Genomic DNA, 269,669 nt, shown 5'->3' with positions numbered 1-269,669 from the left:
TACCTATCAGACTAACAAAATTAGTGGCAGGGTATGAGCTTTCGTGAGCCACAGCTCACTTCAGATACAGCACACCGCTCTGTACAATGTTTCTCACCACTCTTGACAATGTTCTTCTATTAATTCTCAGTTGATTCTGCAGTCCATCAGCTTTAGGGATGGGGTGGGAGTCTGGTGGCAGTTGCCCTCCAAGTTGCCCTTCTACAGACTGCCAGTGCACAGTACTACTGGCATTGATTCATGTAGGGGTGTGCAGTTCGGGTTACTGAAACCCGAAAAAATCCCGAATCACCCCGAATCAGGGTGATTCGGGGAGCCATTTTGCTAGGTGCTTGCTTTGGCAAGCATCTAGCAAAAGCCTGCAGGAAGCTAAGGCTTCCTGCAGGCTCTTAGAAGAGGGGAGGGGGGGGAGGAGTGAGTGACTCACTCCTTCTGTCACCCCCCACCCCTCTTGCAAAGGAGGGAAGAGAATCCTGTGCTTTGCCTTGCAAATGCAAGGTGCATTCATTGCTTTGCCAATAGCATTGCACTTTGCATCTGCAAAGCAATTCCAGCATTCTGAGATTCTCAAAAAAATTAACAGGTAGGGGAGGGGGAGCAGGAGGAGGGTGACTGTTGGAGTGGGGGGGGGTAAGGCAAGGGAGGGGGGACTTTAGGAGTCACCAATCCCACTGCTGCATCCTTCTGCCAGCCAATAGATTCAAATCTTTGGCTGAGGCTGCAGCAGGGGAAGGGGATTTAAATTTGGGGCAAGAGTGGTCTGGAACAGTTCTGTTGCTGCGTGCTGACTGAGAGAGGAGAGAGGCTGCACCTGGAGGACATCTGCCTGGAGGATCAACTGTGCTGGTCTGGACATCCTGAGAGGAGACCTGGTAGGCCTTTTTTAAAATTTTTATAAATTTTTTGATGCTGGCTGGGCAATGTGCTGCTGTGGCCTGCCTCTGCAAAAAGATGCTTCAGTTTAGTCTGTCTTGGCATGGCCTGGGGGGACATTTTCAGGTTGGGCAGAAGAGGAGAATGTTTGGGGGTGGGGGGGTTCAGCATTGGTGGTTTTGCTTTCTTTCTTTAATGTTTCCTTTGTTATGCTTGAGTGTGGGGTGGTCTTGATCTACTGTTTCCCAGGCCTAAAAAATGAGTGTGCCAGCCTCTGGCCCACACATAGGCCTGCTGCTCTGGCTTTGGTGCCTGTTTGCTGGCTGGCCTGGCACTCACAAGCACGCTTCACAAACTGGATTGGTGTGTCTTGCTTTGCTGTTTCTGGTCCCCTTCCTCCAATGCTTCCCACCAGGCTCTCAAACAAGTGTGCCAGCCTCTGGCCCACACATAGGCCTGCTGCTCTGGCTTTGGTGCCTGTTTGCTGGCTGGCCTGGCACTCACAAGCACGCTTCACAAACTGGATTGGTGTGTCTTGCTTTGCTGTTTCTGGTCCCCTTCCTCCAATGCTTCCCACCAGGCTCTCAAACAAGTGTGCCAGCCTCTGGCCCACACATAGGCCTGCTGCTCTGGCTTTGGTGCCGCCTGTTTGCTGGCTGGCCTGGCACTCACAAGCATGCTTCACAAACAGGTTGCTGACCGTTCGTGGACCTCTTCTGGACTGCACTGCACTGCACTTGGAGGACATCGGCTTGGAGACCTCTGCGTGTGTGGAGGATCAACTTTGCTGCTGGGCATCTGGAGAGGAGGACTGGTAGGGTTTTTTTTAATTTGTTTTTTGAATTTATTGCTGCTGCTGTGGCAATCTGCAAGCATATGCTTTAGTTTGGTCTTTATGGCTTGGGCTAGGAGGGACATTTTCTAGTTGGGCAAGAGGACATTGTTTGGGGGTTGGGGGGGAGTTTCAGTATTGATTGTTGTGCTTGCTTTCTTTAATGTTTCCTTTGTTATACTTGAGTGTGGGGTGGGCTTGATCTACTGTTTCCACCAAAAAATGAGTGTGCCAGCTTCGGGCCTACACACAGGTCTGCTCTCCAGGGTGGATGTGTTGTTTTTTACCACTGGTTGGCCCTAGCCTTTCTGTGGGCGGGGGGGGGGGAGTTCCTGCATGCCACCTGACTTTTAACTATGGCACCGCTTCCTCACAATGGCTTCAGGACTGTGTGTGTGTGCAGCGTGTTACTGACTCTGTTAACATGATTCCACCTTTCAAGACAGAGAGGAGGACCAGCTGCACGACGGCCTGAACATCGCTGGACTGCAAGACTGGTGAGTGAGCCTGGGTTTACATTTGGGTGGGCTTAGGGGTGGGTTCTTGCTAGTTTGAGAGGGGGGAGGCACATTTTCAGACCACCACATCCACACCCCACACCGACACACCACAGAAACATTGTTCCCGCTAAATAGTGTCTTAGGTAGGTAGGCCAGTTGGTAGGTATTCAGTGGCTAATTGCCCTCAACGTAATCGATAGGGAAACCAAGTGTAGTTTTTAAAAAAAAAACTAAATAGGGACTCAGCAGGAAAAGCATTAGTGAGTGAGAGTTAGGTTTGAATTCTATATATATACAAATTTGGAATAGCTGTCAATAGGCTTCCCATTAGTGCCCACATAACTAGGGTTCCACTGCCCATCTCTGGCACCCGTGGTGGTGCCAGGCCGGCCCGGGCATACTAGTGTGTGAGTGTCTAAGGCTGTCTGTCACCTACTGGGGTTTAGGGCCAGCTCAATTCCGGAGGAATTCAGCTGTTTGGCAGGCTCAGATTCCCCGACATAAATAGGGTCGCTTAAAAAGGCACTTGATTGTTCATCTCCAAGTCACAGAGCCACTAGAAGCACAGATTTAGAGCAGGTAACTTAGGTCTCGAAAACAAAGTTGACCTTTGTTTTCCCAAGGTTTTCTGATTAGTTAGTGTAGATTTCGGGAGGGGAAAGCATGTCAGAGAGGAAAACAGAGAGGGGCCCTGGGGGAAAGGCTAGGGAGAAATCTAGATGGGAGGAGGGGAGGGAGAGGGGGACTGCTGCGGCAGCCCCCCCATCTGAGCGGAGGAGGCCCTCCCCTGCGCTGCTGCCGTTCACCAGCCTGGCTTCTGGTGACAGGAAGAGGGTTCGCAAGACTCTCTTTCCTGAGGCAGCTGCTGGAGGGCCACCCCCAACCCAGGTGTCTCAGGCAGGGGCTGGCACTGGGTAGGGGCCTGCTGCTGAGGCTCCTCCTCCTCCAGTGGTTGCGAGCCAGCTGCTGGAGGAGGGGCAGCATGTGGTGTCTCCTGGGATGGACGTGGGGCATGTGACTTTTCCATCCCTCATGATCACCCCAGGAACCCGGAGGATGTTGGAGGAACTGCCCGTGAGACCCCCCCTGGGGCGGTCCACCTCAGTTTCCTCTGAGGCCAGCAGCAGGCCTCTCGCGGCTGTGCAGGAGGAGAGGATGCGGGAGGAAGAGGCAGAGACTGTGGTGGAAGAGCCCACATCTCTGCCCCTTCAGCCTCGTCCATCCCCACCTGCCCGGCCGAGAGTGGGACACGGTGTGTCCAGCCAGAGCACCTCACAGGAGGTGCCTTGGGGTGGGCCCAAAAGCGCTTCTCCTGTGAAGCGTGGGCTGCCCTTTACCTCCGAATTCTGGAAGCACTTCCAGACAGCGGAGGATTCCCGAACAGCCCAGTGCCTGCATTGTGGGCAGCATGTCAGCCGTGGCAGAGATGCGCAGCATCTCACCACGTCTGGGATGAGGAACCACATGAGGAGGCACCACCAGGCGGTGCTTCTTCAGGAGGAGAGTTCAAGTGGTGCCACACGGCCACCAGGTAGCCAGAAGGAGGCAGGCTCCTCTGGTGCTCTCCCCCCAAGGGTCCCTGTAGGGAAGGGATGCCAAGCCTCTCTCCCGATGCTTGGTAAGCAGGGCCCTAGTGTGCCCAGAGAGGGGATCCAGAGGGCGAGCCGGCGCCTCATGCGCCACATCGTCAACATGGTAGCGGTGGATGGGAGACCGTTTTCCATAGTAGAAGACTTCGGCTTCTCAGGGCTGCTCCACGATTTCTTTCCCTGGTACGCCATCCCTGCTCGCACGACGTTGAGCAGATCGGTGGTGCTCTCGTTTTACAGGGCTGCCAGGGACCATGTGAAGGCACAGCTGTCCTGGGTTGCCGGGAGAACTGTGCACTTCACATCCGACATCTGGACCTGCCCAAGTGTGCAGCAAGCGTACCTCTCGCTTACTGCTCACTGGTGGGAACCTGAGGCGGTTCTGGGTGGGGGCCAGGGGGAGGTGCCTAGAATAGCTAGCCAGGGAAGGATGGGAGACTGCCAGGCCGGCTACTGCAAGGCCTTGCTTCACGTCGAGGTGCTCGACGTGTCCCACACGGCGGAGAACTTCGCTGCCACCTTGAGGAGACAGTTGGAAGAGTGGGTAGGCCAGGGACCTGCCACCGTGGGATGCATGGTGACGGACGGTGGCAAGAACATGAGGGCAGCGGCGCATCTAGTGAGCCAAGACTGCATCTACTGTGTGGCTCACAAACTTCACCTAGTGGTGAGAAATGCGCTGGGGTTGGGCTCCTCGAAGGAACCCCTTGATACCCGGACTCGTGAACTCCAGTTACTGATCCAGAAATGTCGGAGGCTCACGAGTCACTTCTCGCGCAGCGTGAAGTCCACGCACGAACTGCGCCAGACACAGGTCAGGACAGGTGTGCCGGAGCACGCTCTGATCACTGACGTGAGCACTTGCTGGAACTCCACCTGTGCCTTGCTTGAGCGCTTGGTGGAGCAGCAGGCCGCACTCCACGTGTGGCTCTCCAAGAGCCGCGGTGCGAGTCAGGTGGGTGAGTTCAGCCAGGAGGATTGGCTCATCGTCACCCAGACAGTGGAGGTCCTGAAGCCCTTCAAGGACTTCACTGTGGCGGTCTCGTCAGACACGGCGACCCTCGGTCTGGTCATTCCCCTGGTGCACACGCTCCAGAGGAATCTGGCCACCCTTGCAGACCGGGTCGCGCCCCGTGCTGACCTTGTTCCAGCGGTGAGCGCACTGGTGAGAAGGCTGCAGCATGGCATAGCTGCCAGGCTAACTCCTCTCACGCAGATCGAGTCATACATGTTGGCAACCATGTGTGACCCGCGCATAAAGGGCAATTTCGCCGAGCGGGACGGGAACCTCACCCAAGCCAGAGACGGGCTCTGCTCTTGGGTGAGGTGCAGGCTGGCCGAGAGGGGACACCTGTCGACAGGGGGGGACGCAAGAGGGGCCCTGCGGTGCGGGTCCCTCTGATGCCCCCTCTGCGCAGCCCCCCCCCCCCCGCGGCCACCACCAGAGTGCCGATGGAGATGGAGCTGCTCCGGTGGGCCCTCGTCCCCTCTGGGGTCATGAGGACCGTGAGAGAAAATAATGCCCCAGAAAAATAATGCCCCAGAAACATGGATTGCCACTGGAGGGAGAAATAGGTTAGATAGGGATTGCTTAGGTGGGGATTAGGGAATGGGAAAATGTCAGATCCTTCTGTTTGGAATGTTTAAAATGTTTTTCAGTGTTGAAGTTTTCTACAAAAAAAAAAAAACCAAAAAAGTTGAAATGTTTGTTAAGAGAGTTCGATTTTTCTTAAAAAAAAGAAAAACCCCAAAAAAGTTGAAATGTTTGTTAAGAGTCCAAATTTTCTTAAAAAAAAAAAGAAAAACCAAAAAAAAAGTTGAAATGTTGCTGTTTGGTTTGCTTGGGGGGGGGGGAAGCGGGAAGAGTTGGGGATGGGCACCAGCCAATGATGATGTCTCGCAGATGTTTCCAGTTACATGCTGAGGCTGGTGTGTGTGTGTGGGGGAACTCTGCAACACCGCTCCACAAATACCAGTGGTCTGTGCCTTGGCAGTGCCAGCTCTAACTTTGTGTGGCTGAACTGAAAGCATAGCCCAAGGAAATGACATTGGTTCTGCTGGACCTTGTTGCAGTGGTTTCCCCCCAATTAAGTTTGGTGATGGAGGGGTGGTTGACAGATGGGCTCACGCGCCTAGAAATAAAGAAATTCTGAAAGAGAAGAAGTCTTTTTGTGTGGTATTTTGTTGTTATGGAGGTGTCGAGGGGATGAGCAAATTAGTATTTTATTTCATGAATGTTGTGTTATTTTCTGACTAAGAGTCTAAGACAATGCTGTCCTGCATGTGGGTGTGCCCTGCTGCCGTGTTGCCTACATCTGTCCAAGACAGAAAGTGTTTTTGACCCATTTTGCCCTCCCGCTGTGCAACCCACATCTTGTAATGCTGTTTTCAAGTTTTGCTGATTGTCTAATATTAATTGAGTTGTGTTATGTTTGTGTAGTGTGACTCACCGCAAGCATGCTGTTTTCATGCCCTTTTGTGCCCTACTACTGTGTAAATTTAAGCAGTTCATGAAATGAAGTGTTTTTGAAAGGTCTTGTTATCGTTTTGTTGAATCTCTGATTTGAAGTTGGTTGTGTTAATTTTGTCTAGGGGACTTCTGTTTTCATGCCCTGTTGTACACTCCTACTGTATAACCCAATTCAGTTCAAAAATTTTAGAGTTTGTTAAAAAAAAATTTTTTTAAGATTCTCTGATGTGTAGTGAATTGTGTAGTCCTTTTGTGTGGGGGACAATTAGTGTGATTTAATGTGATTTGTTGACCTATTGTACTTTGAAAGTGAGAAAATAAAGTTTTTTTAAACTTGAATCATTGTGTGTGTGTTCCCTTCTTTGATGTGAGGTTGGTTCCCAGCATTGGGAACAATGGGACAGGCTGGCCAGCCTTCTCTGTAGGTGGGGGGGGGGGGTGTCAGGGGGTGGTTGTCTGTGTGTCAGGTCAGGTGCTCTTTCCCAGGGACAAGTTGGCACTCAGGAGTTTGCCCACCATTGTGGCACCCCTGGGCTCTGCGGATTTGCCCTGGGAAAGAGTTTAGAAGTTCCCAAAGGAGAAGGGCTGGCCAGCCTGTTCCTGGGGTTATGGTGGGTGTAGGGCTGCTGGGGGTGGATTTGGGTCTGTGAGGGGCTAATGTGGGGATTTGGGTCTGTGTGTGGCAGCTGGGGGGGATTGGGTTTGTGTGGGGCAGTAGGGGGTGGACTTTCGGGGCTGAGAGCACCTACTTGGGGAGGCCATGAAATGCCCCCCCAAGTGGGAGCAGTCTGAGCCTTGGTGGGGGGTGGGAGTAGAGGTGGGAGAAGGGCCCCTGAGGGTTGGGGGGCATTTTGCATGCAAAATGCCACCCCTGGCAAAGGAAGCCTGCCTCTTCATTTTTTCCCCATAGGAAAATGAATGAAGATCAGTAGCAGCAACCTAAACGGCTATGATGCCACAGAACTCAAAATGGACTCCACTTAAGTATATCTGGGAGAAGGAGATGAACCCGAAATTTTGGGAAGATCTTAAGGCGGAAGGTATAACTAGAGTGAAGGATATGTATAATGGTCAAGGGGATTTGTTACCACTTCAGGAATTGAATCAAAAATTGGGGGAAAGATATTGGCTAAATTTAAGGGGGTTATACCATTTAATTAAACAAGATAAATATAAAGAAGCTATTAAAAGGGAAGACAACAATATAGAACACACATTATATGTGGATGAAATTAAGAAAGGGCTGGCAGGGAAAATCTACCTTGAATTGGTGAGGGATAAGGAGTTTATGTTTAGAACTTTAAAAAATAAATGGAATAAAGAAAAACAAGTAACTTCTGAGGAGGTTAATAAGTTAATGGTGAATTTGAAGGCAATTAAGCTAGAAAAGTATAGAGAACTTGAAAGAAAGATAATCATGAAGTGGTATAGAACTCCTGCCCAATTGGCATACATGTTTAAAGGGATGAAACCTAACTGCTGGCATTGCAATGCAAAAGAAGGGTGGTACTCCCACTTATGGTGGGAGTGTCCAAAGGTCATAGATTTTTGGGGAAAGATACGGGGAAAAATAGCATTGGTATGTAAGGTCAACCTTAATATAGATGTAGATCTATTATTCATGGGTGTATTGGGAAACACTAGAATTGAGAAACAAAACCAGGATATTTTCAAAGCAATGTTATTAGCTGCACATGCAGTGATTGCATACGGTTGGAAGGAGAAGTTAAAATGGACCTTAGAAAGATGGAATGATTACTTGTATGAATATATTCAATCAGATATGTTGGAATGTTTAAAAAAAGATAAGGCATGGGATGGAAAAATGGAGGAGATAAAAGAGAAATGGACTGCATATTTTCAATGGTTATATAATGGAGAAGCCAATACAACTTATATTTGGAAAATTGGAAAAAATGTGCTCATGGCTTAAAATTTAGTTTGTAGTTATAGGATGGCCACCATGTGGGGGGGAGGGTTACAAAAGGGGTAAAAGATGTATCATAGGAGAACTGTGACTGTATTGAAATGTAATAATATGTGATGCATTAATTAAAAAATTAAAAAAAAAAAAGCAGCAGCAACCTAAAGCTATGCCCTTTTTTAGGCGAGGATAGGGGGCCATAAAATGGGGGCCATAAAATGGCCCCCCAAAGTCCAATCGGCCTGAAACTTGGGGGGTTGTTAGAGGGGAGTTAGCGGAAGGCCCCCACCAATTTTGGGTTGATTCGGTGGGAAAATGCCTCCCCCAGGCTTCAGAGAAGCCTGGGGGAGGCTTTTTCCCATTGAAAAAGCTTTCCCGAATCGCCCCGAATCGCCATTCCCGAGTCTGGCTACGAACTTCCTTGGCCCCCCACAGCAATTGGAATTCAAGGAGGCCATGGTCACTTCCCTCTCAGGTCCCCACCCCCTTCACCCCATCTACCAATTCTTCCCTGTTAGTTAATATTAAGTCTAGTATGTACGAGCCCCTTGAAGCTTCCTCCACCATTTGAAAAAGGAAGTTATTGGCCAGGCAGGTCAGGAAGTTGCGTGATTCTTGTCACTTTGCTGAGCTTGTCTCCCAGCACACGTCAGGGAAGTTGAAGTTACCCATAATTACAAGGTTCTGATGTCTGGATACTCTACCAATCTGTTCAAGGAGGACAGCATCTATTTCCTCTGTCTGGTCAGGTGCTCTGTAGCAGACTCCCAACAACAATACCCTTTGTCCTTCCTCCCCTTATTTCCACCCATATATTTTCCACTTGGTTGTCAACCACATTCTCCAGAACTTCCTGACAATCAAGCCCTCTCCTCACATACAATGCCACTCCACCTCCTCTTCTACCCTTCCGGTTTTTCTTGAACAACTTGTATCCATTCACTACCATATTCCAGTCATGGGAATCATCCCACCAAGTCTCAGTAATTCCTACTATATCATAGCCCTCTGTTTGCAAGAGAAGCTCAAGCTCTTCCTTCTTATTACCCATACTTCGGGCATTGGTATATAGGCACTTGTAGCCTGGTACCTTGGTTTGATCTGCCCTACCCAGGTGGGCCCGCGCTGTTATCACTTTTTCAATGAAATCCCCATGTTGGTTGTCCCCTTCTCTAGTGGTCCGGAGTAGGGCAGTCAGGACTAAATGGGTAGCTCCTCCTCCGTCTCTTGAGCAGGGTCGTACGAAAACACACGATCCTAAGGGGGAGGGGCTCCCAGGCTGCTCTCAGTTTTTCCGGCCCTGCTGTGCAGGAGCACACGAAAATCTTCGCTCCGTGGGAGCAGCGATCCTATTAGGAACGGCAAGATTTTGGGCGGCTTTCAAGCCGCGGAGGCAAGCAGCAGCGCCGACGATCCTAGTCAGCTAGGACCCGGCGTCTGCAGAGGCAAGGCAGAACGGAGCAGCTGGCAAGGAGCCGCAGGAACTCAAGGAAGCCCGGCGCGGCTCCTTTCTCTGCGAAGGCCTCTCAATTCGCGCCAAAACCGTGAGTAGATGCTCGGACCCCGTGGAGAGGCCTGGTGACCTCGAGGAAGCGGGGGGGGGGTAAAAGGGGGGGAAGTCTTCCCATAGGCCCTACTTGGGCAAGGAAGCCGACAGCTCTAAAGCCCTGAAAGGGCAGTAAACGACCAAGAGGGGTTTTTTACCTTTCCCCCGTTTAGGTCACTGGCGTGTTCCTCTCGGAAAGGGGGGGGAAATGAAAGAATGCCAGTTTACTTGCAAGGCCAGGGCACCATAAATCAGCTGCCTGCCTTTGGAAACACAGGGTTCTTGCTTCACTTTTTAGTCTCATAACTCCTGCAGGCCCTGGGGGGACTGAGTTCTTCTTAAGTCAGACTCTGCAGTAATTCCCGCCCATGCCTTCTTCTCTCTAGGCAGGAAGATTTGGCGGGAATGACGTCACAGGCAGGGGCAGCAGAACAGAAAATGGCTGAGTCTGCTTCCACCTGCATGGAGTCCCCTAAGTTAACTAGGCAAACGCATTCATCCCAGGGGGAAAGCCCAGGAGGAGGGGACCCTGACTTAACAGGCCCAGAAGCAAAGGCAAACATCCTAGCCTTGCTACAATCAGAAATTAAAAAAGGGATTGACAATGCAGTTAAAGACCTCAAAGGGCACACTGCTTCCCAAAAGAAAGATAAGCAGCGGCCAAGCACCTCCAAAGGGAAGAGGCATGCAGAACCCACTGCCCATGTTAAAGCAAAAAAGAGTAAAACAAGGGAGTGGCAGGATGAGGACTCTACTGACTCAGATGACTCCCAAATGGACTCAGAAACTTCCCTTAGGTCATCAGGCAGTGACGAAGGGGAATTGTCTGAGGAGGAGGAAGTGGATACCAGCCAGTTTCAATCTCGGCTTTTCCCCTCTGAAATGTTTTCTAAATTGCTCACGAAAGTGTTAAGGACTCTGGAGATCTCACCCTCTGTTACAGGAAAAGGGGAAGCGGTAGCCTCTTACCCTCAGGGCCTGGAAAGAGCACTGCCAAAGATGGGGCCCAAGCACTCAAGCGTGCCTCTACCTGCTATTTTCCACGAGGTTCTGAAGACAGAATGGGATAATCCAGCAAAACCCAAGCTGTACCAATCCATTTTTCACAAGTTCTATGCTATAAGTCCAGATGATGCCAAAAAGCTCAAGCTGCCAGTTGTGGACGACCCGGTAACCAGCCTGGCCACTACTTCAGTGCTACCCATGGATGCAGAGGGCATGCCGAAGGATCCATCAGACAAAAAGATCGAACAAGCACTGCGCAGAGACTTTGAGGCCTCGGCTGCGTCCCTGAGATCATCGGCAACAGGGTCCTTGTTCGCCAGGGCAGCCTATACCTGGGCTTCAGATCTGGCAGCAGCAGGAAGAGAAGTCCCCAAGGAAATCAAAAACAAGGTGAAGAAAATAGCTCTAGCTGCAGCCTTTGCAGCAGACGCCACCCTGGATTCCTTCCAGATGTCATCCAGGGCCATGGGCTTCAATGTGGCAGCCCGAAGGAATACGTGGTTGAGAAATTGGGACGTGGACCAGCAAGCCCGTAGCCGGGTAGCAGCGATCCCATACTCGGGCTCCAAACTCTTCGGAGATGCTCTGGAAAAGTACCTGGTAGAGAACGCCGAAAAGGAAAAGGTGCTCCCATCTAAGAAAAGGGAACAGCGATACAAAGGGAGACATTCCTTTCGTGATTTCAGGAGATCACCCAGGCAGAGCACCGACAGACCATTCAAAAACAGATGGCAAACGAAGTCAAGATCGGATGCCAGACCCTTTGCCTTTCGAAAGTCGACCACCCAGTCCAAGGGACATAAGAAGAACACCCCAGCATGACTATCCGTACTGCGGGGAGGCCGAGCAGATCGGAGGTCGCCTTCAGTTCTTTGCACCCAAGTGGAGGCAAACAATATCGGACCAATGGGTACTGGAAACGGTATCCAAGGGCTATTCTTTGGAATTCGAGAAGGCACCAACCAGGAGGTTCATTCAACTGTTCCGGAACCAATCACAACGAAAGCACAACCAAATAACGGAAGCCATTCAACACCTGTTACAGATCAAGGCCATAGAGCCGGTGCCTGCGCAGTTCAAAAGGCAGGGGGTGTACTCCGTGTTCTTCATCGTCCCGAAGAAGAATGGGGAGATCAGGGCCATCCTGGATCTAAAGTGGCTGAACCTTCACATAAAATCCAGAAGGTTCAAAATGGAAACGATGAAATCCACCATCGGAGCCATACAACAGGGGGATTTTCTGGCATCCATAGATCTATCAGAGGCCTACTTGCACATCCCCATACGCCCCTCTCACAGAAGGTACCTACGCTTCGCCTACAATGGGGAGCACTACCAATACAGGGCTCTCCCCTTCGGCCTGAAATCTGCACTGAAGGTGTTTACCAAAGTGCTGGTAACGCTGGTGGCCTTCCTAAGAGTCCAGGGCGTAGCCCTGTCCCCGTACCTCGACGACATCCTGATAAAGGGGCCGTCCCTAACGTCCGCAGAGGCAGCAGTGGCACAGACCTTAACCTGCCTGGAGGATCACGGTTTCATTGTAAATCGACGGAAGAGCATACTATCTCCATCACAGAGGATCGTTCACCTGGGAGTACAAGTGGATACTATTCTGGACAAGGCCTTTGTCTCTCAGGAGAGACAACAGAAGATCCTCACCTTGACCAAGTCCATTCGAGCGGGCAGGCCAGTGGAGATCATGCAGCTGGCCAAGCTGCAAGGCATGATGGTATCTTGCCAGGATTCACTTCGGTGGGCCAGATTCCACACCAGGCCCCTGCAAAGGTTTCTGCGCCCCTATCAGAGGGTCATAAGCCACAGATGGCACAGACTAGTAAGAATTCCCCCCTCCCTGTCCAGGGAATTGAACTGGTGGCTGGACCCGAACAGGTTTATGGACGGGACTCCACTCAGGAAACCAAACAGGATACAAATGACTACAGACGCCAGCCTGATAGGCTGGGGAGCCCACACAAAGGACAGAATGACGCAGGGGGAGTGGCTTCCCGAGGAAAGAAAGGCAAGCATAAATCTCCTGGAGCTCAAGGCCATAAGGAACGGACTGTTGGAGTTCGAAAGCGACCTCAAGGACAGTCACGTGATGATTCACACTGACAACATGACGGCAAAGGCCTACATAAACAGACAAGGAGGTACCAGATCCAGGCCCCTGACCAGGGAAGCAGAACAGATCTTCCTCTGGGCGGAAAGGAGCGTGAGGTCGTTGAGGGCTTGCCACATTGCAGGACATCAGAACACTCTAGCGGACTGGCTGAGTCAAAACAGGATGGATCAGTCCGAATGGGCTCTGAACAGACAGGTGTTTCGGCAAATATGCCAAAGGTTCGGCACTCCGGAGGTGGACCTCTTCACCTCCGTAAAGAACAGACAGGTGGCACGGTTCTACTCGAGGTACAGCGAACCGGAGGCGATAGGGGTAGACGCGCTGAATCAGGACTGGCCACTAGGTCTCCTCTACGCCTTCCCTCCACCGAAGATCATGCACATGGTACTTCAGAGAATACTGGACCAGAGAGTGAACGTCATCCTAATCGCACCCTTCTGGCCTCGAAGGCCCTGGTTCCAGGATCTCAAGAGGATGTCAGGCAGGGATCCATGGGCTCTGCCTCTCAGGGAAGACCTCCTGACACAAGGGGAAATTTGTCACCCAGACCCAGCGGCTCTAAGGTTGACAGCGTGGAGGTTGAACTTGTACAGCTCCGAGACTTAGGGTACTCGGAAAAGGTTATCTCCACGATGTTGGCTTCCAGAAAAGGGTCTACTAACAAAAGCTATAGTAAAACGTGGCAAGTTTTTTGTGACTGGTGCGTTAGGAGCCATGGTGATCCAATGTTGGCGTCCGTGGACCAGATTCTCCAGTTCCTACAAGATGGCTTGGACAAAGGGCTCAGTACCAGTACACTGAAGCGGCAGGCGGCAGCGATCTCAGCCATCAGGGGCACCAAGACCGGGTCATCCCTCACTACGCACCCCCACATCAAGAGGTTCTTGAGAGGGACCACCCTGCTGAATCCACCACAAGTACACCGCTTCCCAACTTGGAATTTGAACTTGGTGTTGAAAGCGCTCACGAGGGACCCCTTCGAACCTATGGCAACATGTTCCATGAAAAATCTAACACTAAAAACAGTTTTTCTAGTGGGTCTGACCTCTGCCAGAAGGGTGTCAGAAATAGGGGCACTTTCGGTAAATAGAGATCTGTGCGTTTTCCACCAAGATAGAGTAGTGTTGAGGACGGATCCTGCCTTCATACCAAAGGTTAATTCGTCTTTTCATAGAGGGGAAGACATCGTCCTACCCTCCTTTTGCACTAATCCCAAGCACGACAAGGAGAGGGAGTGGCACAAGCTAGATGTTAGAAGGGCCCTGAGCTTCTACATTGATAGAACTAGTCAGGTTCGCAAAGGGGAGTTCATGTTCGTATCGTTCAAACAGAACGCCATGGGAGAGAGAGTTTCCCCATCTACTCTAAGTAGATGGATCAGGGAATGTATTGGGTTAGCTTACAAGTCTAGAAACCTGTCGCCCCCAGAAGGAATCACTGCCCACTCCCTTAGAGGGACAGCTACCTCAGCAGCCTACAGGTCCTTTCCATCCCTGGAAAAAATATGTAAGGCAGCAACGTGGAAATCGGTCCACACCTTCACCAAGCATTATAGAATAGACCAGATGGCCTCGGCCGATGCGGCCTTTGGCCGGAAGGTCCTTCAGCATGTCCTAGATCCATAAGATACCCGCCCCTGGGTACACTGCTATGCATATATCCCATTTAGTCCTGACTGCCCTACTCCGGACCACTAGAGAATGGAAGATTTATTCACTTACCGTGAAGCTTCCTTTCTTGGTGGTCCAGGAGTAGGGCAGTCACAATCCCACCCAAGTGCAGGCATGGTCATATATGACAAGGACGTAACTGGCAGGGGTGTATGGATAGAGTCAGTGACCCTCTTTTGGTTGGTTAGCCTAAGGACAGTTATAATGTTCAGTTCTTTGAATAAAGTTTACAGTTGACGTTGTAGTTTCCGAAGCAGGACAGCGACAGTCTTGGAATGGACTACGTGGGGGGATCTTCGAGGGCTTGAAAAGGAACTGAGAGCAGCCTGGGAACCCCTCCCCCTTAGGATCGTGTGTTTTCGTACGACCCTGCTCAAGAGACGGAGGAGGAGCTACCCATTTAGTCCTGACTGCCCTACTCCTGGACCACCAAGAAAGGAAGCTTCACGGTAAGTGAATAAATCTTCCATTCCCCTTGCGACATCAGTTTAAAGCTCTCCTGACAAAGCTTTCTAGGTTCTTTCCAAACATTGTCTTCCCTGACCTTGAGAGGTGAAGCCCATCATGTGCTAGAAGGCTTTCTCTAAGAAAACTTATCCCGTGGTCCCAGAATCCAAAGCTCTCCTGCCGGCACCACCACCTCAGCCAACGATTCATCTTGACTATGGTCTGCTCAAAGACTCTGAATCACATGTGAAATTAGTACAGGAGGTAGTAAAAGCTCTATGGGACCACCACCTGCCGTTAAAACTCTAATTGTGAATTCCATAAACAGAAGTTGGATTTCTTAGGTTATTGAATCTCGAGCGAGGGATTGAAAATTGACCTTAATAAAGTGCAAGCAGTGGTGGGGTGGGACCCCCCGAAAACTAGGCGACAATTGCAGTTGTTTCTGGGATTCGCAAACTTCTATAGGCCCTTAATAAAGAATTTTGCCCATATCTCTTTTGAAATTGACTTGTTGAAAACAAAAGGGAAAGAACCGCAGTTGAAGGCACTATTTCCCTCAGAACCCATCCTGTGTCACCCAGATGAAAACAAAAAGTTCATTGTGCAGGTGGATAGCGATACAGCTATGGGACGAGTGACTTTGCCAGAGAGGGAAGACAAGGCAAGAAGAGCTCATAGAGCACTGTGATATGCTAACTAGCCACAATGAAACACAAATAAAGAAATTGAATGTTCATTAGTGCAAGCAAAGCATCATAATACAGCTACAGCTGCCAGTACACATCAGGCACGGAAAAAGAGTCAACTGAACGACAATAAAGTGCAAAGTGCAAAAATACAATAAATACAATTCAAAGTAACCATGTCAGGTACAAATGTATGCAAATGTAACAGTCAAACTGGAGATGTTCACAAATGGAGATATACACTAAGTCCACTCAGGATCCAAATGAAGGTGAATAACAGAACACTGAGGCAATGCAAAGAACAATGATTGTAGTAACCACGACGGAGGTACCGGTGTGTCCTCCCGTTTCCTGTTCTCTTCTTCATGGCAGTTACCACTCTATAAACATTAATATAAACAATTAATAGCAGTGTCTTTTCTTACAAACCCATACACATACCATGAAGTAAATAAACTTACATGTAGCAGTTATTCAAAGTACACAGCATAACACATCATCTCCAAATAGTAAAGAATGAAAAGGCAGCACTGCCCGGCACAAGCCCCAAACATTAATAAAGAGCTTCAGCTGTAGAGCTGATAAGAAAAAGCTCAGCAGTTAAAGTGGCAGTGCCAGCTGTACAAATCTTAAGTAAGGTAGCAAGTTAAATCCATATTAATATTAAGTCCATATGGGGACACAGTGTTAAGCTTAAAGATCCACCTAGCTTCCCTCTTAAGTAAATCTCTTTTTATGAATTCAGGATTTACAGCTGTACTTACATACAAGACAGTAAATAACAAATCCCTTCCATCATGTCCCGCTTGAGAAAAATGAGGCACTAAAGGAGCTTCTATAACCCTCTGCCGAATGCATGAGAGGTACTCCTGAACTCTCAACCTGATGATCCGGGTAGTACTGCCAACGTACAATAAATTGCAAGGACATTTAATGAGATAGACTACCTTATCAGTATTACATGTAACAAAATCACTCAACCGGATCCCTGCTGCTTTAACATCACGGTTGTCCATCATCAACTTGCAAACTGAACAATGACCGCACGGAAAACAACCAGTAGGTCTAGTGATCCGTGGGAAGGACAATTCATGAATGTTCGAATGTACTAAGACGTCTTTAAGATTACGCGTCTTCCTGATAGCTATTCTAGGACGTGAGGAGCACCCAGGTAGATCTTGTAAAAGCGGCCAATATTTCAACACTGCCTTTTTGATCGTATTGGACATAGGTGTATAGCCCAACACGAATGTAATATTATTAGACAGGTTTCTATTCTGAGGCACAAAAAGATCTTTTCTGTCTTTATCTAAAGCTCTTTGTTTGCACGCAGAAACTACTCTGTCTGAATACCCTCTCCTGTGAAAATCTATGTGCATTTGTTCTGAGTTTGTTCGAAAATCCTGTGGCTCCGTGGAGTTGTTTGATTCTCAAGAATTGGCCATAGGGCAAATTATGCCTGAGGTGTGGAGGATGAAATGACTGGTACAATAAATATGTGTTTCTATCCATGACCTTATGGAAAGGCCGGACAGCTAAAGTATTGTTAGCAGTTCTATACACACTTAGATCCAGATAGTCAATAGACTGTTCCTCAATTCTCCAGGTAAACTGGATGTAGGTGTTCACAGAATTCATCCATGTGCCCAGTTGTTCTGCCTTATATTTATCTGTGCTGATCAGGAAAAGATCATCAATAAATCTTTTGAAGACAAGAATGGAATCAAAAAAAGGATTAACCTCTCGGTTACAATAGAACTCTGACTCCAAACGGGCCATAAATAAATTCGCTACACTAGGGGCCACCGAAGAGCCCATGGCAACTCCTTTAGTCTGTATATAGAAGTCCTGGCCAAATTTAAAATAATTATACTCCAGGACTATCTCTAACAAAGAGCACAAGAAAAATGTAGGCGGGGAGGGATCAGCTCTGTCATGGAGTACCATTTCCAGAGTATCGCGTGCATCCTGATGGGGGATGTTGGTGTATAAGGAGACCACATCCAAAGTCATAAAGACTGAGTGTGGGGGTAACAATTTCCCTTCCAATAAAGAAATGAAGTCTCGAGAGTCCCTTAAATAAGTATCAAGTTTTTTTACAGCAGGTTGCAGAAAAAAATCAACAAATTTAGCTAAAGGTTCTAAGATAGAACCCGTTCCCGAGATGATTGGGCGGCCTGGGGGAGGTCTTTCTGGCTTGTGAATCTTCAGTAATAAATACAATATCGGAGTACGTGGAAATAAATTTAATAAAGCTCTGTGTGTATAGTCCGAAATATATCCCAAACAGAAACCCTCGTCTATAGTTGTTCTGATTATAAATGAAATGCGTATGACAGGATCACTCGGAACAGGTTTATAATTTTCTCGAACTGCCAATTGGCATCTAGCCTCATTCAAATAGTCCTTTCTATCAAGTATTACAACTGCTCCCCCCTTATCTGCTTCCCTTATGATGATGTTAGGATCTGATGACAAATCATTCAATGCTAACCATTCCTCCCTACTAAGATTTTTCCAATTAGCTGTAAAGGACTTTTCTTTGTTGTTAATTTCCTGGCAGTTACCACTATGTAGCAGTTCTATTCAAAGTATACAGCATAACACATCATCTCCAAATAGTAAAGAATGAAAAGGCAGCAGTGTACACTACTGGGTAGTAGTGTATGCGATCTTGGGGTAAGAGTGGACTGAGTGCTGTCTTTTCATTCTTTACTATTTGGAGATGATGTGTTATGCTGTGTACTTTGAACAGAACTGCTACATAGTGGTAACTGCCAGGAATAAGAGAACAGGAAACGGGAGGACACACCGGTACCTCCGTCGTGGTTACTACAATCATTGTTCTTTGCATTGCCTCAATGTTCTTTTACTTACCTTCATTTGGACCCTGAGTGAGTGAATATCTCCATTTGTGAACATCTCCAGTTTGACTGTTACATTTGCATACATTTGTACCTGACACGGTTACTTTGAATTGCATTTATTGTATTTTTGCACTTTGCACTTTATTGTCGTTCAGTTGACTCTTTTTCCGTGCCTGATGTGTATTGGCAGCTGTAGCTGTATTATGATGCTTTGCTTGCACTAATGAACATTCAGTTTCTTTATTTGTGTTTCATTGTGGCTAGTTAGCATATCATGGTGCTCTATGAGCTTTTCTTGCCTTGTTCTTCCGTGATTCTCTCTGTTTGGTTTTGTATTCTTGTAGAGAGGGAAGACAGACAGTTACACCCCTGTGCTTATGTCTCTTGCAAGTTTTCTGAGACTAAAAGAAACTGGTCCGTATGGGACAAAAAAAATAGCAGCTGTTAAACTAGCCCTCTCAACCTAGAGACATTGGCTAGAGGGAGCAAAGGTACCTTTTGAAGTGTGGACAGACCACAAAAACCTAGAGGCCCTCTGATCACCTCGTAGATTGGGTGCAAAACAACTCCGGTGGGCGGAGTTCTTTTCAAAGTTTCAATTCATGCTCAAACACCTCCCCGGGTCCTCAAATTTCTTAGCATGATAACAACAACAACATTTGATTTATATACCGCCCTTCAGGACAACTTAATGCCCACTCAGAGCAGTTTACAAAGTATGCTATTATTATCCCCACAACAAAACACCCTGTGAGGTGGGTGGGGCTGAGACCGCTCCAGAGAGCTGTGACTAGCCCAAGGTCGCTCAGCTGGCTTCAAGTGGGAAATCAAACCCGGCTCTCCAGATTAGAGTCCTGCGCTCTTAACCACTGCACCAAACTGGCTTGTCCCGCCTACCACAACATGAAAGTCAGAGGGTGATTATTGACACTGTTTTTACACCAACCCAGTTGGGTGGGGCAGTGATGACGCAATAGCAAGCTCACGAGCTCCAGAAGACCCCACCACACCCTTGGGTAGAGAAAATCAAGGCAGAACTGGAAATGAGGGGGAGGAGGGTCTGCAAGATCATCTGGTGATGGGGGAGGATGGATGCTAGTATAGAAACAGTAAGCTATTATGTGCCAGAGGGCCTTCAGTGGGAGATGCTAAAGAAATGTCATTATGACAAACTGGCCAGCCATTTTCGGTTTGTGAAAACTTTGCATTTAGCTCAGAGACAATTTTGGTAGCCAGGTATGAGAAAAGACATCTCCCAATACATGACCTCTTGTCAGATATGTTTGATGGGGAAAAAATGGGAGGGGGGGCCCCAGGACTGTTACAACCCTTACAGACTCTGTCCAGACCCTGGGTGTCCGTCCCTGGCAGTTAGATCCCCATGTTCTCCACAATTAACACACTAGTGTTCCAGTTAAAGTAACTTTCTTAGAGATCCATTCAGTAGAAGGTACTCAGTGGAATTGGCAGAAGTGACGTATGTGGGGCTAGCAATGTTAGTTATAGGGAATATTCCCACCTTTGGGAAAGAGGATTGTAAACGGGGAGGGGGGGGTGCTAAAGTGAAACACAGTTTTAGGGTAGACAGTGAGAAAGATGCATTTATCTTTTGTTCTGAAGGAGGATACATTTCAAGCCAGTTTCAGCTGGCAGTCAAGGACACTGGCTCAATGGAGTGAGAAAGAGAAACTAAACTTTTTTGCGTCTTGTTTTCTCCCTGAAGAACTCAGGCACATCTAGAGATAGTAGAAAATGTGGCAGGACATCTGAGTTGCTAATTGACATTGACAGAGAGGTAGTGGAGAGGCATCTGGCTGCACTGGATGAATACAAATCCCCTGGGCCAGATGGGGTGCACCCAAGAGTGCTGAAAGAACTTTCCAGAGAACTTGCAGAACCCCTGTCCATCATCTTCAAGGCCTCCTGGAGGACTGGGGATGTGCCACAAGATTGGAGAAGAGCGAACGTTATCCCAATCTTTAAGAAAGGGAGGAAGGATGACCCGGGAAACTACAGGCCGGTCAGTCTGACTTTTGTTGCTGGGAAGATATTAGAGCAGATTTTAAAGGGATCAATCTGTAAGCATCTGAAGGACCACTCAGTGATCCGGGGAAGTCAGCATGGTTTTGTTTCTAACAGATCTTGCCAGATCAACCTGGTTTCCTTCTTTGATCGAGTGACCAGCTTACTGGATCGGGGGAATTATATACAGGAAGCAGAAAGACAACTCTCCAACACAACATTCTATAAAATACTACCTGCTGATCCTACGGAGCAATATAAAAGAGAACTCAATAAAATATTAAAGACTCTTCCCGTGGACATACAAGAATGCATCCATACGGACACACTCCAGGAACCACGACCAGGAAAATTCTACCTACTACCCAAAATCCATAAACCGGGTAACCCAGGATGCCCCATTGTCTCAGGAAGAGACACTATCACGGTAGGAGTCTCAGGATACATGGACTCTATCCTCAGGCCCTATGTCACCAGCACACCCAGCTATTTATGGGACACCACTGACTTCCTCAGGAAAATGCAGTCCATTGACAACCTACCTGATGACACCATCCTAGCAACCATGGATGTGGAGGCTTTATACACCAATATCCCACATACAGATGGACTGCAAGCCATAAGGAATATTATCCCAGACAAAACCACAGCACACCTCGCCACTGAACTTTGTCACTTTGTACTCACTCACAGTTACTTCGAATTTGGTGACAACTTATATCTACAGGTTAATGGCACAGCCATGGGCACACGCATGGCACCACAATATGCTAACATATTCATGGCGGACTTGGAACAATGCTTCCTCAGCTCCCATCCACTGGAACCACTACTATACTTAAGATTCCTGGATGACATCTTCATCATTTGGACCCATGGGAAGGAAGCCCTTGAGAGATTTCATCAGGACTTCAATAACTTTCACCCTACTATCAACCTAAGCCTGGACCACTCTACACAACAGGTACACTTCCTGGACACCACTGTACAACTACATAATGGACGAATAAATACCACCTTGTACCGGAAACCAACAGACCGATACTCATATCTACATGCCTCCAGCTACCACCCTAAACATACCACTCGGTCTATTGTCTACAGCCAAGCCTTACATCACAACCGTATCTGCTCCAATGCTCTCAACCGAGACTCACACTTAAGAGATTTACAACAAGCATTTTTGGGACTACAGTACCCACCAAATGAAGTGAAGAAACAAATCAACCGGGCCAGACTAGTACCCAGAAACAGTCTGCTCCAGGACAAACCTAAAGGAACTAACAACAGAACACCACTGGTTGTCACCTATAGCTCCCAGCTCAAACCCATCCAACGTATCATCAGTGAACTACAGCCCATCCTGGAAAATGATACCTCTCTCTCAGAAGCCCTGGGTGGAAGATCTTTCCTTGCCTACAGACAGCCCCCCCCAACCTTAAACGACTTCTCACTCACAACCATGAATCGGCCAGCAGAGTCACCAGCACAGGTACCAGGCCCTGCAACAGACCCAGATGCCAGCTCTGCCCCTATATCTACCCAGGGAATACAATTACAGGACCCAATGGCATCAACTACACTGTCTCTGGCTCTTACAGCTGCTCATCCTCCAATCTGATATATGCCCTCATGTGCCAACAATGTCATTCTGCTCTGTACATTGGACAAACCAGCCAACCTCTACGCAAAAGAATAAATGGACACAAATCTGACATTAGAAATGGAAACGTCCAGAAACCAGTGGGAGAACACTTCAATCTACCAGGACATTCCATCAAAGACTTAAAGGTCGCTGTAGTTCAACAGAAACCTTTCAAAAACAAAATCCAACGGGAGGCTGCTGAACTGGAATTCATATGCAAATTTGACTCTGTCAAGCTGGGACTGAATAGGGACTATGAATGGTAATCACATTATCACAGGAAACAGATTTCCTTTACAGAGGTGGGGTCTGGGGGAGCTCAGTGACACCTGGCGTGGGCTTTCGGGGACCACAGATCTCTTTGTCAGATGCATCTGGCAGGGAGAGCTGTGGTTATCGAAGGCTCATACTGCATTGGAATTGGATGGTCTAGCTGTTTGGCTGCTACAGACTAACAGGGCAAACTCCTTTGAAGCCAACTGATACACACACTAAAAGGAGATGTTTACATATACTAGCAAAGGAATGTTTTGGTTGCTCCCTCCCCCTCCCCCCCTAATTGCCTCTTCTCTCTCCTCCTCTTCTCCTCCCTCCTCCTCTGTATTTAACCAGTCTCTGTATCATGCATCTGACGAAGAGAACTTGATTCTCGAAAGCTTATGCTACAATAAAATTGGTTAGTCTTAAAGGTGCTATTGGATTCTTTTTTATTTTACTACCACAGACTAACACGGCTAACTCCTCTGGATCGGGGGAACTCTGTTGACGTGATTTATCTGGATTTCAGTAAAGCTTTTGATAAGGTTCCCCATGACATTCTGATGGGCAAACTGGAAGACTGTGGAGTAGACTATAGGACAGTTCGGTGGATAGGTAACTGGTTGGAGGACCGCACTCAAAGAGTGGTGGTCAACGGCGTTTCATCAGATTGGAGGGAGGTGTCCAGTGGGGTGCCGCAGGGCTCGGTTTTGGGCCCAGTACTTTTCAATATTTTTATCAATGATCTGGATGAAGGAGTGGAAGGGCTGCACATGAAATTTGCTGATGATACCAAATTGGGAGGAGTAGCAAACACCCAAGAAGATAGAATTAAAATTCAACAAGACCTGAATACTCTGGAGAAGTGGGCATCTGTGAATAGGACGCAATTCAACAAAGACAAGTGCACAGTATTACATCTGGGCCACAAAAATGGGAAGCACAAATACTGGATGGGGGATACACTTCTGGGCAGTAGTATATGTGAAAGGGATCTTGGGGTAAGAGTGGACTGTAAACTGAATATGAGCAGTCAGTGTGATGCGGTGGCAAAAAAGGCTAATTCAATCCTGGGTTGTATCAAAGGGGCCATAGCGTCAAAATCGCAGGAGGTCATAGCCCCTCTCTATACTGCCTTGGTCAGGCCACACCTGGAGTATTGTGTGCAGTTCTGGAGGCCTCACTTCAAAAAGGATGTGGACAAAATCGAGAGGGTACAGAGGAGAGCGACAAGAATGATCAGGGGTTTGGAGACTGAGCCCTACGAGGAAAGGCTGAGGGCCTTGGGAATGTTTAGTTTGGAGGAGGTTGAGGGGGGGACATGATTTCTCTCTTTAAATATTTGAAAGGCTGTCATTTGGAGGAGGGCAAGGAGCTGTTCCAGTTGGCAGCAGAGGGTAGGATGCGAAGCAATGGGCTAATGCACAAAGGTACCGGCTGGATATTAGGAAAAACTTTTTCACGGTCAGAGTAGTTCAAAGGTGGAATCCGCTGCTTAGGGAGGTGGTGAGCTCCCCCTCACTGGCAGTTTTCAAGAAGAGGCTGGATGAATATTTGCCAGGGATGCTTTAGGCTGATCCTGCACTGGGGAGGGGGTTGGACTAGATGGTCTGTATGGCCCCTTCCAACTCTGTGATTCTATGATTCTAAACATTTGCGAGATAACCTACTGACATTGCAGCAATAAAGAACTTCCAATACTCTCAGAGACCAGAGGTAGAACCCATATACATTCATGGCAGATATGCAGGAGGCATATATGACATACTGCCCTCCCCAAGAGAGTCCTCCCATCTTCAGAAAGGACCTGGTTTGTTTGGATAAGCCTTATGAAATTTGCGTGTCAGTTTGGGAGCTTTTACATCTGAGGCTTTTACCCATTTGCTTTGTCCCTCATCAAAGTGCTCCCAGCGAATTAAGTAAAACAATTCTCCCTGTTTTAACGCAGAGTCCAGGATGTCCTTCACTTCGTAGTGCAGTTGTCCATCTACTATGAGGGGCGGAGGAGTTCCTCGATCCGGATGCCATTTGTCAAGAGGGGGCACTTTCTTCAGGAGGCTGAAATGGAACATGGGGTGGACATTTTTTAAGTTCTTGGGTAGATTTACCTAGACAGTGATTTCATTTATTATTCTTTTTACTGGAAAGAGTCCTAGAAATTTCCACCCTAGCTTTTTGCTGGGTTGTTCCCCCTTAGATTTTTAGTGGAAACATATACATAATCCCCTGGTTGTAGTTTCCATGGGGCTGATCTTTTTTATCAGCTTGTCTTTTGTAATCCTCTTTGGCTTTTTCCAAAGTCTTTTTAATTATTTCCCATTGAGACGTTAATGTAGCTTCGAAGGGAAAAGACAGCTGTGTTCTCAGGCTGCTAGAGAAACGAAAGTGCTGGTTAGAGCATTTGCAAAATGAAATCAAGGTACAGCATTAGCAATGGTTCAACACATAGAACAATGGCATGGATGTAGGGGTACAGACATGACACTTCCCTTTGGAAAGGGGGAGATCAGTTATAAAGTCCATTGAGATCACCGACCATGGCAGACGGGGGATTTCCAGGGGCCAGAGGAGACCTGGTGGTTACCCCTCCCCGGTTTTCCCCGTCAAGCACACTTGGCAAGTGGATACATATTGAGAGATGTCTTTTCTCATGTTTGGCCACCAAAATTGTCTTTGTACCAAATGCAATGTCTTTAAATAGCCAAAGTGGTCGGCCAATTGTGTGACCGTGTTTCAGCACCTCCCCCCTCAAACTAGCAGGTGTGTATAGTTTGCCGTGACTACCAGTTGACTTTTATTGGCAGTATTGAAGCTTTTGATGGTTTTAGATCCTGGATATTGTGCTTCTTCAGTTGATTTTAGTAAGTTATTGCTTGTTGGATTGGGGGGGGGGGCAATTGTTTTTAACATGTCAGGTTCCTTAGAAGTTGTGTGTTGAGTGTATGTGGAATGTAGCTTTAAAATGTTTAGCAGCTGAAAACATTTCTGTATCAGATGTTTACTGAGGTCAGGGGCAGGGTGAGAACATGTTGATCCAGGCTTTTCTGAACTCTGGCCACTAGAAGCTGTGGGGGCCAGACCCCTCAGTAATCCCTCTAACCTACCTATAAGGGCCCGAGGAGCCTGGAGCAGGGAGGGCCTGATACTGCTGAGGCACCTGCTGACCACTTCCCAGCAGGACCAGAAGCCCCCCCCCCATCTGAGCCTGCAGGCAACCCCTCACCAACAGCCCAACACAACCACGAGGCCTCTGCCAGGCGGGAGATGTCTCTCAGGACCCGCTGCCAATCTGCAGGAATGGTGGCGGCAGGAGGCCCAGGCTGAAGTGACATAAAGGCGGCCAAGTGCCAGACCGGCTGCACGCATCCTTCCTGTAAACCCAGAGCAGGGTGCTGAGAGCACCGAGTCCTCGCAGGATCCTGGCCAAGGTCCAGTGCAGCCTCCAGAGCCTCCACGCCTGCCTCCCGTTGCAGCTGAGCCGGACCACCACTCAACTTACTTAGGTTGAGGCTCAAGGCTATATGGCAGGATGAACTAGTTCAGTAGGCACCAGCCCTGCGCACCCCCCTCTCTGCTTCAGGCCCCTGCCGCTCTGTGCTTCTCAGCCTAGCTGGCAAAGCAATTGGCTTACTCCTGAGGAGTCCAACCCTACAGTGTTCAGGTCAGCAGTGTCCCAGAGTTCTTACCTGAATGTTGGGACATTTTTAAATGTTATGAAAATTAAGCTGACTACATTGTTGCATGTAATAATTGTTCCCAATTTATGAACTTCTGCCACCCACAAATTCTGGCTATGGAATACTCTGCCCAAAAAGAAAGGGAAATGGTTATGGGCTGTAAGAATTAAAAACACAGACAATTTTTAGTAAAATTCTAGATGCCTGCTAGCATCATTTATTGCAAATCAGTTAACCAAAAAATACACATCATTTTTGCAAACTACAATTTTGCACAAAGAATTTATCACAGGTTGCTTCTTGCCACCCCCCCCCCCCAACTTATAGCTATACTCTGCTTTATAAAACCTGAAATATTTAATACAAGAAAGTGTTTAAATATCGCTTGCTTTAGGGATGCCCTGATATTAGCACTTCCCCGTTTCCTATGAGGCTGACGCTCAAAAGACACATTCACCCCTCCCCCAATGGGAAAATCTGTTCATCGGGGATTCTCTCTGTAGATACCGCCCTCCACTGCCATCGGTCTGTATTGTGCCATATAGGAATGCAGTGCCCACATCCTTGCAGCTGGATTCATGCATGTTTCCTGCACATCTAGTGGGGCTTTCTCCAAAGCACGAATGCTCAGAATTGTAGTCTAGGGCACAATCCATAGGAAATTCTCCTGAAGTAGCCTCCGTGCAATGAACAAGTGGCCACGGGGCTTTTGCAGGCACACTCTCCACTGGACTGGGCTCAAAGGCCCCCCTCTAGCAATATTTTAACCCCCCCCCCCACCCGTCCAGCTCAATGGTTGCTTTAGACATAATTACTTAGATTTTTGAAACAAAATCCGTCCTTGTTTTTCTTAAAAACCCTTATTTAGAGCATTAGCTTTGCCACAGGCTTATACTACACACATACACACGCACGCATGTGTGCACAAAGTCACCCCCACCCACCCTGGTCTCCAAAAAAGCAGACATCTGTAGTAAACACAATGTGCCATTAGAAAAACTATCAGGATATTTTTTTAAAAACCTGCATCTTAAAAACCATGAACATGTATGGCTGTGACTTGCGACGACCCTTTGGGGCTCTACTCTTCCTAGAGCATCCAACTTGGACCTGACAGTAAAACTCAAGGGAGGAACGAAGTTGGCACTGGCCGTGTCTGTGTCCCCTTTTATCCCCATTATCACACGTAGCTGCCAAAGGCCTTGCTAGACTTCACCTAAATCACATCTGGGTGGTTTCTCCCAGTCACAGCCTTCGATGCTATCTAGTTCCAAGCCTTTCTGATTTGACTGTTCACCGCAGTTAAGGCCACGAGACATTATTTGGCAAAGCTTCCCCTCCCACTCTTAAACACAGCTTGACAACTCCCTTGCTGTCTGGAATCCATGAAAAGTGGAGTCCGGACAACTGCTGTTTTGAACGGCATTGCAACACTTCCATGGAATTTTCAAGCAGACCACATCACAACACAGCTGTGCCTTTCCATGCTGGTTCCCTCCCCACCAGAAGCCAGCTTCGATCGTGTGTAGTCATGAAGCAGTACCCGGCGTGGGGCTAAGCCATGCAGAATGGGCTTGACTCTTAATGGCTGGGATCACTGAAGCAGGTTTCAGCCTCATCCTACTAAGGTGTACACTTCCTCAACCCCCCAGCCCCCTGCAGCCAACAATGGAGACCTGGCTCTCTCCAACAGATCTTGTGCATGGGTGTCTATGGTGTGTGTGTGTGTTAAAGGTGTTTTGCCATTCCAACATACATCCTAGTCCCCCTCATTATCTATGCCCGCAGTCATGATGGGCATTTTACTAGTCCTTTAATAATAAAGATACGTGGTTCTCAAAAAATACCTAAGATCAGAGCATTGAAAAACAATATTACAAGAACTCAGGCAACACCCCACCCCCAAACTGTGAAGCGTAATTCCTCTCAGGACAAAATCATCCACAGATTTGTTGTTGTTATTCCACAGGATTGTATACAAATTGTTTTGGAAGGTGGGGAAGCACCTGAATTTCATTTGTAGCTTTAAACTTGCAATCCTGATCTTTGATCATAGGCAGCATTTAAAATAAATTTTAAAAAATCTGCTATTAGCAAAGAGACAAAATGAACATACAGCTTTGTAATACTGAATCTTTAAAACAAAAAAATCAGTTTTTCCAGGATTTAAAAAAGCACAACAATAAAAAAAACCCTAATCAATCAGTAAATATCATTTTATGAACAGGGACCTTTTGCTTATATCTTTATAGCAGAATGCCCCCTCCCCCCCCGCACACGCGAGCACACACACACACACACACACACACACACAAGCTACAATACAAAAAGTTTAAAAAGCAGAACAAAACAATCAAGCCCCATTAGAACATTTTACATTTCGTGGAACAGCAAAAACAGGACATATAAATAATGAGGCAGTGTTTTCATGTAAAATACGTACATAAATAAATACTAAAAAAGAAAAAATTAAAAACTTTTCATTTTATTTTTGTATGTAAAAATATTTTATTTTTTAAAAAAAGACTGCTCCAGTCCAACCAGAGCATTCCTGTCAGAAGAAAACTCTCCACATTGTTGTTGGGGCTCCTCCTTCTTTGAGACGCTCCCCCGTTTACTTGAAGGCTTCTGGGATGTGTCCCATTTGTGACGGCATGCTGGTAGGAGGGCTTGAGATGCCTTCTGACCAATCGGACAGGTTGGAGTGAGGAGAGGAGCTTGACCACTGGTCTGGAGACTCTGGGGAAGGTGTCAGGAAAGGGTGATCTGGCACCTGCAGCTGGTGACTGGGAGTGTTGTCCAAGGGGGAGGAATAGCTATGCTGGGAAGGTGGCGTGAGGAACTGGGTAGCTGTCATAGACTGGGTCAGGGTAGACGGCAGGGAGGTGGCAAGGACCTGGGTATCTTGCGGCATGATGGGATGGATGGCCAGAGCGCTGCCACTCCCTGGCTGCATGTCAGGCGGGCTCAGCTCGTTCCCAAGGAAGTTTTGACCGAGGTGGGTGCTAGTGTTTGGGGTGGCGCCGTGGGGCTGCTGCTGCTGCTGCTGCTGCATGTTTTGCTGCTGCTGGATCTGCTGCAGCTGCTGGGCCTGCAGCAAGTGGGCCTGCGAGCTGGCTGGCAGGCGGCTGCTCGGCACTGCCTGAAAGCTCATCATCTGTGACAAGGTGGTGGTCGGCAGGCCGTTGTGCAAGGAAGTCATCAGCCCATGCGGCAGAGCTTGGCTTTGCTGAGGTGGCCCTTGTTGGATGCCGTTTCTCATGGGACTGTACTGGCTCTGCACCATGCCATTCTGCAGCCTGTTCAGCCAATCACATTGTCCATTCAGACCGGGGCCCCCGCTCACTGTGAAGCTGAGTGGCGTACTGCTCATTATGGCATTTGGGTTGGAGACAGGTAAGTGGGAGAGGCGTGGGGGCGCTGCATCAAAAGGCTGCATCCGGCTGGCACCCAAGGGAATCTCTTGCTTGCCTGCCATGTTGAGGTGGTTCATGCTCATATGGGCATCAGGCATGCCAGGCAGGTGGTTGAGAGGCATGGAAGGAGATGGCTGGAAGGGTGAGGTCATTAAGGGAGGGGAGGCCACGTCTGACATGTAGCCATGGGGAGACTCCAAGGAGTCCACAGGTGAGAGTACATTGGAGCTGTCCAGCAGACATCCTTTGCCATCTTGTGACTTCTTTCTGCGGGCCTTGATGTCCTTAGACTCTTTCCCATTACAGTTGATCACCTTAGTGCTTGGTTTTCTGGTCTTCTTACCCTGGACTGCAGGTTTCAAGTTGCCAATGTAACTACTGGGCGAGCACAGGGGTGGAGACATTGTGGGAGCCCCCACAGAGCCACTGTGTAGAGGTGGGCTCCTCACTAGGTTGTACTCATCCAGCAGGCGCACAATATCATGGTGCATGCGTTCCTGGGCAATGTCTCGTGGAAGGCGGTCCATGTGGTCTGTGATGTCCCGGTTCGCAAAATGATCCAGGAGGACCTTGGCAGTTTCATAGCTCCCTTCTCTGGCTGCCAAGAACAGAGGAGTCTCTTCCTGGAAGCACAGAGAAAAGGGCTTAAATCTCACCCTCTCAGATTAGTGGATTAAAAAAAAACTAATTAGATTCAGATGGGAAAGGGGAAGTAATTCAGGTGTTCTACTTTAGCAAGTTGATTCTGCAACTTAAAAGAAGACAGAGTCTCAGCGGAACTCAAAAGAAATGTTCCATTTTGTCTCCTCAGACTACATGCCATGTATTTAGATTAACAACAACGACAGTGCTTATATACCACTCTTCTATTAGTGCCTCACCCAGAGTGGTGAACAAGTTAGTGTTATTATTATCCCCCACAATGCAGCTGGGGAGCTTTGCTGAGAGGAGTGGCTCACCCAAGGCCACCTAATGAGCTCATGGCAGTCATGGGATGTGAACCAGTAGAGTGCTGATTCACAGCCAAACCACTTATCCATTGTGCTACAGCATGACTTATTTGCATACTCAATTTTAGCACCATATCTAATGAAATATACCAAATGTGCAACTGCAGCGACTCCCTGTTGTTCCCTAGAAGTTCATCATTTATTCCCATGAACCCTCTGGAGAAGCAGACAGCTCTTACTGCGTGAGCTGACTGCACATGGACAGATAACCACCGCTGAGATACTCCTGCCTAACCCTCAGCATAGTGTCATCAGATCTCTGCCGTGAATCCATGGCTCCCTGTTCCATTAGCCTTATTTACATCCATTTGCTATAGATGCTAGCACTAATTGTCCCCTGCCCAGATAGCCCCACCTCCTAGATGAACTTCTGCTACGTGGCCCAGTTCATGGTCGAACTCTACCTTGTTGTTCTGCATGTCTTTATTGGCCCCATTTTTCAGCAATACGATCACAGCTTCAACGTTATTCACGGCTGCAGCCCAATGCAGAGCAGACTTTCCTAGGGACACAGAGGCATGGGTGAAGGAGGACACTTGGAGTGCCAACATTTCCAGTATACCCTCTGGCCTTTTCTGGGTCCAATACCTAGATCATCCACTGCGTTGACATCTGCATGGCAGTTGATGAGGTCCTCCAACATGCCTTCTACAGCCAGGCGGGCAGCCAAGATCAAAGGCGTTGTCCCATCATGCATGCGCGCATCCAAGTCAGTGGCCCTGTTTCGGATGAGAATCTGCCCCAGAAAGAGAAGTCAAAGGAATTGCACCATTACTTGCTATCCTCTTCTAGATTGGAATAGGAGAATTTGCTCACTGATGACTTCTCCTTCTGCTTGTTCTCCCCACCCCCTAAAAGGCAGCCTCTCTTTGAAGAAGAAGAGTTGGCCAGGGCTGGACTAGGAGGTACCACCACCCCCTCCCCTGTAAGGCCAGTTATGACTGCCTCAGCAGACCGAACCAACTGGATCCTGCCCTGACTAAAAATGAATTGGGAAGAAACTGCAATCCTCAGCCAGTCTAAGCCAACAGACTCCACCAGTCAGGTCAAGCAAACCAACAGGAGGAGAGTTCACTAAGCAGGCAAACGCTCTGTTTTCCTGACGTTTCCCCTTCCAGTGGCCCAGAACACAGGGCTTTGCTGTGCAGCACCCAGAGCCCCTGGAGAAAAGGGGAAGGGCCTGGGTGTCACAAGGGCACCTTCAGCCAAAGCAAAAAAGTTACTTTCATAGCGCCTAGCAAATGTGTGCCGAGAGGATCAGGTCACTGCTGGAAGCACAAACACAGACTGCCCAGGAGGGAAGGCCTCCTGCCATAGGTGTAACCAGCTGCCTCGTGTGCCTGAGCACAACACATGCTGGAAGCCCCTGGTCCATGGAGGTCTTGAAGGTCTTGCTGCCTCTAACTCCATACACGAGGAAGAGAGAAGGGGATCTTATGAATGGCCAGGCCTTTTCCGATAATCCTTAGGAGCCCTCCTAGCATCTAAAAAAAGGTCAGCTCCTCTGCTTAGGGTGACAGCTTGCGAGACAAAGAGGGCAAAACAAACTCCTGCTCTCTTTGGAAGCCAGAGTTAACCCCAGGAACAAAAGAACCACCTAAGAGAAGCACCAGGTTGTCCTTACGGATAATACAAAAGACTGAGTCAGCCAACAGCGCAAACAACTCTGAAATTTTCCTGCTCAAAGTTATTGCAACCAGGAAAGCCAACTTGATAGAAAGTAAGAATACAGAAGCATCCCAGATAGGCTCAAATGAGCCCTAGTTAATGTTTGCAAAATGGTGTTAAAATACCAGGCAGCAAAACTTGTAACCAAATGTCTACTTAAAATTCCTATCCCAGCCTCTTTAGGCTCGTATGAGTGAAGAAATTCTGACTTTTGGCAAAAGGAGAGACCCTGGCTGAGAAGATCTGAGTTGGTAGCTTCATGAGAAGATGCAGATGGGAGTTTGACAAGGCCTGCAAACCAGGGGCATCTTGGCCACCGAAAGGCAAGAGATTCTGTTAAAGCCAAAGGAAACATTGCAGTGTTTGAAGATGAAATTGGCCCCACTGCACCACAACTGGGGCAAGGAGCAGCACGTTCATCAGCGGTGAGAGGAGATGGGGTGACAATCAGGCTTCTTCTCTGGGTACAACAACAAGATGAGGAACATTTTCACTCTGACCTAGCACAGAAGACCATGGAGATGGAGGACTGATTACCAAGTGTCAGATGTGTTGCTCTGGAACCAGCTAGTTCTTGTCCCAGTTGATCACAACATCATGATCTTGGAGCAAAGCGCTTGCTAGCTTGGTGCTCCACAGACCCTCTGGGTTGGGATGCTGCACGAAAGAGGATATCGTCCCGGTTAGGGTACATCTTCTGCACTCATTTCAGCCTCAGATCCTCAATACTATTATGTGAATCTTGGAAAATGCCCCTAGTGTGTGATAAGCCAAATGGCAGAATGAAATACTGATAGTACTGCCTATGATGAACAGATCTGAGGAATCTGCATTGAGAAACATTGGTAAGCATCCTTGAAGTTGACAGATGTCAGAAATTCTCCCAGGAAACTGCAGTGAGAATAGAGGAGAGTCTTATCTTGAAAGGACAAGCCTGCTTTCCATTTTGAGGTTCAAGATAGCTCTTGCTTCCCCATTATTAAGACCAGAAGATGGCAGCTGATGCCTGTTCCTCTCTCTGCAGAGGAACCAGTTGGATAAAACTGGTATTGATCAGCCTTTGGATCGCTTCTGTTCTGAATAAAGTGCTTTGTTGATTATGTAGAGCAAAGAGAGTCAAAGCATTTTTCTCGAGGCATTCACCTGAACTTGATGGAATGTCTCCAGGACTTGATGGTCCTGTGCTGTGAGGTCCCATACGAGACGGACGCCTAGTCCCTGACCCCTGACACACACTGAAGCAAGAATGAAAGCATAGTCAGGATGATTTTTTGCCTTAGGAGGCAAGGCAGAGGCAATTTGCCAGAAACCTGAGTTCTAAATCTGGAGTTCTTAGGAACCTTGAACGTTCTAAAGGTTGGGATTGTGTCTGGTGGAAATTGAAGTGATTGGCCACATCTTGTCTTCAAAGGTTGTTTCTGTGAGGATAGCTGAATGTTGCATTTGGACTGCAACTTTATCGAAGCCTTGGCCACAAAGAGTAAGGATGAATGGGTAGATCTGGCTTCATTCCAAGGTCTGATCTAGACCAACTTCTGAGTCACCACAGTAGTGGCTCTGGTCCTGCCAGCATAATCTCCGACACCAGAGGTGCTGCTTGCTAAAAAGGCCATTGCTTTAAAGACATCATGAAGCAGGGAGGGCTGTTCCTGCTGCAGAGACTTTAACTGGGAAGAGACAGATGAAATTCTGGTAACGGCTATATTGGATTCCATAGCCCATCTAAAAGAAGGGATTCATTTCCCCATCTGTCTACTCCTTGGCTGGGGTGTCACCTTTAGGAGGAACCCAACAGGAGTCCTTTGCTAGGGCAGCCACCGCCTCACCAGCTGCTGAAAACACAAAAGACTTCAAGGCTTCGCTTCCACAAAATGATTCCTTGTTTCCAGGGTTCTGTTAGGTTTCACTGGTTTCTCTGGCTCAGGCCTCCAGACCCTTCATTTCAAGAGAAGATGGGATTCTCCACATGAACCAGGCTGGGGGAAAGGCTACTATCAAGACCCTGAGGGAGTCCAGCAGTTAAATCTGAGGAAAGAATGTGAGCGCCTTCTAAGAGCGGAACTACAAGTGACAAAAGGCACAGGTTGGACACTTGTCAGCTTCCCTCAAGTTTTGATGGGAAATGTAGGCAGCTTGGCAGAATGTTGGAAAAGTGACAGTTGAAAAGTCCACTGGACAGTCCTCGGAGAGCCAAGCTGCAAGACCAGGATGCCTACATTTCCCATCAAAACTTGAGGGAAGCTGACAAGCGTCCAACCTGTGCCTTTTGTCACTTGTAGTTCCGCTCTAAGACAAGGAACAGTCGCCCCAGCAAGGGGAGGGCTGGGGCAGAACGTAAGCAACACTCCGTGCCTCCGAGGCTGCTTGAGCCACAGGAACCTGAGGAGGAAATTCTTCTCTTTCGGTCAAGCCAGGGAGGTCCTGCCCACATGAGGGGTGAGGAAGGAACAGCAGGAGATCAAAAGCTTCTTGGGGGCAGAGGTGGCAGAAGGGGAGTGGTCTCTACCCCTCCTCCACACACATCAACCAAAGGCAGCAAAGGCAGGGAACAGGCTGAGCAATAAAGGATGGACTAAGAATGAGCCCACAGCTGTGGGGAAGTTGGCACACAAGGGCAGGACTGTGGCCCAGTGGCTTTGTCTGCAGAAGACACCCGGTTCAGTCCAGCACCCTCCGTTCAAAGGAGGAGGTAGAAGGTTAGACAGGGACTGCTAGCCAGAGTAGACCAGGCTGACCTTAGTAGAGTAGGAGCCTCTTTCTATATAAGGCAGCTTCATGTGTTCAAAGAGGAGGGAGGGAGGGAGGGGCCTTCTGGCAGGACAACTCTGATCCACCACCCAGGCAACAAACTCCCGTTTCCACCTGCATCCACTTCTGGAGGGAAAAAGGCAGCCTCAACTTTTGTTAGCAAAGGAGACGGAACAGCAATTGGGCTGAGGCCACAAAGCCACAGGACTCCCCCAGGACAGTTCTCCAAACCAGGAGAAAAAGAATGAAGGAAAATGAGGAAGGGCCACGGGGTGTCCCTTCCAAGCCTAAACTGTACTCGGCAGCCCTAACACCTTCCTGCTTCTTCTGCTAAACCCGGCCTGCAGGCAGAGAGAGGCCCGAGTAGGCTGGGAGGAACCTGCAACTGTTCACTGTGGAGGCAGGAAGAAAACTGAGCCTTCAGGGGAAACAGAAGAAGCCTGCTAGCCCAGCCCCAGCCGGTCCCTCCCTGCTGCCCACTGGAGAGAGAAAAGAGCCCCCCCCGCCCCCGCCCCCCAACCTGGGATGCTGGAAGGGGAGAAGAAGGAAGAATGCAAGGCAGTGGCTGTGGCCATCAGCTCAGCTGCCGAGCTCAACCCCAGCAGGCTCAGACCCCTTTCAATGTCCTTCATGGCCGATGGCCGTGTTCTCTCATCAGAGGCGTTTTCCAAAAGTAAAAATAGCATACCCCCCGCCCCCTCAAGTTGGGGATGGGACAGCATGGCCTAGCCAGAATTTGAACTCATGTTGAGGGTTGGCCTTCTGAGATCAGCTACTTTTACTAGTACTGCTGAATCTCCTGGTCTCCGTTAGTCAAGAGCCCCCCACCACCCAACATCAGCTGTCTCAGGACAGTCACAAACATTTGATTAGTAAGGGTGGTTAGCAAGCAAGGGCCCCACTGCCGTCGTCTGCCCAAGCCACTTCCCTGCTGTTGTTTGCTCCAGGCTGACTTCTGAGGTTTGCTGGCTAGGCCACAATGTACCAGTAGGAATCATACCTCCCCTGATCCAAACCTTCGCGGGCCTGAGCAGTGTGGAACCAGGTCCCCATAAGGACTGCCTCCCCCCAATTTGTGTTACACTCTTCGGAGGCAGCCCTGCTCGAGGTGCCCCACTCCCTGAAATGAACAGAGTCTGCTAGATGGTTGCCCCCTTTATTATAGCACTTACTACCAAAAGAAGTTCACTAGGCTTGTTCTTTACCAAATTAAAACCAGAGTTTTTAGCTATGCATGATATGTCTCCGTTCATCTGCTACAGATAGTTTAAGCTAAATTCTCTCTTTCTGCAGGGTTTTTTTTTTTTAAACTTCAGTGGTTTAAATTTTTGTATGCCACTCTGAGAACTTATGGGCCAAGTTAGAAAAGGAAGTCCACTTCCCAGACGTAACGCCCCTTCCTTCTCTGCCCAAAAGCCAGGCCTGCTGCAGCTCAGACTTTGCTCACTTGCTGGAATCCAGAGAGTCTGGCATATTCCTTTCGACCTGGAGTAGCTAAGGCGGGAGCACAAGTGAGCTGAAGGCCGAGGAAAGGCAACCCAGCTTCGGTGCGGAAGCACAGGGGGGCCAGCCCTCCCCCTCCCCTCAAGACCTGGGAGAACGGTGAGCTGCGCCTACCTGAAAGACCCCCTGAGCATCTGCTGACACAGCTGCGTGGAGTGGCGTCTTGCCCATGTGATCCTGGATGTTGGCATCAGCACTTGCTTCCAGAAGCCTCTTGGCAGCGTCGGAGCGGGAGTAGCGAGCAGCCAGGTGGAGCGCAGTCTCTCCTGTGCGGTCCGTCTGATTGTGCAAGCTAGCCCCCTGGTAGATGAAATCTGAAATGACAGCGGGGGCATCCTCCTCCTCCTCACTGTTGCCTGTCTCCAGCCCTCCTCCGCTGCACGAGGCGATCATCAGTGGAGTGAATCCATCTGCAAAGGTAGGAGAATCCATCAGAAGCACAGTCTCCCCCCGTCAGAGCCCACAGCACTGCACTGGAAGACACAAGGAGCCCGACTACACCTATATATGTTGCCCAACAAATTTATTTTTAGTTTGGACTTCAGAAACCATGGTATCATTCTCCCTCCTCACAAAGGCAAGATTACTGGCATGGAAAGGGTCTTCCCTGGGGGCAGGGGCAAAGGCTCAGAGAGGTTTGTCCTTCGTGACAAAATCAAAGGGAAAGGGACGGATTGCCTCTCTACCTGGTCCTCGTACGTTCACGTCCATGCAATCGGCATCAATTTCACCTTGTGGAGGGGTGGGAGCCATGGAGGAAATGCGCAGGTCAGCGGCATCCAGGTGCTGCTGGGTCCACTGCCTGTGGTCAGTATGGTCATCCGTGCCAGGCAGCATGGCCTGTTCCTCCACCTGGACAGCGAAGGTTACAGATCACTTCATGCAGGCATGCACCACGCTCCTGCACACACAGCCGAGATGAAAACTGGCCGGCATGTCTCATGCGTAAGAACATTTTATTTTTATCATTTATTTTATTTTACTTCATTTATATCTCAGCCTTTCTTCCGCAATGGGGACCCAAAGCGACTTACATCATTTCCTCTCCTCCATTTTATCCTCACAACAGCCTTGTGAGGTAGGTTAGGCTGAGAGTGTGTGACCAGCTCAAAGTTATCACGCAAGCTTCCATGGCAGAGGGAGGATTCAGATCTGGATCTCCCAGATCCTAGTCTGTTACTGTAGCCACTCCACACTGGCTCTCAAGTAAGATCAAATATAAAACTACAAATGTTGGAACCAGAAAACCCACAGATACAGTCTGCGTAGTCAGGTTTTCAAACATTTTGCAATTTGGGGGGAGCTGTCTGGCCGGTAAGCCACAGACAAAGGAGAATGGGAGTATGGGGGTCAAGCCATGGGCATCAGAACCAGTGCTGAGTCCCACAGCAGGCAGGCTGACAGCTGAGCAAAGTAAAGCAATGTGCAGTTCCTGACCATTTCTCACCCCTTCCCCCAGCTCCCACTGAGGGCCCGGTCATAAAGCCGCGGGGCCCATCTTAATGGGGGTGCTTTCCACAGACATGAAACTTCTGCTGCCCTGTGTTGTGAGCGCTCCTTCCCTGGAGGAAAGCATCTTTGGTAGCAGAAGAGATCGACAGGAGCCACCCTAGGTCTCTGAACACAGGGTTACATGCCAGAATGCTGTCCTGAATCCACTGGCATTTGGCCCTAATTCCTATTAACCAAGTCTGCAGAGCAGAAACCGACATCTGGTGGTGTCTGCCCACCCACCAGAGCAGACGGACAAAGGCCGGAATCTCTCTTAGATCCCACATGGACCAAAAACAAAGCTCTCCTTGCTGCTTACCCTGAACTTCTTGGTGTCTAATGTCTCTTCATCACCCCATTCATTCTGGTTGTCGTCCATCAGGGTGCCATTAGAAACATTCTTCAAGGGTCTTTATGAGAGCAAAAAAAGAGGCATAGGAATAAGAGCCACTGCAAGTAGTAGTAGTATTCTTTATTACAGCACTTAGCCAGTACATTTACCATAAAATTTAAGTGCACAGAGCCACTGCAAGAAAAGCCATGGAATTAACTATGGTTTCAGTCACCAACATGTCTGTTCTTTAAAATCTCCCTACCACTTGCACTTCTGACCTTACTGGAGCTGTGTGTGTACCACACCCACCTAAGCTATCAGCTTAGATACTCTTTTATCAAAGGAGAACTGGAGTATAAGCAGAACAGACTTGTTGACATGGGATGGAGAGAGAAATGAACGTCCAAGGGCCCCATTAAATGGACCACGTACCAGGCATTCTGCTCTGTATCACAAACTCTTTACTGCCTACGGCACAACTACGGTTCTCCTTCAACAGAACTATGAACTAGAAGAAAGCACCTGACATCCGGCAGCTGCTTTGGTTTCGGAGAAAGGAAAAGACAGAAAGGAGCACAATAATTCTTTGTTTTTATTCTATATAACAAAATTTATATTTTACCTTTCTACCTGCAATAAGGGCCACTAAGGCAGCTAGCAAATTAAAACAGATGTAATAAAATCACATTTTAAAATAATTAAAACCAACAAAATGCATTATTTTATTTAACAAAATTTACTGTACTAAGTGGGGGGCGGGGGGGGGGGGGACAGAGAGCGATGCAAAGGAGGGCAACAGACGGCTGTGGAGTCTTGCCAGGGGGAGCTTCTCTGGCAAAGGGGAGAAAAGCAGCCCTTGCCAGAGTGTCCTCTTCTGCCCAACTGTCAGAGGCGAGAAGGGAAAAGTATGAAACGCGCCCCCCCCTCTTGTAAGCTGAGACTGGGGGTGGGGGTGGGGGGTGGGCGAAGCAAGCAATCCAGCAACCCTGGGTCACCATGAATACTTCAGTAAACTTGGAACAGCCTCCAAGAATATACACTGGAGCCAGGCACAGAAGACCTCTCCGAGCAGCTCCCTCCCCCTCTCCTTCTCCGCAGGGCAGCCTGATATTTCTCACAGGCAGGATTCGTGGACCTCTCGTATGCCAAACCGTGGTGAGGAACAAGGACGGCGGAACCCAGCAAGGGTGGTGGCGACCTGGGGCCAGTTACCGTCTCTCACCGTGCCCCACAGGGCTGTTGTGAGGATAAAGGGGAAGGAAGAGGGGCCCTGAGCTGCTTGGAGGAAGGGGGAGATAAAATTCAAACTTAAATAAAAACATCTGATCCTCCCTCTCTCAGGTATGAAAATAAAAGCCTCCTCCAAGGCAGCAAGGGGATGGGTTCTGCTCCGTGGCCTTTAACAAGGTAAATGAAGGGATCACTCACTTCAGCCCCACAGAATCCTCCCCAAGGGGCTCTCGTCGTTTCTTCTTGCTTGACTCTGTCACTTTGAAGCCCTCAGGAAACCACAGCTGTCCATGTTCTCTCCGCCGCTTGCGAGATGCCAATACTCCGATGCCAATGAAGAGCAGGAGAAAGAGGGCAGAAACGACCACATACATGGGATACCACGGAGTGCTCCCCGGGGAGTCGGCGATTTCGCCTACGAAACAAAACAAAAAGCTGGGTGCGCACGGAGCACAGGGAGTTAAGCTGCATATCAAGCCAGAGACAGAAACAAAATGAAGCAAAATTAGTTAATAACAGTCTTTCTGGCTTATCTAATACTACCCCCTCCCCCCACTACTCCTCCAAAGCCCCCTAGGAAAAAAAAAGGCAATTTTCTCCACTGTTCATCAAAACTGCAAACTCTTGGCAGGTTCTGCTGCTGCACTGGGGAAGAAAGCATCCCTTCTTTTCTCCTGTAAGGGGAAAAGGATTAGCAAACTTCAAAATCGTTGCATTCGCATTGAGCGGTTAAGTCAAAAGGATTGAGGGGGGATTTGGAAGATGCAAACTTCAACCATTTGCCTCTCACAGATCGATTGTGAGGACTTGTGGGAGGGGGAGCAGGGCTCCTCCCCCCCCCCTCCCCCCCACCTGGAATGATTTGGAAAGAAGATCTGGATGAGAGGCAAAACTTGAAGAAGAAGAAGAAGAAGAAGAAGTCATTTTTATGAGCTGTGGCATTTGCTCCTTTCTCGAATGGGCTGCCAATTATTCTACATGATATTGTTATATACAAGCAGGACCAAGCAAATTTGATTGGCCAAGACTTGGTTCACATTTGCTGGTCTGAATGTTATGACATGCAGAGATTTTTTTTACCTGAGCAATCACTAAATGGCTGGGATAGTAAAAAGTGTACATTAATAGGTATTTTTAAACGGATCGTTTATCTAGTTCAACTGTTTTGTTTGAGGACATTCTCTTTTTCAAGACTTGTGGATCCGGCTGGCAAAAACGACCTAATTTGGCTGTAATTGACCCTATGCCTTTGCCCATCTCCTTACCTATCATCTCCAGCACCGATAATACGGCGACTACCAGGCGCTTCCTGCTGCCTTCAAGATCTGGATGGAGTTTTGCCGCCTTTTGTATTTTCAATGAGTGGACAATCAGTGTTCTCTGTAACCTGCTGTAACTTGAAACCAGCACTGAAGTAAAACTATATGCCCAGTAAGTGTTTTATAAAGAATGCCAGAAAGACCTGAAAAATCTGCTCCCCCTCATTATTTTTCAAAAAATTTGAATCTAGCCTGATTAAAAGTTCTGGGTTGAAAGCTTATGCAATGTTTTGTGTCAGCGTGGTCATTTGCTAGCCAGAACCAGTTCTAAGTCCACCAAATCAGCAGGTGGTGGGAGGTGGGGTGGGGTGAAGGGAGTCTCTTGGCACTGTTCGCAAAACCGAAAGATGGCTGAAGAGGAAGCAGCCAGGCCAAACAAGGCTGCCTGAGGCCCAAACACACGACTTTTTGAAACGTCCCTAGGCCACTCGTCATTTGCCTCCTTCCCGATCCAAAGCCCCATGCCTCTCTGTTTCTGGGCAAGATCCTGTATCCTGGATGAAGACTCATCGCCAGCAACGTTTGGGCTGTTCCTCCATTTGGCAGGGGTTTGGACTTGATGGGTCTGTAAGCCCTTCCCAACTCTGTGAGTCTCTGGTGTGTCTGACGGAGCGCCTGCCTGTCAGCTACCACTGGCGAGAGGTCCTGGTCCGCGTCTCCCTACCTTCAGAGCTGGGGAGGGGGGGGGGCTGCTTTGCATGCTCAAGGTCCCAGGGTCAATCCCTGCCATTTCCAGCTGAAGAATCAGGTAGCAGGTGTTGGGAAACGCCAGGGAGCTGCTGCTGGCCAGAATGGACAAGATGGGCCTGGCCTGCTTCCATGGGAAGGCATCTTCTTGTGTTCAGCTCTGAAATTCCCTTCCCACCGATGTCTGCCTGGCCCTGAACCTATGTTTTAGGTGCCACATGAAAGCTTGATTGATCGCACTGGAATTTTATTTATTTATTTATAGTATACTTTTCTCACTGAGAACCAAGGTCAATTACACAGTGCAAGTTAATATAATCAACAGCTAGAAGATTCAATGAACAAAAATACAATATGATCAACACCTAAGACATTCAATGGTTGCATGTGGACACAAGGGAAAGAAGCACTGGAGAAATTTCACCAGGCCTTCAGCAACTTCTTCCTTTAAAATGACCATTAAAACCAGTCCACACAGGAAATACATTTTTTAGACACCACTGTACAAATACAAGACGGAAGCTTAAGAATCATCTTATACTGGAAACCTACTGATCGGCAAACACCCACATGCTTCTAGTCACCATCTCAAACACACCCAAAGATCCCTCATCTACCGCATCTGTTTCAGTCCTTCTGACAGAGAGTCTCACCTGCAGGATCTACAACAGACATTTTTGGAACCACAGCGCCCACCTGATGTAGTAAGGAAACAGACTGGCAAAGCCAGAAAGATTCCACAGGATAACCTGCTACAAGTCAGGCCCAAACTAAACAACAACAGAATGCCACTGGTACTCATGTGCAGCTCTCGGCTCAAGCCAGTCCAATGCATCATCATTTACTTACAACCTATGCTGGACAATGATGCTCTTCTCTCTCAAGCATGAGGAGGCAAACCTTTCCTTGCCCACTGACAGCCCCCTAACCTTAAACAACTTCTCACTCATAATAATGTACTCCTAAGCACTGAAACAGGGGACCAGAGCCTGCAGTTAACCAAGATGCCAACTCTGTTCCCATATTTACTCTGACAGTACCATCACAAGACTTAACAACACCAGGTTCATTCATTTGTTCATCTTCCCATGTTAAACAGGACTGCGCTTACCTGTAACTGCTGTTTACCTAGGTCTTCATGAAGGCACATATTGGGATCTATGCTTGCGCAGGCCAGCCAATCATACCGGAATTTCTTTAGCTTAGTGCTACTAAGGGGGGCAACCTCCTCATACCGGTCCAAGCCGGTTTTCCCCGCTGAAATGGTCACGTGATCAAGGAGGTCACCCCTCTTCTTCCCCAGTTTTCATGCGCCGCCGCTGACCCTTCAACTTACACTTGAGAGCTCACAGTGGAGCGGGGGGGGGGGGGGGGTGGAATGTGTGCCTGCATGAAGACCTAGATGAACAGCAGTTACAGGTAAGTGCAACTCTGTCTTCATCTACGGTCTTCAGTGCAGTCCCACATTGGGAGAATTGCAAGCTACTCACCAGGTGGTGGGGTAATGCTCTCAGGTGAAAAGGGACTGCAGAACTGCTTGTCCCACCACCAACTCTTTTCAAGCATTGAGATCCACCGCATAATACCTCACGAAGGTCTCCTCGAAGGACCAGGTGGCTGCTTTGCAGATGTCCACTAGAGGAACTCCAGATAAGAATGCAGCCGAGGTTGCCTGCACTTTCACTGAATGGGCTCGAAGACCAAACAGGCGTGGCACCTTAGCCAACATGTAGCAGTGCCCGATTGCACAGACCAGCCATCTGGATATAGTTTGGGTGGAAGCAGCCTTGCCCTTGTTAGGTCCCAAGTGACAAACAAAAAACCTTGTATCTTTGCAAAAGAATTTGTTAAATAAAACAGCTCTCCTGACATGTAATGCGTGTAAGTGCATGTTCTTGGGCGGTTGCAGGGTCTGGGAAGAATACTGGGAGGGATATGCTTTTTGCTGTATGGAACTGATACAACTTTGGGCAAAAACTGTAAACTGGTGCACATTACTACTCTATCAGGGCGTATCTGTAGAAAGGGAGGTTCTATACTCAGTGCCCTGAGTTCACGGATCCTTCTAACTGACGTAACAGCTAATAAAAGGCCACCTTCAGTGACTGGAGGCACAAAGAACATGTTGCCATTGGTTCAAAAGGTTTAGACATTAATTTTGCTAGCACCAATGACAATGACCATTGGGGTACTACAGGGGCTCTTGGTGGGTACAAGTTATACAGTCCCTTCAATAACAATTTCGACAAATAGTGTGAGAAAATAGTTTTTCCGTCCACTCCCCTATGGAATGCAGAAATAGCTGTCAAATGGATCTTTATGGATGACGAGGACAGCCCCGAGGCATGTGGTGAAACGAAGGATTCAAACACACTGGACAACTGACACGTTTCCGGTGCTATGTTCTTAGTGTTTGCCCATATGACAAACCTGTTCCATTTGTTCACATACGACTTCCTAGTAGATAGTCTGCGTGCATTAAGCAAAACATTTGCCACCTCCTCTGAAAAGTGCATGCCTAATGTCCCAGGAGCCATGCTGTCAGGTGTAATCTGCCCAAGTCGTGGTGCAGTTATCAAGTTACGTTATCAAGTCTGATAATACTGGTAAGTGGACATAACGACCCATTGCTAGGCGTTTGATTGTACGGAACCACGGCTGACGTGGCCAATATGGAGCTATTAGCATGCATTCGGTTCCCTTTGCCTGAAATTTGCCAACTACCTTCTGAATTAGTGGAATGGAAGGGAAGGCATACAACAACGCTCCCTTCTCTGGAGCAGATCACTGGGACTTTGGTATTGTCCCGTGTGGCAAATAAATCGACTTGTGGGAACCCCCATTGTCGGAATACCTGATGTGCATACATGTCTGTCAGGACCCACTCGTGTTGTGACCTGCCCATCCTGCTCAACTGATCTGCTCCTGTGTGGTGTACACCCACTGTTCACCTAGGTCTTCATGCAGGCACACATTGCCATGGTCTAATGCTCAGTCCCACAAACGGATGGCCTCTTTGCAGAGCTTTCTTGAAGCGGTGCCACCCTGTTTGTTTATGTAAAGTTCCATGGTTGTATTGTCCGATAAAGCTTGGACCTTCCTGTGCAACAACATATCTGCAAGAGAGTTAAGTGCATAATTTACTGCATGGAGTTCCAATAGATTAATATGTTTCCGTTTCTCTGACTAATACCAAACACCATTTACCGACACCTCCCCATAATGGCCTCCCCATCCTTCTAAGGAGGTATCTGTCGTTAAAGTAACCTCATGGCATGGCAAGCCAAATTCTACTCCTTTGGGCAAACTGCCAGCTACAGTCCACCACCCCAAAGAACGTAAAACCTTTTTAGGGATTGAGAATTTTTTGTGTGGGGATTGGAATCCTGGGTGAAATTGTTGAACGAACCACAGCTGTAAAGTCCTCATCTTTAAGTGTGCCAAAGGAACCACGGGTGTGGTTGAAGCCATGAGTCCTAGCAATACCTGGATCATTTGTGCTAACTGGAACCTGTTTGACTGAAAATGTTTGGCCAGATGCGCTGATCTGTTCATCCTGTCTGTAGGTAAATATGCTTTATTGGTGATAGCATCCAACACTGCTGCAATAAAACTCACTCTTTTCTTAGGGACCAAGTCTGACTTCTTGTTTATAATTAACCGCAAGGATTCACATGTATCCAGTATGAGGCTTACATGCCCATTCAGTTCCTCTGGCGACACTGCCGTGATCAGCCAGTCATCTAGATACGGAAAGATCGAACAACCTAGTCTCTCCTAAGGTGTGCTACCACTATGGCCATGCACTTCGTTAATACTTTAGGTGCTGTTGCCAACCCAAAGAGCAGTGCTGTGTATTGGAAAAATCCCCTCTAAACACAAACCTAAGGTACTTTCTATGTCTCTCATGGACAGAGACATGGAAATAGGCACCCTGTAAGCCCAGGACTGCAAACCAAGAGCCATTTGAGGCCATGCCTATCACCCAGGGTAGGGTACCCATCCTGAACTTCGGGATTCTCAAATGGCTGTTTAGGCCTCTCAAATCTAAAATGGGTGTTCTCCCTCTGTCTTTTTTGTCAACCAAAAAGAAATGGGGGGAAAAACCAAATGGCGTATCAGAGCTAGGCACTCTTTCCAGGGCCCCTTTGCTCATCAAATTTTGAATTTCTTCCTGTAGCTCAGGTAATACATTACTGGGAGCTAGATAAGGCAAATGAGTAGGAGGCAATGTATAAAATTCCAACATGTAGCCTACTTTAATAATGGAAAGAACCCAAACATTAGAAGAAAATTCTGTCAAGCTTCCAGAAATTTACACAACCTATTCTGGAAGGGTAGAGGGGCAGCCGACTCTTGGGCCTCTAGTCAGAAATGACCTTTGGGGTTTTGCTGACCATCCTTATTTGTTTGCCCTCGCTGAGATAACTTTGAACGACTAGATTGTTTTCTTCTAGGCTGCGACTGACCCATATAAGGACCTTTATATGGATACTGGGGCCTATAGGGTTGAAATCTATAAGGCCGGTAATCACATCTTTGCTGGTAATCACGCCTCCCAGGATATCTATATATTGGCATTTCCAGATGACTGTGGCAAAATGCCATAGGAATTGTCCGTTTCCCGGTCCTTTTTCTTCTTAGATAGGTATTCATCAGTTTTCTCCAAGAACAAAGAGGTGCCCTCAAATGGCACGTCCCCTATCTTATTGCGCATCTCAATAGGCAAGGCTGTCGACCTCAGCTATGCAAGCCTGCGTAAGGCCACAGGTATATTGAGGCCTCTGGCTGACACATCTAACACATGCCGGCTGGCACTGATTTGTTGTTTTGACAAATTCACTGCCTCCTCAAAGATCAACTTTGCAAAGGCTTTCTTATCTTCAGGTAGGGACTCCATAAAGCCAGCCATCTTCTGCCAAAGAAACATTTAGTATCCACTCATTATTGCTAAATAATTCACCATTTTTACTGCCAAGGTCTATCCTGAGTAGACCTGAGTAGACCCCACAGCATCAAGCTTCTTGCTCTCTTTATCCACTGGGGTCACCATGCTGCCCGGTTTGTGTCTACCTTGTAGTTCCTCCATAATCATGGATGAGGCTGGAGGATGCATGGACAGGTAAGTGCACTTATCTTACCTAACTCTGTAAAGGGCCTCCACCTTCCTTGTGGTGGCCGGTGTCGAAGCCAGTTTCTGACACAGTCTCTAGCATCTCGACGAAACCCTCGATCGTCAGAAAGGCAAAGGCATCCGGAGTGTCAGAGTAAATGTGTTTTAATATGCTACCTCTCGGCGTCTGCTGCTCTGCGGACACATCAATGTTAAGCGATTTCTGCTCTGCATACAACTTAATGTCAAAACTGGGTGAACTCCTTTCCGGGTCACCCAAAGTCTCTTCTGGCAAGGGATCCAACGCTAGACTCTGTTCCGTTCTGACAAGCTTCAGCTCCAAACCCAACTCCAACCTAGGATCAGAAACACCAGATCATGCCCAAGAGAACCAACTTGGATCTGAGAAGTGCAGGGATCTCGTGGACACCGAACAGCCCAAAGTCGAGGCTGCGTAGGAGTAGGCAGGGTAAAAGTCCCAGTTGTCAGGGTAGTCTGTTGGTCATTGTGGAGGGTACCACAATGGCCACTTAGAACGACGGCGTGCCATTTCGGAGGCTGCATATTCTTCATGGCGGTAATCCGCCCCTCTCCTACTTTCGGCGCCCAAGGATGGAGATCCAGACGCTGACCTCCTATGCAGTGGTGCTGGTTCCGACGCCTTCAGTGCCTATTTAGAGACCTTTGCCGGAACCGGAGATTTCTCACGGGTCCGTGACTTTTGCTTAGTCTTTTCCACGTTCTTCAACTTACCCTTGTGTTTCTTAGGTGGGAGGACCAGTGGAGCCTCTTTGGATGTGGCGGGGACTGGTGATTTGGAAGCCCCACTGCTTTCCAACTGTATAACACTAGCTGATGATCAGGCCGAAGCCGAGGTATCCCATGACCACAAGCGGTGCCAATGTTGGTTCTGATGACACAACTTTGGGTCTGACGGCTCTCCGATAGACTTCGGCTCTGAAGATGTTACGGGACTGGCAGGCTTGGAAGCTGATCACGCCTTGTGTTCTGCCGGAGTAGGTATTTTTGCCACTGGGCTACTGGCACTAGACATGGCCTTCTCCCAGAGCATTGTTTTTAAATGTGATGCTCGGTCCCCCTGACTTTCAGGGTGAATAACTGGCAATGCTCGCATTTATTGACCACATGGCCCTCACCTAAGCATGCCAAACACAACGAATGGCCATCTGTTTTTGCCATTTTGGTGCTACATTCCGCACACTTTTTAAAGAGGGATTTGTCTGCCATCCCAACAATCTGAACTTCGGTCTTCAGAAAACAGGTGGGGAAACAACAGGGAAGGGAGGGCTCGAAGCGAAAACTCCTCGACTCACCACTCCAACCCCTGCAGAAGTACGCAGGTTTGTGGGGTGCTGATTCTAAAGCTGTTTTTTCAAAATGTTCCATGTAGAAGATCCAAATACTGGACAACACATCCAACTACTTTGTCAGATTGCACAGGGAAGTCATTGAAATTCATAAGCATAAATACAATTTCAACAGGAAAGAAAAGAGTTTAAGAATGAATAGGGCATGGTTTCCAGTCCTGAAATACACCAGACTAACAAAATACTCTACATCTTATAATAACCCTGCAGATAAGACCACCAATCCATATGCAAAAGAACTTCCTCAGGATACTGTGAAGCTTCCCCCCATTAGCATCCCACACCCTGGGAAACTCTTACAGGATGCCTCAGCCCAAACCCACCTTCCTGAGTAGATATAAATTACCTGCTAACATCTTCTCCACACATTGACATTGAGAGATCTGTCTTTCAGTGCTACACCTCTGAAGATGCCAGTCACAGCTGCTGGCAAAACGTCAGGAACTACAATGCCAAGACCATGGCAATACAGCCCGGAAAATCCACAACAACCATCGTTCTCCGGCCGTGAAAGCCTTTGACAATATATAGCTAAAGAGAACGTCTGCCTCTTGCAGAGGTGAACACTCAAAAATAATGGGAGAACATTTTAATCTTCCACGGCATTCCACAGCTGACCTAAAAGTGGCTGTTCTCAAACAGAGAAACTTCAGGGCGAAATTACAATGTGAGACTCCTGAAATCGGGGGGGTGGGGTGGGGGGGTGGGGGTGTTAATAGAGATGTCGGATTCTAATCTTGTTACCAGTGCTAATTTTTGCTCTCATCAAGCTGCCTTATATGTACATTCACATTCGGACATCTTCCTTTGCTACCCGCCCCCATCTAATCCAGCTGCATTGTACCTTTACATCCTAATGCCTCCCCTGTAACACCCTGACCATTTTTGGCTAGGAAATAAAGGCTCGGGGATCGCCATTCCTACTCGTGTCTAAAGAAGGGAGCTCTGACTCTTGAAAGCTTACACTCAGAAATCTTTATTGGTCTCTAACATGCCACTGGACTCAAACATTGCTGTTCTACTGCAGACCAGCACAGCTACCCACTTAAAACCATCTCTTACCAAGGCACCTCTCTGAGCCATTTCTTATGCCACAGCCTTATTACATGACTCAAAAAGCCCTCCTGAATAATTCGGTTTTGCACAGCTTGAAGAAAGCCAGGAGAGGGGGAGCTTTCCTGAACTCCTCGGCAGGCCATTCCATAAGGTGGGGGCCACCACAGAGAAAGCCCGTGTGCAGGAGGCACCTGTTCATTTTGGCTGACTGCAGAAGGCGCTCTTCAGCAGCTGTTGTGGCAGAAGACAGAGGGAGAGGCGGTCCTGCAGATATGAGGGGCCAAGGCCACGAGTGGCTTTTTTATGGGACAGTCCAAACCTTGAACTGAGCCTGGTACTGATGGGTAGCCAGTGGAGTGACTGCAGAATGGGAGTAATAGGCATGCTTTGCCCAGTTCCTGAAAGTAAGCAAGCTGTGGCATTCTGCACCGCCTGGAGTCTCCGAGTTGACTTTGAGGGGAGACCTATGTAGAGTGTGTTACAGAAGTCTAGTCTAGATGTTACCATGGCATGAATCCAGGTGGCTGTCTTCCAGGCCAGTCTGAGTTGTGAGAAGGCCTTTTCTGAAGCTGTGGTTTCTTGCTTCTCTAGCAGCAGTGCTAGATTCCTTGTAACCTCTAGGCTCTTAACTGAGTCAGCCAGTGTCAACTGAACCCAATCAAAGGTGGGAAAAACAATGTCCTTCAAGATATCTGACTTCCCAACTAGCATCACTTTTGTCTTGTCTGGGTTCAGTTTTAATTCACTTGCTTTCAGTCATTTTACACTGATACACTGACTTTGTTGGTTTTTTTTTTTTTTGGCCTACACTGCTCTTATGCTTTCCATCCTGCTTCTACGACTGGTAATAATAATACTAACATTCGATTTATATACTACCCAGAACAAATTAATACCCACTCAGAGAGGTTTACAATTACCCTGTGAGGTGGGTGGGGCTGAGAGAGCTCTGAGAGAGCTGTGACTGACCCAAAGTCACCCAGCTGGCTTCAAGAGGAGGAGTGGGGAATCAAACTCGGTTCTCCAGATTAGAATCCCGCTGCTCTTAACCACTACACCAAACTGGTATTAGTTGAAATTAGCTGCTCTTTTAAAATAAAAGTACATGCAGCTTACATATAGCATACAAATATATGAAATCAATAAAATACATTTATTAAACTTACTCTTCACAGCTTCAATTTTGTAGGGGATGTCCAGGTTGCCAAGAGAAGCCAAGGCGCCAAGGAAAGCTGCTACATCCGTGGCACTCTGGAAGCACTGCGAGGAAGACTGGATGCACTGGCGGTTGTCAATCTCCAAGTGGACGACAGAGCTGCCGGTTTTTGAAAAGTAAGAAGAGGCAAGAAGCAACGCTCTGAGTGCAGCGAAAGTCACTGCTCTCAGGCAGATTAAATCAACCACCCCAAACCACCATACTCTGGCTCCAGTCGCCAGCTCTGGAGATGGCCACTAGCAGGTCACTGAAGAGGCAGCATAGAAATATTTTAAATTAGTAAGGGCATTTTAGGCCTGGCTTGGGGTTCTCTGATGTCCCTGCTCCACTACAGTGGGTTTGTAAACAAGTATATAAAAGTTACTAGTGCTCAAAAAACCTTGTACCAGCTCACCAACTCACACGTATCTATATTATTAATCTGTGGCACACTGATAGAACGGCCACCTTCTTTCAGTTTACCAACTCCCAAAGCAAATCTTACCCTAGGTGAGCAGCCATTTACCTGCTTCCTCTAGACATGAGACTGCTCCCTTCTACCTCTGCCCCCCACCCACCCCCAAGGTGCTGGCAGAAACACAGGCTGGCCACGAGCTCCCGCCCCTGCATGGACAACCCAGGTAGCTCCCGCGTGTGTCTGAGCCAAGACAAGGGAAACACAAGCAAGACAGACAAGGGGCTCAAGAGGAAAGGCCCACCAGACATGGCTGCTACCCTCACCCGTAGATGTCCAACTGGTCCAGCTCTCTTCTCTGCCTTCCACTGACCCTTGAATAGAATGAGTTCTTCACTTGGAAGACGGCATTGGACACATCCAACCAGTTCTCTGCTGACCTCTTAATGTGATGCTTCTTCAGCTCCTCAGGGTTCCCGTAGTAGGGGAAGATCATGTATTCCCCCTTGGCATCTTTTTTGAAGACCACATTGGTGTGCAGAACACGACTGAGTTCTCGCAGGAAGTTGAAAGAGTTGTTCTTCAGGTTCTCTGGTGTAGTCAAAACCACCACCACCAGTGTGCCATCTGCTAGCTTCTCAGGTACATTGTTGGCACAGTCCAGGCCATCCCACTCGCATTCTGCATTGTTGCACCCCTGGTCACAGTGGCCATCTGAGAAATGGTCCTTGCAGTACTGGTCATACAGAGGACTTGGAAAGTTGAAAGAAAAAGAGAAACCAGTCACACTCTGTGGCTAATCTGCACCATGTGAGAGCTGAAGCAGTTCTGCATGGCTCACAGGATCCTCCCAAAGACACAGGCTCAGCTTGCATTTGGGTACCACTGCAGCCCCAAATGCACCCCTGCATGCACGCACGTCAGTAGGGAATTTGTTCTGCATAGAGGCAACTGGTTAGAATGTGCATTAGCACAATTTCCAATCCTTTGCTATATAGATCCAGTACTATGTCCAGTGAAGAAACACACAACCCCTCTGCCTGCACACTGCTGGGAAAAAAGCTGTATGGAGAAGGACAGCTGTTTATCAAGGGAAGTGTGTACACCGTGACCCACGTTCACACTGGGAAACACTGATAAGTACCTGAGTAACCCCATTTGAAAACCACAAAGCACCTCTGGTGCTCAAAGCGTTTCATGCACATTATCTCAGTGATGCTTTCATCACCAAAGTCAGTCGTTACTCTTGTCCCCGCATTGCAAGTAGGGATCCAAGGCTGAGTGGCGCTTGCCAAAGAACACCTCAAGGGTCTGTGGCAGAGGCAACATGTGAACAAGGAGCTTCTTGGCTCATCTCTCAAAGCAGCTGCATTATGGGGAATAGGGCTACACCTTTGGCTTCCCCACATCCCTACCTTGAAAAAGTATTTGAAAAACTGAATCAAGGGAAGCAGATTTAATTCTACAAGAGGAAGGAGATGCCTGCCAAAAGCACGGGGCACCTCGGGACAAGAGCAGGGAGGACGCTTACTTGCACTGCCCGTCAACCTTCTGGCAGTCAAAGCCGTCGTAGAGGCAGCCGGTGCTGTTGCACTGCGCATCGCACTTCCCGTCGTTGAAGTACTTCCAGCACTGCAGCGCCTGGGAGCAGTTCTTCCAGGGGTCGTCGAAGTTGAGCGAGCAGTCTCCCCCGTCCCAGCCACAGGCATGGTGGTTGCACTTGGTGTCACAGAACTTGTTGCCCGCTTGGCTGGCACACCCTGGGATCTCGCACTTCTCTTCAAAGGACGGGGGAGTGATGTCCCGGCCGATGCCCCCAGGGAAGTCAAAGTCCAGGATGTGGCAGTTGAGCCCATTGAAGTTGACCGGGCAATGGCACCGATAATGGGGCTTCTCTTTGGTGAACTGGCATGTGCCTCCATTGTAGCAGGGGCTTGAGTGACAAGGGCTGTTGGGGGGGAACTGGCACACAGGGCCCATGAAGCCCTGGCCACACATGCACTCGGAGCCCTTTGGGGTGGAGACACAGGTCCCACCGTTCAGGCATCGAAGAGCCCCACAGCTGCGTGAATCATTTTCACAAGTAGCTCCTTCAAAGCCCTGAGGACAGAAGAACAGAACATTAAGGACACAGAGGCTCGCCGGAGGATCAGTACCAAGAGCATCTAGCCCGGAGTTCTGTCTAGCCAAAGGAGTTGGAAAGCTAAAGGTGGGCCCATCTCATCAGGCTTCCGGCTCTCCCAATGGCGGCCCAGAAGCCTCGAGGGATGCAGTCAACAGCTCTGCCCTGCTGCTTATTCCCAGGGACCTCAGGGAACGGCAGGGCCAGGGCATGATGGGAGATGGCCACCTATCTGTCTGTGGCTCAGCATTCAATCGACAGAGAGTCTGTCTCTGAATGGGGAGGCCACTCTCCTACTGAGGCAGCTACAAAGTGGCATGCTCCCCTTTTTGATCACAGAGGCAGGGCTATGTGCCAGGGGTACCCTGACAGCACACTGATTATGATGCCAGGGTTTGCCACTCCAACCCTAACCTGGAGGAGAGAAGAATCCATGTTTCTCCTACATTCACTGCCCTGACCTGGATAGCCCAGGTGAGCCTGATCTCGTCAGATCTCAGAAGATAAGCAGGGCTAGCCTTGATTAGTAATTGGATAGGAGCCCTCCAACGAAAACCAGGGTTGCAGAGGCAGGCAATGGCAAACCACCTCCGTCAGTCTCTTGCCTTGAAAACCCCACTAGGGGTCGCCACAAGTCAACTATGACTTGAGGGCACTCTCCACCACCTACATTCACTACCAACGCTGGAATTCCAGTGCAGAGAGAGAATCCAGAGTGACAAGAAGCCAGGATGAGGCAACTGGTGGACAGCACACCGCCTCCCCACTCACCCCAAGGGCCCCTCCCCCCAATATTTAAGGATCCTCCTTATAAACACTTGCCATTTCCAAGTGGAGGAGGCTCAGCAATCTCCAAAGTGCTGGAAGTGACAGCCGTGGTACCAGATCTAATCAAAACAGCCTAGGAACACGTGGGCCCCCACACTTCTCTGAACATCCCCTCACCCCGCACCCTAAAAACGAGAACCCACTACTCACAGGGGGGCATTTACAAATGTAACCATGCTGAGTGTTGCTGGCAACTGCACAGGTCCCACCATTCCTGCAGGGCTTGTTTCGGCAGCCATCTACCACACTCTCGCAGTGCCGTCCTGTAAGGGAATGCGGAAAGCCTTGCATGAGGACTATGCCGCCCCATAACTGCATGTGAGCATTTTTTGAGCCGTGGCCTCTGGCTGCATATTTTGCCCTTTCACCTTCCACTGGCATACACATGACCTTATTCATTCAGTGGAGCAGTATTCAGAGGGGGTTATAGAGCAACAGAGGCAGTAAAAGGGAAGAGGAGGTTTACCAACACCATCTTCTATGAGAAAGGAACCTTCGGGGGTTGCGAAACTTACCCGAGTAACCTGGCCGACACTCGCATATGTAATCATTAATGCGCTGCACACAATTCTGGGTCCCGCGTTGGTCGCAGGGGTTGGAAAGGCACTCGTTGACATCTCCCTCGCAGCGCTCCCCCACAAAGCCAGGTAAGCAAATGCAGCTGTAGCCCCCCACCCTGTCCACACACTTCCCATTATTGAAGCACTTTGGGGCCAAGGTGTGGGCATCAAAGAAGGGGCTGCAGTCATCTACATTGATTTCACAGTGGACCCCTGAGGACAGAGACAAAACACAGATGAGCAGGGGAATCTCACAATGTGTCTGTGACACATGGAGCCGTCCTTTTCAAAGGCACTTTTGGAGGGGTAGGACTCCGCTTCCAGAAAGCACCTCTGTAAACTGACTTTCCTACAAACCAGAATCGCAGTGGGGCAGCCCAGGGGATTCCTGATCAGATCAAGCAGCTGCCACCCAATGGGCCAGATGCTTGGTCACATTAAAAGACATCACAAGTGTCTGCATCGAGGAAACCAACCAAGGGCAAAGATGAGCCACATTTTGTGGCCTTGGTAAACCCTAGTGCAACGGCTACCTCTTCCCTCATTTTGCATAATCCGTTTGGTTGCCTTTGTGTCCAGCGTCCCTTCTGCTGGCTTTGCTAGGCATGGGAAGGGAGGGGACGCTGAAGTCCAGCCACCCCCTCCAGCGGCCATTCTGCTGCCTTGCAGGCTGCCAAGTCTTCAGCAAACTTTTTCAAGCACGCCTTTAGAGTGAGAAGGCGAGGAATGGCTTTCTGCTTTCTTTTCCTTTTTTTGAAGAACAGCCGAGGTTGTGAGGAGGCTGGATTGCGCACCTAAATACTTCCCTTTTCCTGCAGCCCTGCCCACATCCTGCGACCCAGGGTCCTCTCCCCATAAGAGGGGGAAGGCCTCGCAGCCATTGCACAAGTCAAGGGCATTCCTGTCTTTGGGCCTTATCTGCTAAACTGACCCAGGCTCTCCATCTGTCAGGGCTGCCACTGGAAGTGTCCAGGCATTTCCAATCCTCTGGTCCCCCACATGCAGCCCTGTGTACCCTCATCTATCTCCAGTCACTTACCTTGAGTTCCACGGGGGCAAGAACATTTGTAGGTGTTGATGAGGTCAATGCAAGTTCCTCTGTTTTGGCAAGGCTGAGAAAGGCATTCGTTGACCTCCTCCGAGCAGTTAACCCCGTGATAGCCAGGAACACACTGTGAGAAACAGCACAGTCGGGTTTTGACAGATTCATTCTGGGGGCCCATTCCTACTGCTCCCAACTGGCATACTGTGGGACAGAATTAGAGGTGGGGCACGGCCTGGGAAAGATTATAGTTGGTTCTGAAGTCCACAAAGGAAAGGACTCCAAGGACTTGATAAGGAAGCCTCTCCACTTAAGTCTTCTGTACTGCACGGAAAATGAGGGTGCAGCTCTCCTTACAGACTTCACCACACACACACACACACGAGAGAGAGAGAGGGACAGCAGGCATGTCAGAAAAGAGAAATGCTCCAGTCCACAGCTGGACACTTGAGCTGTCTCTGGAAGTGCTGCTTCCAACCACCCACATCCACCTCACCCCAGAGGAAGGGAATTCTGCACAGCTCATGAAGAAATGTTGTTTTAATTCTATATTGGAAAAATGGGAAGGGCATTAAGTGTTATTTTAACAAAGAACAGAAGTGTTGCTTTTTAATGGAAATATCAGATCAATAGTCCTGATATTTTATTAAAACTAATAATGTGCAGTTAAAACAGGGGAGGAAGGGAGAGAGAAGAAAGGCACACAGCTGATCAGTGACACATCAGCCCTTTAAATTCTAAAGAATCATTATTTCCTTTGGAGCCAGATTCAGGCCCAGCAGCACCATAAAGACCAACTAGATTTCCAGGGCATGAGCTTTCCAGAGCCATCCAGTTGGTCTTTAACGTGCTACTGGACCTGAATCTGGCTCTTCTACTACAGACCAACATAGCTACCCACCTGAAACTTATTTCCTTTGGGAGATGGATGCCAGGTCTACCCTATTAGAAGTAACAGTCTTCTGAAATTTGAAGTGCTGGTGCGCTGCTGATCAGCTGTTGACTGGGTTGCTCCCAGAAGCCAGATCTACTACCTATTAGGAAATGGACTTATCTGTTGGGGAAGAGCCTGCCTAAGATCTTCAGGCTGTTTTTGGCCCACTGGCAGCTTCAGAGCCATGCCGTGTCTCGTCAGCAGCTGCAGTCCTTCCTGACCCGTTAACAGCCTGCCCGCAGAACAGTAGGAGACTTGGGGTGCAGGCTGCAGCTGTGTCTTTTGGGGTCCTCTGACTCCTGCAAGGCTTGGTTGCCCCAGCTCTTAAAGGGTGGGCTCTCACCCGGCAGGCAATTATGGGGTGGGTTCCAGACATTTTCCTATGGGCAGTGTACTGGAGCTCCAGAGGCCAGATCTATTGCCCATATGAAATAACGGCCCTTTAAAATTTAAAAGGCAGATGCACCACCAACTAGCTGCAGAGCGCCTCCTCCTCCACAGCCGCTCCTGCCTCAGTATTCAGGATTCCTGATTTCAGTATTATTGGGCGTGATGACATCAGAATCAGGAATCGCGTCAGGGAAACAGCAGCAGCATTAGAAATGGCCAGCCGGATACCCAAAATATCAGGAATTTTATTTGGCTGGCAATATTCACCTGCACATACCAAGTCTGCAGCTACATCCTGCTGCCTACTTTTCCTGAAGCTTCTCTGAAGTGCAAAACACACATGGCTCCCCTAACTAGACGTCTGACGTGACTTCGCAAACCTCGTGTTCTGCCACCTCATTCCCCTCCTCCGTACCTCACACGAATAGCCTCCAAGGTAGTCGGTGCACGTGGCCCCATTCTGGCACGGACTCGGGGAGCACTCATCCACCTGCTCCTCACAGTAGCTGCCAGTGTAGCCAGCTTGGCAATGGCAGAAGTGGGTGTTGCCTATATCCACGCAAAGGCCTGAGTTCCTGCATAACTGTGTGATGTCAACACCTGCGAGACCCAAAGAAAAGCAGAGGATCAAACACAGGGGTCCAGCCCAGGGTGTTGCCCCGTCGGCTGGGCCAGCACGTGCTCAGGCCCTGGAGAGCCTCACCAGGCACAGGAGAGGAGGGGGCTGCGCTGGGCTCTGTGCCTGCCAAACAGCAGAAAGTCCAGCACAAGCCCCGGGAGTCCAGCCTTCACACCCTCAACCCAGCTAAAGCCCAGAGGGGCCCCTGGGTCAGGACACCCTAATTTGGGGCTAGGTTTGGGTCATCCATAGAACTGGCCTGGACCCAACACCTTTAGAGCTGATAAAAACTGATGATTTAGCTAAAAAAATGTTAAAAACCTTAGTTGTAGAGGGTTTTTTTTGTAAATTGTTTCAACCACAACAAGTTTCTTTTAAAAACAATCCTGGTTAAAAATGAAAATTTTATTTAAAATTCCCTATTGCAAATTTATTGTGAAAATCTGCTTTTATTAGAAAAGAAAAATTTGTGAGGAGCCATCAACGTTCAATGTCACAGTCCTGGTAAGCAAGCCACCCCGAGTGCCACCCACTGGTCCAATGGGGAGCTTTTGGTACTCTTGCTTCCTGTCTAAAAACTGATCTCCACTCTTGGCTCTGTACTCTCAATTAGACAGATCAGTCCCAAAACATGAACCTTCCATCTCACGGAGGAAATGGCTGTACCCTGGAACGATCACCGGTCCTTGCTTCTGGTTGGTGCCTTCTACCTTTTCAAGGACAGAAGGCACCTACATGACAAAGCAGAAAATAACTAAAAAGAAGCTATATATTGTACATCATTTTCTTAAATATAGTGCTAATATTAATTTAAATATTTCAGAAATTTAAGAATGTATCTTTTGCAGCTGTATAAAGGTTTTACTCCTTTTTAAACCAAAATTTTGATGGTTCCTACAACCAATTAGTATACCCATTAATTTAGGAACTATTTTAAATCCATGATTTTAGTCAACCTTTTTTTCTGAGGAATCAATCCCCCTTTGGACACATGGAAAACAAATAGCCCCCCCCCACACACACACCAGGGTAGAAACAGCGGAGAGGCAAATGGCCGGGGAGGAGGCCCACCTTGCTGCTTTGCAGCCACCTCGCAGGAGACCTTGGGGATGCCACAGTCGACGCCCCTCCAGCCCCCAGGGCACACACACTGGTACCGGCTGTCTTTCTGCAAGCACTTCCCGCCATTTTTGCAAGGGGAGGAATCACACCAGCGCACCAGGTTCTGGGGAGAAGAGAAGGTTGTGCAGTATCGTCAGAAAAAAACCCAGATTCCAGGTCCCGACAAGCAGCCTTGCAAATTAAACTCTGGATTGCTGGCAGAAGGATATGGGTTCCCCTCCCCTTTCACCCTAACAACCTCTTGAGAGCTGGGCTAGCTTGGCTCCAGTGAGCATCAAGGCAGAATTGATAATTGAACTCTGGCCTCCTCATTCCTATTCCAGCAAGCTAACCATGACCCTACACTGGCTCTCCACTTAAATTGTGTACGACAGCAGCTCTGGCAGTGAAGCAAGTCAGTGCCTGGATGGGAACCCCTCCCCTGGCATCACCTTCAGCTCCAAGATGGAAGAAAAGCAGAACTGGAATAAAATAATTACATTTCAGCTTCCGGTGCAAAGACACCTTCTGAAACATGCTACAGAGTCTTGTCAGCTGACAGATGTGTGTGCGTGTGCGTGGGAGGTTTCTGCTCGGGCGCAGCCCCCAATACTGTCTCCCCTGCCCAGCTCTTCCCCTCAGCCCACAACCCCCAGCCACTGCATTCATACGATGATCTCCCATCTTCCCCCATGCAGTGTCTCAAGCAGAACAAATAAAACCCCGCCACTGTGTCAGGCTAGAGATGACAGGATGTGGCAGACAGGTCCCTGCACCACTGCAGCAAGAAATCCAGGCTCATGGTTAAATGGCTTTATTCAGAAATCAGATCATTTCCACATATATATATATATGTCCACAGGAGTACTCAGAAGCAGGGTAAGCGTCTAAGCAGTACACGTTCCTTGACAGGAATAGAAACTTGAGGAAAGTACACCTCTAAATACCCCACCACTCCCCCCTCCCAACTAAACCACAGGTTTAAGCGGGAAACATTCCGGGAACTTCTTCCAGCCTGGACAGGACAAAAGGCATAAGATTAAACTGCAACATTTCAGGCAGTGCAAGGTCGCTCCTGGGAGCTTCAAAGGGGAAGACGGGAAGATGGAGATAAGCCAGCTGTGTTCTCAGGATGCTTGTGAAACGAAAGTGATGGTTATGGCATTTGCAAAATGACATTAAGATACAGCATTAGCAATGGTTCATAGCAACAATACAGAATGAAACAATGGTTCAGTATTAGCATTGGCATGGATGGGGCTCAGACACGACACACTGTCAGCTTAGCCTATCTTTGCGGAAGTGCAGGGGTAAAGAGCAAGCAGAGAACTCCTTGCAAGGTCGTCCCCACCAGGTCACCCTTCCCATACCTGGCAGCTGAGGCCCGTGTAGCCCTGAGGGCAGGTGCACTTGTAAGTCCCATAGCTGTCCTGGCAGGTGCCTCCATTCAAGCAAGGCTTGGAGTCACACTCATTGATGTCATGCTCACAGTAGATGCCAGTGAAGCCAGGTGGGCACATGCAGGTGAAGGTGTTGATGCCATCCATGCATGTTCCCCCGTTGAAACAGGAGCTAAGAGACCAAGGATAGAGACCATCTTTCCAAATGTGCCTGGAGACACTCTGAAAAATCATTTTCTTCCAAATCTCTCCAAACAATCACAAATTTTGGGCTGCAGAAGGAGCATCAATAACGCAAAGGAGGCAACTAAAGACAAGTAGGTGTGGTTATTTCCAGAACGGCACCACGAATGCTGTGGTTTGCAGAAACTTCCATAGGCATGAAGCCAACTGTCAGAGCTATGAAGTGCATGGGGCCATTTATAGTAGGAAGAAAACAGGAGGGTTGTAACAAACCACTGAAGAGACCAGTGCCGCACGTGAATTAGAGTATTTATCATCCAAGTAAAAACTCTGTACGAGTTTCGCTACAAAGCTTCTTCAGAGGAAATCTATCTTTCCTTTTCCTTATAGCAAAACAAAAGGAGCAGTAGTTTTTTTGTGGTAAGAAAAAGGAAAGAATTGCAGATTTCCCTGAAAAAGCTTTGTAGATAAACACATAGGGAATTTTATTTGGGTAATAAAAGCTCTTCTTCATCTGCACCATTTGCTTTTGCCCATTTCCATTCTCCATTTATAGCAAATAATTAAGCACTGTCTCAAGACAAGGGATGAACAGAGGTGGTTTTCCATTTGTCTTCCTCTGCATAGCGGCCTTGGTCTTGGTTGGTGGTTTCCCATCTAAATACTAACCATGGCTGACCCGGCTTAGTTTCCAAGCTCTGACAAACTCAGGCTGGTTTGGGCTATTCAGGCAGCTATGGGCCATTTATGCCGATCTTAAAAAGGCAGAGGGGAACCCATTCCAACCCTACAGCATAGCAATGCATGTTTCACAATTCTATGCAAGCAAAGGAAAACCCCAGAATACAGGGAGGGTGTGAAGGAATGAGCCAGTGCTGGGCCCCTGTGGTCCCTTTCCACATGCCCAGGGTAAGGCTGATGGCCACTTTGGGGTCAGGAAGGAATTTTCCTCCAGGCCAGATTGGCCAGGGATCCTGGAGGTTTTTTGCCTTCCTCTGGGCACTGAGCAGGAGTCACTGGGGGAAGTGAGGGGGGAGATAGCTGTGAATTTGCTGAATTGTGCAGGGGTTAGACTAGATGACCCTTGGGGACCCTTCCAGCTCTCTGCTTCCACGTTTCCTGCTGCAGCACCACAGCAGCCCTAATCACACTGCCTGTCATTGGTGTTTTCTATTTTACTGAGTGTAAAATAAGGCTGGGAATCCCAGCTCCCATTTCTTCTAAAAAACTCACAGCTGCAGAGATACTGAGGCATGACTAGCAGAAACAGTGTAACTTATGCAAAAGAAGCAGGACTGGCAAATAACCTGCACAACCCACAACGACTGCAGCATTCTGCCTTTTGGGTGAGGAATTCCGGTTGTTTTGAATGGACCACAGACACAACCCTCTGCCACTGGCTGTCTACACACCAGTTCCAAGCTATCCACAGTCAGTCAGGCCCTACCTTTCAGTGCAGTCCGGTGTGTTATTCTCACAATGGAACCCACTGAAGCCGGAGGGGCAAGTGCAGGTGTAGCTGTCGACGCAGTCGGTGCAGTTGGCCCCGTTCTTGCAGGGGTTGCTGGAGCACTCATTAATGTCCTCCTCACACTTGGGACCCTGGAATCCTGCCTGGCAGTCGCAGAAGAAGGTGTTGATTCCATCGGAGCAGGAGCCGCCATTGTGGCATGGGTCTGGAGGGAGGAGGAGGAGGAGGAGGAGGAGGAGGAAGGGTTATGCTGGCGTCCAGGACAGCTGCTGCGCTTGGGCCTACTGGAATAATGGGTTTCATGGAGGGGGGCACTGCACGGCTGGAGCAGATGACTGCTTCCTGCTCCAGACCCATGGATCTCCAATGTCCTGCCTTTGGGGTCAAAAAGGGCAGTGGCCCAGAGTCTGCCAGCTAGAGCCAGCTTTGTTCATGACAAAGAGCTACTTCGTCAGGCGCCTGGCCAAGTCTAGACGTACTCTGCCTGAACTAGAGGGCCAAGGCAACAGCACCCCCTTCCAGCACTGGGCTCTTACTGGGATGGCAATCATCGATGTCCATTTCACAGCTGTGGCCTTTGAACCCAGGCTTGCAGAGGCAGCGGAAGCTCCCCTCCGTGTTCTGGCACCCAGCACCGTTCTGACAGGGGTTCTTCACACATTCATTAATGTCAATCTCACAGGTTTGTCCTGAGAAACAAATTTAAATGCAAAGGAAGGGTATTCGTTAGGCTTTAAAAATATTTTTTTTTAAAAAAGTATGACTACCAAATGATTATTAAAGCAATTATATTTAAACACACGTATATAGTACCAAAACCTCAGTATTGCCGTCTCTTGCAGATCCTGAAAGGAGAGAGAAGCTTACAATCTGATCACCATTAAACTAGAGCGCTCTCTCTCTCTCTCAACATCTGATACCAGCACTTAGGCCTGCTATACCAATCACATGGGCCCCCTCTCCACCACCGCTTGCAAATCAAGTTCCTTTCTCAAACAGAGTTTCAAATGGATCTATACATCCTGATAGAGGGGAAGCCTGTTTAGCACCAACCTGATGAGGGTCAGTGAAGGAAGCCTTGCTAGCATATGAACGTACCCAGTTACTGCATTTGTCACCCGGAACTCTATTTGATGGGCCACCATTCTCTAAAATAAGGTGGGTACCCATGCAAGGTGGGCTTCATTTGCAGTGGCCCCTTTGTTATGGAACACACTCCCTGAAGGCCTTCCAGGGAGTAATAATTTATTTATTTATTTATTTATTTTATTTACTTTTACCTTTATATCCCACATTTCTTCCCAGTGGCTTATATTATTCTCCTCTCACCTTTTTATTCTCACAACAGTCCTGTGAGGTAGGTTAGGCTGAGAGGGTGTGGCTGCCCCAAGGTCACCCATCAAGCTTCCATGGCAGAGTGGGGATTCGAACCTGGGTCTCTCAGATCCAAGTCCAACACTCTAACCATTACACTACACTGGTGCCAACTACAGACACATTTGTTTACCCAGGCTCTCTGGTTTATTTTTAAAATATGATTTTAATATAGCTTATAGATATAGTAATTTATATGATGCCTCCAGCACTTCAGGTCAAGAGAACAGAACAGACACTATTTAAATACATACCATACATACATACATACTTAACGAGGCTAATCTACAAATCCTGGCAGAATTTTGGGGGGGAAATGGAGAGTTTAGGGTGCCCATTCTTCCCACCTGCAATGGTTTCTGACAGTAAGCAGAGGAAAGCCATATTGCACTGCTAACCCTACCCTCAGGATTAAATCTCAGATCCTAGATTTCTCCATCATCCCCTTAAAAAATCAAACACAGTAAAAAGCCTGAATTCTCTCCAGAAACTAAAATGACTAAACTGAGGCTATCGTAGTTTGGTCACGTCATGCAAATACAAGACTCACTGGGAAAGACAATAATGCTAGGAAAGATGGAAGGCAGTAGGAAAAAAGGAAGCCCCCAAATAAGATGGCTTGACTCATCAAAGGAAGCCAGACCCTCCCATCTGCAAGGTCCGAGCAAAGCTGTTAATGACAGGACCTTTGGGAGGTGGTTAATTCATATGGTCCCTGCAAGTCAGAAGAAACTCAATGGCACATAACACACACACACAAACATACAACTAAACATTAAGAAGGTGGCTGATAACCATCAGGCAGAAGGGTCTCACTGAATGTATGTTGGTGGTATATGATATGTAGCCATCATAAATACTGTATGCATCTAACATATTTTATGCACATGTAATAAATAATCATATATAAGTGGGGATCCAGCAAGACTAACAGGAAAGAGCATCCAATCCCTGCTCCCTCCGCCTGCTCTGTGCTGGCAGCACCTGCTCCGCCCCCCACCCCCTGCCAGTAACACTATTGCCTTCACCTGCCTGGCTCATGTAATAGAAGGAGCATCTCCCACGCCTCTTTCCCTACAATACTTGGATCACACGAAGGATGGGGGGGTTTCAATCTTCCTCCCTCAAAATGATGCTGTCTCTTTCTCACATTGTTCATTTTTTTCTTTGGGGGGATTTTTCTGTAAACCTGGGAAGGACCCCCCAGATCTGTAGACCAATATCCCCCAATTCTCTCTGGCCCCATTCTCTGTTTTTTTGATCTACATGGGGGCCAGCGCCAGCATTAGATACATGATAGGTAAGGCTATGTCCTCTAGAGTATTGTTTTGTGTCCTGATTTTTCACTTTTGGCTAGCGGGGGCAGGGGGCGGGGAATCTGATGCTGGTTCTTACACAGACTTGCAATTCCAGCAGGAGGCAGCAATAGTACAGAAGAGGGCGAACTAACATTAACTTTCAAGTAAGGTGGTCACATTATGGGCAGGTAACAAAAAGGAAAAGAGCGGAGAAGCAACTCTGGGAAAATTATAGCTAGATAAACAAATTCCCTTTGAGAGCCAATGACCCCCCAATAGTCTGGCAAAGAAACGAGGTGGAAAAATCCACTGATGAGAAGAAACCTTCAGGAAAACACCAATGCTTCCTTCTCCATTGTGGGGGGGGGGGAGGGTGGTGGTCTTGCACAGAGTGTTAGAGCTGTGCCCCCCTGGCGGGAACTGGCCCAACACCTGCTTGAATGATCCAAATGGCTCCTTATGGCCCTCCATGAAGGTCCCACGTGAAGAAACAATGAACAAAAAGTAAAACTGAGTGAAACTCCCATGAGGAAACCACATCACTCAAGCACAAAAAGATGCGCCTCTTTTCTGTGGAGGGGACCACAATTTGCCCTCTTGGGCTGTGGAAAAGATAACTCTGACTGAAGACACTGCACAGGGAGTCCAGGGCCCCCCTGGCTCCTGCTGGGCAGGTTGACTGATTCCTGCAGAGCCACAAAAGTGGGGAGAGCTGGTCACTATTCCAGCCGTGGGCACCCAACCTCAGCGCTCTGTATAGTGGGTGAGGCGGAGGGGTGGCTGGCTGATGCTACCTGGAACTAGAGGAGAGGCAGCATGGCAGCCAGGGGGGCTGCTGGAGACCATTCCTTTCACGGCTCTGGTTTCCAAACCTCTGCATCTTCCATCTGCACAAGCAGCAGGGATTCAGCCTCGACAGCCAGGGAGAAAGCAGCAGTATAACTCCTGACTGCTGAAAACCAGTGGAGAAGAAAAAAAGAAACCCGCTGCTTCTAGGTCTGGCAGAAAGAGCACAACAGAGCTCCAGAGGCCCTGCCTGCAACACCGGCAGGGCACGGAACACCTCCCACTGGAGCTGGAAATCTATGCAAGAATCTGCGCGTGCAGAACAAGTGAAAAGCACAACTCTCCCTTGGATATCCTCTTCCACTGTTAATGACCAGTGTTAAGACTGCCTCTTCAATCCATAAGATATAAACACTGTAAAAAGAAAGCAGTTCCCGAGAATAAACAAGTGTGCCCTTAATCTGCACCTCCACCAATTAAAATTAGCCCCCATTGATTTTAAAGTAATCAAGTAATCAACCAAAGCTCTAGGTGATTAATCTACTGATTCAAACTTGTAGCACTACTATAGATCTAAATCAAGAGGTTTAGCAAAGCTGCACTACAACACCGAGACTTAGATTTCCAGAGACAGGGGTGAAGATGTGAATGACTTCCAGTGCCTGTAGGGTTTGCAGCTGACAAATACTTGGCAGGCAAAAGATAAACAGACAAAGCTTTCCCTCCAAGCCGAACATCTGCCTCTCATGCAGCTCATCAGGTTGTCAGGTGCCCAGCATCACCGGTCATACTTAGCAACACCTGCTGTCTTAATTGTGATCTAATGCTTCATGTTATGGTTATGCTATTCTTTTACTGGCCTGCAAATGGTACTCGTCCTGTCTTTCGAACTCGCAATATGAAAGTATGCAAGGGAGGCATTTGTTCCTGCTGTTATTTCTATGAACCTCTGAACTGCACCAGGGCCTCTTTCCTTCTCCTAGGAAGAGGCGCCTGCCCAGACACCACGACCTTGAAAATCCCACACATCAGTTCTGCTGTTTTCCTGCCGATATGTTTTCTCTCTGAGCTGACCGTTAGACTGGGCGGGGGTGGGGGAAGGATCTTAAGATTTGCCCGTGCTCTGGAAACCTATACATGCTTGATGCTTGCATGTGAACGTCATTCCTGGCAAAGATGGAGTAAGTTCTTGAGACTAGCAACTTCTCAATAAAGTTCTTTTGCTGACAATAGTGAAGCCTTTTGAGAGTTGCTTGGCAGATCCTTACACAGGTACAGGAAAGGGCCCCATTACTCCATTCCAAATTCAGCCATAATTTGAACTCATGGAGAAACTTCAGCTTGTAAATGAGGAACCGGATAAAGCATGGCTACAGAACGTGAGAAAACCTCCCTTCAGAAGACGGCCACTCAGAGGCATACAAAGGATCTAAAGAAACTGGGAAACATCAACTGGTAGCCACACAGAGGGCACCTGCAGGAAGCCAGATGCATCCTGGGTGAACCTGGGCCTAGCTAGCTGCTGCAACATCCAGCAATATACTAAGTGCCCCTGATGGTCATCCAGCTCCCAGGCAATGCTCCTTGACTTGGTGCTGAACCTAAAGAGCCATTTCAATTGCTGGACACGTGCTGATCTATATAAAATCACTAGAAATAAATGGTAACAGTTCACTGGTCCCCTTCAAGAAAACCTCATAGTCTCCCCCCACAACTTATGGAAGCCGTTTGACAAAACGGTGGTCTAGGCCAAGACCGCGCAAGTCGCTTGCCACTTCCCAATGTGTCTGCACTGCAGTTTAAGGGCTCGCTGAGGCTCCTGTTCACCTGACCGCACAGCAGGGCTAGCCCTGCATTCTGGACACTGCAAGGGCCTCTGCTGAGGAGACGCTAGAGAGGATATGCTGAAAATCAGACGAGATTGCTGGCGCCAAAACTCAACCAACTTTTAAAAGACAAGGTCTCTCTTCATTCCCTTGATGAATCCATGGCCAAATCCACACTTACCCGGCACAGCGCTAAGCAGGCGGAGTGAGAGCGTCTTTCTGGCGTGTTTTATGACATCATTATGACATCACGAGAGCGGCATCATGGTGCGATGATGTCATAAATTGCGCCAGAAAGACGCTCTCACTCCGCCTGCTTAGCGCTGTGCCGGGTAAGTGTGGATTTGGCCCATGTAGAAAAATGAACCCAGAGTTAAAAAGATGCACTTTTAAGCATGCAGATGCATATACATGCCCATGTGTGTGAACGACTGAGGACGAGCCCTACCTTGCCACCCTGAAGGGCAGGCACATGAGAAGCTCTTGTAGTCTTCAGACGCTCTGCATTCACCACCGTTCTTGCAAGGAGTGTTCACACAAGGAGCCAGCACGTTCTCGCAAGTGGCCCCTAGGATTCCAATACAAAAACCAGCACACACATTTGACCAGGTTCTTGCTGACCAGAGAGCAGAACATGCTAGGTTTTTACCATGATCCCCTTGGGCCAGTTCCAGCACCTGTGGGCATACAGTGGTGTTTCTGGCATAATATTGTGAGGTCAACTGACACTTCCACAGATTTTGCAACAGATTTGGAACTATGTATGCCTTGAGAGACCTTTGTCTTCTTGGAGCGTGTATGTTCTTGGAAAAGAAACGGGACTTATTCATGCTGAGGGAAACTTTGGAAAAGCAACATTCAAGGAGGAGAGAGACTTACATTTCACTGGCTTAAGTTTGGTAACTAGTGGGTTGATCAAGAGCATAGCTCTTTCATTAGAGAGGAAAAATGAGACAACTTCCATTTCTCTTCTCCTTCCCTTGTCCAACTGGCTTTCCTGTTTACAAAGTCAAAATTCACCACACAACATTATCCTCCTTGTCAGCCAGGATCATCTAAAGGTCTCGTCTGTTTTCCAGAGCCTTCTACTCCCTCCCTACCTCATGGTTATTTCCATGGCAACAAGTGAAGACAGGAAAGTACTCATAACTTCCTCCAATTGTCTGCTCGTTGCCATTTTGTGTAACAAGAGGAAGCAGGAAACTGGCAGAGAGGAATTGGCTCAGCAGAAATTCCTCCCCTCTGAAACTGCTGGCCTCTTACGCAACGCCTGCCTTTTCAAAAAGGAGTACCGCATCAAGGGAGAGAAAAGAACTGTATAAAAAACACAGAACGAAATCACCAAACCAACCCAGAAGGAAACCCTTCCTAAAGACACTCTTGTTTCAGCAAACTAAATGCTCTACTTTCTCTTCAATATGTTTGTATGAAGGTCACTGTTACAAGACAGGGAAGAGGAGAAGAGAATCTCACACCCCATAGTTTTGGGGAAATGATTGCAAACTGTTAAGTGTCTTTAAGATACTTTGAACCAGGTGCTTCTGCTATCCTGAGAGACAAGAAAGAGTCTTATGATAGAAAGAGGGGAGAAAACAGGCAACGTGCAGCCTCAAAAAGAGGGAAGGAAGGAGTGGAATACATCTGGTGCGCACACTGTCAAAAGTGCCAGAGCCTCTCTGAAGATTTTGAGGTTCATTATATACCAACTACTACAGAAATTTCCCTCTCACTTCAGAATAGAGAGCTGACTTGAAATATCCCCACCCCAGGCACAGGACGGCAACGCCATTGTTAATGCCCAGTTACCTTCAGTGGGACAGGTTCGTTCTCTTACCAGTGTACGGCAGCAGGCAACTGCACTGATAGCCAGCAACATCATCAATGCAAGTTCCTTGATTCAGACAAGGGTTGGAAGCACATTCATTGATATTGGTCTGGCAGTTGGGACCTAGAGCAGAGAAGACCTGCAGTCAGCTGCCTTCTGCATGGCAGTGGCTCTCCAAGGCCTCTGGAGAAAACCCAACCAAAGAACTTTTCAACCAGGAAGACAAGGGGACTAAAGCTGGGGCCCTCCCTGTCAATGAGCTACTGCCTTTCCTTTAATAACAAATGCCACTGGGACACTCAAAATGCTTCACATGCTATCACAGAAATACTCCAGCCACCTTGGAGTATCCCATACTGCAGACCTGAGGCTGAGAAGAGGACGACAAGAGGGCCCTCCTAGCAAGTTCAAGGCAGAGGCAGGGTTTGCACTTCAGCTCACAGCACTCTTTGCCACTATACCTACACTAGTCCGTTCACCGGAAGAAACAACAGAAAGCTCTTCTTCCATATATTACTTTTTCTTTATTTGAACCCTAATTCCACCTCATTCCAAATGGCCAGTGCAAACAGCAAACTTTGTATTTGACTGTCGCCATGAACTCAGCGTCTCCTACTGGCCAAGCCAGCACCTCTGGGAGCTCATCAACCAGCTGCTGAAGGCTCTCCCACAGTTCAAGCTACCTTTGGAAGCATTTCAAAGCCTTTCCGTTTGGGAAGTATCAGAGTCATGTTTTATTTAGAACATTTTTGCCCTATTTCCTATTAAAGCAATTAAAGGCACCTGGATCCTAGTTGTAGATCAATCACATTTTTACCTGGCTCCAGTTCCAATGCAGGTATCCCAAGACCCACAAGTACTTACCACTGAATCCCTCCCGGCAGGTGCAGATGTAGCCGCTGGTCATATCCTTGCAGGTGCCACCATTCGTACAAGGGTTGGATTCACACTCATTATTGTTGATGTCACAGTTAACACCACTCCAGCCCGGATCACAGTCACACTTGTAGCTTTGTTAAGAGATGGAAGTTGACAACGCATGAGCTTGAACAGTGTGCATGCAGCTGGTATGCCTAAGACAGCCAACTCTAACTTGCTACTCTGAGTATCTTTTGCCCATCCACCAGCTATTGTGTCTGACTGTATTTCTTCAAAGCAAGACGACAGAAGACCCTGACCTGAGACCTGAGGAATCCATCCTGGGTGCTCCCACCCACATCACTCGAACCAGGCCAGTGTGGAAGGGGGGGTGCCGCCTGGTGCGTATAACAGCTTTGAAGGTAGGCTTACTGACTGCTCCACTTGTGGTGGCTACTGGCTATTTTTGCCTCCCCCTGTCCCATGCCAGAACGACAGCAGCCTGAGGATCTGGATTTTCCAACCAAACCAGCAAAGCCCCAGAACATTCCCAGAAACATACCCATTCAGCCCGTCGTTGCATTTCCCATGAATACAGGGATTGCTGTTACACTCATTCACTTCAGAGAGGCACATGTTGTCTTGGAACCCTTCAGGGCAGATGCATATGAAACCATTGATGCTGTCCCTGCACGTGCCACCATTGTGGCAAGGGTTGCTGGCGCATTCATCGATGTTGATGTTGCACATTCTCCCTGAGGAAGGGGGCAGAGCATCAGCTGTCAGGGATCACTGGTTCATCACGCAGGCGCCCCCCCCCCCTCCCGCTCCTGCTCCATTCTCACCTGTGTATCCTGGCTCACAGGTGCAGTCATAACCATTGATTTTGTCCAGGCACCTGCCATAGTCACAAGGGCTACTGGCACAATCATCCAGGTTGATTTCACAATTGGGCCCTTGAAATGAAAGTGGTTATTAGAACTGGCCAAGGGCACAGCTGATTCTATTTGAGAGGGCTGACTTCACCCTTTCTGCCAAAACAACAATGAAGATGTTTTGGAAATAAATGTCTGACACTGAAGACAGGTGAATGAAAGGAATCAGCGTATCATGCCCCCCCCCCTCACTCCCAATGACCAGAGCTGCATTTTTGCCACAGAGTGTAGCTGAGGCACAAATTTCAATTCATTGAAAATCTTGGCCTTTTTCAAAAAACAAGTTTCTAGCCCCTCTAGTTATAGAGATGTCCTTAGATGGAATCTCAGAATCCAGACGGAGGGTCCTGGAGTGAAAGCCTCAGCAGGCTAGGGGAGGGGAGGCTTTGGTTCATGGCTCCTCTTTCAGAAACAGCACAAAAGCGGGACTGCCTGCATCTTCCACTGGCAGCCCCACCCGTCACAAAGGCCACGCCCAGCATCCTTTCCCGAAAGGGCTTTCGGCTGAGTTTCTGATCCGGCTATTACAGAGGATTGTGAGGAAGCTGCCACCTCACTGTGTTCACCTTTTGTCCCTTTGAGGCACAGGCAGTTGTAAGCGTTGTTTCTGTCCTGGCAAGTCCCTCCATTCTTGCAAGGTTGGCTTTGGCACTCATTCACATTGATGTCACAGCGGTGGCCAGTATAACCAGGCCGGCAGACGCATGTGAAGGTGGCAATGCCGTCACGGCAGGCCCCATAGTGGCAGGGGTCAGGGTCACATTCATCAATGTCAGTTTCACAGTGGAGGCCAGCAAAACCTGAAGCAGAAGGGACATCAAACATCAGAAGGCAGCTCTTCGACTTGCAATGCAGCCAAACCATAGACAAGCACTGCTTCTGCCGCGTCAGACCAACTGGCTTCTTGGCCAGCAAGCAGTCCTGGGAGACTCACATGTAGTGCAAGAGAGAGAGAGCCACGCCCTGTGGCCTGCACCTAGCAACCATCTGCAGGACCAGAAGCTTTGGTGGACCGCTCTCTAACCACTCACCCACATATGCAGAGAAGTCACAGAGGTGGCCTGATTCCGGGAGGGGAATTTGGTTTAGTACTCACAGACTATGGACTTCTATTGCAGGCCATAGCAGACCAAAAGGGAACTGGGGTGAGTAGAGGAGACAATGTGCAGGGCTTGTGGATCTCTGTGAAAGGTTTTTCCTCTTTAATCCCTTGCAAACTTAGCAGGAAACAAAATTAATAAGAACAAAATTCAAGACCAACTAGATTTTCCTGGGTATGAGCTTTCGAGAGTCAGAGCTCTCTTCTTTGACTCTTGAAAGCTCATGCCCTCGAAATCTTGTTGGTCTTTAAGGTGGCACTGGACCCAAATCTTGCTCTTCTACTGCAGACCAGCATGGCTACGCACCTGAAACTAAAATTAATAAGCTAGGAGGTTGTTTTGTGCCCAGGTGCTGTTCTGTTTACACAAAGAAAACGAAGAAGCTATTACTTTGGGGATTGTTCGTGATGTGCAAATGACCATGTCCTAAAAGCACAACACTGTAGGGCCACTTCTCTGCTACGTCTGCAAAAACAAGTGCAATGGGGGGGGCGGGGGCGGGGGGAGAGAGATTGCTCCCCAATTACAGTGTCCAATGGATCTGCAAGACAGCCACTCTACGAGGCTCTGCCGAGTACGTGGACGGGAGATGTGGGAAGGCAGAAAGTCTCCGTGGGAAATCCTCATCGCTGTGCATTTCCATCCCACCAGCCTGAGGAGGACAGCAACCCCCCCCCCCTCTGCAAACCCCCATCTTTCTGCAGCCTGCAAATCCCAGGGATAATCTTTTGGCTGTGTTAGTTGAGGCCCCCCAGGAAGCACCAACGGGATGCTGAGCTCAGAAGCCGAACCAAGCTCACTCGGACTTGTCCTGGCAGTTGACAGCCCCCTCACAGACTGAGAGGCAAGAAACGGAGAAGGTGCTGGCTGGAAAGAAAAGAGAAGTGTGGCAAAGGACAAGGGGGGGTGGGATGCGAAGACCGAACCACCTTCCAGCTTCCAGAGACTGGATTTGTCCCATGGAGTGTTCAGCAACTAACCTCGAGCAAGTCTCTAGCCCTAGCAAATCCCATCTGTCTTTGTTTCACAAGAAGTGACAGCCAGCCTCTTGTCTCTGTCTGCATGCAGCTGCCTATGGAATCCAACAGGATGGGGGCGGGGGGGGGCTGTGAGCACCAAGGGATAGAAGCCAGGCCCATTTATCTCGCCATCTCCTCGGCTGAGAAGTGCAGGGCCAGAGGGAAAAGGACAAAAGGGGAGGGAGAGGAAGACAAAGTGAGGCTTTGACTGCCACCCCCCCCACACCCCTTGCATAATATCCACATGGAAGCTTTTCATCGGAGCTCCTGTCTGACCAAGATGCTCATTAGAGACTGTTCAGCCGGAAGATTCCTGGCGGGAGCTATGCCACAAAAGCCCCACTGTTTGCTGCCAGGGGCTTCGGTTGCTGTTTTTGTCTGGACGCTCCTTGGGTTTCACTCATCAAGTGCATGCAACTGGGGATAAAGGGAGGGGGGGGATATGGGGACAAACTTTATTCTCCTTTCTCCGCTGCAGAGGCGAGGGGCCAGAGGAGAGGGGAGGCAGCAGCACAGAGGCACCCAACAGCCTGCTCCCAGGGAAACTGAATTTTAAAAAGCGGAGATGGAGGTGCTGTAGGCAGGGGGGAGCAGGAAATGACCATTCTTTCCTCCAGGTTCTAGGCTAGGAGGGCGCAGCCTGTGATCTGCCAAGCCAAATGCCAGTCATGGACCACAGTCCACCATGGACAACGTGCATGTGGCGTTAGGGCTGTCGAGTCACCTTTGACTTACGGCAACCCTATGAACAAACAACCTCCAGAAGGTCCCACCATTAACAGCCTAGCTTGGGTCTTGTGAACTGAATGCTGCGGCTTCCTTTACTGAGTCGAGGAGGAGGAGCTGATGTGGGAGCCAGGAAGGCAAAGGTGGTGCTACTGCAGGTGGGGGGGGGGAGGGCTGGATCCTCCTTCTTGCAAGTCTTGCGGGTTCCCCACTTAAATGATGACTGCAGTGGCCTGAGAGGGCCTGTCAACCACGAACACGCATGCAATATGCTATATGCATTCAGTATTTATGATGGCGGCATCCCATATACCACAAGGCATACAGTCAGTGAGACACTTCTGCCTGATGGCCATCGGCCAACTACTTAATGTTCAGTTTTATTCTTGTGTGTGTCTGTTATGTCCCATCAAGTCACTTCTAACTTATGGTGACCATATAAATTAACGAGGTCCTATCATTAACAGCCTTGCTATGGCCTTGCAAACTGAAGGCTATGATTCCTTTACTGAGCCAAGCCATCTAATGTTGGGCCTTCCTCTTTTCCTACTGCCTTCCACCTTTCCTAGCATTATTTCCAGCAAGTCTTCTCTTCTTCTGATGTGATCCAAGTATGACTGCCTCAGTTTCATTATTTTAGATTCTAGGAAGAATTCAAGCGTGATTTCATAGAATCATAAGAGTTGGAAGGGGCCATACAGACCATCTAGTCCAACCCCCTGCCCAGTGCAGGATCAGCCTAAAGCATCCCTGACAAGTATTCATCCAGCCTCTTCTTGAAAACTGCCAGTGAAAGGGAGCTCACCACCTCCCTAGGCAGCTGATTCCACCTTTGAACTACTCTGACCATGAAAAGGTTTTTCCTAATATCCAGCCGGTACCTTTGTGCACGTAATTTAAGCCCATTGTTTCGGGTCCTACCCTCTGCTGCCAACTGGAACAGCTCCTTGCCCTCCTCCAAATGACAGCCTTTCAAATATTTAAAGAGAGCAATCATGTCCCCTCTCAACCTCCTCTTCTCCAAACTAAACATTCCCAAGGCCCTCAGCCTTTCCTCATAGGGCTCAGTCTCCAGACCCCTGATCATTCTCGTCGCTCTCCTCTGCACCCTCTCGATTTTGTCCACATCCTTTTTGAAGTGAGGCCTACAGAACTGCACACAATACTCCAGGTGTGGCCTGACCAAGGCAGTATAGAGAGGGGCTATTTGAACCTACCTACTTGTCTTTTTAGCTGTTCATGGTATCTGTAAAACTCTCCTCCAATACCACATTTCAAGCAAATAAATTTTCTTCCTGTCGGCTTTCTTCTTTGTCCAACCTCCACATCTATACATAGTAACGGGGAATACCATAGTAGGAAATATCTCGATCCTGGTCTCCAGCAACACTTCCTTGTCCTTGCCATTCCAAGTCTCAATCTCCTTCTGATTTCTTCGGTGTGGTCCCCCTTTTGGTTGATGATTGAGCCGAGGAACAGAAAATCTTTAACGATTTCCATTACTTCACCGATAACCTTAAAACTGTGTAATTCCTCACAGTGACTACTTTTGCATTCTTGATATTCACCTGTGGTCCTGTTCTGGCACTTTCTCCCTTAACCTTTTATCAGTAGTCGTTTCAAGACTTCACTATTTTCTGCCAGTAACGTGGTGTCATCTGCATATTTTAAATTGTTAAATGTTCTTTCCACTGATTTTCACTTCACCTTCATATAAATTTAATTCAGCTTTCCTTATGATATGGTCAGCATAGAGGTTGAACAGACAGGAAGATAGTATACATCCTTGTCTAACACACTTGCCAATTGGAAACCATTCTGTTTCCTCATATTCTGTCCTAACAGTAGTATCCTGTCCAGAGTGTAGGTTGCACAACAAAACAATCACATATTGGGGCACAGCTGAATATAAAGAGTGCCCCATCACCACTGGAACTTTGAACGCTGTCCATTGCTTTTCATGATCCACACAGTTGAAAGGTTTGCTGTAATCTATAAAGCACAGGCTGTTTCTCCTGAAATTCTCTGGAATGCTCCATTAACCATTGTAAATTTGCAATATGATCTCTAGTGCCTCTTCCATTTCTGAATCCAGCTTGAATATCTGGCATTTCTGGTTCTATATATGGTAAGAGACTTTGCTGTACTATTTTGAGCATCATTTTCCTTGTGTGGAAAATGAATGAGATGGTTTGATAGTTGCTGCAATCTTAGGCATCTCCTTTTTTCAGAATTGGAATGTAGATTGATGGACTCAGTTTCTGTAGGTTGAAACCGCTCTATTGATATTCCATCTACTTAAGGTGATTTGTCTCTCCCAATTGCTTTGAGTGAAGCTTTCACTTCATTTTCTAGAATTGTAGAGGTTCTTCATCAAAAGACACTTCTATGAAAGAATCTGTCATCCTTCGATCTCCTCTGTATAGTCCTTCAGTGTATTGTTTCCATCTCAGCTTTATTTTGTCCTGACTGGATACTGTATTTCCGTGCATTCCTATATGAGGTTTGAATTTGCCTTTGATTTCCTAGATCTTGTGGAACAGATCTCTTGTTCTTCCTTTCTGTTGGTCTTTCTTTGCATTGGTTATTATAAAAGTTTGGTCCCTGTGTGCAATTTGCTGTAAAGCTGACTATGGAACTTTGCTTGTGTTTCTGTCACCTTTTACTTTGGCTTCTCATCTATCTTTGGCAATCTGTGGTCTGTATCACAGTCAGCTCCTAGACTTGTTACAGCAGACATAATAGAGCTTCTCCATCTTCTGCTATCTGATTCCTGTACTGGCCATTTGGTGATGTCCACGTATACAGTCGTTGGCTGAAGCATGTGTTTGCAATGATCAAATTTTTGGCTTCACAAAGTTCTACGACTTGCTCTCCTGCTTCATTTCATAATCTAATCCAAATTTTCTGACAATGTTTGATTCTGCTTTATCTCCTAATTTTGCATTCCAGTCACTTATGATTATCAGCACATCTTGTTTAGGTGTACAATCAATTTCTTCCTGGACACTTGCATGAAAGCTTTCTTCCTCTTCATCATCTGTAGTTGGGGCATTAACTTGAGTTAACTGTCATGTTCACAGGCTTTCCATGAACTCTAATTGATATTATTTAGTCTGATTTTGCATTATATCTCCTGATTGTGAGGCCTCTCGCCTGCTTGCAGGGAGAGTGGGCAATAACTTTAATAATAAAACAAAAATAAATTAAAAAACAGGAACACCATTTCTTCCTTTGTCATTCCCAGAGTTAAATACTTGTAATTTTTGACTGAAAATATCCTAATCCAGTTCACTGTAGTTCACTCACACCTAAGATTACTATGTTTAAACATTTCATTTCTTGTTTTACGAATTAAAGCCTGCCTGCACACTTCTCACATTCTGTATTACTATTACATCTCTCACACAGCTTTGGACTCTCCTTTTGCATCTATCAGCAATGGGATGTCCTTTCAGCTTTAATCCAGGCCTACCATTAAGAACAGCGCTGTTTGGACTTGTCCGCTGGATTCTCGAAAGCTTATGCTACAATAAAATTGGTTAGTCTTAAAGGTGCTACTGGACTCTTTTTGATTTTGCTACTACAGACTAACATGGCTAACTCCTCTGAATCTATGAGGTAAGAGATGATCAGAAGTGGTTTACCGTTGCCTCCTTCTGCACAGTATTAACCAGGGTTAGCTGAAATGTCACTGCCATTGTCTGTGAAAGATCCTCCACAACGGTCACCTTCTACTACTGCTGCTACCCAGCAGCTAGCCTGCAAAGGACTCCTCTGCCCCATCACCACTGGAACCATCGTTTTTCTTCTGCGGATGTAAGGGGGTGGGGATGTATCTTAGTCCGGTGTCTCAGAATTAACTATTCTGCTTTGAGTGACTCTGCTAGGAGTCTTGACCAAGTCTAAGCTCCTGATGATACTGCTCTCACCACATTAAGGTATGTGTCCACAAGGGGAACCAGGGGCAATAAGCACTTCATTTTTTCCTGCCTGCAAAAAAGAGGGGTTAGGGTGGGATCAAGCTCCTCACTCCGCACTCAAAGAGTGGTGGTCAGCAGCGTTTCATCAGATTGGAGGGAGGTGTCCAGTGGGGTGCCGCAGTGCTCGGTTTTGGGCCCTGTACTTTTCAATATTTTTATCAATGATCTGGATGAAGGAGTGGAAGAGCTTCTCATTAAATCTGCCGATGATACCAAATTGGGAGGAGTAGCAAACACCCCAGAAGACAGAATTAAAATTCAACAAGACCTGAATACTCTGGAGAAGTGGGCAGCTGTGAAGAGGATGCAATTCAACAAAGACAAGTGCACAGTATTACATCTGGGCCACAAAAATGGGAAGCACAAATACTGGATGGGGGATACACTTCTGGGCAGTAGTATATGTGAAAGGGATCTTGGGGTAAGAGTGGACTGTAAACTGAATATGAGCAGTCAGTTTGATGCGGTGGCAAAAAAGGCCAGTTCAATCCTGGGTTGTATCAAAGGGGCCATAGCGTCGAAATCGAAGGAGGTCTTAGCCCCTCTCTATACTGCCTTGGTCAGGCCACACCTGGAGTATTGTGTGCAGTTCTGGAGGCCTCACTTCAAAAAGGATGTGGACAAAATCGAGAGGGTGCAGAGGAGAGCGACGAAGATGATCAGGGGTCTGGAGACTGAGCCCTACGAGGAAAGGTTGAGGGCCTTGGGAATGTTTAGTTTGGAGAAGAGGAGGTTGAGAGGGGACATGATTGCTCTCTTTAAATATTTGAAAGGCTGTCATTTGGAGGAGGGCAGGGAGCTGTTCCAGTTGGCAGCCGAGGATAGGACTCGAAGCAATGGGCTTAAATTACATGCACAGAGGTACCGGCTGGATATTAGGAAGAACTTTTTCACGGTCAGAGTAGTTCAAAAGTGGAATCAGCTGCCTATGGAGGTGGTGAGCTCCCTTTCCCTGGCAGTTTTCAAGAAGAGGCTGGATGAATATTTGTCAGAGATGCTTTAGGCTCATCCTGCGTTGGGCAGGGGGTTGGACTAGAAGGCCTGAATGGCCCCTTCCAGCTCTGTGATTCTATGATTATTTCTGCAGGTTTGTAGGCCTTGGGGAGTCACAAGTTGTGCAGCCTTGGCCTCTAGAGGCTGCCCTTCCAGTCCTGGGCACAAGGCCTCCGCTGAGCCAAAGACAACAGCAAGTGGCAAAGGACCATAGTGGTCACAAGCCAGGAGTGAGGAGGAGAGTGTGGTTCAGTGGTGCGTGCGGGAAGGCCTGGGTCCCGTCCCTGGCAGCATTTCCAGTTGAAAGGACCCAGCGGTAAGTGACGTAAAAGAGGCTCTGCCTGAGGCCCTGAAGAGCTGCTGGCAGTCAGAGGCAACACGGCTGACCTTGAGAGGCTGGAAGGGGGTTTGGCTCAGTAAAAGGCAGCGTCATGGGTTCATACGAGCTCTGGCTCAGCATCCCACCAGTTTACATCACTGAAAAAAAAACTCATTATCTCCTCTAAGGCACCAGGTATTCACCACTGCTCTGACCCAATGTGGTCCAAGATCCTGACAACCCTAAGACACCTAATCTAGCCCCCCGAGAGACAAAAGTCCCAAGCCAGAATCCCTACCTTCTGCACATTCACAGGTGTAGGAGCTGGGACCGTCAACACACTTGGCTCCGTTCTTGCACGGCGTGCTGGCACATTCATCGATGTCATACTGGCACAGGTGCCCATTAAAGCCTGTAGGGGGAGAAAGAGGCAGTGCTTGACCTAGCACCTACGGCCCCCTTATTTATTTAGAGCATTTAAAACTCCCAGTTCCTTGACATTAGACTCAAGGCTGCAGCTATTCAAGGAACTATTTCCTCCTGACAAACAACAAGGGCAGATTCATCTGCTGCCTGAATATTAAGCCCTGCTTGCAAATTGCCCTGGCTTGGTTGTCTGGGGATTGCAAGAAGCACGTTCAGGGGCCAGCAAGAAAAACATTGCAAAATAAGGCTTCTTTTTTTTCTCATTGAGTCCAAGCAATCTTTATGGCCGGTGGCTTCTCTGCATTTTTGGCAAGGCACTGGGCTCTGTGGGGTCAGCACCAGGAGGCCAGAGCCCCTGGGACATTACGCTATGGGCGGACGCAGTTTCCACTCTATACCCCCATGGTATTCAACAGCTACCTAGGGTGGCCATTCAGAAATTTCAGTTCTTTCTGTTTCTCCTTTCCAGCGGATCCAGGTAAGGCCATGCATGTCCTAGAGAGGGGTCTGGCATCAGCAATGGGCTGGATGGGGGCGGGGGGGGGGTGTGTTGGACAATGGATCCCCCATCAAAACAAGAGAGGGCCTTGCTGGCAGGAAGAGCAGGGACTAAGAAAGGGACATTTGGCCCTTCAGGAATGTGGTTGCACTCAACCCCCTTAAGTCTACAGCACTATGGGGTGCTTTAAGAGGCAGCTTGGTAAAGAGTGGCCCAAGTGTCCACCAGCACTTTACACTCATGTCAGATACAGCCCTTCCTAGAGAAGCTGGGCTGTGCCACAGTTACACCCGTTCAAAAACATTCACATTGTACCACCCTGTAATGCCTGTTCCCTCGTGGGCAAAGGAACCCCGCTGTCCTCTGAGCTGAACTGGGCTCAGGAATAACTCAGTCTGGAGACAAGGGTTCAGCTGGTTTGGAACACGGCAGCTAATTTATTGTATTTTATGTATTTTAAAGTCGGCCTCGCTCACTGAGACTCAAGGCAAATTACACAGAGTGAGTCAGTACAGTTAATTTCAAAGATGAAGACATTTCAATAATGGTATTGTTGTATTCTGTGTAATCTGCCTGGACTTCCGGCAAGAGAGGGGGACAAATATAGCAAACAATAATGCAAACAAATGAACACACACTCCACCCAGGGTACCACCTGTCAGGGTCTGCATAAGGGACATCGGAGCCTGGGGTCGGCAAGCCCTCCAGGTTGGCCCTTTGGATCAGAGGCTTGGGGGGAGGCTCAGAATTGGAGGGAGGAGGGGGGTTTACAGCACCCTCGCACCCTCTCTCCCTCTGCTGGGGTCAGCTGGCTTGCCCTTGTTCACTCCCTTCTTACCCCGCCTTTATAGGGCTGTCCAGGGGGAACTCCCACCCTTACCCCAGGCTCCACCCTACCCATGTTTGAACCCTCCCCCCTGGAGTTGACGGGCAGCAGCCCCAGCTTCTCCTGGGCTGCTTGGGGTTGCCCTTCCTCCCCTGCCCCGCCCCGGCTTCTAAAGCCCACTTGAAGGGTGGGGCTGGCAGGCCTCCAGACGCACTTTCTGCCGGACCACTGCCTGGCCGCACAGCCATGCAGCTTGGCCCTTCCGCTGTCCAGCTCTGTCTCTGGGCCGCCCGCAGCCTTCCCTGCGACGCTGTTTCTGGGCCAGCGTTGGGCTCCTCCTCCTGGCCCGCTGCAATGGGCGTGGACGGGGCGGTCTGCTCCTACGTCGCTGGTGGGCTGCTTGCCCTGGCCGCAGCGGTGTCTGCCGGTGCCACACCACCGGCCAGCTTGCCTGCCGGGTCACCCTTGCACTCCACGCCGCTTCCCAGCTGGCTGGCGCCGGGATGTTGGAGCTGACAGCGGCCCCTCTTCGGCCATCCAGGTGAGTCCGGGAGGGGGGGGGGCTGGGGGTCTAGCCCCAGACATTACCACAAGGCAAACAAACTCCTCCAGGCAGTTTCAGCACATGAGACAGTACAGAGACGAGGGCTGAAACTCCTCTCCCTGCATGGTGGTTTCAAGCCAAATGGGAACTTCATTTCCCTGATATATTTGGCTGCACAAACATCAAAGTCAGGCCATGGAAACTGAGTCAACTCACAGCCACAGATGGGCAACAAACGTTCTCCATGAACAATGAGCCTGAATCTGCCTCCCGAAAGAAATCCCTTCTCCTCCCCCATACCTGTGATCAGCAACACCTAGAACTGCGAGAGACAGAGGAGAGGCAAGCAAGGGACCCGTCAACACTTCATCTTCCCTCCTGAGCTCTGGCAGCCACCAAGCTGGAGGTAGGAAGGCGAGAGGCCCGTGATTCATTATTCAACATGAGGCTGTACGGGCAATTCAGAATACCGTTGATAACTGACGGTTTAGCAAGAAGGAAAATGGCGGCCGGGGGGGGGGGGGGATCAAGGTTGTGGTTAGTATGACCTCAGGTGCTCTTGTTTTCATTCTCCTTCTGCCCTTAGTGCAGGCATGTTCATGTCCACCAAAACCACGCCCACAGGCATGCCAGGACAGCGGGAGCAGAGCAAAGGGGGAAGGAATCCTAGAAACAGTGCTGGGAAATGATATGGACGAGCTGCTCCCAACCTTCAATGCCCACGATGACATGCCATTTGCCCCTCAAATGCCTTCTGCCCATTGTTACTTCTTGAAGCTACCTGATCCCTACCACCGCCAAGTGCTTCTAGGTACAAAGTGGTATTTTTGGGCTGTGTTTCATGGCACCATCAGCTCTCTGGCTGGGAAATAAAACTCAAACTGCTACCATACCTTCTCTTCTCACAAATGGACCCCCCATACAAGTAAAGGAAAAATACTGGGATCCCCAAAGGCCTTTCCATGGCCAGAGAGAAGCTGGCCCGAGTGCCACCTCACATTGTGTCTCCTCTCCCCACAAGAGGAGAACTTCTATAGCCTCCACCTCAGTGGCAGCACTGCCCCTCAGCAGGCCTCCTGGGCTTCATGAGGCACACATCATCTTCATTGTCCCGTCAAATGCTTCACACTTGGCTGTGGCCCATTCTGGTCAGAATGTTCACCTTTTATAACCAGAGGACTGGTGTGAGAAAGACCATTGGACACAAGATTTTGGATGAATAGAGCAGCCAGCACTTCCAGGGGGGCCTTCCCTGCTAACTTGGATGTCTTACTGCAAAAACACTGGCCTGTATCCAACCATGTCGGTTCAAGATTTAAAGGCACTTAAAGTTCTCTTCCTATCTTCCAAAAAATCTAACAGAAAGCACTACAACAGCACGACCGTCCAGGCTATGCCCAATGCTAACTCACAAACAGGTATGCCTGAGAGTCTGGGCTCAGCCACTCTGCAGCCATCTTCTGGACCTTTTTCTCCGGCTGCCAAGCTGGACTCCAGTATCATCTGCTTGGGGTACTCTGTAAGATCTGCTTTGATCGGAGCTTAGGAGCTGCAGCCCTACCTCAAGCTCCTCGCCTTGCCATAAGTAGGAAGACCTAGCTAACCTGTGCAAGGAAGATCATGGAGATAATATTCAGGAGACAGAAAGCTCTATGGAGGTCTCTGTTGATCCTAGGAAAGCCAGTGTGACTGACGGGATGTTGGCCTATTGCATCCTTCACAACATGGGATAACAGTTTGGACCACAATCTGGTGCTTGTCTAGACCTCCTTTCACCAGTCCTGCAGCACCTAGAGCCCAAGCTGTGGCCTCTGGGAAGACAGCATGAGAGCTACAGGTACCAGCTGGCATGGCAAATAAGACGAAGCAGAGCCATCGCATAGCACCTCAAGAACACCATGCCTCACACTGGTCTCAGGCTCTGAACTGAACTCTCCTTAGCATAATCATCTCAGCAAAAACAGAACTCCCCCTAGTATAATCTCTGTTTCCCACTTGCACTTCTGGGGTAACCACAGGTGCTACTTGTTTGCCCTCCAGCCGCTGTCCTCACTGATCGATGACAGGTAGGTGGCTGGGCGGAGGTCAGGAACTTGTGATTTCCTTATGGGTAACTGAAGAGGGCTGGTTGCGAAAAGGGAGGTTGTTGAGAAGATGCACCTTTGTGGGGAGAAGGAAATAATGGGTGGTGGGCATCACAGTCCAGGCCCTGGAACTTAGGCACAAGCAGGTTTTGGAGGCTACATGAGAAAAACCACATGGGTTCAGGTTGGGAAGTGAAATGATGCACCTTTTTGAGGACAAGAAGATGGCAGCTGGTTTTTTTTAAAAAAAAAATTCCTGCATTATAGTCCACTACAACACATGATGATCATGGCTCCTAGCCTTTGCACACATCACAAGCCAGTATTTTTTGTTATTTTTAGGGGAAATGGGGGAGGAGTAATACATCTATAGTTTTTTTCAGGATATTCAAAGGATGCCGTGAAGCCACTAGATGGAGGGGGGATGAGCTACTTAGCCAAGAGCAGCCAAAAGCACTTGAAGGAGGTCTGTCCAGCCCTAGTCCCACCTGCCTCTCTTCTCTGCCCGTTCCTTGCAGTTGACCAGTGCTGGGTAAGCTGCTTGCAAAGGACACTTTCAGCGCAGTCATAAGCAGAGTCACTCCAGCCAAAGCCCATTTCAATGGGCTTAGACTGTTTGCCCAGAGAAGGGGTCGTGCCCGTGTGCTTAGGTACTCTGCTTGGAGGCAGGCAGCACACAGCTGGGACCTCCAAACACTGTCACCGACACGGGGCATACTAAGTGGGGCTTGCGCAACAAGCTAGCTGCAATTTCAGTGTCTGAATGCAGCCTTCGTTTCTCAACTCTAAGAAGTTCAGTGGGAGGCCCCGCTGGCCCGCTACATAAACCAAGGTACACACTAGAGATAACTTATGTGAATTTATTACCCCAAATCTGGGTGAGTAAAGGGAGGCTGAAAAGCTGGATTTGTTCCTTCTGCAGGTGCAAACCTGCAAAGGGGCAAAATCAAGAACTGGGTAATGGTTTGCTTGTTTTTAACCCTTTGCCTTCGGCTCCTGCTTGAGTTACTTTGAACTTTTACTTCAGGAGGGCTCTGGTCAGAACCGGCATTCTTTTTATTTCCACTCACAGACACTTTCAGGTGTTCTCCTCTTTAGCCAGGCTTTTCCCTTGAGAACACCTTCCCTTTTGTGTTTTTGTAATCTATGTATGTCTGCTTCCCTCAAAAGGCTTTCACTGCCGCCACAGGCTCTCACCTTGGGCCTCCTCGGTTTAACTGGTAATATAGGGAGGCTTGTTGTAGACGGTAGTAGAACAGAACGGTCAACAAACAGAGGTGGCTATGAGGTAAAAAACGGGACCCTTTATTCTTAACCAAAAGTAGAATTTATTTATAAAACACATGAGGGTTGCAGAGTTCTGATAAGCATACTGGTTTCAGAATAGCTCTTAAGCTTTCTTAAAGGTATAACAGGAGCCCCATGGTACAGAATGGTAAGCTATAGTGCTGCAGCCCAAGCTCTGCTCATGACCTGAGTTCGATCCCAGCGGAAGCCAGGTTCAGGTAGCCAGCTCAAGGTTGACTCAGTCTTCCGAGGTCGGTAAAATGAGTACCCAGTTTCCTGGGGGTAAAGTGTAGATGAGTGGGGAAGGCAATGGCATACCACCCCGTAACAAAAGTTTGCCAAGAAAATGTCATGATGTGACAGCCCCCCATAGGTCAGTAATGACTTGGTGCTTTACCTTTTTAAAAAGTATAATCACAGCAGACTCAGTCACGCAAAGTAATTTTCCACACAGGTCTTCGCTAACAGAATAAACTCTTTTCTCATCCTTATAGATTCACTCAGGCCTTTCCACACAGCTCTCTCTCTCTCTTATACAAACGGACCCAGGTGCACGCACAGTTTGCCTGACTCCGCCAGAATCCTTTCTCTAAGACACCCAAAGACGGACTCTCAGCCTTTCCCTCCGTCCGTACGCTGCCCAGTCATCTCACTGTCCTCTCGCCCATCCAGCCCCCCGCTCCTTTCCTCAGAGGCCTGCATTCAAACCACAGTAACAGTTATTAAAAGCCCCACATTAGCAAGCAGAAATGAAATCCAAATTAAATACATTACACGCAAAACCTTACAACACGCATTCTCTGTGGTAGCCCCCACTTTATGGAATGGCCCACCTAAATAAGTAGGCTGTCCTATTTAAATGTCACTTAAAATAAGTACTGAATTAGGCATCAGGGGTTGCATATCTTTATATTTTCTTTGTACCTCTGCTCAGCCTGAATTCTTGAACAGAATATGTATTCTTTTTATTAATTTTTAAAATATTTTGAATGCTCTAAGCCTGATCTCTGGAATCACACATTTGGTCTTTCTTTCTGCAATACATGTATGAGAAGGTGTAGCAAGTCAGTGTGCCTTCAGTGTGCCATCCCTGGGCAGGGCCAGCGCACCCACTGAGGCAGGTCCAGCCTCTGCCTCGAGCGCTGAGGCACTGAAGGGGGCGCCGGGGGGGGGGGGCGTGCCACAGAGCTGGCAGCAGCAGTGCTGGCAGCTGAGCAGGAGGGATGGGAAGCTGCTCGCGGGCCACTCCGGCCGCCTGCCGTGCCTGGCCTGGCCTGCAGCTGCTGCAGCCTGCCTTCCCGCTCCACGCTGCCATCACCGCCAACACACGCCCCCGGCTGGGTGCAGCAGCGTCTGGGGCGGTGGGCAGAACCTCCCCAGCCACCCACCGCGCCCGACTGTGATGACACACAGTGATGTCATCATGTAGTCCAGGACGCACACACGTAGGGGCAGCCTCAGGCGCCAGAAAGTCTGCCACCGCCCCTGTCCCCGGGGCGAGATAGCAATTTGAAGCCACACAGAAACAGGCTTCTGCCATGCTGGTGGGCAAGAGCCAAGCACGAAGCACAGCAACTAAGGAGAACCTAAAGAGGACCTCTCAGTGACAATGCAGATCCAGAGTACTAGATGTACAACTCCATTTAGAAGGAGATACTCTCAGAGGTGCTGGTGGCAGCAGGTGATATCCAGTTTGTTTTTGGCAACCCCCAGGGGCAAGGGAAAGGGACGCCACTGTCAAGCAGAAACTTGAGATGGCCACAGGGTTTTTCGTCCTCCCAGGGGCTCAGAGGAACAGGGGCCTGCACGTCCATTCCTTCATACATGTAAAGGAGAAGGAATTTGAGTCTGGCCAAGGGCCACACTGATGCTGGAGTGTGGCCTTGCCTAAGTGGCACTGGATTCCACCCAACTTCTTTCCACAGGGTCTCTAAACCCACATAAATAGGGAAGGGAATTTCCCTTCCCCCAGAATCAAGTTTTTCCAGGCCAGCTTTCCTTTGCCATGGAAACAGCTGCCCAACCAGCCCAGCTCTGAGGACCTGATTTGCATCTCTAGGGGAGCCGAACCACATTGCATGGATTAACCAGCCCTCACGCATTGTCTGGCCTCACTGCCCTGGGCTTTGACACCTTATTTAAATCTACCCCCCCCCCCAAACTGGGAGCCCTTTCAAATACAAAGTTTTCTGCTGCTGTTATTTAAATTGTTCCTCATCCCCTCTCTCCTTTTGCTCCCAAACAGGAGGAACAGAATAGGGTCTCTTTCTGCTGAGAGGCTGTGGGACAGGAGGAGGAGAGGAAGACTTTTCTAAGAGCCCCCCCCCCTCCCATATCTGAGTGAGACGGAAAAGGTCCCTTTTATCAGAAGAGCAGAAAACTCCCTTACAGAGGAGACCAGAGCAGGCTGTTCTGCAGCCCCTCAGACTTCAAGAAACCAACCGGGGCCACGTTTTTCAAAGGCTCTTGTGTTGCCTGGAGTGAGTTCTCAGAGTTGGAGAACTCACATGTGGGATAAGCTGTCTGCCCCAGCACTGCCTCCAACAAAAGACCAGCCACGTGCCTCTTGGCAGCCCACAGGAAGGGCAGAAAAGTGAAAATACAGCATCGGGTATTCAGAAGGACAGCATCTCTGAACAAGCTGGCACCATTTAGCTATCACAGCTGATAATTTTGCCCGTCTTTCTTAGTAATGTTTCCTCAAAGCAATGAGAAAATGTATAGCGTTAAGGCTCCCTATCCATCCAACCAACAAATTCCTTTCAATTGCAAGAAGCAGAAAGGACAATGCAGAAAGGTATGCTGTTCCCCCCAAGCCACACACTCCAGCTGGGCTTAAATCTGCCAGGCCAGCATTGCCTCTGGCAGGTGAATTAGTTTCTGCTCTGTTTCTACAACAAAGGCTTTGTGCCACAGGCAAACCCATTGATCGCTCCGTTCTCCTACCTAGAGGGCACTCGCAGACAAACTCGTTGATCTTGTCCACACAGTTCCCATTATGCAGACAGGGGCTGCCGGCACATTCATCTGTGTTGATCTCACAATAAACGCCCTCGTATCCTGCAGGTTGAGAAAAGAAAAAGGAAATCAAGGCCTCTCGCACAGTGAGTGGAAGGAAAACACAGGGGTGGTCACAACGCCCTGCCCCTTGGACCTCATGGCACATGGGAGGCTGGCTGCTCCCCCTGTACGGACTCAGCTGTCCCTGCTTTGTTAGTCATGCTTCCCACAATTCTGCAACATTGAACCACATTTGCCCATGTCTCTCACATCACCCTCCTCCCAGGAAAACTTCAGAATACAAGTTTTTTGTGGGGCTTATATGACTCCAGTACAACTTGTGAGCCAATGCAGCCCACCAGCCCCATACCCCGGCCTGCCAGGTTCTTGACTAACCCCCGTTTTGCCTGCTTGCTCATTTACTCACTTATGTTCTCTCTCTTTCTCCACCCCCACCCCCTGCCCCAGTTTCAAGTAGGTAGCTGTGTTGGTCTACAGTAGAATTGCAGGATTTGAGTCCAGGGGCACCTTGAAGAAGGGAGCTTTGACTCTCAAAAGCTTACACTTTGGAATCTTATTGGTCTCCAAGGTGCCATCGGACTCATCACACACACAGAGGGCACGCTGCACAAACAGGCACCAAAAGGACTGCCACACAAGCCTGGTAGGCTGCCTTCAGGGTCATGAGTTGTGTGGGATTCATGAGCTCTGGAGGTCTCACAGCTGTCCCCACCATATAACATCATTATGGTGTTCTAAATACATTGCATTTTGCATCAGTACTTTTAAAGCTCTGGCTTTTACAGTCAATTCAACTTTTAGTTGATGGTTGCAGCGAGCAAATTTCTGAGTCGAGAAAGGGTAACACAGAATCTCCAGAGTGGCTACTCCTACAGAGATGATCTGCTCCGCTTTGGCTGCCTTACAGAAATGCTGTTGTTGGCAGCATTCACGTGATTCATCCGTCGCCTGTGGTCCCCTGCTGCCCCACCTTGGCTGTGATGTTTCACAAACCTGGTTTAGTATGGCCTTTTTGGACAGGCAGAGTCAAAACACCTTTGGATGCCATGGCGGGCAGGGAAGAGTGGATTGTTGCAGGTCCTGCCCAGAGTGGTGCCGTCTGCCTCACATTAGCCCCCACAGCCGCCATTCACCCACCCAGTCTTTTTAAAAATCAGGAATTGCTAGATTGCTATAGCAACATAATGTTGTCATAGTAATATTGTTTAGAGCACATTATATTTAGTGATACATATGTATTCTAGTGAACTTTATATGAACTTTACTGTAGTTTTTTCTAACTTGTTGTATAACCACACAGGTGTTCTTTCATCTTTGACAGCTAATTAAAAATAGTGGACGGTATCAAGATAAACGTTCTCTAATCATAGAATGGACCACTGACGATCTGCTCGCTTAACTTCTTCTGTCATTTTTACTGAAATATTTTTTATCTTGCAGCTGGACATAGCGTCACTTTTTGGCTAATCAGAATGTCACATAGTTAAAATATGAATAATTCATTCATTCTTAAACCAATCATAGTTTATCTATGCTATCACGTGAAAAAGGTTTTAGATTGTTGAATACGATAACATACAAAAAGGTGCTAACTCAGATAGCAGATCAGAGTTCTGGCTGAAAGAAATCTCATAAAGATTTAGGTGAGAAATTTAACTTTGTAATATATGCTATGGGAACCTTAATGCATTTCATAGTAAATTTGTTTTATTTAAACTTAGAATTAACTGAGAAATGTTAGGAACCTTAATTCTTGTTGCCTTTATTTGTTCCATCTTTGTAGGTTTTATATTAATAAGCATGTATATTTTGATATCTTGCATCATTAAAAAGACTAGACTTTATTTCAATAAAAGAAAACTGTAAACTCTAAAAAGGAGTCTTTGTGTCTTAGGGGGAATGTATTGCAAAAAGAACCCTATAAATAATTTTGAACCGGCAAGCAGCCTCTTTAAAGGAGTGAAGCAGGTTCAGATCTTAATCTAAGGTCTAGAAGCTGTCCAGGACTTAAGATAAAATGTTTTAGTCTGTTCAGTGGAAGCCTTAATTAGACACAGATAAAAATCCATTACAGTGTCATAATGGTACGTGCCAATCCCTAGTCTAGCAATTCCCAATTTTTTTTTTAAAAAAAACCCTCTTCAGTGGATGGGGAGGAAAAGGGAGCTGTGGGGGGGGGGGTTTGAGGCAAGAAAAGTATATGAAAAAGTGCTGAACGGACGCTGTGAACGCCTCTGCATTCGCAGCAACAACAAGAGATGCACAGAGAATTGCCTGCGTGGAAGCAGCCAGGGCCCCCCGCCCCCCCCCCCTGAAATCCAGGCCTTGAGAATTCAGGCAGCACCTGAGCCCGGGCTCCTCCCTAACATCCTGCCCGAAGCGGCAAACCAGACACCGTGCAGCCATAAGCTCCAGCTTTCAGGAAGAAATCACGCCCCCCTTGGCTTACCTGGCATGCAAATACAGTGGAAGACCCCAATCTGGTCCAAACAGGTGGCATCGTTCTGGCACGGGTTCGAGGAGCACTCATTGACGTCAATCTCACACCGAGGGCCTGAGTAACCCTGCTGACACTGGCACTGGAAGGAGCCCTCTGTGTTGAGGCATTTCCCAGCATGTTCACAAGGGTTGGCTCCTAAGGAAGGCAAGGAGGGAGAGTCCACCAAGACAGCTGTGACTAAGGCTGAGGGCCAAGCCCAGGAACAGAGCAACTGGCCAAGTGCTGCTTTATCCAGCCCTGTCCAGCCGTTTTCCTGCTGAAAGCCATCCCCCCTCAAGCTGTGGGAGAAAAGATGCAGGCACTGGAGAAATGGCTGGAAGAGAAAGAAACCTGTGAGGGACTTCCCAGGCTCTAGCCAACACCCCACATAGGATTCTCCCCTCTCGCCACAAGAAAATTCCCCACCTACCCACTGCACTGGGGTTTCCAGCAGGGAATTAAGAAGAAAAAAACTGGGTTCAAGGAGGGGATCTGAGCCTCAGCATACCCCACTCAGGCCTGGACTGATAATGGAGATAAAATTGACAGGCATGAGATGGTTTGCTTTAAAAACAATTAAGGATGCCTTCTGGCTCTTGACATCACCCTTAATCCAGGGAACCCCCCCTCCCCCGTGCAGACCTTCCAACTGGTCCTCTCCCAAGTAAATATGGTGCCCACTGGGAGCAGCAGAGAACAGTTGGGCCCTTCTGCCAGACTCTGCCTTGGGCCTGCTTCCTGCCAGCTTTGAGCTGTGCTGCCTGGGTCGTTCTAGGCCCCTTACCATTACCAGCACCTGCCTCTTGCTTGTCCTGAATCCCCAGACCAGGATCCCACTGGCACATCTTTGTACTCTGGATGGTGAAACGTGGGTGACTCACCCAGTGAACATTCATCCACATCCTGGTTGCAAGCAGGTCCCATGTAGCCTGATGGGCAGGTACAGATGGCCCTTCCAGTGACAGGGTTGGTGTCGCAGTTGGAGCCTTCATTACATGGGTTACTGATACAAGCATCATCAAGGTGGCACAACAAACCTATCAGAAGATGGGCAGAGATACTGAAGGTCCACAAACAAGACAACCGCCCCAACCTTCCAAGTGCCCTGAAGAGCGCCCCATGCGCCCTCTGTTCATGGGGATCAAGAGCCGCCCTTGCTTAGAACGAAGGCAGCCTGAGCTCTAGGCCAACCAGACACATCCCAGTCAACAAATGAAGGAGGCCTACACCACAACACTCTGATCCCGAAGAATGCACACGCCTGCCCAGATGAACACCCTTCCCCAGCAGGAGGCCCCTCTCCCTAACAGAGCCACCTGTCGCAGGGTCCGATTCCTTGCCAGTCTGTACAGTAAAACACACTTCTTATGCTCAGACTAGCCTATGCAGAACAACCCCACCCAGGGGCTCACCGTCCCTCTCTAGGGCATGCAGCGCTGATTCGCAAGACGGGGAAAAATCAGGGAAGGAAATAGAGATACCATTATGCACCCACCCGATCACTCCAAAGATCACCCAGCTAACCAGTTGTTTCAGCCTTTTGCCTGCTTTCTGTTCACGTATTCCATGAAGCGGAAAACCCCAGTCCCCCTCCAAAAGGAGATGTTCTCCCTCTTCTTGCTCTGCCATGGCTTTGCTCAATGTCTCCTGCTCTTGTTATACTTTCTGGGACCAATCCTGCTGCCTTCTTTTGAATCTCACCTGTTCGTCCATGTGGACATTCACAGTAAAAGGAAGCCACACGATCATGGCAGGTGGCCCCTATGAAACAAGCTGCGCTGGCACAGTCATCAATGTTCTCACTGCAGTCCTCACCAGTCCAGCCATTGACACACACACAGTTGTAGCCACCATGGGTATTGTGGCAGGTGCCACCATTTTGGCAAGCATTGGGCATCAGCTGGCATTCATCCACATCTTCTGTGCAGTACTGACCTAGGAGAGAGTGAAGAAAACTACATGGCCACCCAACCATGTAGCTGGGTGAAAGGACAGATCGGCCCCTCTGCCACATGCTCAGGAGGAAGAAAGGGCTGCTTTCATCTTTCCTAGCACAACCACAAGCCGCATTCATTGTGACCTCTGATTACATAGCATCGGTACTGGTCATTGTACTGGATTTACTAGTATGCAGGATCAACACGCAAACACTTCTGAACATGCTGTCCCATTCACACAAGTAAATAAAGCAGATGCAAGTTTGCTAGTCCTGGTTTCCTGACTAGCAAATCTGCATGTGACACACTGGCAAACGCATTTGGTGGGTTTGTGCTCTGCACTTCTAGATGTACATTTAAAGCATGTGAAGTGTAAAATCATGCAACAATCATACATGAAGCAGCACTGAGAACCAATGCGCTCAGGTCCTACAGGCCCAAGTATCAAAATTGGGTCACCTCTTGATTTTCTACGTCATCATCTTAGGAATTTCCTATCATAAAACAGGACTATCTATTCCTGGCTCCTGAGGAGAAAAGATGATGAATGTAACTGAGCCAAGGAATAATTATAAAGCCAAAAACTGAGCTGAAATTCTCATTTTTAACTTTCAAACCCCCAAATTAAACATTTTAATTTTAGGGGGGGGGAATAGGTTTGGGCATGAGAATTTGTCCAGCACTAGTGCATGACAAAATCAAAAGTTGGTGACAACCACCTTTCAAGCTAGACATGGATTTTGAAATTCAGATTTTGAAATGTGAAAGCAAAAAGGTCGACATAAAAATTATTTCTATGATGCAAATATTATCCTTGTGTTGTGGCAACAGAAGTTTTCCAATAGGGTGACTTTTATGTCCCTCTTTTTGCTCCAGGATTCTGTGGACCTGAGGACAAAAGACCCCTCCATGGCCTGGAGTCGGCAAACCCCAAATCTTCTCCTGCCGCCTCCAATCTTCTTGGGCCCCCCAAGCACGGAGCTTTCTGGGCAGCAGACCTCAGCTAGTCTCTGGCCCTGGAAAATGCCCTTCCTTGTCACCCTCAGGCACTCCCTTCCAAGGTCCTCACCTGTCCATTCAGGCAAGCACTGACAGTTGTACGTGTTCACCCCATCCACACAGGTGCCTCCATTCTTGCAGCTGTTTCCAGGACAATCATCAAGATTTTCCTCACAGTTCTGACCAGTAAAACCTGCCAATTGGTGGAGAAGGAAGTTTTTGCACATATGTCAACATGGTCTGACAGGAAATGCGACAGAATCACAGAATCAGAGAGTTGGAAGGGGCTGTACAGACCTTCTCGTCCAACCCCCTGCCCAATGCAGGATGAGCCTAAAGCATCCCTGACAAATATTCATCCAGCCTCTTCTTGAAAACTGCCAGGGAAGGGGAGCTCACCACCTCCCTAGGCAGCTGATTCCACTTTTGAACTACTCTGACCATGAAAAAGTTTTTCCTAATATCCAGCCGGTATCTTTCTACATGTAATTTAAGCCCGTTGCTTCACGTCCTACCCTCTGCTGCCAACTGGAACAGCTCCCTGCCCTCCTCCAAATGACAGCCTTTCAAATATTTAAAGAGAGCAATCATGTCCCCCCTCAACCTCCTCTTCTCCAAACTAAACATTCCCAAGGCCCTCAGCCTTTCCTCGTAGGGCTGTCTCCAGACCCCTGATCATCCTCGTCGCTCTCCTCTGCACCCTCTGCAGAGTATTCAGGTCTTGTTGAATTTTAATTCTATCTTCTTGGGTGTTTGCTACCACTCCCAATTTGGTATCATCAGCAAATTTAATGAGTAGCCCATTTACCCCTTCATCCAGATCATTGATAAAGATACTGAAAAGTACTGAACCCAAAACTGAGCCCTGAGGCACCCCGTTGGACACCTCCCTCCAATCTGATGAAATTCCACTGACCACCACTCTTTGGGTGCGGTCCTCTAACCAGTTCCCTATCCACCAAACGGTCCTATAGTCCAGTCCAGTTTACCCATTAAAATATCATGGGGAACCTTATCAAAAGCTTTACTGAAATCCAGGTAAATCATGTCGACAGAGTTCCCACGTTCCAGTAAGCTCATCACTCACTCAACGAAGGAAACTAGGTTTGTCTGACAAGATGTGTTGGGGACAAAAACATGTCGACTTCCCCAGATCACTAAGCAGTCCTTCAGATGCTTACAGATGGATCCCTTTAAAATCTGCTCTAATATCTTCCCAACATCAAAAGTCAGACTGACTGGCCTGTAGTTTCCTGAGTCATCTTCCCTTTCTTAAAGACTGGGATAACATTAGCTCTTCTCCAATCTTGTGGCATATCCCCAGTCCTCCAGGAGGCCTTGAAGATGATGGACAGAGGCTCTGCAAGTTCTCTTGAAAGTTCTTTGAGCACTCTTGGGTGCACCCCATCCGGCCCATGGGATTTGTATTCGTTCAGTGCAGCCAGGTGCCTCTCCACAACCACTCTGTGAATATCAACTAGCCACCCAGGTGTACTGTCATGTCTGCTACCATCTCTAGATGGGCTCAAGTTCTTCAGGAAGAAAACAGGCAAAAAAATCATTAAGCCTATCTGCTTTTTCTCTGTCCTCCATCAAGAGTTTATCATAAAATCATAGAGTTGGAAGGGGCCATACAGACCATCTAGTCCAACCCCCTGCCCAGTGCAGGATCAGCCTAAAGCATCTATGACAAGTATTCATCCAGCCTCTTCTTGAAAACTGCCAGTGAGGGGGAGCTCACCACCTCCCTAGGCAGCTGATTCTACTTTTGAACTACTCTGACCGTGAAAACGTTTTTCCTAATATCCAGCCGGTACCTTTGTGCGTGTAGTTTTAGCCCACTGCTTCGCGTCCTACCCTCTGCTGCCAACTGTAACAGCTCTTTGCCCTCCTCCAAATGACAGCCTTTCAAATATTTAAAGAGCGCAATCATGTCCCCACTCAACCTCCTCCAAACTAAACATTCCCAAGGCCCACAGCCTTTCCTCGTAGGGCTCAGTCTCCAGACCCCTGATCATTCTTGTCGCTCTCCTCTGCACCCTCTCGATTTTGTCCACATCCTTTTTGAAGTTTGAAGTTTCTCCTTCCAAAAGCAGTCCAATTGCCTCTTTGACCTTGCGTTTGCTTCTCACATATCTGTAGAAGTTTTTCTTATTGTAGCGAGCCCCCCCGGCCAGACCCAGCTCATACTGAGCTTTGTCTTCTCTGATGGCTGATCTGCAGTACCTAGTACCCCTCATATATTCCTCTTTAGAGGTCTGTCCTTCTCTCCATTTCCTGAACATTTCCTTTTTCTCCCGTAGCTCATTCTGGAGTTCACTGTTCATTCATATTGTTTTTTTGGAGCCCTTACCATGTTTCCGTCTTGCTGGAATAGTGAGGGCTTGAGCTTGCAAAAACTCATGTTTGAGAAGGGCCCACCCTTCTACAGACACTGTGTGACACTGAGAGATCTCTGTCTTTTGGTGCTACACCTCTGAAGATGACAGCCACAGCTGCTGGCGAAACATCAGGAACGACAATGCCAAGACCACGGCAATACAGCCTGGAAAACCCACAACAACCATCAATTATAAGGTTCTGATGTCTGGATTGGAGATGGGCATGAACCGGGGGAAAACCGAACCGTGCGGTTCATGGTTCATCACATTTCACGAACCACAAACCATGAACTTTCATGAAGCTGCCTTGGTTCACAAATCGGTTCGTTTCGGTTCATGAACATTTGACTTCTGGGCCAGCAAATCACCACTTCCGGGTCACTTCCGGGCCAGCAGAAGGTCTGCAGGAAGTCCATCCCATCGCCTAGGAAACTGACTGATTGGCGCCAGGCTGTCTGCAGTGACAAACCAAAAACAAACCAAACGAACCAGCCTAAAGTTTGCGGTGGTTTGTCAGAAATGGGGTCTGACTAACTGCTGGTTCACGAACCACAAAGCGGCCTGGTTCGTGCTGAATTTTGGTTCATTTTCAAATCGTGCCCTTCTCTAGTCTGGATACTCTACCAATCTGTTCAAGGGGGGCAGCATCCATTTCCTCTCCCTGGTCAGGCGGTCTGTAGTAGACTCCAACAACAATACTCTTTGTCCTCCTTCCCCTTATTTCCACCCATATACTTTCCACTGGGCTGTCAACCCCATTCTCCAGAACTTGCTGACAATCAAGCCCTCTCCTCACATACAATGCCATTTCACCTCCTCTTCTACCCTTCCCGTTTTTCTTGAACAACTCGTACCCATCCACTACCACATTCCAGTTATGGGAATCATCCCACCAAGCCTCAGTAATTCCTACTATATCGTAGCCTTCTGTTTGCAAGACAAGCTCAAGCTCTTCCTTCTTATTGCCCATACTTCAGGCATTGGTATATAGGCACTTGTCGCCTCATACCTTTGTTTGATCTGTCCTACTCAGTCGGGCCCCCGCTGTTATCACTTCTTCACTGAAATCCCCATGTTGACCATCCCCTTCCCCTTGCGGCATCAGTTTAAAGCTCTCCTGATGAAGCTCTCCAGGTTCTTTCCAAACATTTTCTTCCCTGACCTTGAGAGGTGAAGCCCATCATGTGCTAGAAATGCCCCTCCAAAAAACAGGAATGCCCCCTTAAACAGACTTCTCTCTAGCCAGTTCTCTTGCCCCCACCGTTACTAACAATAAAAAATATATCCTTTACCCATGTCTGACACAACTGGAAACCCAAGCCCTTCAGGGACCAAGGAACTGACATGGTGGAGTGGCTCCAAGAAGGCAGCAGAGTCCACATCTCACATCCTGAACGTAATAAATGGCCTTAGGCAAGCTTGAGCCCTTCCAGCCCAATACAAATGGTCTACTTAAAGGGCTGATGTTGCATTGCTGAGGTAACATATGTTGAACATTCTGAACACTTCCAACAGCATGCTTGATAAACACTCCCTCTCTTAGGAAGTCTTCAAGCATAGGCTAACAGCCAGTTACCTGGGATGCTCTTGCTTGCAATTTCCTGCCCAGAGCAGGGTGCTGAATGAGGTGGCCTAGAAGGCCCCTTCCCACTCCAAGACAACATCCAACCTGCCTTGCTTGACAACTAGAACTAAGACAGAGAGGAAAGGCAGCCATGTGAGTGTACCCTTCTTCCCAGCTACGAACAAAGAGGGAAGAACCAGCAGTTTTCCCTCATGCCTTATGCAGGGGGCTGGACCAGATGACCCTAGAGGTCCCTTACAACCCTATGATTCTATGCCTGGACTGAGAATTCCTTGTGATCCCTCTCCTCAAGCATATTTTTGCTAAGCCTCTCGATGGGATTCGCCCCAGCTCTCCCCCTCATTTCAAATTGCACATTACCACACTACTCCGCCTTGGTCACAACTAGGCCAGGGCAAGTAGTAGGATTTTCTAGCATGGTATCTGGCAGCTATCCAAAATTCTGAACAGCACAGTGAATTATTCCTATTTTTATTACATACAGAGATTCTTGGAAAGCCAATCTCTGAGCATGTTACTAATGTTCACACTCCAACTGTATGCAAAAGTAATCGCAGCCCTGCAATATCCCCTACCTCTTATAAAGGAAATTCTCAGTTATGGCACTGGATGCTTTTTAATACTCAAGAAGGGTAATAAATGCCAGGTATCCATTAAGCTGGTCTCATGTCAAAAAAAAAAAAGGGGGGGGGGGGAGGCAATGAAGAGCCATTACGCCACAAAAGAAAGGAATTTACACATTCTGAGAGCCACAGGATAAAAAAGATACATCCTCTACATCACAATTATGGATCTGCAACAAACTGGCATAAGGAGATATGTATCATCACCTCAAATGGTGTGTTTATTTATTTCATTTATTATTTGCTTCATTTATATCCCACCTTTCTCCTCTCCTCTATTTTATCCTTAAACAACCCTGTGAGGTAGGACTAGGCTGAGAGTGTGACCATCCCCCAGTCACCCAGCGAGCTTCCGTGGCAAAAGGGGATCCGAACCGGAGTGTCCCAGTCCCTCCCCCCTAGGCTGGTTCTGTGAAGGAACAATGACCTTGTCAGCAACTGGCACTCAGGGCTGAGCGCTGGATGGGATGCCCCATTCCAACACTGCCCACCTAGGTGAACATGCAGCCCCTGCCATGAACTGCCTACACATCCTTAGGTAAGCCGATTTCAGACCCCTATCGGACCTGCCTCAGGATGGGTATGATCATGGCACTGGCCAAAGACTGCCCTACCATCCCCGCAGTGAAGACGCCACAAGTAAAGTTGGGTTCAACTGGGATTTATTTATTGAACTGATCTTGAGCCTTCTCAATACCCAGCTTTCAGTGTGAGCCTTTACCTAACGGGCTGTCAGAGGCATGCCAGTATGAATGGTAAAACTCCAGTATTTTCATGGCCTGCGATCTAAAGTATACTGAGAGAGGCTATAGCTTCACTACCCTCCCCCCCACGCTAGTAAACACGAAGGTTCAAATAAAGGAAGCCCCAGCCCCGAGGGGACCCTGCCCCAGTGCCCCGACTGGTAAGCCACGAGAGGCCAGTTCAGGAAGCCTCCCCTCACTGTCAGATGCCTTGGGGGGCTCACCATTGTCCCTTACCTTAAGCAAAAGCCTGCACTGTTACAGTCAATCCCAGTAGGTCCTAACCTGTCTTAACCAGGCCTAATTAGAAACACCCCCACTGCAGCAAAGTGGCGGCAAAGCAGGCAAAAAAGAACCCCTTTCTTAGCCTATCTGGCTCAAGCCAGGGCAGCTGTTGCTTCGAGGCCGCTCTGCTATTAATATATAATTCCTATGTAAACTGTAGACATACACAACGTCTTCAACAATAATTTTTTGCTTCAGTATAAATAAGGGCTACAATGTGTTTAATGATAATATATTATTGAAGAGTTGTGACTGTATGAGAGTGTTTCTGTCTAAATAATACGTTTCCTTTTATTTACTAAAGAACTTGTTTTCTACCTTTAGCTTAGGGAGCAGCAGTTTGCAACTCTTTCTTAAATAGTGGGCCTTATAAAAAACAAGGATATTTTATATTCCAAAAATATTCCAAATAGTACAATTTTTACACTAAGTTATAAATTATGCATTTTATATTGTTAAACCAATAAAAGATAGGTAAGTAAATATTTCAATTTCCTCCCAAATCTACTCTTTTCTGAAAATATTTTCCCTCTGCAGTTTCAAAACTTCTGGAAATTTTACATTTTTTAGGGGAAGTAGGAGGAGAAGCGCATCCGTGTTGATTCTTCTGGGTTTCTCAGAGGCTTCTGATGCCACCAACCCTGATACCCTTCTGGGGAGGGACTGTACAGAGCAGAGAGGAAGGCACCACGCTTTGGTGGCTCCACTCGTACATGACCAGCCGATTGCAGAAGGGAGTGCTGGAGTCTGCTGCTTAGCCCGTAGTATTTATGCTATGGAGTCCCACAGGGATCCATTTTGTGAAATTGTATAGGGAACATCTGTATGAAACCACTGGAAGAGATTGTTAGGGGATTTGGAGGGAGGTGCAACCAATATGTGCATGACATCCAACTGCTGTGGATGAGCTGATAGAAGCCCTCAAAAGTGTGATCTGGTCATGATGCTCTTTGACACCACAAGGGGGACTGCAGTCCTGAGAGACCCCAAAGTGCTTGAATAGATACTGCAATGCTTTCTAAATTTTTGCTATTTAATTTTTAAAGTGCAAGTGCAGAAAGTGCAATCCTATTGTACATCCAGTCACTATAATTTTTGTCCAAGGTATTGACACCCCAAGTAATTAACCAATGCTCCAAAATAAGGTAAGCATCACAGTTCATATTAATCACGTCCGTTTTTCATTCTTGTTCTTTTTTCTCTTTTGCAGGCAGGCAGCCGTCGTGAAGAACCGAAGTTACAACCAACAGGAAGCGATGATCCGGGAGAGCTGGCAACGGATGCGCTAGCCTCTGAAACATCCTGTTTCGCAAAGCTTCTTCATAAGCCAAATTTTAAACTGCCTAAAAAGTATACAGATACTTACAAGGCTAAAAGCAATAAATATGCAATAAATATTATAAATATGAACATGGTCTTATCAATTCCCAATAAATACTTAAAATACTTACATCTCCATATACAATCAAACCTTTACATGCATTGGCAATATTTCCAGCGTCTTTCATATTGGTATGAGGTCGAACAGAGTTTATATATAACAAGTTAATTATTTCGCAAGCGAGGGAGGCTTAAGAGATATACACAAAGCAAACATATAGACTTTTAAAGAAACATACCTTACTTTACAGAAATACAGAAAAATCAATCTCATGATTCAAACCTCAAGGGGCAAGACTTCCAAGCCTAAAAATCCATCGTCCTTCACTCCGCAGTAACGATTTTTGCATTCGCACGTGGCAATTAGTCTCTAAGACGTGTAAAACCGAATATCTAAGCTCATGTTCCTGCTGGTGAAATCGACAAAAATGCTGAACAAGCGAGGCGTCACTAACACGATTTCTGATTTTTGAAAGATGTTCCTGAATTCTGATCTTTTGGGGGTGTAGCGTACTACCTACATATAAAAGTCCACAGAAACTATCACACAAACAACACCGGGTGTGGCACATATGGAAAAATGTTTTGTAAATAAAGGTCTTCCTGTTTTGGGATCTTTAATAGTATTAATGTTCACAGACAGTGCACATACATTGCATTACAATGACCACAAGCAAAGTGTCCCTGTTGTAATTGTTGTTTCGCTGTGTTCTCTTTAAAGTCGGAATGTATTAAGATATCCTTTAGACTACTGGTTCTCAAATGGTCTATTGACTTTACCTCCCTGGGACCACAGATCTCAAGAACCATTAAACAAAACTGGCATATTATCCAGAGTATTCCAGATTGTGAGGCTCTTCCTACTGTAGGGTATAGATGAACCAGTCGTATAAAGAATATCTTAATACATTCAGACTTTAAAGAGAACACAGCGAAACAACAATTACCAGGGCCCAGAGGCCTGCAAAAGAGAAAAAAGAACAAGAATGAAAAACAGACTTGATTAATATGAACTGTGATACTTACCTTATTTTGGAGCATTGGTTAATTACTTGGGGTGTCAATACCTTGGACAAAAATAGTTTATAGTGACTGGATGTACAATAGGATTGCACTTTCTGCACTTGCACTTTAAAAATTAAATACCAAAAATTTAGAAACCATCACAGTATCTATTCAAGCACTTTGGGGTCTCTCAGGACTGCAGTCCCCCTTGTGGTGCAATTGTTAGATATTCCCCTCGTTTTTGGTTTTCATGCTGCTCTATGCTCTAATTACACCTTGGCTAAATTACTGTAATGTGCTCTACAATGGGGTTGCTTTTGAAAATTGTCCAGAAAATTCAAGTGGTCCAAATGTGGAGGCCAGAGCTATTGTTGGGGGCTGGATACAATAATTCCATCACTCTTGTTCTGAAAGACCCTCACTGCCTGCAGATATGTTTTTTGGCACAATTCAAAGGGCTGGCTCTTACCTCCAAGACCCTAAATGACTTGGGACTGGTGTTCTTTAAAGACTGCCTCTTGTTCTGCTGTCCAGCTTGCAAAGTAAGCCCTGCTGTCCGCGCTCCTGTCTGCACAGGGGAGGCAGATGGTGACTACAAACTGGGCTTTCTCAGTGGCAGTATCTTGCCGCTGGACCCCCTTGGGACTTGCCTGAATTCTACTTTTCCTGTCCTTCAGGTGCCAGGCCAAAACTCCCCTCCTGACCCAGACATCAATGGAATTTTTTCCACACTCCTTTTAGTGGGTTGTTTTATGGCCTACTTCCTGCTGAAGTATGCTGGATATTGTTTGTTAGGGTTACTGCTTGTCTCAGGACTGCGGCAACTTCCCGTCCAGGCAATTGCAGCCTGGGCCCAACTGCAGCCAGGGCCCCCCCAGATGCAGGTGAAACACAGGTCCGGTGCCAGGGAGCAGCAAGAGGCCCTCCTCAGCTTACCGTACCGCTGTAGGGAGTGGTGGCAGAAGACCTGACTTGTGGCAAGCCAGCCCACAGGTCCTCCAGGGCAGCAAGGGAGCAGCCGCAACTCCAGCATCCGCAGGTGAGGCTGAAGGTAGGTAAGCCCAGCTGTAGCCAGCAGCTCACTAACAGCCGTGGTGGCAGGGCAGAAGGGCCACCAAGGAGGGGCCAGAAGTGCATGTGGGACTCAGGTGTGGCCCAGCAGATGCCAACATCCCCTGCGGAGGCAGGGCCACAGCAAGACAAACACCAGGTGGTGGAGGGCACCTAGGGGGAGGGAGGAGCACAAACTCTCACTGGCCAATGACGGGCCAGGGAGAGGGGCCAGGCAAGGAGGTGAATGGCTGCCAGCAGCCTGGCAACTGAGCAGGGCCTTAGGGGGTTGGAGGTGGTGATGATGGGGGAGGACAAAAGAGGGGCTCTGGAGCTGGGCCGGGATGGTCGGTGGGTGGGTGGGTGAGAGGGTGAGTGAGTGAGTGAGAGAGAGAGAGAGAGAGAGAGAGAGAGAGAGAGAGAGAGAGAGAGAGCAGAAAGGCAACACCCCCTGGGGGAGAGTGATGGAGGAGGTGATTAACCAGGCTCCGCCCACCTCTATTTCTGAAGCCCAGCTGAGCCTCAAGCAGGGAACAAGGGCGATGGTTCAGACGCAGGAGGGCCTGCTCAGAGAGGCAAGAGGTGTGACACTGCTGATTTATGACCACTTTTAAAAGAACTTTGGAACTGGCTGGTTGCTGTTTTACTCCCCTTCGCAGGGGTTAACAGTTTTATTGCTGGTTTGATAGTTTTTATGGTTAAGGCTTTTAATGTTTGTTTTTATTTGTTAGTTACCTCAAGCACATCTCTGGAACAGCACTCTGTAGGTTTCCTAAATTAACAGCAACTTCAGTGAGACAGTACAAATGGCTGACTGATTCTACCCGGCTTGCAAGCTGTGCAGGGCTCTGCTCCTCTTCTATTTATTATTCCCACCCCACCCTCTTCAAAGGAAATACTAATCAATTAAACACAACTAGTATGTACTAACCCCAGCAACATCCTCAGCCTCTTCAGGGCTTAAACAGTCTCCCAGAGTTAGCCCAAATAAAAAGCTCTGCTTCCTCCGCCCATTCTCCAGCCAGCCTCCTTCAGAGATGGGCAGCTTTCTCCCTGGCCTTGTTCTTGTATTCCTAATTGCAGAGGAAGCTTCTCCTGGTGTAAAAATGCAGTTGACAGAAAAGCTTCCCGTTTAACTTCCGCATGTTCTGGTGCTAATGGGTCCAGGAGCAGGTTTTGTGTGTTTGATTGAAAAAAGAGAATCTCTCTTTTTTCAATCAAACAATGTCACCTGGGTTGATTGGCCTCAGGTCAGATGAAATGCAAAACAAAAAAAAAGGACACATTGATTACGAAACCCAATTGTTTTGGAAAAGATAAAAGACAGCAAATGAACCAATCCAGAAGTGAACAGCAACTGCTGAATGACTCAGCCTGTCAAAAGGTTAATCACAACTGTTTTCCATGCAGGGCTACAAACTATGATGATATGGCTCTTAGTAGATAAGATTAGCCAGCAGTTGGGACGGAAAATAAAAATGGAAAGTTTATTCGGAAGGATCCAGCAGACGGCCTGCTGATAGGTCTGCGCACATTGTTATCACAAGAGCTTACGCCTTTGCCTTTTTCACACAGTGGCAGCATCTGATAGACATGGCTGTTGCTGCATGGGAAACTCCCACACAGCACTGGGGGGAAAGGAAGGATGGCACTGCAAATTTCAGTTCCGGACATAACACAATTTAGGCACTGATGGCTCTTCGATAGATCCAAGGAAATTTTCCTGCGCTACCAACTTTGGTGGCAGGCAGTGGACTGTGTGTGAGACTGGGGAAAGCAGCCGCATTATTCCTGTGGGCCTGAGGAAGTGTGTTTTAAAAGCGTTTGTAGGTACAAGACTGCCAAGTAGTCAGTCCCATTAAAAAAAAAAGCTGTTCTAAAAACTAAAACAAACCTCATACAAAAGAGAAATGTGACAAGAATAGTGACAGGTTTATAGATAAGCATCTATAAAAGGCTTCCAATCTAAAAATAAGTCCATATGCAATAGCCATCGTTATGCCATGTGTTCAAATAGTGATAAGGTTGTACTGTTCTCAATCCACTGAATTACAGAAGGGGAGCATTTATCTTTCCAGTGTTGTAATATAAGTCTTCTGGCTACAGTAAGGGCACAGAGGGTCCATTTCCAATGACCATCTGCTAGCCTCCAAGAAACAGGCAAATAATTTAAAAGTACAGAAGCTTCTTCAAAAAAATCAATGAATATTCTAACCCAAGTTAGATACTTGACTTAGTCTTTTACTAAAAAGGCACTTGGGTGTCCAGTAAGTCCTAAACATAATATTTTGCTGAATAAGTTGCAGCTTAAGAGCTACAGAGACAAAAAAAAAAGAGCTACAGAGACAAGAGGTATACATTTTAAGGCCATATCCCATTGCTTTGGCAAAACTGGGTGATCTAACTCCTTATTTCATTCATTCCCGAGATGCTCCTTTTCATATTTATTACAACCTCAAATATTGCTACATAAACATCATTTTCTGCATTGATTGAAAGAGAATTTCCAGGAGTAAGGACAACTCCAAAACAGTTGATGCTGCAGGGCCATATTTAGATACCAATAGATTCTGCAACTGTAAATACTGCCAATCAATTGAGGTCTCACCTCAGCTGAGAAGATGACAAAAATTCATCATCATAGCCTATCATTTGATCCAAAGTAAAAATCCTCCTATTTGTCCAAGCCTTCCATAAAGAAGACCTTCCCCCAATTTTTAGATCTGAATTGGCCCCAAATGTTAATTTAAGAGTGTGAATATGAGTTAAACTGACATTGCTGTGACATTATGTGCCCTGGTTCTCTAACTGGAGGAACTGCAGAAGAAGGATCCATTTCAGCAAGAAAAGACCCTAATGCACGCCACGTAAAAGGGGGGCACCAGAAAAGAAACCTCCCAAAGGGCTCAAGACGGACACTCCAACTGAGAGCCGCAGCCCCCATAATTAGTATGCCTAATTATATAAACTCGCACCAGGAAAGCCAAATCCTCCTTCACTAAACGGAAGCTGCGTTCTGCTTAGAGAAATCTGACGCATTAAGAAGCCTCACATACATTTCCAATAAAGAATTATTTCTATGAATATATCTGCAAGGTACGTGAAACAGAATTGCACACAAAACATATGTAATTCTAGATATAATATTCATTTTGAGTGTATTTATCTTGTAATGATAGGTTTAAGATTGCCCATCTGTCCAAATTCCAAAATTTACCAGTAATCAACTTGTTTATGCTGAATTTAAACACGTGCTTAATACCATGTGCTTATTATCTCTAAGAATTAATATTCTAAGATGACATCTAGGCTCCATAAATATCCATTCGTAAATATACTCTGTGATATATTTGTCTCTTGATGGCATCAACTCAAATTTTGTCCAATTTATCAAACAGCCAGACAAATCACCAAAAGTATTGATCATGTTCATCAATACAGAAGCAGTTAGCAGAGCTGCAACATCCAATTTGTGGATGTGGCTAGAAAGGGTGTATGATTTTAACTAACAGAATTGCGACCATCACTCCACCTAACTAGTCTGAAAGTATTAGGCTGCCCTATCTTTACCTGTTCAGTGAAAAGGGACATGTGCACATGAGCGCAGAAACACAGTTTTGCCCTGAGAAATGTCTGTGCTGCTGATTGCTAGGCAGCTGAATGGGTTGCCCCAGAAACGACAGCCGGTATCCCCATGCTGACTAAGAAGCACAGAAGGCAGGAGGCAGGAGGAGGGGCAGGAGGAGGGACAGTACCTGGAAGGCAGGTGCATTCATAGGTGGTATCCCCAGTCTGGCGACAGGTGCCCCCATTCTGGCACGGAGAGGGATTGCAAGGCACGTAGAGGTTCTCACAGGTTTGGCCTGTGTATGCCTGCTTGCAGAGACACTGGAAGGAGCCAATCTCATTGACGCAGGTCCCGCCATTTTTGCAGATGGGTGGGGTGCGGATGCACTCGTTGAGATCTTCCTTGCAGTTGGCTCCATGGAAGCCTAATGTACACTTGCACACATAGCTAGAGTCGAAAGGCACACACTGCCCACCATTGGCACAGGGGTTAGAGGCACATGGATCTGCCTGCTGGCAGGTCTTACCTGGAGGCCAAGCACAGAGAAGGTAGTTGTTAGCTACTCATTTGCAACGACAAAGGAATGCAGTGAGGTACAATCCTGTCACTGCTCGACCAGGGAACTTCCCACTGGGCTCTCTTTGTGACTGTCCTGGACACCAACAGACCAGGGGCTCCTGCAAGCAACAGCCTGCCTCTTGGACAAGGAGCTCAAAACCAACACCACAGAACTGAGATTAGCCATCCCTTCCTGACGGTCTCATAATCTAAACGGTTAACAACCTTGAACCAAATAATAAAACAGTGTTGAGAGAGATCTAAAATTCAGGATCCGCATCTCCCACAAATCTTACTTGGAATGCTACGGCAGCTTGTTCCCCATTTCTAGCACCCCCGTTTCCTTGGAACAGTTTCCTGCCAGCCATAAACAATAAATTGTTGGCTGTTTTAATGGCTGCTTTATGACATGAAATGCCCATCCCTGCTAGTCGTGAGAAGGACAGGGGGGCTAATGGGACCTGCGACCAGTCTATTCTGGCCTGTGACTTGCTGTGGCAGAAGACTGCTGTGATAAGCTGTGCATGTGTGAATGCTTGCTCAGACCAGTGAATGAGCCTGACTGGGAAAAATCCTCCACAGCAGCTTAGGCTGAGTCACTTGACTCAATAGAGCCTCCTGCTATTGAAAGGTTTCCTTGCTGGTCCCCCTCCCTCCTGTGGCCAGAACCAAAAACACCCCCCATCCCAGGTGCAGGAGCCCAGGGCCACATCCCGCCCCCACAAGGCCTGAAGCCACGACGACCACAGATACTGCTCAGACATGCTCCTCCTCTGCCTCCGGACTGGGCAGGTTGGGCACTCAAGGCGAGTCAAAGGATGGACTTGGCCCTACCGCTGCCAGTTGCTGACCTAGTCAGACACGACCTGGCAGGCAGAGTTTGGGAAGGGGCATGTACAGACCCTTGTTCACCTGACCAGCCTGGGGGGCAGCGGCATTTGTACTCTGTCAGCGTGAGAAGTTCGCAGGTCCCTCCACTGCGGCAGGGGCTGCTGAGGCAGACGTTCTCCACAGGAGTCAGGCAAAGCCGGTCAGTGAAGCCCAAGCGGCACGTGCAAGTGTAGTCCACGGCAGTACCAAGGGCGATGGCATGGCACGTGCCGGCATTCTTGCAGGGAGAGCTGAAACAAGGGTTTGGCAGCTGGCAGCGGTCACCAACGAAAGAGCTAGGGCACCTGCGAAGAGGAGAGACAGACGGGCAGGTCAGGTAACGGTTATCAGCACAGCTCTGGTAGAAGCACAAGCCTTCTCATGGTGCTACCCTGAAGCATCATTTCACAGGTATGATCTCAGTATTCCTCACAACAGCCCTTTATGATAGGCCAGTATTATTACTCCCTGTATTGCACCAAAGCTCCAAAAAGAGTGCCTTGCCTAAGGACAGAGCATCTCCTGTTCTCAACGGATTCTCTCAACCAGCTTATTTCCCATGGCCTAATGCCTCGGGGCAACGTCCTGCATTATACACCTGCTGACAAACCAACTACAACATACCCCTTTAGTATGCTGCTCCTGCACTCGCATGCATGGAGTCAGCTTTGTGTAGGTGGCCGCCTTCCCTCTTTTCCCGCCACCCCCGGGTCAAGGTGTGACCCATCCCTCTTCCTAGGGGCTGGGAGCAAGGCTGGCCTGAGCAACTTTGGGAAGGGGATGGTGGGTTTGGGGAGAAGGCGAGCCCGTACGCCCTTAGGGAGCTAGCAAGGCAGACGGTGGCTTTGGCGAGGGAAGCAGGGCAGCAGCGCCTGTGAGGACCCTCAGGGGGAGCAGGGCAGGCTGGTGGGCATGGAAGGATTCAAAGTTGGCCAACAGCGCCACCGAGGAGCAGAAGGTCCTGCACGAGGGTGCAAACTTTCTGGTGAAAGAGGGGTGCAAACGGACACACTGCTCGTATGCTCTTAGCTGTAAGTGCTGGTGTCAGAGATGGCCAGCTTAGATCTCAAATAACTTCACTGCATGGCTTAAAGCTTTTATTGATAAAACAGTGTTTCACTCACCTGTAACTGTTGTTCGTCTAGTTCATTCTGTGCAGACACACACTGGGATTGCGCCTGCGCAGGCCTGCCTCGGAGAGAGATTTATAGCTCTAAAAACCTCGAAAAGTGGGCGTCCCCGCCCAGAACGCATGCGTGGCTTTTCGCGCCCAAACACAGCGTATTAGGGCGGGGCGCCCATCTTGTCCCTCAGTTCTCCTATGCCGCCAGAGGTTGACAAAAGCGTACTTCCTCACAGCGGGGCAGGAGGGAGGGAATGTGTGTCTGCACAGAATGAACTAGACGAACAACAGTTACAGGTGAGTGAAACACTGTTTTCGTCGTCGTTCTTCTGTGCAGCCCCACATTGGGAGTACAACAAGCTACTCTCCAATGGGGGCGGGTGTGAGGAGTTTTGACTCCTGTATGACCAATCGGTGTTATTGATTCACATTCTACCATGGATCCTCTTACCTCTCTCTTCCTTTTTTTTAAAAAAATACAAATAAGGATTGAAGCACCACACTTCCCACAGCAGCATCCGACCGGGAGCCTGCGTCTACAGCATAGTGCCTGGTGAAAGTATCTGACGATGACCAGGTTGCGGCTTGACAGATCTCCTGCAGCGGCATTCCCCGAAGGAAGGCTGCCGAGGAGGATTGTGAGTGGGTGGAATGAGCTCTGATTGTGCCCGGGCCCGGTGTCTTTGCTGCAGCATAGCATCTCCTGATTGTTGCCACGATCCATCGAGAGAGGGACTGGTTCGATGCAGGTAAACCTATGCGAGGCCCCGCGTAGCAAATGAACAGGGATCCGGTCTTCCTGAATGGCCGTGTCCTATCTAAATAATATAATAAAGCCCCTTTTTCATCCAAACTGTGTAAGGCCCTTTCTGCATCTGAAGTAGGGTTAGGGAAGAATACTGGAAGTGATCATTTCTGGTTCAAATGGAAAGAGGACACTACCTTGGGTGTAAAACCCAGGCTGGGGTGTAACATCACCTTTTGTGAAAAAAATTGTAGGAATGGGGAATCTACCGTTAACGATGCCAGTTCACTCACCCTCTTTAGTGACGTCATTGCGACCAGGAAGGCTACCTTCCAAGACAGTAGGGCGAGTGGGCAACACGCCAGAGGCTCGAAGGGAGAAAGCATTAGCTGAGCCAGCACTAGGGACAGACTCCATTGAGGTGTCGGAGCTCTTCTAGGGGGAAACATACAAAGTACCCCTTTAAGGAATTGCTGAGAAGCGTGATGTGAGAAAAGGGTCCTGTCATCCACCCTCTCATGGAACGCTGATACAGAAGCCAAGTGGACCTTAACTGACGTAGCCGCTAGGCCCCTATGCAACAGGGAAAGCAGATAATCAAATACCCTGAGTATGGGGCAGGAAAAAGGAGAAACACCCATCTGTGTTGCCCATCCCGTGAAAGCATCCCACTTATTGGCATACAATTTTCTAGTAGAGGGTTTCCTAGCATTCAACAGAATCTTTGCAACCTCATTAGAAAACCCTACAGCTTCGGGGATAGTAGCCAAGCTGTTAGATTGAGTGAACTGACATCGTGGTGTCGGATTTGCTCCCTGTAGAGTAAATCTGAAGTCTTTGGGAAGGCAATGGGTTTGGTAATGTCTGAGTCTGCAAAGAACCTGAGGCAACAGGGGTATCGGTGGGAAAGCATAAAACAGGCCGTTGACCCAAGGGATCTGAAAGGCATCCCCGATTGAGTGGCTGTCCAACCCCGCCCTGGAGCATAACAACCTCGCCTTGGTATTCTGGGAGGTTGCAAAGAGGTCCACATTTGGAAAGCCCCAGATCTCGAAAATTGGGCGAAGGAAGATATCGTTGATTGTCCATTCATGGTGTGGTTTGAAGAACCTGCTCAATGTGTCTGCCCTGGAGTTTGAAAGGCCCGCTATGTGGAGTGCCTGTGGACAGGTATTGTTGCGAATAGCCCATAGCCACAGGCGTGTTGCCTCTCTGCAGAGGGCGAGGGAAGCTGTTCCACCCTGTTCGTTGAGATAATAGAGAGCAGTGGTGTTGTCTGTCTGCACCTGCACTATCTTGTCCCGTACCAACTCTGCAAAGGAAGCAAGGGAATAGCATATGGCTCTCAATTCCAAAACATTAATGTGAATTTGTGATTCTGATGGGGACCAAATGTTCTGTACAAAAAAAGACCCCAGATGCTCCCCCCAGCCCTGAAGAGAGGCATCTGTAGTTAAGGTGACATTAAGGGGATGGGTCCCAAAGGGAGTAAATTGGAAGGATCCCTCCACCACCTTAAGGATCTTGTGACTGATCATGGAATGGAGAGGTTTCGCAGTTGGGAATCCCTAATTGGATCAAAGACCCTGACGAACCAATTCTGCAGCGGTCTCATAAAGAGGCGTGCAAAAGGAACGACTCCTGTAGAGGATGCCATAAGGCCCAACAATCTTTGAATAAACCTTGCCAATTGGAACCGTTTGGTTTCCACCTGTCTCACTAGGGATTGGATCACCCTCAGCCTTTCCACTGGAAGGAAGGCCCTCCCTACAGTTGCATTTAAAATGGCTCCTATAAATTGGAGGGATTGTGATGGTTCAAGGTTGGACTTTTTCCAGTTAATTAAAAGGCCTAATTTGGAAACAGTAGTGATCGTGAGTTGCACATGTTCCAGCAGGGACTCCCTAGATTGGTCCACCAGGAGCCAATCATCTAGGTATGGGTAGATTGTTCAACCCTTTGACCGTAAAAAGGCCACCACCACTGCCACGCACTTAGTGAAGACTCTGGGAGCTGACGAAAACCCAAAAGGTAACACCGTGTAATGGAACATGTCATCCCCATAACAGAAACGTAGGTATTTCCTATGGGTGTGATGTATAGACATGTGAAAATAAGCGTCCTTAAGATCCAGGACCGCAAACCAAGAACTTCCCAAACTTGGAGTCACCGTGAGAGGCTCTTTGTACTGCACCCTTCTGTAACAGCTCCGATATAGTGAGCTTTAGTTCCTGCAAGGGTAGTGATGAACTCCCAGAACAAGTCAACTGAGGCATATTTTCAAAGCGTAACTGGTAGCCATATTGAACGATGGCAAGAACCCAGAGTCAGAGGTGATCTTTTCCCATTCTCGAACAAAAGGAGACAGCCTGTTTAAAAGCAAGTGCAGCTGTCTTGAAACTAAGGAGGTCAGTCAAAAAACAGGCTTTTGCGGCTGGGAAAACTTTGGGGATTGCAGCTGGCTCTGTTTAGGTCTGGGCCTGTTGGAATGCCTAGAGGATCCCCGTTGGTAAGATGGGTATGCCTTGTACTGATGGTAGTGATGATAAGGTTGATAATTGCACCTTGTATTGCGCTGGTATTGTTGGCGGCCTTGGTTGTGGTATCTATACTGCTGTTGATGTTGGAGTTGTTGTTGCAGAGCAATGACCCCCAGTGAACGAGCCGTCTGCCTATTAGTCTTCATCTGATTCAAGGAATCGTCAGTTTTTTTCGGAAAAAAGCGAGGTGCCCTCAAAGGGAAAGTCCTCGACCTTACTTCTCTTGTCAGGAGTCAAGGCCGTCGACCCCAGCCAGGAGTGACGTCGAAGCACCACTGCCGAAGCTGAGCAATTGGCTTCATGTTTGGCGGCAGTCATTTGCTGCTTGGCCAGCCTAGAGGCCTCCCCTTGGAGAATCCTGAATACGGACTTCTTATCCTCTGGGAGGTCTGCGATATAGGAGGAAAGTCGACTCCAAAGAAACAGGTTATAAGACCCCATAACGGCCTGTTAGTTTGAAATGCAGAAATTCAGGGTGGCCGACGAGTATATCTTTCGTCCCAGCTGATCAAGCTTTCGTCCCTCTTTATCATTAGGGGAAGAGTGTGAGCCGTACTTGCTCTTAGGTTGTGTTTCCTCCGTTACGAGAGAGGAGGGTTTGGGGTGGGTGAAAAGGAAGGCACAATCTTGTTGCTTTAGCTTGTTATAGCCTTCCACCTTGCGTGAGGTCACTGGAACCGAGGCCAGTTTCTCCCACACCCCATGGGCAAGGTCCAAAAGGTCTTCAACTTCTGGGAAGGCTACTGAGGATGTGGAATCCGAATGAAGCGCCTGCAGCACCTTACTCTCAAGCTTTGAGGAGGTACTGCAGACATCCAAGTCAAAAGCCCTGGCCATCCTCAACATCTGTTCCGCAAACAGCCTGTAGTCCTCTGAAGGCGAGGATGAGGGGGTTCGCCCACAGCCTCCTCCGGAGATGGATCCGAAACGACGTCGGATACTTTCCCATAATGAGACACTGATTCAATGTCCTCCTCCGAACCAGAGGTGGGTTCCACGATCGTGGCCAACTGACCTCTGGATGTGCCCGGAATCGCAGACCGTTGACTCTGCTGCAAAATAGATCGGGGAGGAGGAGGTTGCAAAGCAGGTGTGGATTGCAGCCAGGATATAAAGTCCTGCCAGTTCGGAGGCTGCCCTTGGTAAGCAGGTTGGCATGCCCAGAAAGGTCCCGGGGCAGGTGGTGCCGGCGGACCCGGCACCGGACCCGGCCAAGAATACGGGGGATATTGATGCAAGGGCTGAAACTGCTGTGCTTGGGGGGGGGGGGGGCTGGTATACCCAGAACCGAAGGTGTCTGGTTCGAGGATCTGTGATCCAAACGGTTCGGGCTTGGATCCGTAGCAGTAGAAAAGTCAGATCCAGTTCATCCAAAGCTCCTTCCCCTTCGATGTCTTGATGGAAGATGGGAGTAGGCGGAGGGGAGGGCATCAACGGTTGTTGCAAAATTTCCTCCTCAATTATGAGGGAGGGAGGACGTCCACTGACGTCTCCCCTTATGGGAGGAAGAAGAGGCGGACTTTTTGTCTTCGCCTTAGCCTTCTTTGGTAATGGTTCCAAAGGGGCACATTCCCCGCCGATCGGTTCCGGGGAACAGCGTTTAGAGGAACCCAGTCTATCCTTCAGTTTCGCCTTGGAACCAACAGCCTCCAGAGCAGCAGGGGTCGGTTCCAGTATCGCCGGAGCCTGCTCAGTTGAAGGATTTCCATGCCCCGTCTTCGCAGGCATAATTACTACCTGTGGTAATGGGTTCAAGTCAGCGGACATCTGTGCTGACGGTTTATTGGACCCCGAAAGGACCATCTCCCAAAGGGCTGCTTTGAGTCTAGCTGCCAGATCGCTGCGCACCTTCGGTGTAAATCGTTGACAGTGGCAGCAAGCAGGGACGTTACGGGACTCACCCAGGCAAAGGAGGCACAGGGAGTGTTTGTCCATCTGGGGCATCTTCGTGTCGCACTTTGAGCACTTTTTAAATAAGGCTTTCTGCGACATCTTAAACACTAATCTAACTATACTAACTATAACTGGAACTGGAACTACTAATAACTACACTAATATATATAACTAACTACAAGTGCTAAAAGCAGGGGAAAGCAAGGAGAGTAGAGCAAACGACCTTTCTCACTGGTGGCAAAAAGAGAACTGAGGGACAAGATGGGCGCCCCGCCCTAATACGCTGTGTTTGGGCGCGAAAAGCCACGCATGCACTCTGGGCGGGGACGCCCACTTTTCGAGGTTTTTAGAGCTATAAATCTCTCTCTGAGGCAGGCCTGCGCAAGCGCAGTCCCAATGTGGGGCTGCACAGAAGAACGACGACGAACCTAAGAGTTCAGTACAGAAGAACCTTCTTGATAGGAATGGCTGTCCCCTCTCCCTGTTAAGCATTAAATTCTTCAGGCACTACCCACCCCTTCAGGCACTACCCACTCTACTCCCCCCGAAACTAAGCTCTAAGTTCACTTCTAATAAGCTGCAGAAAATAAAATGAAAGTAAACAAAGTTATTGTTTTGACTAGGTCCGCAGATCCTCTTTGTCTCCCTGGTAACATAGATAACTGCATTCTCAGAGCTTCTCTCACAGATAACATTTCCCAGGCATTGGGGTAAAGTGCATTGGCACTTTTAAAGCAGGGCACAGATCTGGCAACAGTAATCCTTCCAGGAACCCCTCCAAGTATGGCAGGGGCCACCCTGATATCTGGGAAGAGGCCGGGTTTCACGGCCCAGCTTGCCCACGGCAGCAGACGGTGCTCATGGTTCCTTTCCCAAGGGTCCTGACCACCCTTAACACTGTCCAGTCAGAATATAATTGCATTCATGTTGAGGGGAGAGGAATGCTCCCCAAGGCAACTGCTTCTTCTCCCCCAAATCAGGCAAAGAAACACACTTTTTTCAGAGATGGGAACTGTAACATACAGCAGGTTTTTCTGCCCTTGCACTTTCAAGAGTTTCCTTTTGGATTTGTAGCTGCCTCGACCAAAATGATGACAATAGAGAACACCACAACAAAACGGCTGAAGAAACTGATGCTAGGACACATTTAAAAAGCACAACCCAAAGGGAAAGCCTTCCTCAGAATTGTACATTTTAACAACACAAAAGACATCCATGTTAGATCAGCCCAGAAAGGTTTACCTACTGCACTGTTCTATCTGCAGGACAATGATTCTTGCCCCCCACCCCCGCCCCACAAACCTACACGAAGGCAACAGCCCTTCTCTGCCGTATATACCACAGCAATTGATATCGGAAGGATTGTTGCCTGGGCATACGGAGGCTCCGTTTAGCCATTGTGGCTGAACATGAGCCATGAGCAGACCTCTCCTCCATGTAGCACAGTGGTTAAGTGGTTCAGCTGCGAATCAGTACTCTACTGGTTCGAATCCCACTTCTGCCATGAGCTCAGTAGGTGGCCTTGGGTAAGCCACTCCTCTCAGCCCCAGCTCCACTGCTTCTATTGTGGGGATAATAATAACACTAACTTGGTTCACCATTCTAGATGAGGCACTAATCTGTCTAGAAGAGCAGTATATAAGTGCAGTTGTTGTTATGAATGAATTTATGTTTCTAACAAGTATGATCCGCATTAATGTCAGTGTCCATGCACCCCCTCTGGTCATGCCAGGAACATGGATGAAGAATGCCTTGCTTTGGAAGTCTTCCATCAAGGTCAGATTTTCTGCAACATCCAACTGGAATAATACAGCTTGAAATTCCAGTGTGATGACAAAGAATGAAGCTCCCTGTTGCCCAGGAGCCCACATCCAGACGTCACGGCAGAGAAGAGTGAGACTGATTCCCAAAGGAAGAAGCCAGCACAGCCCTGGGCCAGGTCTGGGCTCATCACAGACAGGGCAGAGGCAGCCAAGCAAATGGCCACATACATTCTGTAAGCCTGTCCTGTGTCCTCTCTGCCCTTCAATTTCACCAACAGACCTCAAGTCACAAGGGAGGCAAAAGTCAATGCTGCACACATTCGGGTGGGCCCTGAACAGGCAGGTACATCTGCCCCCGGAAGCTTCTCTCGCCACTGGCCCACGGCACTGCAATCTCCACCAAGGGACTACGGAGGCCCCTCAGGATGGGGCTGCCTGCGGTGCTGCTACACTTGCAGGCTGAGCAGCCAGGGAACTCCCACAGGAGGGCAAATATGCATTTCCCTCCCTTAGGACAGATTCTTGCAAGTACTACAGGAAAAGTAATGCCTCCCCATTTTTCCACAGGATTCTCTCTCTCTCTCTCTGACTCACACACACACACACACACCTTGCACTGAAGGGCCAGGGCCAGGAGGTCAAGTGCCCCAGCTGTTGGCTCATGGGAATTTTTAAACAAGCCCCCCCCCACCCTCCTCAGCCCCCGGGGCCACCTGCCCCAACACTTCCCAGAGCCCCCAAGAACCACAAGCCTCCCAGGTTTCCAGCATCTCTTGAGGGGCTCCTGCTGAGATCACAAAGGGGGCCTCTCTTGGCACTCAGGAGAACAACTTCCCGGTTTTTAACTAGAATCTCCATCTCTATAGCGATTTCAAAAGGCAAGCCAATTTGCAAAAAGAAAAAAAACCAAATCCCTTTGTTGTATTTTAGAAGAAAGCAGTGGGTCTCGATTTCTGAAATTCTACACTACAACTCCATCATTAGAATAAATGCTACTTAATTCACTCTCCAAAGCTGGAAATCTTTAAGACGCCCCTGGACTCAAACAGTGCTCTTCTATTGCCAACCAACACAGCTATCCACAATAAATGCCTACAAGGTACAAAACACTGGCATGCTTGAGCAGGGAGCAGAGCAGAGGACGAGGCACAAGAGGCACTTGAGAGCCGCTCAGGGGTGGCTGCTGCACCGCCAGGGCTGGTGTTCCAGACAGGCACCACCACACCTTTCGCCAAGCCCTTTCTCTTTCACACATGCGTGTGTGTGCACACACTTTTTAAGAAGAATACTGTAACAAGCATAATTTTACTTGGCACCTGACATCTGGCACACAACACAGAGACTTCAGTTTTCATTTCATCTCCTTAAGAGTTTCTTTAAAAAAAAAACTTGGGAAGTACCAATGAAATTCCTGGAAAATTAACCAACCTCTTACACATTCACATTAACTCACAGGGAGGGAACATTCTGGGAGTGAAATTTGATGAAAACCAATTAAGCAACAAAATATTCTGAAATTTCAGACTCTTGGAGCCCCCCCCCCCGGTTTAAAATTCGGGGGGGGGGCATAGACTTTCCCAGTACCACTGAACAGTTTCAAATGTTCCACTCCTGAGCAAAGTGACTGAATGAGTGGCGGCTGGGCAGCTTCAAGTATCCCTAGATGAAGCAAATCATTTAGGTCCTTTCCAGTGTGGGGTTGGGCCTAGTTGTGGGACTGAAACAGCCTTGGTTGTCCCGGTGAATGACCCACACCACGAGATGGGCAGAAGGAGTGTAACTCCGTTGATTCTCCCAGACCTCTCAGCGGCTTTCAATACCAATGATCACGTTATTATTCTGGACCACCTTCCCGAGCTGGGTTTGGAAGGCACCATTTTGGAATAGTTCCAGTCCTACATAGAGGGTGGGTTTCAGAATGTGGTGCTGGGGGACTGCTGCTCAGTCCCTGGACTTCTGGCCTTTGGTGTTCCACAATGTTCCATCATTTCCCTTATGCTCTTTAATATTTACATGAAATCACTGGGTAAAGTCATCCGGAGATTTGGGATGGGCTGTCGCCAAAATGCGGATGGCATACAGCTCTATCTCATGCTTCCAGTTGATCCCAGGGAGGCTGTTGAAACCCTGAACGGGAGAGAGTTTTGGAATGGATGCAGGCTAAAAAACTGAAGCTTAATCCCAACAAGACGGAAGTTTTACTAGTGAGCAGACGGTCTGACCCAAGATTTAAGATGTCACCCATTCTGGATGGGGTTGCACTCCTCAAAGGAACAGGTTCAAAGTTTGGAGGTGCTCTTGGACCATGACCTACTGCTGGTTAAGCAGGTGGCAGCTGTGGCCAGAAGTGCCTTTCACCAGCTTCAACTCGTTAACCAGCTGCAGCCTTTCCTGGGCAGGAAGAATCTGGCCATTGTATGCCCTGGTTCCATCTAGATTAGGTTATGGCAACATGCCATACATGGGGCTGCTCTTGAAAAGTGTTCAAAAACTTCAACTGGTGCAGAATGCTGCAGGCTGTGTGGCCTGTACAGACCATATCACTCCAGCCTTGGCCCATCTACACTGGCCCCCAATCCGTCTTCCAGGCACAATTCAAGGTGCTGGTGGTGACATCTTAAGTGCTAGATGGTTCAGGACCAATGCAAATTTCTAACTCTCACAGTCGGGGCACTCTTCTAGGAAGCACATGAGCAGCATCTGGTTCCCACAGAATCCAGGGAGTATGTTGAAACCGGGGAGGAGCATCCCTCTCCCTGCTTCTCAACAGACGCGCTGCTTTGGACTCGGAGAAAGGGAAGCAACGGTTGGCCCCACCAGCCTCAGAAGAAGCTGCTTCAGCCACATCTCACAAGGTAATTCTTTCCAAAAATTCTTAATATCAAAAGTATGAGGTCTGTAGCCTGCCTCTCAAACACTACAAGCCAGATTCTTATCTCAGCATGAAGGATTCCAACTCTGCTTTTCCTTACCTACTGTTTTAAAAGCCACCCTCATCTATCAAATGGTCATTGGTCTAGCCATCTGTTATCAGAACCAAAAGGATCTGAACCAGCTGGCAAGAAAGGAAAAAAGGAAAAGGAAGAACAAAGAAAGAAAAGTGAACACATTTGGGCTCTCAAAAGTTGTCATGTTTTACACACAAATACCCTCTCTTTCTGTAACCACTCTGGCCACTAAGATCAGTTTTAGGGTGTAGGACATGGGATGTGTGTACATGTGCCTATACACACTCCAACTAAACCAGAGATCCTGATTTACGACATTGCTGAAATCAAACAGTGAGCCGGGAGGTCGTGCCTTTCAATGGCAATTGCTAGTGAATCTCAAACTCCTGAAATCTTAAACATCATTTGTACAAATAGCAAGTTATGATTCTTGGGGAGGGGGAAAGAATGTTAATATCTCAAGATGTTAGCTGGCCCAGGACCTGCCTGTAAGTTCCACTAGGTTGGCCTCTATGTCCAGAGGCAGAAATGGTTCCCCCAAAGGAGGAGACGCTGCACCAGAAGCCAAATGCCATCAGGAGGTAGGCCAGCGACTTCTAAGAGTCACACTGGACAAGACACTAGGAAGTCCATGTTAGGCTGATTTGGACTGGGATGCCGATGAGGGTTGGGAGAGGTTAATGCTCCTCCATGCCCTTACTAGGACAAACACAAGATGTTTCCCCCACTGGTTCCAACAGTGGCTCCAGTGGACCTTTTCAGGTTGTGGGCGGGGGGGAGGTTAGATCACAGGAGAGCCAGCAAAGTGTAGCGGTTAGCGGGTCAGCCTAGAATCTGGAAGACCCAAGTTGGAAAATGGATTCTGCCGTGGAAGTCTGCCAGGTGACCTTGGATCAGTTACACACACAAGAATTTCACATGTTTGTTGTGAGGACAAAATAGATAAGGGAGAATTCTGTGTGCCGCTTTGGTGGCCACTTTGGTCCCCACTGGTATAAAGAAAATAAAACACTTTGATTCACAATGAATGTATGAACTGAAAACCCTCCAAAGGCAGCACTTGGGTTGCCCTGGAAGTCCTCTCTGTGGGATTAGGTCTGTGATGACTCATTCTCACATGCCACGTTGCTGCCACATTTTGCAAACGTCAAGTGACATGTGTGAACCACGTTTTTTAAAATCCTGGCACAGGAGCCTATCTCCTTGCAGTCTCATTGATTCCCTATGACAGCATTAAACTTCACCATCAATTTTAAGACACAGCAGGATAGGCAGCCGTGTTAGTCTGTCTGTAGCGGTAGAAAAGAGCAAGAGTCAAATAGCACCTCCTCGCCAGAGGCAGAGCAGAAGCACCTGGGCTGGTGGAGAGCTGAAGCTAGAAGGTATATGTGGAAAGCAATCATGTCTACTGAAGCCTCCTTTGCAGTCACCTGCATGGAGTGTGCCATGTTTGTTTCCCTCCCAGAAGAGAAGACGGAGTTCACTTGCCAGAAGTGTAAGCTGGTCAGAGTTTTGGAAGAAAAGGTTCAGAGCCTGGAGAAGAGGATCACCACCCTTCAGGAGATCAAGGAGGGAGAGGATTTTATTGACAAGAGCCTGGGGGCTCTGCACAAGCATGAAGAAGTAAATCCAAGAGAAGAAGGAAGAGTCAATCTCCCTTCTGAGCCTCCTTTCAGATCTATGGTACAAACCCAAAGACATCAACAAAGAAGACACTCTGGTCCACTTGAGCTCAAGAATCGTTTTGAAGTGCTAGAGATGGTAGAGATACTAGAGTGCTAGAGATGGTGAGAGATGGTAGAGATACTGCCTTGGTCAGGCCACACCTGGAGTATTGTGTGCAGTTCTGGAGGCCTCACTTCAAAAAGGATGTGGACAAAATCGAGAGGGTGCAGAGGAGAGCGACAAGAATGATCAGGGGTCTGGAGACTGAGCCCTACAAGGAAAGGCTGAGGGCCTTGGGAATGTTTAGTTTGGAGAAGAGGAGGTTGAGGGGGGACATGATTGCACAAACTGCATGATTGTCACAAATCGGACATTCTGGGCAAGGGCCTTTCCTGTTGCTGGCAGGCCTAGCTGGTGTTTGCCACAGATTGCCACCTCTTGCAGTGACGGAATGAACCACACCCACCTCAGGGATGCAGATGAGGGACTGCACTGCTGAACATCTACCTGAGAGGCAGCGGGGAGGGCACTGGATGGAAACCTCTCTCTCTCTCTCTCCCTCCCTCCCTCCCTGACGTGCTCATTTCCCCTTACATGTCCAGTTTCTTCCTAACTCAAAGTATGTATTGATTTCTACCCCATCTTTTGGATCTCTCTTAATTTCCCACAAAAACAGCAGACAAAAATTCAAAAAAGGAATTTCATTTTAAGCATGGTAAGCCCCCCACTCCCGAGCATGGCTTCAAAATTACTGTAAAACTGACATATGTGCTCAGCAGAACCTGGCCAGTCCAGGATCTCGTTGCAGATTATCTGACAAAGAGAGCTTTGACTCTCAAAAGTTCATACCCCAGAAATTTTGTTGGCCTTTAAGGTGCTACTAGACTTGATTCTTGCTCTTCTACTGCAGACCAGCATGGGTCCCCACCTGAAACTATCTTCACAGATTATACGTTTTCGGTGAACATTGCAAACAAGGGCATCTAGAGGTGCTCTTGTTAAGAGATCCAGGATTGTTTTCAGCTTTCCGTCAAGTGTAAGTTTGACGGCAAAGACTGGCTCGGCGCCGCAGAGTGAGTGGTGCTGTCCCTCCGTACTGGCCCTTGTTTGGCAGCACATCTCACTCCTTAATTCTTGCAGCTTCACCCAGACCACGAAAAGCCATCTGGAGTTCCAGGGGAGACACCGGGGTGCTTCCCCAACTCTCCCTTCCACATCCTTTACAAGGGCTTCATTTGGGAGGGCCTGAGCCCAGTACTCAGGAGACTGCAATGGATTTTATAAGCAACTGAGCAGAATTTAATCAAAACAGGAGCAAACACCAAGCAGCTGCTAAGAGGTTGGAAGGAAACCAGCGAAGCCAGCAAGATCCAAAGGGCTGTTAAGGGCTAAACATCCCTTTGGCAACAAAAGGCAGCAAGCTAGCCAGGAAAGAGAAATATCAACACACACACAGAGCCCCAGAGCCCCCCCCCCCCACACCCACTTTCTAAAACCCAATTTCATTGTTTGGGCTTTGGGTGAGAATCTGCCAGGGCTGGAAGATATTTCGAGTTAATGAGATGGCCTCATCCAGACCCAGTGAAAAGAAAAATGGGCACAACAACAAAACCAGGGCATCTGCTGGGCAGACAAAAGGTTGTGGGGAGCAGGTGTGCGTGTTAATGAGAGGGCAGCAGCTGCGGCTCCCCCCTCACCGCGTGAGCTTCCCAGAGCTGGCATGGGGGGGGGGGAGTGCAGCCAGTGCTAAGGGGGGGGGTCTGCGCCACCCTGCTCTCTCTGGGGGGATTCAGCTGGCAAGTGGAAACCGGCTGTGTTAAGGACCCCTCCTCCCTCCGGGCCCAGAGGGGCAGTGAAGGCACCCTGGCTGCCTGAGCCTTCTGCAGCCTCCTCCCCCAAGCCTGGCAGTTAGTTGCTCCCTCTTCTTTGGCAGCTCACACAATAGGCAAGAGATGTTTAAATGGCTTCCAACATACTGAGCTGGGAGGTGGGGGTGGGGGAAGACTCAGCTCCCCTTTCGATGGACGACTATGGAGAGTCAGTGTGTGGAGCCACAAGAGCCAACAGAAATGTCCAGCTGCTACAGGAAGATGGCACCAGAACAGCTGAGACCAGCCCACCTACAACATAGCCAGGGGCAGCTCAGGACACCGCAGGAGTGGCGCAAGATGCAAGGTTGTGCTGGCAGCACTGTGCAGTAATCTCACACTCACTTGTTGTGAGTGTTGGCCAACAAGCAGGGCTTTTTTCCAGCTGGAATGTGGTGGAACAGAGTTCCGGAACCTCGTGAAAAGGCAACCCCCATCTCCAGACAGAGGGGAGTTTAGGTTGCCCTTGGCGCTGCTGGAGCGGCACGGAGGGCAATCTCAACTCCCCTCTGTCTGGAGATCAGGGGGCGGGGCCACCAGCCATGTGATCATTTTCGCCACGGGCAACCCACGGAGTTCCACCACCTCTTTTCCCAGAAAAAAGCCCTGCCAACAAGTAATAACTCCCAAGTCATCCAAAAACTGCTGGCCTAGGGAAAGAAAGGCTTCCATACCTAAAAAAGCAGGGAATCTCTTCCAAAGGGGACAACCCCTAAAACATCCAGGGCTGTTCCCACATGGATCTTTTACTCTACCTTGACTCCTTTCAGCAGCATCTACATGACATTCCCCTCTAATTTGTCCTGTCTCCACATTTCCTCCCACTTTGCTGTGATCGTTCTCAAACGTGGTTTGGTACTGTCATGTCTGAGCCCCATCCATGCCAGTGCTAATACTGAACCATTGTTTCATACTGTATCTTGCTGTCCTGTTGCCAATGCCATAACTGTTTCTTTCACAGGCTGCTTGCAGGTGCTTATCTAACGGACTGCAGAGACTTTCAGTGTTCATGACCTTGTAGACACCTCACTCCCATGCGTTGCTATGTCTCAACTTTGCTCTCTTGCTTTCTCAGTGTCTCAGCTTGATAGTACAGCTATGCGAGATGTTCTCAGGGCAAATTCGCACCACAAATCCTGTTTACTGTTGAGAGGGGGGAAGGAGCAACCATGTGTGTTAAGAGGAAGGGATTTCCCAAGAATTACTATTCCTGTCAATCTTGCTCTTACTGCTTAGATGCTTACCTTGCTTCTGAGTAATCCTATGGACATATATATGGAAATGATTCGATTTCTGAATAAAACCATTTAACCAAGAGCCTGGACTTCTTGTTGCAACGGTACAGGGATCTGTCTGCCATATCTTGTCTTCCATAACCTGACAGATGGACAGCTTTTTAGGAAGGACATAGTCAAAGTGCCTTTGGTCCTCACTTCAACAGGATGGTGCCCATTTTTTTAGGTCCCACCCACATCAGCACCGTGTCCCCTAACTGGGTCCCTGCAGCAGCCTTTTCCCTCCTCCACAGAAGGGCTTCAGACTTTTATTAGGATCCATAATAGCTATATTGTTATAATTTTATAACAATGTATTGCAACAATGTACTAATTCCCAGACACCCTGCAGCTTTTGTGACTGAATAGCTGTACATTTCACCATTTAACTTCACAACCGGATTGAATGTTTTTTAAAAAGAAAGCTCAGAACTAGTACATTGTTATAACACTATAGCACTCTAGATATTACCGCATGTGGTTCAGCAACCCTTGGTATGAGAGGCTGACTGCTGAACAGACACACTGAAGGACTGGAAGAATTTGTGACCACGAGCAGGGCAGTAAGAAAAGCAGGTTGAAAACAAAACCAACCTTTTCCCAATGGCTGGAGTTACTGTGTTCCCTTTACAAAAAACAGCAGAGCCCCAAGAGTGTCCTTTGTCCATTTTCATGCTCAGCTCCCTACTCAAAAAAACTGAAAGCATCTTCAATTTTTCTCTCTATTCACACACTATAAAAATGCTGATGTTTCTGAACACAATTATTTGCAACAACTTTGACACAGGAGAGTTGTCCATAGTCTGTATCAAGAAACAGCCAGAGAGAATCCAAAAAAAGTGCCAAATGATGGGGTCAAATAAAATTAAGCAAATTCAATGCACTTGTTATTTATTTTGCATAACGTTTATTAAAGATCAGATTTTGGGAGATGTGTATTCTCTGAAATGAGCCAATAGCTCTCAAGGGAGGGGGATGAAGTCATGCGGGATGAGAATTCATGGCAAGAGACATTGTAAATGGGGGTCAAATTACCAGGTAGTGCAAAACAGAACCACACTGGCTCAATGCCTTGTCCCAGTCCACCTCAGAATGAGTGCAACAGAAATATAGTGGCTGAAAGGCTTAACCAACGGCCCTGCCAGTGGCACACCATAAAGCATACACATTCCACTGTTAAAAGGCCAAGATTTATTACATAAGCTTAGAGCACATGTTTTAATCATGTTATTTTGCAAAGAAGACAAATGCATTTCTATGACCCCCATATTAGAGATGAAGTTGAGAGTAGCACAGTGGAAGTCACACACTGACTGGAATAATAATTCTGAACATACTAAAAAGCACCACGGCATCTCAGTGATTATGAAAGGTGGTCTAGCCTGATAATCCACCTATTGCTGACAAGGCGTGTTGAGACTGATGAACTTCCTTGAGGCCACCCATGCTGCTTGTGGCACACCACAGCCATCAGCCAAGTCTGGCAACCCGTCGGGGCTCAACAGACTTGACTTTACAGCCTGCCTGGGACTGTAAATGCTCAGAAAGCGATGAGGCACCCAGCAAGGGCACTGCACTGGCAAGCTTGGGTAGGGGGTCTCCCGACTCCGCCAGGAGCCTCCGCGCTACAGTAGCTCAAGAGTGTCCATGTTTTGAAAATACTCATTGTAGACATACAACATTTCCAAGATATTTTTGTTTACACGTAAAATTTGGCAACAATGTGCTATCATGTGTTTAAGGATTATTATTAAAGTGTTTCGATATATTCAGTATTATAAATTTACCTTAATATCCAAAAAGGTGGCAATCCTACCTACAGTGATTTTATAAGAAGGTTTCTATTCAAGTAATAATACACTTTTGCTTAGTACAGTATTTACTTAGTACAGTATTCAACTTTCAGCTTTTATTTTTTTTCCTGCCTCTTAGAGGGGAGACATTAAAGATACATGTGCTATGGTAGCATAAGATGCCACAGTTTGCAACTTTCTCAAGTATTGGGTATACTTGTAGCCCTTCTTAAAGAGAAGATATTTATACTTTGAAAATGAAATCCAGCCCTCTAGTCATAGTTGACTTACGATTTGCAGCCCTCCCTGGTGGCGTTTTCATGGCAAGAGACTAACAGAGGTGGTTTGCCATTGCCTGCCTCTGCAACCTTGGTCTTCCTTGCAGGCCTCCCATCCAATTACTAATGCCAAATAGTACAATTTGCAAAATAAATTATAAATGGCACATTTTATGCTGTTCAAACAATAAAAGCAGTGTAGGTTTGATAGGAAACTTGTATTTCAATTTTCCCCAACATTTCCTTTCCCTCCCCCCAAAAAAACAGACTTCAACATTTCCAGAAATTTTACATGCATCACAACTTTCTTAAGAGTAGGACGAGGACTTCCCACACCGCCCCCTCCCCGAACTCCCATGGAGCTGGAAGGGACCCAGACTTGCAGCCCTCCTCCTCCTAAGCCAGACGACTGGCTGAACTCTCCAGCCCATCGCCATCTCCTCTGATCAGCAGCTCCTCTCCAAAGCCACTGACTGTCTATACAGAAGTCAAGAAACTGAATCCATAGAGCCATGGTCTGTTCTAATCGTTCTCTTCTAAACAAAGTAATATCAATGTCCGCAAAGCTCCACCCTTTTTAACAGCCACGCTGATACTAATGGAAGTTCAATCCTTTCGCAGTGTCATTAAGGTGCATCTCCGATACACATGGCACACACAGACAGAGTTAACACAATGGTATTTCACACCAAGGTCTCCAACCGCAAAACAGCGCTTGCTGTGTAGAGAAGCTGAGCCGCTGTCTGGACTTAGGTAACGCCCAAGACTACAAACTTTTGAGCACTCTGGATAAAAAGAAATGTTTGGGCCCGGAGAGCTCCTGTGGTCACCAACCCTTTCCTACCAAAGGCCATTCAAGATGCCTCGATGGAACAGACACCCCCCCCCCCCGCCCCCGGGGCCTGGGCTCTTCCAAGCCTCTTCTGCCTCCCTGCCAGCAACAGGTTTTGTCTCCCCCTCTATAGAAATGTTGTCCCTGAGCACATCCCAAGACAGATGTTCCCCTGACCTTTCACCCAAGATTGATTCAGAAGGTTTGCTGTTTTTGTTTTCAGAGCCACCAGCTACCATCTGCCACACCAGGGACAGATGCCACACCATTCAATTCTTTTGCCTTCCTATTCTCTTTCTTAAAAGTAAAATAAAATTAAGGCCCCTAATACTAAAGAGAAGACGGTTGCCAACTGGATGCAAAGATCAGCAACGCTCTATGGGAGCGCAGAAAGGGGAGACTGGCCCAGTGTGTGTGTGCGGGGAGGAGTCTTAGAACTTTTCCAGAATCTCCCTTCTGGGCCTATCCAGGGTGCTTCAGTGTCTGAGAAAGGCACCTTAGAGAAAGGCATTATTAACCAGAATCAGCCTGGGAAATGACAGAGAAGCTTAAACGAGAAACTGAGTCACTGCTCTAAACCCTCCGCTTCCAAAAACTAACCAAGACCCCAGTAAAAACATGAGCAGTGAACAGGTTAGTTGTTGGAGCAGAAAAGGGTCCGTGCTCTTCAAAACGGCTGGGTTTGGGCTCATGCAGCAATGAGAAGCCATCTGCACCTATCGTATCAGAATGCTGTGTTGCACAGTAATGAGACACCCCAACCAGCAGGGTCTTGCTACACTTGAGAGATGGAAGCATCATGCAGCTTATTCATCCTAGAAAAACAGCCCTCCTCCACCCTGCATCAACCCTGACTGCAACAGGACTCTGGCAAGATAAAACTGCTTTGCTGGGAGAACTTGCCCCATACTGCACCTCATTAAACCAGCACTCCACAAAGCTGCTTTGCGTGGGTAGCAAACTAGTTTGCCAGGGGCAAGTGCTTTTGCCTCCCCAGAGCAGCGTTTACCTCATGCCTCAGTCCCTTCACAGGCCAATGACCTGGACACGGATGAGGAATCTAGCGGCCTCCAAAATTCCAACTGGGAGGGAAGGAATTCTCTCAGTATCAGCTGGTCTGGGAGCTGCTGCCCACACTGAAGGACTGCAGAGCAAGTGGTGATGATTCTGTGATTCAGTACGAACTTAGGCATATTGAGATGGGGAGGGCAGGAAGGGATGAGCCGGTGCTGGGCTCTTGTGACCCTTTATGGGTCTTGTGACCCTTTATGATGTGCCCAGGTCATCCTGGTCTTCATTTTGGAGTCAGGAATTTCCCCCCAAGCCAGGGCCGATTCCAGATGGGCGCAAATAAAGCGAGTGCTTTCGCTTTTTCAGCAACAGCACTCGTAAAAACCCGCAATTTCCCGTCCCGGCTTACCTGCGGTCCATGGCGCTCGGTTGCACTCTATAAGCGGACGGTGTGAACGCGGTATTGTGGGTTTGCACACTTCTGGCCGCGGAGAGGCCCTCCCCTTTCCCTCCTTCCTTTGCCGACCGGCCGGCAACAATATTCCCTTAATTTTTTTTTAAACCGGGCGCCATTTGCACAGTCACACGTTTGCGCACATCAAACTGCGCAAATGCGCACAAATGCACAAAAGCGCACAAACGTCAACGCTGCGTATTCGCATACCTGCACGTTTGCGCATTTGCGCAAAACACATAAAAAAAATTTTTTTAAAACAAAATGCGAACCAAAGAAGGCCCCCGACGTCAACTGTGACGGGGAGGAAACAACCAATCCCGGGTACCTCAGTTGGCTGTGCGAACATCCGGAAGCGGGACGGCACGGCACGCTGCGAGACAAAGCGGATGGAGACGAAAGTGAACGCATGGCCGGTAAGCGATTATTTCCGCAGAAAACCCGCAATTTCTGGCCATCTGGAATCGGCCCAGATTGGCCAGGGATTCCAGAGGTTTTTTGCCTTCCTCTGGCATTGAGTGGGGGGGGGGTCCACTGGGGGAGTGAAGGGTAGCTGTGAATATCCTGCATTTGGGCGGGACTAGATGACCATTGAGATCCCCTTCAGCTCTACGATTCTATGATTTGCAAGCATGAACTGTGTTCACAGCTCTTTGACGGGCTTCTGCATTCCCCTCATGGAAATGCCAGGGCCCTGTCCCTAGATCTGTTGGAATCGTGACTGCACCATCTGCTTCTCCCCCCTCGCTGCCCTGCGGTAAAGCACTCATGGGAAAGTCGGGGGAGAACAAGGTCACAGACTTTTAATGAGGTCTCTTGTCTCGGCATTCATTCGACGGGGCCCAGGAGTTTCACCCTCTGCTGCTCTGACCAATGCCAGGTGATCCTGTTTTCAGCTTGGCAGCTGACAGCTGCCCCTCCCTTGCATTTTCCAAGCCCTGCTGAGCACAGGTATCACCTGCTGGAGAATACAAATCCTTTCTGTACTCCAGGTGCTGTTTTATGGACCAGCCCCCAGCCCAGTATCGCTAGGGTTTAATGACTGATGCATTCCCACTGGATGTCAGGGCTCATAGTTTGAACAGGATGCTAAAGTCAACAAAAATGCTGCTTTGTCATCTGCTGTCCCTGGAAAGTACCACCAAGGCAAGTATTTCTCTTGGGTTTAAAGAACGAAAGAATGGGCCTTTCTACATGAGGGGTGGGGGAGTGCAGGGTGGGATTGATTTTATTCTGCAACAAGATAAGGTTCCTCTAGTGAAGGCAAAGAGCAGGTCAAGAACAAGCAAGAACTTCATTGCACCAAATCACCTCCAGGAGCTTTGGCAGAGTCTTTCTGACTTGCTGTCAAGTGTCCCAAAGTCACAGAACATTAAAGCATTTCTAGTCTGCTAAGAATAAACAGTAAACCCAAGAGGTCTACCAACCTCCATCACCACAGGCTGCAGAGCCACCAGAAATCCACTGGAGCAAGTCTGGCAGCCGCCCCAGGCACCAAAATATAACACACAAATTGAACCACAGCTCACCCCCTCCCCGCCCCCGGCATCCTAAACAAGAATAAGGGAAACTGGGATGCACAGCACCAGCCCCTGCCATTGGAGAGGCCTCCTGTTGTCTGCCAAGACCCTCAGCACAAGCTACCATCGTGTGGAGACCTTGCAGTCTAGGCCTGATTTGTGGCTCAGCTGCCAGATCCTGCCAAATGCCAACCTAGGTGGGCTTAGAAACCCTAGAATGGATATAGAGCATGCAAAGGCTGGGTGGGGGTGGGGGGTGAAAAAAAATTCAAAAAATATAATCCCCCCCCCCAACAACCCTCAGCCTTTTGTGGGGGGCAGGGAGCACTGAAAAAAATGTTATGAAACATTTTCTCATTTGGAGTGAGTTATTAAATAATTCCTAAGTATACTGGACACAACATATTTTAATGATACCGCTATCCTTTAAATGCAACCAATTTTGTCCACAATTATGCCGTTGAAGAATTCAGTGTTTTCAATGTTAAATTCAATATCCATATATGCTGTTTGTCCTATTCTGACAGCTCCTGTTAAATCTATACATTTAATTTTGTTTATTAAACAAACTGCATATCTCATGAGTATTTCCTCAAGATATCTGCCCTAGAGGCTATAGGCCTGGGGAAAGAAAACACAGACAAAATGTGGGCTTTTTAATTTTTTAATTTTTCTACTTTTAAATTTTTCCAGCAAAATGACAAAAATTTGGGAGGAGCTCTGAAAAAGCTCCTATGAAATATTTTCTTTTTTAGAAGGTAGGGAAGGCTTTTTTTTAAAGACAAGGTATTACTCACTTAAAACGCAGAGTAAGATTTTTATGTAAGGTAAATCTACAGTGTTAGGTGGTGATAATTCCTGTGAATACTGGAGACATAAACATAGTTTCAAAATCATGTTTATTGTTTAAACAAGACTAATTTTGTCCACAATTAGTGGGAGGGAAAGAGGCATGGTATAGCCCTAGCTTATCAGATCTTGGAAGCTAGGGGGGATCAGTACTTGGATGGGGGACCACCAAGGAAGACTCTGCAGAGGAAGGCCACGGCAAACCCCCTCTGCTTCTAACTTGCCTTGAAAGCCCCTTGCTGGGGTCATGATAAATCAATTGTGACTTGATGGCACATATGTATGCAATACACTACTAAAGAGTTCAGCATTTGATGTTCACATATGATGCCAGCCCTTAGACTAATGTACAGGACTATTTACATGTCATAGCTTCTCTTTACAACAGTGTTTGTGTTTTCAGTTTCCAACTTCTATTTCTTCCAATTTCTCAAATGGTAAAATGGCAAAAACTAAGATATACGTGTCAAGGCAGCATAAGGACACAGCAATTTGCAGTTCTCTTGCTTTGCAATTTCAACATATAGCCAACAGTACAATTTGATATGCTAACAGAGTTATAAATTGTGCATTTTATTGTTTTACTGCTTGTTAAATAAAACAAGTTTAGGTTTAACAACATGTACTTTCACATATACTCCAATTTACCCCCAAATATTTACTTCTAATGGAAATGCCTCAGGTTTTTCCATGGCTTTAATTTTATATTTCTTTTTTACAATCACGTCAGCTTTTTGTCTTTTTAAGTATTGACTCCCAAATTACTACCATCCGTGACGTGGTAAAACATCCTCCCCCTCACTCCACCCAGTGCAGGCACCAACCTGCGGTGCAGCTGCTCACAACAGGTATCCAGCCTGGGCAATGAGCTAAAGCACTCTTCCATTCACACACACACACCCCAAGTGGGAAGGGAACAGGGAGGCCCGGCCCTCTCATCTAAATGCATGCAGCTTATACCTGGGTGGTCAATCTTCTCTCCGTGCCAATGAGCAATTTTGGTGAGGAAAGGGAGGGCACATGATTCATGCAAGCTTCCAGTGGAAACGAAACAGCCACTGTTTTTAATGACAAAAACAGCCCTGAAAATCTTGTTTGAAATGCAGCAGAATACAGTTAGACTGGAACCAGACCAGGATTTGGGAAATACAGATGAACTCTGAACAAAACCCAACTTGTGGCCCTCATTCAAACTGGGAGGTGCAATTCCATGTGGTCTTTCTCCTTCCCCACTCTTTACCTTAGCAAGCCCAGTCAGACAACACAACACAACTTCTTCACCAGAGCTAAATTAATCAGGCATCCAGATCACAGTTTATTAAGCACTCCAGGATGCCAGTAACAGAAAAATAATTCAGCACCCACAATTATGTGCAAGGTACAGCTTAGCATCAGACCACCCCACTCTGCCCAAATTTAACTGTTCGTTAAAAACAAATTACAAATGGTGTATGCCGTGAAGCCCAAAATTGCTAGTTTTTATCCTCAGACAAGCCAAAAAATTCCAAAATGTGTTAGCAACACTGTCATGTACGATCTGGGTTATTTTTTTAAAAAAAAACATCCTTGGCATAGTTTTTCCTCACTTAGTGTTGGGGGGGAGGGGGAGCCTTGTCTGGTTATGTAGGCAGATGTTGGCCTACAAAGTTTTGAAATGGGTAATGTCTGTTATTCTAATAAGAGAGAGCATAATCCCACTGAGGATGAAAACAATGTGTGAGAATGGAACAGGAGAGAGGGGAACTGCTCTTCAATGGAGCATCGACACAGTCCCATTCACAGACAAAATCCCGCTTTTCCAACTAAGGAAGAAAGCAAGATTATTTGCAGCACAAAAAAAAATTGGATGTTTTAAGTTTCCTTTGTGTTTAATTCTGCACATTCTGCTATTTGGTGCACAATTTGTAATCCAGACAATAACCAATTACTTTTTTTAAAAAAAATTCTTGCAGTCCTCAAGGGCGAGTTTGGGAATGTCAATGACCAGCATCTGATGAAGGTTTAGAAACCGGGGGGGGGGGGGGGGGAGGCAGACCTTCTAGCCCTGGAGAGGTTTGCCTGCCAGGTGGTTCCTGAACCTCTTCCAAATGCAGGCCCTTCTTTGCTGCCGGCTGTCCATCCGGCATACACGGGATGCTCCATTTGGACGAGGGGGAAATAACCCTTATCCGCTGTTTATATTTAGAGAGAATACTGAAGCAGCTTCTCCACAAAGCCGACCTGCCTTTCGTGACAATGTCTTAGTGCTTAGCAGACAATTCAGACCGATCGCCAGCCTTACCAGGAAGCGTGAACCTGACTCCACCTGAAAGGTGGACAAAAGACTCTAGGCAGCCATGAAATTAAAACTACCAACAATTTAACTTATAGATCTCCTTTTGACTGAAACATTCCCAGAGCAATTTACAATATAGTCCACAAAATAAATTAAAAACACATTTTTGAACTTCATGTACAAAATAATTTTCAGCCTTGCCGACACTCCATTTCTACTCCCCACTGCAGCACTACTGAGCTCTAACTCAAAGGCCCTCCTTTTGGAAGAGGCACCATCCTATGGCACCCCCTCCCTCCGGCTTCAGAAAAACAGCTGTTCTTAGTCCTAAAGCAGGGAGTACCACAGTTGGGGGAGAGCAGCTGAAAAGGTCATCTTTAGGGCCCTACCAGCTGAGGCAACTAAAGAGGTCTCCTAGAGGAATGCTCACCAGCATCAGTCTCATGCGTGTTGGTTCATACAGCTAGAGGCAGTCCTTCAGACACACTGGTATATCTAGGATAGGAGTGTGTGCTTCGGGTTTCCGATTCAGGTTTTTAACTCGAATCGGGCCTGATTTGGAAAGATTCGGGGTTCCCAAATTGGACCCATCGTTGCTGATCCGACCCGGGAATCCCGAAGCAAAGCTTCCTGAAGTGATTTATATTGGGCAAAAAGAAACACTTTTTTGCTGCTTGCAAGCAGCAAGAAAAGTGTTGCTTTAAAAACACCACCGCTTTACAGCTGATGGGAGGGGATTCCCCTCTCATCAGCTAAAAAAGCCCTTTAAATGCTGGCTGCTTTTTTCAGCCTACAAGAGGAGGATCCCCTTCTTATCAGCTGAAAAAAGCCCTTAAATGCCAGGCATTTTTTCAGCTGATGAGAGGGAAATCCCCTCCTATCAGCTGTAAAGCTGCCAGCATTTGAAAACAACACTTTTCTTGCCATTTGCAAATGGCGAAAAAAGTGCTGCTTTGAGTTTCAGTGTGCTCTGTAAAGATTCCTGAATCTTTACAGAGCATACCGAAGCATTTAAACACCCAAAGCCACTTCGGGATTTCGGTTATCCTGAATTATCTCCCCCCTTCAGTAAACTCAAAGTGGGAAACCCGAATATTTTCGGGGTGCACACCCCTACCTAGGAGCCATTTAGGGCTTTCAAGGTCAACCAGCACCTTGCACTGTGTCTGGAAATTAACTGGAAGCCAGTGGGGATGATCTAACACTGCCTTACATGATAAAATCCCCAAAAGGGCCCCAATGGCCATGTTTTGAATCCATTCAAGTTTTCAAACCATCTCCAAGGACAACAAAAAAGAGAGTTGTTTTTTTAAAAAGTGTTGATTTAAAAGGTTCAGTGAAAAAGCTGTCCTCTCAGATAAAATGGCAATGCCTCCATTATTGGGTGAAAATGGAGAAACTCTGACAGAGAACAGAGAGGGGGCAGAAAGGCTCAAGGCCTACTTTGCCTCAACCTGTCCCTGAAGGAGAGAAGAGGCCCAGCTAGAGATGGCAGTAGGCAAGGCATGTGGGGAAGCTCCTTGCTGCACAAATCCCCTGGGACAGATGGGGGAACAGAAAAAGGACACCCCGGGGAACTACAGGCCAGTCAGACTGACCTCTGTCCCAGGGAAGATACTGGAACAGATATTAAAAGGTGTCAGTCTGCAAGCATCTGACGAACACGGTGATGGGGGAAGTCAGCATGGATTTGTCCCCAACGTGTCCTTCCAGACCATCCTCAGCTCCTTCTATGACTGAGCGACAGGCTTACTGGATAGTAGGAATGCGGTGGACGTAGTTTATCTGGATTCCAGTAAAGATTCTGGCAAGTTTCCTCATGATGATCTGATGGGTAAACTGGAAGACTGTGAACTGGCCTCTAGGATGGTTAGATGGATAGGGAAGTGGCTAGATAACCGCACCCAAAGAGCAGTTGTCAATGGCATCATGTCTGATTGGAGGGAGGTGTCCACTGGAATGCCTCAGGGCTGAGTTCTGGGCGGAGTGCTTTTCAATATTTTTATAAGTTATCTGGATGAGGGTGGGAAGGGTGTCCAAGTGTAGCAAACACCCTTGAAGACAGAGATAGAATTCAACAAGATCTGAACACGCTGGAAAAGTGGGTCAATTTAAATGTGATTTAACATGGATGAATGCTGGGATCTGCATCTCGGTAACGAAAATGCAAAGCATGCAGACTGGATGAGGGATAGACTTCTGGCTAGCTGTGTGTGTGTGAACAAGAATCTTGGGGTATGAGTGGATAGGAAGCTAAATATGAGCAGTCAGAGTGATGCAGCAGCAAAAAAGGGAAATGCAGTTCAAAAAGGATGCAGACAAATTGGAATGGGTGCAAAGGAGAACAACTAGAATGATCAGGGGCCTGGAGACTGAGCCCTACGACGAAAGGCTGACTTGGGAATTTTCAGTTCAGGGAAGAGGAGGTTGAGGGGAGACATAATTGCTCTCTTTAAGTATTTAAAAGGATGTCACTTAGAGGAGGGAAGGGGGGGGGTGTTCCAGTTGGCAGCAGAGGATAGGACTTGAAACAACATAGTTAAACTACAGGAGGTAAGATACCAGCTGGACATTAGGAAGAACTTCTCAACGTTAAGAGTAACCTAGCAATGGAATCGGCTGCCTAGGGATGTGGTGGGTTCCCCGTCACTGGCAGCCTTCAAGGAGTAGGTGGACAAAATTACTTGTCAGAGATGCTTTAGGCTGTTCCTGCATTGGGCAGGTGGTTGGACTAGATGGTCTATAAGGCCCCTTCCAACTCTAAGGTCCCATGATTCTATTTCTTTAATATAACACTTGAACGTCTATATTTTCTGTACACACTTATCAGCAAAAGCAGAGGACAGCAGGCCTGGATATTCTTTGCAGGCTTGCACCTGTCCTGGTCAGTCAAGGGCCACCACCATTCTAGATCTGTGCTTTGCCCAGAGAAGCCGGGCCAACAAAGGCAGGCAGCCCGCGGGCCATGGTGGTTGCTCGACAGCACTCTGCCGCAGAGTCCCTTAGAAACCCACATTTTATGGGGAGCTGCAGGCATCACCAAAGGCCGTCTGTCACCCGGCCTTTCAACTGGGAGGCTGGCCTCCAACTCTTTAAACAGTAGCTAGGGAGGAGAAGAGGTATCTCAACAGCCCCAGCCATTTCCTCTAAGGGCACTCTATCTCTGCCCAATCCAGGCAGTGAGAAAGCCCCTTCCCAGTAACTGATGGGAAGCCAATAGAGTGACTGCAGAATTGGAGTGGTATCTATGCTCCATCTAGCCCCTGAGAGTAAATGAGCTGCAGCGTTCTGTACCAACTGAAGTCTCTACATAGAGTGCATTCGACTAGTCTAGTCCAACATTACTGTGCCCTGAATCCAAATGGCCACACTGGCCGTGTCAAGTCAGCAAGACTTGGATACACGTTCTGCTCTTTTTATTTTAGACTGAGCCTAGTGTGCCTTGGGTACTGAACAGATGCCAACTCTTTTGCCTTAGAATCAAAGAACCTTAGGGTTGGACGGGGCCTCCAACCCTGAACAAAACCCCTGTAGCTACACCCTGCATCTGTGCACAGACAGTCCCTGTTCCCCTTTCCTGCTTTTCTCTGCTGCCAGCAGCATTAGTTTAGGCAGCAAGATCCTTGGGGCAGGGTCTGATTGGCTTCTGAGTTTGGTGTACGTTGATGTGCTTCATAAACACATAATCAGGAAGAGTAATAGCATATTTCTGCAATGGCAGCCAACCCATGCCTTCCTGAACACACCAGAGTCAGTGGAGTGCAACATCACACGCCACAACCCTCTGAATCTGCAGGGACAGGGTTGCTGCCGCACCACTGAAGTCTACAAATCCATTGCACGTATGAATATCATTCAAATCTCCAATTATGGCAGAATGTGACCACAAGCATAACAAACTGAGGGATTTTTTTTTAATCTGAGGAAAAACTTGCCAAGAAGGCATGGATTTAAGTGTGTGGAACTTGTCTGCTAACGGAATAAACAAACTCTAGAAGGAATCTTTGTGTCTTGATGGAGAAAAGTTTGGCAAGAAGAACCCTATCAATAATGCAAACTTATTCAGGCAAACTTATTCAAAGAGCAAGTTCTGTTTTGCAAGTCTTAACTAAGTGCTGAAAGTTTTCCAAGAGTAAAGATAAATCTTTAGTTTGCGTATAGTGGGAGCCTTAGTAAGACACAGATAAGAATCCATTACCATAGGACTCCCAGATATCTCACCTCAACTCCTTTCTGGATCCCTCACAAAAAGTACTGGTGTCCCAGAGAACTGGGCTGAGTGGAAGTCTGCTGTGGCTGGCCAGTAACCACACCGAGGGGGGAGGGGGAATGGCAGTTTTTGGTCAACTGCTGAGGGCAAGTGTTTATTCTGGCCAGATCGGGCAAACGGTGTGGAGTCTGAGAGAGCCTGTGTCTTTCTAAGAGGAAGTATTCAATTTACCAAGTGCAATGCAGCTGTGTGAAGTTTAAGGTAGCAGAAAAGCTGAACTGAAAGGCAAAGGTTTAAAAAGAAAACAAGCAAATAGTCACACTTTCCCTATGGACTGGACTCAAAGTGGCTACTGGAGACCAGTTATCAGCACAGGGCTTGTCCTTTGGGGTCCCCCCCCCCCGCCTTCAATACAATCTCTACGTGAAGCCGTCAGCAGAAATCCTGGCCCTTCTCCACCCAAATGAAACGCAAAGGGCCTCAAAGGAGCACAGGAGGGTCTGCAGAGAGCACCCGTTCAGGAGCACGACTCACCATCCTAGGGGGACGCCTGGCACGGAGCCTCTCAACGTGTTGAGACTGGCTGTGAAGTCAGCTGAGGCCACTGTGTGGCTGCCCCCCCCCACACACACACGTGTGCGTGTGTGTGCAAGCTCTCAACTTTCCAGAGAGCCCACAGGTGCAACAAGGTGGACTAGAGATGTGAAGGCCTGAGGGGGGGGGGGAGATTACCCTCTTTTTTCCTGCCAAGCCCCCCCCCCTCCATTTTTTCCAATGGAAATTTGAGGGAGTATTGAAAAAAACCTTTAAATACTTTCTTTTACAATGAGGGAAATGCTTTTAAAGACGAGGTGGGCATACTATAGTTATATACAGCTCTTAAATCCAAGATGCTTTTCTGCACCAAAGGCTCAGAGGTGCCAATCTCCAAGTTAGATTGTACCCAGAATTGCTTAGTTACTCCACTCTGATCTTTCTACATGAAGCCGCTGACAGATCTGAAGTCTAGGACAGTTCTCCTCCACCCTGAGTTGTACTACAAAGTTTTGCTGTGACGGAAATGGTTCCATAGGTTTGATGTCCAGTAGGTGGTTTATGTTGTCTGTCATCTGTTGACTTCTGGTAGGACATGTGGGTGTGAGGAACATCAGCAGCTTGGTGGGTGAGAGGTGTGACTACAGCTTTTGTCACCCATCAGTCTTGACAATTTCATCCAGCCTCGCTGCCTGCCCCCTCCCCTCCCCTGGCTCCCTGGCATCAGCTGTGGAGTCGATGTTGCTCTCTTGCCCTTGGCATTCCAGAGAATGAGGCCGAAAGGTTCAACTGGCATCTGGTCTATAGTGAGGCCTGATTCTTGAGCATAACGGCTTCCTACAGCCCCCTCAAAATCTGGGGACTTGGAAGCAAAAGGACTGAACACCATACGTTTTGTGCCACCCATCCTCCCATCCATCTAGCTTTCTTTTTTTCATTTAGGCAGCTTCTGAGGCTGTCTCCAAACCACCCCCACTCCGGAGACAACCACTGCATGTTACACCTGGAGACAGAATCAACTGCCCACTTCCTTAGCGAATGGACCTAATGCCATTACCCTGGCAGCAAACTTCATAGCACCTGAACTGGCATCCACCAGGAAACCAGCAAGCTTGCCCAGTTTATGGTGGTAATCAAAGCCTCTTTCATCACTGAGAAGCTTTCTTGACCACATGAACAATATCTGTGCCACCAATTAAGCTGCTGACTCCTCATGCGTGTCAAATCATCCTTCCGACAGCTGCTCCCAAAGCCAGCCTTGCAATAAGAACTTCGATAGCCCCGAACCGAGATCAACTGATGGCTGTGTTAATGACAGAGTACTGTCTTCTGACTGGAATCAGAAAGAATAATAACAACAACAACAACAACATTCAATTTATATACTGCCCTTCAGGACAACTTAACGCCCACTCAGAGCAGTTTACAAAGTATATTATTATTATCCCCACAACAAACACCCTGTGAGGTGGGTGGGGCTGAGAGAGCTCTGAGGGAGCTGTGAGTAGCCCAAAGTCACCCAGCTGGCTTCAAGCGGAGGAGAGGGGAATCAAACCCGGTTCTCCAGATTCAGAGTTTCGTGTGCTTAACCACTACACCAATGAAGAAATTTGGGAAAGTGGACACGGACCCCTGGTCCTTGAACCTGGAGCTACTTTGGCTCCCTCTGCTTCCTTGGGTATTTCCTCTGTGTAAATTGTGAACTGCAGAACTTTCATGGCCCTTACAAGCAGGCAGAGGAGTATCTCCAAGGAAGAATTCTACAGGGCCGAGACTGAAGCAGCAGCTCTGAAACCTCTTTCCTCCCTGTCTAAACATCAGAATTTCCAGACTCCACGACTGACTCACTACTGTCTACTTTGTATGACATGGAGGAGGAGGAGGAGGAGGAGGAGCTCTGGAGCTGTCAAGCGCTGGCTTCTTGCAAGCAGCCTTCATTGGCCAGGAACCCTCTTGGGATGTGTTGGAGTCATGAGGACGCTCTACAGAATGGCTGGCTAGTGCCTGCCTTTCGCAAGACTCAGGCAGGTGGGGATAGTCACTTTACCACAGTAGGTGGAAGAAGGGGAGAAAAGGCCGGAGAGTGGCAGAGAAGTGAGAGAAAGAGGTATGAGCGAGCGCAGGATCTGCACTGGTGTGGCTCCTTCAGTGGCCCAAACTCTTGCCCAGCCCCCTGCAGTGCTTCAGGGCACTCTACCTGTTATGGGAGGTTTACTGCCCGAGGCCACTTGCCGCTCACCTCTTTGCCAACATCTACCATCTTCCCGTATCTCCTCAACCTAGCATCACACCCCACAGTGCCTTCCCTCTCTATCTCTTGGGCCATCCCTGGACGGGTCACTGTGTGAGACAGGATGCTGCATGGGACGGACCATTAGTCTAATACAGCAGGGCTCTTCTTAAGTTCAACTTCCATTCTGCAGTACAGGATGCAGCCAAGATCCTTCACATTCACCATCTACTTTAATCATGGGACATCAGCCAAGCTATATACTTCTTAAAGAACGGAGTAGCTGTGCACTCCACTCCCTCTCTGCCTCACTGGGGCCTGATCCCAGACACGTCCACTAGCCTTCCGTGTCATACTTCAGCTTTTTATCTGGCATTCCTTGCAAAACAATTCCTTGCAAAACATTCTACAGAAGGGCAAGTGACCAAGCAATGGCATTCAAACCATGCTTCAGCAAGCCCTGCAGTAAAAGTTCAGGGTAAGTTTTCATTTTTTTCCCAGGGAAAAAAAAACCCAGAAATTTTTGGGAAAATTGAAATCTATGCAATACTTACTGTCCTGTCAAAGCTAAACTAATTTTACTCCTTTAACAACAAAAAATGCATCCCTTATTACTTAATTTTCTACAAGCGGAACTGCAAACACACCTAGTACTTCAGAGAGAGAACTGCAAGCAGGTGTACCCTATGCTGCCATAGCACATGTACCTTAATTCTTGCAGCCTGAAAAGTAGAAGAAATAGGAGTTCATAACATAAGCTTTGTGGTGGTTAATATATTTCGTCCATATATTGGTTACACACAATAAAAATAGTATATTTTGATATGTAGTTGCACTCCATAACATCAAAGTATTGAACTATTCAGTAGTATATTATCAGCACACACATTATAGCATTTTAATCATGTACAAAATTAGTCTTATTTAAAAATAAAAGTATCAATACTTCAAGTTTCTAATCAGAATCAGTTTCTGAATCTTCTGATTCGGAGCCTTCGTTTTTATCCTGTGGAATATGCTCCAGTATCCTCACGATGTTCTTAGGTTTCCTGGCATATGAGCCAATACAGAAAGGGATTCCTTGAATGTAGAAAGCGATTAGGATAACCCAAGACCACAGAAAAATCAATCCAGATGTGCTTAATTTGCTTTATTTACTGAAATCTGGCAGACAATCTATGAACAAGCCAAACTTTATGTATTTCTTGTAGGGATTTAAAACTTTAAACAGTAAGGATTTGTTTCCTATTTACATATTGCTGTAACCATTTCCAAGGCTTGCAAGAAGTGGAAGAGGGTTACCTGTGCCTGCTTCAAGATTGCCAGCGCCTACAGACAGTGTGCTTCCCTTAGGGTTAGTCATCTGAACACAACACTGACACTGGAGAATGTTAACACGTTAATTCTTCTGAACAGCAACCAGTAGCAGAGTTGATACCATGTAAGAATACGTATGCAAACAAGATGGACCGTGAGCTTATTAATGTTTTAACATTTAGTCAAGAAAAGTTTGGTAGTTTAAACAGATGCTGTAAACAAAATTACGTTCCTGCTTTTATGTAGCAAGGCTCTGTTAGCTACAAAATCAGACTAGCATTTTTAGCTTCCAAAATTTGTTCCCCATCACGTTGCTCACCCATCATGCTCACTTCAACAAGGCACAGCAGGACCATTAACAGATCTCAACAGTGCTGGGATCTTGGCAAGCCCACCACGCCTGTTCCTGCCTGGACTTCCTTGGGCTGCTCAACACCCCACCCTTTTCCTATCCAGTGAGTATTGTTATTCCTTCCCCTCCCTTATTATTGCATGAAAATAACACCAGGCTAAAGCACAAAGGGGAAAAAAACTCCACCAGAAAGAAATGTCCATTCCTTAAAGGAAACAAAGGCCTCAGTGACCCCAACGCCAGAGAAAACCTGGGAAATAAAAATTAAGAGCCTCCAGACTTCCTGTTGTCACAGCAAAGAGTTTTCCGTTCAGAACACCCCCCGCCCCCGCTTCTGTGCATGTTTTAGGTACGCCTCCAAATGCCAGCTGCCTCACCAGCACCGGCCTTTCTACTGGTTTCCATCAGTGAGACAGAGCCAGAGAAACGCAACTGGGAGCAAAAGGGGCCCATCTCCAAGCACAGAAAGAACGGCATTTTGGGGCTGCCTTGGTAAAAGATTTGGAACCTACTATCTGCCAATACTTCCACTTACAAAGGGGGAAATTTATCAACTCCGCTACATCATTCATTTCTAAAATCTATGCCCTGAAAATTCAGCCCACAGGGCTATCAAAGACCCTATCAATTGGTTGTTGTGGGTTTTCCGGGCTGTATTGCCGTGGTCTTGGCATTATAGTTCCTGACGTTTCGCCAGCAGCTGTGGCTGGCATCTTCAGAGGTGTAGCACCAAAAGACAGAGATCTCTCAGAGCGGGACCACAAGTGATGCCTGACACAGGTTGGACACTAGTCAGCTTCCCTCAAGTTTTGATGGGAAATGTAGGCATCCTGGTCTTGCAGCTTGACTCTCTGACTGCTGTCCAATGGACTTTTCAACTGTCACTTGTCCAACATTCCGCCAAGCTGCCTACATGTCCCATCAAAACTTGAGGGAAGCTGGCAAGTGTCCAACCCGTATCAGGCGTCACTTGTGGTCCCGCTCTCAGTGTCACCAACTGACACTGAGAGATCTCTGTCTTTTGGTGCTACACCTCTGAAGATGCCAGCCACAGCTGCTGGCGAAACGTCAGGAACTACAATGCCAAGACCACGGCAATACAGCCCGGAAAACCCACAACAACCATCGTTCTCTGGCCGTGAAAGCCTTCGACAATACACCGTATCAACTGTTAGAATAAAACACAGTAAAGCCACAACATAAGAATCATAATACCGTACCAAACAGCCAAAATCTATAAAAGCATCTAGACAAATCAGTAAAGGTCAGCCCCCAGAAGTCAGGAGAGCTAGCCAGGCATGTCCCCTGTCTGTAGGAAGGGATCCACAATGAAGGCGGTCGCAATTCAAGGGCCACTACTCAAGCAGTGACCAAGAGGGGCACGCAAGGAGAGAGGCAGAATATAGTGTGTACACTTCTCTACTCTCAGGCCACCGTATCTGTTACTTCTACTGAGCATACGCAAGCACACCTAGCATCCTCCCCATATCTTGCACACAGAGCTGGAGCCCGGGCAGGGTTAGAGTCACCAGAAAGAACAATTTAAGAACAGAGAAAGAGGAGGAAGAGGGGATACTACATAAGACACAGCAATATCCCAAAGAAAACAGAGAAAGCAAGGAATTGCTATCCCCTTATCCTTAACAGGGATGGGCTGGTGTGCCCTGGCGCTCAGGTCTGGCCTGCCCTTTCTCAGTCCTCTTTGGACAACATAGCCAGAGCAAACACTGCACATACAGAAAGGATCCGGCATGCTCGCCCTGGACGCACTGGCTGAACAGAGCTCTCCAATGCTTTCTGCAGTTTCCATTAGATAGCAGCGTGACCAGCTGGGAACCCCCACTCCTTGAGCTGGTGGCCATGGATGAAGGAAGACCTGAAGCCCAAAGGAGGGTGAATGGGTCCTCTTCCACTTGGACAATCTGTCCCACCCAAGGCTTTTTTTCTGGGAAAAGAGGTGGTGGAACTCTCTACTATCACAGGTGCGCGCGCAAAGCGCATGCGCGTGCTCCCACAAATGTGTGACGTCACTCCTGGAAGTGACGCCGCTTCCTGGAACCCAGCACAATGCATTACAATGAGATAAATGTTAGTAAGCTTGGAAAATTACACTATTATGAGAAAGGGTTTTTTTCCTTTCTGTATCCTCTACAAAAAGTGAAATCTTCCATTCCGTTTCTCAAACATTTCATTTCTTTGGAATCATATTTTAAAATATGCAAGAAGGAGGGGGCCTCTAAAAATACAAAACCCATCTCAAAAATCTAAATTCTAACAGATTCTCTCTGCCAGCATGGAAAAAAAAATTCCAAAATTCTTTCTCAAGATTCCACAGAGTCTGAAATTCCTAATCAAATTTTCAGGGAGTGTTTTGCTTTACTGGAGCTATTCAAAATTAGATACCCAACTTTAGCTGCATTAGATTTATACTTAGTTTAAAATGGCCTTTTTTTGTTGCCTGCCAACTCTACCTTACCAATGGCTAAGCCGTTGTGACATTGTGAAATGCTCATAAATATTCCAATGTCCCGGACAAACAATATTCATAAAAATTTCCTTAACATCCATATGTCCACTACAATTTCAGTGATGTTAATCAGCTGAGGGTGGGGAGAACCATTTGAATTACAGCTATTAAGACAGAACAACACCTATATGTTGATGAATATATTGATAAAAGCCTTCTGTGACTTGGACACAGCTATCCATTCCTAGCATAAAACTGGAATAACTATAACTGATATTTTAACTAATACAAATAACCATAACTGATATATTTAACTAACACAACCAATCTGCATTCAATAGCTGTGGGAACCATAACAATGTCAACTTCAGTCAACAAATCAATGAAACAAAACACACACACACAGCCCCATCCACCCCCATGAAAAGAAAGCAGAATGAACTCAAAGCAGCACACAAACACAGCCCCACACCCTGAAGAGAAAGCAGAATGAACTCAAAGCAGCACACACACACAGCGCCCACCCACCCACTCCCCCAATGAAAATAAAACAGAATGAACTCAAAAGAATCACGCACATAACAAGAAACCCCTGAATGAAAGAAAAGCAGAATGAACTCAAAACAGCTTAACCTCCTCTGGAGAGCCAGCCTCAGCAGCTCTGCTCGCACTCTCTCTCTCTCTCTCACTCACTCACAGAGGAATGGGGGGAAAGCAGAATGAACTCAAAACAGCTAAACCTCCTCTGAAGAGCTGGCCCCAGCAGCTCTGCTTGCTCGCACTCTCTCTCTCACTCACACACAGAGGAATGGAAAAAAAGCAGAATGAATTCAAAGCAGCTAAACCTCCTCTGAAGAGCTTGTGCCGGGCCCAGCAGCTCTGCTTGCACTCTCCTCTCTCACTCATGAATGGAAAAAAGCAGAATAAACTCAAAGCAGCCAAGCCTCCTCTGCAGAGCTCGTGCTGGGCCCCAGCTTGCGCTCGCTCGCTCTCGCTCACACACACACACACACACACGGGGGGGGGGGAATGGAAAAAAGCAGAATGAACTCAAAGCAGCTAAACCTCCTCTGCAGAGCCAGTGCCAGGCCCAAGCAGCATCTGCTTGCACTTTCTCTCTCTCTCTCACTCAAGAAAGCAGAATGAACTCAAAGCAGCTAAACCTCCTCTGCAGAGCCTGCAGGGCCAAAGGAGGAAGGAATCACGTGAGCAGATTCTAGAGCTGCCGGAACAGCATTCCGGAGTGTTCCCACTCAAAAAAAGTTCTGGTCCCACCTACTCTTTGCAATAGCGGCTCTCCACAATGTGGATGGGAGATCAAAGGACAGAAATCCAGGCCTGCCCAGGATATTAAAGGTAGATGAAGATCCCCAAGTCTTCTATATATTTTACCTTGTTATTCCGTATGACATCACACCTGCATCCTATTAACATATCATGGAAAGCAGCAGAGAGACATCCATTCTACTTAAAATAGGTGTGAAGGCAGCTCCAAAGCAGGAGGCTGGAACAGAGAGGTGGTATAAAAACACAGCAGCACCCCACTTACTTCCTCCCTCTCCTGCAAGCCAAACACTACAGGGTCTCTAGCATACAAGGCCAAATGCTTGGACCACTTGCCAACAAGCCTGACTAGGAGGCAGTTAATTCTGGTGTAACTGATGGAGGGAACGTCCCGTCCAAGTTTTAACCCAGGCCCTTAACTGCACCATCTGTTTTTAACTGAGCGCAAGAGGGAGGAAACCTCTGGGAAAAGAGGACCCAACTTTGACAGAGTCTCAGAAAAATCAGTCCCTTTTCATTTGTGGTAAAGGTGCCATCCAAAAGACAGCCACACTAAAATTTACTTAGTATCTATCACTGAAAGGCTACATGATTCTTAACAAAACCTTTTCAACTGATCTGGGAAAAAATGTTTAATTCAAGAGAGGGGGCCCATTTTGCTGAGTGGCTGTTAACACCCCTAACCACAAAACAACGCTTGCAGACAGTTGAAGTCACCAGAAACGAAAGGGGTGTGGGCAAAAGCTGCTTTCCCACCACTGAAGGCTCAACAATTGGAAGTGATTCATCCTCTTCCTCGCTTAAAAGAAGGGCTTCCAATAATGTTTTAAGTTCTGAAATACAACATTTTGACCAGGTCTATTTTCAAATACGTTCCGTATCTGCTGTTTCTATTAGAAAAACTGTAACTCAAATTGTCATAACGTTCAAGTTCACTTCCACTACAATTCATTCTATCTTCTCAACCAGCAGAATTTACCACCCTTTTGCCCCTCTGAAGACTCCCTAGAGATGAGCACTTCTAGTCCATTCACAGCTCCATTCCCTCGGGATCTCTGGTAGGAAAACTGCAAAGTCCTGCACAACTTCCTATTTCAAGGTCCCTTCAGGGCACTGTAAACAGGGGCTACAGGCCAAACCAGGACATCATTCTGCCAAACCAACACCAAAGTGGATGTGAGGTGGCTGTTTTTTACACATGCCCAAATGCAATAGAAATAAACGCTTCTTATTTGATTTCTCCAACTCTGATCCTCTTTCATGGCAATATAAAGACAATAGTAATGATGTAGGACCAAGGCACCCACGTCCAAATAATCTTCACAAAGGACAGAATGCTGCTGTCATTGGCTCGGCTCAGCACAGCGTCAGATTTTGTGCATTGCAGTCCCCCCTCCCCCAGCCACGGGCCCAATCCTATGTCTATGGATAAAGTCACAACCATGCAACAATCCTCTCTCTCTACAAACTGAACATCCATCCAGTTACTACTCTTTAGGAAGGAGCTCACATGCACAGCTCTAAGGGGATTCTGCCACCATCTGCACATCCAATTTGCATCAGGAGGATACAAGAGGGCTTTTTTAAAAGAAGAAGAAAGTGAAAGAAAAGAAGGGCAGGCAGGGTGAGAGGTGGGGAAGAGGAGTGAGTTATGCATTCTGGGAGGCTCTCCGTGATTCGTCATATAGCATTAATCTGCCCCTCTCAACAATAGCCGTTGAATTTCGACCGAATCCCAGCTGCCATCTTTTGAATGAAAGAAAACAAGATTTAGGGCATCAAGCGTTGGTGCGGCTTGGTTGGGGGGGGGGGGGAATAGTGGCTTGCATTCATTAGTGCCTGACAAAGGAGTCCTGCCTTTGTCTACTAAATGGCTCATGTGCCCTATTAATTTGCTGAAGGTTTTTTTCCCCTCCCCAGAGCAAACAAAAAATGCCAAATGGGGCAAAATGAAAGAACTGAAGCAGACACATTAGCACAGTTGCCCAACCCCACCCCCACCCCCACCCCACCCACCATGAAAAAATCTGCCCTTCAACAGCTGGGGCTAGAAACGGCGCCAAGGGGATGCTTCGCCCGAAGCACAGGCCTTTGCATTTGCCAGTAACAGGTGAAGTGAAAAGCTGTTCACCCAGAAGGGAATTCCAACCCACTTGCTTGGAATGAAAGTTCCCCACTGACTCTGACGCGTCCTACCAAGCAAATGTGCATTTGGCCCAGGGACCAGAGGCTCTTTCACTTCACTGATGGAAAAGTTAAAAGGAGAAAGAGGAACAGGGCAGCTTGGCCCACCTGGCTGCAACTGCATCTATTTAAAACATTTTTATGCTGATTTTTCATCCTGCTCAGAGTGTCCAAGGAGGTGAACAGACAACATTAAAACAACAAATTTTACAATGCATATGCATATATATATATATTAAATCACATATACCTACACAAACAGGAAGGGGTCATCACTGAAGAAACACCAAACAAAACAGAAAAGTCTTCACCTAATGGCAGAAGACAATGATAAAGGGGGACAATTTTATCTACCTGGGGAGGGAGTTTCACAATTTTGGCTACATAACTGAGAAACCTGGTTCTTAGGATGCCGCCCATCTAACCGCAGATGGCAAAGGCACCCAAAGCAGACCCCTTGAAGATGATCATCGTGATGGGGGTAAGTCCATCCTGGAGTAGGCGATCCTTACAGTATCTTAGTCCCAAGCCATACAGGGCTTTAAATGTCAATGCCCAGAGGCAAACGGGGAGAGCCAGTCTACATGAAACAAGACTGCACTGATATGATTCTGATGACCTATTCAAATCAAAATCCTAGCTGCAGGATTCTGGACCAATTGTAGTTTCTAAACACTCTTCAAAGGAAGCCCCAAGTACAGCGCATTGCAGTAGTCTAATCTAGGTATGACCAGTGATACATGATAGTGGCAAGATCTCTTTTGTCCAGTGGAAGGAGAGAGAAGCCACTTCTGCAATCTGCTTTTCCAGCAGGAGGCCCAAGCCCAGGATCACTCAGGATACGAATCTTCCCCTTAAGGGGGAGCGCAATTCCCATCCAGAACAGGACACACCTCAATTTCTGGGTCAATTCTTCCTCACACTAATAGCACCTCCATTTTGTCCGGATTACGTTTATGCTTTCCTCTCGATAAGGAACTGCACAGCACCCGAGTTTGTGACAGATTTTGGTACTCATTTGGAAAAGATGTCACAGCAGCTCCATTTCAGCATCCAGAAGGGACTCCACAATCTGTTTCAGATTCCACAATCTGGACCAAAGCATTGGCATACTAGGATCACTCAATTCCAGATCCCATCAAACTTTCCTAGAGTGTAACCCAGTGGGTTGTGACACCCATTTGGCAATATAATGAAGACAATTATTTCTGTTAGCAAGACAGGTCTGATTCCGAAGGATGTTCTACAGTTCCTAGAAACAAGTTCATTGAAATGCTCTCTCCCACATTCTCTGATCTCAATGATCCATGTAAGCAAGAAGTTTAATTAAAGGACCAACACTAGAGAACACATTCCCGAGCATCGTAAGTCACAGGCTGGGGCAGGGGGTGACAGAAAGGGGACTGCTTTCATGCCCCTTCAAGGAACGCACAGAGCACTGTAAGGCATCTGAAACCAGCCCTGGATGAATCTGCTCGGCTGCCAGCATCTCACATAATATGCTGGCATGCTTAGGGCTTAAAATCATGACCTGGAAAATACCCCCCTTCTCAAAAAAATGTTATTTCGGAACTTCCAATTTACAAGAGGCAATGAGATGCTCTTTCCCTTGACAACCACACACACACAGGTAAACAACTAATACGGATATGAACCTGCCTTCATAACACCTCTGCTCCTTCCTGCTCACATCTACTCAAGCCCCAGCGTCTCCTCCTTTGTTCTCACAACAGCTCTGTTGCTGGACGTAGGCCCCACTTTCCCACCACAGGGAAAAGGAACAGACACTCCTACTGGCAGCTCTGTGAGTCAGGCAAGCTTGAGCTCAGTGCCAAGACTCTACACCTAGCCAACCTCCCAGTGACAGTCTAGTTTTAATACTACTTTGGTGCCACGCCTGGGCGCACTTCTCTAAACATGGGAGGCCTGAAGGAAAGCTGAGCATCACCAAATGGGGCGTGGCCAGGGACTGCAACTCCATCCTACTTGAACTGCCTTTGAAGATGGAACCTCCACTTTACACTGGAAGTCAGCACCGGGCAGGCCCGGCCCAGCCCAGCATACCCTGACGCAGGGCCCAGCAGCCAAGCTTCTTCCACCCTCCCCTCCCCTGGCTCCAAAATGTTCAGGACAGGATTCAAAATCCACCTTGGCTACCCTGTCCAAGGCAGACACCCTCATCTGGTTGACTGATTTGCTCATCACAAAGAAGGCCAAGAGATCAACCCCCACCCCCAACTGAACACCCCACTGCCCCCTTCCTCGCCAAGAGATGCAAACCCATAGAAACAAAAATCCACTTCTTCCCAGGGCATACTTCTCTTCATCAGGATCAACATAAAATTCATTCCCATCTACCTAGAACTACTAACGAACGAGTGATTACTTTCATACTTACAAGCACCACCCTGTTCCATTGGGAGACGTCTCACATTTTCCTCCATTCAGGCAAGATTCGAAAGGTGGGGTGCATCGGAAAACTGCAACAAGAAGGTGAAGTTACCTCTCAGGGAATTCCACGCAGAGAACAGTGAGGTGGCTGCAGACTGCAGGACCAACTCTGTAAATAGACTTGGAGTGGTCAAGTTGTTGCTAACCCCCATGCACTTCATATTCCATTAACATTCACTTTAAGAATCAACACAGCTGTTTTCAAACATGCAAATACATTTAATCCCGTTGATACACTTTCTTCCTAACTCCAAGAGAAGAAGAAGAGCCTTTATCCCTATTTTACAGATCAGAAACTGAGGCTTAGCTTCAAGGACAACATAAAGTCATTTGCTGAGGTTGGGGCTGAAAGATATCAAGAGGCCATTATCTGCCCCTTCCAGGCAAAACTAGGGTTAGCATAAGTTCCACAATCTAACACAGCAGCAACAATCTGGTGTTTACTGCACACAAAATAAAACTACTGTCATGTGATATGAGCAGAAACTGCATGAATTCCCTCAACATCTATAGTCTATTCTTCTACCCAAAGAACTTTTGGGCAAAGGAAAAGCAAGAGGGGAACAGTGAGGCACATAGCTGGGGGCACAAAAGCTATCAGTCTGAGCTGATTCCCTTGGTCTACAGTTGTATGTGCACATGTACATACACATGAGGAACTGCAAGCAATGGCTGTGGACCCTGCACCAACTCCAACGTGTGGCTGGAAAGTACACTCTAACGTAGGCAACGGCGCTCCGAGTCTGGGCAGCTGAGAGGCAAACCTCACTTAGCACCAAATGGCCAGGGGAGAAACTGCAGGCAGGGCCAGGGCCTTGCCGTCCTGGCCTCAGCCCTTCTCATTCTTGAGTCAGCATGCAGTCCAATGGGCTAGACTTAGAAAAAGCGATGTTTTTAGGATGCTGAATTATTCAGTTCTGGGAAAATATTTTCAGCCCTATCACAAGGCTGTTTTGTGGCATGCGTTTGCTCTGTGCCAATAATAGCAAAGATAAATGGCTACAAGCCACAACTTGGTTCACCAGCAGGGAGATGTCCAAGTTGCTGAACAGCAGCTACTAGAAAGAGCAATGTTGGTCTGCCTTCCCAAACTGGAGCCAGAGAAGAGATGTCATTTACTTGGTAGGCAGTCTGGGTGGGCCAAAGCTTTAAAAACCTATTTCTAATATGGCTTGGTGTAAGGAATAACATTATTGCCTTCATTTCCTCAGTAAGTTCTTTATACAATATATATCTATATATCCACCCTGAGCCTGCGGAAGCGGGGAGGGCGGAATATAAATATAACAAATTAAAATTAAATTAAAATTAAATTAAAAACAAGCATTTGTTCACCAACAAAAGGTAGGATGTTTCAGGGAAAGCATCTAGGGAATCACACGTAAAAGCAAAAGAGGGCTTCCGGCATGCCATCAGAACAACTATGGCAGAGCGATGCATAATTCTCACCTAGGAAGATTCCCAGGCGCCAGGCCCTCCAGGCCCTCTTCTACAGGCTCTCAAATGTTACCAACTTTTGCACAGAGCTAGAACCTCAGCATTTTATGCTGGCTCCTCCTACAGATCCATAGATTGTGCCAAACAAGCTAAGGAGATGCAGCCTCCATATCTAGGACTGGGGCTCTCTCTGAATTGCCGCTGCTGAAACCAGAGGCTCCAAATATTTATTTTTATTGTTTTATTTATGTCATTTATGGTCCGCCTTTCTCACTGAGACTTCAAGGTGGATTACACAGTATCAGAGGTCTCAAGTTCTGGCATGGCTATGGGAACCTATTCTCTACTTAACAGTAAAGTTGACCATTCTGTATAATGGGAACAAACGCCAGTCTTCAGGGACAACAGGTGACAGTAGACAAAAAATATTAATTCAGAGCATGTTGTAAGTAGAGAAATGCTGGGGTGGTTTGGTCGACTGCAAGCTCCTTCTTGATACTGAAGTTGATGAACAGCAGTGCTGTTTCAACACCACAGACTTTGAAATGGGTACCATTCCACTAGTTGTGGCAACTAATGGATTGCCTTCTGGAAACTTTGTTCACCAGAAAAGACCTGGATCCTCTCGCTCTCTTGGGCCACTGATGTGCCACAGGAGGGCTAGTGCAGACTATTGGAAAGCTGAAACTGAACTGTCGTGCTTGAATCCTGGCCCTCCACAGAAAAGCTGCCACTCTGCACGGAAGCTCTCGCTGTGCACCGTCCCACACCACAAGGCTGCTGCAAAAGTGGCAGCATGCATATTTTGCATTTCATTGGCTCTGGGAAGGAGAGAAAATCTCCCCAACAAACGTAGCTTAGCCCCGGGAAGCTTGTGCCCAGCTCAGTCAAGGGCTGAGCCAATCAGCCCCTCTTCCTTCACCATACAACTGGAGCATGAGAGATGGAAGGGTGGTTTTCTGCCCTAGAGGAGCAGGACAATCCTGGGTTCAGCAGAGGTCAGGTTTTATCCAAGTTCTCAGCCACCACACCACAATGTGGTGCCAGAAGCCTGCAAGCCCAGAGCAGGCTCTGCTTCCTCAGGCGCCCTGATGAAACAAAGTCTGGGTTTGTTTTGGTTTTCAATTTGCTGCTCCTCAGCCTTCGCCTCTTTCCCCTCCCCTCTGGCACACGCGGACACACACCTCACTAAACACTATTCCTCAATTGTTCAGCTATTCACGATGGGGTGGGGGAGGGAGGCAGCCTGCAAAGAGAAACCTACAGAGAGGAGTTGTAAAGCGCCGCTCAGTCACACCCCTCCCTCCTCACTCGTGGGAAAAAGCAGCAGCTGCAAGGCAGAGCTCTCTCTCCACCCCAAACAAAAAAGGGAGGGGAGAAATCAGAGCTGCCCATTGTCAGACTCTAAAGATCTCTCTTGTTCTTGCTGCAGACCTCAGTGCCGGGCTGGGCTGCCCCTGATACTCAATACCTGCCCGCTTCTTAACTGAGCCAGACTGACACACACACACACCCCGCCGCGGCACCACCTCGGCACAGACAGAAAACTCATGTAGGCGCTCTAGCGATCTGGAGGAAGGCGGAAGGCACTTGCCTTTTGCTTGGAGAGGCAATGCAAACTGAAACCAGACATGACCCCAGAAAGTACCCGAAAGAGGTTCTTCCCCATTTCCGGAAGGCAGGCGCAAAATCACTCTCTGATATGACTAAGACGGTGACGATTTCCACTGTGACTTTTGCTGGCCCTGATGAAGTTTAGAAGCAAGTCTATCTACCAGTTGGGCCTCGCGTGCATGCAACAGACTCCTCTGCGACCACCATGGAGACAATACCAAACGCTGCATCTGAGCGATCAAGCGATCAGCACACGTGTGTGCAACCTCTAGGGAGCTGACTCACCCGGAGCACCAGCAGAAGCACAGCAGGGCAGCAGTTAGTCCCTCCCCAGTGCATTTGGTCTCCTTCACTTTAAGAGGACTGGGCCAGAACGCTACACAAGCCCTGCCGGGGTCTGGACCCCAGACCAACAAGCGCTTCCTTTCCAAGGCTGTATCCGGAGCACCTTCACTTTGATTTCCTCAGACTTCTTCAGGGCCCCATCCCAAGGTTGCCCTTTCTGGCTTCAGTTCCCTGCCCCTGGAGCGACCTTCTGGCTCCTTTGTTTCCGGTCATCTTCCTTCATCCCCCTTGCCTCTGGGCTCCCTGTCTCCTGGGCTATCCCTATTTCCCGGGCTTCTGAGCAGGAGTTCAGATCCAGGCAACCAGACAACTGTCCCTTCCCTCAGCAGCTGTGCTGTACATTGTTTTGCTCATGGAATAGGTGAACCTGTTGCACTGCTGCACCAGCTCAGCCAATCACTGCTGGAGGCTTCAGTGTAATTCCAAACAGATTTTCTATGGGACCCCCCAGGTTGACATGGTAGAGAAATGCCCCTCCAGAAACGGTCTTGGGAGTTAGGAGCAATTGCCCCAGCAGCTGTAGCTGTACTAAGAGAAGCAGCTGTTCAGCCAAGAGACTCAAGAAGAAGCTTTGGGGAGCAGGAGCGCTTTTCCATGGGCTTTTGTGGAATTTAACTAGTGGAGCTCTTTCTCCTATGGAAGTAAGCCACCCTACAGGGCTTGGAACCAGATGCAAAAATGTTCTTTTCATGAATGTGATCACACGGGGGGGGGGGGTTATAGTGGTTGGGTTAGGCTCTGGGGGACACAGGTTCGAATCTCCAATCAGCCATGGAAGCTCCCCCCCACCCCACCCCACCCCCCACCCCGCGCCCTTGGGCCGCTCTCTGCTCTCCGCCCCACATTTCACAGGTTTTGTCTTGCAAGAATCAAACGGAGGAAAGGAGAGCGGCTTAAGGTGCTCCGAGTCCCCCTCGGGGGGCAAAGCAAGTTCAGCGCAAAGCTGCCCTGGGAGGCGCCTCTGCCTCGAGGTCCCCGCACGTGTCGCGGGCTGGTGAGGGTCTAGTCCCCGGCAGAGAATCCCGCGGGAAGCCGCTCGCCCGCACTACAAGGCGGCGTGCCGCGAGCGGGACCGCGGACCCAGCTTCACCCCCTGCAGGCCCAACAGGCACCAGCAGCACGTGCCTCTCCCGCACCCCGAGGGAAGCCAAGGGCGGCCCGCCAGCCCGGCCGGCACTCAGACGGCTCAGCCGCGCAGGGGAACGAACGCTCGCCCGCCCGCCCGCCCCGCGCCCACCACGCCAAAGCGAAACTCCTTCCCAGTCGGCGGCGTCGAGTTGGAGCTCCAGCCCCGTTTCCGCTCCATTGTCCCTGCCGGGAAGCCCGAGCTCCGGGGAGCGGCCGGCGCGCGAAGCGACATCCGCCCCGAGGCCAGCATTCCGCAGCACGAAGCGGGAGGCGAGCGCGGAGCGGCGCGGGCCAGGAAGCCTGGCGCAAGCAGGGGCCGGGGCGCGGGCGAGCGGCCCCCGGGCGGAACCGCGCCGCTGGCCGAGAGGGCGCCCCGAGCCGAGCCCCACGGAAGCCCCGTCCAGCTGGGCAAGACCCGGGCCGCTCCTCCAGCCCCGCCGCCAACACCCGCCGGCCTTCCCGAACAGGGAGGCGCCACCTCGGGACCCCCGCCCGCCCGCCCGCCCGCCCGCGTACCTTGGCTCAGGACCGGCGGCAGCGACAGCAGGAGGGCGAGGAGGAGACGGTGGTGCTGCGCGCCCAGCGGCCGCATCCCGAGGCGCTTCCGGCCGCCCGACTCTTCACTCGCCGCGGCCCGTTAGGGCTCCGAAGGGAGAGGCCACGGCGCGCAGGAGACCCTCGGCAGTGCCGGCCGACTCGCCCGCCGTCTGCTTGCCGGCGTCCTTCGTCCGGGCAGCCGCGGCGTCCGCGCCCGAGAAAGAGGAACTTCGGCCGGAAAGTTTGCGAGGCGCGCGAGCGGCGGGGGCGGAGGGATGTGGAGGGGCCGCGCGCCGCTTTGCATCTTAATGGGGCGCGCAAGCCCCGCCCCGCCGCTCGGCTCGGCTCGGGCCCGGGAGGCAGCGGGGCGGGGCGGCAGCGGGAGCGCGCCGCGGCGGGGCTGCCGCCCTGCTCCTGGCGCGGCCGAGAAGGTGCCGTCGGAGCATTCGCGCGCTCCGGCGTCGCGGGCCGCAGAGCCGCGACCGAAGCGCCGCCCGGCCCGCGCAGCAAAGCCTACTGTCCGAGGCCCTTGCGGAAGCAGGCCGGACCGGCCCCAGGCCAGAGCCGCGGGCAGGCCTCCCGGGGAGGCCCCGCAGGAGCATCTGGATGGCGGGCCCCGGGGCCCTCGCGCGCCTCCGGCAGCTGGGCGCGGAGACCCCCGGCCGCGGGCGAGCGTGTCGAGAGGCCCTCCTGGCCGGTCCCCTTGCGCCGCCTTCGGGTGGGGTTCACCTCGCTGCCTGCCCGGGCGACGGCGGGTGGGCGTTGAGGGTTTCCCGCCGCTCGCCTCCTCCGGCTGAAACGGGCGGGCTCCGGGCAGGGCAAGGGCAAGGCTTCGTCGCGCCAGGCAGGGTAGCCACGGGGCTCCCTGGCCCAAGAGGCGGGAGGGCCGGGCCGCAGGTGGAGGCCTTCCAGAGGCGCGCAGGATGGTTCTGGCGCCCGCGAAAGCTCAAAGCAGCTGCCAGTTGCTTGTGGGGGCTGCGGGGGACCATCGCCGCAGTGTCCCACTTGGAAGCCTGGGCCAGCGCTGGGGCATTCCTCACCCAGGCCGAAGGGTTTCCTTTCTTGTTGGAGAACTGAGAGCCTCGCTACACCAGGCAGCAGGGCGCGCCCAGTGTCGAGGGGGTGCCGTGTTAGCCAGGAAGTGTAGGTTTGAAAGACAGAGCCGGTGGCGATCACTCTGGAGGGGACAGATGCTCTCACAGCCCTCCACCACCACTGGTATACCAGACTGCCTCCCCTTCCAGAGTCTTTGCCCTGCCGAGGCTCAATTAATTCAAAGTTTTAAGCAGCGAGGGTGGCAAGGCAAAGGCTCCAGAAGGGGAGAGAGTTTGGCATACTAGAGGCGGTGGAGGGCTGTGAGAGAATCTGTCCCCTCTGGAGTGATCTCTGCCGGCTCTGTCTTTTAAAACTACACTTCCCGACTGACACTGCATCTCCCAGCACTTGACAAACATTCACCCAGGAGTCTCATGTAGAGAGACTCTCAGTTCTCCAACAAGAAAGGATAGATCCAAGTGTGGCCTTTGTCTATATTCAAGTGGAAATTGTCCACTTACAGTGAAATCCTAAGCACAGTTACTCCAGTCTAAACCCATTGATTTCAATGCGCTGAGACTGGAGAAACTCTGCTTAGGATTTCACTATAAACTACCAGAGCTGTCTCCATCGCATGATTTGGCCTGAATCCAAACTGAAAAGGGTCCAAAGCACTAGAGTTATCCAAGAAGATCTGTAGTTTGTTCAGCCACTGCTCTCAGTCACTTTGCCTTAAAAGGGCAAATTAGAGACTGGGTGATAATTGGCCACCTCATTTTTGTCTACAGATGGTTTTTTAATTAGTAAGTGGATAACTGCCTGTTTGAATGGCTGGGAGAAGGTGCCCTGATTTAGTGACTGATTTACTATAGACCTCAACATCTCATTTATGTGGTCCTTTTTTGATTTTAACAGCCAAGATGGTCAAGGATCCATCGCTCAAGTGGTGGCCTTCACAGAGGCCAGGATCCTGTCAAGATTCCTCATTGTAACAAAGTGGTCCATACTTGAACCCGATGGTGTATTAAGCATGTCTTCCATCTTGTCTATGTTACAGTTGGCATCCAGATCAGGGCATTTTTGTGCGTGTTATCAGCAAAGACACAGCGTCCTGCTTCTTCCAAGCATCTCATGCATCTTGCATCATCCAAGCATTTTCTTCTGAGCATCCTGCTATTTTTAAGCATCCTTTATCTCCTGAGCATTTTCTCCTCTGTGTGTTCAGGTTCTCCCAAGCGTTTTATCTCCAGTGTCCTACTTCTCCCAGGTATCCTGCTTCTCCCAAGTGTTTCCTCTGGAGCATCCTTTATCTCCTGAGCATTTTTCTCCTGCACAGCTCCTTCTGGCTGACCCCTTGGTTCTTGCCATAGCAGAGGAAGCCAAGGCACCAGGAACAACAATTAGAATTAAAATGGACGAAAGCTCGTCTTGAAACTGATCAAGGACACGTTAGAGTCCATTTGAGAACTTACTCTTTGGCTCTGATGGCAATGAAAAGAGAATATTTGTCTGCCACAATTGTGACAGCAAAGCATCATCTGGCAGGGCTGTTCTGGGTTATTGTGTCTCGGTTCACGAGCAGCCCTTGACAGCTGATGACGAGCACTTTGCTAGCACTTCCCAGAGAACCCCGATGGCCAGTCTGTCCAGTTTGCAGTATCATCGTAAGCAAAGTTATACTCTGTTGAGCCCATTGAAGTCAATGGCACGTGGATGGCACTGTTGGACTCCATATTAATAACAGTAACAATTAATGTTCCCAAGGCTTCCTCTTCTCAAATTCACATAGGTAGGGTTATATTGATTGCATTGGGCAACTCGCACAAGGTCCTCAAAACGTTCAGGTGCACCGCCTGTGTTTTGCCCCTTGTCCACGTCTTGACTAATAAAGTCAGCCAGAGGTGGTTTGGCACAGTAGTTGGAGCTGCTAATAAATAGATCTTCAGAAGTCGGTATGTTTCCAATAACTTTGAAACAGGCTGTAATCAGATACTTATTGAAAAAACCCTTTGGATGGTACAGATAAGAATAATTACAGTGCCAAGCCTCCCTTGCTTAGGGAAAGGCCTTAGAAAGTTTGTGGCCCAGCAACTCCAGGATTTCTTGGATGAAACTGATTATCTAAATCCTTTTCAATCTGGATTTGGGCTTGATTATGGTATAGAAACTGCTTCAGTCAGCTGACAGGTGGGAATGTCCCTGTTGGCCCTCTTTACCTTGCAATAGACTGACACCGTCAGCCAGGGAGGACCAAGGAGGGCCATGTTGTCCTTCTGGACCACCTGCTAGAAAAAGGTTTGGGAGGAGGAGTGTTGTCTTAGCACTGCTCTTTCCTTGAAAGGAGGTTCCAGGAGGCAGTGCTGGGGGACCTTTGTTCCTCTTGGAGATTGTTGGCATAGAGTGTTCCACTAGGGTCAGTTGTGTCCCAATTGCTTTTGATGTCTACATGAAGCCTCTGAAGAGATCATCATCAGAAGATTTGGAACGCAGCATCATCATCAGCATGTGTGCTGATGCTCCAGCAAAACCCCGGGAGGCAGTGGAAGTACTCCGCTGGAGTTTGGAAACAGTAAAGGACTGGATGAAACTTAATCCAGCAAGACAGATGTGTTCTGATTGGGGAATAAATCTGATCATAGAATGGATGTTTTACTGGTTCTAGGTTACACTACCACTATACTACCTATTCGTGCTCTTTCTTCAGGCAAGGAAGGCCATTGCTCAGCAAAGTCCGGACCATGTCCGCAAGCATTTTGAGACGGGAGAAACTAGTGGGATGCTGGGGGGTGGGGTGAAATGTGGTGGTGGTGGTTGTGGAACCATTCTGGGTCCCAGGAGAACCCCCTCCCCCTTCTGCCTCACAACAATCTGGAATGGTGCAGCCAGAGAAAGTCATACACAGACCCAGAAGCCCCCTGCTTTCATCCTATCATCAGAGACGTTCATTTGTACACTTACTTGGTATGCAGAACCATCCAGTTGGCCAGAAACAGAGGAGCTCCTATGGAATTTGAGCTCACTGCTTTTTAACATCTACATGAAGCTGCTGGAAGACGTCAGCTGGAGATCTGGGCAGGACTGTCACCAATATGCAGATGGCACTCAGCTCTATCTTGCACTTCCAGGGACCCCAAGAAGACAGTGGAAACCGTTAACTGATGCTTGGAGGCAGTTTGGGGATTGTGTGTGCACGTGCATGTGCGTGCGCCTCTAGGGATGGAAGAGGGCTAATAAACAGAAAATCGCCACAAAACAGAGGTGCAATTGGTGAGGGGAAGGTTTGACCCAGGAGCTTGGATATCTTCTGGGTGAGGTTGCACTCCCTCCAAAGGAGACGGTTTCTAGCTTGCAGATGCTGCTGGATCTGGGCCTCCTGCTGGAAAAACAGGCTGGGGTGTCTTTCAGTAGCTTCAACTGGTAAGCCAACTGCAGCCCTTCTCAAAGATCTTGCTGTGGTGGTGCATGCCCTGGTACCATCTAAATTAGATTACTTTAGTGTGCTGTATGAGGAGCTGCCCTTGAAGAATGTCCAGAAGCTAAATTTATACAGAATGCTGCAGCCAGGATTTTGACTAGAGTAGGGCATCAGGATCACTCCAGTCTTACTCCATCTACAGTTTGCTTCCAAGCCCACTTCAAGGTATTGGCTTAGAATCAGCCAAGTCTCATTCCAGATTTTGGGGGCCCTGGGCAGGCAATGCTTAGCCCCCCGTGCCCACTGCTAGGCTCCCCTTCTTGCCCTTCCACCCACCTTCCCGTATGATGGTGCGGGCCCTGGAACCAGCATACTGTAAGGATTGTCTACTCCCTTATGAACCTACCCAACCACTATGGTCATCTTTGAAGGCCCTGTTTTGGGTACCTTTACCATCTGAGGTCAGAAAGTTTGCAACTGGAGAATGGATTCTCAGTTGTGGTGCCAAAATTATGGACTTCTCTCCCCCTGGGAAGTTTCATTTGTCCCCCTCTATCACCATCATCCACCAATGGGTGACGACTTTTCTGTTGTCTGGCATTCCTGTACTAATCCTCCAATTCTGTTTATGTATGTTGTTCAATAGTTGCTTTTAGTTGTTTGATATATACATATTTTAAAAGCTGTTTTTGGTCACTCGCCATCTTGGGTGCTCTAACTTGGTTGGGAAAGTGGCATAAAAATGTTTATAATCAAAATATATGGGGGGGTAAGACTCTGCCCTCCTGATAGGGTACTTTTCCCAAAGGAGCTATTGTTTCTTATCAAGGCTTATTTATTTATGTCATTTATAGTCCACCTTTCTCACTGAGACTCAAGGCTGATCACACAGTGTGAGATTAGTAAAGTCAATTTCCATAAACAATGCCGCATAGGGTAAATAGATACAAATTCACGAAGACAGAGCGTTAGCAGTTATCCAATACAACATAGCGGTGAAGTCTATGGTTCCTAACTCATTAGTGGAGCATCTGAGACCCCCTCCCTACAATACAGCCCTCCTATCTGACCTGTAGCTTTATCCAGAAGAGTATCTGGGTTGGTTATAGCAAAACAAAACAGCTGTCCAGTGGCAGCTTTTAAGGCGTTGTAGTTTACTAACGCCAGAGAAGTCACAGGATAGCTGCCGCTGAAACGAACTCCGAGGGAAGATGCTGTCTCCTTAATACGTTTAATTTTGTTGGCATCTTCTTGATTGTTTCCCCTTCCTCTTGCCCTTTCAAACCCCTCTGCTACTTTTGCCCAGGTTTCTGCTGGCAACCAAGAGAGCAGGGCACTTCTTATTGGCCTTCTTGGCCAGCTGTGTGCAGAGGCAGCCTTCTGGCTGATGTTTTAAGGGAATGAGCTTGCAGGCAGATTAGGAGAGAAAGGGCTTGGAAATCTCTTGGGGAAATGTCCAGAAAATACCTGTGAGTACCTTTTCCCGTTCTGAGGTGTGTGTTATGCCTTCAAAGCAGGGTTATATCCATCTAATTCCATGGAAGGCAATGGACTTCAAGTGTGCAACTCAGAAGCTACTGATTGCACGTACTCCCCTCTCCACCTATATATCTGACCAGCTTCTTCCTACCCTCCATGCATCTGAAGAAGAGAACTGTGATTCTCGAAAGCTTATGCTACAGTAAAGTTGGTTTTAAAGGTGCTACTGGGCTCTTTTCTATTTTTGCTACTACAGAGTAACACGGCTCACTCCTCTGGATCTGCTTAGAAGGGCACTGCTAAGCTGCTACTTTTCAGTTATTCCATAAATTAGAACAAAGGCATATTTTTTAAATCATGGAACTCTGTACATAGAAATTCTTTTCTTTAACAATACACGTCCAAGAGGGAGATGTTCATAGAATAAAACTTCTTCACTAATACTTCATGCTGGGCATTCATTTAAAAAGAATGCATGTTTGGGGTTAATACAAGACCAGGCATTTTAAAATACCCGATTGGTAATTCTGCTTTAATGGAAACATTGGCAAATCTCCAGATGATTCCGTTAAACTTTTCCTTTGCCCAGACATATTTAAACTTGTCTCGAGTTTGAGATTTGGGTGTTGTTGATTTTTTTGTAAGGTAAAATGAAATGGATACAAAAAACTTTGATGGAGGTTTTTTTTGTTCCTGCAAGCTAGGAAATAATATGTTCACTAAGGAAAACTTAATGCAAATATAAACAGGTAACACACATCTGTAAATTATTTTCATGTCCCCAGGGGCAGGAAAAAAAACTCTAAATGAAACCAGCATTCTTATATATTTTGCCCTGACAGCTCAGAGAACAAAAAATTGCCAAAATGTGCAGGCTGAAGAGAGTTCCAGCGTGGGAAAGTTGGTTTAGTGAGAAATTTGCCTGAGGCTATTTAAATAAAACCAGCCGCTTTTTACTGGTATTCAGTGGTGCTCGTGGAGCTGCCGTGTTGCCTGAGCAATCCATGGATGTTTCATCCATGTCACCTTCTTCACATTATTGTCACAACAATTTTTTTCTTCCAAATCGTTTATTACGTTGATGCTGAGCCCCCAAAGGCACCCATCAAACCTGACCTGGCTTGTTTTTCCTTGCTGGGTTTGTATTTTCCACTTCTTTACCCATAGCTGGCTGGCTAAAGTCTTCAAAATTAGGAAGGGCTTTATGACCCCCCCCCCCACACACACACACGCATACGTTTTGTCTTACAGATGCCGGCTTTACAATTGCTGAAGAAAGTCTACTTCTGCGAGGCTGTAAAAACAGTGAGCAGATGATCCCAGACAGCTTTAGGCTCTAAATTGTGTCCAGAAACGAACTGTGAGCCGGTGGGATTCTTTTAATACTGCTGAGATGCTTACGCTTCTATCTTTGCCGGACAATCGTACTTCCGCTGCCTTCTGACCAAATTGCAGTTTCCAAACAGTCTCCATAGGAACTTCATGTGCAGCATGAAATCTAAGTTAGATAGACCAAGGCATGGATTAATGTGGCCAGGCCGTACTTCAAAAAGGTCCACATCCAAAGAAAACACCTGGACTGGATGTTGTAGCATCCATAAGTTGCATGCTTGGTACTTTAGGGGGTGCTCAACCCCATCCAGAAGGGGCTGAACTTTGGATCCTTGGTTGACTGCATCACCAACCATACGAGAGGCACGCTGGGGAGATATCTCTGTACCAATGTGGTATATAAATCTAATAAGACCAGTCTGGCTGTCTGCCCACACTGTAAAAGTATGGACCGAAACTCCTATTTACATTACACTTCCCACCATCCAAGTAGACTGAAAAAGAATATTCCATATGGCCAATTCCTTTGGCTACATAGGAACTCAACAGCAGGATTAGATTACATGCAGGAAAGTGAAGTGTTAACAAGGAATTTTCTACAACGAGGCTATTCTAGAGAAGTGATAGAGCTAAAGTTAGAGCAGTGGGGAAAGCCAGAGCAGCCTTATTGATTACTAAATCTAGGAGCACAGAACAGAGAATCCATTGGTCTCTGAATTTTACACCTTGGGCTACAGAGATCAGTCAGATTATGAAGACCTACTGGCACCTCGTACAGCATCTCCCGGGATATTCTATGCCACCTATGATAGGTTATAAGGAAACGAATATCCTCGGGGACATTTTAGTCCATTCTGCTACGAGAGATGGAGAGACTAGGAGTGCCAGACCTAGGAGGCATTTCAGTTGTGGACACGAGTGTGTGTGTGTCCCCTTGTGATCCCAGGTAATTTAGTGTCAGTTTTGAATCCAAGGAGGGACATAGATCTTAAAGCCTTCTCCACATATAACACTCACAGAGTGGTATATCTCATTCAGGGCCCTTGTAAGAAAATCTATATAGGAAGTACTAGTAGAGCCATAAGGATCCGGATTCACGAGCATCAATCTAAAGTCAGAAGAAAAGTCACGGAAGCTCCGTTGACTGCCCACTTCCAGTCATTACAACATAATGAATTAGACTTCAGATTTACAGTGTTGGGAGATAAGGAAAGGAGGATTTCCATGAAAAAACTACTCCAATGGGAGTGTTACTGGATTTTCCATCTAGGGTCATTAGCACCCACCAGATTAAATGCAGACTTAGACATGTCTTGTTTTCTTTAAGGGATCTGGTCTTGATGAGGATATAGGACGTGACCACCTTAAATGCAATAGTTATATAGCAGACAATGCACCCACCTTCACGGACATTGTATCTGTCTCCACCAGACCAGGTACTTCCGGGGTTTGCGATGTTCTCAGATTGCTTGTAAGTACAACAATTGTGTCATGAATTGGATTCAAAATAATATATAGACAGGTTTGTTATCAATATAACTTTTTATTTTATTTAGATACCATTGCCCCTGAGAAAGCGATTTCAGCGAAACAAATGCGACTAGCGTTTTGTTGGGTAAGCCGCACTTAGCTCCCCAGGGAGTAGGCATGACCACTCCTTAGAACTTTGGACTGTTTGCCAGTATACTACAGACTGGGGAGTTTTCCGTTGTGGACATTTGAGACTTTTATGCCATCACAGAATCGACCTTCGTATATTGAGGACAGTTGTGCCATCTATATATTGAGTTACACAGAATGTATGTTTGATTCTTTGTAAGCCTTCGGCTCTTGACATTTGTAATATTTGTAAAATTTGGATTCTGGTTTGTTACATAATTATTGGATTATTGATTGATTGATGGGAGTGTGTATACAATGATGGAATAATTGGATATATATTTTTGTATTGACTATTATATTTGCTAGGAGCACTTTGCACTGTTAGCACTTTATATTAAAACTGTTTACATATATTGTATTTATTGGTTGAAACATTAAGATTTCAGTACGGAGAAATTTTATTTCCTGACTGCATCACCAGCCAACAGCATCTCACTTGAATATGACCTGCTTACTAGCCTCCATCCAGTCCATTAAAGCACCAGGAAAAGGATATCCCCAGCCTCACCTGAATTTGCTAACATGGAGAAATATAGCCACGTGTCACCTGCATATTTACGAGATCTCACTCCGAATTCCCCCTGTCCTTTCATGAAAATGTAAATTAGCACAGGGAACCAGAGAGAACCCTGTACTGTTCCTGCCCCCTCCTCCCCCATCCCAGAAGGCCAAGCCAGCAGGTTACTGTTGCTGATAGGATCAAAATGGGCTGAGTGGTCCAGGAGAACCAAACCAGTTGCACTCTCCTTTCTTCCTCATAGAAAAGGCCATCTCAGGTTGGCCATGGCTGTTTCGATTCCAAAACCAGTTCGGAAGCCAAGTTGAAATTTTCAGCTTCATCCAGGAGTGCTTGTAACTTCCCATCTTAGCACTTTGGCTTAAAGGGGGACATTGTTGGATGGTCAACATGTTAAAATTATTAGTGGCCAGGGTAGCAGAGCAGCTGTTTCATTCAGGTGACTACGACCACTCCCACCAACTAACTCTTGCACCTAAACAGCTAGATGTAACAATGGCCAGCATTCATCTAGTAAGTAGAACCTCTCCAAGTGCATTGTTGTCTTGCTGAGACCAACCTCTGAATCTCATCTAAACCTCTGTGACTGCTCTGCCTGGCCATCAGGCTGCAGAAACAACGCCACCCTAAACCAGAGTGGAAACCCTTGATTGCCTTAGTAAAATGCCTCGCAAACATGCCACAACATGCTGCCGAGGATTTAAAGTTCTCTCTCTCTCTCTCTCTCTCTCTCTCTCTCTCTCTCTCTCTCTCTCTCTCTCTCTCTTGGGGATTTAGAGGAAAGAGGCCTTCACCACTCAGCTTTGCCTAGATACAGCAGTAGGAGAGAAGAGAGAAGTTTCTGTACATTTGAGTTAGGATCTGCAGTCGCATGAAATGATCAACACAGTCAGCCATAAGACAGAAAAGTTCTCATGACAACAGTACAAGCAACAGGTACAAGCAACTGATCTGCTTTCCAGATGTTTAAAATGATGAAGGTTGTTCCAGGGTTGCTTTGTTCATCCTTGACTGAGATTTTTAGCCAGCCTGAATGGTCAGTAGTGGTAACAGGAGACATCAGCCAAGGGCAAATCTTACAGTGGCTGCTGGCAAGGAACTCTGGGAATGCAGACGGGATCAGATAGCAGAGATGCCATTCAGAGATTCATGGGCTGATTCACATCCGAAGGTGAGGGGAGCACAGAGCATTGTTGCCAGGCTGGTAGCAAATCATATTCTCCCCGGGAGACTATTAATGTGAACCAGCACCTGTGTGGGCAAGGGAAGGCTGTATATGTGGCTGCTGGGATTAAGAAGGCCAGTGAAAGGGCTGTGGCTTTTGTGCAGACCTTGGTGGCCACATATGCAGCACCACGTTGACATGTCAGTTCCTAGGAATGGCGCTTCATTTTGATCACTGCCCATTAGGCAAGCCAGGCTCAAACCCCATGCGCTTCCAAGGTGCTCACATGGGCCCTGGGCTCAGGCAATGGCAGCCTGTGTGGTATAGTGGTTAGAATGTTGGGCTAGGAGACTCAGGTTCAGGACCTATTTAGTCCCCTGGGTGACCTTGGACCCGTCACTCAAGTCTCACTCTAACCTACCTCATAGGGTTGCTATGGGGATAATACGAAGCAGGGAGAATCGTACACTGTCCTGAGCACCTTGGATAAAAATGGAATGGGTGGATAAATAAATAAATAAATGGATAAATAAATAAATACAGTTTCCCATTAACATTGCTAAAGAAGAAGCTCAAAATGCATTTTGATCTGTATTTAGTAAGGGTCACACTGAGATTTTCTTTACCGAAGTTGTCAGCCAAGCCATTCTATTGATCCCCAGGGACATACGAAGTCCTGCTGGGTGCCCAGGGGTATCTGGTAACAATTGTGGCAGCTACTGGGGGGGGGGGACATGTCTTTTTATTGACCACCACAACCAGCCTACTCAAGGCCACTCCTACGTGAAACAGAAGCCCATGCCATTGCCACTGTCAAAGTGTGGCAGAGGGGGCAAGAGACTGCTGACTAAACAGGGATGCGCATTCCAACTGCTGTGCCCACGAGGTCTTTTCAAGGAGCTTCAACCTTGCTGGACCTTCGTGGGGTAGGAGATTGGTGGCCCACCAGCAGAGGAGGGGTGGCAGCCATGTCACTGGGGAGGTGGGTGGGTAAAGACTGCCTACATTGCCACGCACTGCACTGCCACTGAGGACCCCGCCTAGGAAGGGGAGGAGATCCCATCCCCCCTGAACAATAACTCCCAGCTGAGAGGCAGTCAGCAACCTGGCTATTTCCCTCAGAAGCCCTCAGATCCAGAGGGAGGCCTCTGCTGCAGGCCACCTCTTGGGAATGCCAGTTAGGCAAGGGAGACGCCAGCCCCTTTTCGTGAGGGTTCTTGGAGTGATCTAGACACATTTGTAGCAGGACAGAGCGTCTGAGGTAGAGAGTGGACAGGTATACAAGGTCCAGAATATGTCTGTGAGAGAGGCCAGTAGCCCCACTCCAGATGATTTTGTTACCTGAAGGCTTTACAGATTGGGGGGGGGGTGTCAAAGCAGGTCAAAGATCCAGTTCCGGCGTTTTTAGGGCAGAGGTGTGTGCGCACGTAAGAACACATTTCTTTAAGCTTTGAGAGCTGCGTCCGTTCTGCTCAGTGAGGCAAGGCTGAGAGATTTGGTTCCTCTTGCCGCTCCAGATACGTTCAAAAATGGAGGAGAAAACAAGTCACCTGCCATTGTCCTCCCTGCCTATGCCTACTTAGCTAGTGACACTTTTCATTATTTGATTAACATTATCAGCAATACCAGAAGAGTTGGGGGGGGGGGGGAGTTGCATGTAAAAACGTGTTTCCAATTGAAACAAATGACAATAAAAACATAATATAATAAAGAATACAAATAATATGTTGATAATTAAAATGAATGCAAATCATTTTAAAATTAACCATCATCGAAACCAAGTCAAATAAAATTTCTCTGCACATTCTTAATGCCTTTTTAGCCTCCTGTGATTTAAAATGGATGGCCATAGGATGAACTGCAGGAGCTCCTCTCCCCCACCCACATGCGCTGTGGGTTGCGCTTGTGAAAACAGCCCTGCAAGCCATGCAGGCCGCAATAATTGCAGCAGGGAGTGTGGATGGGGATTCCTACCTCTGAAAGGCTGCAGTTCTGATCCAGCTCTGAAGCAGAGCTTTCTGTAATGACCAGGTGGTCCCTGGGAGATTTGGGACCAGGGCAAGTCTGATAAGTTTCTGGCACCCCCAGGAGCAGGGCTCACACACCCCTGGGACTTGGTGCAGTGCCAGCTGACTGTCCTGGACAATGAGAGAGTGCACCTGAGTATATGCATACCAGCACTGGCTTCACACATCTAGATTTACGGGAAAGGACTTTCAACGTGTGAAAATGAAATGCTGAGAGAGGTTTTAGCCTTGGAAAACAAAGCAAATATCCCCTTTCTCCATCCCTAGCCAGCCCATCTCCTTTGTGATGGTCTTTTATATTGTACATCTTTGCTATGGGAGTTGTATCTGTCAGACAGTCAATCATCATCCAATTGGTTTTGGAAACATTCCAGTGGGGAACTGTGAGTCTGTAGCAGAAGAATACAACAAGAATCTACAGGCAGTTCTTTTTATTCTTCAAGTGTTCTGTAGCAATTTGAAGGCAAATGAAGTCTTTATTTTATTCATTTACTCCATTTATACCCCAACTTTCTCCCCAACGGGCACCCAAAATGGTTTACATCATTCTCCCTTTGTCAATTATCTTCTAGGCCTCTTGGAGAACAACTGATGTGCTGGAAGACTGGAGGAGAGCAAATGTCATCCCAATGAATGAGGACAATCTGGAAACTACAGGCCAGTTAGACTGACCTCTGTCCCAGGGAAGATACCGGAACAGATATTAAAGGCATCAGTCTGCAAAAATCTGATGGACAACATGGGAAGTCAGCATGGATTTGTCCCCAACGTGTCTTTCCAGACCATCCTCAGCTCCTTCTATGACCGAGTGACAGGCTTACTGGATAGTAGGAATGCTGCGAATGTAGTTGTTTTTTATCATCATCATCATTGTCATCATCATCGTTATTGTTTTGTTGTTGTTGTTTATTACATTTCTAATCCGCCCTTTCCGCAAGTGGGCTCAGGCCAGGGTGAGGAACAGCAGTTATAAAAATACAATACAAATATTAAAAACAATTCATAAAACAACAGTTCATCATAAAATCAACAAACAGATAATAACTGTCCCAAGATGGGGCCGGTAAAGGGGTCAGTATCTCAGTAAAGATTTTGGCAAGTTTCCTCATGATAATCTGATGGGTAAACTGGAAGACTGTGAACTGGCCTCTAGGATGGTTAGATGGATAGGGAAGTGGCTGGATAACCGCACCCAAAGAGCAGTTCTGAATGGCATCATGTCTGATTGGAGGGAGGTGTCCAGTGGAATGCCTCAGGGCTCAGTTCTGGGCAGAGTGCTTTTCAATATTTTTATAAATGATCCGGATGAGGGTGGGAAGGGAGTCCTCATTAAATGTGCAGATGACACCTGTGAAGCGGCCAGCTGCCAGGGCCGGGGCGGCGCGGGTCCGTTTTGGCCAGGTGGCGGGCACGGCCAGTCGGCAGGTCTGGGGCGGGGCTGTCCATGCAGGGCCGTTACTGCGGCCCGTCTATGAGTCAGGGCTCTGACCCCTTTTTGGCCTCAGAAGGGAGGGAGCCCCCGACAGGGTTACCTCACTGCTGTATTCAGCTCCTTCCCGCCAAGTGGCCACCCTCACCGCAGGGCGACCCACTTGGCACTTCCTCCTCGGCCTGGGATCCCTGAGCCCTTTTATCCCACCCTCTAAAGGAAGGCCCTCTCCGTGTCCCCGTGTCCTGCCCCCACAGCTAACCCAATCACCTGAGCCAGGGCAGGTACCAGCCTCCAGCCCCACCCGCACCCAGGTGCGGGCTTTGGAGATGCCTCCTGGTCCCACCCCCGCTTCTGGGCTGCACCTGTGCTTCTCCCACGGGCGCCGGCTGGGGCCGGTTTGAGGGATCGAGCCGGGGCCTATCCATGGCTTCCTCTTCTTGTGGGCTCCGCCCCTGCCGAGCTTCCCTCGGCGTCTGACACCCAGGCCCCACCCCCTCTTCCGGCTCTGGCCCATTGCCGTGGCTCGGGGGCCTTGCCCTCCCCGGGGCGGTCTTGCCTGGTGCCGCGCCTGCGGGAGCTGGTGGCCAGGTGCTCGCAGCCCTCCCTCCGCCCCCTGCAGCTTCCTACTGATGAACCGAATGGGGTGCTCCACTCCCCCGATGTCCTGTGACAGCACGGCCCTGATCCCTGTGTTCGAGGTGTCCGTCTGGATAATTAAGGGCCTGTCAAAGTCTGGGTTCCATAGCACCGGGGTTCAGGACAGGGCGATGCACAGGGTTCGGAAGGCCTGCTCCCCCGTGGGGGTCCACCAGAGTCTGGTGGGCTGGTCCTTCTTCAGGAGGTCGGTCAAGGGGCTGGCCAGGGTGGCGAAGTTCTGGATGAACTTCCCATAATACCCGACTAACCCGAGGAAACGCCGTAACTGCTTTTTGGTAGCCAGGCGGGGGCATTCCTCCAGGGTGGTTATCTTCTCAGGGAGCGGATGGAGTTGCCCCTTTCCTATGAGGAAGCCCAGGTACTTCACCTCGCAGAAGCCCAGGCGGCTTTTCCCCGGGTTGGCCCGGAGCCCCGCTCGTTGCAGCACCTGCAAGTCTTGGCGCAGGTGGGGGAGGTGCGTGGGCCAATCAGGGCTGAAGATGAGAATGTCATCAATGTATGTCACCGTGAACCCGTGACACTGGGCCAGGGCCCGATCAACCAGCCTTTGAAACGTAGCCGCCGCTCCATGCAGGCCAAAGGGCATCATTCGGAACTGGAACAGCCCCTGGGGCATTGCAAAGGCTGTCTTGTCTCGGTCCACTGGCAGCATGGGCACCTGCCAATAACCCTTAGTGAGATCTAAGGCGGTCAGGTAGAGGGCGGTCCCTAACTGGTCAACGAGTACTTCGGCTCGGGGCATAGGGTACGTGTCGAACTGCGCAATCCGGTTGACCTCTCGGAAGACGACGCAAAAACTGACTGAGCCATCAGGCTTTGGGACCAGCACGATGGGGCTTCTCCAGGCGCTGTGGGAGGGCTCGATGACTCCCAGCTCAAGCATATCCACCACCTCCTTCTCCACCATGTTCCACTGCTTCCTGGGCAGTGGGCGCCAGGGCGTCCGCACTACCCAGCCTGGGGGAGTGGGGATAGCATGGGTCACTAAGGGAGTCTGTCCTGGAATTCGGGAGAAGCTGTCCAGGAAGGCCGTCAGCAATTCCCTCAGTTGTCGTTGCTGGCCTGGCTCCAGAGCATTGTCTTGGTTGGGCCCTTCCATCTCACCTGGCCCGGGAGCTCCAGGGTAGGTGCACCTCCAGGGGTTCGAGAGGGTTGCCGGCGAGCTGGCACTCCCCAGACAACCTTTCCTGCAACCCTTTTAGCTCGTTGACATGGAGCCTTTTCACCTGCCGGCGGGTAGGCCCGCACTGGACCTGGTACGACAGGGGCCTGAGTATGCAGGTAATGGGGAAGGGGCCCTGCCAGGGATCACCCCGCTGCTGGGGCCCAAAGACACGCCGGTTGACAAGGACCTTGTCGCCTTCTTGGAACGTTCACAGGCGGGTGCCCTGGTCACAGCGGCTCTTCTGCCCCACTAGGGCTTTTCCTAAGTTTCATTGGGCCAGGCCTCTGGCCACCTGCAGGCACTCCTGTAAGTCCCACACATAGTCAGGGGCCAGCCTACCAGGGAAGGCCAGTGGGGCGACCCATCACCCTTCCACTACCCCTAGGATCCCTCGCGGGCGGTGCCCATATAAAAGTTCGAAGGCGGCGTAGCCTGTAGAGGCCTGCGGAGTTTTCCTCACTGCGAAGAGGAGCGGGTCGACCAGCAGGTCCCACTGGGTTGGCTTATTGTGGGCCAGCTTGTGGAGCATCATTTTGAGTGTCTGGTTAAACCGCTCCACCAAACCATCGGTCTGTGGATGATAGATGGTGGTAAACACTTGGCAGATCCCGAAGGTCATGCAGAGATGGCGTGTTACGGCCACCGTAAAGGGGGTCCCACAATCTGTTATAAGCTCCCGGGGAAGCCCCACCTGGGCGAAGAAACGGATCAGGGCCCTGGCCACCCCTGCTGCCTTCATTGACCAGAGCGGAACTGCCTCGGGGTAGCGGGTGACATAGTCCATCAGGACCAACAGGAAGTGGCACCCCTGGGCAGTCCACGGTAGAGGGCCTATAAAGTCCATGGCCACTCGTTCGAAGGGGATCTGGATGATGGGCAGCAGGGTGAGCGGTGCCCGGGGGGGGGGGGTCGGCCAGAGGCATGTTGGCAGGTCGGGCAGGAGTGGCAAAAGTCCTTGACGTCCTGGGCCACCAAGGGCCAGAAGAAATGGGCCAAGACCCAGGCCAGGGTGTTATTGGCGCCCTGGTGTCCAGCCCACACATTGTTGTGTGCAAAGGCCAGGACGGTGGGGTGGAATGCCCGCGGCATCAGCAATTGGCGGGTCTCCACCCCACTGGTGGACGTCAGGCAGTACCACGCCCCTGCATCCTGGGTACCGGCTGGCCTCCTTTCGTCCCTGACCTCTCCCTCACTCACCGCCATGGCGTCCCTCAGGGGTTCCAAGGAGGCATCGGTTGCTTGGGTGTCCTTGAAGACCTGATCCGAAGACCACCCCGGATGGGGCGGGTTTGCTCCTTCCGCCGGTGAGTCCATTACCAATGCGGGCTCCCGCCTTCCGGGAGTTGGCTGAAGGTGGGCCACGAAGCCCGGGGCATCCCGCCCCAGCAACACCGGGTAGGGCAAGGCTGACACTTGCGCCAACTCCATCTCCCAGCACTGGCCTTGGTACCTGACGGGGACCTTCACCACTGGGTACTCCTCTGTGTGTCCGTGGAAACAAGCAACAACTGCGCAGGGGACCACAGGGAGGCCCTCAGGCGGGTCTGAATCATCGAAACTGAGCTCTCACTGTCCAGCAGGGCCGAGAGGCGGTGGCCCGCTATTTCCACGAGGACTAGCAGCGGGGGTGGTCAGGGGGTGCGGGCTGTCATTTGCATGGTTTCCTCCCAGCCGACATCGCATTCCATCATTGGGCAGTCCCTCATCAGATGGCCCTTTTGGCCACATCAGAAGCACGGGCCTCGGTCCAGTGCTTCCTGGGGGGCGGGGGTCTCGTGGGGTCCTGGTGCCAGGGACCGCAGCCATCGGGGCCCCCTCTCCCGGGGGGTCGAGGTCCCGTGCCTCGTGCCCCCGTAAGCTCATCTCCGGGGTCCCAGGCAGGCCCTCCCGCTGTCTCGGTTGGTGGGGGGCCCTTCTTTGATGGGGTCACAACGTTCTTCCACCACAAATTTTTCCGGGAGTGTGGTGGCCTCCTTCAGGGTGTTCGGCTTGCTTCCGGCTACCCAGTACCGGGCCCGCGGGGGCAGGATGTTGAGGAGCTGCTCTAGCACCACCTGGTATATGATAGCCTTCTCTTCCTCCATCGTGGGCTTGAGCCATCTGTAGGCGGCATCGCAGAGGGCAGTTGCCCGGGGCCGGTATGCTCTCTTATAGGCCATGCCCCGAAACTTCTGGTGGTAGGTTTCAGGGGTGATGGCATATCGGTCCAGGATGGCTTCCTTCAACTTTGGATAGTCGGCCCCCTCTTCCTTTGGTAGGGCCTTGAGGTCCGCCTGGTCCTCGCCCGTTAGGTAGGGGCCCAGGATAAAGGCCCACTGGGCCAGGGCCCACTGGGTGGCCTCGGTAGTTCTCTCAAATGTTTTCAGGAACGCATCTATCTCATCATCCAGGCCCAGCTTGGTGAGCTGAAAGGGGGCCCAGGTCGTGGGGGGCCCGCTGGGCGGACCAAGGCTGGGGCCTTCAGCCATGCTGCTCATCACCCGGCCAAGGTCTTGCAGTAACGTCGTCTGGGCGTCCCTCTGTTGGATGGCCAGGTCCTAGAGTATGCGCCCCTGTTGCTCCACCTGTTGGGCTGTTAAGTCGCGCAGCAGCCGCCCCTGCTGCTCGGCGAGCCATTGACCAAATTGGGCCAAGTCCAAGGCCGGTGTGGAGCCCAGGTTGGCCGCGGCGGAGGTGCTAGCTTGCCCCGTATCCATGTCAGAGGTACTGGGCAAGGGGCTGGGTGCCTGTGCCGTCAAAGGACCCTGGAACGTTGGCGGGCGGAGGAAGATGTGGCTACTAGTCCAGCTGGTGGGGGTAGGTAAATGGGGTCGAGGCTTCACAGCAGGTCAATTGCCTGCATTCTCCACCATGTTGTGAAGCAGCCGGCTGCCGGGTCCAGGGCGGTGTGGGTCCCGTCTGGTCAGGCGGCGGGCACAGCCAGACAGTGGGTCCAGGGTGGGGCTGTCCCTGCAGGGCTGTTCCTGAGGCCCGTCTATGAGTCAGGGCTCTGACCCCTTTTTGGCCTCAGAAGGGAGGGAGCCCCCGACAGGGTTACCTCACTGCTGTATTCAGCTCCTTCCCGCCAAGTGGCCACCCTCACCGCAGGGTGACCCACTTAGCACTTCCTCCGTGGCCTGGGATCCCTGAGCCCTTTTATCCCACCCTCTAAAGGAAGGCCCTCTCCGTGTCCCCGTGTCCTGCCCCCACAGCTAACCCAATCACCTGAGCCAGGGCAGGTACCAGCCTCTGGCCCCACCCGCACCCAGGTGCGGGCTTTGGAGATGCCTCCTGGTCCCACCCCCGCTTCTGGGCTGCACCTGTGCTTCTCCCACGGGCACCGGCTGGGGCCGGTTTGAGGGATCGGGCCGGGGGCCTATCCCTGGCTTCCTCTTGTTGTAGGCTCCATCCCCACTGAGCTTCCCTCGGTGTCTGACACCCGGGCCCCACCCCCTCTTCCGGCTCTGGCCCGATGCCATGGCTTGGGGGTCCTCGCCCTCCCCGGGGCGGTCTTGCCTGGTGCTGCACCTGCAGGAGCCAGCGGCCAGGTGCTCTCAGCCCTCTCTCCATGCTGCCCCTGCCGGGGCCCTTGTCGCCGCCATGAGCCTCCTTCTTCAGCGGTCGTGGGCGCGCGGTTCTCAGCATTGCAGCGGGCACCCCTGGGACAGGGCTGATTAGCGATCCCGCCTCCTTTCTCGGGTGAGTGCAGCCGTCCTGGTCTTCCTCTTGGGGCGTTGGGGGAGGGCCGCGGGGCTCGGCGGGGAAGTCCGAGGCAGCAGGGGAGCCTGTCCCCGGACAACACCAAACTGGAAAGTGTAGCAAACACCTTTGAAGATAGAGACAGAATTCAATGAGATCTGAACACGCTGGAAAAGTGGGTCAATTTGAATAAGATGTGATTTAACATGGATGAATGCTGAGATCTGCATCTCGGGAACAAAAATGCAAAGCATGCAGACTGGATGAGGGATAAACTTCTGGGTTGCAGTGTGTATGAACAAGAATCTTGGGATACGGATGGATGGGAAGCTAAATATGAGCAGTCAGTGTGATGCAGCAGCAAAAAAAGGGAAATGCAAACTTGAAGTGTATCAACAAAGGCCCTAATATCCAAATCACAGGATGTCACTGGTCAGGCACCATCTAGAGTACTGTGTGCAGTTCTGGAGGCCTCATTTGAAAAAGAGTATGGATAAATTGAAATGTGTGCACAGAAGAGCAATTAGGGTGAGCAGGGGCCTGGAGGCCAAGCCTTACAAGGAAAGACTGAGAGACCTGGGACTGTTCAGTTTGGAGAAGAGGAGATTTAGGGAAGGCATGATTACCCTCTTGAGGTATTTAAAAAGCTTTCACTTAGAAGAGGGAAGGGAGCTGTTCCTGTTGGCAAAAGAGCATAAGACTCACAAGAATGGGCTTAAACTAGAGGAGGGAAGGTACCAGCTGGACATTAGGAAAAACTTCATGTTAAAAGTAATTCAGCAGTGGAATCAGCTGCCAAGAGGTGTGATGGGTTCCCCCCATTGGCAGTCTTCAAGGAGTGGCTGGACTAATATTTGTCGGGGATGTTTTAAGCTGTTCCTGCATTAGGCAGCGAGTTGGACTAGATGGTCTGTAAGGCATCTTCCAACTCTATGATTCTATGATCCTCTCCTTCATTTTATCCCCACAACAACCCTGTGAGGTAGGTTAGGTTGAGAGAGTGTGACTGGGCCAAGTTCGCCTAGCAAGCTTCCGTGGCAGAGTGGGGATTCGAACCTGGGTGTCAGACTATGGAATCCCAGTTATCTAGAGTTCGTCTCCCCCCTTCTGCAAGAAGCACAAGGTCTCTTGGTTTCAAAAGGTTTATTGGAAGATTATGCTCAGGATACAGGGGTCCATGATCCAAGGACTTGAGGCCCTTGGCTGAACCAAAGCTTTGTTGAGAATGACACATAAAATGAAAGTAACAACACTTCAAACACCCCTTCCCAGCCTCCCCCCTTAGTCCTGTCTAGAAGGCCTGGGAAGGTGAGGACATCAAGTTCGTCCGGGCTGATAAGAATTCTTCGTTCCCATGGATATACGCGGCTTGGGCAGCACCTGGGCCTGGAGGGAGAGAACTAAATAACTAGAGATTATAACAGGAGAACATGGCGTAGCTTTGGCTTGAGAACTGACATTCTGACACTGGGTTTCCCATATCCTAGTCTGATACTCTAAACACAGCACTGCACTTGTTGTCTTGATGATCCTCTTTGGATTAAACCACAAAAGAAATTCTGCAAGGTAGGTCAGAGAGGGCTGAGGCCCATAGTTCTAGGAGTGTGGCACAGGGTGGATAGTGCAGGTAAGTGGTGGATGTTGCACCCATGGCCAAATGGCCATCTCTTGTTCCTCCTTTAAAACTCTACAGAAACAAGTTCCACGGCATAGCCAGGAGATGGCTATGCCTGGTGGCAGAGGTTCACTTCGCGTACAGAAGGCCCCTACCTCAGTCCTGAGCATCTCCAGCTCACAGATCTCTGGGCCTGAGGAGCAAGGAGAGCTGCCTTGGTGCTCCTGTCCGTCAGATCAGACAGGGAGGAGCTAAGAGTTAGTGACAAAAGCCCACCTGAGCAGGCTAACGGAAGCTACCTGTGTATGGCAACCAGCTGCAGTTCTGAAATGATGTGCCCCAGTGGGAGCCCATGGTACCTCCTCCGCCCATTTTCTCTTCTCTGCATTTTCAACCAGACTCCCAGCTGATGGGGCAATTCTAATTAGGATTATTCTCGATGCAGCCTCAGATGATACTACCCATTGCATCTCTGCACAAGAAATGTTCAGGCTTCTTCTTCCAGTCATACAGAAACATGGGAAGAGGAGCCTCTTTCCAGAGCGAGCGATTTTTACATTCTATAAATAACGCTTTGGGGGCATAACATTGACACTTGCCTTCTGTTTTGACTTGGGAAACACGCCTGCCTCTGTGAACGGCTCTGGAGATGCTCCTCTGGGTTGCAGCAGGAATGGGCAGAAGGTCAAGTCGAGTGAATCTTTTCTTTTAAAGTATTTATTTATTTATACCCTGCTCTTTTCCTCAGTGGGAACCCACAAGGCTTACGACATCATTCCTCCATTGCTGGAGAAAGAAGTTCAGAGTGTGTGGAGATGGATGGAGCCGGTCACTTTAAAAACACACACACACACACACCCAACAAAATCTATGACTGGCAGCAGCAAACTGCCCCCCCCTGCCCCCGCCTAATCTCTTGTCATACATGTTGAGGCAGCATCACCCAACTGTTGATTTCTCAGTTCCCAACAGAGCCTTAAGACTAAATGAGGAACTCAGAACTGGAGTGATCAGAATTCTTCCCTCAATTAATGCCAGCGCCTATTGAAGCAGCCTCACTGTGAATCCCTACTGTTGTAAATGTTAAGTCCTTTTGAAAAACAGGTCTTTTAAAATAAGCATGATTACAACTGATTTCCTAGAACAGTCTGAGTTTGATCCATCTAGTCCAGCACCTTATTTCAAACAGGAGCCATGCCACAGGGGTCTCTGGGAGCTCAGAAGCAGGAATGATGGAGGTAGAAACCAGGGGCACGCTGCCCCTGAGCTGTGGAACTTCAGTTCCCCATGGACAATGGCCATTGATAAGCCTATCCACGTTTACTCCTTTGAAAGGGATGCTCATTATTACTAAAGGACACATCTGGGAAGCAGCTTCCTTGGATCACACCCAGTGCAGATAATCAATCGATCCCACGCATCTTGAGGCCCCCACAAGCATTGAGGGCTTCCTTGGTCTGTCCTTGGACACTCGCACTTCCCAGGGGTGGAGGGCGGAGTGATATCCTCTGGCAAAACAGAACTGTGGGAGGGCTGTGTAGTAAGGCAGACGCATGACTTGGCTACGCAGTGGAATGCTCTTTCTGATGACCCAGGGGCCCTGCAGGACCATCCTGAGTCCTGCAAGGCACACAGGGCAGAACTGTCCCAGCAGGGCTTTTAACCAGCTGTGAGGCAGCACTGGGATTTATGCCACCTGTTATTTACTTTTGTGCTGTTGCAATTATTGGGATTACACTATTTTATTGGCTGTATTCTCGCGGGATTTTCCCAGTTTTGTTGATATGTTTTTTCTCTTTCTTTCAATGTATAATAATTGTGGTTTTTAAGGTTTGTAAACTGCTTTGTGCCTCATTTGATACATACATACATACATACATACATACATACATACATACATACATACATACATACAAGGAGAAATTGGAAATATAGGCAAGATTTAAGATTCATGCTGAAAGAATGATCAAAAAGTGTATTGAGAACCTTGAAAATTAATGAATAAAATAAATAATAAAATTAATTATTTTATTTTATTAAACTTATATCCCGCTCTCCCCACAAACGGACTCAGAGTGGGTAACAACATTGGTCATACATATAAAAACAACAACAGTATAAATAAAATCTATTATTATTATAAATACAAATACAATAAAAAGAACCTCCATATTCAGGGACAGCGTACTTCTGAGTACTAAGGTTGGGGGACAACCAAGAGAGGAAGTAGGTCCCTGCTGGGAACTGAATGCTGAACTGAGCAAAGCTACTTTGACCTGATCCGGCAAGCAATGCTTGTGTTCTTACAATTACTACTAAGAGGTCAAAGGGAAATGCATTTCAATATTTATGTGAATTCCAAATTTTTTAAGGTTTCATTGTCATGTTTTGCGTGGTAAATTTAAGAGTTGTGATTTGTGAATGTGATGTTTTGCAAATGAAACTATTTTTTTAGAGGTGCAGTCAGAGAACTGCAGGGATAAGATGACCGGCACTTGGATCAGGTCTGCCCCACTTCCGAGTCCCCTTGTGGCTGGGCCCTTGGCTGGAGGGGCAACTTTGCCCCAAGCCACACCAGTGAGGAACCAGCTGGCAGCTGCTCCCCCAGCTCTCACCAGGAGAAGAAAATACTTCATACTAATGGCCGCTGGCCCTTCTGTGAAAGGGCCGACTGGAAAAGAGAGTTTTCCACCCTTTCCTGACCTTGGTTGGACAGAAGCCATGCAAAATAGCCAGCTCCTTCTCCTCCCTTCCTCCCTAGGCAGACCACATTATCAAACAGTCTAAACGGCAGAACTGGAATCATGAAGCTGAAGGCCGTGAGAGAGGAAAGGAACGGAAATGTCCTCTTTTCCTTCGAAATGCCCGTCTGCTCAGGGGGCCCCTGCGGCAGCCGCAGAACCTTTTCTTAATGTTGGGTTTTGTCTCTTGACCAGGTGCCCTAGTTAAGTTTTATGCTTCCCTGAGCATGCAAAAAGTGGTTTGCCATTCCTTCCAGCAATCACAGGAAAACCTTTATTTAAAATATCTATACCTTTCTTTTCTGTTATTTACAAGGCAGCTTATAAAACCCAAATTTTAAAAGAATATAACAATGAAACCCTATGTAGGTACACAACCAGACAAACAAAAATAATACCAACGTAATAAGTGCATACTTATATACCACTCTTCTGGACAGATCAGTGCCACACTTAGAGCAGTTAACAAAGTCAGTGCTATTATTAACCCCACAATCCAGCTGGGCAGCCGGGCTGAGAGGAGTGGCTGACCCAAGGCCACGTGCTGAGCTCATGGCGGTCGTGGGAGTTGAACCAGCAGAGTGCTGGCTCAGAGCCCAGCCACTTAACCACTATGCTGCAGCAGCTTTTCAGACAAACCAGACAAGCACAACAAATTGACAAAATAACAAACAGATTAGTCAGTGATGAGTGCAAAAAGCAGAAAGGAGCAGCAGCAGAGGCGAATCTGTTGGGGGAGGGATCCCAGGATATGGCCGCAGGTGCTTCCAATCTTGGAAATTCTGAGCCGCAACAGACTTCCCAGCCCAAACCTTCCTTGCCAGTGGAGGGGGAGGGGGAGGGGTGGGGGTGGGGGTTCCTCAGGGGACATTCCAGCACCACTTCCTGAATTCATGCTTTTGTGCGTTATTCTAGAGAATCTTTAGTCCTTTGCTTTATGGAGACATTTGAGAATTCATGGCTGGAAAAGAAGAAGCAAGCAAGTCAACTTTCACTGCCTAGTATTTTGTTTATGAGGGCAAGACTCTAGGACAACTGACAAGCACTTGGTATTTTTTCCTAATTTAAAATGGGGGGGGGCATACTGGGGATTGTTTTTTTCCGTTTCATGATGTCTTAAGATATCCTCATCTCTGTTGTATCCTTAGGACTTCTCAGTACAACTTACTAAGTTGCCAAGGGCACCACAAGCCAAAGCAGGGTGCAGTGGCCAGGGGGGCAACAGGGCACTTGCCTCCCATACATGCACAAAGTGAGCACATTCCTCGGCTGTGCCAAAAAGGGCCGTCATTTCCCAGCACAAGAGCGGAGTCACGGGGCTTGCTAAAATCCAGTTCAGTAAAGATCGCCTGTTTGGAGGTGATTTGTACTGAACCGAACTGGGATCCAGGCTCCCTGCAGCTTCTCCACTCCCAGTGCGACAGGGGAGTGTGGGAGGGCAGGTGTGCACCTCTTTCCCCCTCGGGGCCTGGGGGCAGCAGGTGGGGGCAGGGTTCCCCACCCCAGGCGAGGGGATTGCAAGCCTCACCGTGACTTTTCCGACCATGGACCTGTTTACGATCCCTGTCCCCCAGTCTCAGCCCACAAATCAACATTGCAGATAATTTTCATTCATGTGCTGTGTTAACATTCAGATTGCAGTTGCTGACATAACACTTAACCATGGTTAGTGCTAATCGCCATTTGTCCCTGGTGTCCGGCGAAGCCAGCCTTTTGTCCACCCTCCCCACCAGCCCTGCAGCAGCAGGCGCCCCCTTTCAGTCCTGCAGCACAGCCTCTGGCAGTGCCTCAGTTGCAGGAGCCCCTACAGGCCTCCAGGCCTCTCCCACCCTTAGGCCAGTTGCAGCTGACGCCCAGGCACAACTCTGGGGAACATCCTGCAGCCACTCAGCAGACTCCCCTGTCTCCTGCAGTTGCCCAGATGGCTCCACTCCATCCAGGCTCACAGGAGATTGTGCCATCAGCACAAGTCAGGCAGGCGCAGGCCCCAAGATGCCAAGGGAGCCACTGGGGAGGGTTCAGAAGCAGCAGGGGCGAGCCAGGCAGAGAGCAGACCAAATGCCCCACCCTAGGCGGGGATGGAGTGGGTGGGGCCAGGAGACTGCAGAGTCTACCCAGCCCTCCTATCAGATAGGCTGGGAGCAGGGCCTGTCAGGGAGACGGGGGTGGCGATTGGGGGGCAGAACCAGGGAGGTGGGGCCAGGGGAGGCCTTTAAATTCAGGTTCCTGTGAAGGCCGAGGAGGATTTTGCAGGGAGAGACAGCTGGAGCGTGCTGCTACTCCCAGGGCAGGAGAAGGAACAAGGTGGTGCAACCCCCTTCCCTGCCCACCTGAGGCCGGAGGACACCTGCCTGGAGAGCTGGTAGGATGGCAGGCCGTCAGGAGAGGGCGCCAGTGAGGGAGGAGCCTCACACCTGGTTAAGTTCCCAAATGTACTGTGTAATTGTAGTCCAGCAGGGTAAGTCAAGTCCTTTTTCCAGAGGGCATATTTCAAACAGAGAGGCAAGAAAACTGTTTTCACCCAAATTACTTGAAAGAGATGTAACATTCAACCATGGTTAATGAAAACCTGCTTCACATTGTGATTTTCTTTCTGGGCTTGGATCCTGGGCTGTTTCCACACTGCTTACCTTGTTCCAGAAAACAGTGAAATCTTGCGTGAAATCTCATGAGAAGACGCTGTTATCGCGTCTTCTCATGCAATAACAGCATCGTCTCGCGTGATTTCGTGTGATAACAGCGTCTTTGCGCGAGATTTCGCATGAGATTTTGCTGTTTTCCGGAACAAGGTAAGCCGTGTGGAAACGGCCCTGCACAGTGTTTTGATGGGTAGAAGGACTTCTGCCCATAGAATGCAACTTTCTTTCCTTCCACCACTGGCTGCAGCCCCAAATGACCCCCCAAGGCTGTTCCAGGGTATCCTTTGCCCCCACCTGAGCAGCATTTTGTGGCACATTTTAGGCTGCAGTAGGAAGGGGAAGACACTCGATGGGCAGACATCCTTCCACTTGCCTGCCAGCGGCGGACGATCTCCTGGGAGTTTGACCCATTGCCTGTCAAGGACAGTGATGTCATCACACTGGCTGTGGGTGGGCTCCTGCTCTTCTCAGGGGCCAATTTTGGCCCCAAACAGGCCAGAATTAGCCCCAGTGTTGGGAGCGCATGCACAAAAAATTTAAAAAACAAGGCACAAGGGGAGTGCCAGGTATCCCCCCCCGCCCCCCCGGGAGGGTATAGAGACCTAGCAACCCTAACCCTTCCACCCATAACAGTGCTGTGCTGGATCCAAGCCCTGGCTTGTGGCCAGTTTTTTGCAATTATTCAGATATAGGGATGCTGCCAATTTGGCAATGAAGGGTTTGGGCAGGCAGAATACTGTGTTCAGTAGCCACAATTAGACATGGCCTGAACATCAGATCCAGTTAGTGACCACAGTCTGCTTTGAATAGCTGCTTGAATAACTTTGCAGCTGTATAACTGTGGTATTTTAGATACATTTCTTTCTACTTCTCAAGCCTTGCTTACAACAGCACATAGGTGAAATCAGTTGTGCCTCAAGCTCATAGAGGGTCAGGTCAGGTAATTAAATGATGCGGACAGAGTACGGCACCTCCCATAAGACTGAGCAAAAAGCACATACATGAAATAGCTTCAGTAGCAGGTTTAGATTAACACAAAATGGTAAGACTTTTAAAATTAAAGTCTCTGATTGATTAGTGTGTTTATTGTTTGGTGTAGTGGTGTAGTGTAGTGGTGTAGTGGTTAAGAGTGACAGGACTCTAATCTGGAGAGCCGCGTTTGATTCCCCGCTCCTCCACTTGAAACCAGCTGGGTGACCTTGGGTCAGTCACAGCTTCTAGGAGCTCTCTCAGCCCCACCCACCTCACAGGCTGTTTTGTTGGGATAAGGATAACATACTTTGTAAACCGCTCTGAGTGGGCATTAAGTTGTCCTGAAGGGTGGTATATAAATTGAATGTCGTTGTCGTCGTCGTCGTCATTGTCGTTATCATTATTACATGGCTACTGAGCAGCAAGCAGTCACTCACAACAGTCCTATGGTGGTGGGCACTTGGACTTCCACTGGAGCTAGTGTGAACCACTGATGACTGCACTGCACTGCACGGCACAACCCAGCTAATGGGCTCATACTGTTCACAAACAGCAGAACGACTGGTGGGGGGGGAGGGATTCGTTCTAGCTTCTGACCAGCAAACAGAATACAAGCCAAACTGGCTGGTGTTCAAGCATACCTATTTAGGTGCAACAACAATAGCTAAAGAAAACTAGGCATGTTTCACATCCCTGTCCATCAAGGCTGTCACTGATCTGGACAACAAGTCATCCTTTCCAGCTCTCAAAACATAGAGTCTACCCCCAAAGTAGCCATTTTCTCCAGGTGAACTGATCTCTGTGGCCTGGAGACCAGTTGTAACTCCGGGAGATCTCCAGCCACTACCTGGAGGCTGGCAACCCTAGCTGGACTCCACATGTGGGCAGAGGCCCTTTAAGCAGCAGTCCTGGATGGGGGGTGGGGGTGGGGACTAAGCTGGATTTTTCCAGGCTTGCTCCAGTATTTATATATTTATTCATTGACAAAATTTATACTCCACCTTTCTGCCCTCACAAGGGCCATCAAGGAAGCTAACAAATTAAAAATGTACCTAATAAAATAATACATTAAAAACCACATTTTCAAAACCATTTAAACCAACACATATAATTACAACAATTAAAACCAAAACAATAATATTTATACCAGAACATCAAAGCACAATGGAAGGGATCACTGAGGGGACACCAAACAAAAAGAAGCGCCTTCATCTGCTGGGGGAAGGCGAGAGTCCCGGAGTCGTGGGCTTTGCCGTTTGCAGGCCTTGCTCTTCTGAACCTGGAGTCTTCCTCTTCTAGGCCCTTGCCCTGGGCAAGATTTGATTGATTTTGCTTTTTATTAACTAAAGGTTTTTAAAAATTCCTGTTTCCCTTTTCCCTGGGGAGAGTATACTTAGGAATCGTTCAGCCTGTTGAAGAGCTCTGGAGAATTCAAAAGCTTATATTGTCGAAGGCTTTCACGGCCGGAGAACGCTGGTTGTTGTCTCTGTCTTTCGGTGCTACGCTTCTGAAGATGCCAGCCACAGCTGCTGGCGAAACATCAGGAACTACAATGCCAAGACCACAGCCATACAGCCCGGAAAATCCACAACAACCATAATTCAAAAGCTTAATTTTGCTTTAGTTAAATTTTTGCTTGTAGATTTTAGAAGGCATGTACACTACGAAAATTATTATTTTAATTTCATGTCAGAAAGGGTATGATTATTATTTTCACTTAATTTTGTGAGTACTGATATTGTTTCGTAAATTGGCATGGGGAAAAGTTTTCCTTCTTATTAATATTGGATATCTATCCTTTGGCTTTTTTCCGCATAGGAAGCAATGGACACAAGGATGGCTAGGGGCACTTGTTCAGGGGTCTGTAAGATTCTGGAAAACCCTTTGTCCAAGTCACTTAAAACTTGGTGGATTTTTAGTAGGGAGGGTGGACTAGGTTCCTTGAAATTTTGTTGTCATTTGCTAAAAAATAGCAACTCCAGAAACCCCTCTTTATTGCCCAATAGGAAATAACGGGAGGACATGTGATATTAATTAAAACAGATTTTTTTTCTTAACGTGACTTTCTGATACAATAACAATACTTCCAATATTCACTGAAAATTATAAACATGCCCTTACCAACATTATGATACAGAATTAAAATGATAAATTTTCATGTGTTTGTCCTAATAGGTTCCTCCTTGATGGTGTGTAAATTTGTGACCCGCTCTTTTTATTGCTGTTTGCTGAAAAAAGGGCTGGATGAAGAAAGAAGGAAACGGCCTTCATGCCTGAGCCGCATCAAGAAGTTCATTTTAAAGCTCTGATGACTTTTGCAGTCTGCAAGTTCTAATGCAGATACAAGACTCCGAATGAAACTTTGTCCCGGTCTCTCTTTGCCCAGCAGAAGCCCAATAATTGCCAGGAGAGCTTGTCATAGTCTCTGGTGACACATTTTACTGCATATACATATTGTAAAAAAGAGCAGAAGCTGGGTGGGAAGAAAGTACACTCCAAGACGAGGCATTGTTCTTTGTCACAAGGATGGAATGTAATTGAGGGGTTGAGCCGAGGATAAAAGAATGGACCAGTGTCCCAACTGTGCGTGAAACCAAGCACCGTGCAACAATGTGCCAAAAAGAATACTCGAGCAAGGCCTGCCTTTTCCCAGGTGGATGGAATATTCCAAATTCAAAGTATCCATCTATTGAAAGGTGGACCTAGGATGGCCAAGTCCTGAGACTCTCAGGGTAGGCTTGACAGTGCTGGATCTAGGGTTGCCAGCGCCCGGGGCAACCCAAGTTTGGCATTTCCCCCATGTGCGCATGCAGCGTGCAGCGCGCGCACACTCTTAGCACTGCATCATGACGTTACTTCTGTGACGTCATCACACAGGGGCCTGGAGGCGTGCCGCCCGTGTGGCAAGCTGGCCACTCCGGCGCACGGTGTGCCATGGAGCTGGTGGCGGCAGTGTAGGCGGCTGAGCAGAGGGCTAGGAGTCCCCACGCTGTTTGCCTGCCCTGCTGACGGGGCGGCCAGCTTGCCGCGCACTTCCTGTCCTGCACACATGGCAAGCCAGCTGCCCATCGGCAGGGCAGGTGAATGGCGTAGGCCTCCCAGCCCTCCGCTCAGCCACCCATGCTGCTGCCGCTAGCTCTGGTGCGCTCCTGGCGGCTGGCGGCCGTGCCCGGTGTCCCCTCTTTAGCGGCGCCAGGGGCAGACTATCCCCCATGCCCCCCGGTCGATCTGGCCCTGGGGCTTGATGATGTCCTCTAATTATGTCACATTGAATAGCAGTAGTAACGGCAACACTTCCTTATACCACTAGGAGTTCTGTCAGCTCGTCTTTGTGGCTTTGAAGCAGTAGACAATTATTTACCACCATGTGCTATGCCTCAAAGATAGCTGATCTGCACGTACTAGAGGACTCCCATCTCCTCCAAACTCCATGCATCAAGCAGCCAGGATCTACAAAAGAAGCAGCCATTCAGTGTGTGGGTTAGCTGATAAAACTGAGATTTCGACCTGCCTCTTGGAGGCTCTGAGAATAAGCTCCAAACTTGAAGTCTCAGGATTAAAAGTTGATACTTCCAACCCTAATTGGGGCTGGAGGAATGCATAAGTTCTATACAAGAGTTTGCCACTCCAGAGGTCATGTTTCATCATGCATTCGAAAACTTCCTCTGTCATACCAGTGGTTGCCAAAGGTTGTTTTAAACTCTCATCCATGTCAATAGATCTGCTAAGGCTCAAATACCTGCCATGGAATCACTTCATGTTGGGCATGAGCTCATGCAATGGGTGAGGGCAGTCAGCCCTGCTGGGCCTTGCTTTAACCCTGCCCAGGCCTGAGGCCACCCCGGCCAGCCTCCCCATCCCCGCTCTGCTGCAGCTGTGCACTGCAAGGAAAGCCTCCTTCTGACTGGGTACCTTCTAAGGGTGTTCCTGGTGAAGTGATTTGAAAGCCAACAGCAGCGGCCAGGGAGATTCAGAGCATCTCAGGCTGATCTCTTGTCCAAGGATCTGTTGAGCTGCAGGAATCTGAGGATGCAAGGAAAAGCCCAGTGGTTGTGATGCAGGAAACACACAAAGAGAGGTAAGGATTAGAGGTGGGCACAACTCGCAATACGAACCAAAAAACCGCACAAAACTGGCTGATTCATGGTTCGTTAACATGCGGTTCATGCAACTGCATGTTTACAAACCCCCATAACTTTTCAGGCCCGATTCGTGCATTTCGTGAGCGGTTCATGAGCCCAGACAGGCTGGCGCCGCTCCATTGATTTCCTAGGCAACGGAGGCCTGGAATGCCTGCAGACCTTTAGTTGCTGTGGAAACCCCAATCTTAGCTCACCTAACCTTGATAGGCAGATCTCCCTTCCAACCGTGGAGCTCCCAGTCTGTTACATGGGAGCCAAGAGCAGGTGGGAGATGGGACTTCTGTAGCCATGGGAACTCCAATCTCATCCCTCCAAACCCTGTTAGGTAGCTCTGACTGCCAACCAGAGAGCTCCGGTTCTACTCTGTGGGACTTCTTTGCTATATAAGGCGCAGCTTTTTGCCTCCTGCTTTCAGTTTCAGCAGACAGGGTGAGAAAGAGGAGTGAACCGTTGCTGGCATTGGAGGGAGAGGGAGAGAGAGAGAGAGAGGGAGAGGGAAAGTGGATTAGTGAGCTTGGACGCTGCTGGCTGGAGAGACTGAAAAGCCTATTTTGCCTGTCTTGGCTTTGCTGGGAAGGGTGCCTTCTTTCCTCCACCCCACCCCAGTCTCTGGCCACAGAAGAGTCCACCACGGCTGGACCATGGGTTTTATCAGCAGCCGCATCCTTCACGGCCCTCATGCATGAGATGAGAGGGCCATGATCCCCTGGTCTCCATGTGGGGCCCTTATTTTGTGAACCTGTCCCGCCTGGCCCCGGGTCTGTCACTCACTTTCCGCAACAGCGGGGGGTGGGGGTGGGGGGAAGGGTTTGCATCTGTGCCAGCTGCCCGCCACAGCTAGACCATGGGGTTTGTCAGCAGCCCCTCCCCTGGGGTGTTTCGGCAGCTGCTCTCACTCAGGCCACAGAAGAGTTCACCATGGCCAGACCATGGGTTATGGGGGAGGCGTCCATCAATCTGTCTGTCTGTCCCTCCCTTCTCCAGATGGTGGGTTTTGGCTGTCCCTGTCAGATTCTTGCCAGGGGGAGAATGGCCTGGTTGAGCTGTGTTGCTCCTTGTTCTCCCTGCAGAGGCCTTATTTTGTTGATCTGTCCCACTTGCCACATCCGGAAGGTGGGTTCTGTAGGTCCCCGTTGGTCTTGGTGCGGGGACCTTATTTTGTGAACCTGTCCTGCCTGGCCCCGGGTCCGTCACTCAATCTCCCCAATGGGGTGCGGAGGGTTTGCATCAGTGACATCTGCCTGCCATGGCTGGACCATGGGTTTTGTCAGAAGCTGCATCCTTCACGCCCCCCATGCCTAAGAGGGCCATGATCCCCCGGCATGGGACACGGTCCTCTACCCACTCGAGCAGCCTGCCATGGCTGGACCATGGGTTTTCTCGGCAGCCGCATCCTTCATGGCCCCCATGTGTGTAAAGTGGCCCACGATCTCCCGACGTGGGATCCCTGGCATCCTCCACCCACTCCAGCTGCTCACCATGGCTGGACCATGGGTTACGGGGGAGGCGTCCCTCAATCCACCTGAATAGGTGTAGAGGGCTTCCATTGGTTCCCGAGTGGGAGGCAGCTGGCTGACCGCCTCCCCAAGCCAGCACAGAGGGGGCAGCCACAGACAAAACCCTTGGTCCCAAGACACGGCCACCCGTAGGTGCGGGTGGGTGGGCATATGGGGGGTGCCACCAGGTGGCGGCCAAACCCCCCATCCCCGAGAAGGGAGGTAGATAGCTGACCGCCTCCCTGAGCCCGCACAGAGGGGGCAGCCACCAACAAAATCCATTGTCCTGACGTGGTGGCTGCCTGTAGGGGTGTGCGTGCAGGCACATGGGGGTGCAGCCAGGTGGTGGCCAAACCCCCTGCCCCCGAGAAGGGAGGCAGCCAGCTGACTGCCTCCCTGAGCCTGCACAGAGGGGGCAGCCACCACCATTACCCAAGTCTGGGGGTCTGTCACTTGAAATGGAGCCATAAGTCAATTGCCATTGATGACTCCAATTGTATTGAATGGGACTTTTCTGGGGACGCTGGTTTGGGGGTCTGTATCTTGGAGATCCATATTAGAATCTTGTCCAAACTTGGAAGGTGGCTGGAGGAGAGCCTGCTGAAAACTCCCTGTAAGTTTGGGCTCTCTGAGCATGAAGGGGGCCATCCTGGCCCCCATGAACCACAAACCAGTTCGTGAACTGGCTGAAGTTCGTCAAAGTTCATGGTTCGTGGTTCGTGGTTCGTGAAACTACCTCACGGTTCCTTTGTTTTTTGTTCATGCCCATGTCTAGTAAGGACAATGAAAAGGGAAGAAAAAACAACAGCCCTGCAAACTAAGGGTAACTAAGGAGGTTGGAACAAAAGAAAAAAAATTGTTAAAAATAACTAAAGATATGAATTAAAAACACCAATATAAAATTTAATAATTCAATTAGAAATATATAAATTGCATTAAAAGCATCGAATGGTTCTACATATATTTACTAAAATCTTGTACATAAAAGAAAATCACTTATACGCGAGTATAATAGTAGGTTTCATTGCCACATGCACAGAATCAAAAAACCAGACGCATTTCAGCCCAAAGGCCTTCCTCAGTGGTATGAAAATAACACAGATGGCTCCTCCTCCTCAATAAAATGCATAAATGGAACAAATATGACCTAGCACACAACAAATGCTGAGATAAAATATAAGATAACATGGAGTGAATTCCTTAGAAGTGTACCCCAGAACAGCATGAAATAAAGTCAGCGCAATGTGTTTTAATAGTTGTAATTCCTTTGTGTCAGGTCCTGGCAGTTAGATTCCCATAGTACTCCACTGAGCACACTCCAGTGTATGAGTAAAAGTTACTTTATTAGAGATCCATCAGTATCAGCAAACACAGACAAGGGCATTGGCAGAAGTGACGTGTGTAAGTTTGGAGGGGTTAGTTATAGGGAGAGTTCCCGCCTTTAGGATATGGGCGGTTAGGATTCTGGTGCAAAGGAGCCAGAAGGGGGGAGGGGGTTTGAGACAAGAAGAGCTGTAGGAGAGATGAAGTTATTTTCAGTTCCCAGGAAGAAGCCAGCACTCAAGGACACATTCTCAAGCGGCTGTGAAAATGAAAGTAGACATCACAACAGGCACCTGTAAGATAAGCAACTCCCAGCTAAACAGGCCCCCAATACGCAACTTCACATACTTTCAGAGGATCAGCACACAATACAGAGCACAGAGAATACTCATGGCAGATATGTAGACAGACATATATGACACTTTGCCCATAAATCTTACATAGCCAGTTCAAGCATATAAAATTCAAGAGTGATAGATACTGACCAAAGATGAAACAGAAATGAAACACACAAAGACAGACAAATGGAGATGCTCGGGCAAACAAATTCAACAATAGTTGTTCCAGAACAAGCAGAGGTGAACTCAGTGGATGTGTGGGGTGAAAGTCCCAAAAACACCTTTTAATGAGTGCCAAATTGTCTAGAGTTCAAAATAGAATGTCAGAAGATTTCATATGTTAAATCTAGTAGGAATAACCAGATAGCAATATTCATATTATAGTACCCCAAAAATGTTTAAGAGTCTCAAGAATACAAGCTCAGTGCTTATCAGTCCATGGAGAGGGGACTCTTTAATTCACAATATAGCATTTTCCTTCATACTTGAATATACAGCATTCCTCGCTTGTCTGTGGATGGCTCTAGTTTGGTATGTGAGTGACTATAAAGAAATGACAATGCCATTGAGTTCAGATCACTCCATGAATCTAACGCTTTACCATCTCTACTGCAACTAGTAACAGCTGACTCTTGGTTCAAAACTTGGCTTAGCTCAATTAATTTAAAACTTCCCCAAGCTTGATTCATAGTTGTTGTGGGTTTTCCGGGCTGTATTGCCGTGGTCTTGGCATTGTAGTTCCTGACGTTTCGCCAGCAGCTGTGGCTGGCATCTTCAGAGGTGTAGCACCAAAAGACAGAGATCTCTCAGTGTTGGAATGTTTCCTCCCCGTAGAGGTGTTCGATGTATTGTCGAAGGCTTTCACGGCCGGAGAACGATGGTTGTTGTGGGTTTTCCGGGCTGTATTGCCGTGGTCTTGGCATTGTAGTTCCTGACGTTTCGCCAGCAGCTGTGGCTGGCATCTTTAGAGGTGTAGCACCAAAAGACTGAGAGATCTCTGTCTTTTGGTGCTACACCTCTGAAGATGCCAGCCACAGCTGCTGGCAAAACGTCAGGAACTACAATGCCAAGACCACGGCAATACAGCCCGGAAAACCCACAACAACCATCGTTCTCCGGCCGTGAAAGCCTTCGACAATACATTGATTCATAGTGTTTCTCTGAAAAAATCTTTGCAAGATGTACGAAACCAATTATTTAAAAAAGACTGGACTTTTAAAAAATTCAGTGCTGATTGGAACTGCTCACCAATTTCTTCTACTTAAGAGTTCCAAAATATCGACGCTCTTTCATGTTACTCAGATGCAATGTGTTTCCTTCTGCTGAGATGAAGGGCTGTTTTAGTAGAATTCCCCCTAAGAAGCGCTATTGTATTCATTATACGGAACAAGTTGATTCAATTGCCCATATCCTTTTGAGCTGCCCCTGTCACAATTTGCTTCGCAATCAATATATTACTCCTTGGGCTGAATGTCTACAGAATATTTCTGAATAACAGAAACTAAAGATCTTGCTGTCAGGCAAGATAAAAAAATGTACATGTGATCTAGCCTTATTTATCCATGGAGTTGTAAATTACTTGATGTATGGCTTGTAGGCTGCTCAGTTACAGAGACAGGAAAGAGGACACAATGCCTTCAGTTGAACCCATTGCGGAGAGGGATGACAAGGGTTGAATTGTATTGTCGAAGGCTTTCACGGCCGGAGAATGATGGTTGTTGTGGGTTTTCTGGGCTGTATTGCCGTGGTCTTGGCATTGTAGTTCCTGACGTTTAAGAATGAACAGAGCATGGTTTCCAGTTCTGAAAAACACCAGGCGAACAAAACACTCTATACTCGACAATAGCCCTGCAGAGAAGATTAGCACATCAAGCACCAATCCATATGCAAAAGAACCTCCTCAGGATACAGTGAAGCCTCCCGCCATTAGCATTCCACACCCTGGGAAACTCTTACAGGATGACTCAGCTCAACCCCACCCCTCCTGAGTAGATACAAATGACCTACATCTTTCCCACACTGTGACACTGAGAGATCTCTGTCTTTTGGTGCTACACCTCTGAAGATGCCAGCCACAGCTGCTGGCGAAACGTCAGGAACTACAATGCCAAGACCATGGCAATACAGCCCAGAAAACCCACAACAACCAAGGGTTGAATTATCCTTTCTGGATTTACGAAGTTCTCAGGCTGCTTTTGGAGTATAACAACAACAGCAACGTTTGATTTACATACCGCCCTTCAGGGCAACACCCACTCAAAGTGGTTTATAAAGTGTGTTATTATTATCCTCCCAACAATCACCCTGTGAGGTGGGTGGGACTGAGAGAGCTCTGAGAGAGCTGTGACTGACCCAAAGTCACCCAGCTGGCTTCAAGCGGAGGAGTGGGGAGTCAAACCCGGCTCTCCAGCTTAGTCACTCTTAACCACTACACCAAACTGACTATAGGTATAGGTGGCACGTGCCGGTGAGGGGGCCGACATGGAGTCGGGGATCCCAGTGATCTGGGGACAGGGGAGGTATGGCAGTGGGGCAAGGTCTTGGAAGGGAAGAGTGTGGAGATATGGTAAAGATCGGTGCTCTTCCAACCTACGCCCCATCCCAAAGCATGTTGGTTGTGGGGTTAGGATATCGAACCCTTCTCAGACACTGATATTGTGTAATGCCAGGTCCATTAACAACCAGACTGGAGTACTGCAGGATTATTTTGCAGCCAATGGCATGGACCTGGTATGTGTGACCGAAACCTGGGTTAGGGAGGGCAAGACAGTCGCCTTAAAAGAACTTGTCCCACCAGGTTACTCGGTCCTTCATCAGACCCAGACGAGTGGTTGAGGGGGTGGGGTGGCTAGGCTCCTCCGAGAGTCTTCCTCCTTCCAGCAGCTCCCCACCCCAACAATCGCCGGCACTGAGTATGTGGGCCTGATGTGGGAAGCTGGAGAGAGTTTGGCCATCTGTCTGGTGTACCGACCGCCCAGCGCACCAGCAACTGCCCTGTTGAGCCTGTGGGAGGTGGTGGCTGGCTGGGCCTCGGAGTACCCTAAACTGTTCGTTTTGGGTGACTTCAGGGTCCATGCCGAGGACGCCACCTCTGTGCAGGAGACGGACCTGGTGTATTCCATGGCAGCACTGGGACTCTCTCAGTTTGTCTCAGCTCCCACACGTCAAGCGGGCCACACACTGGATCTGATCTTTGGGATGGGGACTGATGTGGATCTGGACATGCTAGAGGCAGTGCCATGGTCAGACCACTTTGTCTTGAAGGCTCACCTGGGCATACCCACCCACCCCCCACTTGGGCGGTGAGCTGATTTATGCTCACCCACGGAGACTGATGGATCCAATTGGCTTCCAGAACATTCTGCAGGATCCAATACACCATGGCAGCTCGTTAGATATGCTGGTGGAGGACTGGCATGCCTGTCTCTCCAAAGCTATTGATGAGATCGCCCCCCGTCGCCCTCTTCGCCCCCGTGCTCGCCTGGCTCCTTGGTATCCTGAGGAGCTGAGGCGGATGAAGCAGGATCTTAGATGGCTTGAGCAAGCGTGGAGGAGAGATCGTGGCGAGGAGACAAGAACATCCTATAGGGCGCTTATGAAAGCCTATGAGACGGCAGTGAAGTAGTTCGGTCTTTGGTCTCCCTTACACAAGGAGATTGGCACATTATTAATTCAGATATTAGCTGTGAGGCTTTTGGGAACTATTTTGCAGGTAAAATCCTGTCTCTCCATCGCGACCTGCCGGCCACGAGTGATACAGTAAGGGAACTGGAGGCCCCTTGGCCGTCTTCTGAATCTGTGTTAGATCAATTCAATCTGCTTCCTCAGGACAAAGTTGACAGGATCCTGCGAGCGGTGAGGCCCACCACCTGCCCCCCGGACCCCTGCCCGTCCTGGCTGGTAAAAGCCGGTCTGGACGGGGTTCAGGCTCCATTGGAGGCCATTGCCAATCTCTCCCTTAGCTCTAGGGGTTTTCCTGGAGCATTGGAGGAGGCAGTGGTGCAACCCCTACTGAAGAAACCATCCTTGGACCCCACTGATCTGGCCAGTTACTGCCCAGTTTCAAAGCTCCCGTTCCTGGGTAAGGTGATTGAGTGGGCAGTGGTAGAACAGCTGCAGGTATTCTTGAAGGATTCCTTGGTCCTGGATACATTTCAGTCCGGCTTCCGCCCTGGCCATGGGACGGAGACAGTGCTGGTCACCCTCACAGACGATCTGCTCAGGCAGCTGGATCGAGGCGGGCTGGCGCTGCTGGTGTTATTGGATCTTACAGCAGCATTCAACATGGCCGACTATGAGCTTTTGGCCCACCACCTCACTGATGTGGGGATGCGTGGGACAGCCTTACAGTGGCTCGTCACTTTTCTTCACGGTCAGGGACGGAGGGCGGCGCTAGGGGAGCAGTTATCAGCATGCCAACCTATGGTGTGTGGTGTCCCTCAGGGGGCAATACTCTCCCCAATGCTGTTCAACATCTATATGCGCCCTCGTGCTCAGCTGGTGCGGAGCTTCAGGTTGGGATGTCATCAATATGTAGATGACACCCAACTTTATCTGTTGATGGACGGACAGCCAGATGCCTCCCCGGATGATCTGGCCAGGGCTTTGGAGACAGTGACTGGATGGTTAAAGCAGAGCCATCTGAAGTTGAATCCAACAGACGGAGGTCCTGTACCTGGGCCGTGGGCTATCAGGTTCAGGGATCCGGCTCCCACCTCTTGATGGAGCACTGCTCATGCCCACTTCAATGGTGAAGAGCCTGGGTGTGGGCTTTGATGCCTCCTTGCCTATGGAGGCCCAGATCATGGTGGTTGCCAGATCGGCAATTTACTAGATCAGGCAGCTTGCCCCCTACCTCTTACCCAGCAACCTTGCAACAGTGATCAATGCAATGGTCACCTCCAGGCTGGACTACTGTAACTCACTCTATGTTGGGCTGCCCTTGGGCCTGCTCCAGAGATTACAGCTGGTCCAGAATGCAGCGGCATGGCTCTTGACTGGGACACCATTCCAGGTTCGTATGACACCTATCTTGCGCCAGCTGTGCTGGCTCCCAGTGGAGTTCCAGATCAAGTTCAAGGTGCTGATCTTGACCTTTAAGGCCCTTAGTGGACTGGGGCCAGCATACTTTTGGGACCACCTCTCACCCTATATACCCCGGAGGGCACATCGCTCAGAAGGGAAACATCTTCTCAAGATCCCCGGCCCCAAGGAGATCTGTCTTGCCTCAACCAGGGCCCGGGCCCCAAACTGGTGGAACTCTCTGTCTGAGACAACTTGGGCCCAGTGGGATCTTTTAGCATTCTGCCAGGCCTGTAAGACAGAGATGTTCCACCAGACTTTTGATGGTTGATGAGGGCGGGCCTCCTCTCAGCCTCCTACCGAAGCGGGGGGGGGGGGAACCCTCCTGGGTTTTAGCTCATTGCTGTATATTAGCCTCTGCAGACCCAGTGATCTTGCAGGACTGTGAAATCCAGTGTCTGTTTAAATTTTGCTGCCAGTTTTAAATCAGTTTTAGCTATATGTTATTTATTGTATATTGTATTGTGTTTTAATCAGGTTGTGATCCGCTCTGAGCCTGAATTGTGGGGAGAGTAGACTATAAGCCTAATAAATAAATAAACAAACAAACAAATAAATAAATAAATAGTCTGTGCACCAACTTGAGGACAGACTATCCAACTTGCTCTTGGAGTTCCTGAACATACGAAGGAGGAGTCCAGCCAAGAGCTGTTGGAAGGAGGCTGCTGTCAGCATGAGGCAAAATATACTCTAACTTGCATTTTGAAACAGGTAAGCAAACCTATTCACTGTGCACTGTGGCACTTATGGATCTGTACAGGCAGACCTCTTGAGGGCTGGAAAGCTGATGGTTCCATTTTTTGGGGCCTCCCAAAGCCAAGGATAGTCAACCAGGGATAGTAACGGGCAGGCTTTATTCAATTGGAGCAAACGGCCAGCTTAAAAAGGTATGGCTGCTGCACCCAAGATTTATCAATGGCATTTTCATTATCTGGACACCTGGGATGAAAGCTTTCAAGAGATTCCACCAGGATTGCAACAACCTTCACCATGCTATCAACCTGACCCCTGTTTTATTTTTCCAACAACCAGGGATTCTGGAGAGAGGAGGGCACTATCCCCCCTCATTTCTAGGGGGGGGAGGAGGTAAAGGCGTCCGAATGGGGGATTGTTGTAGGGACTGTGGTTGTCCTCCTGCTCTGGGGAGAAAGTGGTGGGAGAGGGTTGGTTTCTTGGCCCTTGGCTCTGGTCGCCTTTTGTTTCCCTTTGACTCTTGCCCTCCTGACAAGATTACAGCTGCTGACCCGGAGATGAGAATGGAGGCTGCCTGTAATCCGATTACCAAACAGCGGCATTTCCTGGTGTCTCTGGAGGCAGAAAGTGTCTGACAGAGAGCCAGATGCTAACTGACCTCAGCTGCAAAAGGCATGAGGACATTCAACAAGGATTCATGTTGCACCTAAAAGATTTTTAAAAATTTTATTTATTGATGATATTTGTAATCTGCCTTTCGCACTGAGACTCAAGGTGGATTACATAGTATGAGTTATTATGGTCATTTCAAGGACATTTAAATAACCAGTGTAAAAGGGTCTATAAATGCAAATTTGCAAGGATTTAAAACCAACAGAAATCTAATACAGAGTTGGAGAACTACTGAAACGAGAATAAGCAATTCTGAGAACAATCCATTAAACAACCCAGAACTAGCCAGTATGATCATAACCCAAAGCAACAGAGAGGATTAGAGTCTATGGTCCCACTCTCTATCCCTCTACTGCTGCATCCTTCTGAGACTAGTTCCTTACAGTACAGCCCTCCTACCTGAGTAAAAAAGCCCTCTTGAATCATTGACTTTTGCATTGATTGTGGAAAGCTAGGCAAGTGGGAGCCTTCCTGACCTCTTCAGGTTCCCCCTCTGTGGGAACGCCGGGTACCCAAGGTCGACTAAGAAGAACACAAATAAGACGCCGCATCGTCTCCCATGGAAAATGCGATCCTGGCACTTGGGGGGGACCTGGAGGGAGAGAAAGACTAAACAACTACAGAAATTAATATGGCGTTACTTAGGCTGCAGTCTCCTAGAATAACAGACCCTGACATTCTGCCCCCCTTAAGACCCCCCTCCACTCTGTCCCCCTGGTTTTTCAGCATACCGGTGATGGAATTGTTTCAGGAGCCGGGGGGCTCTGACATGAATTGAATCTACCCATTCCCTATACCCCTCCTCAAAGTCTTTCCAGCGAACCAAATAGTACAGTCTATTGTATCGAAGTTTAGAGTCCAAGACTTCTTCAATTTCATAATGTATCTGATCATTGATCATCGTGGGAATGGGAGTTGCAGTTGTAGGATGCCATTTATCTGGGGCAGGAGCCTTTTTTCGTAAGCTGACATGGAATGTTGGGTGTACATGGCGTAGATTCTTTGGGAGGTCAATTTCTGTGGTTACTTTATTAATCACCCTTTTGATAGGGAAAGGCCCTAAATATTTCAGAGCTAGCTTCTTGCTAAGTTGCTCTGCTTTGAAGTTTTTTGTAGAGATGTAGACTTTGTCTCCAGGGTGCAATTCCCACTGTGCCACACAGTGGCGATCAGCATATTTCTTGTAGTCAGCTTTGGCTTTGTCCAGAGCTGTTTGGATTGCTGCCCATTGCTTAGCAATAGCAGTCCACCATTGCTGTAGGTCTCCAGCGGGTGTGCTTCCTAGCTGCATTTCGAAGGGGAACGCTTTACCATCATATCCATGTACTATTTTGAAGGGTGTTTCTCCTGTTGAACTGTGGATGGCGTTGTTGTATGCGTACTCTGCGAAACAAAGGAGGTCTGTCCAATTGTCTTGTTGGAAGTTATTATAACAGCGCAGGAACTGTTCTAAGATTTGGTTTGTTTTTTCCGATTGCCCGTCACTCTGCGGATGGAAAGCGGAACTAATTCCGTGTTCTATCCCAGTTAGTTGGAGAAGCTCCCGCCAGAAGTTGGCAATGAATTGCCCGTCTCGATCTGAAATCACCTTAGAGGGAAAAGAGTGTAGCTTCACAATGTGTTTCATGAATATTTCAGCTAGTTTTTTGGCTGTTGGGATGGTTGTGCAGGGGATAAAATGTGCTTGTTTAGAAAATAAGTCCACAACCATTAAAATACAGGAACAGCCCTTGGAGGGAGGCAAATCGGTAATAAAATCCACGGATATCACTTCCCATGGTCTATTAGGGGTTTCCAAGAGTTGTAAAAGTCCCAGTGGTTTTCCTTTCCTTGATTTTGCACTTATACAGGTTGGGCAGGAGGAGATATATTGGGACACATCTTTCCGGACGCCTGGCCACCAAAATTGCCTTTGTATTAAATGAAGGGTTTTTAAATAGCCGAAATGGCTGGCAGTGCGGGCATCATGGCAACGGTGCAGAACTTCCTTCCTGAGGCTGGCAGGTATATACAGCCGGTCATTTTTAACCCAATCTCCCTCCTCCGTTTGAGACATGCTTGCTTTGGGCGCTCCCTCCCCTTCTTTTTCCACCTCGCTTTTTACTTTTCCTCTCCACCCCTTTTCCTCTGTTTGGGCTTTCGCCGTCTGGCTACGAGTGGTGACCACACCTCCTAGCTGACGGGGAGAGAAGACAGTGTCGATGGTCTCCTCCCTCCTGCTCTGATGTTGGGGCATGCGTGATAGAGCTTCCGCTAAGAAGTTGGTTTTCCCTGGCAGAAAGTTGAGCGTGAAATTAAATTTTGAAAAGAAGTCTGCCCAGCGAAGCTGTTTGGCGTTAAGTTGTCTGGGGCTTTTAAGGGCTTCCAAGTTTTTATGATCAGTCCAAACTTCAAATGGATGCTGTGCCCCCTCCAGCCAGTGTCGCCATACTGTTAGAGCAATCTTAACGGCAAATGCTTCCTTCTCCCACACATTCCAATGCCGTTCCAACTCCAAAAACTTTCGAGACAGATATGCACACGGCCTGGCTTTTCCATCCTCCCCTTTCTGTAGTAGCACCCCCCCAACCACAGTATCGCTGGCGTCAACTTGCACTATGAAGGGGCGGTTTTCATCGGGGTGTTGCAGGACAGGCTCGGACGTAAATTTATTTTTAAGCTTGTCAAAAGCCAGTTGGCATTTTGGGCTCCACTCCAATATGGAGGAAGGTTTTTTCGCTTGATCCCCCTTTCCTTTGGTTTTTAATAGATCGGTTAAAGGAAGGGCAATTTGAGCGAATCCTTCTATGAAGTCTCTATAGAAGTTGGCAAATCCCAGGAAGGATTGTAATTGTTTATGAGTGGAAGGAATTTGCCAATCTTGTACTGCTTGGATCTTGGTGGGATCCATTTTCAGCCCTTGTCCTGATATACGGTATCCCAAGTAATCCAGTTCCTTTTTATGGAACTCACATTTAGAGAGTTTGATAGGGAGCTTGTGGCACATTAAGGTGGTCAACACCTCCCGCACCAATTTCACATGCTCTTCTTTTGTTTTTGAATAAATTAACACATCGTCCAGGTAAACGACCACTCCCTTATATAAATATTTGTGCAATACTTCATTGATCATGGACATGTATACCGATGGGGCTCCAGATAAGCCAAAAGGCATAACAAGGTATTCATACTGCCCTAATGGCGTATTGAACTCAGTTTTCCACTCATCTCCTTAGGTCCAATTTCGAAAAAATCTTACCTTGAGCCACGACATTGAGCAGATCTCGGATGGGATAGGCATTAGTGGCTGACACAGCGTTGATCCCTCTGAAATCTGTACACAGTCTTAGGCCTCCATCCTTCTTTTTGACAAAAAGCACTGGCGCCGCGTGGGGGCTGTTTGCGGGGCGGATGAAGCCTCTTTCCAAATTTTTGTCTATAAATTTTCGTAGCTCCTCTCTTTCCAAGGGACTCATGGAATATAGTTTGCCTTTAGGCAGACTTTCTCCCGGAATCAATTCGATAGCGCAGTCCGTGGCCCGATGGGGGAGGAGGCTGTCGGCTTCCTCTTCGCTGAAGTCTTGTTTTAGGTTTCTATATTCCTTTGGAATGCAGTTGATTTCTTCTTGGGTTAGGAGAGCCTCCTCCACCCGGGGTGGCTTTACGTTTCCCCATTTCACTTGCCAACAATGTTGTTCACAATATTCTTTGTTAAACATGACCACTCCTTTAGCCCAGTCTATGTAAGGGTTATGATCCCATAACCACCGGCTGCCTAGGGTGAGGGGATACTTGGCTGCTTGGCTGACTACAAAGCATCAGCTTTCCCAATGCTCCCCTATGCCAGTAGGTACTTGCTCCATTTCAAGAGTTACCAGGTTCATGTTAGACCCGTCCATCTGTTCAAAGATGATGGGGGTTTCTAATTCTTTGGTTTCTAAACCCAAGCCATTTACTAGCACTGGTGCTATAATGTCTTTGGAGCAACCCAAGTCAATTAATGCTTCTATACGGATATGGGTTCCTCTCTTGGGATTTAGTAGAATCACCGGAATAAATAATACAGACCCTTTCTTTCTCACCTCTTTGCGGGTGGATCTTCCCTTGATCTGCCAGTCAGGTCCCTTTACGACAGATCCATCTCGTTTCCCGACTTTGGGCTAGGGGCTTCTTCACTCTCGGTGGGTTTCTAACTCCATTAGCACTTCCTCTGCTTCCAGGCCCTTCTCCGGTTGATTTCGTTTCTGCACCCCTCGCCCACGGCTCAGCCTCGGTGCTGGGATGGGACGAGAAGGAGTAGGGGCGACTGGGGCTGGTGTGCGAAAGGGATACTGGGCAGCAAAGTGTCCACTCCGGCTGCATTGGAGGCACAATCCTTGTCGCCAACGAGTTTCTTGTGCTCCGCGGCTTGGAGGACCTGCTCGCCCCCCTTTGGCGATTACTGGGGTCCTTCTCATCCCCATTGCCTGTTGCTGTTCTACTACCCTCACCTGTTGAATGCGATTTTCCACTTCACAGGCTAATTGTATCCAGCCTAATAGCGTTGGGGGGTCGTCTTGCATTAGGGAGCGATCCAGAAGCCTGGGGTTCATGCCACTTTTAAACATTACTAGCTTGGTTCCCTCCTCACAATGGGGACATTTGGCTGCTAATTGACGAAATTTGGCAGCATAGTCTCGGATCGGTCGCGTACCTTGTCGCAGTGTTTGTAGTTAGGTGCGGGTGCGGGTGTCTTCTAATGGGTCCTCGTATTGGGCTCGCAACGCGGAGACAAAACTCTGCAGCATGTCTAATTCAGGAGCTCCTGAATCATATAAAGTCATGTACCATTTGGCTGCCTTCCAGCCTGGAGGCTAAATGATCAATCCGGCTTTCTTCATCCGGAAACAGGTAACCCCAGCGGTTGAAAAACTGAAGCGCCTGGACCACGAAGAACCCCAGTTTCTGAGTGTCGCCATCGAATGTGGCTTCTAGTTTAATCCACCCCCACGGCAACTCAGGCACCCCTTGTCTGTCCAGCGGCATCGGCCATGTAGCCGGAGGGGGCCCTGTTGGCACCGGCCCCTGCATCAGTCCTCGAGGCCGGATCTGTTGCTCTTGTGGTGGGGGTACATGTCCTACAATCCCCTATGGCCGGGGTCTGGGTGCACCTCCAGGTGGTGGAGCTCTCAGCCCTTGCCCCGGTGGGCCCAGTGGAAGAAATCCCGGGATCGGCTGTGGGACCAGTTGGGGTCCAGGTAGTACCGGCACAGGTTGTACGGGAGGCGGTTGCCTTGGCAGCGGTGGGTGTTGAGGTGTCACCTGTTGAGGAGGCACTTGTTGAGGAGGTGGTGGTGGAGGAACTTGCCGCGGAGGAGGCAGCGGTACCTGTGGAGGAGGAGGTGTTGGAATCACCTGTTGCGGAGGTGGCAGAGGTGGCTGAACCACTTGGCCTGGCATCAGCTGAGGTGGAGGTGGATGCTGGAGCTGCTGCGGAGGTGTCAGTAATATGTGAGGAATTTGCTGAAGCAGTTGTGGCGCCGGTGCCGCCAGTGTTGTCTGGGCCGGCGGTGGCTGCGGTTGGACCTGCGGTGATCGGCGCAGAGCACCCGAACCGGGCGTTGGTTGAGTTCCCGGCGGAACTTGGCCCTGTGCCGCCGATGGCGTTGGAGCAGACGGGGTTGTCGCTTGTCCCGCCGCCACTGCTGCTCGCATCTCCCGCTGCTCTCTAACCAACACATGGATAAGATAGATGGCTTGGGCTAGGTCTTCCTCCATTGCTCCCATTCTATCCTCCATCCGGCGGTAGTGGTCTGGAAGCCTCTCCGACGCTCCATCTTCCCTGCAGTCGCTGACCTCCAATGGCTCCCACGACCTCGGAGGGACATGATCCCTGGGCCATGGTCTTGTCGGACCCTCTATCCCACCATCGGACCTCCAATCCGGGATCTCTCTAGTTGGTCGTATCGGACCTTCCTCTCCTCCCCCTTGCTCCTCCTCAACGGTCATGCTGGCAAGTATTCCTTTCGACAACCCAGTGACGGCCAAAATTCCGGACTCCACCGCCTGGGTCCGACACTCCAGCTGCCGTGCGCGCCCATGCTCCCAAGCTCTGGCTGAATTCACATCTGTATAGTCCCAGCTCATGAGCTCATGTCGTGTGGCCTCCCAGTCCTGGGTATCTCCGGTCTCCCTCCGGGGGTCCCACTCTTCCAGGTGTCCAGATTCTGTGTCCCACCTATACCAAGGTTGGGTGCTGGCCTGCGCTCCTTCCGGAGTGCTGGCGGACCTGGTCAAATCCCACACTATGCTCGGGCCCTCCTGCTCTATCGACCCGACGGTTCTTCTCACATCTATCATCGACCGGGAAAACATGGTGCCGGCTCGTCTCTCCCTCGCCTCTCGAGGCCAGGAGCCCCACTGCCGTGGCGTCAGTAGCGAAATCAGATGATACCCCCGGGAATTCCGCGCAGTTTTGGCCGTGCACCCCCTTTGACCAGGTGGGCCTGTTCCGCCCTCCTATCGGGCACGGGTTCTGTCCCGCTGTCCTGAACAGGTTCAGGTCGTCCGTCCGGAGCAGAACTATTATTAGGATTAGGCACAGTCTCAGGGTCACTGTCGGGTACCGTCTGAGTCTGGTCTGGGAATCCCCCATCCTCCGGGCCGGGGTCAGACAGATCAATCAAGTCGTCCTTGGTATCCATCCTCCCTAGGTGAGGCGTCGGGGAAAAACAAAGGATTCCTAACAAAATGTCAGGCTATGGCATTCCAGACGCACGAGTCTGCCTTCCTCCCTTTTGCAAGAAGAAAAGGTCTTTTGGTTTCAAAAGGTTTTATTTGAAAGACAGCATTCAAGCCCAGGTGTCCATACTCCAGGACCAAGTAGATCCTGGCTGAGCAAAGCTTTGTTAGGAATGAAGTACAAAACAAAAGTTGTTACACATCAGGCCCTCAGAACCCAGCCTCCCCCCAGAGTTCACATAGCAGAAACCTTCTCTGTGGGAACACCGGATACCCAAGGTCGACTAAGAAGAACACAGATAAGATGCCGCATCCTCTCCCATGGAAAATGCGGTCCTGGCCCTGGGGGGGGGGGGGAGGGCTGTAGGGAGAGAAAGACTAAACAACTACAGAAATTAATATGGCGTTACTTAGGCTGCAGTCTCCTAGAATAACAGGCCCTGACAGGCTGTTCCATATGGTGGGGGCCACCAGAAAGAATGCACATGTGTGGGCAGCTGTTGATTTTGCCCATGTGTAAGGTGGCACCTGCAGAAGGCCCTGTTCAGTGGAGCAAACCTGCTGTGGTGGAACATAGAGGTGGCACTGCATATATGCCAGACTAAGGCCACGAAGAGTTTTGTATGATAGGAAGCCAGTGGAGTGACTGCAGAATGGGAGTAATATTCATTCTTTTCCTAGCTCCAAAAAACTGAGCTGCAGCATACTGTACCAACTGGAGTCTCCAAGTTAGCTTAGAGGGGAGACCTATGTACAATGCAGGTGACCAGATCAACTGTGTCCACCTAAGGGGGGCATCTTCCAGGCTAAACTGAGGGTTTTTTTGCAGCTGTCTTAACTTGCTTTTCTAGAAGCAGCACTGGATCCAGTATAACCCCTATGCTCTTAACTGAGTCTGTAAGAGTCAGATGCTCTCTGTCAGTCCTTGGCAGGAAGAATCCCCAAGTTCTCCACAGCAAACACGCAGGTGTATTGGTTGAAAACTTTATTAGAGATCCATCAGGTACAAGGTGCTCAGACAACTGAATTGGTAGAAGTGATGTAAATGGGGTCAGTAGTGTTAGTTATAGGGAAAGTTCCTGCCATCAGGATAGGGACCGTTAAAGTTTTGGGTGCAAAGGAGCCGGGGGGGGGGTGTCAGGGAGAAGCTAGGTTTAGGCTAGACAGAACAAAGAACGAATCATCTCAGTTCCCAAGAAGGATACATTTTGAGCCGGCTGCAGCCCGCCTTCAAGGACACTTGCTGGAGGCAGCAGGGAAAGAGAAAGTAAATACTTGCAAGATAACCTACTGCCTTAACATCAATAAGAAACTTCTCATGCCCTCAGAGGACCAGTACATAACACAGAATACATTAATGGCAGATATGCAGACAGGCATATATGACATACTACCCTCCCCAAGAAGGTTCCCCCCGCCCTCATATTGGCCCAGGTTTGTTAGGGTAAGCCTTGTGAAATTTGTTTACAAGTTTTGGGGCGTTTACATCTGAAACTTTTACCCATTCCCTTTGACTTTCATCAAAATGCACCCAATGAATTAAGTAGAACAGTTCTCCCCATTTCCATTTCGAGTCCAGGACTTCTTTCACTTCATGGTGCAGCTGTCCATCCACCGGGGGGGGGGGGGAACTCCGTGATCCAGATTCCATTTATCAGGTTGGGGAGCTTTCTTCAGGAGGCTGAAATGAAATACCGGATGGACATTTTTTAAGTTAGTGGATAGGTTTAGTTTGTCTTGGAATGGACCTAAGAATTTCCACCCCAGTTTTTACTGGGTTGGTCCCCTCTGAGATGTATAGTGGAGATGTACACATAATCTCCCACTTATAATTTCCATGGGACAGATCTTTTTTTGTCTGTATATTTTTTGTAATCCTCTTTAGCTTTTTCCAGAGTCTTTTTAATTACCTCCCCCCCATTGAGTCATTAAGTTGGACCACCATTCTCCCAGATCCCCTGGTTTGTGGGTGGCTAGGGTTTTCATAAATGGCATTGCTGTGCCCTCATATCCATGTGCTACCATGAAGGGGGAGGCCCCGGTGGAACTGTGCATCGAGTTATTATAACAATATTCTGCAAAAATTAGGAAATTAGCCCAGTTGTCTTGCTGGTAATTTATGTAGCATCATAAGAACTGTTCGAGCACTTAATTAACTCTTTCGGTTTGTCCATTGGTGTCATGGTGATGGGCGAAGCTAATGCCTTGTTCAATCCCTGCTACTTGCAGTAGCTCCCGCTAGAAGTTGGCAACAAACTGGACTCTACCGGATATTACTTTATCCAGAAATGAGTGTAGTCTGACCACGTGTTGCATAAAGAGGGTGTCTAGTTTCTTTGCGGTTGGAATTTTGGAGCATGGAATGAAATGAGTTTGCTTAGAGAACAAATCAACCACCACTAAGATTACAGTTTTCCCCTTCGAGGGTGGGGAGGTCAGTAATAAAGTCCATTGAGATCACAGCCCATGGGCGGGAGGGGGTTTCTAAGGGTTGTAGCAGACCAGGCGGTTTACCCCGTCTGCTCTTCCCCATCAAACACACTTGGCAAGTGGATACATACTGAGAAATGTCCCTTCTCATGTTTGGCCACCAAAATTGTCTCTGTACCAGATGCAACATTTTTAAATATCCGAAATGGTCAGCCATCCTGGAATCATGACATTGTTTCAACACCTCTCCCCTTAAACTGGCTGGAACATACAATTTACCCTGTCGATACCAGCCACCCCCTTCTCCTCTCTGTAGTTCGTCTTTGGGTAGGGTGTCTCCTTCTTTCTCTGCTTCCTCTTTGACTCTTTCCTCCCAGTTTGTGGAGGGAATATTTTACATTAATTGTTTGGCTTGGCTCCGGGTGGTTACTGTCCCCCCATTGGGCTGGCAAAAACATTGTGTCTATTACTTCCCCTCTCTGACTGTCATGTTGGGGCATGCGCAAGAGGGCGTCTGCCAGGAAGTTAGATTTGCCGGGGAGGTGCTTCAGTGTAAAATTAAACTTGGAGAAGAACTACGCCCAACGTAGATGTTTGGCATCAAGTTTACACGAGATGCGCAGTGCCTCTAAATTTTTATGATCAGTCCAAACCTCAAATGGCACTTTAGCCCCCTCCAGCCGATGTGCTGCTATTTTTTAATATTTTTGTACAATGCTTTTAAATGTTTTATACGGAATGTTTTAAATGTTTTAATGTTGTTATCCACCCCGAGCCTGGTTGCGGGGAGGGCGGAATACAAATATGATAAAATAAAATAAATATCTCCAGGTGCACAAAGCTAATTTAATGGCCAAAGCCTCTTTATCCCATACCATCCAATAGCGTTCAGTTTCAGAATTTTTTTTCAGTACATAAGCACAGGGGTGTAATGTCCCATCATCTGCTTGCAAAATACGCCCCCCCCCCATTGTAACGTCGCTCGCATCCACCTGCGCAATAAATGTCCGGTTCTCGTCCGGGTGCCACAGGACCAGCTTAAAGGAGAATAGGGTTTTTAAGTGCTCAAAAGCCTCTTGCCATTCTTTAGTCCAACCTAATTTAGCACTGGGCTTCACCCCTTGCGGCCCCTTCCCTTTGGTTTTCAGCAAATCAGTTAGTGGCAAAGAGATCCGGGCAAAGTTCTTTATGAATGGTCTGTAGAAGTTAGCAAAGCCCAGGAATGATTGCAACTGCCTCCTGGTTTTGGGGGGGGGGTCTGTCATGATAATAAAGTAAACAATGAGATGAGGCAGCTAGCAGTGACTGATCTGTGTCATCAGTAGTAAGAGAGTGATGACAGGTAGCTATCATGTGACACCAGCCAGGTGATGTACTTCTCTGTAAATGTCAAGGATACCTGGGCTGGCACAGTGAGTCAGCACTGTGTGGGGATAGGCTACTAAGTAATATATAAGGATGCAGAGTCTTGTACTGAGAAGAGCTCCAGCTCTGTGGGTTGCTGGCAGAGCACTTTGTCAGCCAATGTAATATATCTGTAATGTATCCACCTGTAAATTGTATAATACACCATTTGTACTGAAGCTTGGTGTGTCGTGTCTTCTCTTGAACCCGCCACTGACGCCTGTGTAGCATAATCAGACCACGACAGGGTCCCGCCCCACCACCGCTTGTATTTTAGCAGGATCCATTTTTAATCCATGCCCCAATATCCTGTACCCCAAAAAGTCCAACTTCTCTTTGTGGAATTCACACTTGGACAGTTTCCCCGGCAGGTGGTTGTTCCTCAGGGGTTTTAGTATCCGGTGCACTAGTTTCATGTGGGACTCGTAATCTTGTGAATAAATCAACACATCATCAATGTAAACAACCTCGCCCTTGTACAGGTATTTGTGTAATACCTCATTAATTAAATTCATAAACACCCCTGGCGCCCCTTGTAATCCAAATGGCATGACTCTGTATTTGAATTGTCCCAAGGGAGTGTTAAAAGTGGTTTTCTATTCATCTCCTTCCCTTATACTTATTCGGAAGTACGCATCTCTTAAATCCAATTTAGAGAAGATCTTTCCTTGGGACACCACTCCCAGCAAATCTCGGATCGAGGGGAGGGGGTAAGTGTTGGACATGGAAATGGCATTAATTCCCCCTATAATCAGTACAGAATCTCAAACCCCCGTCCTTTTTTTTACAAAACAACACAGGTGCAGCATGAGGGAAGCTAGCAGGGTGGATGAATCCAGTCGTGACAGGTTTTTGTCAATGAACTTACGCAATTCCTCTCGCTCCCCTGGGCTCATCGAGTATAATTTTCCTTTCAGAAGCTTTTGACCCAGGATCAGTTCTATAGCACAGTCAGTAGCCCTATGTAGCGGGGGGGGGGAGTTCATCAGCTTCCTTCTCATCAAATACTTGGTTCGAGTCCTGGTATTCAGGGGGAATTTGCTCTATCTCTTCCCGAGTTAACAGGGCACTCTTGGGGAGGCGGGGTGTGCCAGGACCCCACTCTGACTTCCAGATATGAGTTAGGCATCCCCCCCCCAGAAAAACACAGCACTCCCATTTTCCACTTCACAAACAGGTCATGGTCCCATAACCACCTTATCCCCAACACCAACGGGAACTTGGGGGCATCGCTTACGACAAAAGTTCTGGCTTCCTAGTGATTCCACATCCCTACTGGGACAAGTTTAGTTTCCAGATTAGCTGGGGCCCCTTTCATTCGAGACCCATCCATCTGCTCAAACACGATGGGATGGTCCAGTTTACATATGTTCAGCCCCAACCCGGTGACTAGGGTCGGAGCAATCAAATCCCGATTGCATCCAGAGTCAATTAACGCCCACACTCGGATGTGAGTCCTCCTCAGGGGGTTAAGTAACGTCACTGGCATGTACAGTAAGGCTCCTTTCGGTCTCACCTCTTGAGGTGCTGGTTCCTTTGTGACCTGTTGGCGGGGCCTCCTTATGACAGGTTGTTGGCATTTCCTGCCGGCGGGGTGGGAGTCTCCTCCTCCTGCAATGGCTCTCCGCTCGACCCGTCTGAACCCTCCGCTGCCTGGAGCCCGGTTGCCACTTCACTTCTTTTCTTGGGGGCCTTTTTAGGTGGTTTGCCCATCAGGGCTGTGGCTTTCTTCATCAATCGGCTCCTCTCCACAGGTTCCCTTTGCCCTCCCAGGCATTCGGCGGCAAAATGCCCCACTCGCCCGCACTGTAGGCATAGGCCATTCTTCATTTGGATGGCTCACTCCGTGTCTGGGGAGCGAAGGCTGAGGGCTCTCCTCTCTCTCCCTCCTGCTCCAGAAAGGGGTTTCTTGATTGTCCCCTGGTACTGCATCTTCAATAGCTTTACTACTTGGTCCTGGTTCTCCACCTCACAGGCAAGCTGGATCCATCCCAGCAAGGTTCTGGAGTCATCTTGTGGCCTTGGCCACTAAATTGGGGTTTAGTCAGGCCCGGAAAAATTCGATCTTGATCCCCTCTGTCCAGTCGCACACTTTTGCGGTATACTGCCTGAATTCCATGGCATATTCACACATGGTCCGATTGTCCTGCCGCATCTGTTTCAGTTTGGTTCTCACCCGCTCCTCCTCAAGTGGGTCCTCAAATTGAGCCCTTAATGCTCATATGAACATATCGAGGTTCTGTAGTTCCAGGGCCCGGGCCTCGTATAGGGTGACATACCACTTAGCCGCTGCACTGCCCAAACAAGACGCCAGGTGGATTACCTGGCTGTGTTCATTCTGGAAGGTGTGGCCGCACTCTTAGAAGAATTCCATTGCTTGCACAATAAAGAAACCTAGCTCTTTGGGGTCCCCTTCAAAACGGGCATCCAGTTTATGCCATCCAGGGGCAGGGGGAGCCCCGAGAGGAACCCCCCAGGGCACCAGGCACTTCTTGCTGCGGCGGGGTGGCCAGGTGGCATCCTAGCAGTTTGGCAGGTGCAGATCCCGGTGAGGTTGGTGAGGCGCCGGGGGGGGGGGGTTGTCCAGTCTCCATGGTGGGCTGTGTGGCAGCATGGCTGCCATCTGCGGCACTGGTGCTGTATCCAGTCCACTTGGCGAATCCAAGCTTGTTTCTTCGTGCCCATGGCCAGCGGGTATTCCCCCTGGCGGCCAGTGATGCACCATCTCCTGGAACCTTCTCATCACCTGGGCCATTTCTCTTTTAAGAACATCCAGTTCCCCTTGCACGACCTGTAACTGGCCCCAGATGGGCCGCCACCTATCCGCGGAGTTGGAGCCCATCCTCCTCTTATCTGCAGAGCCCGTCCTCCTCCAGGGGGTTAGCCCATGCTTTGAGTTCCCACTGGTGCAACTGCCTCTGGGGAATGGGCTCATCTCAGGCTGCTCTCATCCACCCCGTGTGCGTCCAGATAGTGCCAATAAATCACATCTCATCGCTTCCAATTCCTGATGGAGGGTTGACACTGGGCTGACTTCATCTTCTCTCGGTCCCAGATCAGCTGCCTCATCCGGTGAGTCTCTATTGAGGAATAAACTTCCCCAACAAATATTCTTCCAATGCCTCCTTCCTGCCCCCCCGCTCCCAATGTCTGTAGCTCCAGGGGGGCGGGGGGTGACAGTTCCTCATGGCAGGAAAAAGTGAGCGGACACAGTGCTCCACCCTCACGGCCCACCGTGTCATCACTTCCTCCATCGACACGGCGGCGGCTTTATCGAGCCCACGCAGCTCTGCGAGGTCTTTGGGATGGTCTGAAGTTTCATCTGGTTTCTTGGGAATTCCCACTTCAAGGTGCCCTGCCATTATGCAGGTGGCCCCGGTTGCGGTCCCGGTTGCAGAAGTTGCGTCTTCTGCCAAAATGTTAGTCCTTGTCAGGTAGAATCCCCAAGTTCTCCACAGCAAACACGCAGGTATATTGGTTGAAGTAACTTTATTAGAGATCCATCAAGATGCCAAGATCCTGTCAAGAGTCCTCATTGTAACTGGTTCAAAGTGGTCCATATTTGACCCATACTTGAACTTAAGCCTTTTTTCCACCTTGTCTATATTATAGCTGGCATCCAGATCAGAGCGTATTCCTGCTATTTTATCAGCAAAGAACTTTGCAAAGGCCTCACAGCTAATTGTTCTTGAGGCTGTAAAGGTTCCGATTTAGGCATTCAAAGATGTTGAGATACTTTGGACAGAGCGGATGGTTGTGAACTAGCTGCTGCAATGGTTGCAGAGAAATAGCGTTTCTTTGCTGCTCTCATTGTCACTTCATAGGTCTTCTGATGGGCTCTGTAGCACGCTCTATCAGGTTCAGTGCCAGTTTGGTGGCAAGAGCTTTTAGAAGCCTGACCCACCTCCAGTAGCTGCATCGGAGGAAAGCAGCTCATGTATACCATGTGCCATTCATCTCCCAAGAGCCACAGGTGCTTGGTTACTCTTGGTATGACTCACCAGCAGAGTTTCGTTTGTGGAAGGGGATTTGGAATGTTTTGTGGAGCAATGCAGTTTCTTCCTGCAGCTTTTCCACAGTGAATGTGAACTGGAACTGAAACTTGCAGTACTTAATGCAACTGGAATACTGCTCTACCATTAGCTGTTCACCATGACAGCAAAATGGGGTCTCTGAATATGAAAGCAGTATCCATTTGAATACCAGATGCTGGAGACAAACAAGGCATTGTTATCCTCTTTGTGTTCTGCTTGCTGGCCTAATAGAGGCCCCGGGCTAGTCACTATCTGAAAGAGATTGGTGCACTAGAGGGACCTCCCTCTAGTGAACCAATTAATCCCTCTGGACTAATCCAGTAATACTCCTCTTATGTGGGATTAGGAGACTTCTTGACGGACAACAGCTCAAAGGAACCTCCAGGCACGGAGGGAGTCTGTCCCTGAATTCCAGGTGCTGGGGACCAACAACTAGGGGGATTATCATCTCCATGCCCTCTGCTGTTGGCTGGCTGGCTGCTGCTGGCATAAGAAGGCAGCACTGGCTGGTCCTTGGTCTTGGTCCAGCAGGTGGCTTCGCTCTCTTTTAGTGGTATGGGTCATCATGGCGGTGGAGTGGTGAAGGAAGCAGCATGGTGGAGGAAACCACTGGGTTCTCTTTCACATCCTTAGCACTGCACCAACATAAGTCAACTGGCATCTGGGGTGACTTTTAATAAGAGCTGCCTTGCTGGGCTGGACAACTCCTTGAGCAGAGGCTTGGAACTGGCTCAGAGGTGGCACCCACTGAAACTGGCACATGTTCCTAGGAAGTGGAGGTGGCCAGGTGACGTGCGGGAGGGTGTTCCCTCGTCCACAGCAGCTTGAAGCACAATGACTACCTCTGAAGTAGATGCCTTTCCCTAGGGAAATGGATGCATCCTGAAAGCATTCACACGGCTTCTGCTTCCACTCCATTTGGCTGAAAGTCACCAAAAATCCAGAAAAAATCCAGACACACACAGTCATAAAATCAGTAACCAGTTACGGTTCTCACCCTAGGTCATGCAATTGCCTGGCAAAATAAAATGTTTTCCACCCGCAACATTACATGGGAAAGTATTCCATTCTTTTATTTTTATTTATTTATTTATGTTGGCAGAGGGCATAATTAGCAGTCAGGACACTGAACCAATTAACAGTAACTAAAGCTTTATTTACGGAACTAACAAATTCATCCAGCCTTTTCTTGAAAACTGCCAGGGAGGGGGAGCTCACCACCTCCCTAGGCAGCTGAATCCACTTTTGAACTACTCTGACCGTGAAAAAGTTTTTCCTAATATCCAGCCGGTACCTTTGTGCATGTAATTTAAGCCCATTGCTTCGCGTCCTACCCTCTGCTGCCAACTGGAACAGCTCCTCCAAATGACAGCCTTTCAAATATTTAAAGAGAGCAATCATGTCCCCCCTCAACCTCCTCTTCTCCAAACTAAACATTCCCAAGGCCCTCAGCCTTTCCTCGTAGGGCTCAGTTTCCAGACCCCTGATCATCCTCGTCACTCTCCTCTGCACCCTCTCAATTCCAGCCACATCCTTTTTGAAGTGAGGCCTCCAGAACTGCACACAATACTCCAGGTGTAGCCTGACCAAGGCATAACTCAGTTGGTATTAGTAGCAGAGCAAGTGGAAATGCCCGCCTCCTTCACCCAGATGGGATTAAGAACAGAGCAGATGGAGATGCCCGCCCCCCCCTACACCTTGCTGGGATCAGGAGCAGAGCAGGTGGCAGTGCTCGCCCCAGCCATCACCCTGTTGGGATCAGGAGTGGAGCAGGTGGCAATGCCCACCCCATGCTTTCACCTGGCTAGGATCAGGTGCAGAGCAGGAGGCAATACCCTTCTTCCCTTCCCAGCCAGGATAAGGAGTGGAACAGGTGGCAATGCCCACCCCCTTCAATCTACCAGAATAAGTCACTGAGCAGGTGGTCATGCCCACTGCCACCTTAAGCCTGCTGGTATTAGGAGTGGAGCAGGTGGCAATGCTCACCCCCACCTTAAGCCTGCTGGTATTAGGAGTGGAGCAGGTGGCAATGTCCACCCTCCGCCTTAACACAGCTGGTATTAGGAGCAGAGCAGGTGGCAATGCCCACCGCCTGCTTTAACACAGCTGGTATTAGGAGTGGAGCAGATAGCAATGTCCACTCCCACTTCCGCCAGCTGGGATCAGGAGTGGAGCAGGTGGCAATGCCTGCCCCCTGCCATAATCCAGTTGGGATTAGGAGTGGAGCAGGTGGCAACGCCTGCCTCGCACCTTCACCTGGCTGGGATCAGGCGCAGACCAGGAGGTAATGTCCTTCTTCCCTTCACCCAGCCGGGATAAGGAGCGGAGAAGGTGGCAATACTCACTCCCTTCAATCTACTGGAATAAGGCACTGAGCAGGCAGCCATACCCACCCCCTTCACCCATCTGTAATCAGTTGTGGAGCAGGAGGCAATGCCCGTTTCCCCTTCATCCGTCTGCGATCAGGAGCGGAGCATGTGGCAATGCCCGGCCCCCTTTACCTGGCCTGTATCAGGCATGGAGCAGGTAGCAAAGCCCACCCCCCTTCACGTGGCCGAGATCACACATGGAGCAGGTGTCAATGCCCACTCCCTCCTTCACTGGCCAGGATCAGTGACTGAGGAGGAGGGAATGCCTGCCTATCCACCCTCCCCTTTCTAGAGCCCGTTGTATTTTCCCACACAACAAGCTTTGTTGCTAGTCAGTAATAAAAGGCATGTCACTATTTCATCACACTCTTTTTTTTTTAGAAATTTTTATTGGATGGGTCATTATATCAATTCACACATACAACACATTATTTTATCTCCCCCATATAATAATATCCCCCACCCTTTCCCCCCCTTTTCCGTTGACTTCCGACAGTTTTCCATTCTCTTCATCTAATTAACTTTACTACCTCTTAATATATAATCCTTAACCATCCTAAACCCTGTATAACATAGTTATCCAATAACATATAATACATTCTAACAATATGTATCATATATTTAATACCATATAATATCCAATATATTCTAGCAATGAATCATATATTCTATTACTCAACATATACACTCTCTATAGTAACATACTCTATAATAGTATAACCTATAATATTCCATATCCAAAATAATATATATCTACTATACCATATCTATAACATTCAAATCTGGTGTATACCCTATAAATCTTGTCTTATTATGACCTAATATATTATAGCAAAATACATCACTATAGCCTAGTATATTATCACAAACTATATTATCCTTTTCCAATATAATGTTAAAATTTCTATCTCTATATTCAGTTAAAGTAACAGAGCACTATCCTCCCCTTAAAAAGTATCCAAAGACCACACTTTCCCTTTAATGTCCCACTTTTTTTCTATATAATTCTTAAGTTTCTCCCAGCTTCTTACATATTCTTCCGCAACTTCTTCTCATAGTTTCCTCGTAAGTTTGTCCATTTCTGCCAGATTCAATGTTTTCAAGATCCAACCTTCCACTGATGGTATCTCCTTTGTCTTCCACAACTGAGCATATAGTATCCTAGTCGCCGTAATCATATAAAACACCATTATCCTGTCCATTTTATCAAATTCTTCAAGGTTCAAACATAACAATAACAATTCTGGGTTTTTAACAACATTTTTCTGTAATATATCTGACATAGCGTCTACTATTTCCCCCCAGAACTGTTTAGCTTTTTCACACGTCCACCACATATGGTAAAAAGAACCTTCATGTTTCCCACATTTCCAACATTTATCTGACATCTGACTGTTTCCCTTAGCTAACTTTTTTGGCGTAAGATACCATCTATAAATCATTTTATAAACATTTTCTCTTATCGTGGTACATGTTGATATCTTTATAGTATTCTTCCGCAATTTCTCCCAAGCTTCCATCAATATATCCCTATTACAATTTATTGCCCATTTTACCATTTGAACCTTTACTATCTCGTCTTCTGTAAACCATTTCAACAAAATTTTATACACTTTAGATATCAATTCCCCCCCCCTTGAAGTAAACATTGTTCCAGCTCTGAATTTTCTGTCCTAAAACCTGCTTTCCTCCGATCAGAATCATACAAATCTTTTATCTGCATATATTGAAACAAACCATATCGAAATGGCAATTCTTCATTGTTTTTAATACTATATAAATTCTGGTCCACTCTACGGATATTTTGATATGTCATCCACTCCTCTCCTTCGTATTCAGTCCTTGGATTGACAACCTCCACTGGTACAATCCACATTGGTGTTTTTTCATTCAAATATCTCTTATATTTAGCCCATACAGCAAATAGACTTTGTCTCACAAAATGATGCAAAAACATCATATCAGCCTTAGTCTTTTCATACCATAGATATGCATGCCATCCAAAGGTTTTATTGTACCCTTCCAATGTCAATAGTTTATGGTTTTCCAACAGTATCCAATCCCTCACCCAAACCAAACATATAGCTTCATAATATAATTTCAGATTTGGTAGCTGTAGTCCACCTCTCTCCTTTGCATCATATAACACCTTCATCTTGACTCTAGGCTTTTTCCCTGCCCACACAAATGTTAACATTTTCCTTTGCCATTTTTCAAATTGCTTATTGTCTTTCACTATTGGAATTGTCTGCATTAAAAACATTATCCTTGGTAGGACATTCATCTTAATTGTGGCAATACGACCCAACCATGACAGATTTAACCTTTTCCATACCATCATGTCTTTATCTATTTGCTGCCATAACTTTTCATAATTGTTCTTGAATAAGTCAATATTTTTTGCAGTTAACTCAATACCTAAGTACCTTGTTTTATGAACCACTTCACAATCCGTTATCTTCATTAACTCTTGCTGTTGTTGTTTAGACATATTTTTACAAAGCAGTTTAGATTTCTTTTTATTTATATAAAATCCTGCCAACTCTCCAAATTCTTTTATCTTCCCCAACAGTCTTGGCATATTTTGGAGCGGATCTTCCACTATCACCATCACATCATCTTCAAGGGCCCTCACATATGTATACCCTTTAATCTTCATACCTTTACTTTCATCATCTTCACGTATTTGTCTAAGTAAAATTTCCAATACCATTACAAATAACAATGGAGAGAGTGGGCATCCTTGTCTCATTCCCTTTCTTATCTCCAATTTTTTCATTATGTCCCAGTTAACCACTATAGCTGCAGATTGGTTTTTGTATATCATCTTTACTGCTTGAATAAACATCTCGCCCATCTGCACTTTTCCCATCATTGCAAACATAAAATCCCAATTTAAATTGTCAAACGCTTTTTCGGCATCCACAAAAAAAAATCCAACTTTTTCCCTGGGTTTTTATCATAATATTCTATCGCATTCAAAACTGTCCTCAAATTGTCCTTTATCTGTCTATCTGGTAAAAAACCTGCCTGCTCCTCCCACACAAACTCTACCAACCAGATCTTTAACCTCTCAGCCAATATTTTTGCAAAAATCTTATAGTCGTTATTTGTTAAGTATATCAGTCTATAATTTTTCACATTAGTCAATTCTTGTGTTTCTTTTGGTATTAATGTAATATTAGCTTCATTCCATGTCTCCGGCAAATCATGGCCTTCCAAAATTGCATTCATCGCTTTCTGCATCAGCTGCTTCAAGTCCTCTGCCATTACTTTATAAAATTTAGCTGTAAGTCCATCCGGTCCTGGCGCCTTTCCCACTTTTGTATCTTGTATCGCTTCCAAAATTTCCAGTGTTGTTATTTCAGCATTTAATTTCTCTCTCAGTTTCTTGGGCACCGTTGGTAGACTCAACTTTTGAAAATATTCTTCTAATAACCTTTTATCAATTGATCTCTTCTGATATAACTTTGCATAATATTTAAAAAATGCCCTCTCAATTGAATTTTGATCTAACAGCTCCTTCCCATCCTCCACAATCTTACTGATTATTTGCTTCTCCCTTTTCTTCTTCAATTGCCAAGCCAAATATTTCCCTGGTTTGTTGGCTCCTTCAAACGCTTTTTGTTTTATCCTTTTTAACTCCCATTCCACTTCTTTATTCTCCATTGTTCTAATTTGTTCCTGTAGTATTTTTTTTATTTATTTATTTTTCCAATTTATATACCGCCCATCCCCAGGGGCTCTGGGCGGTGAACAGTTAAAATCGATAAAAACAAAAACTAAAATCAATATACAAATAATAAAACAAATTAACAAGGTGCAGTGGTGGGGAGAACCTTCCCCACCCCAAAGGTGGGAGGCCGACATGGCACCGCCCCCTTCAATCACCAAACACCTGGCGGAACAGCTCTGTCTTACAGGCCTGGCGGAACGATAATATGTCCTGCTGGGCCTGGGTTTCCATTGACAGAGCGTTCCACCAGGCTGGGGCCAGGATTGAAAAGGCCCTGGCCCTGGTTGAAGCGAGGCGGGCTTCCTTAGGGCCGGGGACCACAAGTAAATATTTATTCGCTGATCGAAGCGATCTCCGGGGAACGTACAGGGAGAGGCAGTCCCGAAGATATGCCGGTCCGAACCCACTCAGGGCTTTAAAGGTAAGAACCAACACTTTGAACCTGATTCGAAATTCAACCGGAAGCCAGTGCAGGTGGCGCAGGACTGGTGTGATGTGTGACTGGTAAGGTATACCAGTCAGGACCCGTGCCGCCGCATTCTGGACCAGTTGTAGTTTCCGGATCAGGCCCCGGGGTAGCCCAGCGTAGAGTGAGTTACAGTAATCTAGCCTGGAGGTGACCGTTGCATGGATCACTGTAGCCAGGTCCTGGGGCGTCAGATAGGGGGCAAGTTGCCTGATCTGACGAAGATGGAAAAATGCAGACTTGGCAACCGCCGTGACCTGGGCCTCCATCGATAGGAAGGCATCCAGGAGCACACCCAGACTCTTTACCACTGGCAAAGTTGCCAGTGGTGTCCCATCCAGGGCAGGGAGCTGGATCCCAACATCTGGCAGCCCCGTCCCAGCTGCAGGACCTCCATCTTCACTGGGTTCAATTTCAGCCTGCTCTGTTTCAACCATGCCGTCACAGCCTCCAAAGCTCTGGCCAGATTGTCTGGGGCCGTGTCTGGCCGGCCGTCCATCAACAGAAAAAGTTGGGTGTCATCCGTGTATTGATGACAACCCAGCCCAAACCTTTGCACCAACTGGGTGAGGGGGCGCATATAGATGTTAAATAACATCGGGGAGCGTATCGCCCCTTGGGGAACCCCGCACACCAAAGGGTGACGGGGCGATAGATCTCCTCCGAGCGCCACCCTCTGTCCCCGACCCTGGAGAAAGGAGACCAGCCACTGTAAGGCTGTCCTCCTAAACCCCACGTCGGCAAGGCGGCTGGCCAACAAATCATAGTCAACCGTGTCAAACGCTGCTGTGAGATCAAGTAACACAAGCAGCGCTGACCCGCCTCGATCCAGATGCCTGCGAAGGTCGTCTGTGAGGGCAACCAAGGCTGTCTCCATCCCATGGCCAGGACGGAAGCCAGACTGGAATGGGTCCAGGACTAGAGCATCATTCAGGAATTCCTGCAGATGTACCGCCACCGCCCGCTCAATCACCTTGCCCAGGAACGGGAGGTTCGACACTGGGCGGTAACTGGACGGGTTGGTGGGGTCCAAAGATGTTTTTTTCAGGAGGGGCCGCACTACCGCCTCCTTTAACACTCCTGGAAAAACCCCAGAGCTCAGGGAGATGTTAACAATGGCCTCCAAATGGTCCCGTAGCCCCTCTGAGCTGGCCTTCACCAGCCAGGATGGGCAGGGGTCCAGAGGACAGGTGGTTGGCCTCATCCCCTGCAGGATCCTGTCAACATCGTCCTGAGAGAGCAGCCTGAAATGGTCTAATACGGACCCAGAAGACGGCCAAGGGGTCTCCAGTTCCCTTACTGTATCAACAGAGGGTGGCAGGCCTCTGTAACTTCTTTTTGCCTGGTCTTTTCTTTAACTGTTGTTCTTTTAGCTTAATTTTTCCTTGACTTTCTTTCAACTTCAACTCTTTGTTTTTCTTATATCTGGCATTTAAATCCATAAGCACTCCTCGAATCACCGCTTTATATGCATCCCATACTTTATGAATTGATCCACATTATATTGTATGAAGTCTTTAGTCTCTTTCTTAAGAACCTCCACATTAGCATGACTGCTCAAAAGGTCCTCATTTATTCTCCATCTCCTTCTTTTACCTCTCATTCCAAATCTCCAAAACACAGGATTGTGGTCTGAGCTAACTTTTGGCAAAATATCCGTTTCTTTTGTACACACAGCAAGCTCTTTAGATACCCAAATCATATCAATTCTTGAAAAAGACTGATGTCTTGCTGAAAAAAAGGTATATTGTTTGGCATTCGGATTATATTTCCTCCATATATCTTCCAAACCCTCTTGTCCTTAAAGTTCAAAAAAAGATTTTGGCAATTTCCCTCCTTTATTTTTTATCAAATTCATTTTTTTATCTAATTGCACATCTACTACCACATTGAAATCCCATCACAATCACTTGATCATATATCATCTGTCCAAGTCTATCTTTAATTTCGTTAAAAAATTGCTCTTTTGCACCATTTGGTGCATATATTCCCACAATCAGGGCTTTTTAAGCATTACAATCAAATTCCACTGCCACATATCTTCCATCTTTATCATTGAAAATCAATTTCGGTTGCAATTCTTTAATATAAAGTACAATTCCTCTCTTCTTTTGTTTAGTTGTTGCCACAAATTGTTTCCCTAATTTTTTATTTTGTAAATATTTTACATCTTGTTCTCATATATGGGTTTCTTGTAGACAAATCACATTACATCTCTGTTTAGCCAGCCAATGAAATATTGCTTTTCTCTTTGAGGGTGAATTAAGTCCATTTACATTCCATGATAATAATTTGTATTCCATAATTACAATCAGGTTGATTTTGGTAAGTCCTTTTCATACTCTACCAGAAACACTTCCATTCCATGTCTTGATTTGATAACTTGCCTCACACATTGGAACTCAAAACTCAACCCTTCTGGTATTTCCCATCTATATCTTATATTCATGATTTTCAACTTTTGAGTCAAATCCCTATATTTTTTTCGATCTTGCAGCACTGATCTCGGTAGCTCCTTCATAATTCGAACACGCTTCCCTTCAAGTACCAATGGGGATTCAAAATGCTTTCTGAGAATTTCCTCTTTCATTCTTTTGGTAGTTAACTGGACAATAACATCCCTTGGCAAATTTTTTTGCTCTGCATATTTGGAATTAATTCTATAGGCAATATCTAAATTGGCTGCCACTTCTTCCTGCTCTTTATTTAGAAATTTTGCAATTATTTCAGTAACTTGCTTCAGGGTTGTTCCAGCCATTACTTCTTGAATGTCTCTAAAACAAAGTTGCTTTTCCATAGCTTTGCATTCCATTACCACAACCCTATCGCTCACTCCAGCTGCCTCTACTCTTAAACCTTCCGTTTTCACATCCATCTCTTGTACCTTCTGCTGTGTAGCTTGGAGTTCCATTTTTATTTCATCAATACTTTTTGCCAATTCTGCAACCTCTGATTTTATTGCCCCTTTAATCTCTTTCACTAAATTCAACTGAGAGTCCTTCACTTGCTTTTGCAATTCTTGAACCATTTCCTGCGTCTTTTGTATGGTTTCATTTGTTTCCTTATTACCTTCTGTTATTTTTTGTCCAAATTTTCAGTTGCTACCTGCCAGTCTTTATCTTTTTTCCCCGCAATTGGACTTGCCTTAGGACCCCACGAATCGGCTCTCTTCCTCAACTCCGTCTTTCCTTTTTTATATTTCTTACTTTAATTAAATCAGTCTTGTCCAATAATATAAAAAGAATGTAAAGGGAAAATTTTATCTTTTTCCAGTAGTCAAGATGTCGGGCGTTTTTTCTCAATGGTGTTCTCTATGTTTGCCTTCCACTTTTCCCCTATCCAAAATGGCGTATTCCACTTTGTTTTATCAATGTCGGACGCTTTTCTCTGTTACACAGTTACACAGTTCACATGTAGTCATCTGCCCTTCCCACACTCAAGATGGCCAACTTCCGCTTCCTCTTCAGGTCTTCTGTCCCTCGCTGTCTCTCTTCCTCTGCTCCAGCCGACTTCCTGCCCTTCTAGCCACCACTCAGCTATATTACAGGCAATCCACTTCTCACGATATTTCAGCCGCTTCCCACACTCTTCTCCCTTTCCAAGACCACAGGTATGCAAAACAAAACATTCTTTTTGCTCTTTTTAAACTCTTTAAATCGTTAATTTCACAGATCTTCATTCCCTGCCACTTTTAATGTCCTTTGCTTTGGGGATTTGTCTCTTTACTTTAAAATGTTTCAGTCTTTGAGCAAAAATCAAGCCCGTTAAGGGAGATAGTGATCTTTACTTCTCTAAGTCTTCTTGGGTTGTACTCACTGTCTCTTTTGTTCAATCCTGGTTAAAGTTCGTTTCTGAAGCTTGGGTACGGTGATCCTATGTCAATTTAATGACTCCAAAAGGTTGCTGCAGAGGTATTAGCCGCCCCTCTGGGAGGGGATCTCAAGGCAGATGGAGAATCCTTGATTCAGAACCCCCCATCTGCCGAGATCACACCCTCTTAGGGTCAACGAGCGTCCTTGCCTGACTTCTGCCTGAAATCGGGGGGGGGGGCTGTGGGTGGTCTATGTCAGAACTGTGGCTAGATAATGTCCTTACTCCAGACTACCTTCTGCAATCAGACAAAAGCCCGTTGTTTTCAAAAGTTTACTGAAGAAAGAAAGCATTATAGTCCACGAGCCTGAATACAATATTCAGGATGGTACATGTGAATTGTTACCAATGACAGGCAAAGCATAAGGTACAAAGTAACAGATCTCAGCAGGCCCAACCTCCCCCCATAGTTCTCAAAACAATCCCTTTGAAGCTTGGAAAGCGAAAGTCCTTCGAGGCTGGAACAGCGGTAGCCAAAACATTCCTCTTCTGGAGATAGCTGCGTGGGAACGTCCTGGCACCTGGGGAGAAAGCACTCATGATACTGAAAGGATTAAAATGGAGTCTCTTTGGTAATAGTATACCTGAACATAGCATAGCATATTCTGAACATGACAGTCTAGGCACCCCACTAGCCCAAAAACAGCAACCCGGATGATCCAGCTCCCTGAATCACTTCAGACCACCATGGTCCCAAACCGGAAGCCTCATCACACTCCTTGTCATCACAGCATAGGATCAGATCATCCACATAACTGAAAAAAGTCCTTTTGTTGTCTCAATTTCTTTTTTTTTTAATTTATTGGTGAGTACATAGTTATTACATACATTCCCCATCATACCTAATTTATTTCAACCCCACCCTTTCCCTCCCCCCTCCTTATAGACTTCCAACAGCTTTCCAACCCTTAACCTATCTTATTACTTATTTTCCATTAAATTCTTCTAAATCATATATGTATTATATCTCTTACTCTAAGCATATTCAAATTCTCTTATATATACTCTATCAAATCCACTAATATATCCATTCTCTACGTCACTATTTAAACTGTATATTTTTGATAAAGTCTCTTAATAGTAATACTAGCTTAGGTTAATTAATAGCTAAAATTTCCCATTAGTGGTAAAGTTACTTCTCTCTTCTATTTAAGAAATCACAAATTAATAGTTCTCAAACTGCCACAGTCCTCCTTTCACATCCCATTTTTTTTCTAGATATTGTTTCAATTTCCCCCAGTCTGCTTTGACATATTCCTTGTTCACCTCTCTTGTAAAAATACCAAACCTCCCTACTCCCTGGTTTAGCTCATTTTCCAATCTAACCCATTTCTGGTCTACATCCTGTTCTATATCTATAAGTACTTTAATATTGAAGGCTTCATAATAATTTATTATGTTAGGTATACCCCACCCCATTACGTTCTGCGGGTTATATATGAACTTCTGTTGAACTCTGGATTTTTTACTTCCAAAAATCCACTCTCTAATTGCCCCATTCCATTTTTCTAGCTGTTTTATATTCAACTCTATTGGGAGTGTTTGGAATAAGTACATCATTTTCGAGATTAATAACATCTTAACCACTCTAATTTTATTTGAAATACTCAAGTTCTTATTGGCCCATCTTATCATGTCCTTACTAATCTTCTTCCAAACCTTTTTAAAGTTCCCTTCTCCTGTTTTACTCAAATTTTTCCAAATCTCGATCCCTAAATATTTTATTTTCTTTACTCCTAGCCCCATTCCTGTCATCCTTGCTATTTCTCTCCTCTCTGCCTTATCAACATTGAAGTACATAATTTCGGATTTATCCATATTCACCTTCAGTCCTGAATATGCTTCAAAGTCATCCAATATGGTTCTTATTTCTCTAATTCCCTCTTTAGGGTTTGTCAGTGTTACCATTATGTCATCAGCGAACAGATTAATCTTTAGCTCCTCTTTTCCAATACAATATCCATCTATTCTACCATTGTTTCTTATTCTATCCGCTAGTATCTCCATACCCATTATAAAAAGATATGGGGAAAGGGGGCATCCCTGCCTTACTCCTCTCTGTATACTAAACTCCTTCGAATGCTCTCCATTCACTCTTACTACTGCCTTCCCTCCTTTATATACTTCTTGTATAACATACTTAAAGTTTTCACCTATCCCATATCCGTCCATAATCTTCCAAATATATTCATGTGAGAGTGTGTCAAAGGCCTTATACACATCTAGCTTAAGAAGGCCAAGCTTTTTTCTCTGGCCGTGTTCTATTATATTGAGGATGTTTCTAATTGGATGGCCTATATTCCTTCCCTTAATAAACCCATATTGGTCTCCCTTCACTATTTTTGGTATCACCTCTTTTAATCTGTTTGCTAGTATTTTAACAAAAATCTTGTAGTCCTGATTCAATAGGCTAATTGGTCTATATGACGTAATTACTTCTGGGTCTTTTTGAGGCTTAGGGATCACCACTATTTCCACCTTTCTCCACGAGTTTGGGGCTTGTTCCCCCTTCATTATAGCATTAAAAAGTATCTGAAGTTCAGGTGCTAATACTCCTACCATTTCCTTATAAAACTCTGCAGTGAAACCGTCTTGCCCCGGAGACTTCCCCCTTTTTAGTTCTTTAATTACCTCAACTATTTCCTGTACTGTTATATCCTTTTCTAACTTTAGTCTATCTTCCTGTGTAACTATAGACTGTATTTTTTCCTCGAACTTTGCCATTCTCTTTCCTGCATATAAATTTTGATAGAATCTTGTGAAAGCCTCCCTAATTTCTTTCGGGTCCCTCAGTATGTTAGGCCCTTCTCTTATTTTCTTCACACTTTGTTTCTCTTTTCTATTCCTTAGATATTTGACTAGTCTTTGGGTTGATTTTATACTACTTCTCCAATATTCATTTTTAATCAATGTTTCCTTTTTCCATAATGTTATAGCATCTCGCTTATCTAATTCCTTTTGTAATTCTTTTATTTGGATCTGCACCTGTGGGTTATACCTCCTCATTTGTTGTTGTTGAAGCATTTCCAATTTCTGAATCTTCCTTTTGTCTGTTTTGGTACCACTCCCTTTTAATATCTATTTCTTTCCTTATACAATAACCTCTTATTACTGGTTTCGCTGCATCCCACAGGGTGTTGGTAGCTACTGTATTCCGGTTTTCCTTAAAGTATAATTTAATCTGTTTTCCTATATAATCCTTATCCTCTTTTTTTGCCATTACTAAGTTATTATATCTCCAAGGTCTCATACTCCGATCCATCTTCAAGTCCACCTCCACCCTTATTGGGACATGGTCTGAAATCCAAATTGGGTAAGTCCGAACCGCTTCAACAGAGAGTGTTCTTGATTCCTTAACTAGAATGAAATCTATACAGGAATAGGTTCTAAACCTATTTGAGAAGAAGGTAGGAGTGGGTTTTTGACCACATGCACCATATACTTCCTTTAATCCCCCTTTATCTACGGTACTTTCCCCATACTTTATGATGTCCATATTAAAGTCTCCTGTTACTATTAAGTCTTCTTGAGCAAATTTTTTAGCCTTTTTAATTACTTTATTTAAAAAACCCTTTTGACCTCTATTGGGTGCATATAAGTTTAGGATTGTAAAGTATGTTTTATTTATTTTACCTCTAACTAATACATATCTACCATCTTTATCTTCCAGCTTATCTACTACCTCTACATTCAAATTTTTAGTAGCTAATATTGCTACCCCCCCTTGCTTTATTGGTCCCTCTAGATTCAGCAAGGGTTATCCACCCTGGGTTATTAAGAAGTGATCTGGGATCCCTTTTAGCTTTGTGTGTTTCCTGGATACACATTAGGTTAATAGCTTCTTCTCTTGCCATCTTACCTAGCCTATATCACTTAAGATTTGAGGATAAGCCATTCACATTCAGTGAAAGTATTTTAATTAATCTAGCCATGATCCTTGGATGACTTCATGCCCCACCCCCGTAGCTGAAGTTTATTAGCCTTTATTCTGTTATTTCCCCAATCCCATCCCCCCTCCCTTGTGAAAGAGAATTTCTTCTGCGGTTTTCCACCCCTTCTCTCCACATTCTGGAGATCCCGCATCCTCCCCCCTCCCCCCCCCTCATTCTTCTATAGCATTAGTTAGATTTGGCCCAAATAGGGTGGTTACTTCCCTTTAACTTCTTTCGTCTCGGGAGTTTATTCTTGGCCGCTTGGAGCTGCTTGACCTTGATGATCCGTCCCCAGCGTCTGCATTACTCTCCTGGTCCATATCATCCTCTTCCAAATTGCTGGTGTCCAGTCCCAGCTCGTTAAGCATTTTAATCGCCTCTGTTGGATTCCTGGCTCTATATCGCTTACCATCTCGGAACACAATCAGGGTTATTGAGTAACCCCATGTAAAGTCAATCCCTTCGTTATGAAGTCTTTGTGCATAAGGCTTCAGCAACCTTTTTTCCTGCAATGTACCCTGACGGTACTGAAGGTTTGGAAGAAATGGCAACTGATTTGGTTAAGTAAACCTTCCGATTGGGCACCAATAGAAAGTATATATGAGGAACCTAATGACCCACATTGGTGGGAAGTACTTAAAGAAAAAGGCTTTACTAGAGTAAGGGACATGTATGATGAAGGAGGTCAACTTAAACCCCTACAAACGATAATAGAGACAATAGGAAAACAATATTGGTTGAAACTGACGGGATTATATAGTGTGATAAGAAAGCAACAGCAAAAGGGGGGAAGGTGCTTGGAGGAAATTGCAGAAGTATTGTATAAAGAGAAGAGGAAGACAAGTAAAGGGCTAGTTGGTAAGATATATAAAATAATGACCACCAACGAGGACTCAATAATTAAAAGTCTTCAGGAGAAATGGGATAGAGAAGGGCTGACCTCAGAAATAACTTTAAAAAAATTAATGGCAGGGGTGAAAAAGATTAAAATGGATAAGTTTAGAGAAATGGAGCTGAAATATTTCACGAAATGGTACCGGACACCAGCCCAATTAGCCAATATGGTACAGGGGATGAGTTCGAACTGTTGGCACTGTAACCAGGCTAAAGGCTGGTATTCGCATATGTGGTGGGAATGCGCTAGAGTGCAGACATTTTGGAAGAAAGTATTGGATAGGATAAAAGATAAGACAGGGGTATCAATACCAATAGATAACAATCTAATGACACTGGGTACCCTAAAGACTGAGAAAATAGAGAGTAAATATCAAGAGGTTCTCAAAGCTATGGTATTAGCCGGGAAAGCTGTGATAGTATTGGCATGGAAAAACGAGAACAAATGGACTATGGAGAATTGGAACAATTATCTCTTTGAATTTGTACAATCAGATATTGTGGCTTTATTTACTGAAGAGAAGACCTGGGAGGAAAAGAAGAGTTCGATTAATAAGAAGTGGTCACCTTAGTTTGACTGGATCATGGAGGAAGAAGCCAAGAAGGATATTAACTGGAAACTTTGGACCTTGTGCCCGTGGCTGAAGCAATGACAGAAGAAGATTAGGGGAGGGAAGGGAGGGAGGGGAGGGTAAGGAAAAAGGAAACCTGTATAACAATACCAGGAAGTTTACTTTGTAAAAATTTGTGTTAAAATAAAAGGAACAGGTATTAATAAAAAATAAAAATAAAAAAATTTCCCCCCAGTCTGTAATATATTCTCCTGGATCAAGGTCTTTGAGTTTTCTTGTCATTTTATCCATCTCAGCCATGTACAGCAATTTGGAATTCCAATCTTGGTATTTCTTGTACTTTCCATTTCTGCGCATATAAAAGTCTTGCTGCTGTAGTCATGTAAAATAACAATGGTCTGTACTGCATTGGAACATCTTCCATTCCCAAGTTCAGTAGCAGCAATTCTGGGTTCTTATTTATTTGGGTTTGCAAAACCTCATTAATTACTTTAATTATATCTCCCCAGTATTGCTTAGCTACCTCACAAGTCCACCACATATGGTATAATGATCCTTCATGCTTTTTACATTTCCAGCATCTGTCTGACATACTAGTATTTCCTCGCGCAATTTTCTTTGGTGTTAGATACCACCTGTACATCATTTTATATACATTCTCTTTAATATTTGTACAAGTTGAAATCTTCAGTGTATTTTTCCACAAATGCTCCCAAGCTTCCATTGTTATTTCTTTATGAAAATTTATTGCCCATTTCACCATCTGGACTTTATAACTGTTTCATCTTCTGTGTGCCATTTTAGAAGTATTTTATAAATTTTCGAGATTTCTTTTTTACCTTCTTGTAAAATCACTTCTTCTAATTCCGACTTTTCCAATCTTATTCCTCCTTTTGAACAGTCCGAGTTGTAAAGATCTCTGATTTGCCTATATTGAAACCATTCATAATGAGAAGATAACTCTTCTTGCATTTTTATTTTTCAGCTTTTATGTTCCATTATTGTTATCTCTTTATAGGTTAAACATTGTTGTTCATTATAAACAGCTCTCGGATCTATTACTTCGTATGGTACCACCCATGAGGGGATACCATCTTCCATATAGTCCTTGTATTTCTTCCAGATTGTGAAAAGGCTTCTTCTAATATAATGATGCAAAAACATAGAGTCCGCTTTTACTTTGTCATACCACAGATATGCATGCCATCCAAACAGTTTTTTATGTCCCTCCAAAGCCAGCAATTTATGGTCTTTTAGCATTATCCAATCTTTTAACCATACCAAACATATTGCTTCATAGTATAATCTTATATTTGGCAGTTGCAGTCCACCTCTTTCTTTCGAATCTTGTAATACTTTCATTTTCACACGGGGTTTCTTGCCTGCCCACACAAAGTCTGAGATTTTCCTTTGCCATTTATCAAATTGTTTGAAGTCTCGGATAATTGGGATTGTTTGCAACAAAAACATCACATGTGGTAACACATTCATCTTGATTGCTGCTATTCTTCCCAACCATGACAAGTTTAATTTATTCCATTTTATCAAATCTCTTTCTATTTGTAGCCACAGTTTCTCATAATTATTTTTAAATAAGTCTATGTTTTTCGCAGTCAGCTCAATACCTAGATACTTCACTTTATTGGTTACCTCACAATCCATTATCTCCATTAGTTCTTGCTGTTTTTGCTTTGTCATATTCTTACACAATATCTTCGACTTCTTTTTATTCACATAAAATCCAGCCAAGTCTCCAAATTCCTTTATTTTATCTATTATTTTTGGCATGTTGTCTATTGGATCTTCTACTATTACCATTACATCATCCGCAAATGCTCTGACTTTGAAGGAAAATTACTTTATTTTTATGCCTCGAATTATATCGCCCTCTCGTATTTGAATCAACAATATTTCCAAAATCAGAATAAACAACAATGGAGACAAAGGGCAGCCCTGCCTTGTACCTTTGCTTATTTTCAATTTTTTGGTCAAATCGTCATTCACTACAATCGCTGCACACTGGTCTTTATAAATTTCTTTCACTGCTTGTATGAACTTTTCTCCCATTTGCAGCTTTTCCATAGTGGCAAACATAAAGTCCCAATTCAGATTGTCAAATGCTTTTTCCGCGTCCACGAAGAAGAAACCAACTTCCCTATCACAATGCTTGTCATAGTATTCAATAGCGTTTATTACTGTCCTTAGGTTATCCTTAATTTGTCTATTAGGTAAAAATCCAGCCTGTTCTTCTGCAATAAATTCCAACAGCCATCCCTTTAACCTCTCCGCCAAAATTTTTGCAAATATCTTGTAATCATTATTCAGCAACGAAATTGGCCGATAATTTTTAACATTAGTCAGATCTTGTCCGTCTTTCGGAATCAATGATATGTTAGCTTCGTTCCATGAGTCAGGAATCTTTTGGCCTTGCAAGATTTCATTCATTACCTCTCTTTAAAAAAGGTGCCAATTCATTAGCCATCATTTTATAGAACTTTGCCGTTATTCCATCCGGACCTGGTGCTTTCCCTAATTTAGTTGATTGTATAGCTTCTTTTATTTCTTCCTCTGTCACTTCTCTGTTTAACTTTTCTTTCCATTCCTCTGACATCATTGGAAGCTTCGTTTTCTCCAAATATTCTGCTATTGAATCTCTGTTCACCTCCTTTTTTTGGTACAATTTTGCATAGAATTTTAAAAAAGCTTTACTAATAGCTGGTTGATCCAACAGTATTTTATCCTCTTCTCGGATTTTAATTATAGTTTTCTTCTCTTTTTTCTTTTTTAATTGCCAAGCTAGATATTTCCCAGGTTTGTTTGCACCCTCAAATAGTATTTGATTCATTTTTTTCAAATTCCACTCCAATTCTTTATTATTCATTGCCGTCAGTTGTTCTTGCAGAATTTTTATGTCCTGGTATATTTTCTTCTTCCCTGGTCTTTTCTTAAGTTATATCTCTTTGGCTTTAATTTTTTCCATAATTTCATGTCTCTTTTCTTCCTTTCTCCTTCTGTCTCTTGCATTTAAGTCCATTAATATTCCTCTTGTCACAGCTTTGTATGTGTCCCATACCTTATGAGTTGGCACGTCCTTATTCATGTTATATTGTATAAAGAATCTGGTCTCTCTTCGTAGCAACGCCATATTATCTTCTATCTGCAGCAAATCCTCATTTATCCTCCATCCTCTTCTTTTAGTATTTTTCCCAAATTTCCACATAACTGGATTGTGATCTGAGCCTACCTTGGGCATTATCTCCACATCCTTAGTCCATAACGCCAGTTCCTTGGAGGCCCAGATCATGTCAATTCTTGATAATGTAAAGTGTCTTACTGAATAAAATGTATATTGTCTATTTTTGGGGTTTTGTCTCCTCCATACATCCTCCAGACTTTCTTGTTCTTTAATCGCAAAAAAAGATTTTGGCAAAAGTCCTCTTTTTTTATGTGCACTTTTAGATTTCTTGTCTTCTTCCAAGTTTGTAACTCCATTGAAGTCACCTGCCAGAATTATTTGATCATAGGTCAGTTCGTCTGTTTCTGTAAATCTATGAAAAATTTTTCTTTTGCACCGTTAGGTGCGTAAATTCCAATCACCAAGGTCTTCTTTGAATTCCAAATTATTTCCACTGCTATATACCTGGCTTCTGTATCACATAAAACTAATTTAGGCTGCAGCTCTTCCTTTATATACAATACAACTCTCCTCTTCTTCTTTATGGAAGCCACTGCAAATTCATTTCCAAGTTTTGCAAGTTTTAAATATTTTACATCCTGCTTTTTAATATGTGTCTCTTGCAAACACACTATATTACATTTTTGTTTTAAAAGCCAGTGGAATATAACCTTGCGTTTAGAAGGTGAATTTAGTCCATTTACATTCCAAGATATAATTTTACACTCCATGATCAAATTTTAGCACTCTTTGGTAAGTCTTTTTCATTGTCTTTAATAAACGTTTCCATCTCCTGACCAGATCTGATATTCCTCCTAGTTCCACCAAATTCGAAAGCCAGCCCTTCAGATATTTCCCATCTATATCTAATTTTCAAGTCTTTTAACATCTGGACCAGCTCTCTGTACTTTTTCCTCTCCAGCAACACCGATCTGGGCAGCTCTTTCATGATTCTCACCACTTTCCCGTCAACTTCTAATGGATCTTGAAATTGTTTACTCACAATTGACTCTGATGCTTCTAGTTGTAAATTGCACAATCATATCTCTTGGTAGGTTCTTTTGAGCCGCAAATTTTGAATTAATCCTGTATGCCACATCCAGAAAAGCTGCTATTTCCGCTTCCTCTTTGTCCAGGTAACCTGCCAAAATTTCTGTAATATGCTCTTGGGTTGATTTTTCCAAAACTTCCAGGATTCCACAAAATCTGAGTTGTTTTTCCATTTGTTTACATTCAGCTATGGCCATTCTTCCCTTCACTCCTCTCATCTCCGTTCTGTGCACATCCGCCAAAGTGTCAGCCGGGTTTTCTACTGCATTAACTCTCTGCTGTGTGACTTGTAGGTCTTTTTGGACTTGGTCCATATTTTTAGATAGCTCTGCCATCTCCGATTTAAATGCCTCTTTAAAGTCCTTCAAATTTTTTGCCATCTCTTGCATCATATCTTTAAGCTCTTTATTTCCTTCCATGACTTTTTTCTCCATCTCTTTATTTCCCTCTGTAACTTTTCTATCTAAATTTTCCAGTGCCGTCTGCCAGTCCTTTTTCGACATCATGGGGCTAGCTTTACTTCGCTCCCACGAGTCCGCTCTTTTCCTTAACTCCGTGGCACAAATTTGTTCTTTTCTTTTCTTTTTAAAAGTCCAAATTTAGCTTGTTTTTCCAAAAGTTAGTGTTTACTAAATCCAAAATGCCGGGCATCTTTTCTCTATGATCTTATATGAGGCAGCTGCCCTTACCCTTGTCCAAGATGTCCTACTTCCTTTTTCCTTGAAGTCAAAACTCTGCCCTTCTTCAAAATGGCGATATTCCACTTCCGTTGGTTACAAGCTGCTTCTCGCCCGTCTCTTTATGGTTGTGATGCACTTCCTGTTCCTCTCCGTTGCACAGCAGCTCTCGCGATACTGAAACTTTCTCACAGTCCACTATCTCCTCCAAGCCGCAGGTATGTAAATAATATTAGTTTTTCCGCTCTAACTTCTCTTTAAAAAGTCACTTGTTAGCAATGTATTTGCCGGAACTTTCTCAATTATTTATTAAGTCTCTCGCAGCTTTCTAATTCTCTTTATCACTTTATTTCTTATTGTAATCTGTCCCGTACTGAGAGATAGCAATCTTTACCTTCTTAGACGTTTCTCTTGGGTTGTAATCACTGCTTCAATTATCCAGTCGATTCAAAATACTTCTTTGTGTTGCTGAAGCTTGGGCATGAGGGTCTTATGTCAGAAAATGACTCCAGAGCCGCTGCAGAGATCTTGGCTGCCTGTCTTCGAGTGGGACCTCAAGGGTGGGTGGGGGATCATTGCGTAGACCCCCCCTCACACCCGAGATCAACGCACTCTCGAGGTCTCGAGCGTACTTGCTTGTTCTCCGCCTGAGAACAGGGGGCTATGGGCAATTTGCGCCCCTCCAGCCCCTACAAACAGCGGCACAGACAGCTCAGCTCCCTGAACTGCGTTAGACCTTCAGGGATCCCAAACCGGAAGTCCAGAACCTGTTGTCTCAATTTCTTGAATACAGGCAATGATCTGTCCGGCCTTATGTTAATTTTTCCTCGATGAGCATTTGATTCAGCTTTTCATTCCAGGCCCTTGCAGCCTATTTTTGTCTGTAGATGCTCTTTGGAAGTTTACATGCTATTTGCTTTTCTTTGCATTCTTCAAGTCCTGGTGTCTGTTCCATGTAGATTTCTTTCTTTATTTCCTCCATGTAGGAAAGCAGTTTTCATGTCTATGTGCTCCGCATGCACCTTTCTTGCTGCTGCTATGTGCAGGAGTATTCTTATTAAAGTATGTCTCACCACTGTTTTCATTGTATTCTTCATATTTTTGAGAGAATCTCTTAGCAACTGATCTGGCCTTGTGATTTTGTATTTCCACTTCTGCATCATGCTTAGTTTTGAAGATCCACTTGCATCCTACTGCCTTCTGCCTTGGTGGTAGTTCTGTAAGCATCCATGTTTGGGTTTTGATTAGAGATTCTGTTTCTTCTTCTGCAGCTTTTCTGCATTTCTCTGCTTCTTTTGCAGGCATCTCTTCTATATCTTCCCAGTTAGAAGGTCTAGGTATAGCTTCTGTTTTTGCTATATAAAAAATTCTTCTTAGTGGTATTCCTTTGTTTGATCTGGTTGAATATCTGAGTTCTGGACCCCTTTTGTTTTGTCTAGGTTCTTCTGGTGCATCATGTGTTACAATGTGACATCTATCATGCCCAGATCTACTGTTCCTACTTATTCTACTTAGTTTTTATCTTCTGATGTGGAGTCTCTGCCATTGGTTTTCTCTGTATTGTTTGTTTTCTCCCTTTTGTCAGTATAGACCATGTTGCAGATCTTGTTTCTGGTTACAGGATTCTGTATACTTTGCATCCGTATGCATACCCCAATTAATAGGCCTTCTTCTGCTCTAAGATCCTTGGTCCATTTTTCTTTAGGAATGTAAGTGTAGGGTTTTGACCCACACTCTCTTAGATGCTTTAAGCCGGGGTTGTCTCCATGCCACAGTTCTACTTGCACCTTTAGTAGGCAATAAGTTTTGTAAGAAGGTAGCAGCATAGATAGCTTCTCCCCAATATTTTCCAATTAGTTCTCGCTCAGTGGGCATACATCAGGACATCTCAGTGACAGCGTGGTTCTTTCATTCTGTTCTGGTGCATACAGCACTGCAACTTGGTATTATATTCCTTTTTCTGTTAAGAAGTTTGTCCTCATGGGCCAAACTACAAGTGATGAATGACACTTGAACGGCAAGTGTATTCCTCCCTGTTCACTTGCCCTCCACTTGCTCTCCATTCGATCCACTTGCCATTCAAGTGTCAATTGTCACTTGTAGCTTGGCCCCATGTTTCCTATGTACGCATGAGGACTACTAGTGGCTTCTTTTGTAATCTGTTGCAAACCATCACCACGTATGCCTTGAGTTTTCTCTCTAATCAGATAAATTACAGAATATTTTGAATAGTCATCAATTAAGATTAACACATATTTATTTCCACTTGACATTTGACTTTTCATGGGGCCACATATATTACTCTGTATTAGCCCCAGGGGGAGCTTAGTTTGGCTTATGCCTTGCTTGGTTCAGTTCCTTTTGCTTTGATACAGCACACACACTCTCTGCATCTGCATATTTTGTTATTTGCATAGCTTTTGATAAGTTCTTTTCAAGCTGGTTTATTGCATATTTTCCCTTGAGCCTTAGATGTCTGTGCTATAGTTTAATGTGCATTGCATTGTGTTGTAAAACTTGTGTCCAGAGGTCGGCAACAACCCCCTCCTTCCATACTTACCTCCTCCATAGTTTCCCGGATTGTTGGGAACCACGGCTACCGGGGAAGCCTCACTGAGCTGGATCCAGCAGTGGCAGCTGGCCCCGCAGAAGCAGGGGACTGCCTGGAAGATGTTGCGGCCAGGGGAAGTCCTGCTGGGCTGATGGCAGCTGGCCCCACAGAAGCAGGGGAGTGCCTGGAAGACACTGCGGCTGGGGGAAGACCCATTGGGCCACAGCAGGCCTCAGCATCAGCAGGAGAGCAAGCTGCCAGGCAAGGGACAACCCAGGAAGCCTTGGAGGTTCCAGAACAATGGTGGCTGGTGCTGGCTGCAGAGACCTTGGCCAGACCAGTGGAAGCAGCAAGGAGGGGGCGGGGGGCCCTCGGCATCCAATGCTGTCCAGCCAGCCCCACCCTGTGGAGCCAACCCATTGGATGGGGAGCAGGACGGATTGCCACAGTCAGGCCTGGCATTGGCCCAGGTACTTGCCAAGACATGGGTGGGGGAAAGCATGGGTTGGAGCCTGGGAGAAGAGTGGGCCAAACCCAGGGAGGCCCCTATAAAGGGAGGCAACATGGGCAGGTCAGGGAGGAAGTTGTTTGAGGAGTGGCGAGAGGTAGGAAGGAGAAAGCGAGCAAGTGTTATTCAGAGCCTAACTGGCGATATCTGCCCAGCCCGGGGAGAGAGAGGGTGAGAGGGTGCTGTAAACCCCTCTCCTCCCCCCATTCTGAGACCTGCCTCACTGCCTTAAGGGCCAACCTGGAGAGTGTACCCCCCCAAGCTCCGACGACTCTGGAGCAGAAGCTAACAACTTGCTTTCTTTTTGTGACATTCTGGTCTGTACAATTCTTTGGTCATGGTGGCTTTTGCAATTAAATCACTCTTGTCTCTGATGAAACATCTCTCTCCATTAAAAGGTGCCTCGATTCCTTTCCCTGTCACTGCTCTGACAGTAACAAGGTTGTTTTCTAGTCTTAGAACATACAAGCAGTTTGTGACAAGGACTTCTCCAATTGCACCATCTGAGAATTTGCAATACAATGTTCCAGAATCAGTGCCTTCAGAATAGAAGGTTTAAATAATTTTTCTTTCTTTTCTTTAGCTGTCATTTCAAAGAAGCTTCTGTCATTACACATATGTGCAGTTGCTCCTGAATCAATATACCAATTACTTCTTCTGTGCTTTCCTTGTGAAAAAATTAGGCTTTGCTGGTTTTCTATCAGTCTTAAATGGAGCCCTTTTATAGTTTCTGACTTTTTGGGAAAGGTTGTTCTTTTTGAGGTCTTTTTGATAGTTTTTTGTTATTTTTTTTTAATTGTGCCCTAAAGCAACAGGTAGATAAGGTAACTTATGTAAGGAATGGAGTGCACTTCTTCCTATCATAAAGAACTGGTGACTGTTCGGTTGGTGGACAGAAGTCCTCCTTACTTGGAAGACTCGACTGGGCAACATTTTACAGCCATAACAATGGATGGGAAGATTTCTTGACTGATGACCACCACTGAATAAAACTCCAGGTGTGCTCTAAGCCATGTTTGGTGTGGTATAATTTGAGTGTTAGCCACTTACTCCAACCATTGTATGCCACATTTCAGTCCCAGTAGCCCCTAGGAAATCAGGATCCCATGTGGCTTCTGTGCTGCAGAAGATGACCACCTGAGGAGCAACCAATTGCTTTAGCCCCATTAGTAACAGGTCATGGACAAAAATAGTTGGACAAGGTGGCTGGTAACCTCTCAGGAACATCCTGGAAAACTGTAGGGCCCAGAAGATCTAGGTGGACCAGCTTAATGACCCTCCAGGAGCTTAGGGGTACCTATAAGCTCAGATGTGCAGCTGCCAGAACTTGAGCAGATGACTAGCCTCAGTCTTCCTGACTGTTCTCTCCACTATATGGATCCATTGGAGGATGGTGGTGGTGGGGGGTAGGGACTGGCCAGATCAGGAATGCCAGAATCCCATTGCATTCCATAAAGATCCTGGATGTTGCCTGCAAAAGTTGGCCACTGTCAACAACTAAGACCCTTGGCAAGCCAAAAGTGGCCAAAATCTGTCATTGAGTATTCATGCATTCCTCTAACCATTTCAGTTTTCTGGACAATTTTTGGATTGCCAGTGGATTGCACTGTCCTTCAGGGCGTGAAACAAACTCCTGTTGCTTAGAGCAGCCACTAGCCCACCCAAGGCCTCTAACATTGCCATCAAGCCAAGTATACAGCATGAACTGCAACATCTCCAGCCATTCTCCTCTGACGGATGGCAGATCCTTGCAGCAAGTCCAATTTCACTATCCTTTGGGAAGGAAAGCTTTGGGAACAAAATGGAAGCAAGCCAGGAAGGGAGACCCTCTTTGAGTTCAATGCTGGGGCAGTTACAGTATTTGTGGCTTATTTTTGCCCAGAAACATCAGCAATCCAGTCCCCCAAGAAAACATCAAAAGCAAGTCAGAAATGCAAGCTGTGTGTGGATTTTAAAAAAAAAAACCCCACACAAACCGTTGACCTTGGTCACCAGCTTCCCAAAGATTACTGAGCTCAAAAGACATTCTTGAAATACTTTATTCAGTCATCTGTTACAATCCGGGGGGGGGGGGCGCTCTACAAATTGGCCAGTTGCACCCATTCCCCTCCCCCTCCCCCCCCCCCCCCACAAATGCACAGTTGGTAATTCACACTTGCTGTGAAACTCAGAAGCATTCTGGAAGGGCTAGCAAAACCTTTCCCACTCACTCTTAGCCGTATTCTAAAGCAAGTGGAGTGTGTGTGGGGGGGTCCCAGTTAATTATTTGACACAAATTGAACGCACCAAAAACCCAAAGCACACAAACAGACACTTGTCGTTTAGAGCGAGATGTTAATCTGAAGCTGCCAAATACAGCTCCTAGGTGCAGGGACCTGGACCACAGAAGGAGGCCACAATTCTTTATCTGGATCTGGAGAAAGATTTCTCTATCCCTGTGTTCCGTTTCCAAGTGAGGTCAGCCAAATGCCTCTGGATGATCACAAATAGCCAACCACCCGATCCTCCACATCATAGGCCATTCCACACATTATGCAAGGCAAACTTCTGTTCATGGGAAGCAGCAGGCCCTTCAGATGACAAATGTGCCCGGATGATACATCTGCTGCAAGGAAGTTGCCCAGGAGCTGGGGCATGGGAAGCACCCTGCAGAGAGATGACTGGTGTGTGTGTGGAGGGGTGGATTCTCTTGGACACTGAAATACAGCCCCACTCATCAACACACAGCATCAAAGGAGCACACTCTTGCAAGGTATGAAGACATGGGCAGGGGAAAGGCAGCAGGAGGTGGAGAGGGCAGGATTGCCCGCTCTTGGAATGCACAAGTCTGGCAAGGGGCACAACACAATGAGAGGTGGAGTCTGGCCAGAGCCCACCCACCTAGGGACATGACCAGTGGGATTAAGGGGTGGAGACCTTGTGCCCGGAGGCAGAGCTGAGCTGAGGAGTAAAAGAGTGGAACCAAACAGAAAACACTTGATTCAACAATTTGATGTGCTTGCAAGTTCCACCCAGCAATGATGCTAACAGATACATTTGCCACCATCTAGATTTCTGTCCTGCCACACACAAGTTCATGTATAACTTGAGCAAGTAAGAGAATTGTAGTTTGCACATTTACGTACATATGACGCACACATACAGTGCAGCACATTATTAAGGAATTCAGCATTTAGAACAGATGCTGGAAAACAAACTCATGTTTTAGACATGACTGAGCATTCAAAACCACTGCAAAGCAGCTGACCACACAAGCACAGTAAGCCAAACCACGGGGCAAGTGAATGCGCAGCTGGAGCACTCAGGCAGGCATTCAGAAACAACACACACACACCCATCCTGCTGACTGGTTGCTTCTTCCGTTCGGGAAGCTGGTCTTGGCACCAGGCATTGCGGGGGTGGGTGGGTGGCAGCCTTGGGGCAGGTGGACAGAAGACTTGCACCGCCTACCAGTCCATCCATTTAGCGCAAGCCCATATCCCTAACAGGAAGCACTGTCTGTCGCAGTATAGCACCAGGACGGCATGGCCCACAAGCAGTGACTGGTAGCCAACCGTGGTTATTTTCTACTGTCCAGCTGTAAAGTCCAAACTCAGAATAATAATAAGAGCATAGCCCGCCTAACCAGACTTTTGACTTACAGCCCGGACACTTACAGCTCCTGCTGGCACTGGGGTGGGAGCCGTGCCATGAACTGATATTCTTCATCTTCTCTGCAGAGGGGCAAGCGGTAATGAAAAAGGCCCAGCAAAGTTTATGAAATTGTCCTTGACGCTGACTGTACTACTCTCACACTATGTAATCTGCCTTGAGTCTCATTGAGAAAGGTGGGTCATAAATGGCATAAATAAATAAAATAAATAACGTGCAAAGAGTGCAGTGATTGCTCTAGAAAGGGGAGGGCAGGCAAGCGGGCATTGCCTCCTCCTCCTCCTCCTCCTCCATGACTGATCCTGGCTGGATCAAGGGGGGCAGGCATTGCCTCCTGCTCCACGCCTGGTCCCGGCCAGGTGAAGGTGTGTATGGGGGTGGTCATTGCCACTTCCTTCTATCCTGATCCCTGCCAGGTGAAGGCATCGGGCAGGCATTGCCACCTGCTATACACCTAATCCCTGTAGGGTGAAGGGGGGAGGGCATTAACTCCTGCTTTGTGCCTGATCCCAGCCAGTTGAAGGGTTGGGTGGGCATTGTCTCATGCTCTGCTCATGATCCCAGCCAGGTGAAGGGGGGCAAACAAAGGAATTCAAGACCACCTAACAACAACCACTTCAATTGTAAACATTCATATAATCAATACAGTAACGACAAATCGCCAATATATGTGCAGTTCATACAATGTTCAATATCCATTCATAATTCAATGTTGTATCAATACATTTATACAGTCTCTGTTGCAAGACCCATAAAGTGCTCAGTGCTAGTGAAACAACTAGTTAATCATGCACAGCCATATGGCTTCCAGTCATAAGTCCGTAAGCGGGATGATTCAATCTGATACAATTCGATACATCAATATGAATGGCCAGGGGAGCACTATAGGTCATGAATCATGTAGAAAACAATATCCATCTGACGGGAAAACCTGTGAAGAATCCCGTTTCCTGGAATCCCTTTTTCAAAGACGTTTCCTTCATCCACTTTAGACCTTGTGCAAAATTACAAACAATTAAACTTAGTAAACATACATGTCAATTCATAACAAAATAACCATTGCACAAGCCCCATAATTACTCACTTGCACTTAAACCATTGCACTTAAACCATTGCACCATTGCACAAGCCCCATAATTACTCACTTGTGAAATTGTGCAATGGTTTAAGTGCAATCATATTGATGTATTGAATTGTATCAGATTGAATCATCCTTTTTACTGACTTATGATTGGAAGCTATATGGCTGTGGACGATTAACTAGTTGTTTTACTAGCCTTTTACAATATACTGGCGTAGATTTTTTGGTAAATCTAGTTCTACAGTCACATCATTGATCACTTTCTTTATTGGGACAAACAAATTTGAATTCAATGAATATATTAAAGTGACTGATTGCATAAATAAATAAATATAGTGCAAATATACAGCAGACAATTCCAAGCATTAGACAATAAATATGCAATAAATATGCCAATAAATCTATATCCAAAATATATGCTTTGCACACTAATAACACTTAATCAGTGTTGGCCACAACAACACTATATACTGCCCTGCACATATATAATATAAAGCAGTCCTTCTTCTTCTTCTTCTTTTTGTTTTCTCTTTTCTTATTAAATTCAGGAGTGCTGGGCAGTGAAGCTCCAGGGAGAAGAACCAAATCCAAGGTGAGTGGATAGTGAGACAGATAGAGACATGAGTTCTAGTCTCTAATCACTGCATCTAATCACTCCGTACCAGCTGGTATGGAGTTTCGGACTTGGGTGCCATCAATACGCAGATGACACCCAATTGTATCTGATGATGGACGGACGGCCTGGCTCTGCCCCAGATGTCCTGGAACGTGCCTTCGGAGCTGTGACTGGATGGTTGAAGCAGAGTTGGCTGAGATTGAATCCCTTGAAGACGGAGGTCCTGCATGTGGGTCTAGGGTCCATGGGTGTGGGACTCCGGCTCCCTGCTCTCGACGGAGCGCTACTTACGCTGGTGTCAAGAGTGAGGAGCATGGGGGTGGTCCTGGATGCTTCCTTGTCTATGGAGGCACAGGTTGCAGCGTTTGTTAGATCCTCTTTCTTCTATCTAAGACAGGCTCGACAACTTGTCCCCTACCTATCGACCCATGTCCTCACAACAGTGATCCAGGCAATGGTCACCTCCAGATTAGACTACTGCAACTCACTCTACGCAGGGCTTCCCTTGGGCTTGATCTGGAAACAGCAGCTGGTTCAGAATGCAGCTGCACGGGTGGTTGCCGGAGCACCAGTTATGGCTCATGTAACACCTATCCTCCGTCAGCTGCACTGGTTACCGGTTGAGTACCAGGTCCGGTTCAAGGTTTTGGTGTTGACCTATAAAGCCCTATGCGGACTGGGCCCAGCATACCTTCGGGAACGACTCTCCCCATATGTTCCCCGGAGGTCGCTTCGATCAGCCACTAAGAACTTGCTGATGGTCCCTGGCCCCAGGGAGGTCCGCCTGGCCTCTACCAGAGCCAGGGCCTTCTCAGTTCTGGCTCCAACCTGGTGGAACTCTCTGTCTGAGGAAACTAAGGCCTGGCAGGATTTGTTATCTTTCCGCCGGGCCTGCAAGACGGAGATGTTCCACCGGGCATTTGGTGGGGGCTGGGCTGTCCTCCCGCCGGCCATACCACTGAAGACCCTCCACCACCCATGCAGGACAATGCTGCATTTTAATATTTAATATTCTACACCCGCCAATTTTAATGGTTTTTTATATAGTGTTTTAATGTTTTTATAATGTTTTTACTGTTTTTAATTTGTTGTCAAACCACCCTGAGCCCGTCTGACGGGGAGGGCGGTCTAAAAATGTAATTAAATAAATAAATAAATAAAATTGCTACCTGCTCCGTGTCTGATCCTGGCTGGGTGAAGGGGGGCAGGCATTACTAACTGGTCTGCTCCTGACCATGGCTGGATAAGGGGGGGGGATTGCCTCCTGCTCTGTGCCAAATTCTGGCTGGGTGAAGAGGGTTGGGCATTCTTGCATGCTCCACACCTGATCTTGGCAGGGTAAAGGGGGGGCGGGCATTGCAACATGCTTTGTGCCTGACAACAGCTGGGTGAAGGTGGGGGGTCAGACACTGCCTCCTGCTCCTGCGTCTGATACCAGCTGCGTGAAAGCAGGGGACTGGTGTTGCCGCCTGCTCCGCTCCTGATCCTGGCCAGGTGAAGGTGGGGACAGGCATTGCCACTGGCTCCGCTCCTGATCTCAGCCGAGTGAAGGGAAAGCGGGCATTGCCTCCAGCTCCATGCCTGATCCTGGCCAAATGAAGGGGAGGCGGGCATTGCCACCACCTCTGTGCCTGATCCCAGCTGGGTGAAGGGGGGTGGGCAGTGCTGCCTGCTCTGAACCTGTGTTGAAGGGGGATGGGTATTGCCACCTGCTCTGCTCCTTATCCTGGCTGGGTGAAGGGGGGACCAGGCATTGCCACCTGCTCTGTGCCAAATTCTGGCTGAGTGAAGGCGGGGGGGGGGGGTGCCATTACCACCTCCTTCACTCCCAATCCTAGCCGGGTTATGGTGGGGGGGGGCATTGCCACCTGCTTTGCTCCTCATCCCAGCTGGGTGAAGGCAGGGTGGGTGGCCATTGCCACCTGCTCCTCTCATCCCAGCTGGGTGAAGGGGGGAGCAGGCATTGCCTCCTGCTCCTCACCTGATCCCAGCCAGGTGAAGACAGGGGGTGGGTATTGCCACCTGCTCCCCTCCTGATTCTGGCCTGGGTTTCCCACTGTGGCATGCTTTCTAGAGGGACAGGCTGCCTCATCTGGTCTTCCCTCCATGGCAGCGCCCTCTAGTGGTGCACCAAGGTAAGGAGTCATCTGGAACACTCTTAATCTTTTATATAGTAGGATTATCCCCACAACAAACACCCTGTGAGGTGAGTGGGGCCGAAAGAGCTCCTAGAAGCTGTGACTGACCAAAAGTCATCCAGCTGGCTTCAATTGGAGTTGTGGGGAATCAAACCCAGTTCTCCAGTTTAGAGTCCCTTGCTCTTAACCACTACACCATAAGAATAAAACAGGGGAGAGAGTGCAATGGGAAAAATATCCCAAGGGCATTTTTCAAAAGGAATGGCTGGTTCTTTTCTTGCCCACAGCTGGTTTGTTTGCTTCTTCCTGAGTTGCCTTCTAACAATCTGCTCGTTTCTCCCTGCTTTGCACTCCTCCCACCCACCTGTTTCCCCCTCTGTCTGTTCCACTCAGGAGGGGAATCTCGGCCCTGCCGAGGATTTCAAGGGCACTGGCCATCCCCAGAGAGCAACTGGGCAACGTGCTTTGTACCCTGCTGTCAGTTCTCTGCAGGAAAACTTGACTATGAGTGCATTTGTATTTTCAGATGTTGGCAGGGATGAGCACTAGAGTTGCAATATTTAGTCATTAAATGGATAGCTTTATCCCTTTTGACTGGTTAAGCAGGTGCCCCCAGTTAGTAGCCTGGATGTTTTTAAAACACTGTGCATCATACTACATGCAGGAGCTTACAACAGCCGCTGGTGGGGGCAGCCATCTTAAGATGAGGCAGGCTTCCCCTTCACTCTGGCCCAGGACAAGAGTCACATGACACCTCTTTGCAGATACTGTACACCTGTCCAAAAATAAAGTTGTTGTTGTTGTTTATTTATAGTTCATCTTTCTCACCAAGATCCAAGGCAGATTACATACTGCAAGCCATGAAGGGCTTTGAATGTAACAGTCGTCATGACCTTGAATTGAACCCTGTAGCTGATGGGAAGCCAATGGAGTGACTGCAGAAGGGGACTGATATGCATGTCCCTCTAGGTCCTGAGAGTAAACGAGCTGCAGTGTTCTGCACCAGCTGGAGTCTCTGAGTTGACTTCTGAACGACTGTTTAATTCATATGCAAATGTATGTTGACTTCAGCTCATGCAGGTGAGTAACTAAGACTAGACATGGGCACGAACAGAAAAAAACCCAAACATGGTGTTCGTTGTTCATTGCCATCCACGAACAATGAACAATGACAAACATGATCCTGTTCACAAACATGTTCATTGTTTGTGGGGGCCAGCAGGCTCTCCTCCAGCCATCAAGATCCCTACCACGCGGCTCCCAGAAACCCTACCTGAGCAGGCAGCAGGAAATGTACAAATAATAAATAATAGCTTGGCCCCAGAGCCTGGCAGCAGCCCTGGAACCTGAAGGGGTAGATCCCTATCCCACCACACACAAAGAAAATTCAAGCTCCAATGCACTCACCCTGTCTCTCTAACAGCAGCTGTCTCTCCCTGAAAGCCAGAGCTGGGAGGCCCCCCCCCACTGGTCTTTTCCTCTTGTAACAAATTTGGAGCACCAGTCCACACTTGGAAGGAAGACCTGCCTTCAAGCTAAATTGGGCTTAGATTGGGGTTTCCAGGGCGACAGCAGGAGTTCAGACAGAGTTCAGACAATCCCTGCCTAAGTTGCCAAGGGAATTGATTGCAGGTGCCAGACTGTCTGGCTTGACAAACAGCAACGAACATTAACGAAGGAGGCTTGCAACGACCACCTGTTCATTTAGAATGGGGCCTCATGAACAGCTTGTTCGCGAACAGCAGATTGGGCTGTTAATGGTTTTTTATTAGTTTGTATTGCTGTTCGTGCCCATCTCTAGTAGGGACATCATCTCCCAGTAATGTTGGCACAGGGAAAAATGCCTTTGCTTTGTTGGAGTAACCCAAACTGAAAGCTAGGCCACAGACATATCAAAAGAATAAAAGTTGTGTAAAGCCATTTATTAGGACCAACCTGTCATACAACTGTGTGCAGGCTTCCAAATTCTCTAGAACACTCCGAAGAGCAACCTCGTGGCTGCAGATGTATAAATAATCTTTGAGTAAACAGATTGGATTTTTGTTTCTAATATAAACCTACCTTTGACTTCCACAAACGCCCATCTCATTAAAGGATTGGCGCTTGGAGCAACCATTATAGTAATGCAGGCAGCCAAGTGGCTGACACTGGCACTGGCCTCCTCCCCCGTAAGCTATATCTGCACATGTTGGGACTCCCCAGTGGAGCTGTGAGTGCATCGGCAGGTGTTCCGGGTTCCACCTGTTTACTCATTTTTCACTCCAAGAACACACAGCCTGGAGACACGGACTTGGAGACAACGGTGGGAACCTTCCTTTCTCTCCGGTTCCACACTGCTCCCGGGATAAGTCTGGGCAGATACTGCACAGAGAAGAATATTTGCCCTCCAGAAGACTTGTGGGATTCAAAGCACAAAGCTTAAGAGAGGATAGGATTAAGGAAGTGTCAGTTCAGGCTACCACCTGGCCAGCTGCTTGTGGCAATCGTTCAAGGTTTGCGCAAGGAAAGGAGCAAAACCCTCTCCTAGGGCAGTAAAACCCGGCAGGGAAGGAAGGGGGGGGTAATTCCGGGGTCTGGGGAAAGGGGGTCCATATTCCTGCAACTCTAAGGCCTTTACGGGTGGCCTTCTGTTACTATCTGCCAGTTTCTCTGCCTCCTATAGAAAAAGGATTACTAAAGACCTACCACACAGTCTCCTGGCAACAGAAGCACTGCAAAGCAACGGGCATCCTGAAAGCACTTTGGAGATGCTGCGGCTGAGCAGTGATTGCTTTCTCGAGCCCTGTAGAGGCTGCCACTGGGTGGCAGCAGTTGGATTCCGCTAGATGATACATGTGGCATGACCCAGGTCAGGATCAAACAGGGGCACCCTCTCTGATCATTTTGGCTTGGGAGGCCCCTCCCCCCCCCCGTGCCATCCTTGAGACACTCGCTGCTTGGGGATGTTGGTTCCTTGATGTCTTCAAGTCATGTGGGTGGGGGGGGGTCTTCTGACTCAACTTGGGCCATGTGTATTGCCTCGTTGAGTCCTTATGTAGAGACAACAGACCCTTCCATCCCTGTTACTTTAACTGGTGACACCAGGAACTAAACCACGCAAAGCATGTGCCCCTCTACTAAGCCCTCCCCCTCCCCACACACAGCAGTATGAAGCAATGTTGGCTTTGAGCACCACAAAGTGTTTATCTAAGGAAGGACTGGCCATGAAGATCAGTGACCTTGGACCACTCCCCCCCAGAGTTGCCGTTTCCCCGGTGGGGGCAGGGGATCCCCCACTCCCACCCTCGTTGCCATTCTCCTGGCTGGAGGGGGAGAGGCAGGGGAACAGGCCTTCAGGGCTTGCTCCCAGGGCAGCACAATAACATCACTCTTGGGAGTCATGTCATTGCACTGTACCGGGAGTGCTCCTGCACTTTGCACAGGGCAAATTTTGGCCCCAAATGGACTGAATTAGGCCCGTTTGGGGCACAAATCAGCCCAGTTTGAAGCATGCACATGTGAAGAAGAAGAAGAAGAAGAAGAAGAAGAAGAAGAAGAAGAAGGTGAGGGCCTAGTCCCCCTTCCTACCGGGAGGGTAAGGGGATCTGGCAACCCTACTCCCCCGACCATAAGCAACCTGACAGGGTTGTTGTGAGCATAAAATTAGTGGTGCCAAGCTGCCTTCCTTGGGGGAAAGATACCAATGGAGTCTATACCATGGCTTAGCAAGGAGCTCCTTTGCTGCCTCCTGCCAACCCTCCATTTCTTTGTAGAGCAGCACTGGAGATCTTGAGCTCTGTCCAACTGCACGGGGGTCATGTGGGGACTGGCGTCCCCAGAAGTGTGCCAGCTGTGAGTTGAGGGTGTGACAGGGGCACATCCAAGACTGCTGCTCTGCCCAGAATGGCAGCACCAACCAAACCAGCTGGGGTGCTTCAAGTGGCCAGATGAACCACAAATGGCCGGCCGTCTCTGTCAGGCACAAACTGGCCAGCTGCCTCGGTGAACCCATCATCTGTTTGGGTTGTCAGCCGGGCTTCTTTCCACTTGCTGCTCTGCCCAAAACCAAGTGTGCCTTCACGGGCTGGTCTTCAGATCAACTACAGTCCCAAAAGGGGAGAGGAGAGGAGGGCAAGAGGCGCTGCAGGAAAGCTCCACAAGGATAACAAAAGTCTCGCAGGTTGCCAGTCAGCAGGAGAGCCTGAGATGTGGCTTCCAAACACTGCCCAGCCCAGCCCTGGCAGGGAGGAGATGCTGAAGGTCTGCAGTGCTCCATAGATGGACCAGATGCAACAGAGGGCACCGGGACTCCTCCACCCTTTGTGGCTCTGTAGCGATGCAGTTTTTCACTAGGGTTGCAGACTCCAGGTTGGGAGATTACTGGGGATTTGAGGTCGGTGCCTGGGGTGGGCAGAGTTTGGAGGGTGGAGGGAGCTCAGTAGGGATGCAAGCCCATGGAGTCCAACCTCCAAAGCAGCGATTTCATCCAGGGGACCTGATCTCCATTGTCTGGAGACAGGGAGACGTCCTGCTCTGGTCCACTGAGTGCCAGGCAGTGGTGCCACATCGGTTGTGTGACATAACTTCTGACGGATACTCAGAATTAATGTCACATTGCCAGCATGACATTGATGCGATCTAGAGAATTGCATTAATGTCACATTGTTGATATCACATTACTTCTGGTATTTTCCAGAAGTGACGTTGCATTGGCAGCACAGTGCCATTTTCTCCTGTCCTAACATGTGCCCCCCCCCCCACACGCTTGTTGCCATCCTTTTCTGGAGAGCAACTGTGATTCTGGGAGATTTCCAGGCTGAACGTGGAGGTTGGCAACCCTACTTTTTGCATGCTCTTTTAGGACAAGCTGCACTGATGAAATATCTGAACAAATACTCCTCTCCCTCAACCACATAGATGCTAATAGCCCGAAGTAGCATTCTTCATACATCGCCATGTGTGAGCATGTCTGTGTGTGAGAGGCTTTTTGTTTTTTGTTCCCTGCATATTGGGAAAGCTGCACCCCCCACCCCCCCATACACACCCTGTAACCAACACTGCAAAATCAACCTAGGTGTTAAAACCTGATGTGGTTCTCAGGCTATAACCAAGATCTGACTCCTTTATCTTGTCCCATAGAAGAATTCTAGCTGCTATTCATTCGTATGTAGCAGCAGAAGGAAAGAAACATTGCTTTCTCCCCGCTGCCCATAACGTAAGAGTCTGAAGTTGGATGTCGTGGTGCTAGCGAACACTTGGCAAGCTGGCAGGCAGCTCTGCCATTCTGCAGGCTGAGGGGGGAGTGTAACGGCCGGACCTGGCAAGACGGAACAGACAATGAGCCCCTTTGTCCATTCAGGTCCTGCTCTGCCTGCCAAAGCTGAGCTTAGATGAAAGAGACTTGCTCCAGTTATGGGTTGCTTGTTTGTTTGGAATCTTTATACCTCCCCTCATGCTGAACTGAAGATGGCTTACAATCATCATTACACCCCAAATCTCCTCAAATTATAGGAACATTAAAGAACAAAGTGCCAAAGAAACATTCCAAGCTGTAGCAAATTGAGGGCTCACCTAATTGGTCAAGGAATGGCTTACCCAATGCAGAAAATAACTGGGGTGGTGGAGTGTTGTATCAGAAGAGATCGTTCCCAGCCATGAATGGAGGCTAAGCCTGCACCTGAATTGAGCCTTGAAGCCAAAAGGTAGCCAGCAAAATTGCTGCAGAGGTCGCAGGGTCATGGACATGAGTAGCAGGATTCTCCCCAAAGAGGCACAGCCTGTGCAATAACTAAAAGCAAAAAGCAATCTCGTGCTCCTGAGAGACTGACACGTTTATTATGGTGTGGCTTGGGACAGCCCATAGGGCAGCCAGGCCACTGCCAACACACCCTGGTCAACAAGAGGGACTGGCCCTGGTATGGGGAACAGGTAGCGCTGAGAGGTGAAGGGCTGCAGGAAGTGGTCCAGGGACTAACAGAGCAACCTGAGGGGCAGGTCAGCCCAGGCAGCACCACCTCAAGGTGAGGGTGGCCTGCCGCCTTCTCAGGCACCTCCTGATCCCGGCAGGGGGCCCCACTGGGATGCATTCTGGACGGGCCGGGAGCGGCTGATGGAGACGGAGGAAGAAGCAGACTTGTTGGGAGAGAAGAGAGGGGAGTGATGTCTCACTCCCCTCCTGGATATTGACTGCAGTTGTACTGCTGGGTGAGCAAATAAACACTCTGGAGTTTCTTTGGAGCGTCCAGAGCCTACCCAGCCTGTTGTGGGCACTGCCCTTGCCCTTGCTCTGGAGGACACTGGGCACCGCAGGTGGGTCGCATGTGGCTTAAGGCGATCATCCTCAGCATGGTACTCAGGGGTGCAGTAGAACACTCTCACGTTTCTTGGTACCCACTGGTTTTCGAGTGGTGGTGGGGAGAATCCAAGGCGAAGAATCCAAAGGGAATCCAAGTGGAACAGGGAAAAAGTGGGACCTTCAAGTTGCTCTACTAGCTGACTGCATAGCTGGACTCTGAGATTGCTGCTGGCACCGCTGTGCGCCCTCTGGTTGGCCGGAGATCAGTGTAAGCCTCTAGGCTGTTCATTGTAGCCATGCAAAGAACAAACCCTCCCCTTTCTGTGGCAACTGAAACCAAACAGTACCTCCTTCCCAAAGCAAAGAACCAATGCTGGCTTTCCTCCACTTCTGTGGTTCAGAAGCTGCTCCAAAAGAGTTTGGGAGGCATCAGCTTTGTGTCTGCAGGGATCACCCATTCAGAAGCAGCCACCTCCCTCACAGGATGGGGCATGAGCTGGAACTGCCCCTCATTCTGTGGCTGCCCCCACCCCCCATGCCAGCAGTACTCCATGACCACCTGTGCTGGGGCTCGCTGCTGTGTCCCCAAATCCTCCACGTGCCCACAGGCTCAATGAGAGAGAAAGTTCTGAGGGATTCAGGAAGTGTTACCTTATCAATGGTCAGCTACAGGAAAAAAATGGTTGTAAAAGTGGACCACATGGCCATGAAATGCCAGAGAGCCAGTCAACGACCTTCCAGAGCAATGCTCTGGTGTGCTGATACAGTCCACCTTCAGTGGGTGAGCAAATCTTTATTTCAGTTTGTGGAGAAACGCCATTCTGTTGGTGGAGTTCCCTTTCTATGGGCTGCAGAGGGGAGGGGCCAGTTCTGGAGTGGAATGTGATTGGAGGGAGAGTGAGTCAGTTGGTGGAGGGGAGTTGGAAGAAGTTGACAGTTGGTGGCTGGAGAGTGGCGGGAGGGAGGGCTCCGAGGGGAGAGATGGAGATCTAGTGTAACCCCAGGTACCAAAGGATCGTGCCTGCCCTACACCACATCTAATTAGGGCATGAGTATAGAGAAGCAGAGGGAGAGTAGGGTTTCTTTTTATGTTGTATTATTCCTTCCATTCACTGTATATTTGCCTGTGTCTAGTTAGAGGTTAAATAAATGAGTTTTGGAATTGATGACGGAGGAAAGCTCTTCTGTTCCACATAGTCCCCCAACTGCTTGTGCCCACTGGCAGAGGAGGGGGGTTAGGAGGCTGTCCCGCCTAACCAGGACCCCATACAGGGACAGTGGTGGCAGCGGATATCTGGAGACAGGGAAGGGAGACAGCCCCTCCAGGTGCCTGGCCAGAGGCTAAAAGGGAGGGGTAGGCAGAGCGGGGTCTACCAGTGAGAGGAAAGGCCCCGTTTCGCCACAAAGTTCATACCTAGAAAAATACAGTAAAATTCAGGACAGGTTCTAATCCAGGTGATTCAGGTGCTCAGAAGATATGCTGCTCTCATTCAAGGATTCTAGAGGCTTCTCTACCCTGCCCCCCATCAGAAAATGTAATAAAATGATGCAGAATCATCATTGAAAACTGGAACAATTAAATAGCTGAAGAACATAATAAAACAACAAGGGAGTGAGGTAGAAATATAATAATAATAACTTACTTCCCAACACACACGTGGGATAACAGAACCCTCCTAAAACTCAAGGAAAGAGAGTGAGAGGAGCCCCTTCCCCAGTCGGACACCCCAGCAGAAAAGATCCTGCCAGGGCCTCCGCCACAAGCCTCTGTGGGGCCAGTGTAATGTTACGAAGAGCCTCCCTGTCAGGTTCGGCTTCCAGCAGCAGTTTTTGTCATTCAGAGCACAGCCCATCAGAAACAGCATCTTACCACCTTCCTCTCTCAGGCTGCCGTTTCTGCCAGGCCATTCCTGTTGCGCAGCCCATCATAAAGAGCGTCCCGCCATCTTCCTCCACAAATTGCCGTTTCAGACAGGCCATTCCTGTTGTACAGCCTATCAAAAACAGCATCCCGCCATCTTCCTCCCACAGGTTGCTGTTTCTGAGCTGCTTAAAAGGCACTAACGTGTGGCGGTTTGGGCTACCCAGTGGTTATGTTTTGACAGCCACTTGTTTCAACTTTTGGGGGGGGGGTCACATCAGAAACATGCAGGAAACAAGGCCTCCCTGAGCACACACACCTGGGGTTGGAGAAGAGATTTCTTGGACTTCCGATGACAATGACCTTTTAACCAGCACCGTTCTGTTGTGATGTATGGTTGCCAACTCCCCTGTCTTATGCAAGCTGCTTTACTGATCATGGTTGAACTCGCAAGGCTGTCCCATTCATGGGCATGCAGTGATAGGGACAGCTCTCCCTGGATCCTGCTGTCTTCACTGGTACTTAAAGGCACAGGTGCTATGCTGCAATAAAAGAGTTGGCAACTGTACTCCTCTGATCTGCACCCAACATTCAATTACTTTCTCATGTCAAGAAAAGTGTGGCTTGTTTCACAGCTGTATGTCCTCCATTTGAATAGGACTGGATAGAGAAGGATAGTTCCTCGTCTGCTCCTTGTTAATACCCTTTGCTATCTTGAGCATGTAACATACTTTGGGATGAATCCCCCATACTTTTCAAAGTTTGCCTGTAGCAGAAGGGCTCCAGGTACATTAGACGTTTTACCTTGTTTAATTTAAACAATCAACCTACCATCGCAGTCTGCAAGAAATGATTTGTATAACGTTTTACAGCCATTTCTGTATCTATCTTTGCATGCATTCATCTGCAGTGGATGGTGGGAAAGGGGGAAAAATTAGCTTTTTTTGCAAAATGATACTGATCATTGCAATTTTGCAGAATCATCTCACAAACCATCTCATCTCCTTTAATAACTCTATGGCAATCCCTAGAAACCAAATGCAGAATATTAATCAATGCATTTCCCAAGTGAATCAGATGACAGAAAACTAAGAATTAGAACTGCAAACACGGATCAAGAAATGCCATAAATTCTTCCGCTATCATAGGAAAAAAGGATTACTTGTGGACATTTTGCACAGGGCTTCTACACCAACTATACCTATCTTCCTATAATGGTACATTGTTAAAGCCAGAAAGCACTAAAATAATAAAGTTCAGAATTAAGATTGCAGCCTTCTGTCTATCACACAGGAATGTCTAGGGTTCCCAGGTAGCCTCCCCAAAGAAACTGGGCTGGGTCTCTAGCACTCAACCTACTTTTCCCCTTCTGCAAGTGACATCATCACTGGCATTGGCAGCTGGGCGTGCCAGCCGGCCTCTTCCCTGGTGTGCAGGCATCTGGGCAAGCGGGCTGGAAGCAGAGGGAAGCAGTGGAGGCGATGCAGGAGGCTGCTCCCCCTCGAGTACTTCTAGCAGGGGGAGGCAGAGGTGGCACAAAAAGGCCTGCTGGCACTGATGCCAGCTCCTGAAGGCCAGCGGGCAACTGCTCCTCCCCTACACTAAAAAATAGCGGACATTTATATGTCCAGTATTTTACCCACGCTACTGTCCAATAAAAAACCAGACTGTTCAGGGGAAAACCGGATATCTGTCAGCCCTAATAATGCCACGTATCCATTTGTTCTTCCTGCTCACATTGGCAAGGAAAGTACTCATGGTACTCATGAAAAATTTGCACATGTCCCGGAGAAAGACACATCACTTTCTTTCTTAAAAGCCTGGCAGAGTCCAAATGCACTCTGCACATGCTCAGAGGATGTTTGTGTGCAGAACTGGGGTGAAAGAAATGGCAGTAGCTCTATTTCTGAAAGTGTGGCTGGTGTTTGTAGCCCAAACCATCCTTTTCTTAACTTCTTCTCTTTGGTGCACATTTATTGGAACTGGAGGGGATGCCACGGGGGCTCCTGACACCGACGTAATGGCATCACTTCTAGGAAGAGACATCACTGCGCTGGCAACAGGTGTGCTTCCATGCTCTGCGTGGGGCCAATTTGGAGCATGCCCACCAGCGGCGCAATGACATCATTGCACAATGACATCACTTAGGGAAGTGACATTGTTGCCCCATCGTGAGCATGCCCACTGCATGCTTGCCCAATTTGCCTGCTGGTGCTGAGCATTGGCTGGGGGCTTGCCACCTCCTGCCAATAGCCACCAATCAGCAGACAATGGAGCACACTGCTGGGAGATTGCCCGCCACTGGCTGGCCACGGGGAACTCTACCCCCACCCCAATAGATATTCCATAGAATGAACATATTCCCCCTAATGGTCTTCAAGCGGGTGATTAAAAGCAGAGAGCAGAATTGCAAATACAGTGGATGTGCTCTATTCGAGTCTGGAATTTTAGTAAGAACAAGAGCTGGGAATCCGCTGCAAGAAGACAACATACACCAAAGGCATTTTCTTTTCTTGAGAGCTGCCCCATCAACAAAAGTCCCCTTCCTGCTTCCGTTGCTGCTATTGAGCATGTTCATTTGTAAAGGGGCATGCTCAGTACATTTGGAAGCCAAATCATTATTTTTAATAATAATGATAATAATAACAACAACATTCGATTTATATACCACCCTTCAGGACAACTTAATGCCCACTCAGAGTGGTTTACAAAGTGTGTTATTATTATCCTCACAACAATCATTCTGTGAGGTGGGTGGGGCTGAGAGAGCTCTGAGAAGCTGTGACTGACCCAAGATTACTCAGCTGGCTTTGAGCAGAGGAGTGGGGAATCAAACCCAGTTCTCCAGATTAGAGCCCTGCCACTCATAACCACTACACCAAACTGGTACCCAGACTTTGGCTACTTGGAACTGGACGGGGCCTCAGCCATCAGTCACAAGAGCCACAGCCACTTTCACAGCTGGGGCAAAGCATTTTGCCAGTCCAGATGTGATCTGGATTGTAAAGAGGCCCCCTCTGTAGGTGTTCCTCTGTGGGGCTGAGCATTACCTTTCTGTTTTGTTTGAGGATGAGCTGTCACTCAAGAACTTGAATGAGAGGTATCACCCCCAAATATATTATCCAATGTGGATGGGAAATAAGAATGTTTTTCTTTGTCACTCGTGGAAATGGATAAGAACAAGAGAGAGCAGGACAGAGAAAAAGCAGACAGGCTTAATGACTTTTTTGCCTCTGTTTTCTCCCTGAAGAACTCAGGCACATCTAGAGATAGTAGAAAATGTGGCAGGACACCTGAGTGGCTAATTGACATTGACAGAGAGGTCGTGGAGAGGTATCTGGCTGCACTGGATGACTACAAATCCCCTGGGCTGGATGGTGTGCACCCAAGAGTGCTCAAAAAACTTTCTAGAGAATTTGCAGAGCCTCTGTCCATCATCTTCAAGGCCTCCTGCAGGACTGGGGATGTGCCACAAGACTGGAGAAGAGCAAATGTTATCCCAAACTTTAAGGAAGGGAAGAAGGATGACCCAGGAAACTACAGGCCAGTCAGTCTGACTTCTGTTGCTGGGAAGATATTATAACAGATTTTAAAGGGATCCATCTGTAAGCATCTGAAGGACCGCTCAGTGATCCGGGGAAGTCAGCATGGTTTTGTTTCTAACAGATCTTGCCAGACCAACCTGGTTTCCTTCTTTGATCGAGTGGCCAGCTTACTGGATCGTGGGAACTCTGTTGACGTGTTTTATCTGGATTTCGGTAAAGCTTTTGATAAGGTCCCCCATGACATTCTGATGGGCAAACTGGAAGACTGCAGACTGGACTATAGGACAGTTCAGTGGATAGGGAACTGGTTGGAGGACCGCACTCAAAGAGTGGTGGTCAACGGCGTTTCATCAGATTGGAGGGAGGTGTCCAGTGGGGTGCCGCAGGGCTCGGTTTTGGGCCCAGTACTTTTCAATATTTTTATCAATGATATGGATGAAGGAGTGGAAGGGCTGCTCATTAAATTTGCTGATGGTACCAAATTGGGAGGAGTAGCAAACACCCAAGAAGATAGAATTAAAATTCAACAAGACCTGAATACTCTGGAGAAGTGGGCAGCTGTGAATAGGATGCAATTCAACAAAGACAAGTGCACAGTATTACATCTGGGCCACAAAAATGGGAAGCAGAAATTCTGGATGGAGGATACACTTCTGGGCAGTAGTATATGTGAAAGGGATCTTGGGGTAAGAGTGGACTGTAAACTGAATATGAGCAGTCAGTGTGATGCGGTGGCAAAAAAGGCTAATTCAATCCTGGGTTGTATCAAAGGGGCCATAGCGTCAAAATCGCAGGAGGTCATAGCCCCTCTCTATACTGCCTTGGTCAGGCCACACCTGGAGTATTGTGTGCAGTTCTGGAGGCCTCACTTCAAAAAGGATGTGGACAAAATCGAGAGGGTGCAGAGGAGAGCGACGAGGATGATCAGGGGTCTGGAGACTGAGCCCTACGAGGAAAGGCTGAGGGCCTTGGGAATGTTTAGTTTGGAGAAGAGGAGGTGGAGGGGGGACATGATTGCTCTCTTTAAATATTTGAAAGGCTGTCATTTGGAGGAGGGCAAAGAGCTGTTCCAGTTGGCAGCAGAGGGCAGGACCCGAAGCAATGGGCTTAAATTACATGCACAAAGGTACCGGCTGGATATTAAGAAAAACTTTTTCACAGTCAGAGTAGTTCAAAAGTGGAATCAGCTGCCTAGGGAGGTGGTGAGCTCCCCTTCACTGGCAGTTTTCAAGAAGAGGCTGGATGAATACTTGTCAGAGATGCTTTAGGCTGATCCTGCACTGGGCAGGGGGTTGGACTAGATGGTCTGTATGGCCCCTTCCAACTCTATGATTCTATGATTCTATGATTCTAAGAAGCGTTATAACAATAGTGAGCACATGTGATAACAAACAGGAATCTTTTTTTCAAAAGAAAACGAATAAAACATTTTGTGCAAATCCCTAATCACACCTGAAAGAAAGAGGGAAAGAAAGAGAAATAGAAAGGGAGCTCCTTCAGTCACAGCTTCTCTTTCTACAACAATCACACCCTTCCTTCTGGTTTTCTCAAGCACATAAAGAGATGCCCACACCGCTTTTCTTGGCCTCTGGCTCATGAGGTTTCTGCTGCGAAAATTGAATTCTGCAAATGTCTCCTTCAGGAACGGGCCTCCAAAGGGAGCTCTGGGCTCCTGCAGCTGACTGTAAAGCTGGAAGAAGAACGTGGACAGAAATGAAACCCACGCAGTCTTTCTGCCATCTAAGCATTTAAATATAGGAGAGCTTCTGACCAATTACAGATTTTAGTTGCTTAATCATTTGTCTCCAACTATAAAATGTAAATAAATTTTCATATTTCCAAATATTCAACACAGATGCATTTTAAGGTATTTATAAAAGATAGCTTACAATTTCTTAGACAAAAATTACCACATTGTTAGATGAAAGAACCCTTCAACATATCTCAACAGAAAATAAGAAAGAACCGAGCCAATAAAAACATGGTGCCCGTCGTAACTCTCACCCCAATAATTTAAATTGGTTCCCACCAGTTAATCATTGATTTACCTACCAATTAAAATTGTGTGAATGTCAGGCAGTAGTCCAGGCACCGCCACAGCAGTGTCGTCTCATGGTTACCACGGCCTGGATCTAGGTGGCCTGATGGGCTGAGCCAAGGTACAAGGCCATCTTTCAGGCTAAGCTGAATTGGAAGAAAGTAATTGCATTAACTTTCTTCTCCAGTAGTAATGTATAACCCAGTATAACCCCTAAACCTACCTGGCAGGGGAGACACCATGATCACAAACCAACCCTACAATTCTATGATTCCCAGGGTGAGGATCATCCATTGCACTCCAGGTGTGCCTCGGTGATTTCCCCATAATTTGTGGTTTTCCCAGGTGAGGCTCATCCATTGCACTCCGGGTGTATATCACAAAACATATAAAAATATTCAGCATATTAAAAAATATCTTGAAACCTCCTTGGTACTGACTTAAAATTATTGAGTAATCATACATCTGGGGAGGTCTAGTGCATCTCTAATGAAAAGACCAGAGGCCATCTTGACTTTTAACTCTGTGGAGATTAACTGGATCTAGAGTTACCAACTTCTAAGTGGGGCCTGAAGATCTCCCAGAATGACAACTAATGCCCAGAGATCAGTTCCCCTGGGGACAAGAACCGCTTTGAAGGGTGGACTGTCTGCCATTAAATGAAGTCCCTCTCCTCCTCAGCCCCTGCCCTCCAGAGGCTCTACCCCAAATCTCCAGGAATTTTCCAACCTGGAGTTGGCAACAATAACTGGTAGAAGCTTAAGCAATGGCAGTCATGGCAGGAGTGGTGGAAGGGTTGGCAGTGACCTTGCCTGCTAGAAGAAGAGAAGGCCTCATATGCACACATCACTAGTTTCATCAGCCAAGCATTGGAGAGTATACTGTCACTGATAGACTATGGCGGGCAACCTTGAGGAGGAAGTGGGGGCCAAGAAGCATTGTGTGTGTGTGGGGGGGGAGGGTCTGGATTTCACATTGTGGTTGGAACTAACCAACTGTTTCTTGGCAGCAGGTGTCTGAGCTACTAAAAAGCAGTTCCTGGTAGGTAGCCATGTTGGTCTGCAGCAGAAAAGCAAAATTCAAGTCTAGTAACATTAAGTTGATCTTTAAGGTGCTACTGAACCTGAATCCTGCTCTTCTAGAGAGCAGTGCTCCCCAAATGTTCCTGGGGTGTAGTTTCATCCTGGGCCTCTGCAGCATTCTTATACTCAGGGCTTTTTTTCAGGGGGAACACGGGGGAACGGAGTTCCGGAACCTCTTGAAAATGGTCACATGGCTGGTGGCTCCGCCCCTGATCTCCAGACAGAGGGGAGTTTAGATTGCCCTCTGCGCCGCTCAGTGGAGGGCAATCTAAACTCCCCTCTGCCTGGAGATCAGGGGGCAGGGCCACCAGCCATGTGACCATTTTCTCCAAGGGCAACCCACTGAGTTCCACCACCTCTTTTCCAAGAAAAAAAGCCCTGCTTATACTCCATATGCTCTCAGAGTCTTTCTACATGAGACGCCTCAGCATGTGTTCATCAAGTGTAGAGAGACTCAATGTTAGCCAGGAAACAGTTTAAAAAGACAGAACTGGCGGAGATTGCGCCTCAGAGGGTGTGTTAATTTCATCTTCGCCTCCCCAAAAGGCTCTGTCAGTTTCACTTCTCCCATCTAAAACTGTGTGAGATCGCAACCAGAGGGCAGCGAGGAATGGAAATGGGCTGGAGCTGCCTTCCAGAGCTGGGCTTGGACCTAAAGAGGTTACAGTGGGCTGAAGTTTCCCTTCTGGCATTTCACAGCTCCTTCACACAGCTCCAGTGTATCGTGAAGCCCTTGCCCTGCCGCTGGCTCTGTCTTTTTAAACTACTCTTCCTGACTAACATGTGTTCTTCACATGTCAGATGTCTCATGCAGAGACACTTTCACCCAGCTGTGCTTTGGGAGCCCTGGGCAGGCACCATCGTGCAGCTAGAGGGCACTGATGGCTCTGATGGCCTCCTGGTTTCCCACATGTCAGAGCTCAAGAAAGGGGCAGTGGAGGCATTTCTGAAATTCTGCGACGCCGTTAGACTTTATCAGGAAATCTGGGAGGGTCTCCTTGCTCCAAGGCGGCAAAGTGGTGACCTTCATACCTAATTCTTTGAATTACGTCAGCCTTTCCAGTTGGGCTACTAACCAATACGAACTGCAAACTGCCTCTTATCAATTTTGGTTCATCAGTTTTTTTGGCTATACAGCTGCTTCCAAGTGCTTCCATTTCCCAACATCTTGGGAAATGTACCTGTTTCTGATATGACAGGCATGTAAAAATGGCAGCCTTCTTATTAAAGAATCTCCTTATGGTTTTGCAAAATAGTAAAAGAGTCCAGTAGCACCTTTAAGACTAACCAACTTTATTGTAGCATAAGCTTTTGAGAACCACAGCTCTCTTCGTCAGATGCATCATCAAACAAAGAGAGCAGTGGTTCTCGAAAGCTTATGCTACAATAAAATTGGTTAGTCTTAAAGGTGCTATTGGACTCTTTACTATTTTGCAGCTACAGACTAACACGGCTAACTCCTCTGGACTTACGGTTTTGGATAGTGAAAAATGTTTTTGTCAGCACCACAATTAATTTAAGTAAACAGAAGTGGACATTATTTTTATGTGCAAGCTTGCTGTGGTGCTCTGGTAGTGACACCTTGGGGGCAGATCTGTATTCTGTACCTGCTGGGTGACCCTGAGCTAGTCATTTTCCTCCGGCTTCACTGGGACGTTGTTGCAAAGGTAAAGGGGACAGAAGATGCCTGCTGCCCGGAGCTCCTGGGGGCGGGCAGGGAAGAATTCTCAAAGCATCTTCTTTATCTGGTAAGTCATCTCAGGCTTACAGCTGGAGATTTACTGCCCATGGCAAAAACAGCTCTTTGTGCTTTTTATTCTTACCAGAATGTCCCAGTGCCACAGATTTGGAAGACTGAGGCCAACAACCAGTTAGACAAAGAAACATATTAAGGTCACTTAACTAATCCACTGTGCAAGTAGAACTTGAACCAAGACCTTCTACATCCAAGCTCAATTCCTTGTTCCCAGAATCACATGGATGACCTTTTTTATGCCACATACATTTTTTTCCCCTGGTAGGACTAGAAATAATATATATATCGCTTAAAACAGAGAGTCACAGAAAGTTTCTCCCAGAGTGAAATAACTGGGCTCCCTTCATCTGCGGGAAGAACCTCAAGAGGAAATCCTTCAGTTGTGAAATGAAACAAAACACAACATGTTGTTTATTTCCTGGTTCAATTGTGTAGGAGGGGGAGGGGAGAGGTCAGGCAACCTCTCCTGCTTTAACTCCCGCAGTGCTGAGTGCTCAGCCCGGGGAGGGGGTTGTTTCCAGCAACAGACCGAGGACCTCAATGTGGATGCAAAGGCGGCCTCCTTCCTCTACCCTTCCTGATTTATGCTTGATATGAGAACCTTGAGAGTAATAAATAAAGCCTATTGGCGTGTGAAGTCTGGGAACCAGGAAGTCAGTTCATGCCCTGCCCTCCCCCCACTGCCCCAATTGGCCTGGACAGGAATTGGAGGGGGACTTGCAGAGGGGAGGGGGAGATCTCTCTTCTGCGAAAGAGAAGCACACACAGGCAGTCTGCAAATTTTCTTGGCAATTCTGTGGCACAAGCAAGCATTTGAAATAGGGTTGCCAGGTCCCTATTCCCTGCCGGGGTGGGGGTGGGGAGGACCGGCAGTTACCTGCAAGTCTCTCTCTGCAGCTTGGCGGAATGTTGGACAAGTGACAGTTGAAAAGTCCGTTGGACAGCCGTCGGAGAGCCAAGCTGCAAGACCAGGATGCCTACATTTCCCATCAAAACTTGAGGGAAGCTGACAAGTGTCCAACCTGTGTCAGGCGTCACTTGTGGTCCCGCTCTCAGAGGAGTAAAGCAAAGCACACAAATGCTATTCACCATGTGTATCTATACAGTAAAAGGATTAAGCATTTAGAAAATGTTTATGTTTATAGATAAGGAATAGAAAGACAGGCATGATGGTGAGAAGGCAAAGCCCTCACCTCGGTGACTCCGCACTTGCACAGGTCCATGTTAAAACTGACAGCCAAGCAACCAAGCTAGGCTTCCCAGCCACTGGTGGGGGGCAGACTCAGCAGTTTGCCCCATCACCTGCCGATCGCTAGCAACCAGTGGGAGGTTGCAAGCCACCTGGCAATTGTCCACTACTAGCAGGCAGCCACAGCAGGCGTGCTCCCGGCGGGCACACAATGACGTCGCTTCATCCCACTTCATGCACTGAAGGCGCATCATTGTGCTGGGGCCGGGAGCTCGAGTACCACCCCTGCTAGGAGTATATGGTTACCTGGCAACCATGATCCAACCCCATCTTTAGTTGTATTTATTATTTATTTTCTTCATTTATATACCACCTTTCTCCCCAACTGAGACCCGGTTGTCATCTCCTCCAGCTTAATCTCACAGCAACCCTTCAAGTTCGGCTAGGCTGAGAACGTGTAACTGGCCCAAATCCACCCAGTGAACTTCCATAGTAGAGTAGGTCTCCTGCTTCCCAGTCTGAAACTCTAACCACTAGACCTTGCTTTTGTGAGGTGGCTGCTGCTGTTGAACAGAGGCAAGCAGCTGAGCCTGGGTGAGTCATGCAAGCTGGGTGGTGCCAAGTCGCCCAGTGTTGTTGCCAGGCCTGCCCCCAACGAGTCCTTCTTCAAAGACCAAAATAACCCCAGAAAGGGCCTCCCCCCCCCCCCGCCTTTTACTGGCATAGCAAAAACTCGGTGTTGGAGGATGAAGGTTAAAGAATCAGCCCAGGTGTGATACCATCTCTTCTGTGTCGTGCCAGAAGCAACATCGTCAGCCAGAGGCTCGAGTGTCCATGTGCCCATTTCCCTAGCCTGGCTTCTCTCACTGATCAGCTGGCAATCAGGGGGCAGAGGCTTAAATTGCCGAGGGATTGCCCGCCATAAGCAGACACCTAACAAACGGGCTGGCTCTAGGAAACCTGCTGCTTATCCCCTAGCCAAGCTTGTCCCCATGCGGAAAACAGTTGAGTCAGGCCCTTTGATTTTCCCTTTCCTTTAATGGTACTGCTTTATTGGCCATAATCTTACGCCTCACCACGCTGATTTTAAAAACCATCCCCCTTATAAATCCACCCTAATTATAAAAGTTTTTTAGTTTTTATTATATACTAAATTACTAGTAGATAGGAAGCCACAGACTTCAGGTCATTATCAGGCAGAAGAAAGGGAAATCTTGGGTTGTTATTCATAATTTCGTCCTTCTCTAGAAGCGGAAGAATCCATCCCACTCTGACTTCCCTAAATAAAGAGCGTTTGAGGACTGACGAAGGAGGGTGCCTGACCGACCCCTATTACAAAGGCATTCTGAAGAAGGGACCGGCCTTTTAATTCAGGGGGCAGAACAGAGTTTAATTAATCTGGCAGCCAAAAAGATAAATGATACTGCAATATCTAGAAGTAGTGAAAGTTTTTGAATAGGCTGGGAGAGTTACCAGTGGCTCTCAGTTACAACAGGAGAGAGATCGTGCCCTTCTAGCTCATAAATTTGTACTTCTGAAATCCCGCTCTCAAAACTGCTTCTTGACCCCAGGCCAATGCTACTTTATTCTTCTCCATAGATAAAAGAGCAGCCTAACTGTTCTAATCTTTGGCCAACTAGTCTCTTCCAGTTGCTCTGAGAAGAATCTTTTCTCAACCTAATAAGGAACATAGATGTACATCTGAAAATAATCTTAATCCTAAATGTAAATGCATCTGACCAGGGCACTGATTGTAGTAACAAAATTGCAAATTCTTGCTAGATAGTGGTCCCTGACACACATTTAGGCAATCTAGCTATTTTTCTCAAAAAATGTAAAAGGATCAATATCTTCTGAAATCAAGACTCCTGATTATAAAGAATCATTTGGTTAATTTTTCCTAAGGAGGTTCTAATGCTGCCAAATACCTATTTCCTTCTACTGAGGGCCAAACTAGAAGTGACGGGTTACACTTGAATGGCAAGTGGACAGACCCGCGTGTACTCCTCCCTGTTCACTACGTGATTGAGTGGAGGGCAAGTGAACAGGGAGGAATACACGCGGGTCTGTCCACTTGCCATTCAAGTGTAACCCGTCACTTCTAGCTTGGCCCTGTGTGAAAAAGAGCAATGGGGCATCCAAATACAGCAGTGCCTTTTGATTTCTGACAAGCAGCTTTTCAAGCCCCAGCAGAACTGAAGCTGGCATCAGGAAGAGCGACCGAGCCCTCCTGTTTGTGAGAAGTTGATCTTCCGCAGGCCTTTAGATGCCGGCTTGGTTCGGAGAGGGGAGGACAGCGCAGCGAGAGTGCTTCGTGCTTTCTAGGCATGTGAAATCAGAACCCATCCATCAGATAACGCGGGTCATTCCAGACATTCCTTCTGCTCCTGCCGCCATCAACAGCTTCTTTCTCAACTAAGGCCTGGAAGTAGCTGCTGCCTCCTGCGGCCTGATTTCCACATCAGTTGGGCCAAGTAGGACGCAACCACACTGGAGATCTGTGCTATTGCAGAAACTGCATTAGGAGACATTGTCTGCAGTTACGCTTGATAGACTCTCAACATAAACAAAATTCCCCGCCCAGAAAAGTGGGTTCTTCTATCCACAAAAATAATGCAAATTAAGCACATCTTTGTTTGCTGAAATTGTACCATTTATCTTGCTTCTGCTGGTGATACGAGGAAAGTAATGCTGGACCAATACTACAAATCTTAAGCAGCAACTCTTCCAGCCAGTAAGATTTTGCCCTGAGATACTGGAGACCCACAGCTAACATGAGCTGCTGATGCTGATTTGAGGGCCCAGCGGTCTGATTCAGTATAAGGCAGCTTCATATGTTCAAAAGCCTTGCCACAGATTTCTCTTGGGGAGTTGCACTGGCTAGACTCCTCCAGCAATATTGCTCTATGGGCCTTATCATAGGGCACACCTGCTCTCTTGGGTGCAGGAAACTGACATGCTTCTGGCTGCAGAATGTTGCCCTGAACAGTTGCATCTGCTTCCTTTTGAGGTCCTCTTTGGCAACCCTGGCATGCAGGTGTCTCTTCTTCCCCTTAAGGAAAGTGCAGCTGGAGCACATGCCTAACCAGGACTTAAAAGCCCTGGGTGTAATTGATCTAGAGGTCAAAGAAGATCGGGGCTACCTCAAACAGCCAGGCTTACCTGTCTGTAATTTATCCGGCCTGGCCCCATGAATGTCAGAGCAAAGCAATTGCCCTGCAGAGTAGGAACTAGAAGCTCACTTTGGGCTGCAGTTGGTCTGGTGCTTAATGGTGCCCAAGATTAAAAAACAAGATCAGGGCTGGACATAGTTTTTTCATTAGTAGCTGCTCTCCAGAAGTCTTAGTTAGAGATGGGCACGAACAGCAATATGAACTAAAAAACCCCACGGACAGCCCAATCTGCTGTTTGCGAACAAGCTGTTCGTGAGGCCCCATTCTAAACAAACAGGTGGTAGTTGCAAGCCTCCTTCGTTGCTGTTCGTCAAGCCAGACAGTCTGGCACCTGCAATCAATTCCCTTGGCAACTTAGGCAGGGATTGTCTGAATTCTGTCTGAACTCCTGCTGTTGCCCTGGAAACCCCAATCTAAGCCCAACTTAGCTTGAAGGCAGGTCTTCCTTCCAAATGTGGACTGGAGCTCCAAATTTGTTACAAGAGGAAAAGACCAGGGGGGAGGGGGGCTCCCAGCTCTGGCTTTCAGGGAGAGACAGCTACTGTTAGAGAGACATGGTGAGTGCATTGGAGCTTGAATTTTCTTTGTGTGTGGTGGACCACCAACAGCTGTTTGTCCCCTGATCGGAGTGTCCTCTGGGGAATATATGGGGAGAGACGGTCCTATAGATATGCTGGTCCCAGTCCACACAGGGCCTTATAGGTCAATACCAGAATCTTGAATCTGATCCGGTACTCTACTGGCAACCAATGCAGCTCACGTAAGAATGGTGTTATATGTGCCCTATTTGGCACTCTCGTAATAACACATGCCACTGCATTTTGTACCAGCTGTAATCTCCGGGTCAGGCTCACGGGCAGCCCCGCATAGAGCAAGTTACAGTAATCTAGCCTAGAGATGACCGTTGCTTGGATCACTGTAGTTAAGTCACAGGTTGACAGGTAAGGGACAAGTTGCCTGGTCTGCCGCAGATGGAAAAAAGAGGACCTGACAACCACTGTAACCTGTGCCTCCATTTTCAGGGAGGCGTCCAAGATCACCCCCAGGCTCTTAACCCTTGGAACTGGCACTAACAGTGTCCCATCGAGGGCTGGGAGCCAGAGTCCTGAACCTAATCCCCCGTGGCTCAAGTACAGGACCTCCGTCTTCATTGGGTTCAGTTTCAGCCGACTCTGCTTCAACCAACCAGTCATGGTGGCAAAAGCATGTTCCAGGACATCTGGGGCTTAGTTGGGCTGGCTGTCCATCATCAGATACAACTGGGTGTCAGCTGCATATTGATGACACCGAAGTCTGAAACTTTGCACCAACTGGGCAAGGGGGCGCATATAGATGTTAAACAATAATGGGGAGAGTATTGCTCCCTGTGGGACCCTGCACACTAAACGGTGGTGGGACGACAATTTCTCCCCAAGTGCCACCCTCTGTCCCCCACCGCGGATAAAAGAGACAAGCCACTGTAAGGCAGTCCCTCGTATCCCCACATCGGCAAGGCGGTGAGTCAAAAGATTGTAATCAACTGTATCAAACGCTGCCAACAGATCCAATAATATCAGCAGCGCCGTGCCGCCTCGATCCAGATGTCTACGAAGTTCGTCTGTGAGGGTGACCAGCAACTTCTCCGTCCCATGTCCCAGACGGAACCTGGACTGGAAGTGATCTAAGGCTGAGACATCCTTCAGGTGTCAGAACTGTGGCTAGATAATGTCCTTACTCCAGACTACCTCCTGCAATCAGACAACAGTCCGTTGTTTCCAAAAGGCTTTTACTGAAGAAATAGTTCATTATAGTCCACTAGCCTGAATGCAATATTCAGGATGGTACATGTGAATTGTTACCAATGACAGGCAAAGCATGAGGTACAAAGTAACAGATCCCAGCAGGCCCAACCTCCCCCCATAGTTCTCATAACAATCCCTTTGAAGCTCGGAAAGCGAAAGTCCTTCGAGGCTGGAACAGCGATAGCCAAAACATTCCTCCTCTGGGAGATAGCTGCCTGGGAACATCCTGGCACCTGTGAAGAAAGCACTCATAATACTGAAAGGATTAAAATGGAGTCTCTTTAGCACTAGCATACCTGAAAGTATTCTGAACATGACATCAGGAAGCCCTGCAGCTGTTCCATCACCCCCTGCTCAATCACCTTCCCCAGAAATGGGAGGTTTGAAACTGGGTGGTAATTGACCAGGTTGGTGGGGTCCAGCGATGGTTTCTTTAAAAGAGGCCTCACCACAGCTTCCTTTAATGGCCCAGGAAAAATCCTGGAGCCTAAGGATAGGTTAACAATGGCCTCCAGCGAGGACCGCAGCCCCTCGGCACTGGCCTTTACCAGCCCCAATGGACATGGGTCCAAGGGACATGTGGTGGGCCTAACTGATCGCAGGGCCCTGTCAATTTCCTCCCCAGAAACAACAGACTGGATGAAGATGAAGCGTTGCTGTATATGGGGGTCTGATCTAAGATCAGCAGTTTTGCCATCTGCTGGTAAAAGTCTGTTGTTTCTGTTAGACCAATTGATTTATCGTGATCTAAAAGTTTAAAGAATGTACATAACCCAAGTCAAATGATTATGTGTATGGAAAATTTTTGTCTTACATTTTGTAACAAGTTGTAATCGATATAGGAATACATTTGTAATATTTATTATCATGTTTGGACTTTTGTAGTTTATTTATGTTTATTTGTATAGAGATTTTGTCAAGAAAAAAATTAAAAGCCTACTGCTTCCAATGTTCTCTGCTTATGCATTTGTATATAAAATGCAAAGTTCTCCAGATGTTTTCAGTAATCTCTTGTGCAAAAGAAATAAAATGCTTTAGCTCTCATTGGGGAAGTTGGAGGCATTTACTACCCTTTCCTTTTTCAATCACCACAGAGCTTCCCTTGGTCTAGCAGGCTAGTTATAGAAGACGGGACTGTTGGAAGATGGTCATTAATCACGACAACTAAATATAGACTCCACCTTCAGAGGCAGTAGAACTCTGCATACTCCGTTGCTGGGAAGAAACAACAGAACCTGCTCGGCTGCTGCCTTCCCGCTCTTCCTGTGGGCTCCCTGTAGGTATCTGGCTGGTCACTGTTGGAAACACGATGCTAGAACAGATGAGCTTTTGGTCAGCAGAGCTCTTCTTATGGCATGAGGAATGAACCACAGGCAGAAATGCTGAGCTTCAAACTGCACAGATACTGGGGAATAAGACTGGGGAGCTCAGCTGGGATTCTTTGGCTTCCTAGACTGGAGGGTCCAGGGCAGAGGTCCAGGGATGTTGGGGAGCTGGCTTGAAAATCCACAAGAGGAGAGAGGCCCAACAGGCCTTTCTAAAGGCACATCTCAACTTTAGAGCCTGGCCTATCCTGGCTCCAGCCTCCATCTACAGCGATATTTGGGGACTTAGAGAGCAGTACGAGGTGGTCCTCTTCCTCTTACTAAAGGTAACATATTGATGGATCCCCTGCACTTTCGGGGCGGGGGGGGGGAGTATCCTGAAGTACCACATTAAGAAATGGGCACCAGCCCCTCAGGGCTATCCAGCAACAGTGGGTCTTTAGAGGGGAAGAAACAAATGGCAGCACTAAGACCAGCCATTCAAATTTGAGATGACTTTGTCATCATCTGGTTCTACTGCTCCCTCTTGCACCATCTGAGAAGAATCCTGGAGATGAATGCTGTTTTGGTTTGGCTGACCCCCCCTCCCCACCCTGGTTCAGCAGCATGGGAATATTTGTTAGAATTGGGTCTCCCGGAGGAAATGGAGTATCAGTGCCCGTCAGATTCCGTTCTATCCCCGTGGCAGGGACTTCCATTGTGGCCATGCCTTTCACAGGAAGGCCACGTAATGGCATTATGCTGATAGCCTGGAACTGGAGGAAGTCTGGATCCTGTCATTGGCATGACAGGGCAGGCAGATCATTCAGACTCGACATTTCAGAGGTAGGAGGGTGCTCAGAGTGGTCCAATTGTGTAGGTTAAACCTAAATTATTTGCTTCAGAAAATCAGAGATATCACACACCACCGCAGAAGATAATCCATGGTTGCTTCTGCTCAGAAGTTTTTCCTCCACTTTGGCTTCCAAACTGGACTGGGGCACCTGTTTGGAGCCTCCATAGCACACCATGCCTGAATCATATCTAATCACTTTTCTCAGTATATTCTCTCTCTAACTAACATTGGGCTTTTTTTAAAAAAATCAGGGATTGTTATAGCACTATAATGCTATAGGATTACCAGTTTTTAAAAAACAACACCTCAAAAAGCGCTGTGGTGGCAGTGTGGGAAAATGGTGGCTGTGCAGACAACAGTCGCTCCGTGGATGAAAATGTCGCAAATGTGCTTTTCCTCATCCCTAAGACCTGTTAACCTGCTTGGACTGTGCTCTTTCTGCAAAGAACATACCAAACTAAGTTTGAAAAAGAATCTACGGAGGACAGAGAAATGAACAGTTAGAGGATGGCAATGTGTGAATGTCCCCAAATACCCCCACTTCAGTTTGTAAACCAACAATCCCATTCTCCATTGCAGAGCCAGAGGGATTTGGCTCCAAACATGCAGTCAAATGAACACTTTTCAAAGCTGGGCTTTCAACAGAAGTAGGGATGAGACCAGGCCACACATCGGGAGCACCAGCTGCTTCTCCAGGCAGGCGAGCAACATCAGCTGAGGGCTGGGGGCATGTGTCCTTGTGCCAGTTTTGAGGGTAAGAGGAACGGTGGCGGGGGTGGGGGTCAAGAGTGGGGAATCCCCCGCCCCCGCCCCCACTTGGGGGAATGGGTTCCCTCGCCAGATGGCACATCAGGGGGAGTTCCTTCTCTGGCCCCCTCAGGAACAAAGGAAGGAAAGCAGGGCACCTGGCTTGCATGCACAGTCCTCCATGCAGGAAGGACATTTGGGGGCAAATGCTCCCAGATACACGTCATGCCCCACCTCTAAATTCCCAGCTTTCACTTTGTAAAAAGAAAGTCTCCATCTCTTTCTGTTGCAAGATATAAGGGAAAATGTGCAAGCAGTTTTTGTCAGTAGTGCCTGGAAGGAGTGTGGGCAGGAAACTTCAAGCTGTTTGGAGCTCATCCAGTTAAACCCTTCCTGACCAAATCTATTCTCATTTGTTAACCCTTTGCTTCTTCCTTGTTTGTATCATGAAGTTGCTTCCCAGTTCCCAGTTCCTTATTTGCAGTTCCTTGTTTGCAAAGCTAAACACAAGTATTGGGGGAAATTGAAAAGCTCTGCACCCCAAAATAAATTTTGAAGGAGCAGATATCATACACCTGCATATTCAGCAGATCCTGCCCTCTAAATGGACCTATACTGGGTCCTCCTACAAAGTCCAGTTCTTGAGTTAACAACTTCAAAGTAGGGTGCCCCCAGAACAAATCAGTAACCAGAAGGGGGAGGGCTTGCTGCATCTGAAAAGAATCTTTGGACCACCCAAATCACACAGCCTGGCAGTTCAGAGACTGTGCCCTACAAGAAGATATGCGCTGGTGTTGATCCAAACACTGGTTCTGAAGCTAAGACCTCCTATTTGGGCTGCCTCCTAGAAGATTGTATTGGGAATGGCTGTGAATAAGGAACTGGGACAGATATAAGGCCTTTGCGCCTCAAAACAATCTTTGGATCACCCCAAATCACACAGCCCTGAACTCCAGAGACTGTCCCCTACCAAAGAACATGCGCTGGTGCTGATCCAAACACTGGTTCTGGAGCAAATGCTGTGGGAAAGTGTCACTTTTGTGGCTGGTGGGCCTTATAAGCTCTTCAGGCCAGGAAAGATGGAGAAACCAGGGAAAATCTGAGTTAAGTGTTTGTAAGATCCCCCCCCCCTTTCAAGTTAAATTGTTTGCCCTGGATTTCCTAGGTTGTTTAAAATGAACCATTTAGATGTTACTGTCCATACTGAAGGGTCTGTCTTCTTTTAATGTCCACAGCAACAAGGGAGAAATTGGGCAGAAAACTGGTATGAGTTATTCAAGGTTGCCTCTTCTGTTTGCAGTGGGAAATTTACCTCATATTGAGAGTAGGTGGGGCTGAGGGCAGCGGAAAAGAGAACCCCCAGTTTCACTCAACCTGGTTTTAATTATTAATTGTATATCTCCTCACTGTAACTTTCCTGTGTGAGAGAATATATGCCTCTGAGCATGCCAAATGTCTTTCACTCATCAGTAGGGTTCCCAGGTGCCCACCGATAGCGGGCAAACTCTTGGGGATTTGCCCCCTTGCCTGCTGATCATTCAGCGATCGGCGGGAGGGGGCATGGTCCCAGAGGTAGCCCACCACAGGCAGGCACTTCAGGAGCATGCACAGTGCACGTGCTCGCAACCATTTCTGCTGCTCCACGTGGAGTTTTGGTGCATGTGAAGCATCAAAAATGGAGAAATAACTCCCCCATGCTGTTTTTGCAATGGAAAATGGCGGCGGGGGGGGGGGGGAGACAGGAGCCCTTCCTCCCTGCATTACCATTCTGAGCCTGTTTGGGCTCTCCTTTTTTAAAAAAAGCCATTCCTCACTATGTGGCTTTGGTGAACTAATGAAAAAAGATAACATATAGTCTGGCTCTCGGTTTTAGGCTTCTTGAGTGAAAAAAGCAGATTCATGAATTAAATCAGTAAAGGACTCCCGGTATGATAATCAGCAATTGAGAACCAGTTTGGTGTAGTGGTGAAGAGTGGCAGGACTCTAATCTGGAGAGCCGGGTTTGATTCCCCACTCCTCCGCTTGAAGCCAGCTGGGTGGCCTTGGGTCAGTCACAGCTCTCTCAGAGCTCTCTCAGCCCACCCACCTCACAGGGTGATTGTCATGAGGATAATAAAAACACACTTTGTAAACCACTCTGAATGGGCATTAAGTTGTCCTGAAGGGCAGTATATAAATAAAATGTTGTTGTTGTTGTTGTTGTTGTTGTTGCAGATACGTGGCTTCTTCTCAGAGCCAATCTACAAGTGATGAATTACACTTGCCTGGCAAGTGAACAGACTCAATGTGTATTCTTCCCTGTTCACTTGCCATTCACTTGCTCTCCACTTAATCAAGCGCAAGTGGGGGGGGGGCAAGTGAACAGGGAAGAATACACGTGAGTCTGTTCACTTGCCAGGCAAGTGTAATTCGTCACTTGTAGCCTGGCTCTAAGTCTTCAGTGCATGCCTGTTTGTGATAGTGATTGCACATGTCAACAGGAGACAATAATTGGCATTAAGAACTCAAGCTGCATTTCGCAGTTAGCGCATAGTTTAGTTTCCATGTACTTTTTAGTCTGTTAAATAGCCCATCTCCTCAAACACACGACTGAGCTGCTCTCAGATACCAGGCAGTACATAGCTAGCGGTGTGTGCGGAAGCACTACTATTTAATACTATTCAGTGTGGCATCGGCAGGCCCCACCCAATGAATCTCAGGGATTAGGGTGATGTTGCCCTGACAACCCTTTGGGAGGAGGGGCCCTGTGCCAGCATCCCCGCCTTCTATGTCATTTTCCTCACAGCGGAAGAGAAAATGATTACAGATGTGTGGACTGAGGATTTTTACTTCCCATGGAGCTTATTGGAGGTTTTGCTTGTGGTGTAAGGTTTGTTTTTTCCACTTAAGGTGAAATTTGCCGACAAGCAAAGGAGTTCAAAAACAACAAGCAAATTTGCCAACAAGCAAAGGAGTTCAAAAACAACAAGCCGACAAGCAAAGGAGTTCAAAAACAAAAGGAGGCTGTAAGAAGAGGGAAAGTATGGCAGCCATCCGGAGACTCTGTGGCTCCACCTAAAAACCAGACAAGATTTGTGAGGATTGTGCTTGTAGAGTGAGGGCATCACCACAGAATCTTTGCTTGCTTATTCATTTATTTGTCACTACAAGGTAACAAACAACAAATAAATACCTCATATGAAATTGAACTTGCCACGTGGGTGGCTTCCTTCCCATTGTTCAAGCAGGCAGTGTGTCACCCTCTCCCGCTTTAGCCCCCCCTGCCTCCCAACACTTTTCTTAACCTCACTACAACTGCCTCAAATATTCCCAAATAATAAATATGCAGAGCGATTCACTTGCGAAATCTTGACTGCAGAAGTTCACATTGGAATGCCACCTGCGTCTTCAAGAGGCACAGGCGCTAGACTTGCCCTTCTATGACAGTTATCAGATAGAATCATAGAATCACAGAGTTG

The 269,669-nt window shown here is 47.9% G+C and overlaps 1 protein-coding gene across 3 annotated transcripts; it reads right to left on the bottom strand.

Moving 5' to 3' along the window:
* Positions 1-26,334: 26,334 nt before the first annotated feature.
* On the bottom strand, positions 26,335-153,725 carry NOTCH1 (notch receptor 1). 3 transcript variants are annotated; one of them, XM_054998569.1, is made up of 34 exons: positions 153,455-153,725; positions 148,362-148,443; positions 106,597-106,859; positions 105,314-105,652; positions 92,577-92,699; positions 91,272-91,505; positions 90,452-90,607; positions 89,541-89,726; positions 87,017-87,130; positions 78,703-78,816; positions 70,831-71,064; positions 70,175-70,285; positions 69,892-70,084; positions 69,336-69,481; positions 68,481-68,594; positions 67,095-67,214; positions 61,899-62,051; positions 61,339-61,567; positions 59,679-59,880; positions 58,279-58,432; positions 57,004-57,188; positions 55,262-55,394; positions 54,178-54,435; positions 53,813-53,925; positions 52,244-52,812; positions 51,039-51,464; positions 50,269-50,417; positions 39,738-39,954; positions 38,295-38,385; positions 37,171-37,336; positions 36,599-36,894; positions 31,154-31,301; positions 30,970-31,067; positions 26,335-30,178 (listed from the first exon to the last, which is right to left on the bottom strand). In XM_054998569.1, the coding sequence occupies exons 1-34, from the start codon at positions 153,528-153,530 to the stop codon at positions 28,754-28,756; spliced, it is 7,617 nt and encodes a 2,538-aa protein (XP_054854544.1). In that variant the 5' UTR covers positions 153,531-153,725; the 3' UTR covers positions 26,335-28,753. The 3 variants fall into 3 exon arrangements, with proteins under 3 accessions (XP_054854544.1, XP_054854545.1, XP_054854546.1); XM_054998570.1 differs by lacking the exon at positions 68,481-68,594; XM_054998571.1 differs by lacking the exons at positions 67,095-67,214; positions 68,481-68,594.
* Between the last annotated feature and the right edge of the window lie 115,944 nt (positions 153,726-269,669).

The sequence above is a fragment of the Eublepharis macularius genome, chromosome 14 (assembly GCF_028583425.1).
Source record: "Eublepharis macularius isolate TG4126 chromosome 14, MPM_Emac_v1.0, whole genome shotgun sequence".
Classification (NCBI taxonomy): Eukaryota; Metazoa; Chordata; class Lepidosauria; order Squamata; family Eublepharidae; genus Eublepharis; species Eublepharis macularius.
This window is presented reverse-complemented; position numbering and strand designations above follow the sequence as displayed.

Bases quoted from the DNA above. Each gene is read 5' to 3' on its own strand.
- NOTCH1 (XM_054998569.1), bottom strand. From the start codon at position 153,530: ATGCGGCCGCTGGGCGCGCAGCACCACCGTCTCCTCCTCGCCCTCCTG. The intron at 62,052-67,094 runs GTAGGGCTCGTC...TTTGTTTCTCAG, and splicing joins CTGCCCTTCAGGGTGGCAAG to GACAAACCTGTGAGATTGAC. The intron at 50,418-51,038 runs GTGAGGGTAGCA...AAAAACCGGCAG, and splicing joins GACCAGTTGGACATCTACGG to CTCTGTCGTCCACTTGGAGA.